Source organism: Esox lucius, chromosome 7, assembly GCF_011004845.1.
Source record: "Esox lucius isolate fEsoLuc1 chromosome 7, fEsoLuc1.pri, whole genome shotgun sequence".
NCBI classification, from domain to species: domain Eukaryota; kingdom Metazoa; phylum Chordata; class Actinopteri; order Esociformes; family Esocidae; genus Esox; species Esox lucius.
The window spans coordinates 15,736,808-16,004,816 of NC_047575.1; the positions used below are offsets into that span (position 1 = coordinate 15,736,808).

At 44.3% G+C, this 268,009-nt stretch overlaps 3 protein-coding genes across 9 annotated transcripts; all 3 read right to left on the minus strand.

The window, feature by feature from the left end:
* Positions 1–8,670: 8,670 nt before the first annotated feature.
* LOC105010783 (roundabout homolog 1-like) lies at positions 8,671–169,245 on the minus strand. 4 transcript variants are annotated; one of them, XM_010870380.5, is made up of 30 exons: positions 168,973–169,245; positions 151,824–151,951; positions 128,442–128,528; positions 101,592–101,918; positions 38,845–39,002; positions 34,466–34,586; positions 33,266–33,404; positions 32,940–33,067; positions 29,067–29,075; positions 28,656–28,780; positions 27,802–27,973; positions 22,029–22,234; positions 21,689–21,939; positions 21,410–21,576; positions 21,144–21,265; positions 19,671–19,905; positions 18,641–18,762; positions 18,253–18,424; positions 17,542–17,739; positions 16,277–16,303; positions 15,331–15,373; positions 14,917–15,071; positions 14,069–14,413; positions 13,868–13,981; positions 13,404–13,776; positions 11,992–12,467; positions 11,732–11,884; positions 11,380–11,601; positions 11,017–11,210; positions 8,671–10,888 (listed from the first exon to the last, which is right to left on the minus strand). In XM_010870380.5, the coding sequence occupies exons 2-30, from the start codon at positions 151,924–151,926 to the stop codon at positions 10,874–10,876; spliced, it is 4,959 nt and encodes a 1,652-aa protein (XP_010868682.1). In that variant the 5' UTR covers positions 151,927–151,951; positions 168,973–169,245; the 3' UTR covers positions 8,671–10,873. The 4 variants fall into 4 exon arrangements, with proteins under 4 accessions (XP_010868682.1, XP_019904124.1, XP_019904125.1 ...); XM_020048565.3 differs by lacking the exon at positions 168,973–169,245 and adding an exon at positions 160,323–160,354; XM_020048566.3 differs by lacking the exons at positions 29,067–29,075; positions 168,973–169,245 and adding an exon at positions 160,323–160,354.
* A 75,740-nt stretch (positions 169,246–244,985) lies between these two features.
* Positions 244,986–258,735, minus strand: apbb1 (amyloid beta (A4) precursor protein-binding, family B, member 1 (Fe65)). 4 transcript variants are annotated; one of them, XM_010870377.4, is made up of 15 exons: positions 258,587–258,735; positions 256,979–257,794; positions 254,027–254,232; positions 253,104–253,166; positions 252,890–252,966; positions 252,742–252,802; positions 252,473–252,619; positions 252,221–252,348; positions 252,026–252,031; positions 251,502–251,616; positions 250,564–250,648; positions 250,377–250,457; positions 249,829–249,944; positions 249,549–249,725; positions 244,986–247,514 (listed from the first exon to the last, which is right to left on the minus strand). In XM_010870377.4, the coding sequence occupies exons 2-15, from the start codon at positions 257,775–257,777 to the stop codon at positions 247,353–247,355; spliced, it is 2,223 nt and encodes a 740-aa protein (XP_010868679.2). In that variant the 5' UTR covers positions 257,778–257,794; positions 258,587–258,735; the 3' UTR covers positions 244,986–247,352. The 4 variants fall into 4 exon arrangements, with proteins under 4 accessions (XP_010868679.2, XP_010868677.2, XP_010868680.2 ...); XM_010870375.4 differs by having other exon boundaries at positions 250,362–250,457; XM_010870378.4 differs by lacking the exon at positions 252,026–252,031 and having other exon boundaries at positions 258,587–258,734.
* A 7,308-nt stretch (positions 258,736–266,043) lies between these two features.
* LOC109615956 (fibroblast growth factor receptor homolog 1-like) lies at positions 266,044–267,449 on the minus strand. The gene is made up of 6 exons (XM_020048172.1): positions 267,290–267,449; positions 267,026–267,179; positions 266,776–266,913; positions 266,575–266,686; positions 266,371–266,470; positions 266,044–266,269 (listed from the first exon to the last, which is right to left on the minus strand). Exons 2-6 carry the CDS (start codon positions 267,047–267,049, stop codon positions 266,086–266,088), a joined length of 558 nt encoding a protein of 185 aa, XP_019903731.1. The 5' UTR covers positions 267,050–267,179; positions 267,290–267,449; the 3' UTR covers positions 266,044–266,085.
* Positions 267,450–268,009: the final 560 nt, after the last annotated feature.

Here is a 268,009-nt window from a genome sequence, read left to right on the forward strand (position 1 = left end):
CCAGAACACATTTACCTCCCCTCTTCTACACCAGAACACATTTACCTCCCCTCTTCTACACCAGAACACATTTACCTCCCCTCTTCTATACCAGAACACATTTACCTCCCCTCTTCTACACCAGAACACATTTACCTTCCCTCTTCTATACCAGAACACATTTACCTCCCCTCTTCTACACCAGCACTCATTTACCTCCCCTCTTCTATACCAGAACACATTTACCTCCTCTCTTCTACACAAGAACACATTTACCTCCCCTCTTCTACACAAGAACACATTTATCTCCCCTCTTCTACACAAGAACTCATTTACCTCCCCTCTTCTACACAAGAACACATTTACCTCCCCTCTTCTACACTGGAACACATTTACCTCCCCTCTTCTACACAAGAACACATTTACCTCCCCTCTTCTACACCAGAACACATTTACCTCCCCTCTTCTACACCGGAACACATTTACCTCCCCTCTTCTACACCAGAACACATTTACCTCCCCTCTTCTACACCGGAACACATTTACCTCCCCTCTTCTACACCAGAACACATTTACCTCCCCTCTTCTACACCGGAACACATTTACCTCCCCTCTTCTACACCGGAACACATTTACCTCCCCTCTTCTATACCAGAACACATTTACCTCCCCTCTTCTATACCAGAACACATTTACCTCCCCTCTTCTATACCAGAACACATTTACCTCCCCTCATCTATACCAGAACACATTTACCTCTCCTCTTCTACACCAGAACACATTTACCTTCCCTCTTCTACACCAGAACACATTTACGCTGCAACATCAGAACACATTTACAGTGGCTCACAATACTATTTATCCCCCTTGGACCTTTCCAGATTTTGTGTTACAACATGACATCAAAATGTATCCGTATTAATGAGGGTTTTAATGATTCACTGAATAAGAATACACCTACTATGTTATGACATACCTAAATGAGTTGCGGGGCAACCAATCGTCTTCAGATGTCATGTAGTTAGTAGAATGGGGTCCACCTGTGTCCAATTAAGGTATTTCACACACATGTCTCTGGGAGTTCGCACAGTTGATTAGTACAATACATAACAAAAACTACATAATGAAGATGAAGGAACATACAAAGCAAATCTGGATATTTTTTTCCCCAAAGTACCAATCAGGGACCAGTCAATTCAATCTGTCAGTTCTGGGCCATCCTCAGTACATCATGGCCCAGTTTAGGCATAAGGGCCTGAACTGTGCCAGATACTCAAGATATAGGCAGAATGTGCCCCCAAGCTGGGCCAGGGACCTAGGCGTATATTGGGCCAGCAAAACCCAATTCTGGCGCACATGGCATATTGAGTATGGCCCAGAACTGACTGTTATCTGGATTTAAGAACATTTCCAAAGCCTTAATATCCCCCAAACTATAGTAAAGTTCGGTATCAAGAAATTGAGATAATATTGCACTACTGTGAATTATTCAAGAACAGTGTATCCTGAAAATGTTTCCGGACGAGAAGGGTACCAGTCAGTGAGGCCACCAAAAGGCCTATGACAACTTTAAAGGACTTTCAGTCTTCCACAGCAGAGCTGGGAGACACTGAGAATATCTTAACAATAGCTCAGGTGGTTCCCAAATGTGGTCTTTATGGGAATAACAACTCAATATCAAATCTCAGCTAGAGTTTGCCCGAAGGCATGTAGGAGGCTCTGAGATCAAGTGGAAGAAGATTCTGTGTTCTGATCAGACCAAAATTGACATTTTTGACCACAACTGTACTGTAAGTGTATGTTTGGCGCAAACCTATCACAACACATAATCCTGAGAACACCATCCCTGCCATGAAGCAGGGTGGTGGCAGCATTGTGCTGTGAGGATGCTCCCCTGCCTGGTAAGCTTGTAAAGATAGAGGGCGACATGAATGCAGTAATGTACAGAAAAATCCTGGAAGAAAATCTGCTGAAGTCTGCAAGAGACCTGAGACTTGGGAGATTAATCTTCCAACAGGACAATGACCCCAAACATGCAGCCAAAGCCACATTGGAGTGGCTTATGAACAAAAAGGAGAATACGAAGGAAGAGATGAAAATTGCTCTTCACCAAATGTCCCCATCCCACTTAACAGAGGTTGTGCAATTTTCCAAAGAAGAATGGGTCAAAATTGTTGTGTCTAGATGTGCAAAGCTAGTAGAGATCAAATAAACTCATGTCTGACATTGCAACCAAAAGGTGCCTCTAACAAATAATGAGTAAAGAGGGTGAATACCTATGTAACTAAATATTTGCTGTTTTGTATCTATAATTAATTTAGAAAATTACTTTTTTGTTGTTGATCAGTGGCAAAAACTCCTGATTAAATCCAATTTGATTTCATGTTGTAACACAATGAAATGTGGAAAAGTCCAGAAGGTGTGAATTCTTATGGAAGCTACTGTACCTCCTCTTTCTTCCAACAGAACACATTTAACTCCCGACTCCCACACTAGAATGCATTCTCTTGCCAAAGGAAATGTCAAAGTCATCTATTTACCAAAAAAAAATACTTAGGATGTCAGGTTATAAAAATGATCTCCGAAACGCTGATCAGCCATAAAACAGCTCTGGCGTTGGCCATTTGGGTTATCGCGATACAATGATGGATAACGAGGGTGAATGACATTGATGAAGGTGTCCTTTATTCCAGTTATTTTCCTTCATTTTCATGGGGTTGCTGTTAATTCATGTAAGTCCAGCGGTTATTATATTTCAGACATGTTCATAGTTAACAGTCCACATAGCTCATTTACTCCACTCAAGTCATACAGAAAAGCAATTGCGTTCATTTGTAGCCTTATGGTGGCTTTTCCTGGGGCATCCATGCCTTTCATCTCCATTCCTCATGTACTGTACTGTACTTACTTCACCTAATGAAACACAACTGGTGGATGAGATCACATTAGTACTACACATTTCATACTGCATTGGTCTCTAGACAGTCACATCTCTCTGGGCTATGCTGGCTGTTCTTACTGACCCAACAAAGCAGGACAAACACAACCGCGTGGACAGAAATGAACGGAGCAGCGTATTTCCAACCTCGACTAGCCTTTGTATTTCAGTCCTTCTTGTATAATTACCGTTCTCCACACAGTTGTGATAATTACACTGCAGCACATCGCATCCATTCACTGTTGCTATTTGGTGTGGACTGAAAAACGATTCTATGGAGCTGTGTCCTTCGAGCTGGAACAGCTCATCCATGACTCATGACATTTGGCTAATTGGAAAATTTGAACAGTGTGCTCATGTGATGTGATTGCATGGAAGCCACAAGACAAGACAACAGTTTGTCTCCCTTCATCATTATTCATCTCTGCCCCTGCAAGGGAATATGCACTTTCCATGCTGCTTGCAACAAATACGCCAACGGGACCTTTCTTATGTCTCTGTAACACAGGGCATTTCAGACTGTGAAATGTAGGCAGTATATTAGCATGCCTGTTGTTGTGTTGGATGACCTAGAAGCTTACCTGTGAAATGTCACCATTCCAGCATTCTTTGTGTACCATTGTACAATGCAGATCTCCATGTGTAATGACCCATGAAAAAAAGATGTCATAGTTGAAGTCTTGTTTTGTAGAATTACTCTGTGGCTCCGTATTGAATCAAATGAAAGAACTCTTTTTGGTTGTGGTTGGAATCTTTTTTTGAAGCCTGGACAAAAGCACGAGACACATTTTTTCCACTAGTATTTCAGCTTGTTTGAAACCTACTGATGATGTGTGCTCTGTGTGATTTAGCCCTAGTGGGGTGACAGCCATCAGTTGGATTCTTTCAGCCACACTGCCATTCTCCAGCGTTTAAATAGGCTTGTCAAGGATAGCTCTTTGTGAACTGAGAGGCACGTGTCAGGAAAACATTCTGAAATTGGAAATGAAAACAAGGAAATATACACACAGACAACACCCTCGCCTGCCTGCAGTATCTAAGAAACGACAGTGAATAGACATGAGTTAACTAACATGAGTTAGTCGTCCTTGATTAGAATGGGGAATCAAGACAAAAACCTTCTAGGAGTATCCAGTTTCCTGTAAGCTATCTCTCAGGGAAGGAATAACATTGAGCAGAAAGAGCAGAGTGGCACACACACATAATTGTTTTTGCTTCTAGGTCTTTCTAAAAACAAATCAGCTGATGAATAAACTAATTACTAAATGATTTCACATATCGTATATTCAAGTATCACTTCTTTAGTTCACCCACTCTGATGTCTGCCGAAGTTTAGTTTGGATACTTTGGGGTGAACAATACAGCAGATGGCCTATAGCTAACACATTTTTTTCAAAGCAGCTGCTATGCGTCTGTCCTAATTATATAAAAAGTGACATGAAGGCCACCTACCCATATCACTTAAGAGCCCAAGGATAAACAGGCTGAGGTATACACCTCCAAACACACAAATGTAGGATAAAAAGACGGAGGTACTGCTTTGTAAATAGGAAAACCAGAAAAATCATCAGTGTATCAAATACTTGTTCTCCCCACTGTAGGATAAAAAGACTGAGGTACACACCTCCAAACAGACACACACAGGATAAAAAGACTGAGGTACACAGCTCCAAACAGACACACACAGGATAAAAAGACTGAGGTACACACCTCCAAACAGACACACACAGGATAAAAAGACTGAGGTACACACCTCCAAACAGACACACACAGGATAAAAAGACTGAGGTACACACCTCCAAACAGACACACAGATGATAAACAGGCTTAAGTACACACCTCCAAACAGACACACATAGGATGAACAGGTTGAGGTAAACACTTCTAAACACACACACACACACACACAGATACAGTGGATAAACAGGCTGAGGTACAAACACAGACACACACCTCCAAACACACACACACACACACACACACACAAAGAGATGCACACAGACACCTCCATACACATTTCCACACACACACACACACACACACACACATTATGAATGCATACACAAATGGGCAGTGCAGACACACAAAAATCAGACACGTTCTGAAGCAATGTATTTATTGCCGCTTTCAGACTGTGACGCACGGTGTGCTTTGGCAGCAGTGCTGTATGACATTGAGATGTGTCTTTTACCATGGGAACCAAATGAAGACCAAATGAAGCTAGAAGTAGGTGTGTCTCTGGCCGTATGGCCTTCTGCTAAGCTAGTGTGAAGGTAAAGAAGGTGTTATTCCCTGGGGCTGCCTGGTCTGTGTCCTTGACACTGCTCTGTGTGAGACTGGGGGATCATTAATTGACAAGCCAAGGTCCTCTACAGATGTGTCTACTGTATGGCTTGCCCGTCTGTCTGCCTGCTTGTCTGTCTGTGTGCCTGCGTCCCTGCCTGCCTGCTTGTCTGTCTCTGTGCCTGCTTGGCTGTATGCTTGCCTGCCGGTCTGAATTTCTATCATAATGGCAGTCCTTGTAGAGTCACGAGCATTTAGATTTGTTAAATAGACTGCATAATGGTTGTATAACACAATGGATTGCATTTGGTGCTTTGTCCTGTGGCACTTGCATAATATAGAAAGGTTTACATTTGCATTCAGTCCATAAACAGCAAAAACCAACATGTGAAAATAGCATTATAATTGGATGGTACCATTTGTGGGAATGCTGACGTACATGTTTCATGACATTTAAATGGAGTGAAATAACAGTGAGAAGGAATGTCTGTTCCTTCCCCAGCCACTAAACAGGGAGATGAAGGTACAGAGGACTGACTGGCTGCACACCACTGGCACCATTACTGTTAATAATTTAAACAGTAAGCGACGACTCAAGGGTTTTCTCTCCAGCTTGGCGTCGGAGGATTGTCACAAACCACTCCTGGAGTGACTCGTTCCACTGAAGCAGGAAATTAACACGCATAGAGGAGACACCAGAATGATGAGAGGAGGGTCGAGTTCACAGAGGCAGGCAGGCAGGCAGGCAGATAGACAGACAGACAGACAGACAGACAGACAGATAGATAGATAGATAGATAGATAGATAGATAGATAGATAGATAGATAGATAGATAGATAGATAGGCAGGCAGGCAGCCTGGGGATTGCTTACATTTATCTACAAGAAAACCTTGTCCAAACTAGGTGTTAGGATATTTAATGGAAGGTGCTAACAGGAAAATAGATTATATTATTAAAAACAGTATTCATAATAAAAATTGTATCTACACATTCAGTTAATGTAATGTTTGTATAAATGATAAAACACAGCATATAATAATAATGAATCACAAATTTACTGAAATTAATCATGATGGGTGGTTTTTTGATAAAATCTATAATATAAAAATAAAAATCTACAAATAACCCCAAAAATAACAATAACAATTACATATAAAAGCCAATAATAATTACATATAAAAGCATACCTTGATTAAATTGAGATATTTAATTACAAACACATTTCCTAAATGTAAAAACAGTTTCTGGTGACTTTTTAAACATATACCCACCAACAAATTCGTGATTATAAACATGATAATAAATAAAAACTGCTGGCCAAAATAAATCAATTGCCGGCCATTTTCAACCTGTTGCCAACCATTGCTCTATATAGTGGCGTTTGCCTGTAGATTCCGGATTAGCAGGCATAGCTTGAATGCGGGAATGGATTGGCACAGACATTTGGCCAACTAAAGCAGCCATTTCCTGTTTCTCTGTTGTTTGATTGAGGCAGGATTTGGAGAAAGATGAGGCATGCTGAGAGGGGCATTAAATCCTTCTTGTCATTGTTTAATTGACTCAGTGTGGATGGTAGGGCTGAGGAGGGCTTGAAGGAAGAGGGTGGAAGGAGAAAAGAGGAGAGAGGATAGTCAAATCCTGGTGCATGGGTTTAATTGGATGGACTGAGCAGGGGAGGATGTGACAGGGATTACCCCTCACTATCTCCTCCTCTGCCCCCCACTGAGATGCACTGCTCTGCTGTGAGTGCTGTAATACTGGGGTAGGCCTGTTGGTATATACATATACACGATATATATATATATATATATACGGGTGATACATGGAGAGCAACACCGATGAAGGACGGACCACTTCAGTCATGGACCAGGACAGTGACTATTTCAGAAAATAATCCTTATTCAGCTTACGGTTGCAAATTAAAATCGATTCATTTTAATATCTGGCCAAAAGGCAATCCCAACACTAGCTGTGATCAGCGATGACGGACACCTCTAGAAACCGAAAATCGAGCTGCACTCATTCAAGGGCAATGCCGCCCGCGTTTAAGCAGTGCTTGGCGTTTGTTGGTTTGCGAACTTAAAGCAGGTGTCAAAGAGCCTCTTCACGCTCTGAATGCAACCGTGGGATTCCAGTGTAGCTGGAGTCCCATGGAAGCCAGCCAGCAGTCCCAGTCTCTTAGGACTGCTCTAAAGACTCCATTACCAGTAATGCCCTCTCCCTGGGTAGTGGCTCCGTGGCTGTCCACGCTAGGGCATAATGAAGATGGATGGACTCTGGTTATTTGCTGATGCTGACAGGAAAAGCGTGTCTCGCCGCGGCTGTGATCCATCATCAAAGGCTGCACAACACTCTGATGGCCAAGGATGCGGATGTGCACGCGTGTTCGATTTTAAACCAGTTACTGTAATGTATCTGGATAATTTAGCCATATTGAATTGAAGTGGAGAGCCACCAGAATGACTGGGACAAATAACTCACGCCTACCTGTCATAAGGCCTCTTCTCGGACACTTTGCTGTTAACTTAAAGCAGTAAATCTGATTCATCTCTTCTCACAGACAACTAAATTGTGCGGGGGAAATATAGATTAAGACATAATTAATGGGACGAGTAATATGGATGGAAATGCCTGTGTATGACTCACTCAGCAAGTCCTACTAGGAGAGCCCAGGGGATTAGACTGAGCCGGCGGATAAAGTGGGCTAGGAGCAGCAGTGACTATAGTATGGTCTTTCTGGGTTAATTGTGTTGACCCCTTATGGTACTGAATTAGCACTGCAGACATCAGCGTAGCTAGCCTTTACAGAATGCCCAATACAGCAGCAGGGACACTGGTTTCCTTCCACTCTGATGACAGGAAAGAGAAGCCCCAGTCGTTTCAGCCGTCTGTCCCATCTATCACGGAATGCCTTTGTGTGGTTCCATCAGCAATGGAACTTCCGGAAGCTCAGCATCTGTCCTCTCTCTGGTTGATTATGCTGAGACGTACTTGGGAGTTAAACAATGAGGAACAGGCTAGAATCTTTCTGGAGTAATCTGTATGTGGGTGGCTGATTGACAGCTTCTTCCTCTCAATCACAATCTTACTCACCGTGGAGGACAAAGAGAAGGTTTTGGCTGCCGCTTAAGACTGTAACGTTACTGTCATCTACCCCTGACTACACATACACGGCACACAAAGAGCCAGAGAGCCACACCTGTGCGCTAGGCTCCGGAGCATTTCTTTCCCTTTGACAGCACACAGCTGCTCCCTTAATTAACCACCAGGGTTCATGATGGAGGTTAATTAAGCAGCATTGCCATGAAGAACAGGCTTTTGGGTGGCACTCCCCCTGCTTCACCCAACTTCCGTCTTCACTCCAACCTTGGGTTAGGAGATATCGCCTGATGAAAGGCTGGAGAAATCGACTAGCGAACGAAGACGCAACCGCCAAAAAGAAGACATCTCAAACGGGACGGCGGCATTTTAAGACATTTTAATAATAAATAATGTGGTAAAAATGGCAATGTTTTTTTCCCCAACACTTTTATAACATACTCAATAATGAAATACCATGGCTGACATAATGAACATATTTGTAATTCCTTAAAACATTGCAAACTCCAAATAAAGGTTTATTCAGCAAACATTTTGTAGTTTCACACATTTTGTAGATGTGTAGGAAGCAAAGAAATGGAACCAAAGCTTGGCGTAGAAGTAGCCATAACGAATCTAAACCCAACATGCTTTCCATCTCGAAGCTGCAGGATTCTCAGTTCCCAGTCTGTAATCACTCTGTTATAGAATCTGTACTCAGGGCCTGTATTAATGTCACTTTCTTCGGCCCGCTGTCCTTGCTGGGAAACAACAGTGGACATGTCACTGTGTGCTAGTAGCTCAAGAAGGAAATGCTATCCACCATCAGGAATGGAGACATATACTTTCCAGGATGGACCGTTCAACATGCCCACCCACAACTTACCTGGAAGGGAGACTCCTACTGAGACCAATGGGTGTCTACCCCCAACTCTACTGGTACAATGTGTCCCTCAGCTTGGCCTGTCTCTCACTTCCTCATAAGTGCATTTGTAGACATGAGGGACTCATATGGTCGACAAAGGAGTATGTGTCATAATACATGTATGAATGTGATCACGGCTTTGGCCGGTGTTTCCCTTTTAGGACACTGGTTTCAGTTTAAACCAAACTGGACATTGGAGTCTCGTTTCCATGTCAATCCCTAACAGATACGGAATATCAAGACACAGAACACTCCTGTCCAATTGTACACAGAAAACAATCAACATTATCATTTTTTTTTTTATCATTGTTCCTTTTGTAAGACGGAACATCATAGATAACAATGGCTTAAAATAAAGTTAAGTGATTGTGCTTTTGAAACCAAAGTAGAACAAATAATGCACATTGACAAGACCAACATCAATAACAAAACAATAACAGTGCATTACAAAAATACATTAAAAACAAACATAAAAATCCCATTGTTGCAATTTTTGTGGAAGTAAAATGACTGAACAATTTACAAGATGGATTGTGAAGTCCAAGTATGAATGACAGTAAAACCACAGAAACACAATATTGGACAAGCCATTCTGAAGTACCACAGAATCACAACTATAGACAAGCCCATTCTGAAGTACCACAGAATCACATCTATAGACAAGCCTATTCTGAAGTACCACAGAATCACATCTATAGACAAGCCCATTCTTAAGTACCACAGAATCACATCTATAGACAAGCCTATTCTGAAGTACCACAGAATCACATCTATAGACAAGCCTATTCTGAAGTACCACAGAATCACATCTATAGACAAGCCCAGTCTGAAGTACCACAGAATCACATCTATAGACAAGCCCATTCTGAAGTACCACAGAATCACATCTACAGACAAGCACAGTCTGAAGTACCACAGAATCACATCTACAGACAAGCGCAGTCTGAAGTACCACAGAATCACATCTACAGACAAGTCCATTCTGAAATACCACAAAACCATAGTCTTCAACAAGTCCGTTCTGAAGTACCAAAGAGCCACAGTCATAGAGAAGCCAACTTTTCTGTGTACACAAGGGGTGGGTGAAATCCAGCCCTCAGGAGGTTTAATGATTATTTGGAGTTGAAAACATTACCCACATTTAAACTTGTACAACTAGATTTAAAGCATGTATTAACTATTATGGACCTGTACATTTTCTAATAATTGTTTATTTTCCAAAAGTGTCCCTGTCCGCAACATTTTGAAATTGGAATATGGCGCTCAAGCCAAAATGATCGTACCCACCCCTTGTATAGATTGACAATTGCCATCTAAATGCGCATGTACGTTCATCTTACATCAGTCCCCAGCTCACCATAAAGACTGGGGGAAGCCAGTTCTCAACCAACAACTCAAGTAAACAATGATCTAACGGCGCTTCATAACCACTGAGTGCACAGACTCAAACTTGATTGCACCTTTTTTTCTCTCACTTTTCTCCTCCAAGATGGAAATCAAATGAGAAATTATTAAAAGGAAAACTATGATAAGTATTGTTCAGTTTTTTTTTTTCTTCGTCTGTATGATAAGAAAAGTCATTTACATAATAGTCACTGATTTGCGATGTCAGATTTCTTTCTTCCTGTGAGGGCATTCCGAGAGTTTCCAGTCCTCCTTCAATGATCCTCAGCTCTCCAGCAGCTGCAGAAAGAAGAGCTGTTCAAAAAGCAACCCCTCTGGCTAAAAAAGACCTTTGACATCCTAGGCTTTGGACATAGTATTGATACTGATGGAAATGAGTAGACCGACTTTCAGGATCTGATTCTCACCTCTAGCTCCTCTTCCTGGGTCTGGAAGCCTCCGATGCTGGGCAGTGTGTCTGTGGGATTCCTGCGGGCCCCGGAGGGCCCATCTCTCCTCCGGCCCCCTGAGCTCCGGGAGGACATGGAGCTGGAGGAGCTCTGAGCCTGGCCCTTCACAGAGGGGAATGAGGGCCTGCTGTATGGGGGGATATCCTCGGAAACTAGGGCACAGAGGGACGTCACACGCATCCTACTTAGTTTGTGATGCACTTGTAGTTTTTCAAGGGATTTAATGTGACATGTAGGAACAACAGAAAAGTGTAAAGTCAACTCATATCTCTACATCTTTTTACATTTCCAGTGGAAAAGTCACAACATTGCAGCGGGTACCTGGTTGGTGGAAGGCTTTCCGGTTCCCCTTGCCTCCCTGTTGAGTCCTGCTCTTGTCCTGGGCCTCCTGTCTCTCCACAGAGCCCTCTCTGGTCCTCTGGCCCCCAGCACTCCCTCTACGGCCTCTGCCCTCCCCAGAGCCAATCCTAGGGAGCGTGGCCCCCCTCCCCTCATAGCCACAGCGTGACGTATGACTAGGGGACTTCAGGGGCATGCAGGAGTCTGAGTAGAGAAGAAGGCAGAGACGAAACATGAGGTTTATTCAAGAGTCATTTCCCAAGGCATCTGTAGAGTACAGCTATAAGAGGAGTCAATGCAAGGGCTGACCCGTGACTCAGACCCAGTCCCTTACCATCTGTGAAGCCCTTCCTCTGCTGGGGGCCTTGGTGGCCAGCGGGAACCTGCTGCTGCTGCTTGTGCCTTTTAGGGGGCCTCTTCTGCATCACGGCAGAGCTCATGTTGCTGTCTGTGGACAGAGGGCTGCAGGGACGCTGGTGCCTTCGCCCTGTGGGAACAGACAAACACTCTGTACATGGGAGGTTTTCTTCAGTAATATGCATTTATTCCTCTTTCTTTATTTCTTGGTTTCCTGTTCCCCTCCCCTGTCCTCACCTGCCGGCCTTGTGTCCTCTGGGAACCGGGCCATGCGCAGGCCCGCTGTGTAGTCCCCGGTGTTGGCCACCGCCTGGGCGAAGTCGGCATCTGTGAAGAAAGACCCGTCCGAGGAGCTGACGGCGCTGGAGCGGCCCGACGAGCCGTTGTCCTCCTCGGAGGCCGAGCCCCAGCCGTTGATCATGGAGCCGGTCACGGAGCTCTCCAGGTCCCCTGTGCTGGAGGCCGGAGTCTGCTCTAGGCCCCGGAGGTGCAGCCTGCGTGGGGGAGGGTGGTGCTGCTGGGGCTGCTGGGTACCCTGGTGCTGGTGGTAGTGACCCTGGGCCATGTCTGCATCTGTCTCACCCCCCTCGTCTTCCTCCTCCTCCTCCTCCTCCTGCCCGTCAGTATCCAGGGATAGTGGGCCGGAGATGTAGCCGTAGGTGTGTGGGGGAGAGAGGGGATGCGGGAGAGGAGGTGGGCTGGCCCCATGTTGCCTAAGAAGGAAGAGCATGGATCAGTAGAAATCGCTGATAATGAGTGTGGTGAGGGTGCAGTGTGATTGTAAGCTGGGATGAGTGGGGTGTAGTGTAGTCTTAGATGGGATGAGTAGGGTGTAGTGTCATTGTAGCTGGGATGAGTGGGGTGTAGTGTAGTCTTAAATGGGATGAGTAGGGCGTAGTGTCATTGTAGCTGGGATGAGTGGGGTGTAGTGTGGTTGTAGATTGGATGAGTGGGGTGTAGTGTGGTTGTAGCTGGGATGAGTGGGGTGTAGCATGGTGGTTGATGGGATGAGTGGGGTGAAGTGTGGTTGTAGGTGGGATGAGTGGGGTGTATTGTGGTTGTAGCTGGGATGAGTGGAGTGTAGTGTGGTGGCAGATGGGATGAGTGGGGTGTAGTGTGGTTGTAGCTGGGATGAGTGGGGTGTAGTGTAGTCTTAAATGGGATGAGTAGGGTGTAGTGTCATTGTAGCTGGGATGAGTGGGGTGTAGTGTGGTTGTAGATTGGATGAGTGGGGTGTAGTGTGGTTGTAGCTGGGATGAGTGGGGTGTAGCATGGTGGTTGATGGGATGAGTGGGGTGAAGTGTGGTTGTAGGTGGGATGAGTGGGGTGTATTGTGGTTGTAGCTGGGATGAGTGGAGTGTAGTGTGGTGGCAGATGGGATGAGTGGGGTGTAGTGTGGTTGTAGCTGGGATGAGTGGAGTGTAGTGTGGTGGTAGATGGGATGTGTGGGGTGTAGTGTGGTTGTAGCTGGGATGAGTGGGGTGTAGTGTGGTGGTAGATGGGATGAGTGGGGTGTAGTGTGGTTGTAGCTGGGATGAGTGGGATACAGTGTGGTTTTATCTGGGATGAGTGGTGTGCAATGTGCTTGTATCTGGGATGAGTGGGGTGCAGTGTGTTTATAGATGATTGTAGCTGGGATGAGTGCTTACCTGAGTTGGTCTGTCCCATTGTGTTGCTCTCCCTGGGGTGACGGGGTTAGAGTGGCTGTGGACTGGTGGCTGTAGGACATACCGGCAGGGGAAGAGGCCGCCCCTCTGACCGGGGGTGTGGGACACCTATCCATCCCCTCCTCCGCCTCCTCCTCGTCCTCCTCCATCTCATCTGGGTGCAGATACATCCGCGAGGGAAGCATTGGGCAGGCTGAATCTGGGTTAAAGCTTTTTTCCATGGGCAGGGTATACTCGTCACAGCCCCGGCTGGGTGGGGGGTTAGCAGGGGGAGGGGGCAAGGGATCGGCCCAGTTCACTGTGTTGGTTTTGGGAAGTTTGGGCGTGCGGGTTCCCTTCTTGTGACTTTGGCTCCCTGCAGAGACATTCAAAACAACTCTTAGAAGGTTCTGCAGAACAAGTAACATATTTTGTCCCACAAGACATGAGTTTGCTTCGGTTCTCACCAGAGGTGCTGTTGCTGCCCCTGTCAGAGCTGTGGTGAGACCCTCCTGTGTTGTGGTCGGGGGGCTGGTTATATGGTATGGTGCCCGGCTGGGGCCCATCTCCTCTGAAGTGGTCTGAGGACAGAGTTAAACAAATATTGGAGGTTGACTATAAACAGCGACAAAACCCAACCACTACTGCTGCTGTAGACCAGTCCTCACCTTTATTAAGCCTGTTGTTCTGCTCCATTATGTTATACTGCATCTGTGCTTTCTGCAGCTGCGAGGGGGGCTGGTTCCAGCAGCGGATGTCAGAGGCACCAGCCACTGCGGCAGATTTGTTCAGGATGCTGGACTGGATGAGCTGGGTGGTGGCGTAGGGGGTGGGCTCGTAGGGGGTGGGTGGACCTCCGCCTGGGCCTGGATAACACAGGCTGGGGTTGTTGAAGGTCTTGAGCTCGTTGAGTTTGTTGGAGAGGTCCACATCGCTGTACACAGCCTGGTCAGGCCCCAGTAGACCACCATGCTGTTTCTCCAGCTGGCTGCCATAGTTGGCAATGCAGTCGGCTATGGAGAAGACCACACTGGGTTAGAACACCACTGATCCCTCACACGTGTACATAACATCACTGACCTGATCCACCCGAGAAGGGGTGTAGCGATAACATCACTGAACTGCCCCACCTGAGAAGGGGTGTAGCGATAACATCATTGAACTGCCCCACCTGAGATGGGGTGTAGTGGTACACTGAACTGACCTGAGAAAGTGTGTAACAGTAACATCTCTGATCTGACCTGACAAAGGTTGGTAACACCACAAGGGGTATAGCGGTAACATCACTGATCTGATCTGAGAAGGGATGTAGCAGTAATATCCCTGACCTGCCTGACCTGAAAAGGCATGTAAAGGTAACACCAATGACCTGACCAGGTGTATAGTGGTAACACGACTGACCTGACCTGAAAAGGGGTGTAGCGGTAACATCACTGACCTGACCTGAGAAGGAGTGTTGCGGTAACATCACAGACCAGACCGACCTGAGAAAGGGCATAGCAGTAACATCACTGACCTGGGCGGCTGTATGTGGTCATGTTGCTGTCACTGGTGCCATTGCCATTGTTGCAGCAGTTGATGCTGCAGTCTTTGTGATTGGCGCAGGCATTGGGCCAGGAGTCTGCCAGCCAGGGCTGGTTCACACTCTCCCCCATGTTCAACAGCCCGGGTCTGAACCAGAAACACAGAACAAAAGCATGATCACACAGAACAACCTTTTAAAGGTCAAATAATCATTGTTCCAGTCAGGGTTGGGGATGGAAGTGTTTTTCCTCTAACCAGTTATTACACAGAGAGAGAACTCCCTCTGGTGGACTAAGTAGGAAATACACTGATGTTGCATTTCTCACTTTCCCTTCTGTACTTCAGCAGTGGAAAAGCATGCAGTCAACTGCACACACATACCCAGACAGTAGGATGGTAGCCTTACCGTCCAGCACTGCACACAGACTCTCCTCCTCTCTGGTAGGCCACTGAATCAAACGAAAAGAGAATACGTGAGAGAAACAAAACTATCTGCATGACTAACGAAAGAGGAGCTGTCTGTCCCTGTCCGAGAACCTGTCCGTCACCTTTCTCATACACAGCTGTCCTTTGATCAGTCTGACTCACACACAGACACCTTGACACCATGGCATGACTCAAATACAGCCTCTCCACTCACACACACACACACACACACACACACACGAAACCCACACCTAGCGCCCTTCAAGATGAGAGGTGCACACGTAAAACAGGATCCTTTCACCCGGGCAATGGACCCTCCCCATTCAGTTCAGCCAGATCCTCTTCAGTGTTCAGTGAGTCACCTCAACCATATGATTAGATAGGCCATTATGGAGTCTGACTGTCTGACACGTGATCTTCATGTTGGGGCTGCTAACTGGCTCTCTACTAATCACCAACCACTGTGACTCAACAGGACATTGAGCTTCCTTCAACGCACCAGCCCAATGAAGGGTGCGACAGGTCTACATTTTCATGGTTTTGTTAAATGTACATTGCCAAGTCTTGTTAGCCTGTAATCTATTTGAACTGCGGACTTTAGGACAACTGTCTGTGGCCATTGGGTTCCAAATAAACCAGAAATAAACAAGAAGCGGCCATCTTTAGGTGCTGTCTGTGACCTGATACACCTTATGTAAGAACATCACTTCACATCGCCCTGAATCTGTTTTTATTGGTTTGTGGATGTAGAGGTCATCTAACATCTACACTAACTAATCCAGCTGTTTGTTTATGGGAACAGAGTGCTCAGTAGAACAGGAACATAGATCTGTATACAGGCATCTCTAAATCATCAAGGGCTTCAGGGTCACTAGAGATTGCAGGAGATGGAACCTGTGTAAACAGCTGTAGTCTTCCATACATACCAGTGGGGGTGAAGGTGAAGGATGGAACTGCAGGAACAAGCAGCAGGGAGAAAGAGAAAAAGGACATTAATAATTGACTGCAAAATATACATTTTGTATGCCTGTGAACAAAGCCCCACTCACCCACACGTTCTCTCACACTCACCCACACGTTCGCACGTTCTCACACACCCACACACACACGTTTGTTTTTATATCCTCATGGGGCCCTAATCTTAACCCTAAACCTAACCCTTACCCTAACCTTAACCTCAATTAAGATATTTATGCCTACATTTTACCTAGATGTAATGCCTAACCTTAACCCTAAACTTAACCAACAACTCCTGGATCTTAAAGAACCCCCAATTCTAACTCTAAAAAAATTGACTTTCCCCTCATGGGGCCCCAAAAAATTTCCCCATGAGGCATGTTTTTCAGGTTTTACTATACTTATGGGCACATTTTGTCCCCGCAACGTAATAAAAACAAGCACACGCACACACACACACACACAAAGAAGATAATTTCTGTGTTGTATCTGTCACCGCCGCTGTGGTCAAAGGAACAAGTGGCCTTGTGGGTAATGGAGGTCACCAGGGGTCAGAGCGAGGAGATAGCAACGATGGCCGAACAAGTGTCATAATACCTGGGTGACAGAAGTATCCGCAGTCTGACAGTCTGACCGCGGAGGGAGAGGCGCTAGGCAGCGCCCTGGAAATGAGCCCTAAATGTCACTGTTTGAATGTCAGCCTAATCTGCGATGTGCCAGCCAGGCGTCTGATCGTCACTACCCTTTGAGGTCTTTGAGTCAGGGGAGAAGATTAGACCAAGCCCATTTTATTTTATTTCTCTAGGTGATACGTTGTTATCAGGTTCCCTACTTTAAGGATAAAAGCTACTGACACCAGGCGAGTCAAACTACAGGCTATTAGATAAAAACCCACCGTAATGGGATTGTCAGCATTAAAAGCCATTAGCGCGGTCACACGGAGGACAGTGTCCCGTGTCTAACCTGTGTGTCATTGTTCACATAAATGACCACAACAGCTCAATCCAACCTAATGCCCTGCCGGCCTCGCCATATCCCATCGCCGTCACAATCAGCCGTCCCTCTAATCTCTCCACCACAACGTAACAGCTGTATCAACCTTTGATACTCAACTGTCTGCGGTGTTATCTCGTAAACACCTTCAAAGACACTGGCATCAGAGCGGGTCTCGGACAGATACCCATACAGACACAACACACACAGATACGCGGTGCTGACCCCGGCCTGAACCCACCTTTGCGGATGCCGGCGTAACTGCTACTGAGGCCACTCCTCTTCTTGCGGTGGCGGTACAGCCAAACACTGAACACCATCAGGATCACCCAGCAGGTGGCGCCGATGCCCGCTATGAACGCCGGCTGCTTGACCACGTCCGAGATGTGGGACAGCGCGTCCTGTTCAGCGTGGCTGTCCATCATCTGACCGGTGGAGTCTGGTGGAGAGGGGGGACAGAGGAGACGAGCACATGGAACACTCAGTCGTAGAGAAACGCATCATCATGTGGGTGGAGCGCCCGTCTTCGTATATATATATCGGGCGGTCCGAGATGGAGCGCACTCCCGTAATCCGCTCCTCCTCAGGGCACCTGGAGGCCAAGGCCTGACACTCACCATGACCTCATCGTCATGAATACCCTTCAGGAAGTGACTGTGAACACTTGATATGGACCAGGCAAACAGGCTGGAATGTGATAAGGAGATGGACATGTGGACCATGGATTTGATCTGTCGGGCGTGCTTCTTGTCACGTCCGATGAAGCACTAGGAAAGGAGAGGCTGAACCAGAAACGGTTTTAATGATGACAAATAACTAAAGAACTTGTGAGCTGACACAGAGACCATCCCACGGCCACTTCCTGACCGAGGTCAGATAGCATTTCATAAAGCTCCAGTAGCTCTACACTAACCATAGGCTATCAGCTGCGAACTGAAGTTGACCAGCTCACCAAATTGAAAGAAGGTGACGTCACTCTTGACCCCTGGGCCGGCGGCATTGCTGGCGGCAACCTCCACGCTGTAGCGTATCCCCGGCGACAGGCTGGGGATCAGCACAGAGAATGTGGAGCCATCTACAGTACGGTTGACGTGGTAACGGCTCTCGTTGCCCAGGCACCAGATCTGGAGGGGGAAGGAGGAGGTTAGGTCTGGTAAGAGCGGAATCGGGACCTTTCAGAAAAATAAGACATAGAAAAGTCTAATGGATGTCAATGCCTCACATCAACAATGAATCCAGATCTGCTGAAACAGGTAAAACGACCCAATGAGGGGGAATGTGCGCTGTAACATCTCTTCCGACCTGTCCCTCTCCTTCCAGAATAACTCCCTCCGTCTTACCTTGTACTCCTGTACCATCCCGTTCTGTTCCTCCTCAGGAGGTGGTTGCCACGCGACCCGGATGGCTGTCCCGTTGGTTTGGCTCTTGGTGACGGTAACGTCCCGAGGTGCTCCGCTGGGGGCTGGGACAGCAAGAAACCGTCAGACACACGGTCACCATGACAGCAAAGAACCCAACTATCATTCAGTTCTGCCATTTTCAGAACTACGCTGAGCGCCTGCCTCTGTCTCTTACAGAACATCAAAGGACATTTAGTGACAATTCATCAATCTCACATATATAAAAACAGCCAATTATTGTATATTTGCGTGTTGTGTTGTGCGATGTTGTGTTTTGGTGATGTTCCCTGACACTGCGTGTTGTGTTCTGCAATGTTGTGTTTTGGTGATGTTCCCTGACGCTGCGTGTTGTGTTGTGCGATGTTGTGTTTTGGTGATGTTCCCTGACGCGGCGTGTTGTGTTGTGTGACGTTGTGTTGAAGGAGCTGTGTGAACGCCAGGACTTTGTGGGCCATAGTGGTGATGGCGCTAGTCACCTGATAATTAAAGTGAATCCGTAGTGCGTGGGCCTCGGGAGCTTAGTCACTGCCTGGTTAAAGATAATGAAAGCAGGCATGTCTGTTGTCTGGGGCTGGCTGCCGCTCCATGTATGAACTCAGAAAACAATTAGCAGAGCAATTTGTCTTCACAGCTGCTGCTACACATTCATCTAGACGAGGTACACACACACGTACACACACACTAACTACACACGATGTGAAACTACCAAACCTTACCAGTGTTGATTATTATGCTACAACTGTATCAACCAGACACCTCCGGAACTGACAGCAAACAGTAAATAAAGGACAGGAGCTGTAACGGTTTCAACCTCATTAATTTGTTTCTATGAAAGGTTGCTTTGTCTTTGGCTCATCTTCCCTTCACAACAAAATCTCTCAGAAACGCAAATATTCAATTTCTATACTATTAAGACTATGAGCTGGCAACCAGCTCCTCTCTGACAACAGCCTTGAACCCAGCCTCTTACCTTCCTCCAGGGTCCGGACCACCTTCACCTCGCTGTCTGCTCCCTGGAATTCATCGAAGAAAGGACGCACTTTGAACTCATAGGTGACCCCCTTCTTCAGCTGAGGCACCACGGCGCCGTCCTCTCCAGGGGTGCGCACCTCGAACACACCCCACTGCCCTCCCGGCTGGCCCAGGTCAGCTGACGCTCTGTACATCACCTTGTAGCCCTGGATATACGGAGACTGCTGCTCCACCTGGTGGGGGAGAAGAGGAACACGTGAGGATTTCTTAGCCAGCATCTGAACACACAATTTTAATAAGCAGTGTTATGACAATGTGTTTTTCTAATTTTCAACGTTGCAACACTGGAAACAGAACCCTTCTGTAAATGAGCTTATTAAATGTCATTCTGGTCGCCATGGATGTTTAATATTATGCATTTCTAACCAAACAAATGTCAAAATAAACCCTGGGAATCCATGACGCCACCATTAAGAGCCATTACACCAGCAAGATATAGTACAGTTCTCTCAGATGTTGGACCAGTCTGTCACTTGAAGAAAAAACACATCAAAAGCAACATATATTCTGAATCATAACCCTTGTGTTGGCTTGGTAACCATATACAGTGAACACCCTCCAGGAGGTCTTTAGCCCCTGTGCTATGTTGCCCCCTGGGCCTATAGGGAAAGCTTGGGTTACACCGCTCTTGTCTCCCAGAGCTCAGGGAAACCGCAGCATGAGGTCATCCCCAGCCGCCCATTTCCTGAGAGGCTGGGACTGGTTAGGACACTGCCAGGAGGGCTTCGCTAACCAGCGCTCTCAGATAGATGGGCCTCAGATTTACATGGAAGATATGGCTAGGGAAGCTAGCCTCTCACAGGCACTACATAAGTGAGCGAAGGCCACTGACCTCATCTACCATATTATCACGTTTGTTTGTACTGTGCAAAAATGTTCCTTTCCAAGCATGTTAACAGTTCAAATTGAACCAGGCAACCTTCCCAATCACTGGCCAAGTGGAATCTGTCTTCTTGCCTGGCCACCAGTCTCAGCCCAACAATTTCTATTCCGTCTCTATTCAGGACTGTACCTCTGACGTGCCTGTCAGTATACCCCTCACAGACGACCTCCCCCCTTAGCCTGCTGGTGTGGGAGAGGGTTGGGGGAATGCCACACGATGTATAAACACGCTCTCTCACAGTCCGTCGTCCAAACGGACCCCTGTCAGCCCAGGTGGTCTTGATTACGCCAAACAGTTCCACATCCTACCGACAGATTCCCACAGCTGATTATACAGCACCGTCTACCACCTCTCCGCCTAACAGACTCAACTATGTGATCCGAGGGATGATGCCCGGAGTCTTGTTTATACAGACTACCGCGAGCAGCACAGGGAGACCAACGGATGAGGCAGTGTAAGACCAGCTGGCAGAGGGTGAATTGTCCTTTTGGGGGACCCAAACCCAGCCTGGCCCAGGGGTCTACTCACCGTCCACTGCACCCTGACCGAGGAGGAGGAGAGGATGGTGGGGTTGTGAAGGTGAACCACCACGTCCCCCAGCTCCCTCTGGATCTGACGGTGGTCCACCCCCTGGCTGGTGGGAGGGGTGTCTGCATGAGGACAGACAGAGAGGAACGGCTTAGGACAGTCAACCACTCACTCTCACCGACCGGCTGGATGGTCTGCACCCAGGGCCGGGAGGTGTTCCTGCCGACGACGCGACTCCAGTCGGCCAGAGGAGAGGACGTTCTCACCTTGTGTCCTGACCGCGTCCGTGATGGGGCTGGGGTCACTGAGGCCGTAGGCGTTGGCCGCTCTCACCAGGAACAGGTAGACGGCGCCCGGCTTCAGGTTCTTCAGGACAAAGGTCTCCATCTTCACGTGGTCGGCCAGAGTCACCCAGCTATTCCCCGACACGTGACTTCAGAGAGACATGAGGACCCGCGGTCAATCCCTCATGAGTCGGAACGCAGCGCATGCACACGGAACAGGTACACACACAATGAGACACAGCTCAGCCCTCCCAGAATTACCTGAACGCCTCAATGACGTATGAGGTCGGCGTGGCCCCAGTGTTTGGGTTCGGCTTCCAGGACAGTGTGACCGAGGTGCGGCTGACGTCCGTCACGTCAGGTTTGGACGGGGCGCTGGGGATCAGGTTAGGGTCTGTGGGTCGGCCCGGCTGGACCACCGTCCCAAACACCTCCACCTCCACGTAGGCCCTCCAGGAAGCCTCTCCACTGGGGCTGGACGCCACACAGGTGTAGAAGCCGGTGTCTCCAAGCTGAGCGGACAGAGACATCGTGAGACTGGCTTCATTCAGCGCTGAGCGGAGGTCTGTGCGTTTGATAGTGGTGTTATGCTGCCCCCTACCTTGGTGTAGCGGATCTGCAGGGCCCCTGTGTCTAGCTGGGTGATGCGGGACTCGTCGGAGGACACCGGTGACCCGTCTTTCTTCCAGTGGACTGTCGGAGCGGGGGTACCTGTGGCTATGCAACCCAGGACCACTGTGCTGTCCACAGGGACTGTCTGGTTTACTGGGCCCTGGCGGATCACGGGTGGAGGGCGGTCCGACACCACTGCTCAAAAGGAAGATGTACTGATTAATGACAGTTAAACTGTCAGAATGAATCAAACCTGCATTCAAAGACTATTATTGTATGTCAACTGTTTTCAAAGATATTTTGAAGTAAGTCTTTCAGTGTTTCAATACTGACCTTTTGAAAATATACACTCACCTAAAGGATTATTAGGAACACCATACTAATACTGTGTTTGACCCCCTTTCGCCTTCAGAACAGCCTTAATTCTACGTGGCATTGATTCAACAAGTTGCTGAAAGCATTCTTTAGAAATGTTGGCCCATATTGATAGGATAGCATCTTGCAGATGATGGAGATTTGTGGGATGCACATCCAGGGCACGAAGCTCCCGTTCCACCACATCCCAAAGATGCTCTATTGGGTTGAGATCTGGTGACTATGGGGGCCATTTCAGTACAGTGGACTCATTGTCATGTTCAAAAAACCAATTTGAAATGATTGGAGCTTTGTGACATGGTGCATTATCCTGCTGGAAGTAGCCATCAGAGGATGGGTACATGGTGGTCATAAAGGGATGGACATGGTCAGAAACAATGCTCAGGTAGGCCGTGGCATTTAAACGATGCCCAATTGGCACTAAGGGGCCTAAAGTGTGCCAAGAAAACATCCCCCACACCATTACACCACCACCACCAGCCTGCACAGTGGTAACAAAGGCATGATGGATCCATGTTCTCATTCTGTTTACGCCAAATTCTGACTCTACCATCTGAATGTCTCAACAGAAATCGAGACTCATCAGACCAGGCAACATTCTTCCTGTCTTCAACTGTCCAAATTTGGTGAGCTTGTGCAAATTGTAGCCTCTTTTTCCTATTTGTAGTGGAGATGAGTGGTACCCGGTGGGGTCTTCTGCTGTTGTAGCCCATCCGCCTCAAGGTTGTGTGTGTTGTGGCTTCACAAATGCTTTGCTGCATACCTCGGTTGTAACGAGTGGTTATTTCAGTCAAAGTTGCTCTTCTATCAGCTTGAATCAGCTGGCCCATTCTCCTCTGACCTCTAGCATTAACAAAGCATTTTCGCCCACAGGACTGCCGCATACTGGATGTTTTTCCCTTTTCACACCATTCTTTGTAAACCCTAGAAATGGTTGTGCGTGAAAATCCCAGTAACTGAGCAGATTGTGAAATACTCAGACCAACCCGTCTGGCACCAACAACCATGCCACGCTCAAAATTGCTTAAATCACCTTTTTTTCCCATTCTGACATTTAGTTTGGAGTTCAGGAGATTGTCTTGACCAGGACCACACCCCTAAATGCATTGAAACAACTGCCATGTGATTGGTTGATTAGATAATTGCATAAATGAGAAATTGAACAGGTGTTTCTAATAATCCTTTAGGTGAGTGTATTAGTACACTAAAAAACACTACCATATTTTTTAACCTGAATATTGAATATTGGAATGTTTTTGAAATGTGAAAGCAAGCTCTTTGTAGGACATCATTCATGAATTATTTCAAATAATAATGTAGTCCATTGGCATCACATTAATTGAATTAATGATACATAAACAAAAGTAAGTATATAAACCGAAAATCATCTTGGACACATGTAGAAGGAAAGAGTGAGAGAGATAGACCCTAATGGACAGAGATGTGAATAGACAGACAGAAAGAGAGAGAGAGAAAAAGAGAGAATGGAGAGGGAAATGACAGACAGAGAAAATCAAGGGCAAATGAGATGTGAGAGATATTGAAGAAAATTGCTACGAAAAGAACACAATAGGAGTGACAGGTTGGGGCAGTCAAGGGGAATAGAAATCAGATTATCCCAATGCCCAGAGGAACTGGCTAGTCATTGGGCAGTAGTGGGAGCAGTAAGAGCCGGCTACAGCCAGAGCACCACAGACTAACAACAAATCCCATTTAGATAGCAGCCAGCCATCACTCTCAAGCCTGTGGAAATAGGGGCTCGCCGAGGCACAAGGAAAAATAATGGAAACACCAAGAAAATCACCAGAGGTCAGCAGGGAACCGTCAGGGCCTACTACGCCTTTAGAGAGGATTGAATATATATATATATATATATATATATATATATATATATATATATATATATATATATATATATATATATATATATACACACACACAGTACCAGTCAAAAGTTTGGACACACCAACTAAATCAAGAGTATTTCTTTAGTTTGACTATTTCCCACATTGTAGAATAATAGTGAAGACATCAAAACTATTAAAAATCATATGGAATCATGTAGCAAACAAAAGTGTTAAACAGATGCAGTGACACTGCATGAAATGCAAATAAAAACTGAATGCAATGTGCAAATAATGTATTCCTATATTTAATTGAAAAGACTACAAAGACAACATATCAAATTTTGAACTGAGATATGATGCCAGCAACACATTTAAACAAAAGTTAGGATAGGAGCATGATGACCACTGTGTTGCATCACCTCTTCTTTTAACAATACTCCATAAGCATTTGGGAACTGAAAAGACCAACTGCTGTAGTTTTGAAAGTGAAATGTATTCTCATTCTTGATATAGGATTGCAGCTGCTCAACATTTTGGGGCCTCCTTTGTCACACTTTTCGTTTCATAATGTGCCAAATGTTTTCAATGGGTGACAGGCCTGGACTGCTGGCAGGCCAATTTAGCACCAAGACTCTTTTACTACGGACCCATGCTTTTGTAATATGTGAAAAATGTGGTTTGCATCATCTTGCTGAAATAAGCAAGGCCTTCCCTGAAAAATACATTGTCTGGATGGCAACATATGTTGCTCCAAAACCGGTATATATTGTTCAGCATAATTGGTGCCTTGCCATGTGCTCTAATGCACCCCCATACCATCACGGATGCTGACTTTTGAACTGTATGCTGATAACAAGCTGGATGGTCCCTCTCCTCTTTAGTCTGGAGGATGCAGCATCCATGAGTCCCAGAAATAATGTCTAATTTTGATTCATCAGACCACAGGACAGTTTTTCACTTCACCTCAGTCCATCTTAAAGTTGCTTGGGCCCAGTGAAGGCAGCAACGTTTCTGGATCTTGTTTATGTATGGTTTCTTCTTTGCATGGTTGAGTTTTAACTTGCGTTTGTGGATGCAGCGACATACTGTGTTCAACAGACAATGGTTTTCAGAAGTGTTTCTTTGTACAATTTCTATTGTATATAGGGCTTAAATGCTTTGCACATTGCATTCTGTTTTTCTTTACATTTTAGACAGCATCCAAACTTTTTTGGAATCAGGGTTGTAGAATTCAAGGCACACTCAACCAGCATGGCTTCCACAGCATCTCTGCAGTGATATACCATTCCATTTGGTTTGTGATTAGTGAGGTTATCATTTGTTTTCAACAGGGCAAAACACACCTCCAGGCTCTGCAAGGACTATTTGACCAAGGTCAATGGTTATGGTTTGGATGAGTTGGATCACAGCATGAAGGAAAAGCAGCCAAAAAGTGCTCAGTATATCTGGGAACTCCTTCAAGACTCTGGAAAATAATTCCAGGTGACTACCCTATGAAGTTGGTTAAGAGAATGGCATGAGTGTACAAAGCTGTCATCAAGGCAAAGGGTGGTCATCTAAAATGTATTTAACACTTTTGGTTACTACATGATTCCATCTGAAAAACGCGTCACCAACTGAGACAGTGAATCGCTTTTACCCTGTTTGGCAAATTGTTTAGATGCTACGCGAGCAGGTGCTTCCAACAATTACGTTGGCTAAGTTTTTAACATCTGCCTTTTAGAAGATTACCTTCCAACAAGAGGTTACATTTCAAATTACCATCATCAAGTGTCCCAGTGCTGGTTTGGCAGCTGGCTTGTCTATGAAATAATAACGTGACCCTGCCAGATGGATGCAGTTGTGTTGATCTGGAAGTGTCTTTTGCATTGATTTGTATTCATGACTGGGGCTTCCCAAGTTATTACATCCAGTGAATAGAATGGAATGCTTTTCATTTGGCTGTTTATTGAGTCATTCCCTAGCTGTCACGTCATTAGCGTCCATGACTGTTGTGGTTATGTTAGCACAGGTTCACCATTCCTCGGTCGGTGCACCGTGTGGATCTTGTATATTATCACATTATTCTGAGCTGGTAGGATAATGTAGTCCAAAGCACCGACCAGCGCAGTCCAAGTGAGCGAAGTTAAATGGTCTGTACTCCCACTCATCACTCCTCTGTGTGGCGTGCAGTGTTCATTTCCTTGCTCCGCTAAAAATCTTAGCTAGTCGACTATCTGAAAAAAAAAGTGCTCAACACGAGTAGGCTATGCCGTTGATTAGGCAAACAGTTTAAACGCTCTGTGCTCTAACCAAATTAGGAACGCTCCACTCCAGCTCCACTGAGTTCTTCCTCTGACTCAGGGCTGTTTGATTAATTTAGGCTGTCATGAAACAGCATTGATTCTCTTGCATTAGAGCTAGTTTGTATTTTAGGTGAATAAAGTCATTACTTATTCAGTTAGATACAATGTTTTACAGTATATATATTTTTTCACACAGAAGGCCTAGGTCCAATAGCCACAGTTCACTACTGCCAGAGGTAATGTCAGCAAGTTCTTTCCATACCAATACACCATTGACAAAAGAGGAAGTAGAAGAATGAAAAAAAAAAGCGAAGGAGAGATGCAAGGGGGAGGGGAGCCGGGTAGTCCTAAATACTAGGAGGAGCACTACTGGATAGCAGAGTGAGGAGTGGGAGATTAAATCAAACATGCTACATCCTTGTTTCATTTCCATTAAGTGTAATTGAGTGTACATTAAGTGGGTGACTCTCATTTCCCCCGCGTGGCTGTAGAAAGCATAACCATTACCATATGATTACACAGAACCAATAGCTGCCACTGCTGAAGTCACTGCCATACACAGACAACTGTGCTAGCCTTAGGCAATTATGTTAATTAACCTAATATATGTACATAGTGAAGTCTCTCCCTCTCTCTCTCTTGCTCTCCCTCCCTCCCTCCCTCCCTCTGTCTTATTTTCTTTCGTTCTCCAGTTCATTAGAACCAGGTAGACTTTGTAGATGTCATTACTGTTGCAGGCCTTGGAGCCTGCCTGAACATTTTAATATCTGATGCAATTATCAGGATTATCATCATTCGGTTCACAAGCATGACATTAGGGAGGAGAATGAAAGGTGTCTGTTTAAATGTGTGTGTGTGTGTGTGTGTTTGTTTCAGGGGGTGGGTTAAAAATTGGAATGAGGGTATGGGTGGGCTACATGCACTCTGTCACCATGGTAACAGGAGGTTTGGAGCCCAAATGCCTGCAGCTGGGTTCCTGAAATCACTCCAACAATAATTAGTCACCAAGGCCAACTGTAACCACTACAAAACACTGAATCAGAGAGGACACAGCATGTAGCCAGCCGACAGGATAAGTTGATCTGCCATTCATCCAGCCAGCAAAAGCAGACAACGTCGATGTTTGTTTAGCAAAGACATTGGAGGCCAGATATTTGGCATTGTCCGATCAGGTAGAGACAACTCAGCCAACCAGACCACACTATAGCCAACATACACAGCAGAATAGCATTGGAACCCCACCCCCCTCACTCACTGTCAGTGACCTCCAGCAGGGCCTTGGTGATGACGGAGCCTGCTATGTTGAGGGCCTGACAGCTGTAGTAGCCGGAGTCAGAGCGCTGGGCGTCCGCAATGGTCAGACTGCCGGTCTGCGACACAGAGAGGCGGCTGAAGGGCTGAGGGGGCTGGTAGGAGAAAAGCAGGCTCTGGAAAGAGAGAGGGGGGTGTTGACACTGGAATTACATATCTATGTGACTTAGAGTTGTCATTCTTCCAAAAAAAAACATATCACCAGAAAGACTGACAGTGTCTCTCTATAACAACACATATCACCAGACAGAGTGACAGTGTCTCTCTATAACAACACATATCACCAGACAGACTGACAGTGTCTCCTCTATAACAACACATATCACCAGACAGACTGACAGTGTCTCCTCTATAACAACACATATCACCAGACAGACTGACAGTGTCTCTCTATAACAACACATATCACCAGACAAATTGATGGTATCTCTCTATAACAACACATATCACTAGACAGATTGATGGTACCTCTCTATAACAACACATATCACCAGACAGAGTGACAGTGTCTCTCTATAACAACACATATCACCAGACAGAGTGACAGTGTCTCTCTATAACAACACATATCACCAGACAGACTGACAGTGTCTCTCTATAACAACACATATCACCAGACAGACTGACAGTGTCTCTCTATAACAACACATATCACCAGACAGACTGACAGTATCTCTCTATAACAACACATATCACTAGACAGATTGATGGTATCTCTCTATAACAACACATATCACCAGACAGACTGATAGTATCTCTCTATAACAGCACAAATAAACAGAATGGAAGGTATCTCACATTGCTGCCCTCTTTCTGCCAGAAGATAGCTGGCTGAGGGTTGCCAGTGGCCTCACACTGAAAGGTGACCGTTCTTCCCACTGCCACCACCTGGTTTCGAGGGCGCATGGCGAACGCTGGGGGCACTGTAGAGGGTAAACAGAACAAACTTTTGGAAAATGTTTGCAAATGTTAAAATAGGATAATCACATAAAAAGAATACATGAAATAGAACAAAATAATGATTGTGTTTACCTGGTTTCACTTTAATCATGTTTTTTAATCACCCACTTACTATCGGTTGCTAATGACAACTGATATGCAAATTTCTATTGGGAGGAGGTGCAGGTGGGATGAGAGCAGAACTGTGATGACTAGTGATGTCGTGCGGCTGTCAGTGTGGAGGAGGATGAGTGGCGGATGACAACTTACCAGTGAAGACTACAAGAGAAGAGACATAAACACAAGAACAGGACATGAATCATGAATAATGACAGACATGGCATGGGAAAAGACTAGCAGTCAATCATTAAACATTTTCAACAAACGCTTTGATGAGTAAACACATGAATGAGTCAATGCATGAGAACAGACAACAGTGTGATATGGTGCTCAGAAGCCCTGTTAGCGTGGCAGAGTTTCTGAGTTATTAATTGGGATTTTGAGTACTGGTGGTGGTGGTGGTGGTGGTGGGGGGGGGGGGGGGGGTAAGCTCGGTGTGTTTAATGAATGGGACCCCCCTGGGAGACTGCTTCAGTGTGCAGGACTAGACACCCCCACCCATCTACATTCCTCAAGCCAAGCAAAAGCACAAATGCAGTTATTGTGGAAAGATACACACACACACACACACACACACACACACACACGCTGCCTCAAATAATTCTCAAGGAAATGTTTGGTATTTGTCACTTAGACCGTAGTACAATAGACACATCCTTTCTTAATGAGACATTAAGACAGTCCAGAAGACATGGGACGTGGAAGACCCTAAAACAGGTCTGAAGAAAGGGAGGGCAGGCAGGCAGGCAGGGGGAAGGAAGGAAGACAAAGCTGTTGTTGGATTTCGGCTGTGCCCTTTGGACCCCCGAACCCTCCACCCCTGACACCAGTGTTTTCAGAGCGGGACTTGATGAATCTGTGACAGTGTACATCAAAGGAGCAGCGGTCCAACTCCCAGCATGCTGTGCGGTATGTGATAGAGGAAGTGGAGCATCTCTTCCTGGCCCCTGCCTGAGTGTGCTGAGCTCAGAACAGACCCCCGCTCATGGGACACAGGCTCAGCTACAGGCTCCCGCCATATTTCACCCACTGTAGCCAAGTGGAATAAATCCCTAGACTAACACCACGCACCTGGAGAATGGCCCGTTTCCTTCACTGCGTTTTTCCACCTAATATTTAGTACCTGTGATTTGTAAACTCTCCCTAACTTTTCTAATTGAATTTATGTGAAGTAATATGGCAAAATAATAAATCACAGGGAGCATAAATTAGTAAAACATTTATCTGGAAAATGTGAGCGCACACACACACACACACCGGGAACCAAACCCAACAAAGGTGGGAGTGTTGGAAGGGTTTGTCGTGGTGCTGATAGGTCCAGAGTGAAAGCCAAGGTGCTGACCCCTGACATGTAGCATGTGTTTTATGGGCCAGGCCGGGGCCAGAGTCATGAATTCCCCTGGCAGGTTAACGAGTTGACTGGACGGGTGCTGAGCCAACACATGAGCCCCTGTGTTAGGTCAGAACTGGCCAGCCAAAGGTGAGGGTGGAGAGGTGGACTACAAGAGTATGTTGGGAGTGTGTGTGTGTGTGTGTTTATGTGAGCGTCGCACATGCACGAGTGTGTCGTGGGCCCATATGTGCATACTGCAGTGTGTGTTCAGTAGAGGTGCGGGGACAAGGCATGGGCTGTTTCCCGTCCCAGTGCGACCCATTAGACCTGTTGACTCAAAGGTGTGAAAAGCCTTGAGAAGGAGTGTTGGCTTGAGTTACGAGGGTAGCCGGTCTAGCGGCCTGTTTGGACAGAGTTACGACCCCCTAGTGAACACATAAACCTGCGGGGGGCGGGGGGGCATGGCCTCTAGCCTCTAGTCCTCTCTGTGGCGGTACAGGAAGGCGTGCAGAGTGGAGGGGTCCAGGCTGAAGGCTTCATATATCCGTAAAGGCTGAGAGTCTTTACAACCTCTAAAGGAGCTAAAAGATACGGCTGGATGGGTGAATGACCAAGGGCCATTATGGTGCGTTCTGTGTTTGTAAGGGCTTGTTCCATTACGAGGGAGACCTTTCCAAAAAAAGAAAAGGGTGCACTGGTCTCTCATTTTTTTCTGGAGCTGTATCTTGGTTTGCGGTATCATTTCTATAGTGTTTGAATTTACACCAGCATGCTGGAGCCGTACCGTGCAAGACTGAGGCCGTCAAATGCGGGAGAATTGTGCACACTGCACAGAAACCTGATACAGTTCTGACACAATTGTATTAAAACTTGCAAAAACTTGCACATTTACATAGAAAGAAAAATATTGCTTCACATTCTTCCACACGCCTCGGGAAAATGTAGCGTAATGTAAACAAGCCCTAAGAAAGAGAGCATTAGGGCGGGGTGAGTAAACATGGATGCATTGCTGTAGTAAGAACAGAAAAGGAGAAAATGCAGGAATAAAATAAAACCGAGCCGCTACTTAAAAGGGTTATACAATGATTTGTTTGTTTGCACCAGTTAAATTGTGAGAAACAACCTCGGCATAACTGTTAAATTATGGAAAATAAACCCAAAGACCAAACAAAGCAAACAGCCCGGAGAAAACCAAGCGTGTACGAGCTTTGTGTTGGGAATGAAAGCAGCACGTAGTGAAGAGGCTTCCGGTGTGCTTTGATTCCCACTACTGATAATGTGGCCTGGCTGCACCAAGAATGACAGATGTAGAGGAAACTAGGCCTTTATCTAGGACACTAGACAGATTCTGTTACGGGCAGACACCAGAGACACCGTGGAGGTTTGTGTCAATTCTGTCAGTCAACTGTGTACCATAAGACCATGTGACAAGCACTAAGTACCTACTCTGGAATCCTGACTACAAGAACGATGTACAGTAGCGCAACCCCTAAAGAAACTAGGACACTAAGACGAAAGCTGCACACTGAAAATACAGTGATTGAAGGGGGGGGGTTCTAAAAAGTTACATTTTGTAAGATCAACGGCCCATGATGTTCTGTTCACAATCTCCTGATGTTGCTCTTCACTGCCTCTCTGTCATCTGAACCCTGAAGTATCTCCAGATGCGATCGTTTGTTTGTCAGACAGTGCTGTTGTTATGTCTCATTTCCTTCAAGGGAGATAAGATCTCCTCTCCACTCCTGTCCTCTCCCCCTCTCCCACTGCAGGTAGGTGACAGCAGGTATAAACGTGAACGGATAACAAAAAGTGAGAAAGAGAAAAATAGAAAAAAGCAGCTATCAACAGGACTCGGCAACACCCTTCTATCCAATTAAACCAATATGTACTCATCCGCATTCTGTTCCTCCTCCCCTTTGTTCAGACCCTAAATTAGACCTTGGCCTCCTGTTCCCCAGGTGGGCAGGTCTGGAGTAGACAGTACAAGGTGTAATTGGAACCATGTTATTCTCAGCGTGGGACCCAGGCTTGTCTTTAATTAAGCGCTGCTTCTGCTCCTCGTCTGTCTTCTCTATCTCTGTATGTGTGTGTGTCACTGGGCCACAGCGTGGCCTGCGAACAGTGTGTGTGTGTGTGTGTGTGTGTGTGTGTTTGTCCTCGGTTGGGTGTTACTGCTCATTTCCTGTCGTGACTCCCTGTGCAGTGGGAGGGTTGGGGCGGTCAGTGTGTCAGGGCATCCCTGCTCAGAAATGAACCCACGTGGCTCATCAGCACCTCCATTACAGCTCCTATTCAAAAGTGTTCCACTGATCCAGTTATGGACACAACATGGTAGCAGGTTGGGGAAGCAGGAGCCACTAGAGAGCTGACCGCTTTAGAACGGGTGAACCCAAGCCAACGGGAACCAGTAAATACAGATCAAAACGATTCCTTCAAGAAAGTGCTCAACCACGCTGAAAGGCAGGCCAGAGATCTGTAGTGTGATACTCTGTGGTGTGGCGAGACGTGGTTAGGTAACATATCCAACTGCTCTTCATCTTCTGACTTCCTCTTACGCTCCACATAAATGTGAGAGCAACAGCTGCGCCCCATCCACCCACCCCGCACTTTTGTGAAGTGTTCTGTGAAGTGCTCACGTCAAGCAACAGGCCGGGGTCGCCTGGGTGAGGGTTGAGGGAGGTTTTACTGACCGTGTACGGTCAGCGTAGCGGATGCCTCGGCCTTGCCCACCATGTTTTCGACAACGCACGTGTAGGAGCCCTCGTCTGCAGGCGTTACAAATCGCAGGCCCAGCGTATGGTCCTCCATTATCTCATATCTGTAGACACACACGCACGCACACGGACACGCACACACACAAACACACACGCACGCGCACGGACACGGGGCGAGGAAGGAGACAGAGAGACGGTTTGGGATGGTGTGTAATGCACAGGGTAATATCCTATTAATAGATAATAACCGTGATAGATGTGTGTCTGTGGTGTGCAGCGGTGCCGGGTCATCCGTCCGTTACCTCCCCAGGGGCAACTCGGCATCCTCCTTCCTCCAGCGGACCGTGGGGACTGGATCTCCCCGGGCCTCGCACTGGAACTCCACGCTCTCATCCGCCAGCACCATCACACTACTGGGCCTCTTCACAAACCCTGGGCGTTCTGGGGGATATCATCATCACCGTCATCATCATCATCATCATCACCGTCATCACCGTCGTCGTCATCATCATCATCACTGTAATCCTCACTGTCATCATTCTAGAATAATCACTGTTGTGCACATGGCTGTCAACAGCAAGCCTTAATCGGATACTTTAATTAACCAGTAAGTGACACCACTGAAAATAAGAAAATGGTGTCACATACTGGTTCAGGTTAAAGTTGGTATCCTATATTATCACACACTTTTAAAGTTTTAATGAAATCTTTCATCTCCCTAGCCAGGGAAAAGTCTAGTTAATACAAAACTATGAGATAAGTATCTAAAAATGAGGCCAGTACCACACCCCAGCCCGGTCCTTCACTGGATAACCAGTCCAAAAACATGCTTCAATTCACTTAAACACATTTTAATTTCACTCTTTCTACGAGCGACATGTGGCCTAAAATCAATAAGTCCTCCACAAACAGGGAGGGCTTCTAAAAACCAGGCCTATCACACACGCATTGGTCCCAAAGCACATCTTAACCAGATCTGTTTCTTCAATCAGCAGGATTATTCTATCAGCCTGAAATGTTTTTACTGGGCATTGTAAATGTGTGTGCCCTGGCGGCCCGCCCGGCTCTGACGATCCTCTGATAAGACGTCTCAGTCAGCTTTGATGGGAAGTGTTTTGAGAGGGGGTGTGTGGTGGACGGGGGCCCGGGCTGGGGTCAGTGGTCTGGCACACTCGGGGGTGGCGGGGCAGGAGGAGCCATTGAGTGGGGTTGCAACCTGGTTCCGCGACAGCTGGGGGGCAGCAGGGGTCACGCTGGAGCGACAGGGTCATCCTGAGTATGGGGTTCAGGCGACATGCCAGCACAGCTGCGAGGCTGGCCACTATTGTTAAGTAACCAGTTTCATTACTGGATTGTGAGCCAGGTAAAATAATAAAAAACGTAACCCAGGAGACGGGCAGGCCCTGACCCCTTTGACCTTCACTGACACAACTGGGACCGACTGGAAACTGAATGGGTCTGAGGGGACAGAGAGAGACACTCCACCACAGACAGACATTTACCTAGTACAGTCAGTTCAGCAATCTCGCTTTCCCTCTCCCCCACCATGTTGGTCCCCACACAGATGTATTTCCCAGCGTCACTCTTCCTGGCGTTGGTGATCATCAGCTTCCCTCCGCGGATCTGTCAGACAGACGGAATGGAAGTAAAATGTCATTTTCTCCCCCACAGGAATCACAGTTAACTGGACATACTGAATAATGTAGCATGTTACGGTCATGATGCTTTTCCCTGAAAAACATTTGCTGAGACAATCATGTGAGACAATAAGGTAAGCAGCTGCTGCGCAACCAGCCCAAGACACCGCCCTGTACCACACAACAGGACTGACAACACCCTGTACCACACAACAGGACTGACAACACCCTGTAACACAACAGGACTGACAACACCCTGTACCACACAACAGGACTGACAACACCCTGTACCACACAACAGGACTGACAACACCCTGTACCACACAACAGGACTGACAACACCCTGTACCACACAACAGGCCTTACACTGCTCTGTACCACACAATAGGACTGACACCGCCCTGTACCACACAACTGGACTGACACCACTCTGTACCACACAACAGGACTGACATAGCTCTGTACCACACAACAGGACTGAGCGCCAGAAGAGAGACAAGGTCGGGTGTAGGAAAACCTTTCTGTAGTGGCAGAGTGTAGCACAGAGTGGCGCTGGTTAGTGAGTTGCGATCAGGAGGCACTGGAGAGTTTCAGGGAGGAGAGGAGCATTGATGCCCTGGCAGCACCTTGGGGACAGCAGGTTGGAGCCAGCCAGGCCGTCCCAGTTAATCAACTCCCCGCCTGATTTACAGCAGCCCGGCCCATCCATCCGGCTCCACACGCTACCCCCTCCACATGCTCCTCACTCCTGCTCACCTCGTCAACCTCACAACATCCGTAAAATACCGAGAGGGGGAGGACCTGTCCTCACCTCCATCACACATTCTCCCAGGCAATAAACGTCCTCACGTGTTACACAGGAATCAGGGGGAAGAGAGATGAAGAGGATGGGAAGGGTGACCAGGGGGAGAGGGGGAGATGAGGGGAGAAGTGGGACAGGAAAGGGGGAGTGGGCGGAGCATGAAGACGATTTCAAAGGCTGCTCCGTGCCCCCCCCCCCGTGGTGGGCACCACTTTTGAAGTGTCATCGCATTACCCTGCATTTGATGGGGCCAAAGGTGCTGAGGAGAATGATACCTTCAGGGCGTGTGTATGTGCACGTACATAGAAGTATACGTGTGTGCATGTACGTTGAATTAACAGCACGTGACTCAGCTGCTAGTCTTGCATTACCATACCTTCAAAATAACCTCGTTGTCACGCCTCCCTTGAGGTCCAGGGAATTTTGTACTACCCAGCTGCAAGACTTTTATTGGATGTTCCATTTCAAGAACCATCCCCCACAAGGCGGTTGGTGTATTCACAGGTTTTAACCCCAAAGGTGCAATACTGCGAGAAGGTTTTTCAAAGTCAATGGGAGGAGTGAAAAAAATGTCCTTAGTTTATTTCCTCTAAATATAATTGCAAGCCAATGTCTGTAGATAAAACGATAACTAATACCACACATTTTATATATATTTCATTTATATTATACTGTGGCGATAGGTGTGAGATCTTATGCATGTGATGTGGTCTGTGTCTGTGATATAGTCTGTGTCTGTGTTCTGTGTCTGTGGTGTGTTCCGTGTCTGTGGTGTTGTCTATGGTATGTTTTGTGTCTGTGGTGTGATCTGTGGCTGCTGGTGTGTTTGTAGTCTTTGGTGTGGTCTGTGGTCTATGTCTGTGGTGTGGTTTGTGGTCTATGCCTGTGGTCTATGTCTGTGGTGCGGTCTGTCTGTGGTGCGGTCTGTAGTCTGTCATGTGGTCTGTGGTGTGGTCTGTAGTCTGGGGTCTATGTCTGTGGTCTATGTCTGTGGTACAGTCTGTGGTGTAGTCTATGGTGTAGTCTGTGGTGCGGTCTGTAGTCTGTGGTGTGGTCTGTGGTCTGTCTGTGGTGCGGTCTGTAGTCTGTGGTGCTGTCTGTAGTCTGTGATGTGGTCTGTGTCTTTGAGCAGCAGTTGTGGACCAGACAGTAAAGTGTCTGGTCCATCTGGAGCGTCATCCCCTCAGAGGCCAGGGAACAAAGACCCAGGGTCCTTTGAAGAGCTTCTCCTCACATGTCCTGTCACATCCACACACCGTCAAACTACACACACATTCCTCCAGCCTCTCTACACACACTCTCTCTTTCTAACACACTATCTCTCTATTTATTCTACACACACACACACACATATACACACACACACACATTTGCACACACACACACACACACACACACACATATCAACAAAACTAATTTCAAAAGGGCTGGCATGGGAAACATTTGTTTACATTGCCAAAACAAGATGAACATAGGAAAAATAATTAACAAAACCAAAAATAAACAGGATAATTATATATTTTAAATATTCAAATTCTTATCTATGTAAATATTTAAAGTTTGAATGGCAAAGGAAACTAATCAAAAGATAAATATTGGTTATTTTTACAATGTTGGTTGTGCTTCACTAGTTGCCCTTTTCTCAAGATTAGCAACAGGTCACTAATCTTACTGCTTTGATTGCACAATGCCCATTTACATTTTTTGCATGACAAATACAGGAGTTCATTCCTGTCTGATTTGTTTCACTACAGCCACCCACCTCAGGCGTTCAGCGATCAGTTCCCTAAAAATCAATTACAGCTGCTACACTGTATGGGCTGCATTGCATCCAAGCATGGGAATCACCAAGGTTTGTTTTGTGATGGCACAAAATTAAATAAAGGTTGGTTATGGTTGGTTTCTATTAGTCTGTAAAACATCCCTTTGACACAATGCTGACTACAACAGTAACAATGCATGAAGTGTAATGTGGTCTTAGATTTGTCAGTAGGATGTGCACATTTGTGGGCAGTGAACAGAACCTGCCTTTAGAGAGAGAGGCAGCCTCTCTTCTTAGTAAGGGCTGTGGTCACTGAAGCCATCCAGACCTTTTCCTCTCTTCAGGAAAAGGCAGCATTATAATTTGCTCTGTGTTTTTGGTTGATTCTCCCTCAACATCAGACACATAACAGCACCGGCACCTCATGTTTCCCTTCCTGCGTTTCAATCTGTGCTCCCCTTTCTGCATGTGCTCCTCCCGCCTGTTGCCCTGCCACATCGTGGTGCTGCTTGAGCGTCGCTTCCCTCACTCCCTCCGTATGGGGAGATGCCGCGGACAACATTAGTGCATTGCAGCACACAGGACGGCGACCAGATGCCACATCACCCCAGCCTGACCCCAGAACAGCATCAAACTATTTCTGACACCCCACTCCCCCCAACTCCCCCCAACTCCCCAAGCATCGCTTTGCACCACCGGACAGCGTGGCCGCCCGACCGTTCAAAACCCCTCTGCCTATTCATTTAAAACAAACGCTTGGTCACACAATACTTCTATTCCCACAGCACGGGATACCACAGCCCCCCCCCCCCCCCCCCCACCCCCACCCCCCCCAGTCCACCCAGTCCAGCGAGCCAGGGCGTGAGGTAAAACGTTCGCTGGTCCTCTGTTCGCGCTGAGCCGGCCTGCAGCAGACACGCGGGGACCGGGGGGCCCAACATAGCGGCTCCTCACTGCCTGATACCGCATGGTGTTTCACAACACACTGCAGTGATGCTGCCTTCCTGGTAGGGAATGACAGGAATGATAAGCAGTGCGGAAGCCGTAGAGACAGGCAAGCAGGCCGGCGCTGGTCCTCATGACGTCCAGGACATGAATGAGATAAGAGGGAAGTACAAAGCCGACGCAGCCTTTGTATTTCCTTCAGAATGCCCTCCGCCCCTCCTCCACCTCCCTCTCGTCAGGAGAGCTGCTACGTCCTTCACGGTCCCTCCGAGAGAAACTACCTGTCACTCCGAACGAGGATGAGCCTTGGATCCCAACTCGGAAGTCCCCTAGAGCGTTTACAGACACGGAAGAAAAGATGCTTGCGTGTGCATGCACACACACAAAACACACACACAACACCTCACCTTATTCATTTGCACACTTTCACAGATAGCCATTGTTCCAAATGGACATTGATTGGCCAATTCACTGTGCAATATGATTTATTATGTTTGTCAAATAGATGATGTGTTTGTTTCTCTTCCTTATGCCACACGTCTGCCAGTGTAGATACTTTCATCTTCCTGGATCTCAGCCACCAAGCAGTGGGGCGCGCGTGTTTGTGTGTGTGTGTGTATTTGTGTGTGTGTGTGTGTGTGTGTAGATGTGCAGGTGTGAAGTGACGCCCGGTAGCTCAGCACAGTGCATGTTGTGAACAGAAGGAATTCTGGGAGCAGGTGCACGCTGTCTTACGGTGATGCGTTCATCCCGGTCATTGATGTTGGTGCCGTCTTTCCTCCATGAGATGGTTGGCTCAGGATGCCCACGAGGCGGTTGGCACTCCAACACAGCAGGCTCACCCGCTGCCACCATCACGTCCGCTGGGTTCTGTCTGAAGTCATCACGAAGAACTGTGGAACAAAGGAGAGAAGAAGTTAGTTTTGGGGTCGATCTTGACGGTGGCATTTTGGAAATATGTTCAAATGTTCTGGGTACATATATAAATTAACTTTCAAAATCACTTTCACCATTACGATAACATTCTTCCACCAGTAGATCTGGTATCAACAATGGTGGGAGGATCAATGACACATTTCAAATGAATTAGGATTTTCGGAAATAGAGGTCGTACTATTTACATCTAAAAATCATCAATCCGTTAAAAATACTTTCTGAAGGATTATTATGAATAATAATATAAATAATAATATTCCTTTATTCAAATGGCCGACATTTCAGTGACATTACACTCCAATACTAATAAACGACTTAGCTAACACTAGTCTCGAATATAGAGCCCTCTACGTCCTTGAATACATTTTCTTTGTAATTTCCCAGGCTTTAACACCAATGGCATGAAAACACATATTATACTATAGACAACACGTAGTCAGTAGCCTTCTTTGTTTTGTTTAATCTCTGTACAATATTGAATGTGCTATTTAATTTTCAATCAAGGTTTTCTTCCATGTTATGCAATGCTACAAATTAGCATATGGAAAAACTATGGCCCCCTGGTGGGAAAACAGTAATGAACATGTGGGAGGCAGGCTGATGAAGGAAATCAAATGTCCATAAAATCCTTTCTACTTGGACCCAGTGGTTCATTTCAAACTGTTTTGTACATAATTCTCAAGACCTCCAAGCAAGGTGTGACAACAACATACATCTGCCAGTTTGTCTACTATATCCCTAAAACATGTCACTGTAGCTCCACTCATTACCAGAAGGACATTAGATAGCAGCATACTTGTACATTGCATTTTCATGTCTCTATGTAACTTCTGTTCAATTGCTAACTAGCCTTAGCTCAAAAACTGAAACAGCTTGGGAACAGCTGACACGCTGTTCATAAATCCTGTAGATTTCCAGCGGCTGCACAAATGCTAGTTAGTGCTGGCTTGCAAAACTACCTTTACCTTCCGCAATACTGGAAGCAGATGGAATAGAAACATTATCCATGAGTTCATTTGGCTGAGGAAGTATATAAAAGGCCTAATTGCCAAAATCCCAAACTATCCCTAAAACAAGGGAGAATGGCGATAAACACGCACTCTACATCTTCAAAGGCTTACCGACCATTAGAGCGACGGCTGGAGACACCATACAGCAATAACAACCTGACACATTCTCAGTGTGTTGCTAGTTAGAGAATACATTTTGTGGAGGAGGAGGGGGAACGGAGGCTGGATATCTTTTGACTACAGAGACAATGACTTTGTCAGATGATGACAGTCCATCTGCTCCTGATGACCTTTAGTGACGGACTGGACTGGAGAAAGAATGTGTCCACAGATCCCAACAGTCCACCTAGGATGCCAGGGCGAGAGACTACAGCATGTCTAGTCTGTCCCATAGTCTCCTAACCAGCTAGCTCAGTGACTGTCTTCCCAGCCATATTCTGGATGAATGTGTGACTTAGCGATTGCTCCCTGAAGGACATCATGCTCTCATGAGGTTGAGGTATTCCTCATCTCTTCTGTGCGGCTCTTCTTATTCTATTCCCAACCCAGGAACTGAAGCCACCCCCAGGCTCCTCCCTAGTGACCAGCTTGAAATCTCCTCTGTCTCTTCCAAACCAGATTACATGACTTTACATTTCACTGAAATGATTACATTACTGCGCAATGCTTTATCCGACAATTCATTAGCAGGCTCAATATTCTATATGCACTGCATGATGTTACGTTACATTGTACAGGACTGGAAACCATTCCTCTACGTGTCAGAGCAATTTGTGTGCAAACAAACAGTTGAATAATGCCTGTCAGCCAATTCATAAATTCTAGAAGGTTCCAGAAGGATCCTGGAAGCTTCCAGGATGTTTTAAAGAGTATGTTTAAATATTTAACCTATATTTTCCCCCAGATTCTATCCAGAGGAAAAATAAACAAACAGGATTTGAATATTTTGTTTCAGTTGGTGGTTATCAATGTAAAACAATGTAAGCTCATCTATGCAAAACACCAGTGATGCATGCAAATAAGCAATATAACAGAAGTGCTTGACACTTGGGTAGGAATAGTATTTGCATATTAGCTCACATTGCTTATAATGCTTCAACCTTATTAAAAGGACAGGTAAATAATGTAGGTGTATCAAAACGGTGAGTACTATAGTACATTGTTGCCAAAAAATGAGTACAATTGAAAATTGTTAGTGTCAAAATACACAAAATAGTAATGGAATATTTTTTTCTTGTCAAAACAGTAAGCACTACTGAGATTTAACTCAATCAACATAACCCTATCAAACAGTCTTCATCAGTTTGAAACATTAGTCTTCCCTCTTCGTCGGCATGAAACATCACTCCTCTGTCTTAATTTGTCTGAAACATTAATCACCTGGTCTCATCAGACCAGGGGAGAGCCTGATGAGACCGGGGGAGGGCCTGATGAGACCAAGGGAAAGGGAAAATCCTGTTAGGGAGCAAAACACTGTGGAATCCAACATGTACAAACCGGAGCCCAGACAGAGAACGCTCTTTCCTTGGGAATTACTGTGCACCTCACAGCCCAAATAATGGCGGACATTTCCAGACTGAACCTTCCAAATCATCTGTAGTATGAAAACAAAGAGGCATCAGTAGAAGAAACTTGCAGAAAAAAGTATATTAAAAATAACCCAAAATCCTTGGTTTTTAAACCTACAGCCATACGAATATAGGAACAAGTACCAAACCTCCCCTGTGAGAACCCTAACCTTTCACTCCCAGTCCGACTCCATTTGTCACAGAGATTTCCGTGAGACTGCTTTTCAAATGGGATCTGTCATTGACAGCCGCTAGCTCTCACAGCAAGTCAGGCCCATTTACACTGCCTCCCCTGTATGGTGCATTCATATTTATATACATTAACTTAGTGAATCAGGGATATTGGGAACAGCTGCCGAGATGTCAAATTAGAAGGCAGGGGCTGTCAGTTCAGTCAGTCTGTCCTAACGTCTGTGACAGTAATGAAGACAGGGAGCTGCTACCACACAGCAGTACTAACCAGCCAAACCAGGAGAGACTGAGCACAGTGAGGACAGAGCTACGCTGGGAGGAAACGAAAAAACCACCCCAGCAATTCATCAACCCCCTACATGTACTGTTCAGGATAACAGAGCTGACTGACTAAGAGCCACAGGCTCAACTGGAGATAAAGAAAACTCACGTGCCTCAGAATGGCAAACCAAATGGTCAGTTTTCTGGTCATAGGTTGGACGACGGACAATCCTTTTCTGTCTCCCTCGGGCCAGTCTCCAGCATCGTGAGGAGCACGGATACGATTAGTGGCACAGGACGTTAGATCACACAAACATGCTCCAGATATTGCCTTTCCACTCAGCGAATACGTACGCAAGTGTAATCTCAGGTCTTTACAAGTAAACAGGGCATCGGCTGTAATTGGAAATGGAAGAAGATGAGTTGCAGAGGAAGAAGCAAAGAAGAGTCACAGACACAGAGAGAGTCAAGGAGTAAGAGGGAGACCGAGTTACGGGCACAGAGAGCCACAGAATAAGAGGGAGACACTAAGAGAGAAAAGGGATAGGGATTAGGATGGATGGAATTCATGGAATAATAACAGGGAACATTTTATTAGGGGTCTCCCAAAGGAACCAGTAGTAGTACCTGATAGTGCGTCATTGCAGCCAGGAGTTCAAATCCTGGCCTCAGAACCAATTCTCTTTGGCCTTAAATATACCTGGATGGTACAAAGTGGCTCAGTGTACAGTATTGGTGGGGCTGGTGTCAGGTTGCCTTGCTGCGCTTTAGTGACTCCTTGTGGTGGGTTGGGCAACTGCAAGCTCAAATCGCAGTTGTCAGCCAGCGAATGTGTTCCCTTCCATGTGCATGAAATAAAAACAGATCGGCATGCCTCGATCTATGACTCTGCCAAGCCTGCAGCGAATTGGTTCGTGAAAAAAGGAAAGGAGAAAATGTGTAAATACATGAAAAAAATCAACAACAAAAAAACTAAAGCGTGAGAATGAGAGGGAGAATGCGAAAGCAAGAGGGTGAAAGAAGTGGATGTCTCTTTACGTTTCACTGAGCAGACTCCTGCTCCCGATGAAGCAACTAAATTGTGCTAATTTGGCAGTGGCCTGTACACCAGCCAGCTCTGCCAAACATTACCAGTCATAAATAACCCAGGATTAAAGCCCGAACAGACCGGGCCAGGGGAGCTCAGCCAATAGAAGAGTGAGAGAGAGAGCGGAGCGGAGCAGGGCCCAGCGCTTAGCCTCATAGAGCGCAGACGGGAAACAATGAGAAAATACAACACGGTAATCATTCACAGATGGCCCCAGATCTCTATTCTAAGGCATGCCGCCTTGCTGGATTTGCACGTTCCACAGGGCGAAAGGGCGAGACGCCTGATGAGCAGTGTGGACATGGGAGAACAAATTGGGATGACCCTCTAATGGGAGGCATTTTTGGCCCAGCTCTTTCGGTCTCCCGTCTGCTCACCTCTGATCTGATCCAGGGACGACCTGGCTAACAACACCGTCTACAGGTCTGCAGCTGATTAGGTGACTGGCTGACTGGGTAACTGAGTAGAGACTGGCTGGACGACTTGCAAGCTGACTGACAGACTGAGAGGCTGACTAGCTGGTTGACTGGCTGAGATGCTGACTGGCTGGTTGACTGGCTGAGATGCTGACTGGCTGGTTGACTGGCTGAGATGCTGACTGGCTGGTTGACTGGCTGAGATGCTGACTGGCTGGTTGACTGGCTGAGATGCTGACTGGCTGGTTGACTGGGGCCTGATGGGAAACAGCTGTTCTCATGTCACATAATAAAAGGCATTCCTTGTGGGACACAAAAACATAGCTGCAGTTACTCTAGACAGGAACCAAAACCGAGCCATGAGAACTCTTGAGTAAAGAGTCTGCTAGCTTTGTAGTGTTGAAAAAAAAAAAATAATAATGGTTTGAATGGATGTTTTCAGCATTGTTGTTAAGTTGCTAAAACGTATTAGCTTATAAGCTTTCACACATGCATATGCGCAAGCAGAGCAGACACACATGCAGACACACACACACACACACACAAACACACACACACCCACACAAACACCCGGACACACAAAAAACGAATCTGCTAAACTTGTTTCCTCCCTGTCTTTCTCAGTGTTCTCCACTTCCTCCCTCTCTGTTACATTACATGGTCTGTCCTCCCTCTCTGTTACATTACATGGTCTGTCCTCTCACTCTGTTACATTACATGGTCTGTCCTCCCTCTCTGTTACATTACATGGTCTGTCCTCTCACTCTGTTACATTACATGGTCTGTCCTCCCTATCTGTTACATTACATGGTCTGTCCTCCCTCTCTGTTACATTACATGGTCTGTCCTCCCTCTCTGTTACATTACATGGTCTGTCCTCTCACTCTGTTACATTACATGGTCTGTCCTCCCTCTCTGTTACATTACATGGTCTGTCCTCTCACTCTGTTACATTACATGGTCTGTCCTCCCTCTCTGTTACATTACATGGTCTGTCCTCCCTCTCTGTTACATTACATGGTCTGTCCTCTCACTCTGTTACATTACATGGTCTGTCCTCCCTCTCTGTTACATTACATGGTCTGTCCTCCCTCTCTGTTACATTACATGGTCTGTCCTCTCACTCTGTTACATTACATGGTCTGTCCTCCCTCTCTGTTACATTACATGGTCTGTCCTTCCTCTCTGTTACATTACATGGTCTGTCCTCCCTCTCTGTTACATTACATGGTCTGTCCTCTCTCTCTGTTACATTACATTGTCTGTCCTCTCTCTCTGTTACATTACATGGTCTGTCCTCCCTATCTGTTACATTACATGGTCTGTCCTCTCTCTCTGTTACATTACATTGTCTGTCCTCTCTCTCTCTGTTACATTACATGGTCTGTCCTCCCTCTCTGTTACATTACATGGTCTGTCCTCTCTCTCTGTTACATTACATGGTCTGTCCTCTCTCTCTGTTACATTACATGGGCTGTCCTCCCTATCTGTTACATTACATGGTCTGTCCTCTCTCTCTCTGTTACATTACATGGTCTGTCCTCTCTCTCTGTTACATTACATGGTCTGTCCTCCCTCTCTGTTACATTACATGGTCTGTCCTCCCTCTCTGTTACATTACATTGTCTGTCCTCCCTCTCTGTTACATTACATGGTCTGTCCTCTCTCTCTCATCCATCAGCTCCATGTTATACCTCCTCTGCAGTCTTTCTGGAAAGTAATCCAGTTACACTCCTTCCTTGAACGAGTGTAACTGACACCGCTGTCTACTCCAAAATCCCCAAACCAGCAGGCTGCATATTGCAACCTCTTTTGGCCTTCTGAAATCGAGAGGGAGAGGAAGAAGAGGAAAGGGAGAGAGAGAGAGAGAGAGACGAGAGGAAACGTAGTGAGAGAGACAGACAGACGGTGATAGAGTACGAGCAGGGGGACAGCTAAGAGACTGCGTCAGCAGGGCTTTATGAAGAGGGCTCACATATTGAAGCTATCCCAGGCAGCCTGCAGGCCTGTCCACTGAGCCTCCTGCTCTCCATCTCCCTCGCTCCCTCCATCTGATCCCTCCCTACAGCTCAGGAACCGCAGCCCGCTTCAAAGGCCGAGCCCCCTGGACACAGTGTCTTAACCCCGGATTTAATTCTGTCTGACTGCTTGGCTCCCCCTGTCCTCTGCGCTCCCTGTCTGCAGTGTAGGAGCATTCTGTAGACACACACTGCAGAAGGGGGTGGAGTCATGCTCTCTGTACAGACAGACAGGTCCCCGTTCCACCATGTCAGAGTCAGTGTTGGCCCTCGGTAACCCATCCCCTTCACCACAGCCCATCCTAATCCCGCTTCTCCATTTCATATTTTACTCCATTGGGGAGGACAAAGACACTGACACTGATTTGGAAACAGGCCTGCTAGCAGAGGCCAGTCATGGCAGTGATGCTCTCAGGCCCATGTAAATAGAGAACACGCTCACACATTCACACAAACACATCCCTAACCACACATCCATATCCACAAACACAGACACACACACACACGCTTTCACAGTTTGGCAGAAACCTCAAATAACATCAGGTGAGAACCATGTGGCGTGTCAAACAAGAGTACAGTGTGCACTGTACACAAAACACTTCTAAAGCAAAAAATTAAGAAGTTTCTTCAGGGAAAGGTAAGGAAGTTCATAAATAGTGTAATGCAGCAAAATGTTCATACTCATTTATTGTTTTCTTAAGAACTATAATTATCTGTCTTAAGAACTTCTCAAATGTATTCTACATTGCAAAGTGACAATGACCTAAGTCCATTATGTGACAAGGATAATAGATATGGCACCCTATAATAGACAATTGCTATTAAACTTGAATCACATCAATCTTGCATTTAAATGTTTTTTTTAAATGATTGTTATCATCAGTCTGAGTTCTTGGTGGGAGAGTTTCTGTAAGAAAAGGGTTGATATAAGGCTGGCTTGATAACTGCAGGGTGAAAAATGCATCAACAATTGATATAGATCTAGCAAGAGAATAGCAATCCCTGAGTCTTTAGAGTAACATTCCAATGTTTTCACTGTAGCATTCCCTTTGTCTTTAGTGAAATATTACCTTTGTCTTCAGTCTCGATTCTTCTGTGTCTTTAGTGTATAGTTCTGTCTTTAGTGTATAGTTCTGTGTCTTTAGTGTATAGTTCTGTGTCTTTAGTGTATAGTTCTGTGTCTTTAGTGTATAGTTCTGTGTCTTTAGTGTATAGTTCTGTGTCTTTAGTGTAGACCTCCCTCTGCCTTCTGTTTAAGGTTCTGTGTCTTTAGCATAGAGTTCTCAATGTCTGCAGTGTAAAGTTCTCTTTAGTGTAAAGTTCCTTGTATCTTTAGTGTCACGTTCCCTGGGTCTTTAGTGTAAAGTTCCCTGTGTCTTAAGCGTAAAGTTATCTGTGTCGTCAGTGTCAAGTTCCCAGTGTTTTAATGTAAAGTTCCCTGTGTCTTTAGTGTAAAGTTCCCTGGGTCTTTAGTGTAAAGTTCCCCGGGTCTTTAGTGTAGCATACAATGGGTCTTTCGTGTATTGTTCTCTGTCTCATCAGTGTAGTGGTCCCTTAGCTCAGTGTTTTCCAGTACCAGGGCATCCCAGTGTCCCAGAAGCAGATGGCCTGCCTGCATGGCTCTGTGCAGCACCAGTTGGTGTTGGCATGGTGCCCCCTGTCGTACTGCCAATTAACACCAGGAGCGGGAGGGCCCATGGCTTCTCTCAGCCCCACTGAACTGGAGCCCAAAGCTATCAGTGGCCAATCTAGCGCTCTCAAAAACTAGCCATACAACTCCACATACTCCCACCACAGAGAACCACACATAATATGCACACACACATGCACACCCTTACACCTACACACATATAGGCAGACACACACACACACACACACAAACAGAAGACTCATTGATCTGCCAGTGTTTATTTTCCCTTGCAAAACTGTTTCCATCAGGTCTTGAGGAGGACTGGGGATCTGGAGGGCTATAGTCAGCCAGTGGGTAGCATTTTTGACAGACTTGGCACCTCAGAGTTTAAATAAACACACTGTCTTTTGATTGGACAGCAGCGGAGAGGCAGCCAGGGCCTGCAGGAAAGCACTTTGGCCAAGAGAAGAATGTTTCAACCATGGTTCCCCAAAATCTCAGTACGTACCCCTCCCTTCCCCTCCATACAAAAGCAATGGCTCCTCTTAACCTCCAACAGACCCTCGGGAGACACTAAACCATGCCCGGTAGGGCGGAAAAGACCATGGTAGATAAGAAACATCTAAGCCGAACTGTCCACCGCGGCGTCCAGATATTCCCAAGTTCCAGTTTTCCAGTGGAAACGGCGTTTCCTCTGTCGGACATTAACAAGGAGACACTCCATCTGAGCACTGCTACATTTGATGGATTGTTTGAACACCGTAGAAGACATTTCATTTGTTCTCTGAAATACCATTTCATGAGGGGGATCCAGTTCCAGGCTTGTCCTTTGAACGCCTGCTACGTTAGGTTATGGCCAAACAGACCGTCCCTTCACACACTCTCTCTCCTCACAGCTGGCCGCCTCCCTCCCTCGGAGAGCACTAACGTCCCATTTTACTACAAATATACTGTACTATGCTATATAAATCACAGCCTACACTTCGGTTTACTGCTTTGCCACTTCATTTTATGACATAACACAGACGTGCCGGCAAGGCCTTGCCATGGAGAAAGTCGGAGAGCTACAATGAGCATTGGGAGTAGCGCTAAACAAACCCACACTTGGTACAACCGGGCACGCTGTTTCACCAGCAATGCAAAGGACACCACACTGGTATTATCGTGTTTACATGGTGGCGTACAATAGATTCCGTATTCATCGTTCATGTAAACTGCAGCATCGCAGCCTTATTATTATGTTTATTCAGCACAAGCGGAGGAATGGGCCATGGTCAGCATATGATTTCATAAATAGAGCATGAGGAGGGCTTCTCTAATGACCGTCCCTGGCGGTTTGCTCTGGCTGGGCTGTGGTGTGTGAGGGCATGCGTAAGGCATCACCACACCACGCCAGGAAGGCAATGAGGGAAGGAGGATGGGGGGGTGGGGTGGTGGGAGAGGGATGGTGTGTCTTCACTGCAGACCCTTATATTATGGTCTCGGAGTGTTCCATGATGATCGGAATCTGGCGGAGAACATATTCCACCGACAAAAAAAAAAGTCTCTGCCATGTTGTGGGGATGCTTCAGTGCTTGAAATAAATTAATTTTAGCTGCTAGACTACCAGACTCAAATATCCCAGGGCTTCGAGTGGAGAAAGACCTGCATATATGGATATCATACTTCACCTTCACCTTGGATTTAGATGTGTTCAAATCCCAACGGAACTCAAATCCTCGCTTTCTCACAATCCTGCAAGCCCCCTCCCCCTGCCCCTCTTCCTCTCACTCCCCCACCCCTCTTCCTCACCCTCCCCCACCCTCCTCCCTTCCCTGCCTCCATCCATCTCTTTCTCCGCTCCACGCTCACACTCTCTGCACTGGGCTCTGGGGAGGGAGAGCGCTTCAGGAGATGCAGCTGCTCCACACACACACAGACACACAAACACACACATACAAAACATGCATAAACACACACACACACACGCACACACGCACATTGATAAATACACAAACAGAGGCAGACACACACACACAGATGCAAACACACACACAGCAGGGCAGAGTGGCAGACAACAAGAGCTTCCACCAGCATGTGAACTGGGGTCAGGTGAATCCAATAAAACAACGATAAGGTAAGAGCTCAGTATGTGCTTCATGAACAATGGATTAGCTGAGAATCATAACTAGCCCCACAGAGACTACATAAATACACTGTTCAACCAAATCCCACTTATTTCCACAGTCCCTACCCCTCCCTCCCCACACCTCCCAGCCATCTGAATTACATGTTCATTTCAGCAGACACACAGTTCCTCTCTATTTGAAAGACTGTCCCTGGGCAAATACAGGCAGAACACACGTCTAGAAATCCGCCTGATGTTTGGAAAGCTGGTTAGCTCAACCCTGCTGACCCTTCACCTAACCAAAGCCTCTGGTTATACTGGCACCAAGAAACCCATCTCTCTCCCTCTCTTACACACACACACACACACACACACACACACACACATACATACCCTTTGCCTTTCTCTTTCCCTTACTCTCATTTCATTTCTACAGCTTTTCATTCTCTATGTTAGATTCCACATCTAGAATACAGAGGCGAGGGTAACTGTGGACCTTCCTGGTACAAAACACATCTGCAAATCTATTTGAGTGTCAGCAAATCAAACGTATTGGGTTCAAGTCATTCCCACCGTGACAGCAAAGGACTCCAGAGGGCCGCCTGGCACCGAAAATGATGAGTCGATATACGTGGGGCTTAAGCACGGCCCAAACATCTGAGACGGGATTCTTGTGGATTTCTGCATTGCCGTGACAGTGCGCGCGTGTGTGTGCGCGCGTGTGTGCTGCGTCCATGTACAGGAGCCACGGCGAATCGCCTAGCTGGCATGTCTGGCCTCCCTGACACCATAATCCCAGTGATGTGATGTGTGGAGCGTCTGAGATGGGGGATACACATTAAAGTCAGCTAAAAGCATTAGGTAACCCACACTTTCATCTCGACGCATTCCCCTTGTAGACTAGAGAAGACAGCACAATTCACACCCCACCACTGAAAAAAAGGGTGATGGACAGGGTGATGGACAAGAAAGAAAATGGGATGACCATTAGAAGGAGAAGAGGATTAGGAGATGACGTTGGCAGAGATCCAAATGATGACATTAAGTGAAGACCTGTGGAGTATCTGGATCAAGGCTGTTTACAGAGACAGGGATGGGGGAAAGAGACCCAGTGATGTAGTCTCAGAGGCAGACAGAGAAAGACAGACAGAGGGAGCCAAAGACAAAGAGAGGTACAGAGAAACGAGAAAACAGTTAAAAGGCCATACATTTCCTCCAAGCTCTGCAGTGGCTGCTTATGTTTTACCCTGCTAATAACCTCCCCCATAAAACAGGCATGAAACATGGAGAGATAATTTACCGTCAGAATAGAGGAGCAAAGCAGAAGAGTTGTGAGGGCCATGTAGGCCTTATCTCTTTAGACCAGCGCCCTCACTCCTCTCACGAACACCAACAAAGACATGTAACAGTTGTCCTTGGGAAGGAGAAATGAGGGTCTGCTTCAAAACGGGGAGGCAGCTATGAAACATATTTCACATGTCAGATTTAAGGGCTATTGCTTCTGGCAACGTACGCCAGCAGTATGCATGAGCAGATTTGATCAGTTGCGCAGGAGGCAGGGGGAAGGTCATGAACATACATAGGAGAACACACAGACTTTCCTTACCGGTTACTGTGCAACTGTTTTCTATGAAAACATTCCCACACATAACTTACAGTCATTTCCTCTGAGAGGTGAGGGCAGGCAGGCAGTGAAAGCTGAAGTCTGCTGCTACTGTAAAACGGCACTGAAGACCGCTGCTACTGAGGCCGAGCCACAGAACCCACATATCAACCGCAGGGGGCCGGCTATTATGTCTCTCATCCCCTGGAGATCCTTTATCAATGTAAAATCTGGCCACATGGAGACAACGAGGACAACACCGCAGCCTACAGGAGCTTGACTATCCAGAACTCGGGCTGTGATAAGGCAATGAGTTTGTGATGTTACCGAGCCTCGGAATTGAAATCCCTTTTCATGACATCAGAGCAGCCGATAAGGAATCTGCGCGAATAGAGATACATTGCATTGAATGAAGAGTCCCAGCAGGCAGAGTCAAACAGGGCAGCATGGTGGAGGCAGCCAAAGGGGCAGCGTGGTGGAGGCAGCCATAGGGGCAGTGTGTGGCTCCGCCCGCCGACGGCTGTTGTTTGGATTAGCTTTGGGAGATGCCTCTGCTTGTTGCAGAGAGACGTGGAAAACTGACAGAAACAGATTGCCACACAGGCAGAGCAACGCAAACGTCGACAAGACAAGGAGACGCTTATGTGCAATTCCTAATGCTTCTGTACTCCTCACTCCTTTACAAACTCTGTCTTACTGCCGAAGCTGAGACATCGTGAGCCAGCTTGAACCCCAGTGACATCGGTAGACCGGGAGCGGGCAGGAGGAAGGCTCCGTTGGTTGCAGGGTTGGGGATGTTGTCGTAACCCGCATACGAACCCTCAAAGTGACAGGTCAATGCCACAGGTCTCGAAGGCGTTACAGAGCCCAAGAAATCGTGTTGAATGAGATCTGTAAAAATGGCCCCGGAGCAACGGTTTAATGGCAGACAGACACATTGGGTTACAAGACACAACAATGTGACTAACAAATCTGTAGGACGGCATCATAGGTCTGCGTTCACAGAGAATCAAAAGGATAGATATCACATTTCTCATGTCTTTTAGTGTTTCTAAGAGCATGTGTTGGATCATTCATTTCGCAAGAACTCCAGTCTCTACGGACACTGTGTCTACTGTAGTGGTAGGAACCGGTTCTGTAGCCTTGTTCCAGTCTTAGGCTTTTCAATAGACCAGTGCAGCACGCACGCTTGGTCACATGGTACACACACAAACCCCAGACATCCTGACACAGAACAGCCATATGACCACCATGCACCCCCCCGCCCCCGCCTTCTCTCTAACAACCTGGAGGCTCTCTCGCACGCAGAAATAACATTTCCCTCAACGGAAGAGAGGAATACAACTTAAAATAGCTCGCGTTGCCCTGTTGGCTTTCCACAAGCGGGCCACATTGATCTGTCATTTGCCCACCAGACGGTGGGTCCGTCAGAGCCATGCAGCAGGGCCCGGGGCCAGCTAATGGATCTGTCTGCAGCACACGCCGCCCCACAACACAATGTCTGTGGCCTTTATCTACAACATTGTCATCTCTCTCTTCCTGGCTCTTTCCCGAGGCCGGAGGGAGTCGAAGTAATACCAGTTCCATCTCAGATTAACCGGACGAAATCCGCTTCGCTTCACCTCTCAAGGGCATCGTTTCACAAAACTAAGAGGCAGTTTATTTTCAATTACTTGGCGGTGACTTGGGTCTGAAATCTACAGTAAAAACGTAGCTGCTCACCGTCGTTCTGCCCAATCTCTCTAACCCCCCCCAACCCCCCCCCCCACACACACACACACACCACACGCACTCGCACGCATACACACACACACACACACACTCAGAAGAATCCCCACTCAGCCGGAGATTGTGACAAGCTGTAACCCGCTCTGAGGCATCCTCAGTCGACCCGCATGGCGTGGCCCACTCTGCCCACACACACAATCACCTATGATAAGGACCGGCACACAGGCCTGGCCAGTGTGTCTCACAGCCAGTGGCATTTTTATATGTAAAAACGTATGGGTCACAAACCATTTCAACATATAGGATACATACAGTAAAGCTACAAAACTCCCTCTTACTACTTTTAACGACAGAGCGGCTTGCTTCTACCAGGTGTTCTAGTACACATACTGGAGAGAGAGAGAGAGAGACCTTCTTGTGTAATTGCTCTCCTTCTCTCTCACACACATGTAAAATTACCACTGTCCCATTTACAAACCAAAATTAGGAATGCAACCAGAACCAATGTGCCTACAGGGCCATATGCATACAGCAATGAGCTCAACACCACTGAAGGCCACAACACATTTTTAGGGATACAGATCCATTCTATGACAACAACCTTAATAGATAAGCATGGACACACTGACACTCATCACCATCTATATCCATCGATCCAGCACAAAAATATGACCAATGCTTGGACCAGCACCACAAAGGCAGGATGATATAATACGCTTTCACTCACCAAGGCTGAGGGCTCACTTGAAGAGAAAGGTGGCACGGCGGTTCTTCCTCTGGGCAAACTTTTCGATGACTTTGGGAATTAAGTAGCTGAATCAGCTGGCTTTTCGATGGACAACATGACCAATGCGTTGAGTCGCGGCTGTCCCATGGTATTGCGAGTAAAGATTTTTAACCTCTTTAACGACTCGGATGTCGTTATGATATTTTTTTTGCTGAGTGACGGTCTCAGCAAAAGCCTCCTCTAGGTTGTTCTCATGGATGGAACTTAACAGAGACAGGGCCGTCTTACCAGCGTGAAGCTCAGTGTGGCGGTACAGAGTGGTCAGCTCAGACTTCAACTTATCCTCATTATCTAGAGGCCATAGTTTCAACGCACAGTCAAGCTCAGATGTAGGGAATGACAGGACAAGTTCTGGGAAGAGCGAGCTGTCAACCAGTTTGGCAGCGATTAGGTGGTCACTTTGTGAAAACTTTTGCTCCAACTGGGAGATGACTGTGTCGCATGCCTCGTTCTTCACCTGCGCTGTGTTGGTTACTCATCGGCCTGGCTCCTCTGTTCCATCGTGAACGGTGGCAGCCCATTCATCAGTTTGCTTCCACATATTCTGGACACTCTTATTGAAACGGGTGAGCACACTGCTAATCCCAGATGCATCGATGCTGCGTTTTTGCAGAGTGTTGTATAAAACATCAACTTCTGGCATAAGGAATCAAAAAAAATCCAGCCGCTGCAGAAAGGCTTGGTCACTGAGTTTTTTGACAGGCCGTATGCCTCACTTATGGTGGCCTCATCTCATCCTGGTCGTGTGCGTATGTCCTCCATACACAGGGGCAGCGCAGCACGGTTTTCCCAAACTGAATTGACAGTTCTACTTTTAAAGTTCCATCGTACAGCAAGTGGCCTTGGAATGTGTCTCTGTGTTGCCTCAGCAAGTGCCGCAACACATTTTGGAGCGCCAGAGAAAAGGGTGGCAAAAGCAGTTACATCTGCAAAGAACACCTTCAGGATGCTCATCCTTGCAGAACAAAGTTGCTGCAAGGTCAGGTTCAGCTGGTGAGCATAGCAGTGAACCAACTGGGCATGTGGTTATGTCTCTTTTCCACTCATTACAGCCGCACCATCATAAGTCTGAGCGATCAGCTTTTCTCCCAGCTTCAGTGTTTCCAGCACACACGTGACACTATTAGAGAGGCCGAGTCCAGTTTTATCTTTGACTTCCACAAACTCCGAAAACCTCTCTGTCACTGTATAGTCAGGCAACATGTATCACAACACAACCACCATTTGTGATTTACATGAGACATCAGTTTCCTCATCTGCCTGTATGGCAACAAATGATGTCTCGCCCCTGTACACTTCATACATACACTCTAACAGTTTGTTTTGTACAGTGCTAGATGTCCCTTTGAAGATGAGCTGAGAGTCATAGTGCCTCTGAAATCTCGAATCGCCCTCACAGTCTTGAAAATGCATCTGAATATTCTAGGATTCAGGGAGTCTACCTACTCGTCGTGCCCCTGCAGTGCGGTTTCACATTTTCCACACAGTTTAATACCTGTTATGATCCGACTGAGAACGTACCTGTTTTCCTCCACTTGTTATGCTGCTCAATGGAGCGCCTGTATGCACTGTCAACTTGGGATGTGACATTTACCCTTCCAAGAAAGCCCAATTTCACAGCATTGTCCAGATGACTCTTGCTGCTCTCATGTTTTGCAATCCTCTCAGAAAGATGTTTCAAATCTTTGTAACCCGTCCTCGACCAAGTACCATCTCCACCAAATAGCAGACATGGAAAACAGAAGAGTGCCTTCTTTTGTATGCTAACCATTAGCCACTTTTTCTTCAAAAACCACTCCACGTTAAACCTGCGGTTTCTTTTACCAGCAGTTTAATTGATGACAATATCCCGTGGCTGATGGGCACCAAGTCGCTTTATTTCAAGTTTCTCCTCCATATTAAGGGTTTCAAACCAGTGCTCGAGTATGAAATCCACTTTATTCATTTTCTCAAGTTATCTGGCGTTTGTGAAGCTAACAAGCTTACTAAGACAATCTACCCAACTCGCTCTTCTTGCCAATCAGGTCTGAAATACAAAATGACGCTGTAGTGGGGCTACCGGCGGTCAGCCCCATTTGGGATCAAATCTGTGTGATCTACATTGATCACAGTAACATTCTGAGCATGCGTATTAATATTTTCACACGTACAATGTATATTGCATTGTGAGAGAGGGGTTAGCCCCACATTCACGCTTAGCCTATGGCCTACTACTGCGAACTCGAATCATCAGAACGCAGCAAGGCAGGGACCAATGAACATGAAATAAAATCCTAACACAAATTATATGCAATTTAGGAAGATGCTATATTCATAGATAATAAATTATAGGAAGTAATCTTAGAGAAATAAAAAGAACATCATTTTGTTGCAGTTCTTACGTGCCCCACCTGCCCCTAATGATCAGCCGCCCCTGCTCACAGCTCACTCTGACATGGGCTCCCTGATTAGCCCTCGCAAACCCTGAGCCCTGAGCTCCTGCCTGTCTCCAGGGCGACGACGGCACAGAGCCGCATCCCTCATCTGGAGCTCAGGAAGAGATTCACAGGGACAGGGAGGAGACCGGGGACAGGGATGAGACCGGGGACAGGGATGAGACCGGGGACAGGGAGGAGACCGAGGACCGGGAGGCCAGGATGACAGCGGGCAGGCAGCAGGAAGCCAGGCTGATAGCATAATGGGGAGACGTGAGCGACACCCTGACAGCTGGCGACGGTGTAAACACGAGGATGGGGATTCCTGGGGTAATGAGAGGAAGCACTGGCATTGACTTTTGACCGCTGATAACCAACCTACGACCCACAGGGTTAACATCGACACTACTGCTTGAAATGTGGTACTAAATACATGAAAAGATGGGCAGTAAGGGAATGTTAAGCAAAATTATATTAGATTTGAATAACTTAATCAGGATGATTCAATTCACAAAACCCATTAGAGGGAAAGTGAACTGTATGTATCCATTGATTCTTTTAACTGTGACGTTGGGGTCCTCATGAACTGATTCTAACTGTAATACCCACATCAGAATCCAAAATTAATTGATCCAATAGTTATAAACAGAACAAAGTAAAATAAACACACTACAGCTTCTTAACATGGTTATAACATTTTGATATGGATAGTCAGTATCTACATTCATTTATGTTACATAACTCCACTCTCATCCCTCACCTTACAGAAACATGGATGTGGAGAATGCTTTTTTACTGTTTATTTCGATAAGTCACACAAATTAATCCTAGGCAAAAAATAGAAAAGAAAAGAACAATATTTTAACAAAATAGAAACAAATCATATTTTTATGATAGACAGGTGTAGATTTTCATATTGTTAAACTTTTGGACTGATGATCTGAACTTGGAATAAAAGATGACCGCCGAATACTTAAGTATTGTGACGTCATTAGGAAACTGAAAGATCCACTCAAGATTAAGTCTCTTTGGAAGAAACAAATGTCTCAATGACAACAATGACTGGATTGTTTTTCAGGGTTTGGAGGCCAGCATGACATAGAAGACACATTAGAACATGGACATACCATCACCGCGTTGTGCATTCAACCCATACTACAGCCGAGGTGGGCTGAAACCGAAAGCTAATAAATGGGCCACACCTTCATGCTGTCTGCTTTCTATGAACACTTGCTAAATGTCAACTTCAAATATTATACAAACACAAAGAAACATCCATATCTAAACATAACTACTTCCAATAAGCATCATTGCATCCATCAAATTGGAAAGAGCAGCATGAATCTCCCTCCTTTATATCTGGCACAACAGGGCTTGTTAGTGTGGCTCTCTGCTGTCAATGATCACCACTAGTGTCACAGCCAATACAAGTACTGTCCACATACCACAGCCAGTCAGTCAGTCTACCATGAGACACAACCAGACAGTTAGACAACCACCGAGACAGTCAGACAACCACCGAGACAGTCAGACAACCACCGAGACAGTCAGACAGCCGACAACCATTCTGTTAAACAGGCACCCAGACAGTCAGTTAGACAGGCACCCAGAGTCAGTTAGACAGGCACCCAGAGTCAGTTAGACAGACACCCAAACAGTCAGTTAGACAGGCACCCAGAGTCAGTTAGACAGACACCCAAACAGTCAGTTAGACTGGCACTCAGAGTCAGTTAGACAGACACCCACACAGTCGGGTAGACAGGCACCCAGGCAGTCAGTAAGACAGACACCCAGACAGTCGGGTAGACAGGCACCCAGACAGTCGGGTAGACAGGCACCCAGACAGTCGGGTAGACAGGCACCCAGACAGTCAGTTAGACAGGCACACAGAGTCAGTTAGACAGGCACCCAGAGTCAGTTAGACAGACACCCAAACAGTCAGTTAGACAGGCACCCAGAGTCAGTTAGACAGACACCCAAACAGTCAGTTAGACTGGCACTCAGAGTCAGTTAGACAGACACCCACACAGTCGGGTAGACAGGCACCCAGGCAGTCAGTAAGACAGACACCCAGACAGTCGGGTAGACAGGCACCCAGACAGTCGGGTAGACAGGCACCCAGGCAGTCAGTTAGACAGGCACCCAGAGTCAGTTAGACAGGCACCCAGACAGTGTGGACAGTGTCCTTGCTACATTGCTACATCCAGATCTCACCTACTGCCTGAACAGAGAAATGGTGGCCAAGCCCCCAAGGACCCAGAATCCTCTGCAACAAAACAGAGAAAGGCCATGCTCACAGTGTGCCCTTAACCCCCTCATTAGAATAATCCAGCGTGAGAGCAGTAAATTGTCATGAATAAATCCACTTAGAGGCCTGTGAATGAGAGAGCAGCACTTTCAGGAGGCAGCATTACCATTTCAATAAGTGCGCCATACGGCACGACATTGCTACTATTTGAGAGAAGTAATTGGGAGCATTAAGCAGCAGATAAAATATGAGTTATGCAAAGAGTGAGTGTGCATGTGTGTTCATGCTTTTAACAAACACCGATGTCTATTGAAATCGCATGATGAAAAACATTTCCAAGGTTTTTCACCTCTGTTCCAGCTGTTGGCTGAATGCTGTTCTAAGCGTCAAGAGAGAGATACTGCCTGGCCTTTGAGACAGGTTTAAGGGCTTTGTTAAGGAATACAAAGGGATTGGCAACAAGACCAACAGTCACAACCACCATTAAATAAATAAATGCAAAGCATTCTGACCCACGAAACCCTTAGTTAGAGAATAAAAGAGCCTGTTGGAAATCACGCTCTGGGCAAATATTTAAATAGGCATACTACATGAACCATACACCCATCCACAAGAGAGGACAGGCCACCTCGGGGTATGTACATGCCGAAATAAGCTCCGGTAAAGGTCTACATTATGAGACAGACATGGGTTTATTCCTACCTGTTTGTATGAGAAGACAAAGAGAACAGAGGAAGAGAAGTGAAAAAGGAGAAGTCCCCAGAGAGATGCTCCCTGGGTTTGGGCCAGCGGAGGAGGATGAAACCAGGACAATGGGGGGTGGAGGGGGGGAGGTGGAGGGGGTGCAGGCAGGGATAGAGAGAGGAACAGGAACCCAGATAAAGTGCGCCCCTGGCCCGAAACAGATGGGCGGAGGAATACCTAGCCTTATAAATGGCACTGTGAAACCCCAAGAGGGGTGACAGGAATAGGCAATGCCATCTCTCAGAGGATGTTTACTCTGTCATGCACACAGAGGCTAGATGTCACAGGATGTGTAACGCATTCCACCCTGAGGAACCAGAGCCCACTGTGTTCCAGCTATGTTCAATCTTCAATCTGAGACTCAGTCCTTATCTCGTGACCATGCAATAGACCCGTTTACGTTAGGCCAGCTTACATTAGGCAAGCTTACGTTAGGCCAGCTTACATTAGGCAAGCTTACGTTAGGCCAGCTTACATTAGGCTAGTTTATATTAGGCTAGTTTATATTAGGCTAGCTTACAACACTGTGCATAAAATACCAGAGGAGTCAAAATTTGTATTTTTCTCTGTAGATGCAGTTGAAGTCGGGCATTTAATTTTTTACATCAGCTGATGGAGATGGTGTGGGGTGAAGTATGCAACTGAACCAAAATGCTATGTTTGACCGAGTCACACAAATGACACAAAGCACCGCCCACGCAATCCCTTTGACAGAATCACACGCATGACTTCCTTCGTGCGTCCTATGTGATGACAGCCAGAACGTGGGTAAAAAGGGAACCCATTATCCGAAGCCGATCCCAGATGGGAATCATACGACTCACTCTCCGAGGAGCAGGAAATACGGAAAAGGTCACAAGCGGAGGTGTCACTCCTTAATGTCAGATGTGTTTGATTATGTGTGTACGTCTGTGTGTGTGTGTGTGTGTGTATATGTCTGTGTGTGGGTGAATAATTTCCACCAGAAGCAGAAACGTGGGTATCATTTCTGAGCTTTCTCTGCGGAATGCTGTGCTCTATAAATATCTGCGTGTGGTAAAATGTAGATTGTTCCTGGTTGGCTGCCCTCAGACATGCTTCTGAAACAATCTCCAGTCACATCAACCCATGCTGGATGAAATATGCAGGCATTCAGATTATCAATGATAACACACGCTCCCTCTTAGAACAGGCAGTCATCTCTCAGTCCAAAATAATTAGTGAATCCCATAATGTTGCTCAGGATGGTGTGTAGGAGCGGATTTTCTTGGGTCTAGCTGAATTCGTAATATGGTGGGATGAATTTTCTTGTCTTACACAGCAGCATGGCCCACAGACGTATCAATCAATGTGTTTACTGAGACCATTGCCTCTGGTAATTATACAGTATATGAACGCATCCTTTCCTTAACTCAGTGGAGGCCCACAGTCTGGTAATTATATATCTATGCTAGGAGGTGGATTGGGGAGAGAGAAAGACAGAGAGCACTCCCAAGCCGCACTAAGGAGGAGGGGTGGGTGAGGAATGGAGGAATGGGAGAGGAAGGAGTGGGAGAGAGGGAGGTGGTATGTGGATGGTACCACAGCAGTCCCCCTGGCCATTGAAGTGGGAGGAATAAGAATGAGAGAAATGATGCTTCTCTCCTCTCCTCCATCACTCCTCTGTTTCTCTCTCAATTCCTTCAGTCCTCTTCTGTCCATCTCTACTCTCTGCTTTCACTCCTCATCGATCTCCCTCTCTTACTTAACTCCTCCTGTCTCACTCCTCTCTGCTTTCACTCCTCATCGATCTCTCTCTCTTACTTAACTCTTCCTGTCTCACTCCTCTCTGCTTTCACTCCTCATCGATCTCTCTCTCTTACTTAACTCCTCCTGTCTCACTCCTCTCTGCTTTCACTCCTCATCGATCTCCCTCTCTTACTTAACTCCTCCTGTCTCACTCCTCTCTGCTTTCACTCCTCATCGATCTCTCTCTCTTACTTAACTCCTCCTGTCTCACTCCTCTCTGCTTTCACTCCTCATCGATCTCCCTCTCTTACTTAACTCCTCCTGTCTCACTCCACTCTACTTTCATTCCTCTTCTCTTACTTTCCTCTGTTCTCCCTCCACTTCCATCGCTCCACTCGTTTCTCCTCCCCCTTCCATCACCTCCCTCCTGTCATCACTCCACTATTTGTCTATCCTGTAGGCCAATCTTACCACAGCACACTCCAAGATGAGAGTCCCCTCTCCCCCATATCCATCCCCTTTACTCCCAGAAACGACTGCTCTCTCCCCCCATATCCCTCCCCCTTCATCGCCTGCCTGCCTGTCCTCTAGTCTCTCTGTCGCTGGGACAGACAACTAAACAGAGTCTCATGTTCCCCCGCAAAAGGGCTCCTGTCAAGATGTGTGTGCACTCACTTCTAGGACATATAAGTGCTGGGTTTAGTCAATGCTCAATAGCCCCAGTCGAGTCGCTTTGCTGACGGTAATGGCTCATACTGGTAATTCGCCGGCTGGCTGCCAGCGGAGGAATGTGGAGACAGGCTGCAGTGGAAAAAGTCCCATAAGGATATAGAGGCTGTGATGACAAGCATGATAATGAGACACTCACAGCCCTCAGGCATCGCATTTAGTCAAAGAGGGAGGGTCATTGTGGACATTTAAAAGATGCATCAAAAAACCCAGACTGTAACTTTTTACATGCAATGACAGAAATGTAGGAGGGAGACAGAACACGTTCATATCCTCTCTCTCTCTCAGAAAGACAGATGGAGCTGAAGAGGAGGAAAACAGCCTGAATAAGTCTTTTCGTGGGCTGACCTGTGATTTGGGGGTTGCCATAGCGACCTGTGCATATCTCTCTCTCTCTCCCCCTCTCTCTGGTGTGTGGGACAGGGGGAACAGATTTCCATGCAGAGGCAGCCTGCCTCCCCTCAGACCCAACAGCATGTGTTGATTCCTGGCTGTCAGTCACTTCATGGACAGCATCATTCACTGGGTTTCATTTTCCAGAGCATCTTGGCCCCTAGTTGCTCTCTGGTTTCTGTCCTCAGGCCTTTCATGGGGGAGACCTCCAGAGAGTTTCAACTGCCTCACCTTCACAGGACAGTTTATCATTCAAGATAAAGACCTCATGATGTTGTGGTCTGGTCTCTCTAACAGTCCCCTCCTCAACCTGACAGCCTGGGAAGAGCAACTAGCAATGGAAACATCTCATCTGGTTGAGAGTAGAACGCAGTAGAACCACAGGAGCCAGGCAAGGTCAAATACGTCAAGTTCCAAAAGACAAGTATGACTTGTGCCTATACATACTGCACATATAGTACACACACACACACAGAGACACACACAGAGACGCACATACAGAGACACACACACTGAGCTCCCAGCCGTGTCTCTGATGGAAAGGCACTGGGGCGTGTAAGTGAGGTGGCCCACCACCAGCGGTAGGCCTGATACAGTCACTTAATCGGCTGCTGCACCAGAGAAATGCACAGCTACACCCAGCTACACCCAGCTACACCAAGAAAAACCTAGCTACACCCAGCTACACCAAGAAAAACCTAGCTACACCCAGCTACATCCAGGTACAGCCTGATACACACAACTAAAAACAGCTAAATGCAGATACACCCAGCTACATCCAGGTTCAGTCTGATACACCCAACTACGTCCAGGTACAGCCTGATACACCCAGCTACATCCAGGTACAGCCTAATACACCCAGCCACATCCAGGTACAGCCTGATACATCCAGGTACAGCCTGATACACCCAGCTACATCCTGATACATCCAGCTACAACCTGATACAACTAGCTACATCTAGGTACAGCCTGATACACCCAACTACACCCAGCTACATCCAGGTACAGCCTGATACGACCAGCTACATCCAGGTACAGCCTGATACACCCAGCTACATCCAGGTACAGCCTGATACACCCAGCTACATCCAGGTACAGCCTGATACAGCCAACTACACCCAGCTACATCCAGGTACAGCCTGATACACCCAACTACGACCGGCTACATCCAGGTACAGCCTGATACACCCAGCTACAATCTGATAAAACCAGCTACAGCCTGATACAACCAGCTAGGGATGCACTGATCCGTTTTTTTTTTTCAGGCCGATACTGATAACCCATTTTCAGCCCAGAAAATCAGCCAGTACCGATACTGATTTTATTTGTTTTATATGTATAATATTTATTAATTTAAGTGTTGTTTTTAATCCAGGTAAACACATGCAATCAAGAAAAGGCTAAATGAATGGTGAATTGACAGCCATTTCATTGACAACTAGCAAATGCAGTAATGCAGGCTATAACCTGAGTTTATGCTTTAGGCTAATCTCAATGTTGTTCAGCTTAACAGTCACCTGCTTATGTAGAATGCTTTACTGATGCCAAAAGCCTATGCACATAGACAACTAAAAAGCTGACTAATAGGCAATAAAAGGAAGTAAAATTTTTGTAAAATGTTGTTAAATATCCTGATAAACCAAAAAATTGCCTATAGGCCTGGACCTTTGAAAATAAATGAGGCAGTGAGACAAACTAGGCTAAAATAGGCTAGTTCAGCTATGATAAGTGGCTACATCGCTTATTGCTGACTGTTAAGCATCAACGGTAGATTATTTTTCAAAAAAGACGAGCATCTCCGCTATTTAACTCTGTTCCTCTTTTCATCCATGATGTGAAACAGAGCTAACCAATCGTTCGCTGCCCACACTTGTGGAGGGGGCAGACTGCAGAGATGGTACGCTCGTGCCACGGTGGTGAGAGCAGGAAAATATGGCCCTGTAGCAGTCAACACACATGGTGCCTGAGGTTCAGGACAGACAAAAACGTTGCTGGCTTTAACTTTATGTAGTTACGTAATAGGAAGCCGAAAATAAAACAGTTCTGGTGGATATTAGGATTCATTCAGGAAAGACAAACACTTCGCTGCCTACACGATTCTCTCGTCTTTTCACTCGACAAAAAAGTCAGTTATAAATATATCATCACCTACATTGATAGATACTCAATGTAATTCACTAATGGCTAATTAGCTATTAAAACGGCCAGTGGTAAAAGAGGATTGTTTCGGAATAGACAACAACTTTGCTGGCTACAACCTTCAGTAGCTACGGGAAGCCTTTTACTGAAACCGTTTACTGTAGTTACGGCCAAACGAGGCTTCTTTTGCATTATTTTAGCAGCAGGATATTATGCTGGCAGCACACAGATTTTCATTATCACAATAAAAGCCATCATTTACATTTAGAAGGCCATATAGTTAAAAATCGAGTTTGTAAAAAAGAACAGACAAGAACAACATTGGAAAGGACATTAAACATAAAATGACAGACTAGATTGTTAACTATATCGCCTTAAAAAAAATTATGATTTTATTTTGAAAATGAAAATCTGAGTTAGCGCTGCTAGCATAATATCCTGCTGCTAGGAGAACGGCCATCACTAGTTTACTGTTATATTGTGGCTATTTCTGGTGGATTTTCGAATGATGTCTTAGCATTTCTTCAGGATAGTCAAACCCTTCGCTGTCTACACGATTCTTTTGTCTTTTCACTTGACGTAAAAGTCCGTTATCGTCACCTATATTGATACAGTAGTTATATTATCAGTGTCATTCACGACTGGCAAATAAGCTGTTAAAACTGGCAGTGGCAAAAGTCATACAGTTCATAGATACTATTTGTGGCAGAGGAAAACTTCATAAGAAACGTTACTCAGTTTAACACGATGGTTAATGGTGTCTAACAAAATATTCAAACTTGACGTGATGTTAATGCATGACAACATTATATAATGTCAATATGCTATACTGACACCCGCCAAATGGTCAGCTCTGTGGTGTTGTGGTTAAAGACACAGCCTTTCACGTGTGCGACCTAGGTTAGAATCTTGAGAGGGCGGCCATGATCAACACTTTCTATTGCGGGCCGGCTGAACTAGGCTTGACTGGTTTCTTGTATATTAGTTGGCTAGGTCATGCTTTGTGCCACTTGTTGCCACGTACTCCTTTCACTGGGAATGTCCATCATACCACCGCAACAGTAAAACCACACACAAGTTGAAAATATTGCACGCAACAGTAAAACCACACACAAGTTGAAAATATTGCACGCATGCGTTACAACAAACGCGTTACAATGCAACATCGCATTGGAAACGTACCTTTCCAGATTGCTTCATTGACAATGAATGACTTACGGCGAAACGCAACAAGTTTGATGTATCTGGTGGACATCAGGCGTTAAGGAACCAGATTGTGGTGTTTTTGCCAGACCGCGTAAGCGGAGCTGTCCTAGAGGAGCTTATGTCTCCTACTGACTGAGTGCCGGACTACCCCTTATTAAATAGCATAGTGGTTAGTGACACGGGCTACGAAAAAACAACTCCACAACGGTCCGGTCACAGTCAAAACACATCATGCCTTAAGAGTTCTTCAGGACAGACAAAAACTTTGCTGGCTACAACCTTCAGTAGCTATGTTATAGGAAGCCTAAAAGAAAACAGTTTACTGTTATATTGCGACTATTTCTGGTGGATTTTCAAATTATGCATTAGGAGTTGTTCTGCCAGCACCCTAGAAAGCTTTTGCCATAGCCTACTTGTACCTTAAGCACGTCCTGGAAATATCGGTCCTTGTACCTAATAACAGAACATCAATTTAGTTGATCAAGCTTTAGTTAATTTGCAACATAATATCCTAAGCTAAATCACAAAATATATTGGTCCGACCATATGTTTTTATGTAATAAGTTGACCGATTCCGACTTCTGTACTGCACTGGCAAGGTGTATTTGCTCAATAAAAGCTGATTTCATAAAGCTTGCACAAAATTATTCATATTCAACCTAGCCTAAATAGGAAATATCAACTTTTGATTTCTTATGCGTTTTAGACAATATTGATTTTGTAAATAATATTTTTTTCTGGTCTAAGCCTTACTCTCATCTTGGGTCAATGATTGCAGCCACTGTAAAGAGGTTCTGTTTCGATGTTAGCGAATCTTTCAGTTGTGTGGTTTTTGATGTTTGCGCTCCACAAACTGTTTCAACACTTTTGCCCAGGAGATGTTTCAGAGCAATTATGGATGGTATAACTTCCGCACTAGATGAAGCTGATGAGCAGCTTTCTCTGGTGAGCTCCTCAAAAGGTGCCAGAAGGGATATCATATATACAATCAGTTCCAACTGATTGGCTGTTAAGTTCGCGGGTAAATCGTAATCAGCTGAATAAGCACCCAATGCAAGCTTCTGTACCAATAGACTTTGCAGCATGTAAAAGGTTGCTATTCCACCTGGTGGGTACATCCTGTTGCAGCCTTTTGATCGTCTGGTTTAGCTGAGTGTGCACAGTTTGCAATCTGGAGTAGGTGAGATGCAAATGTTTTAAGTGGCCAACAATTCGTCTCCCGGTAGCTACATCACTAACGCTGCGCTGAGACAGCACCCTGTCATGTACAACAAGCTGGAGCGTGTGGGCCAAGCATGGTAAGCTTGGCAATGAAGCGTATTGCATGCATTTAACCACGGTATTGTCTCGCAGTATGACATGTACCTTTTCATTCGGAATACTCCACCTTTGGAACATGTTCTCGTATACCGCTGACAGAGCGGGAGCGGAATGACAGCCGGATAATTCTTGCGAATGTAGGACCACTTTATGTAGATTGAAGTCTGCATCAATAAACTGAGCTGTCAAACCTAGCATCGACATGGGCATACGTCTGAGCTCCAAATATCACTTGTAAAACTGATCAAATTAACATTGTCTTTCAATAGTCAATGTGTGATATAGCTCCTGTAGTGCAACATGAGCCAAATATCTATGACTCGGTAGATTGTAGCGGGGTTTCATATGCGACATTAGTTGGCGGAATCCCAAGTCCTCGACCACACTAAAGGGTTGGTCATCCAGTCCAATAAACCCCATCATTTGTTTTGTGTATTGTTTTCTTTATACTTGCCTGTAGTGATGGCTGAGCCACGGTGGCATCCCTTTGGGCTGCTGTCTTGGCTCTCAGAACTGGAGCTAGCTTCACGTACTTCTGATGCTCACTGAGGTGATGTAGTCCTACTTTCAAATGCCTTTTTAGGTTTGTGGTATTAAAATGTTTTGCCTTGCTTCCTCCTGGAGGCAAGGCAAAACACAGATTGCAAATTACATGTGCTACATCTGTCTCTGACACTTAGCTCATATATTTTACGTCAAAGATTGGTTTTCTGTACCATTAGAAAGGAAATCTGACTACCACCGATCTCGTATTTTGAGTGGAAATCGTTCGATTCAGCTACACTCAGCTACACCCAGGTACAGCCTGATATACCCAGCTACACCCAGGTACAGCCTGATATAGCCAGCTACACCCAGGTACAGCCTGATATAGCCAGCTACACCCAGGTACAGCCTGATATACCCAGCTACACCCAGGTACAGCCTGATATACCCAGCAACACCCAGGTACTGCCTGATATAGCCAGCTACACCCAGGTACAGCCTGATATAGCCAGCTACACCCAGGTACAGCCTGATATAGCAAGCTACACCCAGGTACAGCCTGATATACCCAGCTACAGCCCAACATGGAGGTCAGCCTACCTGCATCCTTACAACATCTTCCAAATGAAGCAACACAGTGTGATTGGCTGTACCTCCCTCTCCCTCGTCTCCCCCCACCATTCTCCCCTGTCCTGGAGCGCCCCTCTAATTAAGTTAGGCCGGTGTGGTGAAGAGGTAGTCCCCACCCCCCAGCGCTACATCCTCACCCAGAATAATTTCACACGTTTCTCTCCCTCTCCGTCTCTCTCAAATTGATTATGGTACAGCGAGCTGGCCTAACAGCGAAGCCCACAGGGTAATCACAACTGATATGTATGGGAAGGGGCGAGGTGCTTAGCTACTGACAGTGTGTGAAGAAGGGCAAAGAGTGAATATATATATATAAAATGTATAATTCATGTTTGTCCTGCCTTGCTTCTCATACAGCATTCTGTTTGAAGTTCCGGTCAAAGGTCTGTGTTTTGGGGAATAAGCTGGGGTTTGTATTTTCCCATTCAGGAGTAGTATTCATATGGAAGGGCTATTCAACTCCAGTCCTAGAGGTCCAAAACTGCTGTTATTCATCCTCTCCCTTTAATCAGGGACAGATTCAGACCTGGAAAAAAACTGAAATGTTCTGACCCTCCAGAACTGGAGTTGAATAGTGCTGTATTTGGGCATACTGTGTGTGTGTGTGTGTGTGTGTGTGTGTGCGAGAGAGACTGAGAGAGAAAGAGTTAGTAGAATGCTTGTGAGAAAGAATTGACAAGTGTCTATTTTGTCCCTAGTCCTAACTAATGTCTTTGACAGTAATCATCTAAAAGCAGCGGTCAACCACAGACTCAGATTCCATGTGACACATTTCAACAGGCCAGAGGAGCTCGAGTGTGGCACCCCGTAATTAAATGAAATCATCACATGCTTCCAGGAAGAGCAGTTAGAAAGAAACAAACTCATATTTGTGGTGGGACACACCTGCCTCCTACCCAACCACAACCTCCACCTCTCCTACCTCCTCCACCTCCTCCTAACCCCCACCTCCACCTACCTCATTCTACCTCCCCCACCAACCCCCCCCCCCCCCACACACACACACACACTTCCCTCCACCTTTCCCACCTCCTGCCACCTCCCTCTACCACCCACCGTGCATCTCTTCCACATCCCTCCCCATCTCCTTCACACCACACCGCCTCCCTCCAGCTCCTCTATCCGCCGTGCACACTCATCAGAAACAGATTACTGCCCCTGGAGCACATTAATTCTCAACCGTCAATGTTTGATTTCAACATGGCAGCTGCGTGCCATCCCGCCTGACTGACGTGTCTGTGGACGCTAGCCTCGAGGTGTTGCTCCTTCCCGTCTCCAGGGAGATGAGTGTGTGTGTGTCATCTGCCCACCACCACAGGAATGAATGGAGACGCATTCAGAGTGTTCAGTTGAGACACTGCTCCCAAGGACCACCATTATTATGCATCATCTGAATGGAGTTTAATTCCACTGATTACTGATGTGGTCATTGGAGGACTGGACCATGAAGGCATTTCAATGCGACACCCAGAAGAAAGGCCATGATGGACGGGACGAGTTGGTCACCTTAGAGCAGCTGAGTGTAGAGGCCAACTGTTGATCAGTGACTCGGTACACATGATTACATGGGTGGACAAACTCCTGGAGGTTTTTTCCTGGTCTGTGCTTAGAAGACTGCAATACTCCAGGAGGGGGAAGGGATGTAAAGACGCTGCTTCAGACAGTCTGTTCCCTCTGTTCAGGGTCAGAGTCCTGAAATCAAACAATGCAGCTGCTGCAGCTATGTGTGTGTGTGTGTGTGTGGGGGGGTGTGTGTATGTTTGTCTATATGTTTGTCTATATGTGTGTGTGTGTGTATAAATGTGTCTTTGTGTGTGTCTATATATATATATATATATATATATATATATATATATATATATATATATATATATATGTATACACACACACACACATATATATAGACACAGATATATACACATATATACAGCTCCGGAAAAAAATTAAGAGACCACTGCAACTTTTTCTTTCCTTTCCAAAAAAGTTGTAAAGGAAGGTTTAGAGTGAGGAACAGAAGGGTTAAAATTAAGAGACCACTGCCAATTGAACACTTCTGTTCCTCACTCAAAACCTTACTTTTCAACTTTTGAAAAGGTGCAGTGGTCTCTTATTTTTTTCCGGAGCTCTATGTGTATATATATATATATATACACACACATGTGTGTGTGTCTGTCTATATATATATATGTGTGCGTGTGTGTGTGTGTGTACATGTTTGAGAGCAAGTAAATGAATGGTGTCTGGTTAAAGTGCTTCACTGGTGCTGGAGGAGAATTAGAGCAGCACAGATTGAAAGCATCTGGCCAAACCACACATACTCTCTATCTCTCTCTCTTGCTTTTTCTCTCTCTCTCTCCCTCTCTCTCTCTCTCTCTCTCTCTCTCTCTCTCTCCCCTTCTCTGTCTAGGTCTCTCAACTACTTCCTCTTCCTCTGTCTGTGTGCCTCTCAATCCATGTCAATCCTACCATCCACAACGTTTCTCTCTGCTCTTCTTGGTTAAAACACTCCTCTCCAGTGATAATACTGTTCTACATTCCCCCTGATGTCTTTGCCTTCATTTTCTCTCCCTCTCCCCTGTGGTCTCTGTCCCTACCCCCCTTCTTTCCTCCTCATTTTCTCTGTGTCTCTCTAAACCTTGAGGCTGCTCTCGGTGGTTTCTCCTCTGTCTCAGCTTTTTCCCTCCCATGTAAAAACAGCTTCAGCTCATTACCAACACAAGACAAACGTAGCGAAGAAGAAACAGTCAAGACAGATGGTTTTAGTTGAGACAGAAATCCGCCCAAAGGACTGTCTCCTTCTATAGGACTACTACAATCAACACAGACATGAGTGTGATCATGGCGAGGACATTACCGCCGACTTGGTTGTTACAAATGAGCTGTGGTTTTGAAAACCCTGCCTCAAAACTTAGTAGGGAAAAGGCATTTCTGATTAAACATCAGCACTGTAAATGTGTCCCTAAATTCCACTTATGTCAATCTTAACCAGCGAGAGGATGGAGACGGACGGACAGGCATCTGCGATGAGAACCACTACTGTGTGTGTGTGTGTATATATATATCCTTCCCTCAGCAGGCTTCCGTCAAAACGCCTCAACAGACTGATGGGCTGCCTGCTTTATGCGGTTGGATTCCAATGTCAAGTCCACCAGCAAAGCCATTAGCCACGGAGCCGCTGGCTGGAATCCCACCCTATCCTGATCAAGTCTGGCTTGTCGAAAGGAATCCAGAGGGAAAGTTGAGGCAGTTCAGTCGGACAAGAACAACTGAGTCTATTAACCCAGACACGTTTCAGCGATGAAACACGATACATACACTCACCTAAAGGATTATTAGGAACACCTGTTCAATTTCTCATTAATGCAATTATCTAATCAACCAATCACATGGCAGTTGCTTCAATGCGTTTAGGGGTGTGATCCTGGTCAAGACAATCTCCTGAACTCCAAACTCAATGTCAGAATGGGAAAGAAAGGTGATTTAAGCAATTTTGAGCGTGGCATGGTTTTTGGTGCCAGACGGGCCGGTCTGAGTATTTCACAATCTGCTCAGTTACTGGGATTTTCACGCACAACCATTTCTAGGGTTTACAAAGAATGGTGTGAAAAGGGAAAAACATACAGTATGCGGCAGTCCTGTTTGGCGAAAATGCCTTGTTGATGCTAGAGGTCAGAGGAGAATGGGCCGACTGATTCAAGCTGATAGAAGAGCAACTTTGACTGAAATAACCACTCGTTACAACCGAGGTACATGGATCCATCATGCCTTGTTACCACTGTGCAGGCTGGTGGTGGTGATGTAATGGTGTGGGGGATCTTGGCACACTTTAGGCCCCTTATTGCCAATTGGGAATCATTTAAATGCCACGGCCTACCTGAGCATTGTTTCTGACCATGTCCATCCCTTTATGACCACCATGTACCCATCCTCTGATGGCTACTTCCAGCAGGATAATGCACCATGTCACAAAGCTCGAATCATTTCAAGTTGGTTTCCTGAACATGACAATGAGTTCACTGTACTGAAATGGCCCCCACAGTCACCAGATCTCAACCCAATAGGGCATCTTTGGGATGTGGTGGAACGGGAGCTTCGTGCCCTGGATGTGCATCCCACAAATCTCCATCAACTGCAAGATGCTATCCTATCAATATGTGCCAACATTTCTAAAGAATGCTTTCAGCACCTTGTTGAATCAATGCCACGTAGAATTAAGGCAGTTCCGAAGGCGAAAGGGGGTCAAACACAGTATTAGTATGGTGTTCCTAATAATCCTTTAGGTGAGTGTATAAACGCGTCTCACGGCACGCGTCATAACACACAACACCACTACCTCCGCTCGGTCCATTAGAAGCCTGTAACGCTGTGACTCGGCTAAGGCGGACAGCAACGCAGCAGTCTTATCAGTCAGGGGGAAGACGGCATTCAGTGCACCGTGGATCCGGAAGAGCTTCTGTCACGGTTGAAAAAAAGGCCCTGAACCTGATCATTAGTGCGCCGGAGTCGCTAACGCACGCGACCAGGGTGACGGCACGAGTGCACATGCACACAAACAAACACACACTCTGCATGTGTAAACAGAAGAGCAGCCCTCTGCTGGGTACGATAGAGGTACCCATGGGGGTTGAGGGGGCCGTGGGGTGGGGGGGAATGCAGGATGGATGGAGCCTGATACGGTTTGAAGCTGGCACTGTGACAGAACCCTGCAGGCCCAGGTACTCCACAGCTCAGCCACACCTGGCACTGACTAATGGACCCAATTTCCATCTCTGCCTCTATCTATCTAGTGAGGAGTGCAACACAGCCAGACCCGGCCTACAATAAATCTTCATCCTGTTATCCCTCTTTCAGTTAACACATACATCAGGACCTCAACTTGCAGGTGCACGGGTCACTCACACGTGACCTAATTAACACACACACACGTACACAATAATCATTAACATGTATTCAACACGTATAATCATCATGCACATGCACACGTGACAGGAACACTGTGTACAGGAAGGACAGACACACAGGGACACACACAGAAGGAGCAGTGGGAGACTGGGGCCACCTCCTGACATGAACATTTATTTCTGTAGTCATGTTGAAAAAGGCAGTGAGTGAGCCAGCTTGGACAACTGATGGGGTCAGGGGGTTGGAACACACATAAATACAGTTTAAATCTGAGACGGAACACACAGAAATACAGTTTAAATCTGAGACGGAACACACAGAAATACAGTTTAAATCTGAGACGGAACACACAGAAATACAGTTTAAATCTGAGACGGAACACACATAAATACTGTTTAAAACCTAACCCATGACAATACATAAAAAAAATCCTTTACTGGCCCCCTGCCAATAAATTATTTATGTATACAACATGTGTATATACACATACATACAGTACATACAATAATATATTATATACAGTTTAATCATACAAATACATATAAACTGCATGTACCTAGTCCCAACATCAGCGCTAAACTTTAGCCCTGCACACCATCCTCTCTAGGACAGAGAACAGCCCTGCCAGCCTAGAACAAAGAACAAACAAGCGCTGTACTTTCTACTCCTCCCCACAGAACAGAAACCCCTCCCTGCTGATGGATAAAGGTGTGACATGTATGTTGGGTCAGCCCCGAGAATATGTAGATCAGCAGTACTCTCTATGTAGATCAGCAGTACTCTCCTCTATGTAGAACAGCAGTACTCTCCTCTATGTTGATCAGCAGTACTCTCCTATATGTAGATTATCAGTACTCTCCTCTATGTAGATTAGCAGTACTCTCCTCTATGCAGAACAGCAGTACTCTCCTCTATGTAGATCAGCAGTACTCTCCTCTATGTAGAACAGCAGTACTCTCCTCTATGTAGATCAGCAGTACTCTCTTCTATGTAAATCAGCAGTACTCTCCTCTATGTAGATCAGCAGTACTCTCCTCTATGTAGATCAGCAGTACTCTCTTCTATGTAAATCAGCAGTACTCTCCTCTATGTAGATCAGCAGTACTCTCCTCTATGTAGATCAGCAGTACTTTCTTCTATGTAAATCAGCAGGACTCTCCTCTATCTAAAGGATTCCATCCAACAACTGCTGTAACAGCCAGGTGGACTTAATGATAGATGACTCTGCCATAACTTCTGCAAATGCATGACAAGACTCTGTGGAAGTTCCTGGACCATTAGCTGGTACCAAAGAATTTAGTTGGCCAAGTTGCAAGCAACCAGGACCATCCCCCTGAAGGACATCTGAGACAACAACCACTGCCGTTTAGACCGCTTAGTCTAAACCTTGTTCACCAAACGCTCCCAGTTTTCAAACTCTGAGGTCACCAAGAAACCCCCTTGTCTACTTCCCCAAAATCAACCCTTTATTCTTCTCCCGGTTGCCCTTTGCTGATGCCACCCGCTAAAACAACAAGAAAGCCTTGTCCAACATCACTCTGCCTCTTGACAATCCCGGAGACATCATCAGCATACCCCACATAGTGACCACAGAAAAAGAACAACTCAGCTACCAGGAACTACTTCAAAAAGGGGAGTTATCTAGGGAATAAGCTACGAAGAAGTGGATAAAAAAATGGGACAAAGAGCTCTCACAACACCACCCACAGCACCCTCACACACCAACCTCCCAGAATGCAGCAGACAGAGAGAGATGGACATCTAGAGAGAAACACCAAGACAGAAAGAGAGACATCTTAAGAGAGATACCTCTGGAGAGAGAGACATCTAAACATAAAGAGAGACATCTAGAGAGACAGAGAGAGAAAGAGCACTGTTGAAGTTCTGCAGGTACCGCGATCTTCCCTGCCAGCATGCTAAACACACACACAAACCCAGAGATAAACACTGGAGGTTTTGTTCTCAAGGGTTATCATTCTAATGCGTTATTATTTCCATGGGTTGTCATTCGTGTAGGTTATCATTCTTATCGGTTATCATTGTCACGGGTGTCCATTTTCTGTGTAAGCACACTTGAGCTGTTGAATGATCCAGGTGTTGGAAGGTATCTTTGCTGACCTGGCCCTAGTAACCCTTACAACTCACTGATGCCCTGCTCACCCCATTCTCTTTAGATGGCGCAAACACACACTCACTACACAGCTCCACTCTACACCAATTATTACATCTTGTGCTCTTGAAATGTTCACCCGACACAGCCTGAAGAGGACTGGTCACCCCTCCAAACCTGGTTCCTCTCTAGGTTTCTTCCTAAATTTTGGCCCCTTTTAGGGAGTTTTTCCTAGCCGCTGTGCTTCAACATTGTTGTTGCTTGCTCCTTGGGGTTTCAGACTGGATGTTTTGTAAAAGCACTTTGCAACAACTGCTGATGTATAAAGGGATTTATAAATACATGTGATTGATTGACCAACCTACACCACAACACACCCCAACACACAGCTCCATACTACGTCACACACCACCTTCCCCTGGTCTGTTAGTACATCTGTGGTTGATTTTGTGCCAGGCAATCAGTGGGTTGAATGGGTGAGCTGGTGGATTTAATTAGTCCTGTGTCCATACATATGGAAATGGGTTCTGGCGGCGTCACACCAAGAAACAAACACACACACACACACACACACGAAAGCTTGTCACATCAGCATCCGTTCAGCTTTCGACACTTCCCACAGCGCCACGCACACTTTGACATGCACACAGTGGGGACGTGGAGGGAGACATTCTGCAGCTTAATGATTTTGTCTGATCAGGTGATTTGTTTGTAGCACATGTAATTGGTTTCGGAGAGGAGCGGAATGAAAAGATCACGCTTGGCTGGCTGCTCCAGGGGTGCAAGGCCCAGCTGTGGTGCTCCTGGTGGAGAGAAACAGATTGGGGGGGGGGGGGGTAAGAGGTTGGGGGGAGTGGTGGGGATAGAGGACTATATTTGATCAATAGCTCCCCAGATTGAATGTGAACGGCGATCCCATGCACTCTGGGTGCACAGACGACCCCCTCGTTCAGGAAAAAAAAAATCAGGGCTTTGTCAAAAAGCGATTTCCGTGGTCGGGGGGGGAGGGGTTGGCTATTCGTCATCATTACAGTGCCGCAGTGGACCGACTGGCCTGGTCATGTGGAGCCCTACACCCATCTCCTCCACAGACAACTCTTATCAAACTCTGGCCTTTCCACTGAATGGAGTCATCACTGATGAATCAGGAGCAGAGGTATTCTAATTGATCCTGGTCAACCAGGCTAGGATGAGTGAAACCTAAAAGCGCCACGGCTCTTAACCTGAACTGCATTTAATTTCCAGCTGGATAAATACTGAATAATGTATAGAAATGTAAGCTAGTTAAAGTGGACCAGGATAAGGACTGCTCACTCAGCTAAGCTTTATGAATAATGGATTGATCCACAGTAAATGATGAATAGATAAGGTATATTAGCTCACTGTCAGCGCTCCAGGTGTCCTTTGTCCCACAGCGTGTTTAGATTCACATACAGGGATGAGGAAGACAGCGAGGGGTGTTTGGTGATGGGGAACGGGTTTCCCATTGAGTTGGATCTGGGGGCCCTGCTGGGTCAAACTGAGAAGTGTCCTTTGAGCCTGTTCAGCTGTGTCTATCATTGTAGACATAGGTCCTGTGGAGTTGAGAGTGGCGGGCTCTGACAGCTAGGACAGCAGATCCCAGACATTCTGTGTCTGTCCAGCGCTGATGACATCATCTCCTGTGTGTGTGTGTGTGTGTGTGTGTGTGGATGTGTGTCCGTGCGTGTGCAATTGCGATTATTTCCCTATATGCTGCTAAAGGGTTTCTTCATTCACAGACTTATCTTCCTTTAGCTAATTAAGTCCAAACTCACATTTGCTCCAAACCCCAAAACTCACAGTGTGTGCAGTCAAACAGCATGATGACAACACTGGATATCATAAACCAGCCCAAGGAAAACCAATTAATTTGGACACCTGCTGGCAGGACATTGAAACGAAGTTAACAAATTGGAAAGTTCACCAGCGTCGTTGGCTGGCACAGCCCGCGCATAGCAAACAGTTGACTGGTTCAACCATATGAATATGCAGCGACGGCGTTTACTTGCTAACATGCACGGGCTGTTAAGCCAGACCCTACTGAGCATGTCACTGTGTGGAGGGAGCGGGGAGGAGTGACAAGGAGTGCAGGAGAACACAGAGGGGGAATGTATTGTAAATAGTACACACGCTCCCTGCAGTGTGCTCACAGAGCTGTGAAACTACAAGCTCCTCTTCTACCTTGACACCAGAGCAAGGCATATTCATTGGGGCTGTCTCAAACACACACACACACACATACACGTTGACACACACACACACACACACATGTCGAGGGATTAGAAAGAAGACATGCCCGTGCTGCCACGTGTGTTTACAGATAGACTCCTATAGTGTGAAGCTCGGGAAGAGGCCAGGAGCGAGCATATTCTCCAGACCAGCCTTGTCCACACTCAACTGGCTGGGAAATATACACAAACAAATATATCATTTAAATACAGTATTTTTATAAAAATGTAATTTATTTCAACTGCTCGCCACCACCAACCAAATAATAATTTTTATATTCAGCGGATAAACTGGAATCAAATTGATGTATTTTTTCTGTTTAAGTACTGTACATACCCATGAGCAACTGTGCTCTGAGACTGAACATCCCCATGGTATCTATCTGTGCAAGAAACATATTTAAACAAATCTAATTGAATAGAGCTGTGGAACAGGGTGGAGGGTTTGAGGAGAAAAAGAGGAGGAAGGCTCCACAAATGGATTCGGTTTCACTCATATCTGGTAACGGGTTAATACTCTGCTCTCATCCCCCTCTACTCTCCAACAGTAACCGTACCCATGCTGCTGGAAAACCTCTGGAGATAACAGGCCCACGGAACCGAGCTGAAAGCACACAGCCAGGCTTTGGAAAGCAGAGACCCTGCCTCGGGTCATTAAAAGATAATCAATAACCAGAAAACACAGGGAAAAGACAAGAGCTAGATACCAAGAGGACAGACTTATTAGGGGTGTGACATATGGGGAAATTTGCTTTACATTTGAACAGCATATTTTTTGGTTTTCCATTAAAACAAATAGGAAGGATTTTTGTTGTTTGATGCTGTTATTGTAACAATGTCATCAAACCGGCAAATGCATGCTCTACTAGCCTCCATGTTCAATAACAAGAGAAATGTAACCCTATGAACTCACTTTGAAAGTGTTTTTTCATGGCCGATCTGAATTGAAAAAAGTATGTATTTTTCAATTATTATATTAATTATTTTATTTAATTTACCAGACTTTATTTACAATTGTATATATTTTTTGTATTGCTTACTATTTTTATTGATATATAATATGAATAATTCCTTGTTTGTCTGTGTTTCCATATGTTACTTGTATTGTAATGTTTGTTGATCTATAAATAAAAATAAATACTATTCTTCATTCGGAAAGGTATTAGTAGGTACTTTATAGCTAATCAATGGAAGATGGAAGACAAAATGTTCATATGAGGAGTACAGGCTAAAGCACCAAATGGGCAGGCATGTTATTTAGCTTTAATGAGTTGAGAGCATAGAAAACACAGCTAAAAGTTTTGTATTCTGAAATAGCCAAGCTAATCGAGAATTTGCTAGCTAGCTTATAGCTTCTCTCTGTTTGATTCAGCGACAACTACTTGCTACTGTATGTTATCAGAATATACAATAAATTAAACCCAATTAGTTTGTGCCATAAAATAGGATAAAAGTCTATGATAAAAGTCCATGGCAAACGTATGCAAGTTTGAATCCCTGAATCTGCATGAACTCTTCTACAGAACAACCACTCATCAGAAGGGAAGCTCAACAGAAGGTAACTCAGCAGCACGTGCTATAGCTCTACCGAATAGTGCTGGAACCAACAGGAAGTGTGATCTAGCAAATAGAGAGAGAGACCCCCATGGGACAGGCAGTTCACCCTATACCCGACACCAGACTCAGTCCCCGCCCCCGCCACTACCGCACAAAAGACCCAACCGTCCACAGGTCACGTTCCTGTTCCCATACGTAAACACTGGCAATAGGTCTGGTAATCCTCAGCTATTTACACTGAAGAATAAAAAAGATGAAGTGTGTTGCGATAGCATTGTACAATATATTACAGTGCACACAAATTCACTTCCAAGATTTCACATTTCTCTTTGTTCAGATGGAAGCTGCACACACACACACACACACCTAGCGAAACCCACCAAGTCTGAGGACCCAGGTGCTCTCCCTACAGGTCAGGGGAGAAGAGCTATCAGATTGTGACATCAGACCGTCACGGCCTCCACATCAGACTTGCTGTCAGGCTTGACAAGACAGAGGAACGGGATGTCTAGCAGGGCTCTTTGTGTTGTAGAGGGAGGACAGCCATTCATCTTTCCGAGTGAGAAGGTGGCCGAGGACGGTATAGAGTCTCTGTGAGGAGGAGACAGTAATTGGACACAGTGAGGCATTATGGAGGGGGCTTTATTTAAGGAGTTGATGTAGTGGACCGGGCTGGGCTGGACGGCGGAGCTGTCTCCGGTGCTGTCGATTTTCTACAGACACTGTGACAGGAACTAGAACTCTGTCTGTGGGACTTCAGTTAATGATCTCCACAGCTGCCATTCAAAAAACCGAACGGCGCCGTCTAGTGAGCGCGTGTTGGTTTGAATGTGTGAGGGGTGGGCTCAGCGAGGTCCTGGCTGCTGTGAGTTAATGAGAGGATTAGTGTATCGGCCTGAAGCTAGGAGGACCCCCTCCCCTTAACGCCAGCGAGCTCCCACCACGGCCAACAGCCTGAGGGATGGAAACGCCCACACACCCACAGTCTCCGCGAAAACGTATTCCAAGGATGCATAGAGGGTCTCGACACGAACACCGCACCCCCCCCCCCCCCCCCATCGACTCCTAGTAGCATGTGCCATCGCTGTTCAGAAAATTTATCACTGTGACAACAAACCGCCACTCGAATAGCAGAATAACTGGAATTGAATGGACTCTCTAGGGATGGTACAATTATTATGGATGACCGCCGTGACTGTTTCATTGCTTTATTTTTATTTCTATGATGAAGAAGAGAAAAAAACAGCTTAATGAAAACGCATCAACTAATCACAGTACTCGTTAATGAGCACACTATTCACTAATCACAGTACTCGTTAATGAGCACACTATTCACTAATCACAGTACTCGTTAATGAGCACACGATTCACTTTGCATCTTTAGACTCACTCGCATGGACATCCGTTTCTGTTCCAAACATTTCTGCAGCAGGAGTGGAGGAAAGAAAACCTTTTTTTAATTGTATTTCATTCTGATGGCTGGAAGGTTCTTTTCTCTGACTGATAACCCATTCAAAATGCCAGTCTGACTTCCACGTTGACCTATGCTGGGAACATGGCTATCTCAAACTTGTTATTCTATGTCTAGTGACCTGTAGGTCAGACAGACTATTCCGGCTGCTGATCGTCAGGAATGGGCCACCAGGGCAACCCCGGGTGACGACAGTCGATAGTGTTTACATGACAGACTGATATAACACACACAACCATGCCACGACGGGATGAGGAGGTGGTAGAGAAGACAGCCTGCACAGCCCTGGGGCAGCGCACTGTTCCCTCGTCTCCACTCCATCTCTACATCTGCGCATCTCCTCTCACCCCAAAGGAAGCCAATTAACCTGTGATTAGCGGGCTCGGCTGGGGAGAGGCCCTGCTCCATTAGGGAGCCAGCAGGACAATGGAGGGGGAAAGGAGTCCCCAGCGCCGTACCAGATTCTATCACATCCTATTATCACCTGCCACTCTGGATGGCACACAGAACCCATTCACACTGACGGGCACCGGGACGGAGCAGGTATGTTCCTTAGGACAGCGTGGTTCAAACTGTGAATACTCATTGGTTGAAAGCAAGTGGTGTATCAGACAGTATAGCATAGGTGTGACGAAACGTGTCTTTTAACTCCGTTATCAATTTGCTAACTGGTTTATAACAGCAATAAAAACACCTCAAGGTTTTATGTTATGTGGCCAACATTTCATGACCGAGGCACTCCCGAGTTGTATCATGATTAAGAACGGCGGTATATTAGATACCACACCCCTGTGCCTTATTGCTTACATGAAACGTGAGTGTATGTGTGTATCTGCTCCTCACATCTCTATTCTTCCAGTGTCAGCTACCCAGAGGGAAACCCCAGCATGCCTCGCCCCCTGGCCTCCACGGTCAAACCAGCACCACAAATATTTACACAGAAAATGTCAGGCACACAAAGACAGGGCGAGACACACGCCAGAGATGGAGAGAGAGAGGCGAGAGTAATAAAGAAAAGCAAATTGGATTTGAATTGGAGTGTAGCAAACCACCGACCCCCACTGAATACACACGCACGCACGCACACGGCCCTGGGAGCAAGCCTCCTGCCAGTGTGTGTTCTTTCTCCTCACCTGGAAGACAGACAAACGGGCAGACAGACGGATCACTCCTTTCAAATATGCAAGGCCTCCTATTGGTCCATTTAATTTCTTCCCAAGGTCACAGCGAGCAGCTTCAGAACAGTGACTATGTAGAGCTCCAACGCTCCGCCCCCTCGTTCCCAGACTGTAGGTCGGGAAGTAGAATGGTAAAAAGACATCTGTGGTGAACAGTTTTTTCAAAATGTTTGCATATAAAACAGGATGATACGGTGCTAAGTGTATCCTAATAGTAAACGCTCAATTTGTTATCTTTCGAACAGTTCAGCCAGCAGTGTTTTAGCAATTTCTGTGGGGAAAATGAGTTGCCATTTGATTTGCTGAACCACTTGGGGAAAGGCGTTAGACCAATTTCAATTTAACCCCACGATAGCAACAGACAGCGTACCTCTCACAAACATACACATAATCACACATTTTGACACACTCACACACCTCCACATGTCTGGAGAGCAGCCCTGCTGTTGACAGGACTGCAGACATACTGTCAGGTCAGCTGATCCTCTCTCTGTCCTGGGGGGACTGCGGGCCACCTTGTCACCACGGTAACAGGCCCCGGGGCCAGACAGTGTGCCGACAGGAACCCCTCACAGAGGGCAAAGGTCATGGGCGGGGTGTCAGCAGTAGTGAGTTGTGCCACTTAAGTGGCGCTGGTAGATTAAGATTCCCTCCAGACACAGAGCACTAACTAGTCCTGTCAGCTCATCCTGGCCCAGCTCAAACAGATGCCATCGTGGAGACAATGTCGACTCACTGACGTGGTTCATATTCTACAGGAGGGGCTTGCTGGGTTTACTCTGGTTCATTTGGTAGAACAGAACACATCCAATGACAGGGAAGCCAGTCCAACTCCCAATGAAGACAACCACTATGAAAAATGATTCATGATTATGTACCAGAGGTGGAGCTTAAATGTGTGCAATGGGTATGCGGCACCCATGGCAGCCAATCAGAGGGGCCCACAGGAAGTTTATCTTACGGTTGATAAAATTAGAAAAAGTTGAATAAAATTATATTATGATTTTTTGCTAGCTATTGAAGTGAAAAACATTAAAGTGATAAACATCTATACTTGTTTTGTTATTCCATAATGCATTTGTATGGTCAACCAACATGTTTCCGTGGGACTGTAACTGGTGTTTCCAGATACAGAGGATTCCAGATGATTGTATAGAATAAATAGATTTAAACTGCAAAAATCTGCAAAACCACAAAATTGTTAATATAAAATGAAATGGAACAGAGAGGGAGAGAGTGTGGCCTTCCTGGGAGGTGATGAGTGTAACACAGGGCTGACCTGTTAATCATGACTGGCTTAACACAATCACACAGTCAAATCCACAACTATGACAGACATCCAGGACTATATATGACTCAAAGACCAGCCACTATGACAGACATCCAGGACTATATATGACTCAAAGACCAGCCACTATGACAGACATCCAGGTCTATATATGAATCAAAGACCAGTCACTATGACAGACATCCAGGACTATATATGACTCAAAGACCAGCCACTATGACTGACGTCCAGGTCTGTGTCTGTTTGTTTTACCGTGTGTCTGTCTGTTTCACTGTGTGTCTGTCTGTGTCTATTCATTTCACTGTTTGTCTGTCTGTGTCTGTCTGTTTCACCGTGTGTCTGTCTGTTTCACTGTGTGTCTGTCTGTGTCTATTCATTTCACTGTGTGTTTGTCTGTCTGTGTCTGTCTGTTTCACCGTGTGTCTGTCTGTTTCACTGTGTGTCTGTCTGTGTCTATTCATTTCACTGTTTGTCTGTCTGTGTCTGTCTGTTTCACCGTGTGTCTGTCTGTTTCACTGTGTGTCTGTCTGTGTCTATTCATTTCACTGTGTGTTTGTCTGTATCTGTCTGTGTCTGTCCATTTCTCTGTTTGTTTGTCTGTGTCTCTCTGTTTCTCTGTGTGTCTGGCTGTCTGCCTGCGTTTTTCCGTTTCACTGTGTGTTTGTCTGTGTCTCTCCATTTCTCCATGTGTCTGTCTGTCTGTGTCTGTCCATTTCTCCATGTGTCTGTCTGTCTGTCTGTCTGTCAGTTTCTCTGTGTGTCTGTCTGTCTCTGCCTGTTCATTTCTCTGTGTGTGTGTGTGTCCAAATCTGTCCAAAAAGAAACCATATTAAACAATCTGAAATCTTATAACAATAATCTCTCCAAAAGAGACAAGGCAAATATATCCGTAAAGGCTGTTATTCTAGACTGCACAAAAGAACCAAATATAAAACTCAATCCTTGTGCTACTCCACCTTCCCTCCCACTTTCCCTCTCTGTGGTAAACTGTCTTTATCTACTGCTTTCCCAGACGTCCCAAGGCTATTGCACAGGCAAATTATTTAACAAAAGAGCACAAATGAAAACAGCATAAGACATGCTACAGGGGGGCATAGAGAGAGTGAGAGAGACTGGGAGAGAGGGTGATACAGAAAGAGAGAAAGAGGGGAGGTAGACAAAGAGAGGTGGGAGGTAAAGAGGGACTGTGGGGAAAGATAATTAGAGAGGGGGATGTTCAGAGCAACATTTCTGCTAATTCCACACACACACACACACACACACACACACACACACACTGCATGCCCACTCCCATAGGCTCCTTGCTCCTAATGATTTCTCCAGATCATGGTGTGTATTGCAATGCCATGAAGAGAAAATGAGCAAGTTGTCCTGATGTCTTCCCTGTTTCCAAAACCGAGTTTCCAGTGTAATCACATGTCATTATCTTCTCTCAGAATACCAACTGAACCTGAAGTCAAGTAGCCAGTCAAGTGTTTGACTTCATATTCTTAAGATAAGCCAAAGACAATATATATATATATATATACACTCACATAAAGGATTATTAGGAACACCATACTAATACTGTGTTTGACCCCCTTTCGCCTTCAGAACTGCCTTAATTCTACGTGGCATTGATTCAACAAGGTGCTGAAAGCATTCTTTAGAAATGTTGCCCCATATTGATAGGATAGCATCTTGCAGTTGATGGAGATTTGTGGGATGCACATCCAGGGCACGAAGCTCCCGTTCCACCACATCCCAAAGATGCTCTATTGGGTTGAGATCTGGTGACTGTGGGGGCCATTTCAGTACAGTAAACTCATTGTCATGTTCAAGAAACCAATTTGAAATGATTCGAGCTTTGTGACATGGTGCATTATCCTGCTGGAAGTAGCCATCAGAGGATGGGTACATGGTGGTCATAAAGGGATGGACATGGTCAGAAACAATGCTCAGGTAGGCTGTGGCATTTAAACAATGCCCAATTGGCACTAAGGGGCCTAAAGTGTGCCAAGAAAACATCCCCCACACCATTACACCACCACCAGCAGCCTGCACAGTGGTAACAAGGCATGATGGATCCATGTTCTCATTCTGTTTACGCCAAATTCTGACTCTACCATCCGAATGTCTCAACAGAAATCGAGACTCATCAGACCAGGCAACATTCTTCCAGTCTTTAACTGTCCAATTTTGGTGAGCTTGTGCAAATTGTAGCCTCTTTTTCCTATTTGTAGTGGAGATGAGTGGTACCCGGTGGGGTCTTCTGCTGTTGTAGCCCATCCGCCTCAAGGTTGTGCGTGTTGTGGCTTAACAAATGCTTTGCTGCATACCTCGGTTGTAACGACTGGTTATTTCAGTCAAAGTTGCCCTTCTATCAGCTTGAATCAGTCTGCCCATTCTCCTCTGACCTCTAGCATCAACAAGGCATTTTCGCCCACAAGACTGCCGCATCCCTTTTCACACCATTCTTTGTAAACCCTATAAATGGTTGCGTGTGAAAATCCCAGTAACTGATCAGATTGTGAAATACTCAGATCGGCCCGTCTGGCACCAACAATCATGCCACGCTCAAAATAGCTTAAATCACCTTTCTTTCCCATTCTGACATTCAGTTTGGAGTTCAGGAGATTGTCTTGACCAGGACCACACCCCTAAATGCTTTGAAGCAACTGCCATGTGATTGGTTGATTAGATAATTGCATTAATGAGAAATTGAACAGGTGTTCCTAATAATTCTTTAGGTGAGTGTACATGTCTTAGCCGTAACAACCCAACCACCATGTTTCGCAGATAAGGTGGTATTCTGTAGGTCTTTGCTGTGGGCTGTTCTTTTTCTTCTCCATACTTTCCTCTTTGTCTTATCTTTCCACAAGTTTGGGAACTGCATGCTCTTTTATGTACATGTAACCGAGTTTTAACGCGGCCATCTTCTATTCAGTCTAACTACTGGTTTCCACCTTGCAGTGTATCTCTGTAGATGTGCTGGTGAAGCCTTCTGGAGACGGTAATGGCTGACACATGCATGCCTACCTCCTGGAGCACATTCATGACCTGTCAAAAAGTTATTATTATTTTGAGTGTTCTTCAATCAAATGAAAGCGACGTCTGTACTTTAACCTCTTATAAATTGTTGTAATTCAAATTCCAACTTTCGGAGTACAGAAAAATGCTACTCTGTCACAGTAATTACGGAGCGCGCTGTATTTTAACCCCGAACAGCACACTCAAACACACACTATCTGGTCGCACCACTTCACCATAATATATATTCAGAGCATTTTGAACCTTCACTGTTTTCCGGTGTGATCCGTCAGCACCATTGTCAGTGTGCTGTGTTTGTGTATTGGTGCCTGTCATTAAAATGCAGACCTAGCAGGCTGTAATTAAGATAATCAAAGTGCTTGTGTGATCAGTACCAGACAGCCAATTAAATACTTACCATGCCATAGCAAGCCACACACACCAGGCAGACACCTACATTACAGAGGAATTCAACCCAGTGTTTTTCACTTCGTGGCTTTAAAAAAAAAAGGTTTAAAGCCGACAAGCCCGTGGAGAGTGATCCCTTCCTACTTGACGGTCACTGATGTGCGTATTGTTAGCTTTGGAAAGTGGAATGCGGCCACTCAATAGGTCTTAATGCTCCGGCTTGATGATAGAGAGCGGCTAATGGACAGAATGCAAAGCGGCTTTGGCTTCCATCGGTTGCCGTGGCAACGGAGCGTGGGCTTCAGTCAGAGCTGCCCCGTGCCGTTCACTTTTACCTCAGCTCCAGCACACCACTGCAACGGCGCAGAGTGCTTTCAGTTTGGCCGAGGTACCACAAAGGAACAAATGTTTATTTTCGGTGTCCTTCGTGAATTGTTTAAACCGAGCGACTCGACACTACCAGGTGTTCAGCGTGGCTCACTAAGGTCCTGTCACCTCCCTATGAATTCTCACATCTATCGGGGGACTTGACCAGTAGGTTTCCTCCATCTATCGAGGCCTGCTAGAACCCCATGTGAACACTGTGGATCCGCGGAGCCATGGTGGTCTTCAATACCTAACGGCAGGAGACACTGATGGAGGTTGAAAGGGTCCGGGACAACTGAAATATGTCTCTCTACTGTGTGTGGATTGGCCAGGGACGCAGTCTAGGACAGCCTCCAGCCCCTCACCTCTGTTGATCAGGGGTGGACTGGGAGAAGTGGCAGGAGTGAGGTCAGCCCTGTTACTCTCATACCACTCTTGACTGTAGATAAAGTCCATAGGAAGAAGGAAGAGGTGGGTTCAGAGAGAGAGAGAGAGAAAGAGAGAAATAGCATGATGGAGATGGTCGGGTGGAATCTATGACAATAGTGCATGGGGGCTGGTGAGAGAACTATAGTATCTCCTCTTCTCCTGGGAGACACACAACTTCATGCACAAAGAGGGCAGTGGCAGTTGCCTTGGTGCTGAGGAGGGGAAGGGTGGTTTTGTTTGCCCTTTTAGCCCGGTGAGACCCAACACTGGTATCTCCTCCTGCAGGGTGTGGCCTGGTGATTACTACCTATCATACGGGCTGTTGGGAGAGAAGGAAGGGGGAAGGGGGAAGAGAGAATGTGGGGGTACATAGAAAGGGAGAGGCGGGAGCGAGGGGAGAAAGGAGAGCGGGAGGGGGAGAGGAAAAAGGGGGGAGAGAGGGAAAGAGGAGTGAGATATGAGACGGGGAGCTAGGTAAAGCTGGATAATTAGAGGCAGCATTCCCCCGTTCTTTTGTTCCTGTTTTCTTTCATTCCAAACTGGAGTGTGTGTGTGTGTGTGTGTGTGTGTGTACACAGAGATGAATAGTTCTAAGGCACTACCAAACTGTGACTAGTGCCTGGCAGTTGTCTGTGTATTGTCTCTCCTTTCTGTTGTCCCTTCCTCCTGGCAGTGTGTTGGGAGCGTCCCTTCATCTCTCCCTCATAGGAACACTTTTTTGTGTTTAGGCAGGCTGGTTTAGCTCTCTCTCAGCTCTTGCTGTTCTTGTTGATTCAGCCTGCTAATTGAAAGCCTTCACAACCAGGTGAGGGCAGTTTCCAGGAAGAGCACAACAACTTTGGAAATAATCACTATTATAATACTTAGATTACCTCCCTCACACGCACACACACACACACACACACAAACACAAACACACAGACACACACATCTCTGGTCTCTGTGGTGTGGCAGATGCCTACAGATATAGACACTGCAGGAGCTCCCTAGTGAGTAGACTGGTGGTGAAAGTGAGAGGGTCGCACTGGTGTGTGTACGTGTGTTTGTGTGTGTGAAAGAAATAGTGAGAGAGAGAGTTGATGGTAGTAATACTATAACATATTCAGCCTTTGTGTTTACCCAGCAGCCTCTGTCTCGCTCCAGACTCCTAACCCCGCCCCTACCACCAAAAATCTACCATCGCCTCGCCTCCATTCCTATTCTACTTCTTTGTACGGGTGTGCATTTGTGTGTGCATTTGTGTGTGTATATTGCATGTTTGTAGGTGTTGGGATTCCAGTGTAGCGTACACCCTGGGATAGGCAACACATATCCAGACAAAGACAGACACAGAAAGACAGACACACATTGAGAAACAGACAGACACTGAGAGACACATGAAAAAACAGACACAGATAGAAACAAAGATAAACACACAGACAGACACAGACAACCAAACATAGACTGTTAAGCACACAGAGAAACAGACACAGACAGACACAAAGGTATACACATGGACAGGCACAGACAGACACAGACAACGGTATTTCAGGTAGAATCAGACTGCTCCATCAAGGTCTCTTTTGAAAGGAAAATAACAGAGAGATCCTGATCTTATCAGAAATACACAGCAGGAAGCAATCAGCACGCAGAGCTTCACAAACACACAATCATGCAACATGTCAACTTAAACAAAAAGCGGAACGATTTAGAATGCAGTTTATTTTGGATAGGTAGGTCTTGAGAGGTTTTTGCTGGTTCCAGGAAAGAGGAGACCTTGATGTGTTTATATATGTATTGATATACACTCACCTAAAGGATTATTAGGAACACCTGTTCAATTTCTCATTAATGCAATTATCTAATCAATCAATCACATGGCAGTTGCTTCAAAGCATTTAGGGGTGTGGTCCTGGTCAAGACAATCTCCTGAACTCCAAACTGAATGTCAGAATGGGAAAGAAAGGTGATTTAAGCAATTTTGAGCGTGGCATGGTTGTTGGTGCCAGACGGGCCGGTCTGAGTATTTCACAATCTGCTCAGTTACTGGGATTTTCACGCACAACCATTTCTAGGGTTTACAAAGAATGGTGCCTGGTCTGATGAGTCTCGATTTCTGTTGAGACATTCAGATGGTAAGAACCCAATTAGCCAGGCAGGCACGCAGGCAGGCAGGCAGTCAATCAGGCAGTGCCTTGTTGATGCTAGAGGTCAGAGGAGAATGGGCCGACTGATTCAAGGTGATTGAAGAGCAACTTTGACTGAAATAACCAGTCGTTACAACCGAGGTATGCAGCAAAGCATTTGTGAAGCCACAACACGCACAACCTTGAGGCGGATGGGCTACAACAGCAGAAGACCCCACCGGGTCTGTTGCCTGGTCTGATGAGTCTCGATTTCTGTTGAGACATTCAGATGGTAGAGTCAGAATTTGGCGTAAACAGAATGAGAACATGGATCCATCATGCCTTGTTACCACTGTGCAGGCTGGTGGTGGTGGTGTAATGGTGTGGGGGATGTTTCTTGGCAAACATTAGGCCCCTTAGGGCCAATTGGGCATCATTTAAATGCCACGGCCTACCTGAGCATTGTTTCTGACCATGTCCATCCCTTTATGACCACCATGTACCCATCCTCTGATGGATACTTCCAGCAGGAATGCATCATGTCACAAAGCTTGAATCATTTCAAATTGGTTTCTTGAACATGACAATGAGTCCACTGTACTGAAATGGCCCCCACAGGGGTTCGGCTTCGTGCCCTGGATGTGCATCCCACAAATCTCCATCAACTGCAAGATGCTATCCTATCAATATGGGCCAACATTTCTAAAGAATGCTTTCAGAATCTTGTTGAATCAATGCCACGTAGAATTAAGGCAGTTCTGAAGGCGAAAGGGGGTCAAACACAGTATTAGTATGGTGTTCCTAATAATCCTTTAGGTGAGTGTATGGCTACCAGCAAAACTGGCTCATCTGTCTTGATTGATGATAAATTGTTAGTTAGTTACCAAGTGAAATTCCACATTTCGGAGTAAAGAAAAAAAATCTGCTAAATTTGCAAATAAACTAATTTGATGTCACTTCATAATAGAGCAAAGCAATTACTCCAAACATATTGCCAAAGCAATTAGAGAATCTTCAGAACCATAAAGGGGAAAGTTCTTGACTGTACAGTTAATCTCCAGATTTAAATCCAATTGAACATGTGATTTGATAAAGATGAGAATGTAAGTGAAAATACCTCAAGATAAACAACAAGTGAAGACAACTGCAGTATTTGACTGGCAAAGCTTCCTCAGAGAAGACACCCATCATCTGGTGGAGTCAGTGATTCACAGACTTAAGAGAAGAGAGTAGATACCCAGCATCTGGTGGAGTCAATGATTCACAGACTTAAGAGAAGAGAGAAGATACCCAGCATCTGGTGGAGTCAATGGTTCACAGACTTAAGAGAAGAAAGAAGATACCCAGCATCTGGTGGAGTCAATTGTTCACAGACTTAAGAGAAGAGAGAAGATACCCAGCATCTGGTGGATTCAATGATTCACAGACTTAAGACAGTTAATGCAAACAAATATGCAACCAAATACTAAGCGTAAGCCCTTCATTTTGACTTTATATTAAGTCTCAATACTTTTTGTGCTCTGACGTATGTTGTCATTTGTAAAGACAAAATATTTGATATAATCGTCAACATTTTGTTGTATAGAATGATTCACCATCCCAAAGCTTATGTAGGACACTGTAACCATGGTATTAAGGGTTTTCCAGGAACATGGCCGCCATACAGGTATTGCACTGCTGTGTGTTTCTTGGCAGACTACAAGTGGACAGCCCACGGAACCACTGGCAAAGTTACGTTTTCCCACCTTTCACAACGTAGTTTGTTATGCTAAATTACTCCTGATTCATATGAAATTATGCAAAGCTGGTGGACATTTAAATCAAATGCACCATTCACCTCATTGATTGTTGAACTATACATGTTAGCGCTACAGGCAGGTTTTAGCATCTGCAGCTAGGGCTAGACTGGAGCTTTCCCAACAAAAATGCTCTGCTTATTTCGCTACTACTCGCTATTTACTCGTGATTAATTGTTTGTAATGAACAGGCTCTTTCAGTTGAATAGGAGTCACAACAGATGCCTTAACAAAAACAAATGCTCCTCACCACTAACTAGCACAACTAGCTCCTTGGGAGGAGGTTTACGAAAGCCCATTTACTAACATTGTAGTTTGTAGTTGGCACACAGCTTTCTCAGTGCACTTTCTGCCGGGATCATTATTCTATTGAAAATCATCGCACAATTTCTGATTGAGTAGTGTATTTATTTGTAAAGCCAGGATTTAATGCAATTTTAGGTGGCCCATCTAACAAAATCCTGGTAAATGTTGAAACACTCTTCCGAGCTCCAGGACTCTTCCAACTCCAATTCAGCATTATTTACCAAGAGAGAAAACAGCAAATAAAGTAATCAATGTACACAAGCATGAGCCCTCAGTGCCAGCCAGCAGATAAAAACACTCAGTTGGCTGATAGTGGAGTTTACATGGGAATGACCATGACAGAGAGGAGGCCAGATGACCCTTGAACCCCACAAAGATAGAGATGCCGCTGTCCAGCGATAAGGGAGTGGGTGAGTGGGGTCATGGTAGGGTGGTGTTGACTGCTGAGTCAGTCTGTTTGTGACCTGGCTGTGTGGGGCCTTTACTGACAGACCATACATCTCAGACAGACAGACCAGACCATACCTCTCAGACAGACAGACAGATCAGATTCTTCTCAGGCAGGATGACAAACAACCAGATAGCAGGATTATCCAACAAATCTGCAGCGCAGGGCTGGCCTGGCAAGTTCTTATCTCACCTTCACAACCATAAATCAGACACCTGCTCAAACAGCACCCCTGGGAGACCTGCCCTGGGAACATGACAGGGGAGGGTAGCGCTCATCGAATTCAGTCAGCCTGAAAGCGAACCTATTCAGTAGGCAAACTAGGTGCACATAGAAACACACAACGGAGCAGTAACTGTATGGCAGCCATGTTTTCCACCATATGTTTACCCCAGTAGGACATATTGTAGTACGTTTTGAAAAAAAACATTCTACTGTTAACTTCTTTGGGTTCAGAAACAGATCATCACATTCACCACACCCCATTCTGTAAACAAGCAGGCATTCCCATAGAACAGGCCATGATGACACTTCAAGGAAACTGGGACTAATCTGAAACAGGTGAGCACACACACACACACACACACGCACACACACACACACACACACACACACGCACACACAGATGTTTGGCCCTGATAGTTGTGCATTGCCAAAACCCAGGCTTGAGTGAATTTTTGGAGCATTTGCTAGGTGACTTTATTTGACCAGATACTATTTGCCTGTTTGTCTGTGCATGACAAAACCACAGTATACTGACAACACAACCGCTTAATACCTTAAACAACCATGGTGGGTAGGAACCAGAGGTCTGAAGTACACAAAGGGATGAATATAAGTGTTAACCATGAACGATCCAACACAGTGAATGGTCTGGGAAAGTGTCGGTCTACAACAGTGAATGTTCTGACACTGAGACAGTCCTCCGATTTTCCCAGGTCAAATCTGTAGGCTCTAGTTGAAAGGGGAAGGAGAGACAAACAAGGGCCAATATCACAGAGACACTGGCTCTTTGTGTTAGGTGCCTTCCCAGACTGGGATTCCATACCTATCAGAAATTCGGGCTCCAGCTTTCTGCCTTCACTGATAACACTGACCAGACCCCTTACTACTGCTGCAGCAGCTTGCATTTCTCTCTCTCTCACGTCTAACCCTCTTTGTACCCCTCCCTCCCAACTCCGTCTCCTTATGTGCTGGTGTTTGGTTCTCCTGTGAGCTTGCCTCTAGGAGACAATAGTTCTGCAAGCACCCTTTTTGGAGGAATTAAGGAGGAGAGAGTAGAGGAAAAAGGTGACACCAGTGGGTAATTTGGCAACAACAAAGAGGAGAAGACAAATGTGTCTGGCATAAATAAGGTTTGGTGACAGAAGCAGCGGGTCCAGGATTAAGAGTGTCCCACAGATAACAATTAGAGCTGAATACATTAGCCTCTGTGATGGATTGGGGGGCCACAAACTCAGTAAGGGAATTTGTCTTCCATTTCCTTATTAGATGTGTAGCAAGAGAAGCCTTCTGGGGTTTGTGGACAAAAGGAGAACATGCATAAGGGATAGTGGTTTAGCCGGCATACATCTGCTCAGGGGGCCCTAGAAGAACAGAGCACGGCAGAGCCAACCTGTTTAGCCAATCCCATCCTGCTATCCTCATCAGCTGAGAGGAGCTGAGGTCAAATCATGCCAAGTCATATTGATGCAAGATTTCTCCCAAGATGTTTGAAATGGGCTACTGAATGTGACAGTATCTCCAAAATTCTGAAGAAAACACACTTTGACAGAAATCTTCAGGCATGATACATTCGGTGGTTTGGAAGCTTTGCACATGTGATAACCGCACACACAATTTAATTGGCAGAGAAGAGCACAGATCCCCAGCCTGGAGGTTTCCCCTCCACCCATTCTCCTCATCATTCCCCCGTGGCCTGCCATTCTCTCCTTGTCAGCAAATGATCCTCAAAACAGAGTTACAAAAAAAAAGAGAGTAGAGGAAAAAAGTAATTCAGCCATATGCATTAAAACTAGAATGTTCTACATCTCTAATGTAGTGGAACACCCACAGAGCTGATCATTCACTGCCACAGGGAGGAGGAAGATGGATATTCAATGAGAATGTTCAATTATTTTGGGGGTTGTGTGTGTGTGTGTGTGTGCGTACATGTGTGTGTGTATTTTTGTGTAATGTCCTGTAGAGCAATACTAGTGAGGACAATAATTCCTCCAAAAGTCCTCGCAAGTATAGTAAACTAAGGACAATACATAGAAACAGTGACTTTTAGTCAGGTTTCTACTTCCACAAAGGCTTTTACTGGCATAGGGCTTGTGTTTAGGTTAGGATTAAGTTAATGTTTGGTGATTAGGTACCATAAGAGTTTCAAAGTAAATGTTACTCCCAGAAAGGTCCTCAGTATAAATGCACTAGGCTGGGAGAGTGTGGGGGACTTCACTGTTGCACATAGTAGAGAAATGTGAAGTTCAAAAGTGTAGATAAATGTGTACAATAATATACAGTAGGTCATTATAACAAAATTGATCTACAGCAAAAGTGTCAAACCTCCAATCAGGCCGGGGGGGGGGGGGGGTTAAGGACAGAAGCCCCAAACACTTCTTAATGGTGGGAAATCCTTCGACCTTTAGTACTGTAGTTTTATGGGTAAAATCAAAAAAAGCAACTGATTATTCAAAAGCAACATCAACTGTATGAACAAACGATGCGCCTCTTCCTGCATTTACTAAAACATCCACTCGGCCTACATTTTCATTGTCATCCAAACTAGCAGCTGTCATCTCACACATCTCAACACACACTAGCCATGAAAACGTGCAGAGAAACACAAGCCGTCGGCCGAGGGGAAGAACAGCAAACACACGAGGCGGCTAACAGCTCTGAACGTTCAGCGGCCGGGCCACACAGCCACATGGCCTGGGTCTGGAAACCCCCCATCGCCCTGCGCTGACGGCCAAAAGCACACTCTGTCCGAGTGTTAACTCTTTGATATCAATCGGCCTCCCGATCTCCGGAAACGCTGAGCCTACGTGACGGCGGAGAAGGAATGTATTTAGACTGTATGTTTCAGCACACCCAGCAGGTCCTGCACAGACTCTACACACACAAAACATCTGTTCCTGTTTACTGTATGTTCTGACCCAAACACTCGAAGACTGACGAGAGGGAGAGAGAGAGAGTGCGGTGGGAAACTCTATTTGAAACTCGGAGGTCACACCTCAGGCAAACTGCCCCAAGATAATGAAAATAAACACTATTATTTATCCACCTCAGTAGATGCGAGTGGAGACTGCAGAGCACTTACAATCAGCCTGTTGGCAGTGTATTCACATCCAAACACACACACGCACACATGGACAGACATGCATACACACGCACACAGGAATAACGTTTCACATCAACACATAGTAGAAAGGGAGAAAAATATGAGTGACCTGAAGCCATTATGGAACAAAAGTTCCTTTATTACAGTACCGTACATGCCATGCTAATGTCACCAGGGAGATAAACACGCTGGTTGTACTGCGGTTGAGGCCGCTGCCAGGATTCAGTGGAGGTTATCACTGCTCACAAATGGGGAGCCATTAGTTAATGGAGAGGGACAAACAGAGACAGGGAACCTGACCTCTGAGGGAGAATGCCCCTGTCCTCCCCTGTCCTCCCCTCAACAACCACTCACAGATTAAAGTCACACCGGAGTACACAGGACAACTAAAGAGAGAGGTGGAAGGGTGTCCCGCCTCCAAACTGTCAATCACGCAGCTTGAGATACTGACACACGTCCTTAGAACCACATCGGGGGGGCAGGGTTCAAACCCCCCCCCCCCCCCCTACTCATTCAGATGATAGCCATTCCCCCTCCTCTCACCAGTGATTTTAGTCTTTTAGGGAAACTCATTTCTCTGAGCCCAGCCCAGTGTGTGTCTTCCTTTAATGTAGTGTTGTGTATCGACAGGCAGTGCTGGGTTACATAGCTTTTGCTGAGGGAGATAGGCCTGAATGGGACGAAGAGGAAAACCGTCCAGTAGACGAATGTCCACCCAGCCTTTCTTCTGTTTCATCTGAAAGGATCTCATTACACCTCATCAGATTAGATCCCTCCTCTAGTGTCCATGGAGCCATCCGCTAAGTATGGAACACGGAACAGAACACACACACACTCACAAGCAAGCAAGCACACACACACAGACACACACACGCAATCACAGAAACACACACATCTGTGTATAATCTAAGAGTGTGTATGAGTAATATTGTGGTAGTGTGGGTATTTATGGCCCTAAGTAACTCATTACCTCATCCATAAAGGCCAACCTGATGCTTTGTGGTTAAACGTTAACCCTGCCGCAAGCCTAACTGTCTCTCAAATGGCACACTGTCCAATCAGCTCCACAATACCATTCATTTTACCTTGTACAGTGGCCCTAAAACGGACACAACTGCCCAATATCCTTAAGTATACACAGTCAGTGACTTTTCCCTCACCTCAATAAAGAGCTTTATGATTGAATCAACTCTCCGAGGTCAATAGGACACATGCTCATTTCCCAGGGTCCTCTGGGCTCCCTGAAGGCAGAGAAATATGCTGAGTGTCCTGCCTGACATTTATTGGACGGGAACCAGGTTATACGTCTTTTTCCCCCTTTTCTCGTCCCTTTCGTTTCAGAGTGGCTCCGCTAGTCTGAGCGTGCGCGTGTACGTGTGCGTGTCCGTGTGAGTGTGTTTCTGCTTGCCAGGCGATACGGCAGGCCCTCGGCCACGCTTCAGGCTCCGCTACACGGTACATCTGTCACTGTCTCTGCTCTGTCACTTCAGCTCTCCATCCCCAAAAGAACAAGTCTCCCTTCTTCACCATGAGGGAGAGAGAGAGAGAGAGAAAGAGCGGAGCCTAGACTTTTCCTTCTGTTTCAGTATGTCAGTCACTCTCCCGCTCTCCCCTCATTTTTCTTCTCTCACAGTCTGTCTTCAGTCATGAATTCCTGACACCTTTTATACAGATCATGTATCGCCCCGCTTCCGGCTTTCCAATGTCTCTCTGTAGTCTGTGAGAACATTACCGAGGCTGTTAGTCTCACCCACCCCAGCAGATAGACGAGGACACAGTTAGGCTCAGTGAGGCTCAGTCTGAGTCTGTATGAAGCAGAAGCAGTAGCAGTGAGCAGTAATACTGTCAGGTCCACAAGGTTCCTCTACAGAGAGCTCTTTCATCCACACCACCAGCTCATACATTACTGTGATTCAAGATGTCATCAAACCTCTGCCTCATCTGATTAGTAGCGAACGATGCAGGCGGACAGTGACTTTGGCTTTTCTTACTTAAGCCAGTGGAAAATGTAAGGGGGGGGGGGCACCAAAGCAATGCGAGGTTTATCTCGGATTAGTTTAAACTTCTGACCGCTACACATAACTACCCAGCAAACTGGGAACATTCACACATAACTACCTAGCAAACTGGTAACATTCACACATAACTACCCAGCAAACTGGTAACATTCACACATAACTACCCAGCAAACCGGTAACATTCACACATAACTACCCAGCAAACTGGTAACATTCACACATAACTACCCAGCAAACTGGGAACATTCACACATAACTACCCAGCAAACTGGTAACATTCACACATAACTACCCAGCAAACTGGTAACATTCACACATAACTACCCAGCAAACTGGGAACATTCACACATAACTACCCAGCAAACTGGTAACATTCACACATAACTACCCAGCAAACCGGTAACATTCACACATAACTACCCAGCAAACCGGGAACATTCACACATAACTACCCAGCAAACTGGGAATATTCATACATAACTACCCAGCAAACTGGTAATGTTCACAAATGATTACCCAGTGCATTGGGATAAATTAATTTATTACTAATTGATCGTAGTAAATTGGGAACATTCCCAGGACATTAAGTTATTCCTCCTCCCATACTTGTCACCTCCCTCTCCTGTATTCTGTACATTTGTGTAGGCCACTTATTTTCTAATTAGTGGGGATTCTCATTCACATTAGGTTCTGATAACAGTTTAATTTAACAATAGGATGCCTATTGGAAGACGTTTACTATACTGTACGAACCACCAGCCACCCACAATCTTTAAACATTTAAATATTGTTTATGATAACAGAATGCTTTTCCATTAGACCTACCTTCCATTCAATTCAAAATTCCCTCAATATTCAAATAACATTTGTGATAATAATTTTTTTTAAACTATTAATGAAATATTGCTGGAGTGGTTTCCTAAAATTCACAAACATCTTGTGCACAACATCTGAAAGGAACCGCCAAACAACATCCCTATAACATTCCCATTAGGTTTCCAGGAACAGATTAGATGAAAATGTGTTTTGGGAAAAACAAGTTTCACATAAAGACTGAATAAACATCAGCAGGACTGGGATGTTTCAGTGTTATGAGAACATGTGCTAACGAATGTTCTGGGACCTTTGACAGAACCAATTTAGGCTGGCTCACTTCTCCCGCAGCGCTGTATCCAAGTTACCCATAATCCTGTCTGTCTGCTCAGTGGCTGAGCTGCCCCTTGGAGAGACATCACTGACTGACAGAGGTACCCCAGGCTTAGTGACAGAGTGTTGGCCCAGAGAGTGGGAACACACACACCTTGTAAGATAAACAACAGACAGGGGTCAATCTGCCCACACCTACAGGGGCTTGACTACTATCCATCATGTACCGGAGACTGGTACTGCAGTACCACACGAAATGTATCCTTCACAACAGAAATTCACACATCCACATAAATATCACCACACCAAGCTTACACACAGACTCACGTTTACAGGTCCTGTGTTCTGACCTCCACCCAGCAGCCCCAACTCAGCAGTATCACACAGAGGGGGCTCTGTTCTACCACATATGGTTGACCCCTGCACCCTGCGAATGACCCGTGGATGACCTCTGTGTCAGCACAACCCCTTGGAGTTGAATCATTTGGACATAAGTCAGTTCAGCCAGTACAAGCTGGCCGTCTGTTCAAACTCAACTTTGAACCGCAACATCCCAGGATGAACTCCCCGGGTCGAGACAGGGAGATAGAGAAAGAAAGGCTTGGTGTTGGGCTCTCAGTGAGTGTCGGGAATTGAGACAGGAAGTAGCGGCATGATAGATGGAGGCATGGTGTTCCTGTGGCCGAGAGGGAGTGTAAGGGCTGCCCACTGTCGTTAATCCCTGTCATCTGCTCTGCCACCACGGTTCCTTCCCTCCCCGCCCGGTGCAAGAAACAGTGGCTGTGTCTCCTCCTCCACCACCCCCCCGCCTTCCAGAGTCACCAAGCACGGCGTAATAAGTCGCCGTGTCCCTGACCTCTTACCTCTGACACGGCCCTATGACCCCTGCTCATTCCACCCCCCCTCCCAAAGCCCGTGAAAAACAACCCACGCACACGGTTTGCGTGTATTCCGGGTGTGCAGGCTGACTGAGCCCCCACGTGGGGACAGTGGGTTGAAAACACCATAGGCTCACCTATAACACTGGGCCAAGTCAGAGCCAAAACACTGGCACCTGTCAGGGGGACAGCAAGCCATATTCGAAACTGGTCCACTACTAGACACACAGACACACAAAAACACACATGCACGCAGCTGTTGTAAACGGCAGGTGGGTCATATATTAACTGTCCGTCAACCTCACTGGAGGTTTAACTGCTGGGATGTGAAGCAAACACGTTTGAGAGAATTGATACCACATTTCCTCAGGTCATTGGTCAAACCCTGGACCCTGAGTGAGACCCGCTCAGTGGAAGACAGTGTCTTAACGGGTATTGAGGAGATTCGGGGACAGGCGGGACAGCCTCAGCCCTGAGGGGTGCAGGACACATGCTGAGGCATGCCGAGGGAGCAGCAATTTTTTTTTTACCTCCTCCTGCTACTGAGAATCCCCACTAATTTGAAGACGGGTGGCCTACACAACTGGGCAGAACACAGGAGAGGGAGAGACAAGGATGGGAGGAGGAATAATTAGAAGGGCACATTCTCCTGGGATCTCTAACCTTTTCCCTTGAATGGGAGGGGACCACACAGCAAGCAGAGGGCTGAGTACATCAGGGCTGAGGGAAGGAATGGTTGCTCCTTGTAATAAAGTTAATGAAAGGCAAATAGTCTGGCAAGTAAACAAATCATCTTGGCCCGGGGTTTGGCGAGAGTGAAACAGGCTCTATTTAAGTCGTCAGGTTAGAGGTGGAGGCTGAACCAGGGAGGAGAGGAGAGGTTAGGGGGAAGGGGGGAAATAAGGAGGAACATCGAGCCAGAAGTAGGTCAGAGGCAGTGTTTAAGACAAGACATGCCTGCTCCAGTCATGCAAATATCGTAATATGCGTAAATGTGTAATTGGATTCACTGATGTTTCTATTAAGCTCTGGTTGCGCTAAATTAGCTTTGAAGAAGAGCACATTCCTTCCACTCAACAGAAGGGCTGGGGAATAAAAATGGTGTGAATGAGTGTGGTTTTGTGTGTGTTGCTTGACGACTCAAACAACTTTGATCTGCTGCTTTTATCACTCGCTACGCGTGACTGACAATTAAGTTGTTTTTCACAGTGTCACGTCTTCAACAACTAGAACATTTTTAAACAAGAAGAGTATCAAAGTTCAATGACAAGTAATTTTTTTAAATGGTTCACCCATGACTGATCTGGCTGTGCTCATTTCACTGGTTACTTGGACAAATCAGAACAGTTAAAATGTGTTTGCTTTCTAGAAATCATTTGAGAGGTAATCAGATCAAGACACTGATGAAGAAACATTTGTGGTCGTGGTGTTTGGTCATAGCAATGAGTTAAAGTAGCCAGAAAAGTATGTGTGGCTGTGTATGGAAGTAACTGAAAAAGCAGAGAGAAACAAATTCTGTGAAAGAAAACACCACATTGCTGTGACACATTGACTGTATAATGTGTTATTGCAGCTGAAAAGGAGAAGATAAGAGTCAAATACAGTTGTGAGGTAGCGGATAGGTTTAGAGTCAGGTAGTGAGTTAGTGGAGTGGGTTGGAGTTAGGTAGTGAGGCAGTGAAGGGGTTAGAGTCTAGAAGTGAGGTAGTGGTGTGGATTGAAGTCAGCTAATGAGGTAGTGGAGAGGATTAAAGTCTGGTATTGATGTAGTAGAGTGGGTTGGAGTCAGGTAGTGAGGTAATGGAGAGGATTAGAGTAGTGTGGTAGTGGAGTGGGTTGGAGTCAGCAAATGAGTTAGAGGAAAGGGTTAGAGTCAGGTAGTGAGGTACTAGAGTGGGTTAGAGTTAGGTAGTGAAGTAGTGGACTGGTTGGAGTCGGCTAATGAGGTAGTGGAGAGGATTAGAGTCAGGTAGTGGAGTGGGTTGGAGTCAGGTAGTGAGGTGGTGGAGAGGATTTGAGTCAGGTAGTGAGGTAGTGGAGTGGGCTGGAGTCAGGTAGTGAAGTGGGTTGGATTTAGGTAGTGAGGTTGTGGAATGGGTTGGAGTCAGGTAGTGAGGTAGTGGAATATGGTTTCCTCTGTGCTTGTAGCTCCAGATAAGTTGTGTTTAACCCTGCCTCCCTACCAGACATCCAGCACTTGTTGAAGCAAGGATTACAACTACAGTCCCTAAAGCTGGTCTAATAGAGAAAAAATCCCTACCCAAAATGAAGCTGTTATTTCAATTATAGAAAATCTGTTGTTAATAAGGCTGTTTTGCTGCTTTCTTGACAGCAAACACAAACCTCTTCTTCTGCATCTTTAATGAGTCAACACAGACCATCAAGCTGGATACAAAATAACTGTGTAGCCAAAAAAACACCAATATTTCACATTTAGTATGGAAAGAAGATATGTATTAAGTCTTCACAACAGTGCCTTCTTTGACCCTGTGCTAGGAAGGAAGAAAATAAACAATAGTAATAAAAGGATAAACAGCCTAGATAGTGTAAATAGTGCAGGCAGGTTGGTGGGCTGTCGTGCTCTGCATTTAGTTCCAGCTGTCCCGTTATGTTAGTATTGTCAGTGAAGTGCTGGTAAGGCCTGTGCAGGGTCAGATGCACCCTTCTAAAAACCTTGGCATTTCACGCTCAATTCCTTGTGTCTGGCACAGCTGTAGTCACCTCAGATGGCCCCAAACACAAAACACAGGGTGCTCATCAAGTCTGAGCTAGAGAGAGAGAAACAGAGAGACAGAGAGAGAGAGGGAGAGAGGAAGAGAGAGACGCCAGACTTGCCATCACCATCGTGTCAGAGACCATGACTGAACAATCTATTCTGGTTCAAGGCTCTGGTTGGTTTGGTCTGGTGGTTGGTTGTTGGCCTTGGATATTCTCCCTCAACAGACCCAGTCAGACAGGCACCTCAGAGACCACACGGAGCCCACACATCTAATGAATGACTGCCCTGGGTAATTATTAACAGCACTGACCTTAGCGTCATAAAGCGGTGCTACCCGTCATGTACGTCTTTAATGTACATTCTTTAAAGGTCTTAACCCAGCACCCAGACAGACAGACGGAGTCGGTGGTACTTACTGGCTACCTCCAGAGAGGCGTTGTGGCTGACCGCCTGGCCCAGGTAGTTGCGGGCCACACACACGTAGCTGCCGTCGTCCGGCTTGCTGCGTCGGCCGTGGACGATGCGCAGGAAGAAGAGCGAGCCGCTGGGCAGCAGCATGCGGTGGGAACGGGGGTTGTCCCGGTCCGTCTCCACGCGCTCCCCGTCCTTGTACCACTCCACCGTGGGGGCGGGGCGACCCTCCGCCTTGCAGTTGAGGGTGGCCGGCTCGCCCTTGGACACGATGAGGTCGGATGGGTGCTCCACGATCCGGGGGGGGGAGTCATCCTGGCGCAGGCGAGATCCTAGGAGGCAAGATTACATTTTCGGTTTGTGAAGTCGTTCCTGGTAATAATCGAGTCCAAAACATTTCCCTTATTCCATCAGAATTAACCACAGTCCATAGAGCTCTATCTCTCCCCTCTTACACATACACATCACTGTAGCCCTCAGAGGAATCATGAATTACAAATAAACAGCTAACCATAGTCTGGGGAATTAGAAATTACTGAATTAATCCTACGCAAACACCCATTAGGAGGGTACCCACTGCGATAAAGGGATTTTCCTTGCATGCATACTCACACACACACTAAATCTCCGTAACAATACAGAACATATCTCTAATAATGATGCATGTACTGTATGCAAAAGTAGCCCAAGAAACCATATTGAGGCCAAAATACTCATATCCAGGGGTACCTTCATCACGGCAGTTGTTCACGTCACCGGCAGCAGAACTGTAATTAGATACAGTGCGTTATCATTGCCGCGCCGGCGGTTCTACACACTGTAATCTGGTTTGACATTCTAATTCACACACATTGTCATATGGCAGCAGACACAACATGTCTCCACTGTTGAAGGGCCAAATCCCCAGGGGGCAGAACACAGCAGTAAGCTGAGTTGACAAACAGTCTTATTTTGGCATCTCTCACTAAACACTTCATCAAACCTCTTTGGGAAAAAAAATAAAAAGTTTTGTTTATAGCTCTGAAGGCTGTGAAAGTGTGATACCAGTATTTCTCTAAATCTATATTTTCTTTTCTGTAATGATCAAAAGGCGAACGCATTTCTATATGGCCCCTAATTCTCATTTCCTAAGGGCACAAAACCAGGTAAATGTCACCACTCTAAATAACTCTGGATAGGAGTGTCGCCTAAAATACTAAAATGTAGCAATAGAATAAAGAGAAGGGTTGACTTCAAAACATCTACTACCTGCTAAAGGAATGTAATCTTAACACAGCTAAATGGGATCAGGGCTATTCTTTCTGGTGAAGCTCGGACAGGTCTGGCTGTTCATCGACTCCAATTTGTCAAAAGTCTGCATCAAAGTATTTGATCTGGTGTGGGCCCAGTAATGCAGCAATGCCCTTTGGTCTGCCAACTGACTGGGAACGGTTGTGTCTCTCTGAGACTGATTCATGTTTTATTAAAGAAACCTTTGAAGAGTTCCCATGTTCTGCAATGGAGTTGAATTCTCCCTACTATATTATTACATTTTATTTATATATTTTCAGAAGCAAGCAGGGGGTATTTCTTTAAGGAATTATACATTAACATTCTGCTGGCTAAGTAGTGAGAAGTTGAAGAAGTTAGCAGATTTCAAGCTAGGCTGTCCAGATGATGTCCAGACAGACAGGCAGACAATAAGACAGACAGACATGGAGCCCGACAGAGAGACAGGCAGGGAGTAAGGGAGACAGGGAGTCAGCCATCCTGGATTGTAGGTGTAAAACTCTCAGAAGACTCTTTATGACAGGGGAGTGGGAGAAATGACTCCAGTCCACCAGAACCACCAGACACCACCTCAGCCTAGATCCCTACTGAGTATCATCCATCACCACACACACACGCACACACACACAAACACACACACGACTACCCAGTGCCATGACTGGTTCCAGAAGGAAGGGGCAAAGTGGGCAAAGTGGGCGTTTATGTGTGTGTGTCTGCATGATAAATGCTAGGAGAACTGGTGTCACCTTTGATCCTAGTAAACAGCTTGGATGGAGATTTACTGATATCTATGGCCTGAGTGCATGCATGTCCACACACTGTAGTGTTAATGGAAAGTAGGACATTTTTGGCTTGCTTATTTTGCTTCTTGTGAATATGGCAGACCCTTCCCTTGAAGGCATTAGGGAACCCCTGGAGTTCTGGGTCGACACCTCCATCCATACCAATATTAACAATCCCACAATCCTTTTCTCTCTACCCCTGATGTGTTCAACTGTCACTCACAGTGCCCTCCCTCCCTCCCTTTCGCTCGGAATGTTGGAATGACAGAGGCTCCTTAATGTTGGAATGACAGAGGCTCCTTAATGTTGGAATGACAGAGGCTCCTTAATGATGTGTGTCCAGATTCATTCATACAGTGAGAGAACCAGTATTTGATACACTGCCGATTTTGCAGGTTTTCCCACTTACAAAGCATATAGAACTCTGTCATTTTTATCATAGGTACTATTCAACTGAGAATCCAGAAAAACAAAAATCCAGAAAATCACACTATGATTTGTAAGTAATTTATTTGCATTTTATTTCATGACATAAGTATTTGATACATCAGAAAAGCAGAACTTAATATTTGGTACAGAAACTTTTGTTTGCAATTACAGAGATCATATGTTTCCTGTAGTTCTTGACCAGGTTTGCACACACTGCAGCAGGGACTTTGGCCCACTCCTCCATACAGACCTTCTCCAGATCCTTCAGGTTTCGGGGCTGTCGCTGGGCAATACAGACTTTCAGCTCCCTCCAAATATTTCCTATTGGGTTCAGGTCTGGAGACTGGCTAGGCCACTCCAGGACCTTGAGATGCTTCTTACGGAGCCATTCCTTAGTTGCCCTGGCTGTGTGTTTCGGGTCATTGTCATGCTGGAAGACCCAGCCACGACCCATCTTCAATGCTCTTACTGAGGGAAGGAGGTTGTTGGCCAAGATCTCGCGATATATGGCCCCATCCATCCTCCCCTCAATACGGTGCAGTCATCCTGTCCCCTTTGCAGAAAAACCTCCCCAAAAAATTATGTTTCCACCTCTATGCTTCATGGTTGGGATGGTGTTCTTTGGGTTGTACTCATCCTTCTTCTTCCTCCAAACACGGAGTATAGACCAAAAAGTCTCATCAGATCACATGACCTTCTCGCATTACTCCTCTGGATCATCCAGATGGTCATTGGCAAACATCAGACGGGCCTGGACATGTGCTGGCTTGAGCAGGGGGACCTTGTGTGCGCTGCAGGATTTTAATCCATGACGGCGTAGTGTGTTACTAATGGTTTTCTTTGAGACTGTGGTCCCAGCTCTCTTCAGGTCATTGACCAGGTCCTGCCGTGTAGTTCTGGACTGATCCCTCACCTTCCTCATGATCATTGATGCCCCACGAGGTGAGATATTGCATGAAGCCCCAGACCGAGGGAGATTGACCGTCATCTTGAACTTCTTCCATTTTCTAATAATTGCGCCAACAGTTGTTGCCTTCTCACCAAGCTGCTTGCCTACTGTCCTGTAGCCCATCCCAGCCTTGTGCAGGTCTACAATTTTATCCCTGATGTCCTTACACAGCTCTCTGGTCTTGGCCATTGTGGAGAGGTTGGAGTGTGTTTGATTGAGTGTGTGGACATGTGTCTTTTATACTGGTAAGTTCAAACAGGTACCGTTAATACAGGTAATGAGTGGAGAACTGGAGGGCTTCTTAAAGAAAAACTAACAGGTCTGTGAGAGCCGGAATTTGTAGGTGATCAAATACTTATGTCATGCAATAAAATGCAAGTTAATGATTTAATAATCAAACAATGTGATATTCTGTTTTTTTGTTTTATATTCCATCTCTCAAAGAAGTGTACCTATGATAAAAATTACAGACTTCTACATGCTTTGTAAGTAGGAAAATCTGCAAAATTGGCAGTGTATCAAAAACTTGTTCTCCCCACTGTACTTCCACTTGAAAGTGTACGCATGGTCACCATTCACGCATGGGATTGCATAAATGTGGTTCTTTTTCTGGGGGGGGTTGTATTTTGGCAGGGGAAATTTCGGCAGTTTGCGCATATGATTTATTTTCAAACGTTCTTTGCTTTCGCGTATGTTCGCAAACTGTGATTGGTCAGAAGATTGTGCACCCCTTTTTGTCAAATATTACCGCTCCCCACATTTTTTCAGAAGCAAAATATTAGCACACCATGTTCGAGAGAAATGGTTCAACGCACCATGCGAACCAGTTCTTCTGGGGCCAATAATCCCTCTCTCCAGATGTGACTCATCTGCTTGTCTGTTCTGACTGACGAAAGACATTTGCACAGGTTCTGCAGTAGGCTCGTCGACTACTGGACTGGACCAACTTAAAGCAGGGCTTCAAGGGCTTAACCATGAGTGTAATGTGTGGTACTCTGTGCAGTGTTCTTCAGGACTGAAAGGGGTACGTAATGGAAGAAGAATGCAAGCAGATAGACTAAAACCAGACCGGGGGGGGGGTTATATTATCCAATAATTGCAGCCATTCATGGGTGGTATTTTACCTGTTTTACAGCCTGCTGGATGCACAGCGGTACACTGACTGGAATGCTAATTTCCTAACTAGTTTCCTAACAGTTTAATGGACAGTTGAGGCTGTATTGCAGTACTGTAAAACGCAGCCCACAGCCCCACCGCGGAGGAGGAGGCGCCCTATTGACCTCCTGAATGATGACTCCACTGAAACCACACAGGTCAGCCCCATAAAATACCTGACACATGCCCTGCTGGTGTGTGTGTGCTCTCACTGTTCCTCAGGACTGCAATACGTTTCAACTATAAATAGTGCTGGAATACGGCGCGGCAGGGGTGCCATGACGACAGTGTGGTATGGAATTCCACTGGCTCAACAGAATTAGAGACTTTGCTGAGAGATTGTTCTGCAGGGAATGTCACTGACAGAGGGTCCTCTGATCGATAAACCTGACTTCCAGTCAGCCTGACACTGAAAACACACACTCGCACGCACGCGTACACACACACGCACATTAGGTTGCAGGTAGTGGCGAAAAGCGGCTGATCAATGGGAAAAGGATAACCTCCGCTCTCTCCATTTCATCAGTGGAGACTTCATGAAGCGAGACTGGACATACGGCCAAGTGCCCCGGCCCTTTCCCAGTAGGGCTCATTACTCTGCCCCCTGGAAAACATCTAAAAGCCACCAGGTCAGTCAACCTAGACAGACTGCGCTGTGAGGAAGAATAATTGAATTGAGGCGTGCTGTACCTCAAAATAATGCACAGCATAATTAAAATCCGAATGAGAGGGCTTAGTGGACAGGTTCAAAAGCGTCCGCATTCTACAAACGAAGCCCGCCAAGGTTAGACGGACCGCCGACAACTAACCCAGCCGCGGGGCAAAATCATACGTATGTTTTCTGAATTACAATTAACACGCTACGCTGAGATATTCAGAGCTAGGTAATGAATAGAGAAAGGCCGCCAGTCTCCCCAGTCCCCAGTATTCTGGTCACGTGTTGTTCTGCTTGTGTTAATTGGGTTGGGCAGGGGCCCGCGGGGGTGAAGACGCTCCCAGGGCTGGCTGCTATTACTGGGCTGTTGTATCGCCATGCCACAGGTGGGCCTCAGTAAGACCAAGCTTTATCTGCAAAGAAACAGCAGCAGGCCGGCACGGAAACAACAAACACACACCGACAGACACACACAAACAAACGCACACACGCACACACAGCATAGACATTCACCCAACACAGACGCGCCGGCATGCACCCACCTACACAAACACCAAAGGTCTTTTGTAACACCCCGGCCAGACATACACTTCCTTATTATGTCTGTCAATCATCCCTGAGGCTGTGGCGAAGACAGTCGGCTTTAAGGTGGAGGACGAGGCAGGAGGAGGGGAAACGTGGAAGAGTGGAGGACATTGTGAAGAAGAGATACGAGGGAGGGCGGCATGGTAACGGATGGATGTGTGGCTGTGCAGAAGGAGGGAGCGTGTCAAAACAGACATCACTTTCATCCAAAACACACAAAGACTGTTTTTTGAACGCAGGTAGTCGCGCGGGTTTTTACGGCCACGCCGGCGCTGCTCAGTTTGGCCCTTTACGTTTCTATGTCTCCGTTTACCAAACAACTGTCCTGATGGGGGTGATGGACGCGCACCACTTAAAAAGATATCAACCGCGACTCAAACCAATACACTGGGATCCCCCCGGCTGCCGTCCGTCACGTAACAACCCCACAGGTACGCAGAGACCAAGTGATCTCACACACCCATGAAAGCAGATCCGGAGATAAAGCCACAAGCAGCAGTGTGAAGAGGCATAGTGTTGGATTACAGTTCCTGGCCCATCTTCACACAACCACTAGGCCATCTAAAAGCAATCCTTAAACAATGTGCTTAACTGTCTACCGGCTGGTTCCGCTAACACCCAGGTACTTGAGTTGCGGTCGGTGACATTGACGTGCGTGGAATGCTTTGGCCCCTATGTCACCCCGCGGTATCGGTTACGCCGGGATGACATCACCCCGTCACATGGAGATTCCCCGGCAAATCAGGACGGAGGTGGCGGATGAAGTAAATCTGTGCCTGCGGTGACATGGGATTACCTGTGTGTGAGTGTGTCCGGTGGGATGATACCTGCGGTAAATGGAAGAGTAATCAAATCTGCGCATCCTCCCCTCTCATCCCTTTGGCCAAATGTCATGGACAGCAACGGGAGAGAAACAAATTCTTTTTAACAAGATTACAAAGAACCTTGAGGGGTTCCTCACTATCTAGCATAAAAGCGGACATACACAACCCCAACGGACACTCAGCACTCATGATTCACATCCACATCACACACTGGCAACTAGGTACATCTGCCAAACTGCCTGAAACCCGTTTCAACACATATCTTCTGCAACACAATGTGTCACTATGGCTGGACTGACAACCACCCTGGCTTAATAACAGCGGGCAGAAATAAGGCGGCTACATAAGAGGCTGCTTGTTAAACAGCCCATTTGTCCATACAGTCAGTCAGTGTCTTTGTTGCGATCTGCAGGCTGGGATCAGGATTACTGTGTGCCCATGTAATAGTCTGAGAGGGATGTGAAGTGGGCTGGAACCTAGTTACCCACTTTATGCTTTTAAAAACACCACTTGTTTGGAGCAGGAGGTGTACCGTCTCTAATACAATACTTATATTGATTTAGAACAACAAATAAGACAAATAAGACAAATAAGAGTCCAGTGCTGTCAAAACCAGAATATTCCTGTTTTTCCACATTGTGAGGTTGAAATAATACACTGTAATGGTTAAAACTATCCTGCAGCTCTTTCTGCGTAAGAGCTGATAGAGGAAATACCTTTTCAGGAATTATAATTTATGATGTAAAATAATTTTTTATAGTACATAAACCTACTATATGGGCGCTTTAACAGAGTTCAGACTTCATTATTTAATTATTTATTAATCAACCTATTTAACAACCTATAATTAATTCAGGGAAGCCCATTTGAAACCCAAGTATTAAAAGTATGCCATATGTACCATTCTAAAATGCTCAATTCAGCAATACACAACACATTAAAAAGCTGCTTGATTCCATCACAACCCCACATTATCAAAACATTTGACCAATTATTTCACAAAACACAAACTGAATAGGCTGTGGTCTTGAATTGAGTATCTCTTGAGAAGGTTTAAAGTATCTGGTCAGCCCTGAGGCCCAGGGAGATCCCCCCTCCCATCACCCAATACTTAATGACATCATCCTTTTGGGAGTGTTTATGGAACGTAGCTGGCTGGGATCTGGGATGGGGACTAACAAGGAAAAACAGGATGGTATCCAGGGGTGCTGGCACGGAATACTGCGGCGGCGGTATGGGGATGGACAGGATCGGGTTGGCTGTGAGAGAAAGTCCACGAACAACGAGAGAAAGACGATGCTTGATCTGCTCAATGCCGGATGTTAAGTGGAGGAAATTGGAGGAGAGTTACCTCTGAACTCTCTCAGGGGAACCCGAATGAAGAAGTGGAGTTAATAAGACCAACATTTCTTCACTCTCTTCCCCCTCTCCCTGTTTTCCCTGGCCAGGATTATAATGAGTTCCGCCAAATGTGGATTCAGCAGAACATCAAAGGACGAGAAAAGGCTGAGGTTTCTGGGTAATCACACGTGTTGAAATTTTCATTCCTCAGATGTGTTGCTTTGCTCCGCCTCTTCAATGACCATGTACCCACATCTCATCAGGAGTGTCACGTGAAATCAGCCCGTCATACGTATCAGAATGAAACTAACTGACTCTGTCCTCACTACGATCATTTCAAAGTCAACCGAGACAACATCAGGTCACCCACTACTTCACAATGTTTCCCTTCACGACTGGTATTCCTGACAGACACACAGACCCACATTTCAGACCTGCGCAAACAAAAAGGCAGTCGCAAACTCAGACTCTTTCTAATGAAATACACAACAATGCCGAATGCCTCGCCATTTTTGCAGAATGTAGAAACTACAATTAAGCGAACAGCTGAACACTGTCATTCCCTCAGGTATGTGGGAGAGGAATGTGTGCATGTCGGTGAGTGGTCGTGTGTGACTGGTGCCTGTAACCTCTCTCTGTCTGAATTCACAGTAGCAGTGGCACCTCACACAGGATCATTACACTCGATAAACATCACTGGGAAATGTGATATAAGAATAAAAAGTCCTTTTCAATGTTAGAGCCCACAGCTGATCATGAGGAAACACACACACAGTGAAAGGCAAATCAGAACACAAATCATGCTGCGGCTTCGGTTCTGCTTACTGTGCACTTTACATGACCAGGAGAACCACTGCCCTGGGTCCACTTTACACGACCAGGAGAACCACAGCCCTGGGTCCACTTAACACAACCAGGAGAACAACGGCCCTGGGTCAACTTTACAAGGCCAGGAGAACCACGGCCCTGGGTCAACTTTACATGACCAGGAGAACCACGGCCCTGGGTCCACTTTACACGACCAGGAGAACCACGGCCCTGAGTCAACTTTACACAACCAGGAGAACCACAACCCAGGATCCACTTCACATGGCTAGGAGAACCACAACCCAGGATCCACTTCACATGGCCAGGAGAACCACGACCCAGGATCTACTTCACATGGCCAGGAGAACTACGGCCCTGGCTCCACTTTACACAGAGAAACATTTATTGTAGGTAGAACGGCAACATACTATGTGTGAAAAAGTGATAGGGTGTCTAATGACTAGCTGCCTCATTTCAGCCTGAAATGCTTTCCAGATTTCTCAAAAGGGAGTAGAGCTAAGGAAATAAACCAAAAATGATCAGCACATGGATATTTCAATGAAATCACTGATTATGATAAATAGGCTTTAGGGTCCTACTAGGGAAATGTTAAAATATATTTAATGTAGGGGCTGGAGGGGGTTGGTAATTTTCCAACCCCAACTTAATTTGTGAAGTCCAATTTGTGCTTATGGTGTTGCCTCAAGCATCTCCTGACAGGCATGGGAGAGTTGAAGCTAGAAACCCAAAGCACTCCTTACCATGCCCATGTGCTTCTTATCACGACACTTGCTCAGCCACGATGTATACAAACCAGCACCTGCACTCTCAGAGAACACATTCACCAGCCGAGAAGCATGATGGAGCTCAGAGTTTAGACCGAGCCAACATGGACCCCCGACAGCGCTGAGCCCATTTGGACTGGTGTACGAGAGGACCCAGGCAGTATTGCTATGCAACGACCAGTGTTTGAATTTCTGGCCGCAACGGCACAGCTGTACTCCCGACCAGTGACTTTACCGCTGCGCCATTTGGGAACACCAATACGCTGTAGGTGATAGTTAATGGGACAAATGACAGCTACCACTGGACTAGGGCAATACAACAATGGACTGCGATGCACATGAAAGTTATGAACGTATCGATCAATGCATCAGGTGATAAATCAGGTTATTATAAATCGTGATATGGATTTTTAACTGCCCAGCTATGCTAGGGAGAAAGTGCATTTCCATGGCAGGGTTCATTTTATTGGCACCATCAAACCAAGGGATCCTACCTTTTTGCATCAGCAGAGGGCTGGTGTTTAAAGGTGTGTGTGTGAGAGACAGACCGGGTGGGGGGGGGGGGGGGGTCTCTTTATTTCAGATGTTAATTGTGAACTCTCTGTCAAAGGGGAATGGAGACAATGAAGAGCACAAAGCCATTTACAACATGGGAAGACAGCACTGAGTGCCCACTTATAGAACCACCAAAACAGACACACACACACACACACACTCGGTGAGCACTAACACCGCAACCACGAAAGCATACCCTCTTACAACGTGAAACGACTCTCACATTAGTTTCTTTACGGCCGGTCTACAGAGGCCTTTTCAGTTAGGTGCCATGGAACAACAGAATGACCGGCCGGAGCCCTGTGTTTGAGTGGCCTGAATGGGAATTAAATGACATCATAAATCCAAGGCACGATTGTGATCCAGAGAAGATGGGGGGGGTAGTCCCAGGAAACAGCCAGACAGAAGGGAGAGATCTTTGGGGAAATGGAGTTGGGATTTAGCACATGCTTTACAACACAAGGTAAATATTTGGACAGGAAATTAATGAGGGGGCAAATTTGTTGGGCGGGGGGGTTATGTTCTATCAATAAAGCCACAGTAATGTGCCTGGCTGGGACGTCGTTAAAAATACATTATCTTCTGTTATGGGCCACAGTGAAGTCATTAGCTGGCCTGGGAGCTCCACACTGGGAGATGAAACTAATCTACCCTGCAGGCCAAAGCTGTGACCAGGCCACTGGCCTGAGCTTATGAAGCACATTACAACCCCTCTTAGTCCCAGGACACACTGCCGTCTCTAGGAGTCATTACAGACAATCAACAGGAATGTATCTGTCATTGCACAATACAATGTTATTGGCATGTTACATTACACTGCCGTGCTGGCAAACATATGCCTTTAATTGATCCATTTAATAAAATGCAATGGCAGGGGAAGCTATGCGAGACATTAGCTGAACAATTTCTAATACCACACAAATGTTAACTAAATGATAGGCTACTCTGGCAGAGTTCAAAATGTATTCAGATCTTTTGCAAAATAGCTGGTCTGATTGGTCAAAATGACTGGATTAGAATTAGGCTGCCTTTGTAAATGTATCAATAAAATGACTGTATCCCTGTTCTAGGGCCTAGGCCAAGAGGAAATAGGCCAGTCTAAATAAACGTTGCATTGCAACTGACTTGCCCAATGATGAATGTAATGAATAGAGTTTATGTAAAGCCCATGAGCGTGTGCCAAAAGCTCATTTGTGAAGACATACCAAACATATTATCATACTGTAGCCAAGCGAAAAAAGATTGTTCTCTGTATTTCAGGTAAGGTGGAATAAGGTGGTTTACATTATCTCTATTCATTTTGTAGCCTAGGTTGTTATCTCTTTTGGCCTAGTGGCCAGAAGATTTCTCAAATAACATAGAACACAACCAGCCCTGATGTTTGCATCTGAATGCCAATCACTTCATGAGGCAATCTTGAAGGCTGCCCATGCACGTATCACCACGTAAAATTTAATAGGTTACAAGAAAATAACGGATGCTGTATAATATTTGTTGATCAACTGATTACATTTTCATCAGATGTTGCTTTAGGCAGAATTATTATATTTCCTCATTACACACGGTACAGAGGCCCTCACCACTCCCTGGCCCCATCCTATCTCCTCATTACACACAGTACAGAAGCCCTCATCACTCCCCGCCCCATCCTATCTCCTCATTACACATGGTACAGAGGCCCTCATCACTCCCCGCCCCATCCTATCTCCTCATTACACATGGTACAGAAGCCCTCATCACTCCCCGCCCCATCCTATCTCCTCATTACACACGGTACAGAGGCCCTCATCACTCCCCGCCCCATCCTATCTCCTCATTACACACAGTACAGAGGCCCTCACCACTCCCCGCCCCATCCTATCTCCTCATTACACATGGTACAGAAGCCCTCATCACTCCCCGCCCCATCCTATCTCCTCATTACACATGGTACAGAAGCCCTCACCACTCCCCGCCCCATCCTATCTCCTCATTACACATGGTACAGAAGCCCTCACCACTCCCCGCCCCATCCTATCTCCTCATTACACATGGTAGAGAAGCCCTCACCACTCCCCGCCCCATCCTATCTCCTCATTACACACGGTACAGAGGCCCTCACCACTCCCCACCCCATCCTATCTCCTCATTACACACGGTACAGAGGCCCTCACCACTCCCCGCCCCATCCTATCTCCTCATTACACACGGTACAGAGGCCCTCACCACTCCCCACCCCATCCTATCTCCTCATTACACACGGTACAGAGGCCCTCACCACTCCCCGCCCCATCCTATCTCCTCATTACACACGGTACAGAGGCCCTCACCACTCCCCACCCCATCCTATCTCCTCATTACACAGTCCATTGTAGTGAACAACAGAGGGTTCTAGAGATCCACAGGAATTCTGCTAATGTCAGCACCCCCTCCCCCCACACCCCCATGGTGACACGTTGGAAGTTAACTCCACCATTGATTTTTTGGCCAAAAAGCGAAGGGAGAAATACATGTGGTTGAAACCCCAAAATTAGGTCTCTACTGACAAGGGTTGGACCCATTGGTGAAAGGCGGAATGGATCCAGGGCTTTTAGCACAACGCATCATGGCACCGGTATGATGGGAAGCCGCAGCCCAATACTGTGTGTGAAAGACCCAGCAGGTTCGACCAGTCGGAGGTGAATCCAAGGTGTGTTGCTGCTGAGAATGGCCTGGTGCGGAGGGCAGCAGAGTGGCTCTCTATGGGGGCAAACGCCAGTGAGATTAATGACTGTAGGGTGTTCCCTTTTATCACAGAGCTCCTCCACAAGGCCAGAGACCCTTCGCCTGGATCTCATGAGTTCATTATTTCCACACACAACCACCAGAGACAAGAAATGTCAGAGACAGCAGCAGTGAACCATCCCCCCCCCCCACACACACACACACACACTACCTGACCACCTCCTCACCCCTCCTTCCCCCCCCCTTCCCCCCGGAAACATTTCCTCCGATGAGGTAAGGTTTCAATTCCAGACCGTCACAAAGGCATCACATTTAGCTAGAAGTAGCAGTTTGATGGTCTGGGCTGTGGAGGAGCTGGCAGATGGCCACATGCTGTGGTCCTTACTCAACTCCTCCGCTGTATATTCAGGGAGGAGAGACTGCAGGGCCTGTAGATATACTGTAACCCAAGCCGGGAGAGACACAATGAGTTCCGCTGCTTCTGTCGCCGCCGAGGAGGAACGGCGTTAACTTACGGCAGAGTGCAGAGCACACGGGACACAGGAAGATGGAGATAGGGTTCAGGATCACCCGGGGCTGAAGGATCTGTGATGAGCACATCAGGTTGAATGCACAAAGGACTTGTAATAATGTCTTTATTAATCCGAGTCATTCAGGTGCGCGCGGCTGAACTAACCAAACAGACAAGCCCGTTCCTAACTATTTCTCAGTCTCAACCTGAAACCTTGTGTGTACCTCAAGGCTTTTTAACCCGCACACCCACGTGCGCACTCACACACACACAAACACTCTTTCACTCACACACACACACACACACACACACACACAAACCAAAGAAACAAACATATTCCATACTTAAACAAACCATAACTCAATCACCCCCACATCCTACGGGAACGTTCTCCCCCACACTAACGAAATCCCTCTTCATTCCAGGCCTTCATTAGGAGCCTCCAGACGTGGTGTCCGTCCGCCCCGTTGTCCATACTGAGTGCTGCTCCGCTGGGAGAGATCACTCCTGATAGGTCAGCCAGGCAGGCCGAGGCTCCATTACAAGGTCAATCTCTGGTTAATGAAGCTGAAGATAGGCCAGTCCTCTCTCTGTGATAACAAGGTTAGCCCTCAGGGCTGATAATCTTCTGCTCACGTAGCCTGCCGCCGGCGAGGCCCCTCGACTCACGCGCCCCTTCAGACGAGCAACAAATCAGCCCCGTTAGGTGGAGAGTGGCTGGAGGACGGCAGCTGGTTAGATGGGACTTGACTTGATGTGGTGGAGCCGAGGCCGGGCCAGAGCAGGCCGAGAATGACGCCAGCCGTCCGGTTGAAGCAGAGTCGTCCAGGCCCGTCAAGCCGAGCAACCACAACGGAGGAGCCGAGCCAAGTGTTCCGGAATGTTTACCATTCCAGTTTACCAAGACAGCAAATCAGGCTGCCTCTGACACAACACTTATCATTCTCTCCAAGGAGCGATGTAATGACACTACAGACTCTTTCAAATGGCAAATGCAAAGGTTTTAAAGTGGAAAATGAACATGTATGCAGCAGCAGAATACGGTCTAACGTATCCACCTATCCCAATTCAGACCATCCGGTCAAACATCCCCATGTATCCGCCTGCCAGGATTCAGACCATCCGGTCAAACCACCACACGTATCTGCCTGCCAGGATTCAGACCATCCGGTCAAACCACCACACGTATCTGCCTGCCAGGCTTCAGACCATCCGTCTCTGAATTCAATAGAAAGTCTTCCCCATCGACATGCTGATCGCGGGCATACAGACAAACCGACGTCCCGGCTCCCAGTCATCGCCGCCCCCCACCTCTGTTCCTCATTCAGATGGGAGGGGCGTGGTCAGGGGTGCTGGGGTGGGACGGGGCAGGTACACCGCTGGGGGAAGGGGAGGGGTTCAATCACAGACAATTACCACAACTATAGGAGCGTTCAGCTGGGCTCATTACGCATACTTATCAGGGGAGCCCAGCCCCAAGCATTACAGACACCGGAGGACGAGAGATCCCCAAATTAGGTAAATGAAGTGTATCTCTTTAAGAAGAGAACAGCACCGATGGTGAAGCATTTTATTAGGGTTCACTGTTCCCTAGAAAGCTTTGAACCGTGTGTCTGGTGTGTCACTAATGACTGAGCCAGGGGGAAGGCGGGACGGCAGAGCACTGCTGGGGTAATGCACATTTCGCGCCTATCCACCCTAATGAGACTGAACTGTTTCACACATCCTGATTAGCCTTAATCCTGGGCTTAATTAGTCAAAGGGTTGAGCTAATCGCTAATGTGTGTGTGATTGTGTGTGTGTGTGTGTGTGTGTGTGTGTGTGTGTTTGTGTGTGTTTGTGCGTGTGAAAGCAAAAGAACAGCAAAGAAAGAAAACTAGATCTCATATCTATTCCATCAGTCCATCAATTGACAGGCAGCTTCCTGGAAGTTTGAATTGACTCCGAGCCAAGTGAAAATCCACAACTTTTGACCTGCTATCAGCGCAGCGTTTCGCAGCAGTCCTTTGGAAACTCCTCCCGCAAAAACCTCATCCTCCATTAACGCAAGTGACGCAGCTTGTTTCCCATTCAGATTAATTTGGGGCAGGTGGGTGGACTGTCATCTGCTGATGTGGAGCTGCTCACGACGAGGTCGGCCCCTTTGATCAGCGGGTGCTTAATTGGCCCTGGAGAGGACAGCCGAGGGCGTTGTCAGAGTCTCTCCCATCACAGCACCACCGGGAGCGCGTCAGCAAGACAACACACCAGGCCGGTTATGAGTCAGGCCCGGCAAGCCTGGCCGGGGTCGAACCGTGGTGTGTGACGAGGGGAGCGCGGCATGAAGCCCATCATCAGATATATTGGATTTACTCTGTAAACACACAGAGTTATGAGTAAGCCTACAGCCCGAAGCTGCCAAATTGTCTTCTTACTGAGTTGAGCTGACGTCAGGAGGAGCATGGTGAATACCAGGGGATTTAAGGGAACGGATAAATGGAGGGCAGTCTTGAGGACTCGGTTTAGACTCCCACAACGACGTGGGGGACAGGGTGAGACCCCATTGTGCCAAACAAGGCAGGTTCCCTGCAGGAGAACTGGGAGAGGAGGGAAGAGGACATTTCCACCTGGGGTCAGTGTTAAGTTCGTTTAGGGAAAAGCACCAGCTCTTCGACCATCCAAAGACAAGCACAACCTAATATTGGCCGGTATTAAGTAGTTATTTACAGGTAAACAGCCCCCAGGGTGTTGGGAAGCCGTCAGGTCTTGTCATAACAGTGTAATATGCACTCCAAATTGGTTTTTCACAAAGAGCCTTTTTAAAGGCATCTGAGAGGGAAACCAGCTGGCTGACCCTCTGAACAAATACACACACACTAAGACACACTTACCACACACACTAAGACACACTTACACTCCCTGCCTCCATAGTTTTACTGAGGGAAGGGGAGGAGGTGGAGGGGAGGAGGTGGTGGAGGAGGACACTGGATAGAAATCCAAAGTAAACAGACACTTGGGGGCCGGACGTGTGGGATCCTCCTCATGTCAACCACATACTAACCCATGGCCAGGAGAAAAAAACAAGCAGCGTTTATTTACACAACCAATTATCCAAGACCGCTCTCTCTCTCCCTGAGCACTGAACACGCAGCTGAGACCGGACACCTCCGACGAACAGGAAGGATTTGGTCGAGATAGAACAGACTGCCCACAGTCGAGCACAAAACCCCTGGCATCCTGTATCTGGGCGCTATCGTCCACCCAGATCAACAGAGCAGCATGGACTGCGGTGGGTCGGTATGCAGAGGGATGTTTGCCTGTTTGGTTTGGGGTCACTGACATGGTCCTCTGGGAAAGGTCGGTTCAGGATCACCTCAGGTCCCAGAGTCCAACAGTCTGAGACCACACAGCACTGCTGGTGAAGACGAAAGGGAGGGGAACGCTGGAGAAGTGAGGTGGAGGGGGAGGACAGAGAAGAGGAGAAATGTGGAGGGGAGAGGTGGGGGTGGGGTCAGGTGGAGTAGTGAGGAGGGGAGGAGAGAGGTGGAGGCGAGAGGTGAAGGGGAGCTCTACTGCCCCAGGCCAGAAACATCCATTCAGACATCTATTCCAGACACTCGTCAGGGCCAATGCAGACAGCACCCGGGACCAATAGAGGAAAAAAACGGAGAGTGGCAGAGTATTTGTGCATAGGTGAATGTGTCTCTGTTTCATGCCTGGGTGCGTGGAGGAGCGATGACCCCTGACCTAGCCCCACATGCACTTGTTATAGTCATCTGCGTCTTCCTCCGCCTCAGGCTAGCGGCCATGCTTGACCTCACAGCTCACTAAAAACTCCAGGAAACCAGAACATAAACAAGGAACGCAATCAGGAAACACTGCTTTTCAGCACAACTCTGACAACACACAGAAACTCATGGACAAACACCATTACAAGCACGCACACACACACACACACACACACACACAGACACACACACACACACACAGACACACACACACACCTACATCAAAACTAAACTAAAGATCTTCCAAACGTCTTGTCGACGCAGGAAGGAGGAAATATTCAAGGAAAGAGAAGCAAGAAAGACTTTCACTAATGACCACATAAAAATGCCAAGGTGAAATTCACTCTAAACTGACTTCATAACTAAACTCTTTGATGAGTCGCAAACTAGTCTGGCCACGCGAAAACAAAAACGATGGCTGCAATTGGATAGTGGGGCGGTTTTATTGGGTTTTACTGCAGGTCTTATTCCTCTCAGATTAGATGTCAGGTATTCAGATGTTCCTAGTGAGCAGCATGGTCAGATTGTCTCTGTGGTTGGCCTAGTGGCTTGGCAACACACCATTCGCTAAATCTTTATGTTGTATATGGCTTCACATGGGTTCAGAAAAAGGTAACGTCATAACCTTCCTATTCTGTCACCTCCAGCTCAACCTTCGACAAAAACACTGCCAACTCACTTCGAACATAAATCACAAACCAGGTTTAAAATATCCAGGCGAAAACAAGCGGGGAAACAAATGACTTTCAAAACCATTATGGTGTGGTTGGGGGAGTCAGCTGTGCCAAAATGGCTGTCGGCAGGAGAGAGACAGAACACAGAGGAATGACTGAACGCTACATTTAGCCTGAGCTGGGTGCGTTTCCTTTTAAACAAACAACTATTTCAGCAAACTTCTTCGGCCGGCATGAATAAAGCACATCCAGCCCTGAGGACAGGAGATGATACTAGTGCTTCCAAAACACACTGGAGGGGGATTTACACCCACTTCATACTCCACCTTTCTTTTTCTCCCTCTCTTTCCCAACCTCTCTTTATTTCTTTCTTCCTGACTTTTTCTCTTTCCCAATCGTTCTCTCTCTCTCTCTCCCTTCCTCTACATCCCTCTCTCTCCATCTCTCTCTCTCCATCTCTCGCTCTCCTTCCCATATTCTGTCGTTCCTACTGTGTCAGTCGTTCACATCTTGAGGGATCCAGAGAGAGAACAGATAAAAGACCTGCTAGGAGACGTGTCCCTTTCAAACTGGCCTTTGCTGTTACTCCCTCATTAGTTCATTATTCCAGAGGAAGAACAGAAGGAAACTGACAAGTCCATCAAGAACAGGAGTATCAAAGGGAGCTTCTTTAGAGCCCAAGATGGTCCAGCCGTCAGCCTCATCATCCGTGGCGGAGCAGTCTCATTAGTGGAGGAACACAGCGCATCACTGTCAGCATCAAATGAACTGGGGGGGGGGGGGTTCATTAACATACGCGATGACATAGCGGGCCAGCCTTCTCATCAAGCCGTATTAGTCCAGGACACTACACGCTGGGGTATGGCTGGCTGTGTCATCACAGGGCCATGGGCTGTCCTTCTGTCAGGAGCATGAGCCTGTCACTGTGTCGCTGTCAACTAGCCAACACGTTCAAGTTCCTCAACTCTGACCTGCGCTCGGCTGTCGAGGCGGGGCCCAGGCATCTCCAAGCTCTCCTCTGGAAAAGCAAGTGACAGAGGATATTCTGACCCACTTCATTCGGTCCCCTCCCTCTATCCACCTGAGCCCTGACCTCCTGCAAAAGGAGATATCTGGCCCAGAATGGTCTCAAGGCCAGATGAGGCCTGGACAGAAGGCTGCTATCTCGGGCCAATGTTTCTCATTCACAGGGGCTGCCTTTCCAAGTGTCATTTCAAGCTACAGGACCAGAAAAGCTCAATTTAAAGGGGGGAAAACACTGTTTTGTCTTAGGAGGAATTCCTATTGAAAGGCTAAGTGTTTACCAAGGGTTCATTAGGAAGAAAGTTGTCAGAGGGAGGGGCGCTGTTTGGGCAGCTTAGCATCACATTGTCACTCCAGGGATTAATCATTTGTGGGGGAACTAATCCTTTCTTACAGGAGCCAACTGTTTTTAATGGCCATTATTAAGTGCATTATGGAGTATTCTATTAAAACAGGCGATTTAACACGTAGAAAAGGAGTGACGGTGTCATAGCAGGGTTGTTTTAGGCCAGACAGCTACAGCGAGCTGCAGTCAGAGAAGCCCCTGAGCACGACACCTGCCCAGGTCTATTGTCTTTTACTTAATGGGCCTCTGTTCTTCTGCCTATTGCGCAGTGGAGTGGGAGAGACAAGACAAAATGGCATTCTTCAAATACCGGTCCAAATATGGGGCTGCCAAAGCTACAAAGCCAACACCTGAAAACAATCTGTTTAGTAAACAGGGGCCACTTTGAAGGGATGGTATGTCTCTAGGCTATCACCGGCCGATCACCTTCAGGATCCCCGTAATCTGGGGTGAAAAAGAGGCCACAAGCGTGCACGTGCACACACACACACACAAGCTTGGTTTGAAAAGGGGCAATGATCCCTGTATTTCCCATTGGTATTAGCACTTCCTCAGCTTATTTTCATGACGCAAACACAGCCAGAAATATGCCGCTTTTTGAGAGCCTTAACTGTGCTGCTACTGTAGCTGACAAGTGTCTTGGAAGCCCTGCGGGTTGGGGGGGGGGGGGACACTGTCCTGAATAATTGTTCTCTATATTCCCTTGGCTGTTCAGGTGACAGCAAAACTAACTGAGGTCATCAGGTGAGTAAGCATGCCCTAACAGGCCTTAAAAACATGACTTCCTTTTTGGAAGCACAGTGCAGGGAAAAGTTGCAACTTGGTGCCAATGTCTAGGAGGAAGGCTTGCTGCAATTTTCAACTCTCCTGAACCAGCTAAAAGTTGCTGTGATGAGACAGGGTTGGGATATTTTTGACTATCACAGAGTTGGGTAAAGGACAAAAAACAATGGTTAAAATCAGGCAGGGGGGCAAAATAATTACTTTTTGCAGTTTTGCATAGGTATGTGCAGTTTGTTGAATCACTTCAGTGGTTTTGTTTAAAAAGAGTGTGTGTAATAAATCCCTAAATCAGTGTTAACAGTAAAGTCCTATCGATGAGGGTCAATCCTATCAGTATGTATATAAACCAGCCTCACCTGTACAAACTAGCTGTGTTGTTAATTAGGGGTCTTTCTTCAGTGACCTGGGGCTCTCTGGTTAATCATTCACCTGCTCTGCTAGTAGCAACCACTCTTATCACTTTGACTCTAAGCTATAATGGCAATGCCGGCAGTGATTACCTAGATTTAGAAGGCACAGTTTCAGGCCAGTAAAAATATATAGTGTGGACATGGCCAGATTGGTTATCTCTGGAGGTATGCTGATGTGAATGTCAGTGATTCATAAATGCACATTCCCTTTTAAAGAAAATAAGGGCATGTCCTGGCTCTCAGCTGTCGCATCATGAGTCAGACTAGCATGGGTCAAGTACCACTTCCACACGCACAGGCTGGGCATACAAACTCAAGGGATAGAACAGTTATCAAAAGATGGTCGTAAAGTTTTTTTTCTTTTTGCCGGTCATTCGATACTCATCAACTCACCCCACCCATGACATTAAACCTCTCACTCACACCCAAGCACGCGCTCAAATCGATAACACCATATAATATTATTTGAACACACTTTTCCAAATCAAAGTTAGAATCCAAGTCTACTAGGTGAAATAATGCAGTCTTTACCTGAACAAATGTGAATGAATCCGAGAAGAAAATAAATTCCCACAGAACGCGCAGGCATCATTCCAAAGCAGAGGAGGACAGGAACTAATTGTATTATCCAGAAATTGTTTGTGCAGTCCGTTCGATATAGATCAGAATAATTTTCATAAATATAGTTTTGGTTTTAGTGAGCTATATACCACGCCGTCTCCAACTCTGTGTGCCTGTGCGTTGCGCTGCTGTGTGAGACCGACCAAGTCCCCGAGTAACTCCGAGCGGGACGATAGTTATTCGTAGGCTACACTGTATTACAAAGATTTTAGAATTTACTGATAGCTCATATCAAATCTCCGGGTTACATCATTCGGTTTGCCCACGAGATCGTCCACATTATTGGGATCTTCTTCTCTGATCCAAGTGAGCTTCCTAAATCCAAGACTAATCACGGAGGGTTTAGCGGAATTCATCTGATCAAATATTATTTCCACTTCTGCATAGTTTTCTTTCTCATGAGTGATAAGGCAGAGTCCAAAATCCAAACACCCAACTTCAGTTCAGTCACTTTTCCGATTGTAGTTGCCTGTTTCTCTATCCGCCAACGCTCACCCGACTTGTACTTCTGGCTATAGGGATGTTAGAAAAAGGCAGCGCTCAGTGAGGCTGTAAAATGGTATGCGCCAATCTTCCAAGTACACAATGGGGTTTTCCATATAGGCTATTTTATCTATTATGTAAGGTCTGAGTTGGACATATACTAAAATGAATCTAAAAATAACATGAATGCAATGTTACTTAATAATGACGGTAGGCAGCAATAACTACTTTGAGTCTTGGTTAATTCATTTGATTAATAAAATACGTTTCAAATTGCGTTACCAATGTTTATCTTACCATGCAATATGTGTCTAACCAAATTAATTGCACACTGTAATTACAGACTAGTTCAATTTGAACAAATAATGGCAACATTATTTTATTTGTTCTCTACTCAAACAACAGCAGAAAGAACCGTGAAACAACAGCCCATGATGTCCCCGTTGTATAAAGAGAAAGGGATTGTTTGACAGAGGTGCTCCGTTTATCCTTCTTTTCAATGAAAAGTCTAAGAGACCGCACCACGTCGTTTACCCCGCTGGGAGATATAGCTGTGTGAAGGCGTGAACTATGGTCCCACAACCAACTCAACGTTTCTCACACCATATGTGCTTATATGTGCCCTTTAAATCCCCCAAGTGGCTTGCTTGGGCAACTGATATCATCTTAATAAGCCAATTAAAATTCACGTTTGCGGAGATTAGCCAGGAGCAGTGTTGCACTTCTCTTAATCGTGAAATAAATCGTAAAAGATTTTCAAATCGACCGCAGGGACCTTTCAGTATGTGAAAGTATGTTATTTAAGAATTAACTCAAGTCTGATTTAGCATTAATAAAGTATTAGCATTTTATGTTTTTTACATGGTATGAAAATATTTAATCAGTTTATAATACAAAAAAATTACATTTTAATAAATATGTAGGATCAATAAAGATACATGACTATCTTCAGGGCTTCAGAGGTTTATTGTAGGAATGCAATGGAATCTGCTTACCCCTACTTACTAGCTCGCTCCATGACCAGCGCAAGCCCACCCTCTGCTGGATAACTTCCATCATCTTAAGGAGGAATATTTACAAGAGGACATTCTCTTTCATGACCTTCACAAAATAAAAAAAAATGCATCAACCTGCTTTTTTCATCTATGGTTTTAGAGCAAGTTTTTCAAATTCTAAACTTTTTGCTATGGGTCTGAAAAAAACCTGCCATTTTTATTAGACTTAATGCAATTATGCATATTTTGGCACAGGCCAGGAGAAAAAAATATTAGTTTTACAGCAAATTTCCTGACGTTTTACACATTTTGTAATTAGGTGGCAAAATGGGTAGAATTGTACCTACTGACCATACTGACCGTATCCAAAGAGCATTTAGCTAGCCACTTGTTTCAAAGACATACACATTGTTGGAAAATTGTTGCTGTAATGCTCAATATTCACAACTGATAACAAAAATATATCTGCGGAAAATGATACATTTTCTCACTTTCAAACAAAAATTACACAGGATAACAGTTTTTTGAACAAGCAATGTTTTATATCGGCTAGAGTTATTGTCAATCAAATTGCATAGGCTAATTGTTTGCTAATATTATTTACATGAATTACACCTGGAGTATTCTAAAGATATTACACTGAATAGAAATGTAAGACCCTGACATAGCTTCTAAAAACATATCAATAAAAATAGTGTTTTATTTGTTGACTGGGGCCTTCTATCTGCCAGGAGCTTTAAACAATTGATTATGTTGCCTATGCCTGGAGCCAGTCCTGATATACCAGTCTGCAATTACCCATAAAACCTGCTTTGGTTTTGCACTTTAGAACAGCTCTTCATTAAGGTGAGATGTATGTGAAGGTCTGTTGTACAGTAAGGAATGCCTATTATTCTTAGAACCAGCCGGTGACCAAGAACCTAGAGCCGGAACCTCTTATACCCCTTCACTCTTTCTCTCTTCCCCAAACAATAAAGCATATATCTGTACTCCCATGTGTCCACATGGAGAGCTCTTAGCATTTCTCCTGCAGTAGGACTAAGCCTTCCTTCCCTGCCCCTACATTATGCCTCAAATCCCTTAATTGCTCTGAGTGTGCCACTGGCGTCCCTGCTGAATTCTTGCAGATGAAATAAGACCAGTTCTGGAACAAGTACAACAGACAGCAGAATTGCAGAACGGCACCACCGGTACAGGCTAACCATCGGCACATTCCTGCACAAAAACATTTAGCTTTTTCGCCCTTTTCCACTAAAACACATGCACATTACCCTCCCTTCTCTGTCTCTGGCTTGTATAACCTCAAAGTGACAGCAGCCTGGACCTGTGAACGATATATGGCAAAACAAAGCAATGTCATTCACTTTCTCCATCTTCATGTCTTGCTACTCCTGATTTCCTCTGTCATTTTGACTGGCCAGCCCCATCTCCCACTCCAATTCCCTGTGACCCTGAACCCCCCCATTCCTCCGCGGGGATGGAGGGGGGGGCCCCGTTGTGGGAAGGGGCTCAGCACTGGTGGGAATCTCTCAAAAGCTGACGTTACGAGGTTGACAAAGTCAAAGAAGTCATGCAACCACTTTAATCCCAGACTCATATGTCCCCTTGATTTAAACCTTTGTAACAAGTCCCCTCCAGGGAGGAACAGTGCTGAAAACTGAAGGGGAAAAAAATGACAACTCTATGAGTTGGCCATCAAATCCCCTTCCAGAGCTCAGGATAAAGTGTTCTTACTGACCTCAGAAAATGTGGTGTTGAAGAGAGGAGAGAAGGCCTCCCTCCCTCCAACCACATCACAGTACCGAAGAGTCAACAGGTCTCCTATGTAAACTCCCAGGGAGTACGGAGACTGTAGCACCAGACCAGCTGCCTAAACAAATGCTGTACAGCCCGGCTAATGGGATAAATATTATGGAAAGGTCCACGTGAAGAGCTGACCGCACATTCTCCAACATAAGAGCAGGTGCGGCACACATTGCAGAGTGCCGTGTTCTACGGTCTCATTTCACCAGTCGACCCTCCAGACATGTCCTGGACTCATGCAAGCACAACAACAGAACAAATGCACTCAGGGAGAAACCTTTGTGTCATATCGATGGTCACAGGCAAAAGAGAAATCGTCTCCAGGCAGAAGACAATGTCAGATGTTGAAAAAGATCGGCCATGATGATCTGCCATGAGGATCTGCCATGAGGATCCGCCATGATGATCTGCCATGACGATCTGCCCGAGCCCAGAGAGTTTGTCTGATGACGTCCCTGAGCCAAACAAAACAAGACTGCAACAAAAAAACAACTACAACTGTCCCTGATGTTTACCAAGGAACAAATAACATTACGTGCCATCTCCATAGATACGCACAGCGACAAACACTTTGCAATTAATGACTTAGACGGCACTGTTGCGTAACCGCATACATAATCTTGCATGATTAATAAGTCAATAGTGATTGATTTGATTTTTCATCTTTATTTAACATGTGTTAGTGTTCGCCTCTGCAACGAGCCCAGTTCTCAGACGATCCCTTTGTGCTTCTGCCCATGCCACTCCCTTTTCCACAGCTCTGTCTTTGTGTTCCTACCATTAAAACAGGCACACAGTCCAGAAGTCCTGGAGCTGTGGTTAATGTCTGACAAGCTACGTGTTTGCGCCACCTTCAGACCCCTCAATACCAGCCATGTGCTGTGGTCTAAACTCCATCACTGACCGTCTGGCAACAACGGTACCAGTGCCTTTCTTTCTCTGCTTTCATTTTTCTCATCTTCAGATATATACATTTTCTATCAACCCTGTTTGCCGGCTCTTTCCTTTCTCCCCATTATCTGAAACAACCCATCCGGCAACTCTTCCATTTCCCCCCTCTCTCCCCCCCTCTCCCCCTCTCCCCGACTCCCCCACTCCCTTCCATTCGTCAGACCCACTCAGCGCGAAGCGAAGCACTCCGGTAGCTCAGGGTCATCCACACAATGAGCAGGTGAAATATGACCGACAGCCTTCATATTCTCCGTCCTACGGCACATCTGGGAGTCCTGATGCACAAACCATGCTGCCCTCTTCCTCCCCAAACCCCGCCTCTGTTTCCCTCGTCTGCAAACGGACATGCGGCGTGCCACTGCCATGTTCCGATCCATCGTGGTACCTTTTGGCCTGACGGTAACAACCATAACCCCCCATCTCTCATCTTCCTCTCCCTTCCTCTTGCTTGCTGTTGTTGCTGTTAACAAGGTAGGAAAAAGGAGGCGCAAATCTTATTTTGGGTGTTGTTCATGTTAGTGCTCTCATTTCCAGAGGGCATAGCTGGCAGAATGGGTTTGTCATCCTCCCACCTGGCAGCATTATGCTGCCGTCCTCTCGGTTCCACTGAATGTGTATATACACACATCTGAATGGTCGGTTTCCGAAAAGACAGTCGTGTCAAGGTGATTCCCCGGCTGTGCCTGGTCACATTACATTGAAATGATCTTCGCTGGCTAGCTGTGTTAGAATGCGGAACGAGGCGGGAACATGAGGTCATAACTTAATCCTTATACACTCAAGCTGTGATTTTATCAAATTCCAATCTGTTATGTGCAGCATGAAACTGCAGTTTGTCACTCTCCAAGGCCACGAGACAGTAGGCTTGGGAAATGGAATGGAGAAAAACTCTTTATCAATTTGCTTATTTGCTCTGTGACAGTCCCTCTCATCATCCCATGGCAGTCAACCTTTACAACAATATACCAAGGGAGAAGTAGGGGAGATTTAATGATTTTGCCTTTGGAAGGAACACTAGCTTTGTGGCAGCGGCTGAACTGCATCCAGTGGTATTACGGTCCCAATGTCCAACCAGGGAGACAAAGGGAACATAACCTGCTACTTGAGACTTTTCGGGTCTTAGCAAAAAAAAGTTTAAATATTAAGTTACAGCTCCTATACGCTTAATCATTTAAATCCTGCTGAGACAGTAGTGGGGTTTGTGCTGACTCCTGATAACTGAATGTTTGGGCCATAAAAGATAAGACTTTAACCATCTGCAACATGATCTGGGTCAACGTTTTCCCATTCACTATTATAATCTGAATAATGTGTCTACAGCATTGTAATACTGGAATATACATTAGTATATAGGTCACCTCCATTTTATAACTGTAAATACTAAGTTCTCTACCTAAATCCGCATGACATTTCGTTCTTTTTTAAAGAGTGGGAAGTCCCTTCCCTTACTATGTGTTTATTTTGCAAGGCTTTTATTAGCAGTAGGAATCAGAGGGACATGCAGAAGTGAAGGGTTTGGACTGGTAGTGAACCCTGCTCTCCGGCGGGGATCTGTATTTGCATACATAGCCGGGAGCGTTCGCAGAAGATATCGAGTATTGACATGTTAACAGAGAGGGAAACAGTAACGTGTGAGTTCCTGGCAGTACCTGTATAGCCCAGAGAGTTGTCCCCTTCAGGCTCAGACACGGGGGTGGGTGTGGCGTCTTCACTGGCCCCATCCAAAGCGTTTGTATCTGCATAGAAAGGAAAGCAAGCAGATTAGAAGACATGAATCCCCCTTATTCCCTCACAGTGTGACATGTCAATATGGTGCTACTGGCAGAGAGTCCCCCGATTGGGTGCCTGCTTCCCTACATTATCTTAAAACATAGGTTGAAAGGGCTCCGTTCATTTGGCTTCGTTCCACCTGGGTTGGAGGTCAGATAGGGCTGCCTCATTTTGATGCACATATGTACAGAAATGTGAGAGTAAATGTGATTTGACAAGGAAAAAATTGCAAATTGGACATTTAAAGAAAATAAACCAGCATTAGAGTAACAGGGTCAGGAGACATACAATGACTGAGCCCAGAGTCAATGGAAAAAGGAGAATAAAAAAGTGAGGGAAGAGGTGAGCCACACACACAGCTGTCTCCTTTTTCTACATTTCAAAGTGTTACAACGTTTGAAGATTCCTTGCTTTGAGAAGGATATGAACAACTGCCTCGTATCTCCTGTCTATCCTAAAAGAACAGCAGTAGAGACATGCTGGGGTTTCAACAGATCAGCCGTTCCTGGCAGAAATCTGCTGTTCCAATCCATAGTCAATGTACAGTATTAATATGAAATCATATTAAGAAAAGCTAAAGTCATCTTTCACTGGAGTAATATTTGTTAAACTGTGATTATTTCCACTGTATTATTTTAGAGTAGTCGCGGTGAAACGAAGAGTAGCGGTTATAACTCTGTAGTTTCCTAACGTGTTATTACTGGATTCCTTTATGTTTTGTCCTCTGATTAGACTTCACAGAGCTATTGTGTAATTCTAGGAAATAAGCTGACTGTGGCTGAACTAGAGGGGGACCTAAAGAGAACGTTGACTCGATAGGTTAGCCAAATTCCTCAATTTGTTCTTACTGGTTAGCTTTGGTCATTTGAGGCACACTGTCACAAAGACAAAATAAGAATTGACCGACAAGTATTCGAGGGGTGGTTAAATGCGCATCATATGACCAGCATTCGCCGACCGACGTAGACAATAATATCAATTCTACATTTCATGAGCTGTTTTTCTTAGGCAAAATCCTCTGAAAGCTTCCATCTAATCTATGGCTCGGAGCTCCAATAGCTGACCAGGAAGCAGACCTCAATGAAAGCCAGCCTAGAATCAGTCATCTGCCCTGTACTATTAGTTTTAATCTCATGGCACGGTGACAGGGTGCCAGTGGGAAAACGGAAAATGAATCTGAAAACATGGTCAGAGAGGACATCAGTCAAACTTCAATCATTTTAACATTTTCCAGACATGCAAAACATGGACCCATTTCAATAAAATCCAAGAGGTTGCCTTTTTCAAAGATGACACCTGGCTGTTACTGTGCTGGCCAAACACCATATGGATAGATATTTGACCAGCCAGGGCAGTACCACTTCATCACTACTAATCCTTATTGTAGTATTAGCTAAATATGGACTTGTGATGGATAGAGTTCACTCTTATATCTATCAATTCATTAAGCAAACATCACCAAACAACTCTCTCCCACCTGGACAAGAGTAATATGTATGTAAAAACGCTGTTCATCGACTACAGCTCAGCGTTCAATACCGTAATTCCCTCCAAGCTCATCACTAAACTCAGAAACCTGGGACTGAATTCCTCCCTCGGTCACTGGTACCTGGACGCCACCAGGTGGTGATGGTGGACAACATCACCTCCGCCAACCTCCTCCTCCACACTGGTGCCTCTTAAGGCTCCCACACTTCAAAACAACATTTGATTTCAGTTGAGTTTCCATTTCTGACCTTCCAATCAGCCACACACTAGAAAAGCCAAAAAATGGAGAGGAATGGGAGAAAATAAATTCCCAATAGATCACGGAAAAAGACGGACAGTAGGTTCAGTGGGGTGAAGCTGTTCATTTAGAATGTGTTCCCTTCATTCTCCAAACCTGCCAATGAAGTGCAATGAGATTCACACAATGACACGTCTCGTGATCCCTCTCTAAGCTTTAATCCTAAACCTAAACCAAAAAACATGCCATGGATTCAACTCACCTCACCACCCCTTGTTTACCCAACTCTCTCACTCTCTCCATGAGAGCCAAACATGACTTCACTTGTTTCTCTCTCCACATTAAGAAGTTGATAATTACAAGGTGCAAGACAATGATAAATATGTTCTTAGTTGCAGCACATCATTCACCCTAAATCCCCTGGATTTGAGAAATATTCTGTGGACATGTGGTAGCTTTCAGGAGGAGAGTCTTGAATGTGAAATGCTATAAATGTTGACCCAAAAAAAAGGAGCAGTGTGAAGACACTGCAGGAATGTGATTTCATCACAGCATCTATCCCGATAAACGCAGCACTTCAAGTCTATGAGAAGCAATAAAGAGCTGTGAGAAGCGTGTTGATGCAATGCGTCCGTGAGGCTGGATGTGGTGGAGTTCGGCTGAACCTGCCTGGAGATTAATGGTGACTGAGGATTTCAACTATCCGCAAAGAAACATGTTTCCCATGGCAACCGCCGACCGAAAAAAACAACAACTAGTCAAACTGTCAAATAAGCGGAGATTGCTTAGACTCAGGCAGACCTCCGGTGGGCAATCATGTACAGTAATACACTGATAGGAACATGAAGAAGCTGTGTTTCAGTAAAAGCTATGGTTTTCAGTTTGCTGTAGTTTTCTGTTAAAGCTGTGACACAGATGACTGATTTTCTCAGTACCCATCCTCTCCTTAGTCTGCAAGAAACTGTAAACTCTATGGCTTTATCAGCCCACGGTGGCCTTAAAGCAGCTTTCAGAAAAAAATATTGGTTCATCCCTGACGTACAGCTTCCTCGGCTTTATTAGAACAGGATGTTCACAAGCTAAACACAAACACACACACAGTATGTATTGATATCCTTACAAGGCCAAACATGAATTTGCACACATTATGTACATATATATAAATACATATTAAATACATAAATACATTATATGCATACACACATATATATGCATATATATTATTCACCGATCAGCCATAACATTATGACTACTGACAGGTGAAGTGAATAAAACTGATAATCTCATTATCAAGGCACCTATCAGTGGTGGGATATATTAGGCAGCAAGTGAACATTCTGTCCTCAAATTTGAAAAATGGGCAAGTGTAAGGATCTGAGCGACTTTGACAAGGGCGGTTGCGGTTGGTTGATGCCTGGCAATGTGGGTGGATTCATTTCCTGCCTGTTGGGCCCTGTCCGGGGCCTCCCCCGGGTAGGGCCACAGCGTCGCCGGACCCCCCCGTCTCAGTTACAAGGTGTTACGCTGCTATATTATTGTGCTGGGGGATATGAGGAATGCACTTTCTAACTTTTCTCAGTCTCCTCAGATTTTAAATTTTAGGAGGAGATGAGGTCCTGGTCCACACCTGCGGAGTACCTGGTTTGGGGGTCCGTTGCTGTCCCTGTCCTTGACCACCTGGTTATACTTTTGACCAAGTCTATAATCAAATAGACTCTGGATTTAGCCCAGAGAAATGTATTTATTATTCCAATTGGACTCTTAATATCTCACCCTGCACAGCCAGAAGAGGACTGGTCACCCCTCTGAGCCTGGGTCCTCTCTAGGTTTCATCCTAAAATTTGGCCTTCTTAGGGAGTTTTTCCTAGCCACTGAAATTCAACACTACTGTTGTTTGCTCCTTGGGGTTTAAGGCCAGGTGTCTCTGTAAAGCACTTTGTGACAACTGCTGTTGTAAAAAGGGCTTTATAAATACATTTGATTGACGAGCGACTGTAGCTCATATTGCTGAAAAAGTTAATGGTGGTACTGATAGAAAGGTGTCACAACACAGACTGCATCGCAGTTGGTGCATATGGGGCTGCGTAGCCACAGACCAGTCAGGGTGCCCATGCTGACCCCTGACCACTGCCGAAAGTGCATACAATGGGCACGTGAGAATCAGAACTGGACCACGGAGCAATGGAAGAAGGTGGACTGGTCTGATGAATCACATTTTCTTTTACAACACGTGGGTGGCTGGGTGCGTGTGCGTCGCTTACCTAGAGAACACATGGCACCAGGATGCACTATGGGAAGAATGCAAGACGACGGAGGCAGTGTGATGATTTGGGCAAAATTCTGCTGGGAAATCTTGGGTCCTGTCATTCATGTGGATGTTACTTTGACATGTACCACCTACCTAAGCATTGTTGCAGACCATGTGCACCCTTTCATGGCAACAGTATTCCCTGATGGCATTGGCCTCTTTCAGCAGGATAATGCGCCCTGCCACAAAGCAACAATGGTTCAGGAATGGTTTGAAGAACACAAGTTCAAGGTGTTGAATTGGCCTCCAAATTCTCCAGATCTCAATCCAATCGAGCATCTCTGAGATGTGCTGGACAAACAGATACGATCCATGGAGGCCCCACCTCACAACTCACAGGACTTAAAGGATCTGCTGCTAACGTCTTGGTGCCAGATACAACAGCACACCTTCAGAGGTCCATGCCTCGATGGGTCAGGGCTGTTTTGTTGGCAAAAGGGGGACCTACACAATATTAGGCAGGTGGTCATAATGTTATGGCTGATTGGTGTATATGGAAGACCATTTTATTAAGGTGATGTTAAGAAATTAGCCAGAAGAGGGCGCTGTCACTCCGTTCTATGAAGTGCCGTGGGAGAACAAGCGGCAACAAAGCATTTAGTGTCCATCTTAAAACTGTCATGTTTTGACCATCCAACAGTGTTTTGTTGGACTAAACACAGCAAAGTAAAATGGAAGTTTCATCAGATTTACAGACGATCCGTTACCAAGACAGAAGACACCCAACCCAACGAGGCCGGCCCGGTTAAACCGGCACACTGACAGATGGACCAAGGGACGGCTGGACGGAAAGACAGGCAGGAAACTACGACTTTACAGACGTGGGTGCAAACCAACAGCCAAAATGACCCATTTTGAAAGGCCTTTAATCAAGAGCAGGGGAGAGAAGCCAGCTGGTGGGAACCCACAGAAATGAAGCATCTCATTGGATTGACTTCAGTCCTGCGAGAGGGGTACACACCCTGATAGAAGCGGAGAGCGTGGGTGGGGGGGACGGGAGGGAGGAGCTGGCATACACGCGCTCACCAGACTGATGGGTTTCATTATGGGGAGGGGGGGGCACATCACCATGACGACAGGCAAAGACAGAGAGCGGCAAGTTGCACAGATGGCTGGCCGCGCTCGCATGGGTCCCAGTGCACGCGAGCAAACAGCCGACTGGCAAACGAACACACTTAATGTGTCAATCATATTCTGAAGCCGGGCCTGGCCCTGCTGTAGATTTGTAGAGCAGAACACGGCTCACTCGCTGTCCTGTAGCTCCCTCCCTCCTCCACCTCCCTAAACATCACTCCCACAACTCCTCGGTGTGAGCGACATCCACTGATTTCCACAGGGAAACAACAAAACACACACCAGCATTTACAAATAAGAACACTCGCTGTCTTACACACTCAGAATTTACAAATATATACGAACATACTCTCCTTCTCTGTCGTCTGGTCTCACATACTACACATTATGTCATTTCAGTTTAGTGGCAGTGGGATTTAATCTAGCAACCTTTCGTATACAGAGTATTTGTCCAAACCACCTAGGTTACCCGCACTCATTGTGTTATTGTATTGTTCTTGGCGTGCATTTCTTTAGTGTATGTTGTATCATTCTGTAGATCACAATTGTGCGATTATAGGATCTGTGTGAGTCTGGTTTGTAAGAAATTCAGTTGTCTCCTGATCAGTTTCAGGTATCCTGGTCTCCAACATCATATACCTGTATATGGGTGATGACCAAATATAATGTGTTTAAGAGGGCAAAACGAAGTAATGGAGATTCATAGCCATGGAGACAGATGACCACTACACCACCGGAAAATAGGTGGTTTGAAGGAAGCATGGTTAGTGTGATGTAGTGTAGTACACAGACAGGTTAGTGTGATGTAGTGTAGTACACAGACAGATTAGTGTGATGTAGTGTAGTACACAGACAGGTTAGTGTGATGTAGTGTAGTACACAGACAGGTTAGTGTGATGTAGCGTAGTACACAGACAGGTTAGTGTGATGTAGTGTAGTACACAGACATGTTAGTGTGATGTAGCGTAGTACACAGACAGGTTAGTGTGATGTAGTGTAGTACACAGACAGGTTAGTGTGATGTAGTGTAGTACACAGACAGGTTAGTGTGATGTAGTGTAGTACACAGACAGGTTAGTGTTATGTCGTGTAGGACACAGACAGGTTAGTGTTATGTCGTGTAGGACACAGACAGGTTAGTGTTATGTCGTGTAGGACACAGACAGGTTAGTGTTATGTCGTGTAGGACACAGACAGGTTAGTGTGATGTAGCGTAGTACACAAACAGGTTAGTGTGATGTAGTGTAGTACACAGACAGGTTAGTGTGATGTAGTGTAGTACACAGACAGGTTAGTGTGATGTAGTGTAGTACACAGACAGGTTAGTGTGATGTAGTGTAGTACACAGACAGGTTAGTGTGATGCAGTGTAGTACACAGACAGGTTAGTGTGATGTAGTGTAGTAAACAGACAGGTTAGTGTTATGTCGTGTAGGACACAGACAGGTTAGTGTTATGTCGTGTAGGACACAGACAGGCATGTTTCAGAAACTTAGAGAGTTCCACATCCGTATAATACTTCCTGTCATGCACACAACCCGGTATGATCAGAACTAACGTTACAGAGGCCCCTGGGAAACAAAAATCTTTACTCTTGGGAAATGTGTGTTTCAAAATAAAAGACAGTCAAAAAGACACGAAAATCCCAGAGAACTGCACACACAGACCCACATCTCTCCGAACGGGAGTGCACCCACGGATGAACGTCTCGGCACGTCGGGATGATCTGCGCTCGTTAACAGCACTAACTGTTCTGACTGTCGGGGAACAGATGAAACCATCAATCACAGCGGAACACGGCGCCTGCCGCCCGCAGGCCTGCATCCCACAACGCCAGCAAACACCAAACAGAGCCGCGCCACACCGCACGGTTGCCTCTAACGGCACTGCAGACCGGCACCCTCTTTCAACAGTTCTCAGTGCTGCAAAGTGACCTTCAGCAATAGATTTCAGTCTGTCTGATTGTGTTTTTTATTTTGTAATATTCCATTGTGATATAAAAAGTGTTTTCTGGCAGGGAGACAGTCCCACTGACAGAAGGTCCAATCACTGAGGTAGCTCAGCAGTCCTGCAGCCAACAGAGGACAAACCGCAAGGCTTCAAGGCTGCATCTGTCAACCTGTTCCCCGACACTTCAGCCAGAGGTCCCCGTGTCCAGTGAAAGGGTGTCAGGTGGCCACCCGTGACGCTGCTCACTTCAGCACGCTAGCACAGACACCCGGTTCATCTGACGCTAGAACGTGTATCGATTTTGTGTTAATCTGAGAAGATTGGAATCAATTTAGAACTGCAATCTCATATGCATATCTGGTGATAAGGCAGCATATTGATCGTCTTAGAGAGATGTCCTTGAGCCTGACTGTGATTGGGAGGCATTCTACTAGGAGAAAGCTAGTTCTCTCATCTAAGCCCTTTTTATACAAGCATGAGTTTTCTTTCAAAATGGCCACCTTGACAGATTCATTTCCTTCTCCCCTTTTTTATGGATTATAGACACAGTACCGGATTGTGGAGAAAAAAGAAAGACATAAATACTTCCTGACAGACAAACCCCACATTCATCACACCCGGACGCCATGATTGAAACTGCACACATAGCATGAGGCAGAAGTCAACCTGCCCTGCAAAGGATGCGTTCCCCTCATTCTAACTTGTCCTTCCACTCCATTCCTCGGATCTGTCCTCTGTACTCCACCCTCGTCTTATCACCTCTTCCTCTGTCCGTTAACCGACTCCTCTCACTGACAGAATCCCATGTAGTCCTGATCCTTCTGATCCATTGACTGGCATGACCCTTCCCACTGTGGTCTCATTACTGCTCTATACTCTGATTCTCAGCGCCTCACAGTCGTCCGCTCCTCAGCTCCACTCCATCAAAGAAGCTGCAAGATACGAACGTTCTCCCTTCTCTCTGTCGCTATCTCTTTCTCTCTCTCAAAAATGTGAATTCATTCTTAATAAATTGAAATGTTCTTCAATGGCATGAATGACCAATTAATTTTGTCAAAGCGACGTGATTTGTGACAATAAGAATATTCAATAAAATGTGTTTTGTGAATGTAGAAATTGTCATTTTGAATATACAGACAAAGGAATCTTTAATTCATAATATATTTGAGTGGTGACTCTGAACAACAACTATAACCAGACCAACAGGTCTCTCCTGTCTGGAGAAGCATGGTTTTAGAAAGTGACCATCTTTATTAAGTTAACATTTTCTGTGTTTGGAGTCATTTATACAGTTTAAGTATTCAGACAAACGGAAGTCCCTAATGTTTGACAGAATTCCATTTTCTCTGACCTTCAACCTCACTTCTCCAATACGCCTTGTACATACTTGTCCATATTATTCATCTCCAGCTGTCAACTATTTACTCTTGGGGCCACATCATTTGGGGCAACGTCAATCTTCATTTGGGTCACCTTGACATTTTTAGGCTGTGAGATTAATGTTTTAGAGTTATTTGTATTTTCAATTTCAATAAATAGTTATTAGCCCAAGTCCACTCAACATGTTTTCTATGGAGTTGATTTCAATACCCTTGCAGAAGTCAGCATACAGTATTTAAATTGGATGTCAGTCATTTAGTTAGATTCATTATTGTAGAGTGGACCTCACATTTTGCAGCCATATAACAGTTGGTTAACTTATTGGAAAATGTTTAGCCAGAACCTAACTGGAATTGCAACATTTCTTTTAATGTTCTGGAATGATCTTCTCTCAGTTCACTCACAGCCATGTGAAAGCTACCTGTGTGGCAGAGTTTTAGTCCTACATATAAATGAAACCATCACTTCACCTAGGCCTTTTTACATCAGCAGTTGATGCATAGTGCCTGTATAGATATGCAGCCTAAAATATGGGTGTGTTCAAATAGAACTGTTTCAGATGTGCACATGATTAGCTGCAGTAATCCCTCCTATTTGTCTTCTTGTTCGGTTTGAGCGTGGAGGGGTATAAATGTAGCCTGTGTGGTAATTTGGTAGAAATCCAATCTGGCTTCTGCTCAGGACATTGTGTTCCTCAAGGAAATGAAAAATGTTGCTACTAATGCTACTGCAGATCTCTCTATCTCGGTCTCTACTGCAGATCTCTCTTTCTCTCTATCTCGGTCTCTACTGCAGATCTCTCTTTCTCTCTATCTCAGACTCTAGTGCAGACCTCTCTTTCTCTCTATCTTGGTCTCTACTGCAGATCTCTCTTTCTCTCTATCTTGGTCTCTACTGCAGATCTCTCTTTCTCTCTATCTCGGTCTCTATTGCAGATCTCTCTTTCTCTCAATCTCGGTCTACACCGCAGATCTCTCTTTCTCTCTATCTTGGTCTCTACTGCAGATCTCTCTTTCTCTCTATCTCGGTCTCTACTGCAGATCTCTCTTTCTCTCTATCTTGGTCTCTACTGCAGATCTCTCTTTCTCTCTATCTTGGTCTCTACTGCAGATCTCTCTTTCTCTCTATCTTGGTCTCTACTGCAGATCTCTCTTTCTCTCTGTCTCGGTCTCTACTGCAGATCTCACTTTCTCTCTATCTCGGTCTCTCTCTCGCTGACTCTCTTTCACTGCACATGGTTGGATTAGTTATCTTTTACCAACCCTTCCTGTTCGCTAACAGTTGCACAAGGCTTTGCTACCAGTTTGCTCTATTCGACATTGGAATGTAAAATGTATACAGTACATTCTGTACATTTGAGTTACTCCGTTTGTTTTATTATAATTACTTTTACGCACAGGAGCATTACTAATCATATATTATGCCATCAGGTTTGGTGATCGTTAACCAGGTAGCTGTAATGTTAATTCTCCTGAACAGCAAAACCATGAACTGGGAACTGTAAGAGATGATTACTGCGGTAAAAGAGGATGATTTTATTGAAGTTTATGTGTGCCCAAAGTGTAACTAAAATGCTAAACTGAAAGACTGAATAATCACATTTCAAGAGGACTCAAAATACTTCAAATAGGCTCAAAACAAACGCTGTGTTCTCTAAAACCTCTACATAACAGAGGTTTTAGCCCTACATAACAGAGGTTGAGAACACACCACTGGGAAAGCTCTGCAATTGTGACTGACCAGGATTAAAAACATATACATGTTCTTAACCTACAGTGGCCCAGTGGCGTTCTAACCAGGCAGTAAGACTGGTAGAGGCCTGGACAGCTAAGCAACACCACTAGCCCAGTCCCAACCCTGGATGATAACCACTGAAGGATGAGATAGGGGGCTTGTCTCTGAGCATCCACTAGCCCAGTCCCAACCCTGGATGATAACCACTGAAGGATGAGATAGGGGGCTTGTCTCTGAGCATCCACTAGCCCAGTCCCAACCCTGGATGATAACCACTGAAGGATGAGATAGGGGGCTTGTCTCTGAGCATCCACTAGCCCAGTCCCAACCCTGGATGATAACCACTGGAGGATGAGATAGGGGGCTTGTCTCTGAGCATCCACTAGCCCAGTCCCAACCTTGGATGATAACCACTGGAGGATGAGATAGGGGGCTTGTCTCTGAGCATCCACTAGCCCAGTCCCAACTCTGGATGATAACCACTGGAGGATGAGATAGGGGGCTTGTCTCTGAGCATCCACTAGCCCAGTCCCAACCCTGGATGATAACCACTGGAGGATGAGATAGGGGGCTTGTCTCTGAGCATCCACTAGCCCAGTCCCAACTCTGGATGATAACCACTGGAGGATGAGATAGGGGACTTGTCTCTGAGCATCCACTAGCCCAGTCCCAACCCTGGATGATAACCACTGGAGGATGAGATAGGGGGCTTGTCTCTGAGCATCCACTAGCCCAGTCCCAACCTTGGATGATAACCACTGGAGGATGAGATAGGGGGCTTGTCTCTGAGCATCCACTAGCCCAGTCCCAACCCTGGATGATAACCACTGGAGGATGAGATAGGGGGCTTGTCTCTGAGCATCCACTAGCCCAGTCCCAACCTTGGATGATAACCACTGGAGGATGAGATAGGGGGCTTGTCTCTGAGCATCCACTAGCCCAGTCCCAACTCTGGATGATAACCACTGGAGGATGAGATAGGGGGCTTGTCTCTGAGCATCCACTAGCCCAGTCCCAACCCTGGATGATAACCACTGGAGGATGAGATAGGGGGCTTGTCTCTGAGCATCCAGTTCCAGCAGCAGAGGTGCACAGAGTCCCTGTGTGCCCCTGTGCAGAAGTGTTGCCCTCTAATTACACTTCTTATTAGGAGTTCCATGTACAGTAGCAGTGAAAAGCAGTGTAAAGAAACAATTGCATTTGTTTCAGTGAACTACCATGGCACTCCATTAGTCATAAAGACACTTCACAGCCTGAAGCAGGGAAACATTCCTGTCCAGTGTGAGTCACTTGGAAAGGGCATGGTGCTTGCAACGCCAGGGTAGTGGATTCACTTCCCCGTTGGAACCAGTAAAAAGAAAATATGAAAACGTATGGACTGACCTGAAGTGACATTTTTGATGTTTGATTGTATAAACAAACTTCATGACATACAGTCTAGCCTGAGCCAGCCAATCATCACAAGCCATTGCAACAGAGACAGCTCAGGTGTGCTGTCTGATCACACAGGTTTCCTGTTATAACGTAGCAAATGGTGACTGGGTGTCTAAAGCATGTGGGTTAACGTGTTGAGAGATGATTGGTGGGTAGACTAACCCAATTAAATGAATGCCTATTGACGCATGAGATTTTCACAGCTTACTCATTGGCTATTGATGGTCACGTTGGTCACATTTGACGTGAAGTTTCCGGGTATGAAATTACAGAAATTATAACAAAAAGAAACAAGGTGCTATTTTGATCATGCCTGTGTTCATGTCCACTTTCTAATGACTTGGAATTAGACACGTATGAAATGGAGTTATCAAACGGCAAGTCTGTCATTATCGTGAACTGTCATTATCTGAGAAGCATCTCTTAACATAGTTTCTTGTTATTGTTCACCTCAACAGGGGCACCAAAACCTTCCACCACAGTTCTTTAATATGTATTAGTAAACTGTCTTTCTAAGGAAATGTGAAGCTGGATATGCCATTGGTGGGCAACTTAGTTACATAAAACCAAATGATTTTGAGGCAATTTCCTACCTGCTCACAGGTTCTCCCATTGATTTGTAAGTAGCAGTGTCTAAAGCAGAGGTTCTGAATGGCTGTTCAAAGAAAACTAAACCATAGATGACAGTTAATCCTGGAATTTTCAGGTATTTTTCAGTTATAATGACTTTAGGTTGAACTACTTTAAACTAGCTTTGGTAGCTCCACTTCCAAAGCCCCAGATTGGCGGTCAGAAAGAAGACAGTAACATTGTCATTTTATTAGGGAAGATGATCTCATTCTCTAGTTACCCTCTCTGGTAACTGGCCCAAAGAGCACAAACAGGACCTAGTTACAGAGCAAAAGAACAACACACAACAACGTTAATAAAAAAGGATGAGAAAGCAATCTTTGGGATGTGGCCATTACATTTTATTTCATAGCACTAACAAGGTCAAAGTCATCTGATTTGCGCTGGATTAAACCCCTGCACAGACAGTGCCTGGAGACTACAACAAGTGGAGGGAGGAGCATTTCTGAAACACTGGGCCAACATCCGCCGAGCCCCTGCAGAGTAGCCATCTAGTGTGAGGCCAAAGACGGTCCGTTGGGTTTATCCTTATCATTTCAACACCTATGAGAGACAAGGTGATGGGACAGAGAGGGCTGGACTCACCACAGGACCAATAGAAAGCAAGGAACCGTGACTGATGGTAAATCAATGCAGAACAGCCTGGCCTTGACCTAAGATAGTACAGGACGGTGTGACATAGAGGATGATGGGAATGGGTTTGTGTGTTGTGTCTTTTGCTGTGGTGTCCAGGATTTATTTCCCATATACAGCGGTCAGAAGGCCTTCACAGTATCTGCCTGTCATAGGTACCCGTGTGTTGTCACGCGTGTCGGGGTAGGCTTTGTGTTTGTCGTTTGTGTGTGTTCCTAGTGCGTGCGTGTTGTCATTGCGAGAGTTTGTTTTTAGTGTGCGTTTGTCGTCAGCGCGGGCGCGTTTGTTGTCAGTGTGAGTGTGTTTAAAGGAAGTGGCTGCTTGTTTCAGGGACTGACACGTCACTTACAGCAAGATGAATGGCCTGACATGCTATGCTGGGTAAACCGGTGCCTTTGATAAGCCACAAAAGTCCCCCGGCACCCGCCCACAACTCCATGGAGATGTGAAGAGGGAGGCGAAGCGGGGCTGATTCATGCGGCTAATCAATGTGCTGGTCCGATACCATCCCTCCTCGGGCCCCCTGCGGTACCCGACAACCCCCCTCCCCGCCCCAAATCCCCTGCTCACGCTACGCAGGTGACTTCACACACTGGACCTGTCAGAGGTTTGAACAGCCAGAACACAATTAACCACAACAACACACAGGACGTACCTGGTGCCAAGACCACAACTGTGGGACACAATGTTCCAGGCTGTTCTGTTGGGGATTGGCAGAGGAAAAACAGCTGAACTGTATGACGGCGCAAACACAGCATTAACAATGTTTATGTGCTGATTTATATCAGGTATGCATGCAGTAGATGAAGAGAGACAATGAGTGAATGTGTTTGAGGGAGCGAGAGGAGCATGCAGATTTCTGCAAACATTTCTCAGAGAACACAAACCTCCAAACAATGCCTGTCTGCCAAGATGAAATGGGAATATTTCTACTAATGATATTAGATTTCACCACCATCTAGAGGAAAGAGATATTCAAACCTTCAATGACAAAGCCTTCATCTACATAGAGATGAACAGCACAACAGGTCTTGGGGTTCTGTTCACTGACACAAATAGACCCCACAGAGCCCAAGGACAACAACACAATTACACCCAATCAGATCATGCGAAAACAGAAAGAGAACTATCTGACACACTGGAAAGGATCTCCCTAAGCAGACGGTGGATACAGGACCCCTGTGACAGATACAACATTTAAGGTGCCTGTGGCAGTGGAAAGGAAAGGTGGAAGTAGAAAAGCCTTGACAAGGTAGAGGCTCAGTGAACACGGCCATGCTATCTAGACAGAAAAACACTCTCCATCAACACAGGAAGACCTGACTCTCACCATCAACACAGGAAGACCTGACTCTCACCATCAACACAGGAAGACCTGTCTCTCACCATCAACACAGGAAGACCTGTCTCTCTCCACCACCACAGGAAGACCTGTCTCTCTCCACCACCACAGGAAGACCTGTCTCTCTCCACCACCACAGGAAGACCCGTCTCACTCCACCTACACAGGAAGACCTGTCTCTCTCCTTCACCAAAGACAGACCTGTCCGCTAGAGATTCACAAGATGGGATGAATAAAAAGTTGCTATTCCGAAACACCCTGCCAAATGTTTGTCCACACACTTAACCATGACAAAACAGAAAAACTATTGGTGGCTTAGGGCGGTCTAGTCATCTACAGCTATTCTGTTGCTTCAAGGGAGCCATTGTAGCCCACTGCTAATCCCAGCACACTTTCTCCTTCATATTTCCCACTGTCTCTAAAAAAAAAGAAGCACAACCCCCATGAATATACTGTACACACATTTTTTAAAAGGAAACAAACTGCAACTTATTTTACAACACTGTTTCCAAAAATGTTAGGACGCTGTAGGAGGTAATGATAAACGGAATGCAATGATGTGCAAATCATTTAAACCCTATATTCAATGAAAAATAGCACAAAGACAACATGTCAAATGTTGAAACTGAGAAATGTCATTGTTTTCTTGAAGAATACATGCCCACTTTGAATCTGAAACACATTTAAAAAAAAGTTGGGATAGGGGCAACAAAAGACAGGAAAAATTGTGTAATGCTAAAAAAGAACCTGATGGAACATCTCACAACTAATTAGGTTAATTGGAAACGGGTCAGTAACATGACTGGGTATAAAAAGACAATTCCAGAGAGGATGAGTGTTTCAGAAAATGGGGAGGGGTTCATTATTTTCTATTAAATATAGGGACAAAATATTTGCACATCATTTCATTCGGTTTTAATTTGCATTTTATGCAGCATCCCAACTTTATTGTATATGGGGTTGTAGATAAAAGTGTCTGCTCAGTGTGAAAACGTAAAAAGAAAAAGACAAGACTGATTACACTTAAGCTTGATTTGAGCATGTTAACGAAGCTGATAATTCCTAAATGAAACCATTTCCTTTATTAGGTCTATATTCATTTTGCCTTGTTATGTAGGAAACTGCCTGTTATCAAACCATTTTAGAGTGGGTGGCCGAGTGTCACAAAAGGCATTACAGGAAAGGGCTCACTTTTTCTGTGTGACCTCCTGTTGGGGTTTATCTGAGTATATTTAATTAAACTGATTGAAACAGAAAAGGCAGCCACTGCTGGGCACTTACAACTGACCTCCTGTGTTATTCAAGAAGATAACATGTTAAGGAGGCAATACAGACCATAAGGTAAGGTAACATCTAGAATGTTGTTTGGGGAAATATTTTATACCACACAAACCTTACATTTTGGTCAAGGTTTTACACATATAATTGTCTATAGTTGGTTTCTCTCTTTCAGTTAATGAGAAGACATTAACTGATAGTTAAGTTGTTGATATCTTGACAATAATGTGTTCTAGCTAAGAAAAAAATCACATATGAAGAAATAAATGTCTGATACAGGACAGTGTATTTTTAGAACACCGTCTGAACTGTGCTTATCATCCATCTGTGAATATTCTTAAAACTATGTTTTAATGAGACCCATAAAATACAATGACTTCATCCAGTATCCAGAGAAGGGGACTGGGAATATAGGCTAAATTTATATTTTGCATATTTTATTATTACATTTAAGAACAAATGTAATGAATAGAATACATAAATATATATTCTATATGTTTTTTCCATGTAAATGTTTTACTTCATACAAAAAAATACCTTTACCAATTGAATGTAGAAGTGAATATAATGATATATTATATGTTAGGGTGTGTAGTATGCAGTAGATATACTGTACTGTAACTGACATATCCATATGAGCCCAAAGGATGTTCATGTAACTGACACATCCATATGAGCCCAAAGGATGTTCATGTAACTGAAACAGCCTTATGAGCCCAAAGGATGTTCATGTAACTGAAACAGCCATATGAGCCCAAAGGATGTTCATGTAACTGAAACAGCCATATGAGCCCAAAGGATGTTCATGTAACTGACACATCCATATGAGCCCAAAGGATGTTCATGTAACTGAAACAGCCATATGAGCCCAAAGGATGTTCATGTAACTGAAACGGCCATATGAGCCCAAAGGATGCTCATGTAACTGAAACAGCCATATGAGCCCAAAGGATGTTCATGTAACTGAAACAGCCTTATGAGCCCAAAGGATGTTCATGTAACTGAAACAGCCATATGAGCCCAAAGGATGTTCATGTAACTGAAACAGCCATATGAGCCCAAAGGATGTTCATGTAACTGAAACGGCCATATGAGCCCAAAGGATGTTCATGTAACTGAAACAGCCATATGAGCCCAAAGGATGTTCATGTAACTGAAACGGCCATATGAGCCCAAAGGATGCTCATGTAACTGAAACAGCCATATGAGCCCAAAGGATGTTCATGTAACTGAAACGGCCATATTAGCCCAAAGGATGTTCATGTAACTGACACATCCATATGAGCCCAAAGGATGTTCATGTAACTGACACAGCCATATGAGTGCAAAGGATGTTCATATAACTGCAACTGGTCTCTTACTGAAAGAATGGAGGCTGTTTCAACTCTGTTACAAGGCTAGCAAAAACACTTTTATTAATAGGATACATTACAAGTATACTCAACTTGAAAATGGCAGTGACATATATTGTTATTTGTTTTGGGTTTCTCCATCATGTGTTCAATATTATGCTAAGGAATAAGGCTTTTACTGATATTTAACTGTCAAAGGTCATGTCAGAGGCCAGAGTCAATGTTAAAAATAAAAGTACTTCTACTGAAATAAAGTTGAATGCATTTTTCTCAGTTTCACTCTATGGGCAGTTACTGCCTATTTGCTTGGTAGGGCCAAGCTACACCCTGTCTGTCTCAGCCCCAAAACCACCAGACAGCTACACCCTGTCTGTCTCAGCCCCAACACCACCATATAGCAACACCCTGTCTGTGTCAGCCCCAACACCACCAGACAGCTCCACCCTGTCTGTCTCAGCCCCAACACCACCAGACAGCTACACCCTGTCTGTCTCAGCCCCAAGACCACCAGACAGCTACACCCTGTCTGTCTCAGCCCCAACACAACCAGACAGCTACACGTAGCAGAACTTAATATCAGATCCTCGCTGATTCTGTCTGTCTGTTGTGACCGCATTTTCAATGACATATTATATCTACTCTATACTATATCTATTTATTTCACCTCAGATCAGATGCCACAGACAGGAGCAGATATTGAATGACAATGGAGATGTCGAAATGTCATTTTTTGCATAAAAGAGTATTCTTCCAGTTACACACATATACCCAAAATTGACAAACAATTGAAATAATACTGTGATAATGAAAAGGCTTTAAAAAACACACAACAGGTAATAGCAAGCATCTCTCAAAACTGCCCCCCCAACCCCAGCAATACACACACAATTGCCTTTCCTCCCACCCCTAATGCCAATCAATTCCAATATCGGCAATCAATCAGCCAGCAGGGGGACAACACCTATGTAACTTTGGTTTGTACTGATTGCCATGGCAACAGTGCAGGGGGCAGGTGGGGGGTATCACGGCAGAGAGTGTCACAGAATGGGGCAGAGGAAAGCAGGAAGTCAACTATTCAGCCTAAGGTACATTTGGCAGGCTCCAAGCATAAATTAGCCGTTCTTTTGACTACGGAAAAGCTACATTTATCTAACTGAAATGCCCTTGAGGGGATAGCTGTGAATTTGGGCTTCATGCTTAAATTGAATCAATTATGCGGTAGACTATGGCAGATCTCTCCTGCCCAGAAAGGGACTTACTTAACCTCCTATGGTAAAGTCAGACAGGCTCACTGGGTGTCTGAAGAGCCTTTCTACAGTAATAAGAGACAAAACACAGAAGAGCTGGGAGTTTATATCAAGGACCCTTATCTATGATATACGAGCTAAACCAAATCAACAGTGTAGGAATTAATAATGACTACCTCTATTACTCAATCTCTCTCTTTTCCTCCCGCTCTCTCCATCTTTCGCTCTCCTTTCCTCTCCCTCACTCTGTCTCTCATTAGTAATTACAGTAGTACTGCACACTGTGACCTGTTCTCCTCGTCGCCTGCCTTTCTCTCCCACGCTCCTCATAGGGAAATATCCTGCCATCTGCCAAGGTCTGAGCCTTTCATCCATAGAATGGGCTAAAACACAGTTCTCAAGCCAAATCATGACCACACTGTGACCAACGCGGCTGTGTTCTTCCGTGTAGACTCGGGTCAAATGCTATTGTTTTTCAAATCAAAGCATTCAAGTTGGTTGGCAAACGCTTGTCTTTAACCATCACATTGTATCGGGACGTTTCATCCAGCACGCAGGTCATTCCGAAGCCATGTGATGTAACTTTGACGGCTGCCAGGATAGAGGCTCTTTTCTTCCAGTGAGAGTTGACATCTAGAAAGTCAGCCTGATGTCTCGGTCAGACGGGCACACCCCTCCATGTCAGTGGGAAACAAGCTTGTCTAGATTACCAAGGTTACACCCACGGGGAAAGGGGACGAGAAACAAACACTGTTTAAATCCACAAACTAAGGACATTGACTAATATAATTAAAATGTTTCACGATTTCACGGTTCTGTGAACAATAAAGACAAAGCCATTCTGCTAAATTCCAGAAGGAACATCATTTATCCCAACCCATAAGCACTATCCAGCTGTTTTCACATAGATCTCTGTTCCATTTAAAAAAAAAAGCTCCACACACAACACTCTTTGTAAAGAATAATTGTCACCATGATGTCATGTAGAAAACACTGCCATTCAATAACAAAACTAAAATCATCGCAATTATAACACATAGACACACAGTTTTCAAGGTGTTAAACACAAACAAGCATGATTAGTCAACTAGCAATCAGGATGTTGGAATGAATAAAAAGGGCAGCAGGTAAGATCACCTGTGTTTTGGAACAATGGATGAAAACACCATAGAGAGGAATAATGAGAGGAGGTGGACGAGGGAGAGGAAGAGGAACAAAGATCTTTAACGTGACACTGTAAGGTAGGAAAATCTGGATAGCTGGGCTGAAAGCCAAATCAAATCCACTGTTGCATCTGCAATTGTTGGGACTTTCAGAAAATAAAATAGGTTACTTACTGTAAACTTAACTGACTACTGTGATGATCAACCTGCTTTCTCTGCTACATCTTTCTGTATGTATTAGAATATGCAGGACAGTACAAGAAAACTGCATGAACTTCAGACATATTCTTTCTATAAAATACTTAGCATTTAGTAGGATTGAGAAACACCAGTCGATGATGGTGTTCGATAACAACCTCATACAATTAGAGAAATCTAGTTAAGAAGAGTATTTCTAAACAATGGCATTTTTCAAGATCATGTAGCCTGTCAAGTAGGTGGAAATCTCTGGCCCAGGTCAGATACAGGGCAGTGAGGTAGAATAAACCTTTATTGGTATGATTATAACCCTGAAACTGCATAAAAATGCTTTCCCTTCCCCTTTCGTCATCGTAAGGAAAACGTGAATTGCAGTACAAAAACCCAACAAAAAGAACAATTATGGTATTTGTACAGTATATATACGGTCTATAATATCATGAGAAGTGCAAAATTCATGTGAGGGATTCTGGAAAACATAATGGTTTTTAATTCATTAATACCTTTGTTTTCAATTCCACTTTTTTTGGTTTGACTTTTAAGCATAATGTTTTATTGATGATATATAATTTGGTTTTCAGTATAATGTTTAGTTTTTTTTGTGAGAAGTCTGGAGTTATGTGTATTCTGTATGGTGTGAGTTTCAAGAAGTGTGTTCATTTCTTTTGGAAAAATGCAGTACACATTCGGGAAATGTGTGCTGGCAGTTGTGAAACACTTTATAAAAATTTATAAATTATATAGATTATAGATTAATTGCAACATGTAATAAAGCATGAAAGCATTAATCTTCTATAACTAACGAGATGTACGCTAGTAAAACATGAAAAAATCACACAGGGTGAGGACATTTTGCTGACATTGTCTCACTTGAAAGTAAAGCTTTAAAAACAAATCTGATTTGGGAATAAGCTTAGGGTAAGAATCAGGGGTACAATTAGTCTTAGAATTATGTTTATGGTTAGTTTTAAGAGTTAGGTTTAGGTTAAGGTTATGCATAATGATTAGGTTATTATGGTAAGGGTTACGTTAAGGTTAGGGTATGGTTAGGTTTAGTGGTTAGGTAAAACAGATATTTTAAACTGCTGGTCCTCAAAATGTTTATAAAACCTACAGACAAATGACAAGGAGAAACTAACATAAAGTGCCTCAGCAAGGTGTTGGGCCACCATGAGCCACCAGAACAGCTTCAGTGCGGCTTGGAATAGATTGTGTATGGGGCATCCAGGAAGAGACCCAATAATCCTTTCAAAGACACTTACCATCCTGATCCAACATCCCAGGTCAACTGGGCCTGCTCAGTATTTTTACACATTACACAGACCATGATAAGATGTTCATTGCTTTATTGTATCATGCAGTTCATCTGTACAGAAGTATACAGATGAACTGCATCAACATTTGTTTGATACATTTAACTGCATCTACATTTGTTAATACATTTGCTATGTTCCTCCACTCCTTTATTTTCCTATAATGTGTCATTTTTTTAAATGCTTTCCAGGACTTGTGGGTTAGGTTTACGGTTAGGGTTATTGTTAGTATTAAGATTAGTAGTTAAGATTAGGGTTAGGCTTAAGCATAAACTTTTGATTATTGATTATTTTTACGATTTGGGCTCAGTATACAGCTCTGGAAAAAATTAAGTGACCGCTGCATCTTTTTCTTTCCTTTCCAAAAAAGTTGAGTTTTGAGTGAGGAACAGAAGCGTTCAATTTGCAGTGGTCTCTTAATTTTAACCCTTCTGTTTCTCACTCAAAACCTTCCTTTCGACTTGTTTGGAAAGGAAAGAAATAAGTGCAGTGGTCTCTTGTTTTTTTCCGGAGCTGTATGTTTACAGGTTCGGGAAAATGTTTTGAATATAAAAAAACTATGTTTTTCATGGAAGGTCATAAAGCATGCGTGTTGTGACTAATGACAGATAGTGCTATGACTAATAGATTGCCTCACCATCCGGCAGTAATGATGTCTACCCCAAAATTACCAACTCCCACCAACGACAGGCTGCTGGCGCAACTAATGAAACATGTCCACGCTAACAAACTGGCCTATGATTACAGTTCCTAATTGGGCTCCTCGCCACCAGCCCCTGAGCACAGCTAAGTCGCACTACCCACTCTACACAGCCCCTGTTTTAACTTGACCAATATCTCTGAGGTTTCTTTCCAAACAGGGAGGAGGTCAGTTAGTATTCAGGTGGACAAGCTACACAACAAGACTCCAAAACAAATGTACTACTTTCCATTTTTTTCCAGAACAATTCTAATATACTTGACATCTGCATTTAGAGTGTACCTCAAAAACACTTTATTTTTCCCAGTTTCCATTAGGATGGCAGGAGGTAACTCCTGGTCTCTTCTTAATCACATTCTCTGAGAAGAACTCAAGGAAATATTCCATCCACACACGGCATGGAAACACAGGCCAGGACACACAAAGAAATCAGCACATACTCCTCCGGAAAAATGCAATCTGCAAGGAGTTGCTCTGTACATGTCAAGCCCTTTTGACTTCCCATTGATTTTAAAAGGCTATTCACTGCATGCCAAAAGTTGTGGTGAGACGGCCAAGTGGCCAGCATGAACAATCACCCGGTGCCAACAGAAATCAGTGAAAAGGGTTCATTGTGCTGTCCCTCTGAGGCCAATTAGTTCATGTTTTTAGTGCTCGGGACATTTCTGCTATTAAATGCACTAGCTATAGGAAGATTCATCATAGTAACAGCTCTTAGAAAAATATACTTGGCGACTGAAGGTAAATCTGTTTTAAAACCATTGGATTTTCATGTAAAACGTTTACTCAGGTGAAACGATCCAGAGATCCAGCCAGGTGAAGTCCCCCCCACACCCACCCACTCCCACACACAAACAAACACACCCAGTATCAAGGGTCTGTGGGACACCTCCCTTCCTTTCCACTTCCACATTTCTCTGACCATTGGAGCTCAACATGAGGTTGAAGTCATCACTGTAAGAAGCTGAACAGGTCCCTACTGAACGCCGTCCTCTGCATTAGCCTCCCTCCCTTCAAACATCTGCGAGACAGAGCCTGTTACTCCAAAAGGTTCCAACCGCTGCCATTTCACTATCCTCAACCTTTAATTGCTTCGTTTTCTAACCAATCTACGGTTGAGGTTGATGTAATGCAATATAGTAGTCAATTTAACTTTATCTAAGATTGTCAATGCAACCCTATATCTAACTGACACCGGCAGAACTTGCAAACTAATTAGGCGGAGAAAAATACGAATATTCAGTCGGCACACACAAAGACACACATACACGCACCCCTAGCAGTATCTGAGTCATAGAGCCCTGTTGTTAGCCAGCAGCGTGGATTGATCCCCTGGCAGAGGAAGAGCCAATTAAACACACCACAGTGGGAAATAAATGGAACATAGCAAGCACTTCTTGATTCCAAATCACTGGACCAAGCGGGGAACAGATAAAACCTTGTGTTCCTCTACCATCCCTGGTTCTCTGATAGATAGAGTAATTACCTTGGGTCTAACAGTGTGTGTAACGTGGGCCTTATCAGACGCGATCATCTGCCCAAACCTCCACCACACAGAAACAAATGAAACCCACAATGGGGGGGGGGGGGGCACAACGTTCGGAAAGAATTGCAGACCTCAGAAGGCATCCGACGGGATCTCGCCCCACCAAATCCTTCCGATGAATTGCAACAAGACTAGAAGGATTAGAAATCAAGCACAGGCACCGTGCGTGTCTCTGTCTGCAGCAGGGAAGGTCAAGGACGTGTCCAATGGCAAACAGCGTGTCGATCAGCAGGACTGTGGTGAAGGTCACGTACCTGGAATGAGCGCTCCTTCCTGCAGTTCTGATTGGACGATACTGAGTGACATGGAGACAAGGAGAGCAGTGACGACTGACCACATGACCCGCATGGTTGTCATTGGCCCAGCATCCCCTTCAGTGGTCCTAAACAGAGACACAGAGGAGGTGTATGGGTTAAACAGACAACATTGACATAACAACAGAATATAAACAGACAGGAGATAGAGGTCAGTGGGGGTAAAGACTGAGAGAGTGAGAAGGAGGCATTCATTTCAGCCATTTCTCTGAGTGCATGTCAAATAAGTAATTGCCCAATCAAATCAGTAATTACCCACTAAACGAAATACAACAAGTAAGCTATTCAGTATTATATGCTTTGGCAAAATCTTCGGAGAGAATATTCAATATAATTTTTCTGTCAGAGTCATCCCAATGAAGTTGTTAAAAAGGAAAGGGTTTTGCTTAATGACACATTCCCTTCCTAAATCCTTTTAATCTTCTCTGAAAAGGATCAAAACATCACAAGTAAAATCCTGCAGCTATGAGTTCATTATCCCAAGGCCCCACCACCTGGAAAGAACCAATGAAGAAGTACTACAGAGAATAGGAGAGGCAGACAGATGGGCTTCAGCAACGGAGCCTCCCCAATAAAACAATAGCTGCATTCTGATTGGGCCTGCCTGTCTCTCTGATCCAGACTACACACATGCTGACAGGAGACCATATTTATACGTGTCCGGAGTAGGTGCCACGGTGTCAGCACACACTGATAAGCCGGTGCATCTCCAACAGAATCTCTCTGCATGAACATACAGTGGATATAAAAAGTCTACACACCCCTGTTAAAATGACAGGTTTTTGTGATGTAGAGGAATGAGACGAAGATAAATCATGTGAGAACTTTTTCCACTTTTAATGTGACTTAGAATGTGAACAATTCAACTGAAAAACAAACTGAAATCTTTGAGGGGGAAAAATGAAAAATAAAAACCTTACAATAACCTGGTTGCATAAGTGTGCACACCCTCTTATAACTGGTGAAGCGGCTGAGTTCAGAACAGAGCACATATGAGCGGAGTGGAGCGGTGAAAATCTCAGCTCATCGCTCACGGAACTGTTCACCCCTCCGCTCCCCCGCTCAAAGCCACATCAGGCCACTCCGCTCATTATCGCTCAGCGCTCAACGCATTTGCTTCACGCACTCAAATCGCCCCCCGCTCACTCCAAAAAAAGGAAAAAAATCTACATGTAGATTTCACTTTTAGCTCAGACCACAACCTTAGGCTACTTCCCAAAGAACTAATGAGCAACAACAAAAAAAATTCAAATAGAAATGTTGCCTTGATCATGTTGCTGGCACTGTCAGTGACAACCTGAATCACACGTTGTTGCACGTTCCAATATTTCAGTACACTTTCGTACTTGTGATAAATACGATCTGCGGTGTGGTGCCCTTGTATGTGCTCACAGTCCAACAAAACTGTGTGCCCCCGGAACGGAATCAATAAAACTGTCTACGATGCCAAGGAAGCTGTGCCCTCTTCTATTGGTCCAAATGTCCGCTGACAGAACGAACCCATCACCATTTTGCAGTAGGTCTTGCAGTTTGGCTTCCATCTCTTCCAGGGCATGTGGCATGAGCGTGTCCCTTACGGTGTTGTAACATGGGGGTGTGTAGCCCGGTTGAGCTGCGCTGGCGAAGTGTTGCATCCCTTCGCGTTCTCCTTTACTCAACCGTTCATAGCCCATATAAATCATTTTAAAAAATGCTACTTCCAGCTCTCTTTTTCTCTCCTTTGTTATTGTTGGGCCTTTGCATACAGTGAAGAAACTTTTGAATTCCTCAACCGTTTTCTTTTGTTTCTGCTGCTCCTCCTCTCGCTCTATTAAATACAAATTCACGGATGACAAATATTAAATAAAACGAACCATTAGGCCTACTTGAATGACAAAACGAATTTGTTTGAATATTACACTATATTTAATTTAAACTTTGTTACAAGTTAAGTATTCAATTTAACCTTTTCACGCGTGAGTTTCAAATATTCCTTACCGACCCCCCAGCGTGAGTTTTTTTGCACGTGACTTCAGTACTCTGCAGCATTTGAACTCACGCCAGCATTTGAACTGCCAACTTGCTAGGTAAGGAACAGTACATGCATTGCATTGCAAGCTTCTCTTGTTGACTCGAATTCTAAGAGCTGCAAAAGTTGGTTGATTTATTACTGTAGCTAGCTAGAAAACGTCAGCTAACCGCTAGCAAACGTCAGCTGCCCGCTAGCTAACAAATCGTGACCAGTTATTCAGTGCAGTGAAAATGAATAAACTATATAAAATGCATACAACGGGGAACGTAACTTCTAGAAAGTTTTTGCAATGGTTTTGATCGGTAGTAGTCGCTAATATAATTCGTTTTTGTGCATTAGTGTTGGCTGTCTGTTGGTACGTAAGTAACGCTTCTTGTCCCGATTTGAATGCTTTCTACCTGGTTAATATCATAGTATGGTCTTGAAACAATTACAATCAGGAAATAAAGTTATAAACACTGTTTGAGCTAAATGTGAGTAAATAATTGCGCGGTTTTACCAGCCATTGTTACGTTACTTGTAGCTAGGTATGCTAATGGTGCGTTCTAAACATGACGTTCTAATCACACCGGTGTGATCGTACGCTCCAGGGACCACTCTAGATTGATCACACCAGTGTGATCGTACGCGCCAAAGGGTTAAAGTACTTTTTGAACTCCATTATGTCTACTGTCTACTGTCCGTTGTACTGTGTGTTGATGACTTTGCAAGACACAGATGGATTCTGGGTCAGGCCCGACTGAGCATGCTTAGACTCGCGTTTGAGCGGAGCGAAATTGGAGCTGGAAATAGGGCGCTCGCTCCGTCCTTTTAAAAATGCCTCTCTGCAATCGCCCGCTCCCGCTCCCCGCTCGCTCCCACTCAACTCCGCTCACATGCGCTGGTTCAGAATTAACCAATCACATTCAAACTCATGTTAAACAGAATACATTACACACCTGCCATCATTTAAAGTGACTCTGATTAATCACAAATAAAGTTCAGCTGTTTTGGTAGGATTTTCCTGACATTTTCTTAGTTGCATCTCAGAGCAAAAGCCATGGTCCCAGAGAGCTTCCAAAGCATAAGAGGGATCTCATTGTTGAAAGATAACAGTCAGAAGAAGGGTACAAAATAATTTCCAAAGCATTAGATATACCATGGAACACAGTAAAGACAGTCATCATCAAGTGGAGAAAATATGGCACAAAAGAGACATTACCAAGAACTGGACATCCCTCCAAAATTGATGAAAAGACGAGAAGAAAACTGGTCAGGGAGGCTTCCAAGAGGCCTACAGCAACATTAAAGGAACTGCAGGAATTTCTGGCAAGTACTGGCTGTGTGCTACATCTAACAACAATCTCCTGTATTCTTCATATGAATGGGCAATGGGGTAGGGTGGCAAGATGGAAGCCTTTTCTAACAAAGAAAAACATCCAAGCCCGGCTGAAGTTTGAAAAAACCAACATAAAGTCCCCCAAAAGCACGTGGGAAAATGTGTTATGGTCTGATGAAACCAAGGTTGAATTTCTGGTCTTAATTCTAAAAGGTATGTTTGGCTCACAAACAACACTGCACATCACCCAAAGAACCTCATACCCACAGTGAAGCATGTTGGTGGTAGCATCATGCTTTGGGGCTGTTTTTCTTCAGCTGGAACCGGGGCCTTAGTCAGGGTGGAGGGAATTATGAACAGTTCCAAATACCAGGCAATCTTGGCACAGAACCTTCAGGCGTCTGTTAGAAAGCTGAAGATGAAGAGGAAGTTCACCTTTTAGCACGACAACGACTAAAATCACATATCGAAATCCACAAAAGCATGGCTTCACCAGAAGAAGATGAACGTTTTGGAATGGGCCAGCCAGAGCCCAAACTTGAATCCAATTGAACATCTGTGGGGTGATCTGAAGAGGGCTGTGAACAGGAGATATCCTCGCAATCTGACAGATTTGGAGCGGTTTTGCAAAGAACAGTGGGAAAATATTGCCACATCAAGATGTGCCATGCTAATAGACTCCTACCCAAAAGGACAGTGCTGTAATAAAATCAAAAGGTGCTTCAACAAAGTATTAGTTTAAGTGTGTGCACACTTATGCAACCAGGTTAATTTGAGTTTTTTATTTTTTATTTTCCCCCTCAAAAGATTTCAGTTTGTTTTTCAATAGAATTGTTCATGTTATAGGTCATATTGTAGGTGGAAAATTTCTGATATGATTTATCTTTGTCTCATTCTTTTTATATCCACTGTATTGTGTGTTAGTGTGTGTGTGTGCATGCCTTAACGTAGCTACTGTGTCACCTATCTGTGCACTTTTCCCATTTCATACACTTTCAGACACACACCACAATGCACGTCGTGTCATCTTTTTTTCCTAGCTCTCTCCCGCTCGCCTGGCACTATCTCCTGTTTGATAAATACATTTCACAGACTGATTTGTAGATAAACGAGGCATGGTCACTCTCCTGCCAGCTCTGACCAGACATCCCCTTTCCCCTCCGCCCCCACTCCATCCTCCTCCGCCTCCACCTTCCTCACGCACGGAGCCACAGTGACATGAACAGGCTGTGGAAGAGAGGAGCAGCCAGTTGGTTTTACCAAGCAGCCATCTGCAGATGGAGCTGCTCTCTCCTGGTTCACATTCTCTAATGGAGGGCCAGATTCCTCGGATGCCTTGGCACTTTGTCTGCCCTCCTCCGCTCACAAAAACACACAGCAAATGTTGCCAATAGCAACAACTTACCGACACTTCTCAAGTGTTTCTAAGGACCAAGAGAAGAGTGATCTGAAAAGATGTGATTGTCTAAAATCGTCTGATTAAAATAATAATCTCCCTACACTTCGCCTACTCGTCTCAGTTTCTGCTTGCTTCTGTCTCAATGGCTTGAAAGAGTAGTTAGTTGAATTAGTTAGTTTTTTCAAGCTACACTTACTTGATCTAACTATCTTACAATTATTCTTATTATGCATAGCTGTAACAGTTGATACAATGTTGCAATACTACTAGTGAGAGTGCAAGCTAGACCTAGTTTATACCATGTCAAGTTCAAGGGTGAGTACATGACAACCTGACAGCCCGTTTGTCAATGATTATGACAGTCAATTCTTTTTCATGTTATTTTCACTGTTCTTACATATGTAATTACTGTACAAGCTCTGAACTTTGGACAGAATGGCTTAAATTACTTCTGATCACCCTAAATGAAAAGAATATTTCAATGTTCAACATTTCAATAGAACATTTCAATTACTTCTCTGAGCTCTTTACTTATTTGTCTTTGTAGAATGTAAACTTCAAGCAAGAGGTCTTCTGAGTAACCAAGGCCTTTCAAATGTTTTTAAACTCAAGAAGGAAAAAAAAGCCCACCAGTGGAAGTATAGAGACAACGTAAAGAAAACATCCATTACTGGGTGACAATGGGCTAGCAGTGGGAGACAGGACATGGCCATGGAGATTAGAAAAATACTGTCATTAAAGAAAGTGCGTCTGCAATATATTTATATTTCTCACAATAATGAAATGCTTTAAATTGGAAGTCAAGTAGGATGAGGGACCGGAATGAAAAGAGGAGGGAGGAAGGGAAAAGGGAGGTGAAATGATGAGACAGATGTTTCCAGAGTGCGGTAATCTGTAGTCAACACTCTGAGTCCTCAGTAAACTGACATAATTAGGGTTATATGCTAGAGCACCTGGAGGATGCACACAGTCTGGGATGAAAACGCTGTTCTATAGGCACAAAGTCAGTTAATAGAGCAGGTGTTACACTGTCAATAGTAATGTCTGAATATGGAGGGGAGCCAGGACAGATACGTGACATACCAGTGCAGGTGGTGACACGCTGAGGTAATGGAGTTTGTACATTGTAGTTATGCAGACCGTGGGTTTGTGTTGGGAACCTAATTATGTGTGTAATTCCATGATGTGGAGATGTAGAGGAGGGCTGTGTGGGACACAGAGTGAGACGTGGAGATGTAGAGGAGGGCCGTGTGGGACACAGAGTGAGACGTGGAGATGTAGAGGAGGGCCGTGTAGGACACAGAGTGAGACGTGGAGATGTAGAGGAGGGCCGTGTGGGACACAGAGTGAGACGTGGAGATGTAGAGGAGGGCTGTGTGGGACACAGAGTGAGACATGGAGATGTAGAGGAGGGCTGTGTGGGACACAGAGTGAGACGTGGAGATGTAGAGGAGGGCTGTGTGGGACACAGAGTGAGACGTGGAGATGTAGAGGAGGGCCGTGTGGGACACAGAGTGAGACGTGGAGATGTAGAGGAGGGCCGTGTGGGACAGCAGAGTGAGACGTGGAGATAAAGGGGAGGGCCGTGTGGGACACAGAGTGAGACGTGGAGATGTAGAGGAGGGCTGTGTGGGACACAGAGTGAGACGTGGAGATGTAGAGGAGGGCCGTGTGGGACACAGAGTGAGACGTGGAGATGTAGAGGAGGGCCGTGTGGGACACAGAGTGAGACGTGGAGATGTAGAGGAGGGCCGTGTGGGACACAGAGTGAGACGTGGAGATGTAGAGGAGGGCCGTGTGGGACACAGAGTGAGACGTGGAGATGTAGAGGGGGGCCGTGTGGGACACAGAGTGAGACGTGGAGATGTAGAGGGGGGCCGTGTGGGACAGCAGAGTGAGACGTGGAGATGTAGAGGAGGGCCGTGTGGGACACAGAGTGAGACGTGGAGATGTAGAGGAGGGCCGTGTGGGACACAGAGTGAGACGTGGAGATGTAGAGGAGGGCCGTGTGGGACACAGAGTGAGACGTGGAGATGTAGAGGAGGGCCGTGTGGGACACAGAGTGAGACGTGGAGATGTAGAGGAGGGCCGTGTGGGACACAGAGTGAGACGTGGAGATGTAGAGGAGGGCCGTGTGGGATGGCACAGTGAAACATTAAGTTGTGTGGTGTTGCATTAGTCTAGTGACACATACCTGGTCAGGAGACAGGTAAGGATTGAATTACCCCGAACATCCTATTACCATAATAGGATTAACCTGCCACAGCTACCACCAGAGAGCTTAAATCATGGAGACAATGTCCTTCCACTAAAAACACATTCATCGATATGTGCCTCCACACACACACACACACACACACACACACAATCCAAACCCCTGGGCACCACATGGGTCAAAGCCTGCACACAGAGAGGCACAAAAACCCATTGTGACGTCTCACATATACTTGTATCATGTCTCACTGGTGCCCACACAGAATGACCACCAGGTTTCAAGAACTGTACAATATGTATTGTATTTTGATGCTGTCTCATTAACGTACTGCATCCTGGTTTAGGTGTCTGACATGCAGCACCCACCACTCTGTAGCCCATTCATAGGGATGATACTGAAACGGACAGAGAGCTGTAGACTGAGTATGATGGGGGATGCTGATTATCCATTGGCTTTGCCGTTGCCGTGACAGGGGGAAGCATCCCGTCTTTACCGTTGCCATGACAGGGGGAAGCATCCCGTCTTTACCGTTGCCATGACAGGGGGAAGTATCCCGTCTTTACTGTTGCCGTGACAGGTGGAAGCATCCCGTCTTTGCCGTTGCCGTGACAGGGGGAAGCATCCCGTCTTTGCCCCCGAACAGATTGACAATATCAGAGCGCAGCAACCTTCTCCACACCTCAACAGGCAGATCACACGTAGGCGTTAGGGCATGAAGCAGGGAGAAGAATCAGCTTTTTCACTCCAGTGCCCTCGCTGTTCTCCCTCTCCTCCCAGCTCTGTCCTAAACCGCAGAGGTGGATACAGCGCTGACATGGTAGAGGGATCAGCAATCATCAGGTCAGAGGCCGGGAAATATCAGGGATTTAGTTTGAACATAACCATATGAACTTTAGGAGATTAATGGAAAAGAAACCTAGCAGAGCATATCAGCACATTAAAAACAGCTGCAACAACACCCAGCAGAGCGAACGTCCAACCTGAATGAGGATACTCACCACTAAAACCCACACCAACCCTGCAGTTCTGGATAGCATGAATTACACTGAACTAGGAGGGTTAACCAGGTCCCTTTTCTCTCATTTCATCTGTGTTCTTTGTCTTTTCCCACGTCTGTGACTGACTAGGTCACTGACGTTAAATACCTGACGTTACATACCTGACGTTACATACCTGATGTTACATACCTGACGTTACATACCTGACGTTAAATACCTGACGTTAAATACCTGACGTTACATACCTGACGTTACATACCTGACGTTAAATACCTGACGTTAAAATACCTGACGTTACATACCTGACGTTACATACCTGACGTTAAATACCTGACGTTAAATACCTGACGTTACATACCTGACGTTACATACCTGACGTTAAATACCTGACGTTACATACCTGACGTTACATACCTGACGTTAAATACCTGACGTTACATACCTGACGTTACATACCTGACGTTAAATACCTGACGTTACATACCTGACGTTACATACCTGACGTTACATACCATAACAGCACACATTTCCCTTCCATGTTCCTCTGGTCATTCCTTCTCATCTCAGAGAGGCAGACTGGTGCTCAACAGAGTGCTGAGGAAGACCAGGGGTGAGAACCAGAACAGTGTATCTCTGCCAGTGAGCCCAGCGGCTGGTCTCCTCAGACTCTGAACGGTGTTATTGATCCAGAGCAGAGGGGAGGGGGGACATACAGACACACAACCAGCTATCAGTGAGATGAATGCATACACATCAAGGACAGACCAACTATCAGTGTAATGGTGGCAGCTTGGAGAGTTGTGTGCAAAGCTCCTGTCACTTCAAGAAGGATTCAATGATTTTTGGCCACTGGTTGTTAATGTGGCGCTGTCGAGCTGAAACCGGTCCCTGAAAATGTTTGTTCTGTCTTGTACGTGTCAATATTGGCCCATGTCTCTAGAACTGCTCACTTTCACACTTTCACTGAGGTATGAAAGTGATTTCACTTACCCACAAATAAATGACGAAGGTTTTAAAAAAGCATTTTGTTATTTGAATAAGACCCAAACTGCATCTTTAACTTCCTACTGAATGGTCCCTGAGGGGGATATCTTTCACAGGAGGTGGGAGGAGCCACATCTCTGACCCAGTATGCACCTCAGCACTCCCTCAGGGAGGATGATGCCTAAAGTATTCACAAATCCCTACAAATCAACTCATACTGTAAAGTGCCCTCCAGAATAATTGTCACCCTAGGTAAATCTGAACAAAAATTGCACATTTTATCAGCTTGACCTTACGAAAAAAATTATTCAGCAGCAAATAAATTGTCATGAAGAAGTAATTATTTTATTCAAAAACATGTGTGCCACAATCAATAGCACCACAAAAGAATATTATGAACAAAATCCAATTGATGTATTTCTATAAAGATTTAACATTTTAAAGTGTCTGAAGTCCCCTAGTCAGTCAATGACATGGGAAAAGACAAAGAACACAGATGAAATGACAGAAAAGGTTGTCCTTCACAAATCAGCCAATAGCAATACAAAGTCAGTTATACACCAGAAAATAACTTCACAACATCATCTTAGGGCAAAAAGTTTTTTAGAAGCGTTGTCAGATAAAGCCTCTGCTGTCACCAAACCATAATCATTACTGCCTGAAGTTGGCTAAGTGTCATTGGAACTTTGATTAAAAGAACAATATATGATCTCATGAGACAAAATATAAAGAAATATTTAGATTTTTGATAACCAGCACACGGGTAGGATTAGAATAAAAACTGCCATGGTCCTGCAGAACATGGTGTAATCCCTGCTGTGAAGAATGGTAGTGCATCGCAGAGTCTTATCAAGCAAATGTATTTTGTTTACAGGTTCGAAATCTAATAGTCCTTAAAATAAGATACATTTCCTTAACAGGCTAAATTTGTATTAGATCATAACACTTGGTTTAAGTAAATAAGCCTTGAAAATCTTGTTTAGCAAATAAATGGGGCTACTCGGCAAGTATTGCCATTTGTACTGCATTTGCCTCATTGCATATCTACACATTCCACTGGTAATATACAGTTGTGCTCATAAGTTTGCATACCCTGGCAGAAATTGCGGATTTTTGGCATTGATTTTGAAAATATGATTAATGAAATCATATTTTATTTAAGGTAAGTGATCATATGAAGCCATTTATTATCACATAGTTGTTTGGCTCCCGAATGGCTCCCGAAAAATCACCTGAATGGTCCTAAAAATTTTTTACATCCCCTTGAATGTTTGGGCTTATTACAGACACACAAGGTGACACACACAGGTGAAAATGACAATTAAAGGTGAATTTCCCACATCTTTGGCTTTTTAAATTGCAATTAGTGTCTGCATATAAATAGTTAATGACTTTGTTAGCTCTCATGTGGATGCACTGAGCAGGCTAGATACTGAGCCATGTGGAGCTGAAAAGAAGTGTCAAAAGACCTGCATAACAAGGTAATGGAACTTTACAAAGATGGAAAAGGATGTAAAAAAGACATCCAAAGCCTTGCAAATGCCAGTCAGTACTGTTCAATCACCTATTAAGAAGTGGAAAATTCGGGGATCTCTTGATACCAGGTTTTGGGTGTGTGTGAGCTCTAAAGGCACAGGAAATCTTGTGTAAATTGATGGCAAGATGAATGCAGCATGTAATCAGAAAATACTGGCAGACAATTTGCATTCTTGTGCACGAAAGCTGCGCATGGGACGCTCTTGAACTTTCCAGCATGACAATAACCCCAAGCACAAGGCCAAGTTGACCCTCCAGTGGTTCCAGCAGAAAAAGTTGAAGGTTCTGGAGTGGCCATCACATTCTCCTGACCTTAAGATTATTGAGCCACTCAAAAATGTGGTTTGTGGAAGATAACCAAAGACTTTGTATGACCTGGAGGCAGTTTGCCAAGACAAATGGGCAGCCATACTACCTGCAAGAATTCAGGGCCTCATAGACAACATAGACATACACAACTATTACAAAAGACTGCACGCTCCCATTGATGCTAAAGGGGGCAATACACACTATTAAGAACTAAGGGGATGCAGACTTTGAACAGTCATTGAACAGTCATTTGAACGGTCATTAAAAAGTTTTAACTGTTGCCATGTTTTGTTTTATGATTGTGCCATTCTGTTATAACCTGAAGTTGAATCCCATAAGAAATAAAAGACATGTGTTTTGCCTGCTCACTAATGTTTTCTTTACAAATGGTACATATATTACCAATTCTCCAAGGGTATGCAAACTTTTGAGCACAACTGTACATATACTTATAATATTTGTAAATACTTGTACATTTTCTGCCCTCCTCTATTTGCACTTCTGGTTAGATGCTAACTGCATTTTTTTTGTACTGTACTTGTACTGTTCAATGACATAGTTGAATCTAATATTGAATGAAAAAAAATCTTCTTTTGAGTTATGTTTTAGGTGAAACAGTACTTTTGACTTGAGAGACACTGAAACAGAATTGAGACATCAGATCCATATTAATGATCTTTTCAGACTGAAAACTTCTTCTTTTTAGTCTGAATTGTTACTAATTTCCAGATACCTGCCATTTTCAGATGCCTAAATACTTGCTTGTTTCAAGAAGTCATACCTAGTGTTATTTGTCTTGTTCCATTGGCTGATTATTTCACTTATTTCAAGCAGAAATCTTCTTAAACTTAATTTTTTCTCCCTTATTTTTTGACAGAATTTCTTTTGCAATATGGGTCTGTGACGCTGTGTCTGAAAATGGGTTTAAGCTTTTGCAATGGCCGTCACAGTCGCCTGACCTAGATCCCATTGAAAACCTGTGGGATGAGCTGAAGAGACCACCAGCGAAGACTAAAGATTCTTTAAGGAGTTTCTTAAAAGGAGCAATGGTCTTCAGTCCCTTCCTATGTGTTCTCCCACCTCATCAAACACTATAGGAGAGGACAGGAGCTTTTAACCTGGCAAAGGGAGGGTCCACACAGTATTTAATGCAGAGTTGCCAATAATGTGAAAGACCTAATATCCAGACTGGTGAAGACCTAATATCCAGACTAGTAAAGACCTCATATCCAGACTGGTGAAGATTTAATATCCAGACTAGTAAAGACCTAATATCCAGACTGGTGAAGACCTAATATCCAGACTAGTAAAGACCTCATATCCAGACTGGTGAAGACCTAATATCCAGACTAGTAAAGACCTAATATCCAGACTGGTGAAGACCTAATATCCAGACTAGTAAAGACCTCATATCCAGACTGGTGAAGACCTAATATCCAGACTGGTAAATACCTCATATCCAGACTGGTAAAGACCTCATATCCAGACTGGTGAAGACCTAATATCCAGACTGGTAAATACCTCATATCCATACGGGTAAAGACCTAATATCCATACGGGTAAAGACCTAATATCCAGACTGGTAAAGACCTAATATCCAGATGCGTAAAGACCTCATATCCAGACTGGTAAAGACCTCATATCCAGACTAGGGGTGTTGCGATATACCAGTATTCACAATTCACAAAAAATGAAATATTAATATCATGTTAATAATACACATATGCTAATACCATATTCACTAGGGAAAATTTGTGTATTTTCCTAAAAACTCCTCCTGGTTTTTCGATTGTTTATTCATGTCACCTACAGACAAACGATACCTGGACCTAAACACTGGCATTTGAATTAACGCCAAGACGCGCCATTTTCGCAGTGGATATGTGAGGGAGACAGATACAACCATTCTCCACAAGCCTGTCAGACATTCTCATGACCCTCCATTACAGAGCAAGACAGGAAATATTAAAACTCTCAGAGACAGAGGGAGGCTGGGTGCCTGTCAGGGAGGATGATGGACAGCCATAAGGATGGGCAGCGTGGAATTAGTGAGAAGGTTTATCATCAGGGGTTACAGATGATGATCTGTCTGGCTGACTGGCTGCAGGCCGCTGATCTCTGACCTCTTAGCAGATTCTGTCTGTAAACACAGTACAACACATCATTCCAGCACGAAACAAACCGAGTTTAAACACGGTTCACACTCTCCAGCCACATACATCTCCTCCCTAGTGGACGAACCTTCAGCGAATAACCAGCTCCTAACGATCCCTTACACGACTTGGGACGTACAGTGTTGCTGTTACCGATAATAAGTGGGCCCTTTTGTTTGCCGAAGAGGTGAGAGCATGTGTTGTCCTCTTGTATCCATCAACCAAGTCCCGGTCGTCATGTTCATGGAAGCACTTACACTATCTGTTAACACAAATGAATATCACTGTGGGCTAGAAGGAGTGAGACCCCAGGTGGTCTTAGCCACAGATTGAAGCCCTGAATTACAAGCTCTTAGATGGGCTACACTGGGCTTGCCAGGGACCCCGGGAACAAGCCCCATCCCAGGAAAATGCCATTTGTCAGCACTGGCAATGCCAGCGGTGCAGACAGTGTCTCTCTTCTGTGAAATTAAATACGAGGGGATGGTTTGGAGAAACGGCCGCTTAAATGGAAATTCAATAAAAAGGCACTTAATCAACGAGAGGAAAAATAAAAGGCGCAGCTGTCATTATTCGTCATTAAGGGGAGACGGACTTGCCGAGTAGCCCCACGTTACCACAATGGCCTGGATCATGATAAGGTGGCATCTCTGCAACGGAGGTGTGTGGATATCAATTCCCCATGGGCAACCCAGGAGCAGAGGCCATGAATTACAACTCACTCTTTATGGCGATAGAGGAGGACAAAGTCCATCCATTGGACATGGGTCATTACCCAAAGCATCCATCCCCTGGAATATGTGTACAAACTGATCGCTGAGAAGAACAGACGAGCAAGCAGCAGATAGAGCCTATTGATTGAAAGGCCAGAGAGGTTGATCATTAAAATGGACCCCAAACCACAACCATCCTTCATTCCCTTCTTTGTCTCTCTGTGTCTATCTTCTTCTCCATCTCTGCGTTGTTTCTTTCTTGGTGTCCATCTTCCTCCTTATTGCACACTCAGCCTGTTTTCTTACTGGCCCCTCTTTATCTACCTATTTCCATTGTTTCTTTGTCTTTGTCTCTATGGCTTTATTTTCTACCCTTCTTACCATTTGATTGTCCTCTCCCCTCTAAATAGTCCCCGAGTACAGGAAGAGAATATCAGAGGGACACGCTGAAGCCTGAGTCTGTGTCAGCTCAGCTATTGTTTAATTACAGCAGACAGCCCCCTGCCAGAAAACGTTTGCACACCTTTGTCTTGATACTGAATACTGACGTCTGAAAAGCTCTCAACCTTAAAAAGGCTTGTTTTCCAAAGCAAAACCCAGCAGTGAAACATAAACACTTTCTTCCAAAATAACTACTCATAAATATTCATGTCTCTCTTCTCTTGTAAGGCTGAGGTACAGAACAGCTAGATTGAATAAGCGAGCTCCGTCTCCGCCTCTCCACACCTCCATAATGTGAAAGACGTTTTGCTTCTGAAAAGTGAGATATTCAATAACGCTGGAGTGACGTGGCACAGCAGCATCCCCTCAGAGAGAGGAAGACGCAAGGCACCGAGAAGAGACGCATCTCTCCAGGGAAATATAGAAGCTCTGCTCAGAATACACCGGAGGGATCAAGAGAGAAAGACACACACAGACTCAACAAATACACACACTTTGCCTCTCCCAGTCAGGAATTACAAAGGCATTTACACAAACACAAAAAGGCTGTGTAAAAATATGAATCTGGAAAGTAAGTCCGCATTACTTTGTCTCTCAGTGGACTGTTTCTTTCATGGTTTCAGGCTTTTTAGTTTCTCTGTTAGTCAGTCGATCCTCCCCAACCTCCTCCTTCTTGACTTTGGGCTTTTGCGTAACAGCCCAGTGAGTGTCCATTTATGAGCCGGACAGGTAGGAAAAGAAAGCCAACATTTACCTTTGCAGCGAATGAGCATGAGGTGAAAACTCCTCCCCGACATGTCAGTCAGTCAATACTGTAATTAAATGACCAGTCCCTGCCTCTGTCAACTCCCTCTTTGTAATCATTACAAAGCCAAGACACCCCCAGCTACAAACAAATTGTATTATGTCTCCATCAATAATGCATACTCACACTTTATTGAAATCCAATGTGGTTCCATATTCACATGGCTGGACATGCCCCATGTGAGTGTGCTCTGGGTGACTGATGTGTCAGTTCGTGACAGGCAAAATGATTAGGCGGAGGGGTAAAAGTCAACACCTGTCATTTTAACCATTCAAGTAGTTTCACATGATGCAGCAACTTTAATAATTAAATATATCACCTTGGACTAAAATAGTCAGAAAATACTGTCACTTCATTTAGTCATGGCAGGAAAGATTCTTTGATTGTAGGTGAGCCCAATAGGATGTGGACAAGGCTTTATTTATAGAGGACATCTAATAAAGGCCTATTCCCAAAAGAGAGCCTAAAAGTTTATTTTATTTCTCATTTGTTTATTTTTTGATGGAATATAACTGTATAAGACAAATCCCAATTTGTATTTGTGTGTTTCAGGAGCGGTTTTCTGTGTGTGCGCATGTGTGTGTGTGCGTGTGTGCATGTCTGTGTGTGTCTGGTGTGTGAATGTGTATTCATCCTTGCATGTGTGTGTGTGCTACGTTCCACTGCGGACTTTGAGAGGCAAGGGGAGGGCCTCAAAGGGATAATGCAAAGAAACTCTGTAATCAAAGAGAATAAGAAGACCCAGGATAAAGGGACACGCCAGGAATGATAATGAAGGAGGGGCAGAAGTTGAAGAAGCATTAGCTTTCATTTGGATCTCTCTGTCTAGCACAACTGGCGTGATTCATGTTCTCCTCACTGAGAAGCCATCCTCTTCAAGCTAGTACTGTGTATCAAGGGTATCCAATGATTCTCAATGACAATTAGTTTTACTAGTCACCTGAGTTACAAAAAAACAAAATTCTAATGCGAATGATCCTCACTTCAGCACACTGAATCTGTGATAGATTACTAGACAATTATTATTAATTTAGTGTTCCCTTCTATATCCTGACCATCACTGCAGTGCAGAAACTGCCTTTCTAACTTTCAGCACCACAATCAATGGACAGTTCTTTTTCCTGAAATGGGCCGCATTGGCTATGGCAATTCATTTTTCAATTTGGGCTATTACACTAGTGTGAGATATACAATAAATTAGCGCGGTCAAATAATTTGTAGCCTCAAAAGCTGCTAAGACGTCTATATTTTGTTTGTGCCAGGGCAGTATTACATTTTCTTTTTTCTTTGCTCTACAGCCTGTTTGACACATGGTTTGATTGACCCTAGAAATCGCAGGGTGAGAATGCTGGCGCTGGGACGACTTTAACATCATATCTCTTAAAAAGCAATAATATGACAATTATTGTGCTTTTCAGTTCCGTTTTATATTAGCTATGTCCTCCAGTGTTAGTAGTGTTTGTAAACCAAACCGTGGGGATATGCCTAACCAATTCAAGAAATAATACGTCAATGACAAATCAATAAACTTCTATAAAGGATGTAAATATCAAAGACCAAAAATAAGCAACGAAGATATATACCACTGCAATGCATCAGACGAAGTAGCAGAAAGAGAAAATTAATGAAAAGTAAATTATTCAAGATCAAAAACACAACAGTTGAATCTGAAAGACTTACTCCTGAAGACTACAGTTAACACTCTAAGCCACCTACCCCCCCGCCCCAACACCGCGTAGCCATATTTTAAATAGTTTATTGGAATCCACAAATCACATTTCATTCAAAAATAATCAAATAATTTAAAGGTTGTGAAAACGAGTTGCCTATTTGGAAAGAACTTACTAGACAAAACCTGTAGGCTGTGGGTGATTGCTGATTCTGACAAAATACATTCACTTCATACATGCGCTAACACACGCACATGCTCGCGCGCACACGTTATTTCGCGCGCGCACGCTTATACACACTCACCCCCCCACACACACACACACACACACACACACACACATACACTTACACGCGCACACACCTGAAATCAAAGTTCATCAACAGGTTGTCATTTTTGTCCACATTGCCTAATAGTTTGTTTTAACTACACTAAAGCATTAAGATAATAACTTTTTAGATAGCACGCTTTGCCTAAAGTAAAAATGTAACTATTCTGCTTGTGAAAGTGTTTGAAGAGCTTAAGTACGCCGACTCACCCCTTTTCAGTCGTTTTCCCGAATTTATTTGTTGTTCACTGCTTGTCGGTTTTAAAACTTGTCCATCCTTTCTGTAAAACGTATGCAAATCTCCCTTTTGCCGGTAAAATGTCCTCACGTTAGCTGAAGAAACCGATATTAGAGGAATGGATGTTAAGAAGAGAAAACGCTTTCAGTTGTGATATATATTAACGAGAATGCTCCCAAGCTTGAGAGGGGTCCCCGAGAGATAAAACCTAATACCGCTCTACCTGGGAATCCAGAGCCACTATCAGATGCACTATAATGCAGGCTACGAGCGGTAGCACATAGAAATCACCACGCGCACCTTCTCCTGCAACGACCTACGGATTTCCTCAGGGTCCTAACGCTGCTAAGCAATTCTCTATGACAAAGCCAAGGCTGTAGCCTACTTGGTTCACTCACAGCTACAAAAATTGCGATTTGGAAAATTACCGTAGGTTGTGATGGACACATTGTCATCGCGCGGTGGGTGGGTCAGATTACTTACTTACTAATAAACTGGTAATTATACTGGTAAACTTGCTTACTAAACTGGTAAGTTTTAACCTTGATATTTTCAGTTGATGAGGGAATATACATTCATGAATGTATTGTAAAATCGATTCATTTGAATCAACATTTTGATGGAATCACATAATGCTAATCACACCAAATTAATGTCTGAAACAGCAGGGGTGAGAGTGTAGAAAATTGAAGAACTGCGATGAAAATGTGTGGGATGAGTAAAACAAGTATTAGACAACATTAACAGGAAACCGTGGTTTTAGTGGATATCAGTTAACTGCAGTTTAGCTTGCCTTAATGACAGATTTATTCTAATGGGTGTGTGCCAACTACACTCAACGGGAGACTGAAAGCAAAATGATTTGATCTGGTTCCAAAGAGTAAAATGAAAAATATTGTATCATAATTTGTTTCCTGGCTCAATTTAGATTAACTCCCAATCCAACTCTAAAGAAAAAATTATGTGTAACCTATGATACAAAAATGTGTAATGCTATTGAACAGAGAGAATGAGAAACATATATAGAAATAAAGTGAGACAGAGACCAAGGGAGAGATGGAGATTTGAGAAAGGGGCAGAATGAAGGAAGGAGAGGAAGAGAGGGTTCAGCAGCTCCTCACATTCCCTATCCCCAAAATGTGTGTGTGTGTGTGTGGGGGGGTGGGGGGGGGGGGATTCTAAGAAGCTTTCTCACCTGTGGTGATTTAGCAGTGATTACCACATTCTAGTCACTGCCTGGGTGATAAATCCTGTTGAAAATACATCCATTATGCTGCAGATCTAGGCCCCTGCTTACTCAATCCAAGCCAAGTACCCCACACACTGAACAGACCACAGACATTTAGCCTGACTGTGAAGACAACTCAATCTGTAATCACTGAAGCCTGGGGAGACCCAGACATCTACTTTGACATCCGTCACACGGACAATGAGTCCCAGGGAGAGGTGAACATCATCAGCACTCTGAGAACCTGCTGCCCAGGTACCCAGCCATGTCTAGTGTTGTTTTCTGTAATGGCCACAGTGGGCCAACAGCTCACCTTGTTGAGGTTCCAAGAACACATATATCTCCCAAAGTATTGGCACCCTTGCTAAAGATTTTACAAGACTTTATTATTAAGAGAAATGCACAAGCTGTTTTATTTTCAATAATGGGAAAATATGTAATTTTCACAATAATCTAATGTTGGCATACACCAATCTCCTTTAGTGGATGCCAAAAAATATTTAAACACATTTTTATTTTACCACAAAATATATATTTTGCAATAACATACTCCAACTTTTATAAGCTTTAGTCTGATCTAAAGAGAGCCACGTGTGCAGATGAAGAATATAAGCATCTGGAAAGTTTTTGTATAGAGGAATGGCCAAAATCTCTTCCACTGTGTTTTCTAATCTCATTAAACAATTAAGTGAAAGTATGTGTTCTTACCCCTGCTAGTTTTGAAAGGGTGTGTCAATAATTTTGACACATCTTTTGGATAAATGTATTTCACTAAGCAATGGTGTTAGACTAAAATAATATAATTGTCCACATTATTTTGAATATAATTTATCCCAGAATTTAAATAATTCATATTCTACTTCTTTGTACATCTTTATCAAAGGTGGCAATTATTTTTGGAGGTGACTGTGAAACCAGCCTAGCGCAATGGTAGGGGAAGGGGGGGAGGGGGGGGGGGTGGCTTGTCTCGTCAGTTTCCATAGCAATCAGCAGCAGCAAAGTTCTCTCCGCCCCACTAGCTCCAGTCATCATCCCCCGCCCAGCATCACCAACACAGACTATGATTGCATGACTATTGTGAATGTCATGCTGAACACAGGCCACCTGTAGACACGTAGTGGACTGCAAAACACACACATTCTTACATTCAATCCCATGATGCCCATACCCTCCTACCGTCGCCTGGAACGAGTTCCCAGTGAATTTTAATAACTAAGGTAGCTCACAAGCTGTCTTTTCTAATGAGAAGGAAGGTGAACAGAAATGGGCAGAACCTGGGAAAGTGCTGGGCAGAGCCAAATGCAAGCTTGAGATATTAGGAAATAATGGCGCCTTCTAGAATTCTAGTTACTGTTGGGACAACTCTGAGAAGTGCACATGTGCAATAATTTAATTTTCCATGCAATCCTTCTAAACAACGCTGTTTTTCTAAAGTCTATAAAACTTTGGCCACTTTGTTCATAACGTATCTTACTCTTGGCAATAGAAAACTGGATTGGGATGTCTCATGTTTCCTTGATGAAAAAAGTGTTAGAATCTGGACCCAGTTCTATCTAGCTCCAAAGGCTTCACTGCCCTGCCGATGGGCTTCCTCTCCCATTTGGAAGTAGAATTGATGACCTGATGCTTCAGATTTAGACAGCTGGTGTTCATCTGTGGTATTCAATGGTTAAAAATTCTGTTGATTAGCTACAGTATCTGCTAGCTGTAAAATGTGCTACACTGCTTGTTAAGCGAGTACAACTTCCTACCAATTCAACTGGAACTTGGGACTTATGGTGTCGTTCAGAAGCTGGCTTTGACATTTATTGCTGATGAGTTTGTTTCACACATCTTCATGCGTTATATAAGCTCAAGCAATACAGGTCATAGAAGTTAATTAAATACATTCAGCCACAGAAAACAGCTTTGCATTTATCTGCTCCTCTATCTAAAACAAAAGGTCCTTTGACACATCACAGGGTGTCAACCCATTCTGCTTGTTACTACAGAAGAGACCCAACTTCCAGCCACCCACAAAGCTCTCAAGATTGTTGAGGTTTTAGCTGGTCTAGGTGATCAGCCAGCGCACACAACCGTAGGTCCATTACTGACTTCAGGTTAAGCTAGTCTCAGCCAAATAACGTTTCTACGAGATGCACTGCAGATACTAAGATGATTGAGATACATGCTCAGGTTGACATTACCCTGTGGCAGGGTGGGTAATGTCAGAGGTCAGGTTTTGCGTCAAGGTGAAGTGATGTAAATTTTTTGTCAAAATGGACCCATTATGGTGTTTACTTTCTGCATGTACATCATTTAGCTGAGTCTCACTTTACGTTAGGGAGAACAATGATCAATGTCTCCCGTTCTAATAGCCTCTTGTGCTGCAGGCTCTTTCTGCTGCAGAGCCAAGCCACGTCCTGTCATATCAATGTCAACTCTGACTGTGGATGCCTGAAAGGTAATACTAACAAGTACTAAAAGTATTACAGGTATATTTAGAGTTAAGAGTTCATGTAATGGAGTCAAGAGCCTAAAAGGATAATTGGTTAACTACTCCTTCAGACTTCACAAAATTGTTCTGGATATGCAACAAATAATCTTCCTCTCACATACTCCTCATTTCCCAGCTACTCAATTTTCACATGTTGAGAAAGCAGGTCAAGGAGAGGTGGGAGCTTCATAATGACGTGACATGGGAACTGGGAAGCAGGTGGTGTTTCAAGGACATAGACCTCTGTCTCTGTATTCTGCCTGTTCACACAAGGAAAGAAAGTCTGTGAGGAAGAGGTAGAGAGTGGGAATGAAAAAGAGATTAAATCAAGAGAGAGGAGGGAAGAGAGGGAGACAGGGGGAGATCAGTGGTTCAACCTCAGTCCCAGAGGTGTATATTGCCATTGGTCCTTAAGAGAATGCAGCTAGTCAGTGTTAAACTAATACTCAATTAGCCAGAGCACCCTGGGAGTGCTTGGAGCCCACTCCACTTCTTTCGTGGGAGATATTTTAATTACCCAGGCACACACACAGCACTGTCTTGTTTTGGGCCATTAAGGCAGCTATGGATCAACTGGAGATATAGGCTTCAACTCAAATGGTGAGGCCTGGGTGTGAGGGGCTAACACTGCATATCATTTTCACTGGATCATTCAGACATTGGAAAACTGCTCACAGCTAGCCTAATCTGTCCAACTAGTGTGTTGTAGGCCAACCTAGCAGCATGTAGTCAGGGTCAATATGCGATAAGAGGCAGCCAGCATCAGGGAATAAAATAACGGTCTCACTATTACAAAACTCTAACACTGCTCGCAACCACTCAACACAAGCTATCCAATTACAAATGCTTTACATAGTGGAATCGAAACGTAGAGTAGATTATTGTTGAAAAGAGAGACTGACTTTCATCCAAAAGCCCCAACTGGCCATGGATGTTAAAACAATAATTTTATGGCATATTTCATTTCATGCCTCAAGCAATAGAAACAACCTGTCCTGCGTAAAGGGTTGAGAATACAAGGTGAGGATAAAGCAGCTACAACCCAGAGGTGTGGTCAGACCCTCAGCCTTCACTGCCAGCCAGCCAGTGAATGAACATTGGTGGAAGCCTCCTTCTGCATATCAAGAGGAGGCAGGCTCTCAGAGGTAAGGAGGGGGCTCGTCCAGGTCAAGGGAAGCTGTCTAATTACAGCAAAGGAAGCAGAGTCGCTCGTTAAGCAAATAAGTGCTAACGAACCATAGCACCATGGGAGAGCTTGCCTTCCCTCTCCTCTTCGGAATGAAAATCGTCTCTCTCCCTTTTCCCTTTCCTCTCCCTTGGATGTTCAAACATTTAAACTGCCTAATGAGCCAATTTAACGCAAACTTTAAAATGGTCAAAAGAAAGAACATTTCAGCTACGTTGGGACCTTTGCTCTCTCTCCCTCTCTCAGTTTTGGCTTCATCCTTTTCTCTGTTCTATTTCTGTTCTATCTTGTCTCCCCTCATCTTTCTAGTTCCCCAATTGCCCCCCCCCCCCTTCATTCTAACATCACTTGTAGTATAAATAAGACTGGAGAAATGAGTTTCTTGCAGTAATTGGCAACCTAATCCACTCTTGCAGCTATGGTGCCTAAACTCCAGCATTGCTCAAAAGATTTGTCTTGAAAATAAAGGTTGCTTGTGAAACTGTACCTGTTTACACTGAGATTGGTTCTATACCTCTTACTTGGCCTAAGCATATAACAATATTAGCATGGTTGTAATTTACATTTGATTTTGGACCAGTTTATCTTTAACAAAAAGCAAGCATTTGCAAACATTGTCCACAGATTAAAGACTATATGGACTTTTGTAAACATCATTGTTTATTATACTCTTCAATTGGCTGGGACTTCCTAACTAAACCAAGGTCTTATTCTGAGATTGCTACTCCCATTCCATTTTCATGCAATGCCTTGAGATAAAAGAAACACATGAACAGATTTACAATGTCCGGTTTTCAAAGCAAAGATGACTGTATTCACAGAAACTGGGTGTAATGGACAGATCTTAAAGGGTGATCCATTTGTTTGGGAAATGTTTGTCCACTGAGTGGAAAAGTAGTCTTCAGATATGTGTTAACAATGATCAATTTCAACGTGGAATACTGAGGTGTCCATTTTGCTTTAATCAATGTTGTCGGTATGTCATTGACATCACACTTTCATCAGGAAACTTGTAACAACCCGAAGCATTATGAAACTTCAATCAAACGAGTCTCACGTAGCAAATAGTAAAAAAAAAAAAAGATTTTGTTCTCATTTTCCTCATGATCATGTAGTAGACATAGCTTTGGATACATAACATACATATAATCTTAAATGCATATTCATTAATGGGAGATGAAATGGTACATGATACTGAAATACAGTCTCAGGGAAAACAATGACACTAAATGCAAGTAAAACAATAAACAATGACAGCATTAGGTTAAATGACTGCATGACATCAGCATACATGTTACTTGTAAATGGCAGTTGGCAATACCCTTCAAAAAGTGTGTAAAAATGTATATTATATGTTTTAGTATACAGTACGAGACAAAAGTTTGGACACACTTACCCCTTCACTTAAATGTGTGTGTTTTTGACTTGCACTGTAGGCAATCTCTCATTGATCTTCATACAAAAGTTCCTAACCTGCTAAAATAATTAAATACCCATTTAGCATGGACTGAGTTTTTCACAGCTTTGACTATTCCTCTCTGTTTTATCCCCGAAAACCGGAAATTTACTTTTTCTAGGGACTGCGGATGGTGAGGTAACAACAGGTAACACCACAATTTCTGTTTGAAAGAATGGAGTGTTGTTGTATGGTGCAGTAACCATCTTAAGCTAACTAAGATATTGTGTGTGACTTACACATTTCAGTCGATAACTAGAGTGGACCTCGGGAGCCAATCAGTGTTATTTGGTAAAGCTGGATTTGTATGGGAAGATTAATTAAAGTTTGATCAAAATCGGGCCAGTGGTGCAGCAACCAAATTTCAGTTGATTACTATAGTGCCCTGCTTGGGCCAATTAGTGTAATTTTGTAAATTCCTGACCACTTTTGCAAGACAGACCATTAAGCTAACTTTCATTACAAACGAGCTACTCGTGTCTGAAATATTGCCTGAGACTAACAAAGGTACAGATACAGAACAATCTATATATCCCCCCTTAATTTCAATGTGGGAGACAAATAAACAGCAGATTAACTCTCTGAGAAAAAGTCCCTGATGACTCTTCTCCTCTGTGTCAAATTGTTGCCCTGGACGAAGGCCAGCGTTCCCCAATCAATCTCGTTAGTGGAGCAATTGCGCAGCAAAACCTTTCCGCTCCACAGAAAATGCCTTCCATCAACACTAATTGGAGCTCTAGTGAGAGGCATAACCAATTGAAGGGTGAGCGCCTGTGTGCTTTTCCTCTTACAAAGATGTAAATCCATTATTGGTGCTTTATTTGACAGACGAGGAATGGAGGAGTCATTCATTAGCACAAAAAATGAGTTTTCATGGAGAAAGAAAAATGACATTGTGATACGGTGAGATCAGATCATACAGATGCATCTATAATGACATAAGACTGACATTACAAGCAATAAATCATACTATTTACAGTTAAAAAAAAGCCCCAAAACACCTATCAAAAACACACCTGTTCAAATCACTGAATCATTTCTGACGTGTTCTAGTCCATTGATGATGAAGAGCTAGACTTGGTTAGCAGTCTCCTAAACCCACACATGTTAAATCTTCTTTATCCATTCCCTCAGGATTCTCGTGGGTGTTGGAATGCTCCACCAGTCTTTGGTTCATGTACAACAGGTCAGTAAGTGTAGTCACGGGGGAGACAGACTTTAAGACAAAAAAGTAATCACACATAATTTAATGAAAATAAAGCTATAATAAAAAAATGCTTTCTTGGAAACCTGACTGAAGATAAAACTGAAGAAAAAACGCCTTGCTACTGAGCTCCCTCTGTTAGATAGCTGAAGATCCGAGCTTGGGGGATGGGGTCTGGGAATTCTGTTAACCTCTTATACTGGCCTCTTCTTTCTCTCCTCCACTCCGTCTCCCTGTATCACTATCTCTCCTCTTGCTGCATGGCGGAACTGTCAGGCAGACTAATGGCCAGTCCTGAGCCCCATCTCAGACCCAGCTGGATTTATTTACCCCCACAAATGAATCAATAGACTAATATCTGGATAAAGAATCAAATACTTTGGCTATTGTGGTGAGTAAATGAAATGTTACGGAAACCGTTTTCCAATGTGTTTTGGGGAACAATGTGAATGCATTTCATCTCCTAATTGTAATTCTGTAGTCTGATTACAGATACCTTGGTTAGTATTTCACCACTGTAAATCTGAAAAATATCTCAGGTATTCTTGTAGTGTGGCACTGAATCCAGATGGCTTACACGTCTATTTTGTTTCCCCAATGTGGACATGCAATTTTTATTTCTGTACTAGTTTTAAATCATTATGCAGACATCACTATCACATAATGATACAAAAACAACACTCACCACAACACCCCCCCCACTCATAGTCCCACCACAACAAACAAAACCATAGTCACCCCCTCCCCAAACAAAAGTGCAGCACCTGCACACAAGTGCTCCATGTTGAATTGGGGTTAAATTGGTACAGATACAAATTACTACTCTTTCTCACCACCATCATTTCTGCTCCCATTAGCGAGTAGCTCCTCCTTCACACGTTTTAACCTATATAAAGCTTTCTAATGCTTGTGCCTGGAAGGGGACTTTTGCATCCTTGGATCAACAGGGAGAATGTTTAACCTCCCTAAAAATAACTTCTTCAGATAGTGTGTGTACAGGGGGAGTATACCCCAATGACTTTTGTCAACACTGTATTCCAATATGTTGTGATTAAGCATGAACTCTTGCCATGTGCCATTCTTCCACCTCTGTGAAGCAGAGATGTGTGACAGTTGAATATCTGATTGGAAGGTCTCTGAATGGTTCAAACAATTCAGATTTATTTTTAAAGAGGGTCACTGTCTCCCTCTCTTTTTCCTGTGCAGTGGTTAATACATTAGATGAACCCTTCTCTCTCACTCACTCATGCCCATGACTTGGTGGCGGCCCATTACACTGTGGGTTTTCATGTGTCATTAGTAATTCTTTTTCACTTTAATATATTTTTAAACCAAAATAATGTTGTTGATGATGAATATAACATTCTGTTCCTCTAAATCTAATGGCTTGATATCTCTCCGAGCACCCTCCTCCCAACTAACAAACCGTCTGCTCCAATTGCGCATTTCCACCGAAAAAGTGTTGTGCAGTGCAATTCAGTTTGACAGGAAGACAGGACAGTTGGATTGTGTCAACGGTTTGCGGGCAAAATGTCCCAGTCTTTGTGTTAATCTGGTGCGCAGAAAAGAAAAAAAGGCTAGAGATTTTTGTTTTTTTTTGGATTAACCCATTTATTCGCTACTAACACCAAGGATTGTATAGGTGAGCCGCAACAATACATATGTAGCGGCAGGCAATCACGTTAACTAGAACTTCTTACGTTAGCTGTAACTCAGCTAGTATCATGACATTGTTTGCATACCCTGGGAGAAATAGTAATATTATGTACCGTTTGAAAAGAACACATGAGTGAGCAGCCTGTATTTCTCCTGAGGTTACCTGTGAGATTTTCTTTGTATCTCAAGCAATTCCTCTGGCAGTTTTGGCTGAAATCTTTCTTGGTCTACCTGACCTTAGCTTGGTGTCAAGAGAGCCCCGAATTTTCCACTTCTTAATAAGTGATTGAAAAATACTGACTGGCATTTGCAAGGCTTTGGATATCTTTTTATATCCTCTTCCATCTTTATACATTTCCATTACCTTGTTACACAGGTCTTTTGGCAGTTCTTTTCTGCTCCCCATGGCTCAGTATCTAGCCTGCTCAGTGCATCTACATGAGAGCTAAAAAAGTAATTGACTATTCATACACAGACACTAATTGCAATATAAAAAGCCACAGGTGTGGGAAATTCATCTTTAATTGCCATTTTCACCTGTGTGTGTCACCTTGTGTGTCTGTAATAAGCCCAAACATTCAAGGGTATGTAAACTTTTGATCAAGACCATTTTCTGTTATTTCTGTTATCACTATGATATAAAAAAAGGAGCTAAAAAACTATGTGATAATAAATGGCTTCATATGATCACTTACCTTAAATAAAAGACAGTTTAATTGCATGATCAGCCTAAACGTCACAATTTCTACCAGGGTATGCAAACTTATGAGCACAACTGTACATACATACATATGTGCATTACACATCTACCTGCACAAACATGAACCGGTTATTCCATCACTGGTTTGTATCATATATGGTCATTTATATGGTAATAGCCAATGGAAACTCTCCTCCCTCTCACTCCCACCTGACTCTGTTGTCCGTTCTCTGTCGAGGTAGACCAACACTAGCATCTACATGGGGATCCAGATAAGGCTGTTTAAATGGATTGGCCGTCATACAGGAACTACATCTAGCCTACCCCCCCCCCCCACCCCCGTCAGTGTTCCGTCTTAATAACAGCCTCTCTTTTTTCACCCCTGTCTTCAGGAATTCATTTTCTCTCACCTCAAAGCAAGAGCCGCTCTGCCACGAAAACCATACTCCAAAACCATTTACATAGAAATCACTTTCCCTCTTTAACCGAGACACTCAAACGTGTGCAGGCTTGTCTTCTATTTGAGAATCTGACACGAGAGAAATCTAAAAGCTGATGTAAACACCTGTTGAAAAAAAATGCATTTAAAAAAAAGACTGAACAAATGAAAGAATAAAAATAGGAATAAAGAATCCATGGGTGGATGGAATTGCTCAAATAAAGGAAAATGAAAGACGACAGACTGAAAGAGAGAGGAATGAATCAATGCCATAGCCCAGGGCTGTGTGAGAGCTATAGAATCTCTTCTACAGCAATGACGGGACAACAGGTAAACCCAGTTGAAATTGGGAATTCATTACCATGAAATGAACCACTGAGGGGGGTAATTAGGCCTGGCCACTCTGCTGCTAGGAAAGTCAAGGCAGGAAGATGTGGTGAAAGAAAGGGTAGCCCACAATGTATACATGTAAAAAGGAAGAATGTAATACGAAAGAACTGGCGAGTGGAGATTAAGAGTGTCAGTAGGTGGAGGGGAAGACGATGAGATGAAGCTTTTCCAGGGCCTCACCAAGGTCAGGTCCTTGAGTAGGAAGAGAAAGAAGGGATGATTGAGAGAAAGAGAGATGATCGAGAGCAAGAAGAACAGATAGAGAACATAAGTTTGAATAATATCCCATCCCTGTGTCTGCCGTAGCCCTACCCCCAGGCCAACCCCGCTCTCCCCACTGCTTGTGTGAAATACACTATGTATCCCTCTGTGTTCTCCTGACTGAGCCCTTTAAGCCTTCTCTCCCTCTCAGCCAGGAGTGAGATGGGAGATCCCCTAGCACATCACTGCTTTGTACGCCCGGAATGGAAAATACATTCAGCTCATGTATTGCAAGGGTTCCATCTGTAAGTGCTGGAATTCTGCTCTACCCTTGCCATTCACTGACTGATCCCCTGGGATGGATATAGAATCTTTGCCCACGATCTCATGTGCTGGCGGGGAGATTTTAGGTAGCAGTCAATGTCACAAACATTGATTGTTTCCCTAAGGAGTGCAGCACAAAGCAAACCAAAAGCTTGCAAATGGCCTCCAGCCTGCTGTGAATTTTTCAGGGCGGGTGTCCACAAGACTTGGTCAGATTCGTTATTATTTCAAACCAGTAAGAACACCTGGCAAGCTGAACACATCTATAGCAGTATGCCCGTGTGCCAGGCGGACAGCCCCTGTCAAGCCTCATGTCACTGTTTGAGCAGTGCTTTCAGAATGAGTGTGAGGCTGATATGTTGGGGAGTGTGGCCAAGAACTTGGATGTGAGGGTTTATCTCCCAATCTCATCTGACCTTTCATTCCTGTTCCTCCCCCTCTCCCCCCCAACACTCTCTGTCTCTCTGACCTTCCCAATCACATCTCACCTCTCATTTCACAGTGAACCCCAGCGTACCAAATCACACCAGAATCCCCATCTTTCCCCAACCCCTCGATTTTCTATCCTCCTATCTTTGTCTGACCTCACCGCATCTCATCTCACCTCTCATTTCACCAGGACCCACACCACATTCCACCTCCTCTCCATCTCCTTTCTGCCTCCTCATCCTCCAACCACTCCACTCTCCCTCTCCTCTCTGCCTCCTCATCCTCCAACCACTCCTCTGTCTCCTCGCTGTATCTTTATCACTTAACAACTCCTCCATCTCCTGTCTCCTTACCATCTATCCATATCCCCAGTCTCTATCTCAAATCAGCTGGATGGATGTGAGCAGAGAGACAGACCCCCTACATTTGTGTATTGTAGCTGTCTAAAACGTCTCGGCACCGCAATGTAACCACGCAACCTCCATATTTGCTTCCCTCTGTTTCCATCTGTCCTTCGTGTATTGGCCTCATTCACCAGAACCTGGGAAAAGTCCAGGCAGGTTTGTAACTTCATCAAGGTCAGTTTGTTTGTGTCCATCCACACTGACTGCCTGTCTGTTTTGTAGGTGAATAGTTTATTGTATGCTCCAGTCCTGCCCTGATGAGGTGTCAGGAGACAGAGTGAGATGCAGGGCAGGCCAGTTGACGCAGAGGAGTGCCACCTCCTGCATGATAAACATGTTGGTGCTGCTGATGCCATCGAAATGATAATCACCCTTCACTCATCTGCAGACACACTCACTGTCGCTTGGAGGGAGAACGTGCATTCAGTATCAATAAATACATGGACATAGACACACATGCACATTGAACACACACACTTAAGCCTCAGCACTAATCCTTAACCGGATTGAATACATGACAATAACCCTTAACCAGAATGAATACCTAACAATAACCTTTGACTTAACCAGAATGAATACCTAACAATAAAGTTTTAACTTAACCAGAATGAATACCTAACAATAACCTTTAATTTAACCAGAATGAATACCTAACAATAACCTTTGACTTAACCAGAATGAATACCTAACAATAACCTTTGACTTAACCAGAATGAATACCTAACAATAACCTTTGACTTAACCAGAATGAATACCTAACAATAACCTTTGACTTAACCAGAATGAATACCTAACAATAACCTTTGACTTAACCAGAATGAATACCTAACAATAACCTTTGACTTAACCAGAATGAATACCTAACAATAACCTTTGACTTAACCAGAATGAATACCTAACAATAACCTTTGACTTAACCAGAATTAATACCTAACAATACCATTTAACTTAATCGGAATGAACACCTAACAATAAAGTTTTAACTTAACCAGAATGAATACTTAAAAATAACCTTTGATTTAACCAGAATGAATACCTAACAATAACCTTTAACTTAACCAGAACTAATACCTAACAATAAGCCTTAACTTGACCGGAATAAATACCTGATAGTATCCGTAAACCTAACCATAAGAATTAAGAATTAACAACAACCCTAAAGTTAACCAGAATAAATACCTAACCAAATAACCAGAATTAATACCTAAAAACCCTCAACATAACCCATCAGTATTAATAATTGACAAAAACCCTTAACTGAATCAGTCAGAATTAATACCAAACAAAACCCTTAACTTAACCAGTCATAATTGATACCCCACCTTCTGCAGGTGCCATGCTCAGATCCTTGCATAGATGGCCATGAAAATGTCTCCCCCCTAAAAAAAACTGACTCTGAATTGAATTGAAGCGTCTGAGATGAAGACATATACTCCAATGAACATCTCGCCATGCTTGTTATCACACTGGTCGCTCAACGAGGAAGTATTGGCAGGCACACAGGAACTGGAGTGGAGCATATTCCCAGGTCTTGCATGAGACAAGGTGTCCAACATCCACCTGTTCATTCTGGGCAGTGCTGACACCAGGATTTAAATACTTAGCCACAATAACGCATGTGTACTGCGATACAATTAATTACATCCAAAATATCTGAATCTGACGTGAATGAGTGATATCTTGTTGCAGCCAGTATATAAAGACATGTACAGCTGAAAGTTGAAAAGGAAATGTTGAGGAACAGAAGCGTCCAATTTGCAGTGGTCTCTTAATTTTAACCCTTCTGTTCCTCACTCAAAACCTTCCTTTTCGACTTTTTTTTTTCAAGGAAAGATTAAGGTGCAGCGGTCTCTTAATTTTTTCCAGAGCTGTAGATCATTAAAACACATAGAGCAGTATGTTTTCCAAAGAAACATGGTGTCAGGGGTGCAGCAGATTATTTCAACCTTTAAGATGTGACGGATCTGACCTCATCACATAATCACGTACCTCTAGGCAGGGCTGTATATAATAAATGTGCTTTTGCCACACTTGGTTTCCATGTTGTCTTCTTTTTCTATACACTGTTTTACTGTGCTCATCACCACATCTGACAACGCTTTCAGCCTGGACAATATGTGCAGCCCAATTCATTAGAGTTACGGGAACTATCTCTCATAGGACTCCAGTATAACGGATCTCACTGGTTTAATGCCTGTGTATGGTGCAGTGAAGTGGATTTCATTTGCTGACCCATCCTACCCAGCCATTCAGTCGTTCTGACTGACAGGCATGTAGTTTGGGAGCATTTCCCGGTGACAGTCTGTCTGTGACAATAGATTTGAGACAATAAACATGCCAGTCTGGTGTCTGAGTCTGCTCTTGATCTGCAGCAGCTGCAGTACTTATCCCCTCTACGCAGAGAAGCAGTGCACTGGTTCTAGTCAGTCAGTCAATCTGTCAGCCAGTCACTGAGTCATTCAACCAGTTAGCCGGTAGGTTTGTCTGTCTGTGTCTATGGGTGTCAGCTTGGTCCACTCCCTAGATCAGGTGAGCGGACGGACAGAATGACAATCACCCAGAATAACTGGCCGGGCGGACTGGATCCACGGAGAGTCACCGTGTGAAGTTAAACTGGTAGGACATACAGTCTTTAATGTGAGAAAGGCCTGCAGCTTTATGGCCAGGTAATTGACGACAATTTACAATGGCTGCCTGGGAAAGGGCATTACTGGTCACCTTTACGCCGGCTGAATTTATCTGCACACAGACAGACCTCACCCTCCCCTCTTTCAATCAATACACCCCCTCCCCCATTCAGCATCTCCTGGGAGGACAGACAGGAAAAGAGAGGGAGGTGGGGACAATTCAATACTGTAGTGATTATACAGCCCGCTCTGCTCATCAACCACAGCATCGCAGGACTTGAAATGAGGACGATTGAGAACAAGCTCACATTCATTTAATCGAGTTTACATCCAAATGTTTACTTCTTATGTAAAGCACTGCGTGTTGGTCATATGAAAAGTGGTTTGGAAAATGAGTGTGATGAATAGGACTTGGTGAAGAGAGATGCAGGTTTATCGTATGTGTATCACATACACAAACCCATAAACAGACACGACAGACAGGTGTTGTCTCAGACAGGTGTTGTCTCAGGTGTTGTCGTGACAACACCTGAGAAGCCAATAGAAGTGATCATGCTCAGGGTATTCATTCTCACTTCCCCAGTGCACCCTTTCCCCTTTGGCAAGGTTTTTCATTTGACAGTCCCATGCCAGGCCCAGAAAAGGGCTGTTCACCAAACAAACACAGTGAGCCAGGGAAGAGAGGAATAAACCCAATCTGGGTTTGACTCTGGTGAGGGGGGCTCGCCGCCTGGGGGGGCAGAGTTCTCCAATGCTATTTCAGTTTCTCTCCTCCAAGATGAAAGCACTTCTCACTTTCCATAAACCTCTCTGAGGAAGTGTATAAAGCCAGGGGATCAGGACCATCTGTACTGTATTGTGCTCCTGAAAGTATTCATCCAACTAAAGCATGGGATGGAGAGAACAGGTCCAAGTTCAGAAACCGAAATGTGGCGAACAGGAGATATGGAAGCATAAAAACACGACATCTACTGTAAATCGTCATGTGACCACGTGCATATTTGAAATGTATCCAAAGAACAAATCGGTAGTGTCAGGTTTCAATTGCAGTCCTGAAAAGACCTTGGACAAAATTACTAAAACATTTCGTAGTGTGTTTTTTATGGAATTTAAAGTGCAAAAGTCTTGTTATATAGTTTGAAGACATAAAAGCCCATGGTCTTTAACCTTTCTTGTATTTACAAGGGTAATAATCTCATGGACAAGATAGAATGTCTTTTCAAAAGTGCCATCTGTATTGCTATTCGGCTCACATACACAGAGCCTAGTTTCCCTTTCCGTAGTTCATTCTCTTGGTTTGTAAAGACCAGAGGGATATACCTCCATTGCCTGAACCACATTTTCAAACCTGCAATCCATTTTATCTCAACTGTAATGTGCAGGCAATTCAACAGAGAATACTGTGAGGGAGGTTCTGCTATCGAGACCAATTTATTCTGAGATCACTGGGGGCAAATTACTCTCTGAGACATATTTATACCAATTTTTACACTTAGTTTACCAGGTAAGTTGACTGAGAACACTGTCATTTACAGCAATGATATTGGATATTTGTTAAATTGCATAAGATCTGAAGGCAAATCTTTCTGATTTAAAATATTAAGTTGAAGGACAGTCCCACTATCATCTGCTTGTGCTCGAATACTCCCTTGAAATCCACATCGACAATCTATTGTAGAATTTTTACAGACGACCACTGATACTCTCAGATGATTGGGCCTCTCATTATATTATCATATTCTACTGTGACACACAAGCAGCTAGCTAGACACAGTGCCCCTATGGTGGTCTGTCTGCAAGGCTGCTCTACCACTGAGAGGCCTGTCTTTGATGGTGGGAGATGGAAGAGAGTTGCTTCAGTCACTGCAGCTGAGGCCATTGGGGGTCTAGGCTGGTCCAACACCACACAGGAGGGTAGCAATGAACCTCCCAAAAACAAGCAGAAGAAAGAGCATGAGAAGTATCTCTGAGAAAACCATGGCGTGCGATCGCCTGCAGGCCAGGAAGATCGAAACGCTAACATTTGGCAGCGGAAAAACAGCACATATAAAACTGACAAAAGTGGATGTAAACTGGGGGGAAACAGAATGTTGTTAAAATTGCAGTTTAAATGATTCCATTGCAATGATTACACAGAGGTAGCACAACACAATGTCAATAACCTTTAGAAATACAATATTTTTATGGTCAATAGAAAGAAGTGCAGAAAAAAGAGAGAAAACCAGGATTGGGGTTTCTTGAGAGCTCTGTGGAATAAATGTACAGCCTCTTCTCCTATTCGTTTCTTCTCTGTTATGCTCTGTTTATCCGAACATCCTTATCAATCCCCACAATCCGCAGGGGGAAATAAGTGGAAAAGAACACTCCTGTAATTTAGTAGTTACACCCTGGAGCTATTGAAATATTGGGGAAGTAATGAAATATTTTCTTGTCTTCTCTCCTCCCTCTCACTCACTCTCCGAATCTAGTGTTCTCTGGCATCATCTCCTACATTATCCTGCATTATCCAGAATTATTCTGATTCTGAAGTTAGCAGCAACAACAAGGCCCAGTGCAAATTATAATGAACTGCTTGCTGTCTAATGATATTCCAACGCTATGAGGTTACAAATCTCCAAAACTACAATTAGATGCCATTTGGATTTCTTGCCAGAAGAAAGCAGTCACACTTAGAGACAATAGAGAAGATATATCTGAACATGGAACCCAGTTTCAATCAGAGTTTCAATGACAAACTCCAGACACTCATGTTGATTCAACTGTGCCACACGTTTTAAAAATATATTTATTGCTTGATTAAGAATGATTTTTCTGTGTAAAACATTTTTACCTTAGTGAAATTGTAAAAAGGCTGAACAGTTTTATTTCTCTCATAATTTGAAAATAAAATGAAGCAGATAAACAACTACTACATCTTCACCAAGGGGTCAATACATTTTGTCCACCTTCTGTTGACCATATTTATTTTAGGATGCAGTTAAAAATATACCACAAAATCATTTCTGTTGAGTAAATGCTGTGAAACACTGTCATTCCACTGTAACTGCCGACATATTATAGACATTTTCTTATATTATCATGCCAAAATTCTACATAATGCACCTTCCAGTTAAAAGTTATCCCTGAACTGTGTAATAAAGCATGTTATCAATGAGCCAACTAACGTCAGGGAGTAGCTAACTGGTACAACAGCCAACCAGTCAATTCATCAAATGTTTTTTATAAAGCCCTTTTTACATTAGAAGTTGTCACTAAGTGCTTTTACTGATATCCAGCCATAGACCAAAGAGCAAGCAACAACAAGAGTTGATTCACAGTGCCCAGGAAAAATGACCTAAAAGAGTCAAAACTTAAAAGGAAACTTAGATCGGAACCAGACTCTGGAGTGACCAGTCCTCTTCTGGCTGTGCCGGGGGAAGATTCTCAAAATATGTTATACTATGGAAACAAAAATATTGAATTGATAGGTACAGTTGTGTTCATAAGTTTGCATACCCTGGCAAAAATGATGAAAATTTGGCGTTGATTTTGAAAATATGACTGATCATGCAAAAGTCTGTCTTTTGTTTAAGGATAGTGATCATATGTAGTCATTTATTATCACATAGTTTTTTGGCTCCTTTTTAAATCATAATGATAAGAAAAATCACCCAAATGGCCCTGATTAAAAGTTTACATCCCCTTGAATGTTTGGCCTTGTTACAGACATACAAGGTGACACACACATGTTAAAATAGCAATTAAAGGTTAATTTCCCACACCTGTGGCTTTTTAAATTGCAACTAGTGTCTGTGTATGAATAGTCAATGAGTTTGTTAGTTCTCACATGGATGTACTGAGCAGGCGAGATACTGAGCCATGGGGAGCAGAAAAGAACTGTCAAAAGATGTGCGGTACAAGGTAATGGAACTTTATAAAGATGGAAAACGATATAAAATGATATCCAAAGCCTTGGAAATGCCAGTCAGTATTGCTCAATCACTTATTAAGAAGTGGAAAATTCGGGGATCTCTTGAATCCAAGCTAAAGTCAGGTAGACCAAGAAAGATTTCAGCCAAAACTGCCAGAATAATTGTTTGGGATACAAAGAAATACCCACAGGTAACCTCAGGAGAAATGCAGGGTGCTCTAGAAAAAGACGGTGTGGTTGTTTCAAAGAGCACAATACGATGATACTTGAGGAAAAATTAGCTGCAGAAATGAGTATTCTTCTGCACGAAAATGCACATGGGATGTTCTGGACTTTCCAGCATGACAATGACCCTAAGCACAAGGTCAAGTTGACTCTCCAGTGGTTACAGCAGAAAAATACGCAATACACAGTATTATGTACTAATATGCAGACTTTTGAACAGAGGTCAGTTATTTTTGCTTTATGATTGTGCCATTCTGTTATAACCTATAGTTGAATATGAATCCCATAAGAAATAAAAGACATGTGTTTTGCCTGCTCATTCATGTTTTCTTTTCAAATGGTACATATATTACCAATTCTCCAAGGGTATGCTAACTTTTGAGCACAGCTGTATGTTACATAGTATAGTACTTAGCATTTCGAGTTGGACCTTGAGTCCCTGTTGACATCAATCCTAATGCTGTGTAGTATTTTGTTTTCTCCTCAAAATGTGCTGCACATTGTCTTCCTGGTACATTATTGTTTTGTACACCTTTCATTTTAATGTCTGAAAGTAGAGGAATGTAATACTAAAATGTCTGGTCTGTTCATTGTCAAGTTACCACGGAGTACATTACCTTTTGAGCCACATAAATATTTTTGCATGTAAAGATGATGAGCTGGTCAATAAACACTTGTGAGCTGAGTCCAGATACTTTAAGAATCCAGATCAGCTGCAGAACCAGGTGGACAAGGGAAGGGATGACAAGGTGGGGTGTGGGAAGTCACAGCAGGAATCCTCAGGCAGCAACTTGATCAGCAACACAACCAGGAGAACTTTGGACAGGGACAGCTACGAGACATTCAGGACAGTTAGTCCTGAGGCCTGGTCCAAGGGCTTATGTCCTCCTAAGATTTAGCATCTCTAACCTTAATCAGCAGATCATTCCACAGTAGTGGAGCTCTATGAAAGCCCTGCCCCTGGCTGTTTGTTTAGAAATTCTAAGTTCAGTAAGGAGGCCTGCATTGTGATCTTAGCGTACATATAGGAACTTAAGGCTGAACCAATTCAGAGGTAAGTAGAAGCAAGTCCATGTAATGCTTTGTACGTCAATAGTAAAACCTAAAATTCTGCATTAGCCTTCACCGGCAGCCAGTGGGAATTAGGCTAATACTGGAATAACATGATCAAATGTATTCATTCTAGTTAAGATTCTAGCAGCCGTGTTAAGCACTGGTGGACATTTGTTTATTGTCTTGGCATCGGGCAGCAACTAGAATTATGAACTAGAATTATGATTTATTGTCTTGTAATCGGAGAGAAGAGAATGACACTTTGCTAAAATGTAAAGTAGTGAGCGTACAGCTTGTATAACAGTGTCAATTTGCTGTCCCCTCAAAATAACTCAACACACAGCCATTAATGTCCAAACCACTGGCAACAAAAGTGAGTAAGTGAAAATGTCCAGATTGGGCCCAATTAGCCATTTTCCCTCCCCGGTGTCATGTGACTCGTTAATGTTACAAGGTCTCAGGTGTGAATGGGGAGCAAGTGTGTTACATTTTGTGTTATTGCTCTCACACCCCCTCATACTGGTCACTGGAAGTTCAACATGGCACCTCATGGCAAAGAACTCTCTGAGGATCTGAAAAACATTATCGTTGCTCTACATAAAGATGGTCTAGGCTATAAGAAGATTGTCAAGACCCTGAAACTGAGCTGCAGCACGGCTGCCAAGACCATACAGCGTTTTAACAGGACAGGTTCCACTCAGAACAGGCCTCGCCATGGTCGACCAAAGTAGTTGAGTGCACGTGCTCAGCGTCATATCCAGAGGTTGTCTTTGGGAAATAGACGTATGAGTGCTGCCAGCATTGATGCAGAGGTTGAAGGGGTGGGGGGTCAGCCTGTCAGTGCTCAGACCATATGCCACACACTGCATCAAATTGGTCTGCATGGCTGTCGTCCCAGAAGGAAGCCTCTTCTAAAGATGATGCACAAGAAAGCCCGCAAACAGTTTGCTGAAGACAAGCAGACTAAGGACATGGATTACTGGAACCATGTCCTGTGGTCTGATGAGACCAAGATAAACTTATTTGGTTCAGTTGGTGTCAAGCGTGTGTAGCGGCAACAAGGTGAGGAGTACAAAGACAAGTGTGTCTTGCCTACAGTCAAGCATGGTGGTGGGAGTGTCTTGGTCTGGGGCTGCATCAGTGCTGCTGGCACTGGGGAGCTATAGTTCATTGAGGGGACCATGAATGCCAACATGTACTGTGACATACTGAAGCAGAGCATGATCCCCTCCCTTCAGGGACTGGGCTGCAGGGCAGTATTCCAACATGATAACGACCCCAAACACACCTCCATACGACCACTGCCTTGCTAAAGAAGCTGAGGGTAAAGGTGATGGACTGGCCAAGCATGTCTCCAGACCTAAACCCTATTGAGCATCTGTGGGGCATCCTCAAATGGAAGATGGAGGAGCGCAAGGTCTCTAACATCCACCAGCTCCATGATGTCGTCATGAAGGAGTGGAAGAGGACTCCAGTTGCAACCTGTGAAGCTCTGGTGAACTCCATGCCCAAGAGAGTTAAGGCAGTGCAGGAAAATAATGGTGGCCACATAAAATATTGACATTTTGGGCCCAATTTGGATATTTTCACTTAGGGGTGTACTCACACGGTTTAGTGGCTGTGTGTTGAGTTATTTTGAGGGGACAGCATTATTTTCACCGTTTACACTGTTATAGAAGCTGTACACTCAATACTTTATATTGTAGCCAAGAGTAATTTCTTCAGTGTTGGCACATGAAAAGATATAATCAAATATTAGCAAAAATATGAGGGGTGCACTCCCTTTTGTGAGATACTGTATGTAGCTACTTCTTAAAGCTACTGCCTAATTTATAAAGGTCAACAAACTTTTGTGACATTTACTTGTGTTCTCTGAATTAACTTATATTGATAGATGACTAATTGATTTTGACATCTGTGTCAAGTTATATTTGTACCCCAGTGAAACAAGAAGTTATACCACTTAAGAGTTCCCAAGGACTTGAAATATGTATCTCAATATGAAATATATAAACATATACACATACATAAGTATGTATCTTTTTAAGATGGGGGACCGGAGGGTGTGTTCCAACTACAGGGGTATCACACTTCTCAGCCTCCCCGGGAAAGTCTATGCCAGGGTACTGGAGAAGAGAATACGGCCAATAGTAGAACCTCGGATTCAGGAGGAACAGTGTGGTTTTCGTCCGGGCCGTGGAACACTGGACCAGCTCTATACCCTCTACAGGGTGCTGGAGGGTTCATGGGAGTTTGCCCAACCAATCCACATGTGTTTTGTGGATTTGGAGAAAGCATTCAACTGTGTCCCTCGCAGCATCCTGTGGAGGGTGCTTCGGGAATATGGGGTCCTGGGTCCTTTGCTCAGTCGGAAAAGGGTGGCTTGCCCACTTCAGGTTGGTGGAGAGTGCTTGCCTCAAGTGGAGGAGTTTAAGTATCTAGGGGTCTTGTTCACGAGTGAGGGAAGGATGGAACGGGAGATTGACAGACGGATCGGTGCAGCTTCTGCAGTAATGCGGTCGATGTATCCGTCTGTCGTGGTGAAGAAAGAGCTGAGCCGGGTCATGACCGAAAGGACAAGATCCTGGATACAAGCGACCGAAATGAGCATTCTCCGCAGGGTGGCTGGGCAATCCCTTAGAGATAGGGTGAGAAGCTCGGTCACCCGGGAGGAGCTCAGAGTAGAGCCGCTGCTCCTCCACATCCAGAGGGGTCAGCTGAGGTGGCTTGGGCATCTGTTTCGGATGCCTCCAGAATGCCTTCCTGGGAAGGTGTTCCAGTCCCGTCACACCGGGTGGAGACCCTGGGGAAGACCTAGGACACGCTGGAGGAACTATGTCTCCTGGCTGGCCTGGGAACGCCTCGGTGTCCCCCCGGAAGAGCTGGAGGAAGTGACTGGGGAGAGGGAAGTCTGGGCATCTCTGCTTAGACTGCTGCCCCCGCGACCCGGCCCCGGATGAAGCGGAAGAAGATGGGGACATACATAAGTATATACACAGTACCAGTAAAAAGTTTGGACACACCAACTCATTCAAAATTATTTATTTAGTTGTGCTATTATCCACATTGTAAAATAATAGTGAAGACATGTTAACTGTGAAATAACCCCTATAGGATCATGTAGTAACCGAAAAAGTGTTAAACACCCTTTGCCTTGTGGACAGCTGGGCACACTATTGGCATTCTCTCAACCAGCTTAATGAGGTGGTCACCTGGAATGCTTTTCCAACCGTCTTGAAGGAGTTTTGTTCACTCTGCAGACAAACCTCAATTCTTTTGAGGTCTGGTTATTGTGGAGGCCAGGTCATCTGAGGCAGCACCATCACTCTCCTTGGTCAAATAGTCTTTATACTGCCTGGAGGTGTTTGGGTCATTGTCCTGTTGAAAAACACTAAGCACAAACCAGATGGGATGTTGTAATCGCTGCAGAATGTCTCTCTTTATAATTGGTGTCCTTCAGTACTGATTTCTTTGCAGCAATTCGACCAGAAAGTCTTGATTCACGCAGTCTCACGCATTTATTTCTTTGAACAATTGAATTAAAGGTTTGAATTTTGTTGTTGTTTGAGTGTTAGATTAAACAGAAACAAAAACTGTACAGCTTTCTTTTCTCAATTGTCATCAAGGGGTCAAATAACTATTGTGGCCGCTGTGCTGTTGTTCTGTACACCATAACATTGGAAACTATTTTCATCTTTGGCAAACAATGATTATATGCTTGTTTTTGGCAGACAGGGTTCTTTAATGATTATTTGGCAGGCAAGAAGTATTCTACAAAGAACCAGGTAAAATGTTTCTTAGCAAGCTTTTGCAGGATGATTTGCAGAACTGTGTGTTTTAATATCCGTGTTTTGCATGTACATTGGTCAGTTTTTACGTTAATGCATTCATGTCAATGTTACAAAGATTTTTTTAAACAGAATATATTTTCTAAACTAATCCAACCTGCATTAGTTGGATTGACAGCATCCATTACTGAAATGGTAGCTTAAGTTTATATTACTGACGTAGTCTTAGTATACAATCTTCCTTACCATTGTCCATGCAATTTGTGGTTATTCACAATTCCAGTTGTTGGATATCTTAACACTGGCTGGATTCCAAAAGAACATCACTTTGCAAGTCATCTTAAAATGAAACCAGGAGTTTCCAAACACCCAGTGTGATAGACTATAACAAGGGGCTCAAAGAGATTCTATACAGTACTTATGATATACTGGTTGTAATGTACTGTCATAAAGAATGCAATTTCAAAGGCAAATTAGGTTGGTAGAAACATGAATAGAAGGTTCTAGAACGCTTAAAAGATAAATGGTTTTCAGTACTTCGCAGAGGGTAATATAAAGAACCCTTGGATGACACAATGGTTGTATGCTGAACATTTCAAAAAGGCTTCGTAAGGATATATGATTTAATACTGGAGGTTCTTTGAAAAACCCTACTAGATGGTGCTAGGTATTATCCTCAGCAAAGAGCTTTATTTAGCATCTAAAAGGCAATTGTTGCTACTATAAGGCGGTGTGTCTCTCTCTTCCAATATGCATTATTACCATATTGTACTCTGACAGTCAGCCAGTCTGCTGTACCCCATGGGAGTATCCGCGCCTCTGAAATATGTGTTTCATTTGTTTAAAAAACTCCCTTGTCCTTCTAATGAATCATTTTTAAATAGTAATTATGCTCATGTACCCTTATTATAGGAAACAGACCTTTCACTGTGTCTGACTCTTCTTCTATCCAACCAAAGTATGTTTTGGTATGACTGTTATATTAGCAATGTGTGATTTTACACACTATTTTCTTAGCCATCCAACTAATTAGTCTGTGACTGATCTATATGCCACAAGTTTTGTGAAATGTGAGGGTAATCTGTTTGTCTTTGAGTAAAATATAGGGATTCTCTATTCATCTATTAATGTGATCATTGGTGTTGTATGTAACAGTGTTTGGATGTTAATGAAAAATTATACATTTTTGTTCCTTTTTTATTATTCACAGAGAGACAATATGATCCTTGTCTATACCTCCATCGGTGTGCATGACATTCCTCAAACTAATTACCCTCTGTCTCATTTCTAAATCTAAACACAAACACTGGGGCTTTGTAATCTAATCCTTGAATACATATTGTTGTGTGCTACTCTACATTCAGTAAACATGTTACATGACAAAAACCAAGCTGTTCATATTTCATTCCCTGGCTGCAACATCAGCAAAGGAACGTTGTGGTACCACACCAAGATTTTCAATTAACCTGTCATTGCCACAAATAGAAAATAATCAAAACTGCAAATCATTATTCAAATGCTAATGCTCAAAGGAGTTTTATTCATTTCTATCCTAAAACTGAGGAGTGGACTGGCTCATTAATATTGCATCATGGTTTCACTGCAGAGCAGGAGAGACATGGGTCACAGCCTGTTGAGGAGCAAAGAAAGTCACAGACAGAGGGAGACACAGGCAGACGGAAGGAGGCTGAGAGTGAGGGAGAGGGAGAGAGGGAGGGAGAGAGGGAGGGAGACAGAGAGAGAGAGGGAGACTGAGAGAGGAGTGAGAGAGAGGGGGAGGGAGACTGAGAGAGGAGTGAGAGAGAGGGGAGGGAGAATGAGAGAGAGAGGGAGGGAGATAGAGAGAGAGGGAGGGAGACTAAGAGAGAATGGGAGGGAGACTGAGAGAGAGTGGGAGGGAGACTGAGAGAGAGAGGGAGGGAGGGAGACTGAGAAAGGAGTGAGAGAGAGGTGGAGGGAGACTGAGAAAGGAGTGAGAGAGAGGGAGCCTGAGAGAAAAAGAGATAGGGGACATGGAGGAAGACTGAGAGAGAGGGAGGGGTGGAGGGAGACAGAAAAGAATGGGAAAGTGGATCTGCTACTGCAAATCAAGAGGTATGACGGCATGTGAGACAAATAGAGTTAGGGTTAGGTAGAGATACATTTAGGGACAGATACATTTGGAGAAACATACATTTAGGGACAGGTACATTTGGGGAAACATACATTTAGGGACAGATACATTTGGGGACAGATACTTTGGAGACAGATACATTTATGGACAGATACATTTGGGAATAGATACATTTAGGGACAGATACATTTGAGGACAGATGGTGTTAGGGATAGACATTTGGGGACAGATATGTTTGGGGACCGATACACTTAGGAACAGATACATTTGGGGACAGATACATTTGGGGACAGATACTTTGGGGACAGATACATTTGGGGAAAGATACATTTAGGGACAGATACATTTGAGAACAGTTACATTTAGGGACATATACATTTGGGGAAACATACATTTAGGGACAGATACTTTGGAGACAGATACATTTAGGGACCGATACATTTGGGAACAGATAGGGTTAGGGGTTTAGGGACAAATAGGGTTGGGGGGTACAGACAGATAGGGTTAGGGGCAGAGTTGGGGAGTAACAGATTACATGTAACGGATTACAGAAAATCAGTAACTGTAATCTGTTATGTTACCAATAAAAATATTGTAATCGGATTACAGATTCTTTAGAAAAAATGTATGATTACTTTTGGATTACTTCAACTGAAAAAGAATAGGTGCGCGAAATAATTGTGACATGTTGTATGTTTGAGTTTATTATTTAATGTTATAAAAACATTGTTATTTGAACCCAAATATGAATTTCGCACTTGAGTTCTGTGTGTGATCATCATGCGCAAGGTGGACGAGCAATTTAGTGAAGGAGGAAGCACTCATTTAAATGTTTCCGTTTTGGTTGGTTGGATGGCTGGTAAAAACAGCATGTCTTCGATAATATTAGCCGAGTCATATACAATTATTTTGTTATCTACCCGACGCATAATACTCAGAACAATGATAGGCAATATGCCTACCTGGTATTATATATTTTTCAAGTTTCAAGGTTTATTTGTCAAATGCACCGAACAACACAGCCAGGACGAGTTGCACCGAATAACTTTTACAGGAATTGTTTAATAGATTAGGCAACTAATTGTTAAATAGCTTTAACATGGCGCTGCCTTCAAGATAAAACATATGGAATTTACCATGACATTTGAGTAGAAAAGGTGTGTTGGGAAGCACTCTGCCAAAAAAGTATTATTTGCATTTGACGCAGCCACATCAACTCCGTCCATACAGGTAGGCCATGTGATTCTGCTTGCTTTGCATCTCTGAAAATGGTGTTCATTGGTTATCAGTGGCTGCTGACGTCATTTACTAATAGTGTAGGTTTATAATCACAGTAAAAAAATTACATTTTCATTTTAAAAATCCATCACTGGTAATCACAGGTTACGTTTGCGGAGACAAATCGTATTTCTATGGGGGTGTTCACGATTGCAAACGTGCATTCGCGTGCCGGGGGTTTCTGCAACATTTTGGCAATGTCGGTTGTGGAGCAAATCATCAGACTACAGCAGAATTACTTTATGAGCAAAAAGCTACGGGTATACAACAATGTCAATACCCTTTTCGAGTAATTGCCATTTATTTTTCAACAATGTTTTGAAGCAATAAAAAACATTAATAAAACACAAATAACAGAACAGGGTTGAGCCTCATTCAATTTTGGGTTATGTTCAGATAAGAAGTCAGAATCTGGAAGATCGAGGTTTATTGGATTCATTGGAATGACTGAATATCTGACAGACCTTTAGCGTGTAATGTAGAGATGTAGGCCAATCATATTGAAGTAAAAAGCAATGGTTTAGAAACCCATTTCCAAACGCACTGTGGCCTACACCCATAAGGTAAAATGTGAATTCCGTTTTTGGCCAACTATGTAAACTCTAACATTGATTGATCCCACAAAAGGTGTTTAGTTGGTTATAGGCTATTCCTATTTGTTTTCCAATGCCTCTTAATATGAAAGTAATCAGATTATGTTACTGAGTTTGAGTAATCAAAAAGTTACGTTACTGATTACAAATGTGGACAGGTAACTTGTAACTGTAAAGGATTACATTTAAAAAGTAACCTACCCAACCCTGGTTTAGCATTAGGGACAGATAGGGTTAGGGGGTTAGGGACAAATAGGGTTAGGGGGTAGGGCCAGATAGTGTTAGGGGGTTAGGGACAGATAGGGTTAGGGGGTTAGGGACAGATAGGGTTAGGGGGTAGGGCCAGATAGTGTTAGGGGGTTAGGGACAGATAGGGTTAGGGAGTAGGGCCAGATAGTGTTAGGGAGTAGGGCCCGATAGGGTTAGGGGGTTAGGTACGGACAGGGGATAGTAATGCTGATGGCAGAAATGGGACTTGATGAATGAATTGGAACATTACATCCTGCATTCTGTTGTTACACACACATCGTAATGTAATTAGTTTCCTCATTCCCTCACAGGCTCATTGTCATCAGCCTGCAGACTAGAGATACAGATGATAAGAGCAACACGCGTGAGATGCTGAACCCTCATCCAGAACGGTAATCAGGATTGTAGACTGCTAGACGTGCTGGCGGTAGATACGATGGGGGTACGTTGTAACGTGATCCCCCCCCCGACACTCCTCCTGAGACCATCCTGCCTAAACCCCTAACGCGTTAAGGTACACCTCAGTCGCATGGCACATTCAATCATTTCTCTGGCGCAGCCAAACGTGGTGTGCTTGCATACTAATCTTTGGGTTTGAAAAAAATAACACCCAGGGAAGAGGGGAGAACTGCAGTGTTACCCCGAAATGAAGGGAGACGTGCAAACCTCAGACCAATCACAATATTCGAACTTAAGTGAAACCAAAGAAAGACGGAAAATAAATAATGTCCGCGAACTCCCCCTGACAAAGCACAAATCACAAAACAATACAAATGTACATGTGCCATAGAAAAATGGGAACCCATTTTAAGTGGAAGTATACACTCACCTAAAGGATTATTAGTAACACCATACTAATACTGTGTTTGACCCCCTTTCGCCTTCAGAACTGCCTTAATTCTACGTGGCATTGATTCAGAAAGTTGCTGAAAGCATTCTTTAGAAATGTTGGCCCATATTGATAGGATAGCATCTTGCAGTTGATGGAGATTTGTGGGATGCACATCCAGGGCACGAAGCTCCCATTCCACCACATCCCAAAGACGCTCTATTGGGTTGAAATCTGATGACTGTGGGGGCCATTTCAGTACAATGAACTCAATGTCATGTTCAAGAAACCAATTTGAAATGATTCGAGCTTTGTGACATGGTGCATTATCCTGCTGGAAGTAGCCATCAGAGGATGGGTACATGGTGGTAATAAAGGGATGGACATGGTCAGAAACAATGCTCAGGTAGGCCGTGACATTTAAACAATGCCCAGTTGGCACTAAAGTGTGGCAAGAAAACATCCCCCACACCATTACACCACCACCACCAGCCTGCACAGTGGTAACAAGGCATGATGGGTCCATGTTCTCATCCTGTTAATGCCAAATTTTGACTCTACCATCTGAATGCCTCAACAGAAATCGAGACTCATCAGACCAGGCAACATTCTTCCAGTCTTCAACTGTGTCACGTCCTGGCTGTGCCCCTAGCCATCTCTGCGCTGGGCTCGGGGCATAGCCAGGACAGGACAGGAGGTGGCCTTTAGCCACCTCTACTCCTTTTTTTGGTTTCCCCAATTGGAGGCAGGTGTTAGTCATTGCCTCCAATTGGGGACCCTATTTAAGTTTAGTTTGTAGGCCCCAAGGCGTGGTTCATTTTGGTTTTGTTTATCCTGTGTAAGGAATACCCACGTCACTGGTTGCTGCTTTTTGTTTTGTTGGAGTCCTGCATTCTTTATTTTGTATTAAATGGATTACCTTACCTACCTCTACTCTGCGCCTGTGTCCTCTTCATCCCACAACCGTGACAGAATGAACCACCACCAAGAGACACAGCAGAAATGGACGGTAGGGGAACTCCTCGGTTGGCCGGACAGCAACACCGAGGAGGAGGAGAACCCCTACTGTCCTCTGCGGCACACCGGGCCTCCACAGCATCCACCCCGGAGGAGACGTCGACGGAGGCGACGTAAGCAAACCTCCGTGTGTCCGCCCCAAGAATTTCTTGGCGGGGTGCTGTGGGGGCAGGCGGAATGGAAGGACGCGGCCGTGCCACCCGTGCTCACGTGTGGGGTAGTCCAGGTGCTCCAGCCCTGCCCGGTGCCAGCTCCTAGGCGTCGGGCAACAACGCCGGGGGGGCCTATGAGGGCTTTCCCTGATGTTGGGAGATGTGAGGACTGGTGGGGCTATCGGGACCCGCCGTACCGGTTCTCGCAGCCAGCGCCCCCTGCTGCCCGGGAGCCGCAGCCGGCGCCGCCAGCGCCCCACACTGCCCGGGAGCCGCAGCCTGCGCCCCCCGCTGCCCGGAAGCCGCAGCCTGCGCCCCCCGCTGCCCGGAAGCCGCAGCCTGCGCCCCCCGCTGCCCGGAAGCCGCAGCCTGCGCCCCCCGCTGCCCGGAAGCCGCAGCCTGCGCCCCCCGCTGCCCGGGAGCCGCAGCCAGCGCTCCCCGCTCCCTGGGAGCCGCAGCCAGCGCCGCCAGCGCCCCCCGCTGCCTGGGAGCCGCAGCCAGCGCCCCCCGCTGCCTGGGAGCCGCAGCCAGCGCCCCCTGCTGCCCGGGAGCCGCAGCCAGCGCTCCCCGCTCCCTGGGAGCCGCAGCCAGCGCCGCCAGCAACCCCTGCTGCTTGGGAGCCGCAGCCAGCGCCCCCCGCTGCCCGGGAGCCGCAGCCAGCGCCCCCCCGCTGCCTGGGAGCCGCAGCCAGCGCCGCCAGCGCCCCCTGCTGCCCGGGAGCCGCAGCCAGCGTCCCCCGCTGCCTGGGAGCCGCAGCCAGCGTCCCCCGCTGCTTGGGAGCCGCAGCCAGCGCCCCCCGCTGCTTGGGAGCCGCAGCCAGCGTTCCCCGCTGCCTGGGAGACGCAGTCAGCGCTGCCAGCGCCCCCCGCTGCCCAGTGGCCGCAGCCGCCAGCTCCTCCCGCTGCCCAGTGGCCTCAGCCGCCAGCTCCTCCCGCTGCCCAGTGGCCTCCGCCGCCAGCTCCACCCGCTGCCCAGTGGCCTCAGCCGCCAGCTCCACCCGCTGCCCAGTGGCCTCAGCCGCCAGCTCCACCCGCTGCCCAGTGGCCTCAGCCGTCAGCTCCTCCCGCTGCCCAGTGGCCTCAGCCGCCAGCTCCTCCCGCTGCCCAGTGGCCTCAGCCGCCAGCTCCACCCGCTGCCCAGTGGCCTCAGCCGCCAGCTCCACCCGCTGCCCAGTGGCCTCAGCCGCCAGCTCCACCCGCTGCCCAGTGGCCTCAGCCGTCAGCTCCTCCCGCTGCCCAGTGGCCTCAGCCGCCAGCTCCTCCCGCTGCCCAGTGGCCTCAGCCGCCAGCTCCACCCGCTGCCCAGTGGCCTCAGCCGCCAGCTCCACCCGCTGCCCAGTGGCCTCAGCCGCCAGCTCCACCCGCTGCCCAGTGGCCTCAGCCGCCAGCTCCACCCGCTGCCCAGTGGCCTCAGCCGCCAGCTCCACCCGCTGCCCAGTGGCCTCAGCCGCCAGCTCCTCCCGCTGCCCTGTTTTCGCCGCCGCCAGGACCCGCCGTGGACTGGCCGCCGCCCGGGCCCGCGGATGACTGGCCGCCCGGGCCGCCCGGGCCCGCGGATGACTGGCCGCCGCTGCCCGGGCCCGCGGATGACTGGCCGCCGCCGCCCGGGTCCGCGGATGACTGGCCGCCGCCGCCCGGGCCCGCGGATGACTGGCCGCCGCCGCCGCCCGGGCCCGCGGATGACTGGCCGCCGCCGCCCGAGCCAGCGGATGACTGGTCGCCGCCGCCCGGGGCCGTGGATGACTGGCCGCCGCCGCCCGAGCCAGCGGTTGACTGGCCGCCCGAGGCCGCGGATGACTGGCCGCCCGAGGCCGCGGATGACTGGCCGCCGCCGCACGAGGCCGCGGATGACTGGCCGCCGCCCGAGCCCGCGGTGGACTGGCCGCCTTGTCCCGCAGCGCCTTCACCTGCCCAGGAGCCCCCGCATCGTCCTACGGCGCCCTCGCCTGTCCCGGCCTCAGCGGCGCCCTCGCCTGTCCCGGCCTCAGCGGCGCCCTCGCCTGTCCCGGCCTCAGCGGCGCCCTCGCCTGTCCCGGCTCTCCCTGACCCTCCGCCGGCTCTCCCTGACCCTCCGCCGGCTTCCCTGTCTCCGGCTCCTTCGCCGGCTCTCCCACAGGGTTCTGACCCTCCGCCGGCTCCCCCGGCTCCTGCTCCTCCACCGGCTCCTATTCCCCCGCCGGCTCCCCCGTCTCCTGCTCCTCCGCCGGCTCCTGCTCCCCCGCCGGCCGTTATTCCTCCGCCAGCTCCCCCGGCTCCTACTCCTCCGCCGGCTCTTCCGCCGGCTCCGGACCCTCCGCCGGCTCTTCCGCCGACTCTTCCGCCGGCTCCGGACCCACCGCCGGCCCTTCCGCCGGCTCCGGACCCTCCGCCGGCTCCCCCGGCTCCTGCTCCTCCACCGGCTCCTGCTCCTCCGCCGGCTCCTACTCCTCCGCCAGCTCTTCCGCCGGCTCCTGACCCTCCACCGGTTTCCCCGTCTCCTACTCCTCCGCCGGCTCTTCCGCAGGCTCCTGACCCTCCGCCGGCTCCCCCGTCTCCTATTCCTCCGCCGGCTCCCCCGGCTCCTACTCCTCCGCCGGCTCTTCCGCCGGCTCCGGACCCTCCGCCGGCTCCCCCGGCTCCTGCTCCTCCACCGGCTCCTATTCCCCCGCCGGCTCCCCCGTCTCCTGCTCCTCCGCCGGCTCCTACTCCTCCGCCGGCTCTTCCGCCGGCTCCTGACCCTCCGCCGGTTTCCCCATCTCCTGCTCCTCCGCCGGCTCTTCCGCCGGCTCTGGACCCTCCGCCGCCTCCCCCGGCTCCTGCTCCTCCGCCGGCTCCTATTCCCCCGCCGGCTCCCCCGTCTCCTACTCCTCCGCCGGCTCTCCCGCCGGCTCCGGACCCTCCGCCGCCTCCCCCGGCTCCTGCTCCTCCGCCGGCTCCTATTCCCCCGCCGGCTCCCCCGTCTCCTGCTCCTCCGCCGGCTCTTCCGCCGGCTCCTGACCCTCCGCCGGTTTCCCCGTCTCCTATTCCTCCACCGGCTCCCCCGGCTCCTGCTCCTCCGCCGGCTGTCGACCCTCCGCCGGTTCCCCCGGCTCCTGCTTCTCCGCCGGCTGTCGACCCGCCGCCGGCTCTCCTGCCGGTTCCTGTCCCTCCGCCGGCTCTCCCGTCTCCTGACCCTCTGCCTCCCTGGCCTGTCCCTGCGGCTCCGCCTCCCCGGCCTGTGCCGGCGGCTCCGGGCGCTGAGCCTCCGCCGGTCCGGGTGTGGTCGTCCCGGTCTTGCGGTCGGGAGCCCGCGCCTTTGGGGGGGGGTACTGTCACGTCCTGGCTGTGCCCCTAGCCATCTCTGCGCTGGGCTCGGGGCATAGCCAGGACAGGACAGGAGGTGGCCTTTAGCCACCTCTACTCCTTTTTTTGGTTTCCCCAATTGGAGGCAGGTGTTAGTCATTGCCTCCAATTGGGGACCCTATTTAAGTTTAGTTTGTAGGCCCCAAGGCGTGGTTCATTTTGGTTTTGTTTATCCTGTGTAAGGAATACCCACGTCACTGGTTGCTGCTTTTTGTTTTGTTGGAGTCCTGCATTCTTTATTTTGTATTAAATGGATTACCTTACCTACCTCTACTCTGCGCCTGTGTCCTCTTCATCCCACAACCGTGACAAACTGTCCAATTTTGGTGAGCTCGTGCAAATTGTAGCCTCTTTTTTCTATTTATAATGGAGATGAGTGGTACCCGGTGGAGTCTTCTGCTGTTGTAGCCCATCCGCCTCAAGGTTGTGCGGGTTGTGGCTTCACAAATGCCTTGCTGCATACCTCGGTTGTAACAAGTGGTTATTTCAGTCAAAGTTGCTCTTCTATCAGCTTGAATCAGTCGGCCCATTCTCCTCTGACCTCTAGCATCAACAAGGCATTTTCGCCCACAGGACTGCCGCATACTGGATTTTTTTCCCTTTTCACACCATTCTTTGTAAACCCTAGAAATGGTTGTGCGTGAAAATCCCAGTAACTGAGCAGATTGTGAAATACTCAGACCGGCCCATCTGGCACCAACAACCATGCCACGCTCAAAATTGCTTAAATCACCTTTCTTTCCCATTCTGACATTCAGTTGGGAGTTCAGGAGATTGTCTTGACCAGGACCACACCCCTAAATGCATTGAAGCAACTGCCATGTGATTGGTTGATTAGATAATTGCATTAATGAGAAATTTAACAGGTGTTCCTAATAATCCTTTAGGTGAGTGTATATTCACCTTTAGTCTTGTCCTCCTCAGTATGTCGCAATATCTGCTGTGTACCCTGAGGGGAACATTGTCGTATTTGGACTAGAATGTCCCAGAAGCCCCCCTCTAGTCTGGTTTTCTGACTCAGCGATTATGCTCAGCGAGCTCAGTGTATTCTGTTGGTCAAACTGGTGAGGGAACCTGATTTTAGAACCCAGAATCCTTAACCGGATCCATCAATAGTCTCTCACATTATCCAGATCTGCAGAAGTTCAAATGTCAAACAGGGTTTGTTACCCAGAAAAATGTCAGAGGGCAAATATTGTTATTAATTCCCACTACACAATATACATATCAAAAATGGTACAGGATATATTTTTTTTCACCCACAGCTTGGCTTATCCAGCTAATCTTTATTTAATCCTAAAGATCAGTGACATTACTTTTACACCCTTTTTGGAAACACGTATCTGAAGGATCCTCAGCATCAGAGAACTAGTCATAATAATCAGTGTGGACAGTCTGTCTATACATCACTTTCAACCAATTACTCTACAGAGCATAGGCAAATTGGCTATCAACATTTTTCTAATTTTCAGTAAAGCTCTCTTACAAATGATCCCTGGTGATATTATCTTCAGAAACCTCTTTTGCCTGATAATGTCACATTAGAATGAATAAACGTAAGAGAGCAGGAGTGAGGAGGACGAGGGGGAGGCGGAGATGTCCATTAGTTTGTAGCCATTAAACGGAACCAGAGCCGCTGTGTGTAATTGACATTTGATTTAGAGGACACAGGGATGAGCTGCCCATTGCATTGCTCCAGTGTTGAATCATCACATCAAGCTAGATAAAAGTCCGGAGACAAGTGGCAAGGCTGCATAAAACATACAGTAAACAGTGACGTTTCATGGTAATTCACATGTCATCTAACCTTCTGGATTGCGTTGGCCTTATGATATTTGCCTCCATGATTCCTCTTTCCTGACATACACGCAATGTTTTTGACAAATGAGCGTCATGCGTCCCTCAATCAATATTTTAAGACCGCAGTCACCTCTGATAGATGCAAATCTCTGTGGCGACCCGCTGGAGATACAAACCCTTGATCTTATCGTCTATTTTTTGACATATTTAATACAGCGAACTGCTATCCATCAATGGCGAAAGCAGTCATGGAAGAGAGAGGGAGATCAATCAGTGTCTTTGCTTAAGGAAGTCAATTTACTTGGTGAGAGCACAAGCCTGGCGTGGCCCCCACATTTCCACTTCAAACGGAGCAGGGGAACAATGCTGTTTGCTGACAAGAGCCCAGATGAAACCTGCAAGGGCACATGAAAGAGAGGCTGAGCTAATCTCCAAAAACGACACTGTGGAACTGCACCGGAGAAAGCTGTGGTTTATGTGGAGCTCTGTGGAGTGCTGAATACTGAGACCAGGTTGTGTTGTACTGGATGGACGGAGCTGTCCTGTTATCTCACTAGACCAATAAGACAGTAAACCAGAACAGTAACACACACACGCGCACGCTACTGGTGGCCCGTGTGAGCAGACAGCTGTCTGGCAGGATAATTGGCTGTTTTTGTGGTGAAGTGCACTGTATTTTCTCATTAAATTGTGAGTGTAAGACTTCACAGAAAAGCCAGACTATTCCCCCAGTAACGGTGAGGGTGCTCCCCTCTCTTCCTCACAACCGCAGGTGCGTCGCAGTGAATTGTGATGACCAAACCGATCCGCTGATGACTTAGTGTAATAACTATGGCACACTCAGAGCTATTTCATAATGTTGCGACAGCATTATCACATCATTTGAAAGTCCATAGGTTCATAAAATAAAAACACAGTGCTTGTGGCGAAACAAATTACAGCCTCCACAGTCACATCCAAATGTGAAATGTGTGTGAGAGGATGTGCCTTTTATTCATAAGGTTCATGTAAAATGAAAGGTCGTTAGATTTGAAACCGCTGAGCGTCCACTGTGGTCATCACCACCCCCTCTGACCGCCCCCACGTAATCACATGAAACCAGACTTCCCAAATCCCCTTTAAACACACTCAGCTTTACGGCCCTAATATTGTTTTATGGTCTTTCCCACCCTAAAGCCATTCACACCATCTTAAAACAAACTATTACTCTCTCCCTCTCTCACTTGCACACACACAATTTAATTCATGGGGGCTTCATTGAAGTTTTCTTAAAGAAAGTTGGAAATAAAAATATCAAATACAACTAAGTATTAACTAATGTATCTCTGTCTTTAACACACAATGACATTTTTACATTCATTCAAATTTTTATGTACATTCACACAATGACATTTTTACATTCATTCACACAATAGTTTTTTTTTACGTTAATTCACACAATAAAATTTTTACATACATTCACACAGCATTTTCATATTTTTCATATTAAGTAATTTACAAGACACAGTGATCTAGAGCAAAAGACAGTGCATACCTTTCATTTGTACTCGCCCCCTTTAAAAATCCACAGCCCTGACCTTGCAAGCACCATGCTCTGGCCTAATGACCTACCAGGGACCACACACACATCCACACGCACACACACCAGAGCTCCATTCAACCCTCTAACTCATCATCACTCCTTTTATCTGTTCGTCAGTGGTTGTGTTTCCAGATATGGTGTGTCAAATGCTTCTAACAAATCGCTCTGCTTAGGGGTCAACCTCCCCACTCATACAAAAACATATGATGAGTTTACCATAGGAGTGGCATGTTCCTCCACGCACAGTGATTAATGTGTTTCTGATCGATAGGTGTCTTGGAGAGAAGCCTCTTCAGGCACACCCTCCACAGGGGAGCGGACAACCTTTGGGGAGGTCAGGTCAGAGGTCAGGGTGGAGATAGATCCAGAGAGCTGTGGTGGAGGAACAGAAGAAATTCTTATTACCAACTGCGATATTTGGAGGCTCTAAAACAGAGAGTTGCCAAAACATTTAACAGATAAAAAAACTATTGTTTGTGTGATTAAAAACTATTGTTTTCAAGTGTATCTTTGAGTGGAAGCTTGTATGAGTGAGTACACTCTCAGATTCATTTATACTTGCCTCTGCATGGTCATTATGGTTACTATTTGTGCTTGGATTTACTGTTGCCAGTATGCAGGCTGAACCATGTTAAATATGCCTTCTGGGATTTTTAACAACTAGTTGTATAGATGGCGCTGATGAGCCAATGCAGATCCCCAAAGTAATTTATGTGGAGATATTTACGCAATGTTATCAGAACCACTCACATTCAAACCTGGAATTTCCTGGCTAACTGAGGTATAATAATAATCCTACTTACAGATTATGCACATATAAACACCATGGTACACATCAATGGGAGGTAAAAATGTATACCTTTACAGCAGGGGTTTTCAAACCTAAGGATCTCCAGCCGTTCCATGTATTCAATGTTTTCCAGAGCTAGCACACCTGAATCGACTTGTCAACTAATTATCAAACTCTTGACTGCTTGATTCAGGTGAGCTAGTTCAGATCTACTAAAAAATTGGGAGATGGCTGGGGTCCACTGCTCTTCAGCACTGAACAAAGCCCCTGTTGTGTCTGTAATTATTTCTCTCTGACACCTGCACCACAGCCTGTTTAGTATACATGCTCTGGATATCACTCAGGTGAGAAACTCATTGATTCCCGTTGAGACTCCCCTAACCAAACTGTCTGGAATCAGGCATAAGGCTAATGACTTGAGGTAGGGCAGCAGGGGAGATTGGAGGGGAGAACTGTTAGTCTGTATGGCTAAAAGGTTAAACCTTGAATCTGTAGCACTAATTTAACAGAGCAAAAATGGAAAAGCACACAGGGAATGTTCGTCCTTTTGAGAGATAATTCATTATGGAATGTGAGATTTCCCGTCTCAAGGAGCTTATTTTATATTTTATCAACAAAAAGTGAGGATAAATAATTTCCCAGCCCTGTTGGAAGCCAAGGCTCTGGAGATTGCTGTGGCGTCTCAGCCGGAGACCTTGAGGGAGTTGTAATCTATTGGAGATTTATTCAAATGTATTTCCTGAATAAGTACACAACCCGCTGGGTGGCATGAATACCAACTGGGCTGACAACTGATTCAGACACACAGAGAGGCAGAGCCAGACTCAACCGACCAATCACAGTGATTTCAGCTGCTGGAAACAACACACTATTACACTCATCTGTAGAGAGTGGTACACCACGCTATGAATGCTAAGCTTTAATCTGCTGTGCATAGCTCAGTGCACTTCTACCTAACCCAAACTTCACACCTATGACATATTGACTTATTCCACAGTCAACCGCAACAGGACCTAAAGCCTGACAAAAGAGTTGCCTCTGCAGAACAGAGACATCACCCAGGGGTGCCGATAAATAGATACACACATTACAGACAAGCAATTCCTTAGCTGAGAATACATTACCATTGAAAGTGGATGGATGAACCGACAGAAATCCATATATGCTATCAGGCAGCAACCTGGTGCTATTGACAAGACCAGAGAATTGCTGCTTAGCTAACTCTCCTCACTAGGGTGTACACTTTTGAATAACTAACACTCAACCTCACCGGGGAGTAGACCAGGCATGGGCAAACTTTTTGTCTCAAGGGCCACATCAGCCCCACATTGGATTTTGTAACAGAATTTGTTTGCCAAAAAGACCAATAGTCATATACATTTTGACAAACTTGTAATTGTAGATTTTGTTTTTAGTTTCAGATTGTTAGTGGGCTAGTGGGTTTGTTATGGAGTTTGCACGATATAGGCCGTGATTGGGAGGTATCCTGTCAGTCAAATCTAGAAACCCTGTTACCAGGATGTAGACTGTTACTTGACTAATTCTCCTCTCACCAGGATGTAGACTACTAGTTAACTAATTCTCCTCTCACCAGGATGTAGACTACTAGTTAACTAATTCTCCTCTCACCAGGATGTAGACTACTAGTTAACTATTTCTCCTCTCACCAGGATGTAGACTACTAGTTAACTAATTCTCCTCTCACTAGATGTAGACTGCTACATAACTAATTCTCCTCACACCAGGAGGTAGACTGACACATAACTAAATCTCCTCTCACCAGGATGTAGACTGCTACATAACTAACCTTTCTCTCACCAGGAGGTAGACTGTTACTTTGATCCCTCCTCACACCAGAATGTAGACTGCTGTGTCCTTTCTTTATCCTTCTCTCCCCTGATTAGTTAACCCAAGCTGGATTGGCCTGTTTGGAATGGACAAATTACAAAGTATGTTTTGTTGTTGTTGCAGTATGTGGTTAACTTTAATAAGGCTGCTTGCAAGGCTTTACATGCAGCATTTATGATTAGTAAACTTTGCATATGCCCTTTCCCACATTATTCCCTCGCCCTCCTGACTTCTGATGCAGTTATTCACTACCATCTCCACTGTTCACTCATCAAATTCTCCTGATTACTGGTCAGGACCGGGTTTTAGAGAGACAACCAGGATCGGTGGCCATTCAGAAACTATACCTACTTGGTGGCCCCTCATGGAGAATGGCAATGACTGGATCACCAGTGTTACTGATAGTTTACAATCAACTGCCTAAAGATACACTGTATAACACAAATAGTGCCAGCTCAAATACTTTTAGTGTGGGTTTTACTGTGTGATAACAAACATATGGCCCACTTGGTCATGTCTCAGCTGTGCCAAATGCAGAGAATTGAAATACAATAGTTTGATTGTGGACCAGCCATCCTCTGTCTCTCCACCTTTGATAATGTCACTGTCTTAACTATGGATATCCATCACTCTTACAGTATCTTATTTATCTAACCATCTCTCCTTTTATCTTCTCTCCATCCATCACTCTGTAACTCTTCATGTTTTCATCTGTCAAATCATTCATCCATATAGTCATGCCCTCTCCCTCGCTCGACCTCTTCACAGCCGCCCGTTCTATCTCGCTGTTGTTAAAAAGAAATGTATGTTCTATTTAGTTCATGCTGATTAATAAAGATTGGTATAGATGAGGATCTCCTTCGGATAACTAAACAACAGCAACATTAATTGGAGGTCTCTTGGCTCTTGGAGACTCTCCTGGCTATCATACAAAAGCTAATTATCCCACTAAATGAGACAATTAAAAACACATTGAGCTGGCTGTTACCTACCTGACCTTCACATGGTCAAAGTTAATCTGAGCCAAACACCTCTTGGTGCTACTATGAGAATAACCAGGAGATGTGAGGTTGTTAGTCAACTGAATGAATCCCCTTTCTGATTATAATCAACATGCACTCGGAAGTTTAGTTCTGTTTGCAATTGTTATAGATATAAGTAATTAGCCGTCCATAATTACAAGAAGGCAGGACTTATTCCTCTAAAAGGTCTAATATATTAATTGATTTTGGTGCATCACAGTGGGATCTTTGGCTGTCTTATTTTGACGAGATGACAATACAATTACAATACAAGAATAGAATGAACTGTTACTGATTCACAGGTTTGAGCAGACTTTCTGGAATCAACAGCAACAGCACGTACTGCTGCATTCATTTAAAATGACACACCTTAACTATTATACGATAACGATATTCAAATCTACTTCTTGTTGATTGTGACATTTAATCATTTATAAAGTGGCATTTTACATTAATCAAGCAATATACGCTGTAACTCATGTTTCTACCCAATCAGCTCCCAGTGACTGAATCAGTAACTGTTTGAAATGATTTGATGACTTTAGAATTTCCAGGGACCCTAACTCTTCTAATTTAATCTAATTTGAATTCTGCATGGGAATGGGAATTGAAACACTGAATGGAATGATTGACCTGTTGTCTTCTTTATCTACTGTGAAGCATAGATTTTTATACAGGTGCATCACAATGGCTGAGTGATGGAAGACAGCAGGAATAATGGAGTACCCTACTTGCCTCTTGACGCTGGTCTCCGTCTGCACAGGCACATTGAGAGCTACAGCCATTTCTATAGGAAGAATGGGGCGCTCCTGCTGGATTTGAAGCCACTGGATGTGGCACTGGCCACTCACAGAGACCTGACTGTGTGTAAATGTCTTTGGATTGAATAATCATTTAGTGGGGAATAAAGGAAAAAGCATAAAGAACAGAGACGAAATGGAGGCATCCTGTACCTAATTTCTGCTCCCTAAGAATGTATGCTATTGTTGGCCAGTACAAAGAAGATGGGACACAAAACCACACATAAATACACATAGGACTACAGCAACAATGAAAAATACACACAGACACACACACACACAGACACAGACTATTTCATCAGAAGTTTAAGGTCTGTTATTATCTTTCTAATTCTGTTGAAAAGAGGCTGTCATTTTCAGCTCTCATTGTGTCAATATACAATATGCAGGCTTTGTTCGTGTTGTTCTTCTAAAGTGTTTCTTATCGTTTCACTAAAGTGTTTCTTATCAAGCCAGTTATTTTCACCTGGAATGTAATTATTTACAATTACTGTGATTATATTTGCCTCATATCTTGCTTCTTATGTTCTTTGTTCACTGAATTGTGTAAATGTATGCATATCTATCTACATTATTTGTAATTGTTTCAGTAAATAGTTGCACCAAGATATGTTGCTAATTACGTTTCATTAAGATTATATAATATTAAGAGATGATTTTTATACATGATATATATTGGGGAGAACAAGTATTTGATACACTGCTGATTTTGCAGGTTTTCCTACTTATAAAAGCATGTAGAGGTCTGTAACAAAAATCCAGAAAATCACATTGTACATACATACATACACATACATACATCTTCTTCCGCTTCATCCGGGGCCGGGTCGCGGGGGCAGCAGTCTAAGCAGAGATGCCCAGACTTCCCTCTCCCCAGACACTTCTTCCAGCTCTTCCGGGGGGACACTGAGGTGTGTCCTAGGTCTTCCCCGGGGTCTCCTCCCGGTGGGACGGGACCGGAACACCTTCCCAGGAAGGCGTTCCGGAGGCATCCGAAACAGATGCCCAAGCCACCTCAGCTGACCCCTCTCGATGTGGAGGAGCAGCGGCTCTACTCTGAGCTCCTCCCGGGTGACCGAGCTTCTCACCCTATCTCTAAGGGATCGCCCAGCCACCCTGCGGAGAAAGCTAAATTTTTTTTTCAAAACACCCCTTAATGATAAATCACATTGTATGATTTTTAAATAATTAATTTGCATTTTATTGCATGACATAAGTATTTGATCACCTACGAACCAGTAAGAATTCCGGCTCTCACAGACCTGTTAGTTTTTATTTAAGAAGCCCTCCTGTTCTCCACACATTACCTGTATTAACTGCACCTATTTGAACTTGTTACCTGTATAAAAGACACCTGTCCACACACTCAATCAAACAGACTCCATCCTCTCCACAATGGCCAAGACCAGAGAGCTGTGTAAGGACATCAGGGATAAAATTGTAGACCTGCACAAGGCTGGGATGGGCTACAGGACAATAGGCAAGCAGCTTGGTGAGAAGGCAACAACTATTGGCACAATTATTAGAAAATGGAAGAAGTTCAACATGACGGTCAATCTCCCTCGGTCTGGGGCTCCATGCAAGATCTCACCTCGTGGGGCATCAATAATCATGAGGAAGGTGAGGGATCAGCCCAGAACTACGCAGCAAGACCTGGTCAATGACCTGAAGAGAGCTGGGACCACAGTCTCAAAGAAAACCATTAGTAACACATTACGCCGTCATTGATTAAAATCCTGCAGTGCACGCAAGGTCCCCCTGCTCAAGCCAGTGCATGTCCAGGCCCGTCTGAAGTTTGCCAATGACCATCTGGATGATCCAGAGGAGGAATGGGAGAAGGTCATGTGGTCTGATGAGACAAAAATAGAGCTTTTTGGTCTAAACTCCACTCAACGTGTTTGGAGGAAGAAGAAGGATGAGTACAACCCCAAGAACACCATCCCAACCATAACGCATGGAGGTGGAAACATCATTCTTTGGGGATGCTTTTCTGCAAAAGGGGCAGGACGACTGCACCGTATTGAGGGGAGGATGGATGGGGCCATGTATCACGAGATCTTGGCCAACAACCTCCTTCCCTCAGTAAGAGCATTGAAGATGGGTCGTGGCTGGGTCTTTAAGCATGACATCGACCCGAAACACACAGCCAGGGCAACTAAGGAGTGGCTCCGTAAAAAGCATCTCAAGGTCCTGGAGTGGCCTAGGCAGTCTCCAGACCTGAACCCAATAGAACATCTTTGGAGGGAGCGGAAAGTCTGTATTGCCCAGCGACAGCCTCGAAACCTGAAGGATCTGGAGAAGGTCTGTATGGAGGAGGGGGCCAAAATCCCTGCTGCAGTGTGTGCAAACCTGGTCAAGAACTCCAGCAAATGTATGATCTCTGTAATTGCAGGTTTCTGTACCAAATATTAAGTTCTGCTTTTCTGATGTATCAAATAATTATGTCATGCAATAAAATGCAAATTATTTACTTAAAAATCATACAATGTGATTTTCTGGATTTTTGTTTTAGTTTCCGTTACTCACAGTTGAATAGTGCCTATGATCAAAATTATAGACTTCTTCATGTTTTATAAGTGGGAAAACCTGCAAAATCGGCAGTGTATCAAATACTTGTTCTCCCCACTGTATACAGCTCTGAAAGAAATTAAGAGAACACTCCTACATGTATGGCAGCCATTCCATTCCAGCGTCCGTTAAAACACAGGCACACCTCATTTTACATAATTAGGTACTGATTAGGTGATTACCTGAACCAAATCTAATTTAACAAGGAAAAGGATAAAAACCACTGCTGTGGTTATCACTATCCTTTTGCAATAGGACCAGCTGGATGGCAAAAACAGTGCAAGTAGTACCTCAAAGGTAATTTGAATAAAAAAGACCTATTCCGCATGACAAAAGAGTTGAAAAGAAAAGCTTTGAGTGAGGAAAAGAAAGGTTCAATTCTGGCTTTACTGGCAGAGGGATACAGTGAGCGTCATAAGGACAAGGTCAAGCAACAGACATTGGGGACAACAAAGCTGAAGTTTGTAAAATACCATAAGGATTGGACCTTAAAGGAATGGAGTAAGGTCATCTTCTCTGACGAGTCAAATTTTCAACATTGCCGAACACCTGGTCATCTAGTAGTCAGATGGAGACCTGAAGTGGCCTACAAGCCACAGTGTCTCACACCCACTGTGAAATTTGGTGGAAGATCTGTGCTGATCTGGGGATGCTTCAGCAAGGCTGGAATCAGGCAGATTTGTCTTTGCAAAAGACGCATGAATCAAGCCAAGTACAAGGTTATCCTGGAAGAACACCTGCTTCCTTCTGCTCTGACAATGTTCCCCAACTCTGAGAATTGTTTTTTCCAGCAGGACAATGCTCCATGCCACACAGCCAGGTCAATCAAGGTGTGGATGGAGGACCACCAGATCAAGACACTGTCATGGCTAGCCCAATCTCCAGAACTGAACCCCATAGAATTTGATCAAGAGGAAGATGGATGGTCACAAGCCATAAAACAAAGCAGAGTTACTTGAAATGTTGTGCCAGGAGTGGCATAAAGTCACCCAACAGCAATGTGAAAGACTGGTGGACAACATGCCAAGACACATGAAAGCTGTGATTAAGAATCAGGATGATTCCACCAAATATTGATTTCTGAACTCTTCCTAAGTTAAAACATGAGTATTTTGTTGTTGAAAAATGAATATGAATTAGTTTTCTTTGCATTATTTTAGGTCTGAAAACAATGCATACTTTTTTGGTTATTTTGACCAGATATTTTCTACAATATTTTTATTTGGAATTTGGGAGTAATGTTGTCAGTAGTTTATAGAATAAAACAAAACTGTTGATTTTACTCAAACACATACCTATGAATAGTAAAACCAGAGAAACTGATAGTTTTGCAGTGGGCTCTTAATTTTTTTCAGGAAAAAACACACAGGGGTGTGTAGACTTTTAATATCCACTGTATACATATATATACATATATTTATATATTTATTTATATCTGAAGGTGTATTTAATGGGAATGCAACGGATGAAGTTGTCCTCTAAGCAGGTAAAGAAAAACCTATTAAGACTGACTGCAGAGCTGAGGCCAGTCTCATAGTGTTATTGGTCATTAAAAAGACATGGCGACTGAACCCCTGATCAATGTCCATAGTACAACACTGTGCATTTGACAGACTTGGATGTCTGCCAACACAGCCATTTATAATAGCTTTACCCCACTCCATTTATTTGCCTTGCTAGCAGATGCCTCCACACAGGGTGACCTACCTATCTCCATTTCATGGTGGAGACCCCCTTTAGAGCGGATGTCTTTCACATCATCACTCACAGCATATACAGGACAGCATCCCATCCTCAGGCCAATGGTTAGCAAGGGGAGGCTTTCCAAAGGAATGGCATTGGAAGTAAACTTCCCACCAGAATTGATTTGGATCTGCACAGGGTTGTTGGATTTGGTGTAGAGGTCTTGTTGGACATAGTGCCCTCAGAACCCTGAGAGAAGTGTCAAAGCCACTCTTCCCACAGCCTTGACTCGGGCCAAACAGTCACACTGACCGCTGCCTCACTTGGCGTCTGACAACACAATTCACAGGCTCACTGACTGAATCCTACTGATCCTCACAGTCAATGAAGAGAACGCAAGAAGTGAGATAAAGATGGCTTTTCTCCCTCATAAAAACGGAGAAACTTTCTCTGCGTGTCCAGGTTAGGTAAGACGTGAGGAAACGTGAATGTATCCACCGGAAGCCAGTCTCAGCAGAGACACTGCGGTGTATCAAGACCAGTGTCATGTCTGTGTTCCTGAGAGATCCCCCTCCGGCAGCGTCCGTCGACCTATCAGGAGCCGTCAGGAGTCGTCACGACAACACAGAGCAGTGCAAAGGCAGTTCGCCACCATCGCCAGCCACGTCAATGTTCAGTTTTCACTCCTCAGGTCTACATGCGATTTTAATGCAGAGTAGCAGCAAGCGACTGACACCACCATGTAGCTGAGACCGACATAACCTCCCTGACCTCCTTGACAACGTTCCAGCCGTTTGAGCGTTACAGGAGACGCCAGTTGTATAGCCCCATCGGCAACATTTCGAGCTAGCCCGCGAAATGAGCTTACGGTACGTCCTTAACTCTGTTTTACGTATAAGCAGCGCTGAAGCTGCTCGGTAAATCTCTGTTAGAGCCTCCATGGCCGGTGGCACTGCTAGAGCACCAGCGTCTGCTCCCATGCTTGAGGCAGAGTTCTTCATCCCAGCCCCTGACCTTCATATCCTCCCATTCAGCAAAGTGTCACCTCCCATCAGGCCACATTCACTCCAATTCTCCCTAAGCGAGCGGTCTGCTAAGTCATCTTCCTCCTCCATAATGGTCCTACTCCATGTGTTAAATCTAGCAGCAGATTCCTCTCTCTATTTGTGTGCGTTGGTCTTTTCTCCTCCCCACACACCAAAACACACCAAAACACAGACGGAGAGGGAGCGACGTGCACCTGTCAGTTGAGTGAAACCTTCAGCAAGGTCAGAGGAGAAATTGTGAGACCTGACAACTTGCAATGTCAGCAGAAACAATCTTGGCTAACACAATTTACAGTTTCTATTAGATTAGTGCAAAGGTTTCCCGACCCAACTCAGCACAGTTCTCAATCAGACTCTCAATGGTTTGCGAGCCTTACTAACAGACAAACCCTGTAGTAATGCACTCCCGTTCTAATGCACACGTGTTCCAGAATTAGTATCTAAACACTTTCCTCCAAGCATTGACGTTTCAACACTAAGAAGGATTGCTTCATTTCTGAGTGCCAGTACTTTATGTGAACTTCTCTTTAAAGTAAGGTACTGTGTGTGTCCGTTTTAAACAGCCATGTTAGGTGGACCTGCTGACTTGGGGATTGTCAACATCTAAAGCCGATTGTTGAGAGTTACCTTAGTGATTGAGAGGGGATAAGTGACAGAATATCCAGTGCTTATTGAAAGGCCCGACCAGAAGCTGGAGAAATAAGTGTTCAGCCGTTTCTCTAAGCTCCAAAGCTTGGTGATTACTCTGCTCTGCTCACCAGTGTGGATTTAGCTGAGTGTGAGATAGAAATGAAGCACCCACCTGATTACAGAATAGAGGATTTTCCTCAGACAGATCTGCAGGTGAATCCTTCACACCTAACATGACTTTCAACTGAGCCATGAAACCATGTTAGGACATTCGCTAAACAGACAGCACAATGTATTAGCAGGACAATTTTAGGGAGTGCTAGAACCCTAACAAGCCATTTACTTGAAGAGGGATTGTACAGTCATAGCACTGTACTAGATTCTATCAGCTGCAGCTACAATGACTCCATCTGTACCTATTCCACAGAAAAGAATAAGATTTGCAAGAAGAAAAAAATTACATTCAAAAATCTTGTTGACAACAAATCCATAGAAAGCATTATAACAAATTCCCTTTCCACCACATTTTTCTGATTTTATTTTTAAATTATGGATTTAGTTTTGTTGGTAGATACATTATTCATTCAGCAATCTGTTGAGGCTCAGCTATGAGAGAGAAATGTGTTAAATAGTCTCTGTAAGTTCTTTGATATGAGACCGAGAGAATGGCAGAAAGCTAACACTTCATAACTTGACAAGCATTGATACACAGTTCACAGGCTTTTAACCTGTTCCCGCTTTATGTTGCTGAGGCAGCATGTCCTCTGTGACAATATGAGCTACATATGTCACATTCGGCACAGGTTCTGCTTAAAAATCTGACTTTCAGACATTGTTTTTTGTATAGATGCCCTATCATTTGGAGATACTTTCTTTCTCCAACTAACCTCTGTCAGAACTTTTCTCTCTGCATTATTGAACCATGTTATTGACCAGCATGCCTGTCAGCTTCTGTGCTAGATAACGCAACAGCATGACGGAGCTGCCTGACGAACAGATCTTACACAGAGTTAGGAGAATACACATCATGTGCGCACATGCACTTTTGGAACTTTGGGCGTACAACCACAAGTGGCTGTTCAAAAGAATTCTCAGACACATGACTTTCGAATATTACATCCTGTATTTGTAGTACCAGGGTAGATCACCACAAGATAGAAACTGTCAATCCAGTGGTTACCCAGGCAACCCTTTTTCTCCTGGGTGGCATGTAAGCTACAGTAAGCAAACCCTCCCTGTTGTTCCACCTGGCAGTCCCTCCCCAGGCTATACCCAAGAGGGCAGGCAGGCACAGGCTTCTGCAGCAGAGTGGGCTTCTGGGAAGTCAAACTCATAATCACTTATGCATGGAGACTGGCTCTTAATTTACCCCCTCGAGGAAGCATCTCTCATGAATGCCCAAACAAAACACCCTGTCAAATGGTTGATATACTCTGAGCAGCCCTCTCACATTCTCCACTCTTCTCCTCTGTCAGTAATTATGCTCCAGAAGGATGTTGGAATGACAGAGGGAACAGAAAGAATGAGTGCAGAGAGACGTTAGAGTTGAGAGAGATTCTTCAAATCAATGCTAAGGGAAACGAAAAGCAGAAAAATCCATGTTCTAATTACAGAGATAGAGGTCATGTGTTTGTGAAAAGATTGAGTGGTGTTTATGAGAAGAGTTCAATCTGGGGGACTAACTGCTCCAAGAATTGGGACATATAGGTTCCTAAAAAATCTCTTCAGATTTTCTACATTTTTGAAAACATTTTGTCTCTGACTGGTTTCAGATCAAAACCTAATGACAAATAAATGGAACCTGAGTGAACAAAGTTTTTATATATGTTGTCATGGTGAGATCTGTCATTTGAAGCATGACACAAGTATGTTGTCACTGCCTTCACCTGTTCCTGATCTCTGTCCTTATTTCAGTTCCTCCTTCACTAGTGTGTCTTGTCAGTCATTGTTTTGGATTTCGTTCCTTTTTATAACATTGCTCTTTTCATATCTTGTTTTAGTTTTGTTAGTTCCTTCTATTAAAAATAATCTGTTCTGTTCCTTGTGCCTGTGTCCGGCCTTCTACCAACAATGTTAAACTTTTTTAATTTCTTTAATGAATAAAGTTATGCAACACCTTCGGTTACACAATATTCTGCATTTGAACGGATGAATAAGCCAAGAGTTAATGAGATACATTTGATAACAAGCAGCTTTAGTTTCTGTTTTTGACACTGGATATTTGGAAGAATTAGCCAATGGTGGTCCTTAAACACTGACTTGTGTGCGCAGTAGTTATAGTTCCCCTGGGAAACACAATGATGGAATGGAACCTTGTGTTGTACAGTCTGAGTTTCATTCATCACAAACAGCATTATCAACAACCAGAGTTTGTGGGTCTACCTTTGATACAATATGTCCAAATTACTTTTAGAGATATTCTACAATTAAACTGGACTACACAATTGCATTGGATTAGCTAACAGGACAGTGTGACATGCTAAGTATACCTGATGTGGTGTGGTATGTAAAATGACAGACGGACAGGTAGCCAATTAACATTATGTGACAGGAAATAGTTTATGATGCAGTCTTAAGTTAGTCATACACCTTTACTAAAACAATTTTTACAGTAAGTACAACAAGGAAAGTGACACTTTCTACAGTCTAGAAAGTGTTCTCAGTTAAAATACCTGTTAGAGTAAGTGATCGATCAAAAACATCTTTACACTATTTTAATGCTGACTGCTAATTTGCAGTCAGCATTTTCCTTGTTGGATATACATTACCAATTTTTACTGTTAGACCGAAAAAAGTAATTCGACGACCACATTTTCTAAGATTCTATTCTTGTGATTCAGAGATTATGCAACGCCCAATGCCCCACTATGAAAATGTTATTGATTCCTAACACTCAATAACTGTTTGTGGCCAATGACCGCAACCAAACATTTGATGATCAGTCTCTCACATCACTGTGGAAGAACATTCTCTGATACAGAGCAGAATTTATGGTTCCTTCAACAAAGTCTTCCAGATTGTTATGTAGCAAGGCATCACAAGGCTTCACACTACAGTACAACCACAATGCCTGACCTTTGAAATGGGGTCAATACATGATGTAGTGTTTGGATTTCAGCAGACATGACATGTTAACATATTGTTCAATGAGTCCTGTCAAGTTTGGAAAAACAACTGTTAGGACACACATTTTGGAAAACATGGCTCCTGTTAGGTATTGCAAAAAAACATATCATAGTTTAATTCCACAGTATTGACCGCATATCCAAGTATGGTTATGGTTATGTGGTGTTTTCCAGATACTTCCAGATACTTTCCAGAACTTTAACAAATGCGGTGGCAGCAGAGTCAGCAGTCCCGTACTGTCAAACCACAGTAGTATCTTGCTGTGAAAAAATATCTTACTGTGATACAAAAGCAGCAACTTACTGTGATATAACAGTAGAATCTTACAGTGATACAACAGTAGTATCTTACAGTGATAAAACAGTATTATCTTACTGTGATACAACAGTAGCATCTAACTGTGATATACTCTCACCTAAAGGATTATTAGGAACACCTGTTCAATTTCTCAATAATACAATTATCTAATCAACCAATCACATGGCAGTTGCTTCAGTGCATTTAGGGGTGTGGTCCTGGTCAAGACAATCTCCTGAACTCCAAACTGAATGTCAGAATAGGAAAGAAAGGTGATTTAAGCAATTTTGAGTGTGGCATGGTTGTTGGTGCCAGACGGGCTGGTCTGAGTATTTCACAAACTGCTCAGTTACTGGGATTTTCACGCACAACCATTCCTAGGGTTTACAAAGAATGGTGTGAAAAGGGAAAAACATCCAGTATGCGGCAGTCCTGTGGGCGAAAATGCCTTGTTGATGCTAGAGGTCAGAGGAGAATGGGCCAACTGATTCAAGCTGATAGAAGAGCAACTTTGAGTGAAATAACCACTCGTTACAACCGAGGTATGCAGCAAAGCATTTGTGAAGCCACAACACGCACAACCTTGAGGCGGATGGGTTAACAACAGCAGAAGACCCCACCGGGTACCACTCATCTCCACTACAAATAGGAAAAAGAGGCTACAATTTGCACGAGCTCACCAAAATTGGACAGTTGAAAACTGGAAGAATGTTGCCTGGTCTGATGAGTCTCGATTTCTGTTGAGACATTCAGATGGTAGAGTCAGAATCTGGCATAAACAGAATGAGAACACGGATCCATCATGCCTTGTTACCATTGTGCAGGCTGGTGGTGGTGGTGTAATGGTGTGGGGGATGTTTTCTTGGCACACTTTAGGCCCCTTAGTGCCAATTGGGCATCGTTTAAATGCCACAGCCTACCTGAGCATTGTTTCTGACCATGTCCATCCCTTTATGACCACCATGTACCCATCCTCTGATGGCTACTTCCAGCAGGATAATGCACCATGTCACAAAGCTCGAAACATTTCAAATTGGTTTCTTGAATATGACAATGAGTTCACTGTACTGAAATGGCCCCCCACAGTCACCAGATCTCAACCCAATAGAGCATCTTTGGGATGTAGTGGAACGAGAGCTTCATGCCCTGGATGTGCATCCCACAAATCTCCATCAACTGCAAGATGCTATCCTATCAATATGGGCCAACATTTCTAAAGAATGCTTTCAGCACCTTGCTGAATCAATGCCATGTAGAATTAAGGCAGTTCTGAAGGCGAAAGGGGGTCAAACACAGTATTAGTATGGTGTTCCTAATAATCCTTTAGGTGAGTTTATAATAGTAGTATCTTACCATGATACAACAGTAATAGTTTACTGTGATAGAAAAGTAAACTTTTACTGTGATACAACATTAGCATTGTACTGTGATACATACAACAGTAGCATCATACTGTGATAAAACACCAGTATTTTAGTGTGATACAACAGTAGTATTTTACTGTGACACATCACCAGTGTCTTACTGTGATACAACACCAGTATCTTATTGTGATACAACTGCAGTATCACCTTCAAATTATCAAGAGATATAGTGCCTATGGAAAGACTTCAATTATAGTTTGTAAAAAAGTTTTGCCATCAATCTATATACAATACCACATCATTAAAAACCAAAAGCACTAGAAATGTGGGCCATTTTATTGAAAATTAAAAACTGGAATATCTCATCTCATTCATAAAAGTATTCAGACCCTCCATTTAGTACTTTATAGAAGTACTAAATGGAGGGTCTGCAATCACAGTTTTGAGCATTCGTGAACTGCAATCTTCAGGTCTCCACACAGATGTTTAATTGGGTTGGTGTCTAGGCTTTGACTGGGTTATTCAAGACATTTCAAGACATTTACAAACTTGTCCAGAAGCCTGTTTGATGGAGCACTGCAGAGATTGTTGTCCTTCTGCCAGATTCTCCCATCTCTGCAGAGAAACTGAAGCTCTGTTAGAGTGGCAACTGGGTTCTTGGTCTCCCTGACCAAGCCCTTCTGGCCTAGTTGCTTAGTTTGGCCGTACAGCCAGCTTCTTCCATTTCACAGTGATGGAGCCCACTGTGCTCCTGGGAAATTTCAGTGCTTTAGCAATTTTTTATAACCTTCCCCAGATCTATCCCTGGACACAATTCTCAGAGGTCTACTGAGAGTTCCTTGGACTTCATGGCTTTTGCTCTGACATGCAATGTGAAGTATGGGACTTTATATAGAAACGGAAATGTCTTCTAAATAATGTCCAATCAATTACATTTCCCACAGATTGACTCCAATCCAGTTCTATAGACATCTGAAGGATTATCAAAGGACACCGAAGGCAGGGTTTGTTTTTCATGACTCAATTTGGCCTTTAAACTCATAAAAGTTAGCACCCCATATCTGAGGTAACTCTGTTCAATTACATTTGAATGATATAAGAATGTTAGCCCCTATCTGGGCACATTTCGTTCACCTGCCAGAGTGTCTTGGTCAGCAGAAACCCTGGAGAACAGTTAATATGATACAGCTTATTGTGAATGAGTCAATCAACGATACACAAATGAATAGTGTCAATCACAGCAGCACAACAGAGATTTTAATGCTGCAGTGTCTCGTTCAGTGTTTGGGAGGCCCACAGTTGGTTGGAGCAGGAGGCTATATGGATGTACTGAAAAGAAGGACAGGTCTCTGTTCAGGGTATGACCTTTACCTGAAGGGAGCCAGACAGAGCAGAGAGGCGGCCTCGTTAGCACCGAGCACTGATAACATCCTGGGATTGAGAAACTGAAGGCATGACAGCCAGACAAAACGTCTGTCCGTCTGGAGATGGAAACAAACAAACATAAACAAACGCTGGCTTCATGGCTTCACTCCTGGCCTGTCGAATATCCAGCTACTGTCAAACTGGAGGGCACCAGGAGCTATCTGAATGGATAAAGGGTTGACACTCAGCTGGCTCCTTCTTTTTGTTTCCTTAAATGCAGTGGGAACGCCTTTGTTTGGACAAATCATTCATCAATGGCTTTTGGGAAGCCAAGCAGTACATATTTAAAGTGGCAGCATTTGCATATGACAGATGAGACTGATGATGGAGATGAGAGGTGATGATAGTAAAATAGAAGAGCGGAGATGAATCGCCAAGGATTAGCTCAGGTGAGCGTGACCTGTCTGTGTAATGACAAAGAGACGTGTGATTTCCAGTGCACAGCCCCTTCTGTCAACTTCACAAAATAGCCCTTATTATGAAAACGCTAACACAAAATGGCATCAATGTGAATCTGTTACATTTGTAAATGCTGTTCTGTTGAAATATACTCATGAAAGTTATCTTTGCTTCATTAAACTTTATTCACCCTTCTGGCAGTTTTGGTGCTCTCCTCTGACCGGATACACGGTAGGAGAGCAAGTTTTGGTGCCCTCCTCTGACCTGGAGAGGAGAAAATGGTGCAATCCGTCGTCCATCTAGAATTGTCATTCCTCCCCCCATTGGATCAGTGATTCATCTAGGACCCAGCATTAGGATTCATAAGCTATGGCAATAATACGCCTCCACAGTTCTCCAAACTGCTGATTCCACTCACCTCTGCTCTCCTGACGTGCTTGTCTCTGTGTTTCATTTTGGCTATAAATATTCCCCTCTACCCTCTATACACCCCACAGACCTGTGCTGGGCTGCTGTGCGTGTGATTGGAGGAGAAGCAGCATAGGGGAGGGGCTAAGCACAGTGGTGTTCATAGTGGAGGAGATAGGGGAGTGAGGCTTTGAGGGGTCGTAGTGGAGAAGCTTTATTTAAAATTGTCTCCACCTGTTTTTATAGGTCACCACAGGAGTTGGTGCATGGGGCCAACCCTGAGAAACCCTACAAAGACCTTTTACCAACATATCTTTCGCAATACAAGTGATATATAATTTTAAGATGATGACATAGGCGAAAAAAGTTTTCTATTGAATGGCCTCAATGCTCTCACATGCTCTGAGAATAAGAAAAAAACTGTATGAGCCCTGCTCAGTTATGATCATCTTAAATGTATTGGAGATAACCTAATGATTTTCTATTAAATTCTAATATAATTGGAATTTACGTAAACAGGAATAAGGATCAATTAAACAAAAACTAATGTCATACCTCTTGTATTTTTATTATTATTATTTCTACTATTATTTTAAACAGACAGGCACCAGCATTGCAGAGGATTATATACCAATTTATTAACATTGTTTCCAAAAAAATATATTATTTGATATCTGGGCATGTGACCAGTCAGGTTTAACTGTTTTTCAGTGTGAGTGGGAGGTCTTCAAATTGTGAGTTTAGCACAAGCCTGGAGCCCACAGATTTTTAGTTATTCCAGGAGACCTCAGGCTGCACAGAATCACACGTTTACTCAACCGTGAAACCTCACCAGTGTAATTGGAGCATACCAATTAGTCAATGAGATCAATTACAAATTATACCATTTGCCATTGATTCTGCATTGTGATGGGCTGACCTTTTTTCCTTGTTCAATTGCCCAATGTGCTAACATTGTTAATCGTTCCCAACATAGACCCATGAAGACAAGTAAGAATCTTGTAGGCAGCAATCAAACCTTCAAATTGGGTAAAAAACATTATTGACCCAACACTTCTGAGTGTCTGACATATTGTTATCTAGTGGTAATAGCACCTGGAGCATCTGTAAGCTATATTTAACGATAATTTTATGACTGAAATCCCTGATATTGGAGTATAAATGAGAGTGAAATAGAACATAATTATGCTGTATTTGTCAGTGACAGTCTATACATACATTTAAAGGACAGTGTGGTTGGAGGACAATTGTATTGCTCACTAAAAGCTTTGATAGCTTAAGGGAGTGTTTTATCTGTGTGGCAGCTGAAGGGGAAGCTGTATGTGTGTGCGCGTGTGTACGTGTGCGTCTGGGTGTTTGTGTGTGTGTGGTTTGCATGCTGGTGTATTTAAGTACAGATGGTTATGTGGTGGTCCTTATTTTATCCAGCATAATTCACAGAACCATGTTTCTACCCTCTTTCACTATGTACAGTGGGGAGAACAAGTATTTGATACACTGCTGATTTTGCAGGTTTTCCCACTTACAAAGCATATAGAAGTCTTTAATTTTTATCATAGGTACACTTCAACTGTGAGTGACGGAATCTAAAACAAAAATCCAGAAAATCACATTGTATGATTTTTAAGTAATTCATTTGCATTCTATTGCATGACATAAGTATTTGATACATCAGAAAAGCAGAACTTAATATTTGGTACAGAAACCTTTGTTTGCAATTACAGAGATCATACATTTGCTGTAGTTCTTGACCAGGTTTGCACACACTCCATACAGACCTTCTCCAGATCCTTCAGGTTTCGGGGCTGTCGCTGGGCAATATGGACTTTCAGCTCTCTCCAAAGATTTTCTATTGGGTTCAGGTCTGGAGACTGGCTAGGCCACTCCAGGACTTGAGATGCTTCTTACGGAGCCACTCCTTAGTTGCCCAGGCCACTTTGCAAAAAAAGCATCCCCAAAGAATGATGTTTCCACCTCCATGCTTCACAGTTGGGATGGTGTTCTTAGGGTTGTACTCATCCTTCTTCTTCCTCCAAACACGGTGAGTGGGAGTTTAGACCAAAAAGCTCTATTTTTGTCTCATCAGACCACATGACCTTCTTCCATTCCTCCTCTGGATCATCCAGATGGTCATTGGCAAACTTCAGACGGGCCTGGGCATGCGCTGGTTTGAGCAGGGGAACCTTGCGTGCGCTGCAGGATTTTAATCCATGACGGCATAGTGTGTTACTAATGGTTTTCTTTGAGACTGTGGTGCCAGCTCTCTTCAGGTCATTGACCAGGTCCTGCTGTGTAGTTCTGGGCTGATCCCTCACCTTCCTTATGATCATTGATGCCCCACAAGGTGAGATCTTGCATAGAGCCCCAGACCGAGGGAGATTGACCGTCATCTTGAACTTCTTCCATTTTCTAATAATTGCGCCAACAGACCTATTGTCCTGTAGCCCATCCCAGCCTTGTGCAGGTCTACAATTTTATCCCTGATGTCCTTACACAGCTCTCTGGTCTTGGCCATTGTGGAGAGGTTGGAGTCTGTTTGATTGAGTGTGTGGACAGGTGTCTTTTATACAGGTAATGAGTCCAAACAGGTGCAGTTAATACAGGTAATGAGTGGAGAACAGGAGAGCTTCTTAAATAAAAACTAACAGGTCTGTGAGAGCCGGAATTCTTACTGGTTGATAGGTGATCAAATACTTATGTCATGCAATAAAATGCAAATTAATTATTTAAAAATCATACAATGTGAATTTCTGGATTTTTGTTAGATTCCATCTCTCACAGTTGAAGTGTACCTATGATGAACATTACAGACCCCTACATGCTTGGTAAGTAGGAAAACCTGCAAAATCGGCAGTGTATCAAATACTTGTTCACCCCACTGTATGTGATTTTTCATGCTATACATTCAACAGTCAGACTCTGTAGCAGCTCGTCCATCTCTCTTTCTGTATTGGAAAAATAACTTTCCACCTACAACCTTAAAGCTAACCTAGCACACTGAGAATACTTAAATGGAAATAGAGGTTGGTGTAACATCAACATGGAGTGCCTATGAGTGTGTGGTGTGGGGGGTGTCTGTGTGTGTGTGTGTGTGTGTGTGTGTGTGTGGTGTGTGGTGTCTGTGTTTGGTGTCTGTGTGTGTGTGTGGTATGGGGTCCCTGTGTGGGGGGTGTCTGTGTGTGGTATGGGGTGTCTGTGTGTGGTGTCTGTGTGTGTGGGGGGTGTCTGTGTGTGGTGTCTCTGGTGTCTGTGGTGTGGGGTGTCTGTGTGTGTGGGGGGTGTCTGTGTGTGGTGTGGGGTGTCTGTGGTGTGGGGTGTCTGTGTGTGTGGGGGGTGTCTGTGTGTGGTGTCTCTGGTGTCTGTGGTGTCGGGTGTCTGTGTGTGTGGGGGGTGTCTGTGTGTGGTGTCTCTGGTGTCTGTGGTGTGGGGTCTCTGTGTGTGTGGGGGGTGTCTGTGTGTGGTGTCTCTGGTGTCTGTGGTGTGGGGTGTCTGTGGTGTGGGGTGTCTGTGTGTGGTGTCTCTGGTGTCTGTGGTGTGGGGTGTCTGTGGTGTGGGGTGTCTGTGTGTGGGGGGGGTGTCTGTGTGGTATGTGTGTGGTGTCTGTGGTGTGGGGTGTCTGTGTGTGTGTGTGTGGTCTGGTGTGTGGGGGTTGTCTGTGTGGTGTGTATGGGGTGTCTGTGTGTGTGCTGTGTGTGTGTGTGTGGGGTCTGGTGTGTGTGGGGTGTGTCTGTGTGGGGTGTGTGTGTGTGGGGTGCATCTGTGTGGGGTGTCTGTGTGTGTGTTTGACAGAGCTCCCCTCTCTCAGCATCTGCTGGGACAGCTGGCTGCACACTCCTGTGTGTTCCCACATCCACTACTGGGATTAGTGTCACACTGCCCCGGTTCACTCCCCCTCTTCTCCCCCCGGTCCAATCCCCCTCTCCTCCCCCCGGTCCACTCCCCCTCTCCTCCCACCGGTCCACTCCCCCTCTCCTCCCACCGGTCCACTCCCCCTCTCCTCCCCCCGCTACACTCCCCCCTCCTCCCACCGGTCCACTCCCCCTCTCCTCCCACCGGTCCACTCCCCCTCTCCTCCCACCAGTCCACTCCCCCTCTCCTCCCCCCGGTCCACTCCCCCTCTCCTCCCACCAGTCCACTCCCCCTCTCCTCCCCCCGGTCCTGTCACAGTTGAACCACAAACTAGATGACTGGGTCCAAAACAAAAACAAGACTGCAAAACATGGGGGTTGATGCTCACTGTGATAGCAAATACACCCCAAACTCCACCTCGCTAAGATCCAACTCAGATGCTTTACAGACAGTTAATTATTCAAGATTTATTGATCATGTGTGGGGGAGACAGTGATCTGGTAGCATTAGGAGCAACTGAGCAGGTATTATGGTGAGGATGGTGCATTAGAGGGGCTCTCAAGCCCATCTCATCTGTTCGTAAAGTGGTCTGACGGCCAGGTATGTCCAGACGGTCTAAACACACAGAGGCTCATGACTGCCCTCTGCTGATGTCTGAGGAATGTACATGTGGATGCAAGTGGTGTGTTTGTGAGTCTATTAAGAATTATTTTATTTTCATTGATGTCATATTTTTTGTCTTAATTGTAATGATATTTCTATTGCATTTGTTCAGTTTGTGTTGGAAAAGGAAGGGTTAATATCCAAGATAAAAAAAATACTGAATATTTCTTTGGTTGTATCTTGGTAGAAATAATCTAGCTGGGATCAACGCTCATTGGCTAGGCCCTCGGGCTTTGAATAGAAGGCACCAGCCAACTTCATTGACATTGACTTCAATTAGAGCAGCATTTTGGAATGACAGTAGAATCAACCAATCACAAATTGTCTTGTAATAAGTGAGACAATTGTATGATGCCTCAAGGCCCACTATAGGGCCTAAGTTCACGTTACTAATTCAGAGCCAATGGCGAGCCTTATCTTGTTTTCTGAAGCTTGATCCTAGCTAGCTGGCTAGCTTATTTGCAATGAGTGTATGTAACAATGGCGAAGGCCCGAATGTCCTCCCTGGCTTTGATCTCAATCAAGTAAGAACTTCTATTGTTGCATGCTGGACATTGAATACAGCGTAACCTTTTTCTCTCAGACAGCATATACTGTTCATGGCCTTGATACAATGTTTGTAGTTGTGTGGTGGAATTTATTCTGCCTCTGTTTATGTGACAGTTTTGGCAAATGTTTCTTTGAAACAACATAACCGTATTTCCTACTAACGTGGTTCCTGCTATCCATATTTGCATCTATTGTGTCGCCTACGTTTACTGCTTCTCTGAGCCACAGCCGAGGCGTGGTTTAGGACCGTTGTACTCCGTCGTCAAATATTACTTCTCCTACATAGGAAAAGGTCTCAAGTCATGCTCTGTATACACATCACAGGCATCCGAGTTCTTTATCTATATGTATGACGGCAGATCTTTTTCCGCTACTGAGGGCCTAACTCCAATAGTCACGGTTCACGGTGATACAGGTTAATGCACAAACAACATCCTCAGTTAAATTACACTCCAGCCTTAATCTATTAGTGTCAGAGGGGAAGTTATGGATACCATCAGTATGAAAGGAACTAAAAGGTTGTTTTTCAAGTCAATGCTAACAACTAGTGATGTCTGGTTGCCTGCCACCTCGACTCCGTCCTCTCCTCCCTTCTGCAAGCTATCTTGGGAGAACTCCAATTCCTCACTTCCCTCATCATCTTATGCCTGACCATTGGCTGCGTCCCCTTTGGCGTTAAGATGGTCATAGTTGCTCCTCTCCAACACTTGACCTACAGACTGGTGTCCTTTCAGAAGCATGGAAGTGAGCCCTCTTGGACGACCTCTCCTGTTATCTCAGAGCGATCTCGTCGACCCTTAATGCCTGCCCTGAACTCAAGCTGTCTCTCTCTCTTGTTTTCATCCTCCTAGTTCAACCTGCTGCCTTCTACAGTGAACCATCAGAACCTCCTCTTCACACTCCCAGGGCTGTATGTCTCAGAACCTTGGGGTGACCCTGGACAACCGGAAACACCAAGTAGGTGACTCGTACCTTCATACTCTACAACGTATAACCCCATCTAACACAGGAAGGAGAGTGGGAACTAATCCAGGCAAAGTCATCTCACATCTGGACCATTGCAACTAACTGGCAGGGCTGAAAAACCTGCAACTTTTGGAGAGGGCTGTAGACTTGACTCAAACTTTCCCAAGTTCTCTCATGTAACCCTGCCTGAAGCTAAAGCACGTATTAGTACAATAACATGGTGCTCGGCTACAATGCAGTCAAGGGGAACTGCCCCTCACTACCTCTAGGCTCAAACCCTTCATCCCTACTCAAGCTCTGTATTCTGCCCCATCTGGTCTCTTGGCCATCTCACACCTTCAGAAAGGGACCTCCCCTTCAGCTTAGTCAAAGATGTTGTCTGTTCTAGCATTGTAATTGTGAAAATAGCTTCACCTTTAAGCCAGGACAGTAGAGTTGAAGCCAGGACAGTAGAGTCCTAGCTTCTAATTTTCTGAAAACTTTTTTATTCATATATTCAGAATTCTACTTGATATCTAGATGTTACTGAAACCCTACTGTCCTATCAATGTCCTGTTTGGGCAGAAACCATACTGGAGTATTTGCCTTATTATAATAGTCAAAAGCTCTGTATCTTTGGCAGAACTCTATCCACAGGTCATCTCCCCTCCCCTATACTAATTCCAATCATTAAAATAAAATAAAAACGTTAGCTAACTGAGAAACTGACAAGGTTTGCAGGGGATAGACTGCTGTATGGTTCGAAGGTTAGACCACAGGTGAACTCCAAATCAACCCATTATATTTCAACAGAACCATCACTCATTTCAATGGATTGGTTTTGTATTTGAGTGGTGGATGATGCGATGCCGGTGAGATATGGGGCACCCGTGGTCCTCTAATAGTCACAGCTTTTTCTTCAGATGTCACATATTTTTCATTTTCCTCTCTTTCATTTCCTCCCTATGGTTTCTAGTTGTCCACTGGGACCACAGGGCATGTGGTGGAAGTGCAGCCCTGGAAGCCCACCTGACAACTACTTTGAAAAGTTTGCATCCCTTGTGATGTAATGTGACGTGTGTTGTGTATTCAAATAAAGAGTTGTGCGTATGTACGCATGCGCTAGTGTTTCAGAAAGCTCTCACTGCCTGTAGCTAAATGGTGATTAATGATGCCCCATTGAATCTTTAATCATCACAGGGGAGTTAATTGAAGTTTAATTACTCTGGGTATTACATCTGAACCAAAGGGAATACAAGGAAAGTATGACTGCATAGTGAAAGGTGAAAAAACTAACATTTCTGCATGATTTTAAATATTGCTTTATGATTTTTCTGCTGTACAGTATTTTGGGGGACTTAAATCCTTGATATAAACACATTCATTCTGTGACAAATGCAATATATATTGAGTTTTTTTCTGAGTTCCAAATGACATGTAGCTTTTTGAGGTGTGAATATTCTTATCGGATCCAACTCTGAAATGCATCAGAACCGTGAAGGTAATATCTTGGTGCTTCGACTGTGTGAATACCATATGAATGCACAATCTTTACATTTCTTAGATGTCTTCTCTTGTTTGTATGGTGAGACTGTTTCCCCCAGGCTCTCGTGTAGAGGCAGCATCGACCAGTTTATACAATGAATCATCATTAGCTGATTCTCAACGTTTTATTAAACTCACACATTTATATGCAATTAAAGAAGTCCCCTAGGAGCAACTGCTCCATAGCAGAAAGCTGCAGGCCATATCTCACTGCTGCCAGCCCAAAACGACACATGCACACACACACATGCACGGACGCACACATGCAAACATGCACACTCGCACGCAGGCCATATCTCACTGCTGCCAGCCCAAAATGACACGCACACACACAGGCTATGACAGATGAAAAGGGACTTTAATAAGCTATTTAAACAACCTAAAGTGTATACCACCGGGTATGCGACCGTGTTTACGTGTATGCACCCATCTATACGCGTTCCTATACCCGATGTGTCAGTATATACGTTCAGTCGACTGTCATAGACAAGTGAACGCACGTGTGTAAGCGTGTAGATATTATTCTATACAGCAGAGGGCGCTGTAGCTCGGGGATCTCAACGAACAGGAAGTTGTTAAACACCTCCGACGAAGAGACGAAGAATGGGTTCATTTTTCTACAGGTGAGTGAAGGTAGTCATTCATCTAGCAAAAAAGCACCAGGCATGTTGAACAGTACGATAGGATACTCTGTCAAACGTAACTCAGAATTGCTTAGGTCTCAGTTTCTATATCTGGCCTAACTTTGTGCTAGAATAATCACGGCTCCACAACCAGTAATTATATAACCATTTGGTAACTATAAACACCCTCCCTATTATTTTATATTTCATTGAATTCTAACTGCTAAATATTCATTGAAAATGGTATGGGGAAATTTTTTTTGAAGTCAGCCTATACACTCCCTACTCCTGTCACATTGTATAGTAGGAGACGGAGGCAGGCGCAGAAGGTTGAGGTGTTTCCCCTTTTTATTTAACCAAAACAAAGAAAACCAAACGGAGTGCCGGGCACTACAAAAATACTCAAGCATTCAGGAGCACAGGCGCACACAAACATAACAGGGACACAAGCACAATGACCAACACTGACAGGGAGAAAATGGCAGAACTAAATACACAGACAAACGAGGAGAACAGAAACAGGTGGGGGCTAAACACAGGTGAAATAAATATACCAATCAACCGAAACAAGAACAGGAAAGACCATACAAGGTCAAGACAAGGACAAACAGAAAACACGAAGTGGAACGGTCCATTCAGGCAGGGACTGTTACAACTCCCTACAATAAATTAAATAAAAATATATATGCTAGCCTACATAATACTTTCTGAAATACATTTTCTTCAAATAAAATCATGTTTTAGTTTAGCTTTTATCACATTTCCTGCTTGAACAAATTCAACAACATATTTTACTGTCAGAATGTCTAACAGAATGTTTAATAGAACGGGAATCTACTTTTAGCTATTAAGGGGTTTTTGATCCAGAGTTCTTATTTGAAACAGAGATAATCCAAGCAATTCTGAGCGATTTTGACAAAGAGAAATGTCGCCATTACCACTCATCACCTGCATATACATCTCTACCCTAGTCAACACAGCGTTGATCCCTTGAAGTATATTAAAACAAAGTCCAAAAACTGGTTTTCCTTAGCAGTAGGCCACACTGAATAAAAAACTGTAGAAAAATTCACTAAATTGCAAAAAGCAACTTCCAATGTTTGGTTCAGACCAGTGGCCTCTACCGGATAAGTGAATAAATGCATCCACACACATCCACACACACACACACACACACACACACACACACCCACACACACAGACACAGACAGACACAGGCACATGTATACAGGTGCTGCTCATATAATTAGAATATCATCAACATTTGATTTATTTCAGTAATTCCATTCAAAAAGTGAAACTTTTGTATAATGTATACATTCATTCCACACAGACTGATATATTTCAAGTGTTTATTTCTTTTAATTTTGATGATTACAACTGACAACTAATGAAAACCCCAAATTCAGTATCTCAGAAAATTTGAATATTGTGAAAAGGTTCGATATTGAAGACACCTGGTGCCACACTCTAATCAACTAATTAACCCAGAACACATGCAAAGGCCTTTAAATGGTCTCTCAGTCTAGTTCTGTAGGCTACACAATCATGGGGAAGACTGCTGACTTGACAGCTGTCCAAAAGACGACCATTGACACCATGCACAAAGGTCATAGCTAAAGAGGCTGGCTGTAAACCGAGCCCTGTGTCCAAGCCAACCCACTCTCTTCCTTTTGCGTACATATAACACGGGTTCACACAATGTCGTGCTATGCATACGGCAAAGTAATTTTTTGCGTGCAGTTGAGACGCGATCTCCTCCCATTAATAATAATGGTGGTCAATAAAATAGTTTCATTGACACGCACTAACTGAAACCTGTTTGACGTCACCATCATCGAGGCACGGATTTCCCGAAGAGTGACTAATCATTTAAAAGCTGTAGATTAACCTTTTTCTTGAAAGAACGTAAAAGGGTAAAAGGTAAAACTTTAATATCGCATTTATTCACCATTGTTCTTAATTGGAGGAGATCGCGTCTGAACTGCACGCAAAAAAGTACTTTGGAGTATGCATAGCACGAAATTGTGAAGTGTGAACCTGTGTTATATGTACGCAAAGGGAAGAGAGTGGGTTTGTCCGAGCACATTAATAGAGAGGCGAAGGGAAGGAAAAGATGTGGTAGAAAAAAAGTGTACAAGCAATAGGGACCGCACCCTGGAGAGGATTGTGAAAGATTCACAAAGAGTGGACTGCAGCTGGAGTCAGTGCTTCTAGAACCACCACGCACAGACTTATGCAAGACATGGGTTTCAGCTGTCGCATTCCTTGTGTCAAGCCAATCTTGAACAAGACACAGCGTCAGAAGCACCTGCAAAGGCCTTTAAATGGTCTCGCCTGGGCTAAAGACAAAAAGGACTGGACTGCTGCTGAGTGGTCCTAAGTTATGTTCTCTGATGAAAGTACATTTTGCATTTCCTTTGGAAATCAAGGTCCCAGAGTCTGGAGGAAGAGAGGAGAGGCACAGAATCCACGTTGCTTGAAGTCCAGTGTAAAGTTTCCACAGTCAGTGATGGTTTGGGGTGCCATGTCATCTGCTGGTGTTGGTCCACTGTGTTTTCTGAGGTCCAAGGTCAACGCAGCCGTCTACCAGGAAGTTTTAGAGCACTTCATGCTTCCTGCTGCTGACCAACTTTATGGAAATTCAGATTTAATTTTCCAACAGTACTTGGCACCTGCACACAGTGCCAAAGCTACTAGTACCTGGTTTAAGGACCATGGTATCCCTGTTCTTAATTGGCCAGCAAACTCGCCTGACCTTAACCCTATAGAAAATCTATGAAGGTTTGTTTGTATGGAGGAGTGGGCCAAAATCCCTGATGCAGTATGTGCAAACCTGGTCAAGAACTACAGGATTTGCAAACAAAATATTAAGTTCTGCTTTTCTGATGTATCAAATACTTATGTCATGCAATAAAATGCTAATTAATTACTTAAAATCATACAATGTGATTTTCTGGATTTTTGTTTTAGATTCCGTCACTCACAGTTGAAGAGTACCTATGATAAAAATTACAGACTTCTACTTGCTTTGTAAGTAGGAAAACTTGCAAAATCAGCAGTGCATCAAATACTTGTTCTCCCCACTGTAGGTATTGTGCAGCTGTTGAATAAATTAATTGAAGCACCTGGTACTGGAATTAGGGGGAACGTCGGGTCCTGACCCTTCAATATTACAGGCAGGTCAATGTGACCCCCCTGGAAAGGAATTAAAATCCTGTGATCCATTGACCCTGCCCCCCCCCCCCCCCCAATATACAGTACAAACCTACGCTGTTAAGTAATACACATTGAAGAAATCATTCTATTGATTACTAGTCTGGTCTATGATTAGCTGAGTAATGTGTTCCAACTGGGAAGGAAATAACCTGCACAGTAAGTTTGAGGTCCCAGGCCTACATTTTGTTAACATTGTTTTACATCTGATAGCTGATGATCAGAAGTAGAGAAAAAGACTGAACCTGGCATGGAAGACTTCTCATCTTGGCATTACTAAGGATGGAAATGCTACTATTAATACTTCAGTTAGACCAGAATTAAGTCATTTACATTTACAACTTCACATTGCCCTTTGAAATGATTGTGCATACAAAATTATTTACTTAGTTCTGTTTAGAAAGGTATTATGATTTTATCAAGGCTAAAAGCAATTATCCATCCACTACAGTATAGCACACAATTTTAGCAAGATAGACTATAAATAAGCTACAGATTTATTATGAGCTTTGCTGTTTAAAAAGCCTATTGTGTATCCTTTGTGCTTGTGTGATACTGCTTAAAATGTAAATTTCAGACAGTTTTAAGTAGTTTAATACATCTGAATGCCTATAATACGTGTAGAGGTCTGAATGTAGGGGTTCTAATATATTTCATGCAGTCTATGTCCATGGACCTTAAGTTAACTCTTGCAATTCCCAAATAAATATGTGATTATGCAGCCATCTGGGCACATGGTAATAAAAATAATAATCCCTACCATTGTCAATGCATATTTAGCAGTTAGAATTGAATGGAATATAAAATAAAAGGGAGGGTGTTTATAGTTACCAAATGGTTATGGAATTACTATTTGTGGAGCCGTGATTATTCTAGCACAAAGTTAGGCTAGATATAGAAACCGAGACCTAAGCAATTCTGAGTAATGTTTGACAGAGTATCCTATCATACTGTTAGTATGTTAAATCGATTTGAGATAGCAATAAACACAATTAAACAATGTTTACAAACGTTTAGGAATGGCATAGAACATAGCTAATAGCATGGTAAGACTATTTGTTTCAATATATTTGGATTCATTTATGCTAAGTTTGTTGCAAAGTTGTGACGCATGGTAATGCAACCAACTTATACAAATACTACTTATAGGCTATTTCACAAAATAGTTTTATAGTTTAGCCTATTTTCGCCAGAAAAATATACCAAGATGCAGAATGACTGGAGTCGCGCTTCATTTTGACAGTAGGCCTACATCAGCACAATTTTGAGACTTATTTAATATAGCCAATCACAATCTCAAATAAATAACTCTTTAGCCAAGGCATGAAAAAATTACAACCTGTTATATGTCTAATTTGACACGAACACGAATAACATGCTTTGCATTTTATTTATCCATATGGCATATTTATGAAGTTTTTCAGTAGGCTACCTTCTTAAACGAAGTAGCCTATAAATTATGAATTACACTCACCTAAAGGATTATTAGGAACACCTGTTCAATTTCTCATTAATGCAATTATCTAATCAACCAATCACATGGCAGTTGCTTCAATGCATTTAGGGGTGTGTTCTTGGTCAAGACAATCTCCTGAACTCCAAACTGAATGTCAGAATGAAAAAAAAAAAGGTGATTTAAGCAATTTTGAGCGTGGCATGGTTGTTGGTGCCAGACGGGCCGGTCTGAGTATTTCACAAAATGCTCAGTTACTGGGATTTTCACGCACATTCCTAGGGTTTACAAAGAATGGTGTGAAAAGGGAAAAACATCCAGTATGCGGCAGTCCTGTGGGTGAAAATGCCTTGTTGATGCTAGAGGTCAGAGGAGAATGGGCCAACTGATTCAAGCTGATAGAAGAGCAACTTTGAGTGAAATAACCACTCGTTACAACCGAGGTATGCAGCAAAGCATTTGTGAAGCCACAACACGCTCAACCTTGAGGCGGATGGGCTACAACAGCAGAAGACCCCACCGGGTACCACTCATCTCCACTACAAATAGGAAAAAGAGGCTACAATTTGCACGAGCTCACCAAAATTGGACAGTTGAAAAGTGGAAGAATGTTGCCTGGTCTGATGAGTCTCGATTTCTGTTGAGACATTCAGATGGTAGAGTCAGAATCTGGCGTAAACAGAATGAGAACACGGATCCATCATTTTTGTTACCATTGTGCAGGCTGGTGGTGGCTGGTGGTGGTGGTGTAATGGTGTGGGGGATGTTTTCTTGGCACACTTTAGGCCCCTTAGTGCCAATTGGGCATCATTTAAATGCCACAGCCTACCTGAGCATTGTTTCTGACCATGTCCATCCCTTTATGACCACCATGTACACATCCTCTGATGGCTACTTCCAGCAGGATAATGCACCATGTCACAAAGCTCGAAACATTTGAAATTGGTTTCTTGAACATGACAATGTGTTCACTGTACTGAAATGGCCCCCACAGTCACCAGATCTCAACCCAATAGAGTATCTTTGGGTTGTGGTGGAACGGGAGCTTCGTGCCCTGGATGTGCATCCCACAAATCTCCATCAACTGCAAGATGCTATCCTATCAATATGGGCCAACATTTCTAAAGAATGCTTTCAGCACCTTGTTGAATCAATGCCACGTAGAATTAAGGCAGTTCTGAAGGCGAAAGGGGGTCAAACACAGTATTAGTATGGTGTTCCTAATAATCATTTAGGTGAGTGTAGATTGGCGGGTGTTGGTAAGACTATGTGGTCATAGCTGGCTAGAATTCTACTGTTGTTATATAAATAAATCTATTGATGATGTAAAACTAGAAATGGTCAAAATGTTAAAAAAAAATTAAGTAAAAAACTATTTATAATATTCTCTAGAGAAATATGACTCCCGATCTGCACTCTTTTATCACAATCTAAAACTGCAATGCACATGTTAGGGATGCCTTGAAAATTCAAAAGACACGACAAAACTTGTCTTTTGAATATGTATATATTACCTTTATTGAATAATAACCAGTAATTAACCAGTCGTTAAATCATTTATTTCTATATACATTTACAATATATCTACAATACTGAAAAATAAAATATAGGCAATAGGCTACACATTACAGGTAGATCTATCACTTTTCTTTGAAGAAAGAAGATCTGTTTACAGAAAAGGCTAAAATAGATTTTTCATGGGAAACCTGAAAGAGAGATGTGAAATTGTAGATGAAAAACATGTTAATGTCTGCGATTTGAATTCATTGTGTGTGGTTTTAACTGGCCACCCAGTCTCGCTTGCATTAAAACCTATACAGAGAAAGCAGCATAGCAAAGACAATAATACAAAAAATTATAAGCCTAAAAAATAGGGTGCGGTTATAGGGCTACACAACATTAAGCAACAACAAGCTTGATTGAGCAATGGACATTAACCTTGGTTTGGAAAGGGAGGACGTATAGGTTATAGCCAACAGCCAACAGCAGATGGTTTACGGCCAGATTGATGAAAAGTCAAGAGTGAAAAAATTATTACAATGTCGCTAGCAAACCGAGGCAACAAAACCCAATGGTAACTAGCTACATTGCAAGTAACCAAGCACATCCAGTCAACATGCCTGGTGGTTTCCGCTAGATGAATGACTACCTTCACTCACCTGTAGAAAAATGAACCCATTCTTCGTATCTTCGTCGGAGGTGTTTAACAACTTCCTGTTTGTAGAGATCCCCGAGCTACAGCGCCCTCTGCTGTATAGAATAATATCTACATGCGTATACACGTGCGTTCACTCGTCTGGGACAGTCGACTTAACGTATATACTGACACATCGCGTACACGCGTATAGATGGGTGCATACACGTATACACGTATACACGGTCACATACGCGGTAGTATACACGTTAGGTCGTTTAAGTAGCTTATTAAAGTCCCTTTTCACCTGCCATACGTACACACGCACGCACGCAGGCCATATCTCACTGCTGCCAGCCCAAAATGACATACACACACGCACGGACTCACGCACGCAGGCAATATTTCACTGCTGCCAGGCCAAAATGACACACACACACACACATTTGCACGCACGCACGCAGGCCATATCTCACTGCTGCCAGCCCAAAATGACATACACACACGCACGGACTCACGCACGCAGGCAATATTTCACTGCTGCCAGGCCAAAATGACACACACACACACGCACATTTGCACGCACGCACACAGGCCATATCTCGCTGCTGCCAGCCCAAAATTACCCACACACGCACGCACGCAGGCCATACCAGAACAAAAACAAACAAGATTTATAGTGTTCACACATGCACAACCCCCAAATCCATAGAGAAACCACACGGCAGACATAAAGGGAGTAAAGATGGCGGCTGGGTAAACAGGAGAGATGATGGGAGGAAGGAGGTTATGACGAGGTAACTATTTCTCAGGTGTTATAAACCACTGTGGACATGTCATTCCCAGTGATTGCTGCCCATGGAAGCGCCCTGGCAGGCTAGCAGAACAACGCTGGCTAGGTCCCCAATCACCTCCCCTCTCCCTTATGTCATCACTAACCCCAGGACACAAACAGCCATTCAGACACCAGGTTGGTCATCGCCTCAGCCATGGCAGGGTTCAGTGTAATCAAAACCATTTGACAGTTTTCCACTGGAGGAAGAATGACAGGTCAGAAAAGGAAATAGGAATCGGCACAAAGAACATCATAATTGAGCAATCTATGGTTGGAACAATAACAAAGTACTCACCAGCCACTGATCTTGCAACAAATTTGAGAGATGGTTATGCTGGATGAAAAGATTTAACATAAACTCCTCAACTTAAGACACAGCGCTATGGATACAAGGACTGCCCATATGACATGATAGTTTCAACTAGGTTTTGATGTTATGATGTGTTTTTTGACCTTTCTTTTGATACAAAGCAAAATAAACTCAAATCCAGGTATGATAATTAATCTCCTGAGCCAAGGTATTTTGTAAAGAAACAATGGTTACTTTCAGTTCTGTAGTGAGGGCAGAGCACATGGCAGGCAACCATGAGCACCATCCCAGAGGCATTTATTAACACACTGGAACAGAACAAAGAAAACACGGAAAAGGAGTAACACAGGTATAACTACCCCGGCGGCTACTCAAGCTCACGTGGGTACTCTAGCTCACGTCGGTAATCGTGTAGCTCACATCCATACACTAGCTCACATCCATACACTAGCTCATGTCGGTACTCTAGCTCACGTCGGTACTCGTCTAGCTCACATCCATACACTAGCTCACATCCATACACTAGCTCATGTCGGTACTCAAGTTCACGTCAGTACTCGTCTAGCTCACATCCATACACTAGCTCACGTCGGTACTCGTCTAGCTCACATCCATACACAAGTTCATGTCGGTACTCAAGTTCACGTCAGTACTCGTCTAGCTCACATCCATACACTAGCTCATGTCGGTACTCAAGTTCACGTCAGTACTCGTCTAGCTCACATCCATACACTAGCTCACGTCAGTACTCGTCTAGCTCACATCCATACACTAGCTCACATCCATACACTAGCTCACTTGGTACACTAGCTCATGTCGGTACTCAAGTTCACATCAGTACTCTAGCTCACGTTGGTAGGCTCCTCCAAGCTCTTGGACAGCTCTTCTGGCTGAGTGTCGTTGTTAGAGTGAATGAGCAGGCCCAGGCCCTTACTAGTTCAAGAAGCTGAGCTGACCTTGTAAGAGCTCCCCATCATCAGTCCTGAAACAGCGGAGCAGGGGTGGCCCTGATAGCTGTTTTCAGCATGTTCCATACTGGTGGACAGGGCCGGTTCTGGGCATGAGCGACATAAGCAGACGAAAGGGCCCTCGAACGCTAGTGAGGCTGCAACCACAAAGACAGAAGGGGCCCCAAATCCATTTTTTAAGGCCCCAAAAAGTCTAGAGCCGGCACTGCATGTCCAACTTCCAGAGCATGTATGAGTCCCAAATATGTACTTGTTTTACTCCAACATTTGTGAAGTTGAACAAAGGTTAAAACTATAATCCTCATATTTTGGTTGGTCAGACCTTGCTTGTGGATTTAAAAAACTGCCTGATGCTTTGCATAACGTTAAAAGACGACTGAAAATTCTATTATCTAAATGGCTGAATTATGTATTTTTGGGGGCTGTGGTGATGCTGTGGTTATTCTGACCGAGTGAATGGTTACTGTAGGAGCCCATTGCAACATGAGCCTTCAAGTGAATGCTATATTTAAAATAAAGGTGTAAAAAAGTGACAATGTGGCTGATTATTCAATTTGAGACCATAAGTCAAGACAATCTTAGCCATTCTCTGTGAGAGCATATCCTGTTTGAAGTATTACCTTGCCTTACTGGGGTGTTCTACTGCTGTGCTGGGATAGATTTGAACCTACATTTGAACATGCATTTCCTGTTTAGACACACCGAAGATTAATGACATCCAAATGAGCACTGCCTCAAAAGCAGCCAAAACGCTTCCAATTCCATTTGGTGCATTGTGGGATAAATAGGGCAAAAAATATTTGAAAATAATTTGAAAATGAGAGTTGTGGGAAGGTGAATTTGAAAAATATAAAGTGTAAGTGGAACTGCATTTGTGGATTGGAAGATAGCCTTTTGGAAAGGTTGGAGATTGCGCAATACCCTGAAAAAGTATTTTTAATTATTCAATTTATTTAATTAAAAATGTATGGACAAACACACTATTAACATAAATGAATGCCCTTCCTTTGGTAAATATCAATCTAGCCTCCCTTGATGACAGGCCTGTAATAAGACCTCTTGGAATAACAACAGGATAATCCAACTGGTTTAACTGCATACAATTTTATCAGCAACATTTCTAAAACAACTAATAGCAATTTTTTTGTATGCTTGGGGTGCAGTTTGAATGAAGATGCAGAACTTTGTGAATGTGGGTCAATATTCTGTAGTCCTTGTCAGGCTTTTAATGTAATCCAAACTAACCTATGTAGACCAAGGAAACAGCAGAACAGTAGGGACCTTTCCACACATCTAATCCTATAGACAGAGTTATTCCTTCAATGGTCTTAGTCCTTTGTAGAGGAGAAAAATTAGGACTGACGTGATTAGGCATTTAAAAGCTGAATTACATCAGATCGTTGCACCTTCTGAATGCAGACAGAGTATCAAAAACAGCCTTTTTTGTCATTCCACCCAGGGAACCTATAAGCCTATCAACTGCAACTAAAGTAATGTATTACGATAACAAACATAAAGGTCTGAAGAACAACAAAGGTGTTTGGACCGAGAACACTGCATATGAAAACTTAATAGAAGCAGTTCTGGAGAATCCAAATTCTGAGATGATCAGAGAAATGGAATGAAAGCAAATACAGGGATGGGAGGATATGGAAATAGTAATCTACTGACAGTGTCAACTGGAACCCAGAATATTACTTGTGATTATATTTACCCCTGGCTGTGTATAGCTCATTTAGAATATTAACAGCAAGCAAGAAGGAATGAAAATTGAATAAAAACATGGAAATTATTGTAGGGTTTGTTTTATTGACATACCCTCATACATATTCATGTTTGTAGATTTTTTTTTTTTTCCAATAGTAAAACTGAACCAATCATGAGAAGAATTCTCATTACTGGGTTGATGTTAAAATTTTCTAACAATGTAACATTGGTAAAAGGTAACATCATTTGTCAACCCATTATTACATTAGAAAAAACAGTCTGTGCCAGTGTGCCAATATTTACCTCAAGTTATTGTTTAAAAAACGCACATACAGATTCTTATAAACCCTATACTAATCCATTTTACCAATGGACTGTAATGGATATTTTTATTATTTAACAGGTAAGGACTATTACCCTTTCAGGATCCTTCTTGGTACAGCATGCTGTCTTAGCACAAAATCTCCCTTTTGTCTGGAGTTAAAAATAAACTAATAATTTTCCACAAATACTCTCTCCAAATAGTTGAGTGGGTAAATGGTGGGAGCACAAACATTTTCAATATCTTCCATTATTCCACACTTATCACAAAATTATTTAAGCTTTTTCTTCCTTTAATATTAGGGGTGTACATTGCAAATGTATAGACTAACACAGTCTTTATATTTCCTAGGACAGGTCTAAATTCTAGTGTGGTATTGACCACCATAGATTATTTGAATTTCAAAAGTCCAGATTCAGATGGAACTTGTATCCAATCATTATTGGTCGCTATTCAGTGACCCAGCAGCATTATCTAAAATTGGGTAATCCTCGGCCCTGTGATTCCTTTGGTACTTCCAATGTTTAGTACTTACTATTGTTTTTCTGCCCTGCGAGCCTTGAAATATGATGGTCCAATGGGCGCAATTATGAATTCTGGCAGCAGAAATGGTTGTGCCTGACATGGTAAATAGCAGACATAATTATCAACGAACCCAGGAAAAGTTGTGGCAAACTTTGTTAAAAAGTCTTTGTTATCAGATGAGTCCCAGATCATGACCCAGTCAATGCTGGTGAAAAAGTTCTGCATTTCAGCATCAGCTTCTTTTGATCACTTCCTTAGAGTACATCCCTGGTACTTCGTGAGTTTTTGCATGTAGACAGAAAACAGGAGAATAGATTTGCAACAAAGTTGGGCGAAAGCCTGGAATCCATCTTTGTTTGTAGATCCAGTGTTTATCACCTCTAGTAGTGCAGTAAATATGTTTGGTAAAAATAAGTCAGATTTCAGTAGAATTACTTACTGATTTAGTTTCTGAAAACAACTGACAGCATATTTTTTTTCTAAACTTCATTGGTAGAATTTTTCATTTGTGTTCTTACTATTATTTTTTTGTGTTCCCAGTTTTTCAATTCAGCAGACAATAGCCCAAAAACAACTGTTTGACATTTTATTTTTCCCTGTGACATTGAGATTTCTATACATGTATATATACACACACACGCACATCTCATTATTTTTTATATACTCAAAGAGAAACCCTTTCTTGCAATACAATCATCCGTGGATATTCAGGAAAACAAATTAAAAAAATTATATGCTTACAAACCAAAATGAATCACATCAATTTCGAATGAAAGATATCACTTAATTGTAGGTTTTTGTTAATAATGCTTAATACCTTACATGGAAGAGTAAATCAACTCTGACTAATCAGTTTCACATCAACAACAGGTTGACAAAGAAAAGTTAAGAGTTTACATACTTATTCAATGGCTTTTGACAGCAGACATGACCACTTCCCTAGTGTTGTGGTATATTAGGATCAAAGTCTCTCATTCTCACCAAGTCACTTCCATCTTAAAGTGTTTATTAGTCATTTGTATTGCATCGATTAATAATTCATATTTACTCTTAATGACCTAGTGACAATGTCACTAAATTAGTCAGCATTACAACAAGGAATCAACACAGACAATCAATAGGGTTGCAGTTAGTAGATTGAACATGTCCTTACAGAGCAGAAACACAGTGAAAGCACAACAGAGCTGCCCAATCTGAGAGGATAGGTCAGTCTTTACATACCATCAATGGGTTAGCCAATCTGTGTTCTCCAGCCTGCTGACATCTATACACCGGAGTATTCTCTCTCTCCACACACACGCACGCACCCACACACACACCTTCATAAAGTATTCAGACCTTTCTCCATGTTAAAGAATTAGATTTTGATTAAAACATTTTGTTTTGACAATCTTCACCACAACGTTTCCATAACGACCAAGCAAAACCAAATAGTTTCAAAGTGGTGCCAATTTTAATATTAAAAAACCAACAGATAGGTTTATGTATTCAACCCTTTATGCAATATTTTGTATAAGTGCCTTTGGCACTTGATCACTAGCTTCCAGTCCTCTCAAACATCCCACTACCTGCCTTGCACTGGATTTGGGCACTTCCCTCCACTCCTCCTTGTATATCCTGTCAAGGTCTGTCAGATCGGTTGGGGAGCGCAAGTAAACTGTGATCGTCAACAGGGTTCAAACTCTTAGACTAGGCCACTCGAGGACATTCACAGATGCCCCGACGCCACTCCTACACTGTCTTGTTGCGTGCTTTGGGTCCGTTGTTGTGCTGATTAGCCTGACGTAGCGCTTGCCCTTCAGGCCTAGCGCTTCGATCTGAGCCCTGCAGGCAGCATGTCAAACGCTCTTTCATGCAGGATTGGCTTCCGTCACACTATTTTCCCATTAAAGACCTGATTGACCGAGTGCTGCGATGGTTGTCTTTCAGGCAGGTCCTCCATCCCTACAGAGAAGCTCCGAAGCTCTTTTAGAGTGGCCATTGAGTATGCTTGGCCAGACAACCAGTTCTAGGAAGAGTTGTGATGGTTGTTGGAGCCCACTGTGTCCCTGAAAACGTCTAATGCTTTATCAAAAAAATGAATAATGAGCATCCCCAAATCTATCCCTCCAACACACATCTGAGGTCTACAGAGTTCCTTAGGCTTCATGGCTTGTTATTGCTCCGACATCCATCGTGAACTGTGGGTCCTCATGCAGACAGGTGTGTGCCTTTCTAAGTCACATCTAATTCATAGAATTTTACCACAGGTGGACTTCAAGTTCAGGAGACATTAAAGATGATCAAAGAACACAGGACGCATCTGATCTCAATATGGAGTGTCATGGTAAAGGGTCTGAATACTCAGTGTTTAATATTGATACAATTTAAATAATTTGACACAAATTGCTTTGTCATGGTAGGGTAAGGTCGGTAGGTTGAAAGCAAACAAATATAAAATTAAGTATATAACACAAAATGCGGAGAAAGAGAAGGGATCTGAAATATTCCAAAAGACAAAAGATGTATGTACATATGAAAATAACTTTCTCAGCAAAACAGAATGAAAAGCGGTTGCGCAGTGACAGGCCATTCCTAAAGGTGAGGAAAAGCTTTTAACATGTGAAATGTAGTCACACCCACAGGCACAACATTTGAACACACATGAGGTCACAAAGTAATTCCTAGAAAATGCGGTACAATGCTACAGTATGCATTAAGCATTGTCCGCACAGTGACAGTTTTTAGAGTAGGCAGTAATCATAAAGGAGGGAAACGATAAAGTTAACAGAATAATAAAAAATGGAAACACTGCTGCACCAGTGACCACATAGTGGTAACAACTGAGGCTAACAAAGCATCTCTACCTCAAAATTATTCTACACATTTAGAAAAATAAAATCATTTCATTAAAAAAAGAACCTATTTATAACCAACTGCATTCAAAACCAATGGGAAGACTATGGCCTCACCCCAGTCACATATGGGAGTGTATTTTGAAGTAGTGTTCATATGCAGAGAAAAGCTTATGGGATTTACCTACTTAACACCAACTAGGAAACTGCCACAGACACGTCTAGTTTCTCTTTCACAGTCAAACACTGTCTGTAAGTAAGCAAATCTTTGCATTACAAATGACTTCCAAGATGGAATGTGTCAGGCTTCTTGGCTCCTGTAGTGTTTTCAGACGCTGCTCATGAACAAGACTGCTGTAAAGCCCAGTAGAGGGCAGTCATGAACTGACTGATAAGTACTGGTGTCATGTCTATCACAATGACATCCTTATTCCATCTGCCCTTAGAACCAGTTATTACAAGGCATAAAAGATGTCAGACTGTATCATCCGTTAGAAAGAACTAGGGGGTAGGAATCAGTAGATGTAATAAAAATGCTCAACATGGAGTAGAGGGGAAGAATAAGTAAAACAGTTGACACATTTGTTTAAAACTGCATACGAAAGGTGGCTAGACATGATTTAAAATTAAAATGAGGTTATAATAACTTACATAGAAATGTTAACATAAAAGGTATGACAATGCCAGGTGTATTTCCACACAACTGAAAATGAAGACCATTTAACACACAATTGGATTACATTTGCTTTCAGAAAGCTGCCATCTTCCAACATACCATTGGCATACAGCAGGATCACAGCAGCGTTTTGAACCTTGAGCCATGATCTAAAAGTACATCATCTCCAAAAGGTTTTGTGTTAAACCTTAAGCCATGATATAAAAGTACACCATCTCCAAAAGGTTTTGTGTTAAACCTTGAGCCATGATCTAAAAGTACACCATCTCAAAAAGGTTTTGTGTTAAACCTTTACCATTGCCAAAAGCTCAACTATACATGCTTTACTGCAATTTGCAATACACATAAAAATATAACTTTAAAGATAATGCACTTGCTGGTTTACCAGCACCCTCAGATAGATGCTAAGCTATTTTGAAATGGAAAAGGCATAACAAATGCACTTCACAAACTATAGATTTTAATGCCCCAAATGTTTAGTGTAATATTTGCTGAATATTATGGAGGCTAGCTATCATGTCTTAGTTTTTCCTCTGACACTAATTTAACATAATGGGTGTTATACTGACATTCCATGCCATTGTCTTTCTTAATAATTTACTTTAAGTCTATTTCAATTGTGAAATAAACACTAGAACAAAGCACCTCAAGCAAATGGCATGAGTTCAACATCATTCACAATCACACGCCTTTCATTTTTATGTTTACAAATAATATACTAGATTTATTCTGCATAACAAAAAGAATGTTATGGAACCCCTTTCCTAATCGTAATGTGAACGTTGGTATTTTGGTAAACTAAACCAAGTTTTCTGTCATTCAAACCACCGAGTCCAACAGTTTCCTTTAAACAGTTCACAGATCAAACATAAGTGAAGAAAACGATGGCCTACTAGTCCAACCAAGGTAGATTTGAAGGAAGTGAAAAGCATGGAGCAGCTGTGGGCGGTTCTAGGCCTACTGTTACCCCAGTGCCACAGGCAGCCCACCTGCCCATGACTCTGACATCACATCTAAAAAGGACAACAGGTTTGGAAAAGGGAAGCAGAGTATACCAAAACACCTTGGGGGTCGTGTGTGTGTGTGTGTGTGTGTGTGTGTGGGTGGGGGGGGGTGGGGGTGGCTGTCTGGGCCTGGGAATGGAGGGGGTTAGTTGCCACCTCTCAGGGCGTTTGGGAGCCAGACCTCTTGAAACTACCCAGAAGGCTCTGAACTCCCTTCTTGACACTGGAGCCCACACGACGTGCCACAGAATCAGCAGGCGGGCCTGGCAGGCAGGAGCTGGTACTGGGGGGCCTGGCGTCCAAACATTTCTGATAGCGCAGCTGTCAAAAGTCACACATCATTAGCACAAAATAAAAAACTGAAATAAAGGCTGAATCTCAAATCGCATACTATATAGTATGCCAGATTAGTATGTCACAAATAATTGTACGCTGAAAATAGTATGCCAAAAGTTCCCAGATGGTCTACTATTTCTAGATTTTCGAATTATGTGCATGCTTTTTGGGGTAATATAGACCACAACCCCTTGCACAGTTAAAGAGGAGGGGTTTCCAAGATTCTCTCGTCTTTTCACTTAACAAAATAGTCAGTTATCGTCACCTATATTGATGGTTATCATGAATGAAAGAAAAACTAACGTTGCAGTGCCATGAAATGAAATAGCTTTGGGAGTGTACAGTTTGTCTTCAGTCTCACATGCATTTGCAAAATTTCCATGACTCTTCCAAGTATTAAGATACTAGTAAGCCTATTACTGGCTAATAAACTATTAAAACGGCCAGTGGCAAAAGCCATACAGCCCATAGAAGCTATTTGTGGTGGAAGTAAACTTCTTAAGAAATGGTAGTCAGTTTAACGCAATGATTAATGGTGTCTAGCTAAATATTCAAACTTGGTGTGATGTTAACGGTTGACAAAATAATCGAAGATTGAGACGCAATTTTAGGGTGAGGTAGTATGTCCCAATTACCAGTAAAAGTTTGGACAAGCCTACTTTCCATGTAGAATAATAGGAGACATCAAAACTATGTAATAACATAGGGAATCGTGCACTTTACATTCTTCAACATTTGCCTTGATTCCAACTTTGCACACCGTGCATTCACTTAACCAGCTTCACAGGGTGGTCACCTAGAATGCATTTCTATTAACAGTTGTGCCTTTTTAAAAGTTAATATGCAGAATGTCTTTCCTTCTTAATGCATAGATTATCTTATGGCAAGAACATTTCAAACAAGCAAATAGACATGACAGTCAATTACATTAAGGCATTTAGGTCAGTCAAACTGGAAAATGTTAAAAACTTTGGCAGTTCCACATGTAGTCGCAAAAAACATAAATCGCTATGATAAAACTCTCTTTCACCAAAACCACCACAGGAAAGGAAGACCTAGAGTTACCTCTGCTGTAGAGGATAAGATCATTAGAGTTACCAGCCTCAGAAATCAGCAATTAACTGAACCTCAGATTGCTGTACAGGCTTCACATAGTTCAAGTTACAGACATCTCAAAAAAGATGGTGCGAATCAGGCCTTTATGGCTAAATTGCTGCAAAGAAACAACTTCTCAAGGACAACAAGAACAGACTTGCTTGGACCAAGAACCACATTTTGACAGTGACATCAGACCGGTGGAAATCTGCCCTTTTTTCTGATGACTCCAAATGTGAGATTTTTGGTATCAACTGCCAAGTCTTGGTGAGATGCAGAGTGGATGAACGGAAGATATCCACATGTGTGGTTTCCACAGTGAAGTACGGAGGAGGTGCTGTGATGGTTAGGGGGTTCCTATTTGGTGACACTGATCTATTTAGGCACACTCAACCAGCTAGCCTACCACAGCATTCTGCAGCGATACACCATCCCATCTGGTTTGCTTAGTGGGGTTACCATTTGTTTTACAACAGGACAATGACCCAAACACATCATCAGGCAGTGTAAGGACTATTTGACCAAAGAGTGTTGGTGCTGCCTCAGATAACCTGGCCGCCACAATCACCTGACTTCAACCCAATTGAAGTGGTTTGGCATGAGTTGGACCACACAGAGAAGGAAAAGCAGCCAACAAGCGCTCAGCATATGTAGAAAATCCATAAAGACTACCAGGTAACTACCTCATGAAGCTTGTTGAGAGAAAGCAAAGTGTGTGCAAAGCTGAAGTACACTTCACGTGTCCATTAAGCAGTCAGAAACTAATAGTGATACAATGTTTTAAAATGTGACCATGTCCAGAAACCAAAAGAGAACAGATGACAAAATGAAATAAAAGCATGATCCTCTACACTAGTATATCCAGTACCTATCCGATTCTGTGTATTTTTAGTAAATGGCAGCAATGACCGGCAAACGACTCACCATGCAGGCGGCCTGCACCGCCTCACTGAGGCTGGCGGCGTTGGGCTCACACCAGAACATGTGGCAGATGAAGTCCCCGGGGCCCTCGGCCATGATGAAGGCAAAGGTGTGGACGTCCTTCCCCACGCCCATGAAGGACAGGAACCGCACCCGACACTCAGAGAGAACTTCCTCAGTCTGCAAGGGACACAACAGAACGATTTTCCCAACAGGAATGTAGACGGCAGCAGACCTCCAAGCTGAAGAGTCACTCTGAAAACATGTTTTGGTTTGTGCTTACTTCAGCAGTGATTATGGTAAGTGTGGCTGAAGCCACATTCACAGTAACAGGCATCCACAGGTCCTTCTCTTGGGAATTCATTGCGGTGTCCAGGGCAATATTGACTAGGTCCATACCTAGTCAGGAAAAACAGAAACGCCTAGATTAGCTGCAGATTTGCCTGAAAATCCCCCTACCTAACACTATTTGGAAAAAGGAAGGAATTATCAGAATTTTGTTAATTCATTATTCACAAAATAAAAAATACAAGAGTTACAAGATCTATATGCACAAGTGAGACTTCACACAATAACAAGTGAGCATCAAAGTGCAGAAGAACTTTGAAGAACAGACATTTTGTAGAGTAACTGAATAGATATAAATGTACAGAATGCATTTCATTGCTAGAAACCTTAAGTACATTAAGAAGGACAAGTGAATGTTTCAATACAGGCAGTGGCCTGACGAACACAAGATTACCTGAAACACAATTCACTACAGCACAAGATATACCACCACTACTGCTGAGAAAGAGAAGAAAAGGCATTCCTTACCAAAACGTTCCTTACCTACAGGTTTAGCCACCGGCACGTTACCCAGGTAACGTACCTGGAACCGTTGGACGAGCTCATTCTTTGGTGCAGGGAATTCTGTATAGAGGAGGATGGAGTGAGACACAAAACCTCTGTGGCCTTGTTCAAACAATACAGAGTCCATCTGTTTTAAGTTAATACAGCAAGTGGCTGTTTTTTTTACCCTGAAATGGCATGTCCACCAGTTTAGAGGGGTCTATATTAAGTCTGTTCACAGAGGACCTGGAGGATTTCCTCTGGGCCATTATCTATAGAAAAGGAAAGACAAAATACTTGTTTTGAAAGGGTACATTTGTGGCATCACTGCACACCCAGATATCTAAGGGAAACCTCAGTGGGTCACAAAAAACGTAGAAGAAAACAGTACAGTTCAGATTTATTGTATGGGACAGAGAAAAAAAAATAATATCTATCTATCTCACTAGGGTTCTGGGTTTAAATGAGCTCATTCCATTTACACACAGACAATATTTTCCCTTGACGGACTGACACTGCTAGGGATAGAGAAGATGTACACTAAGTTGACCTATACGGATAACGGCTGGTGAGCATATTAGGTAAATGGATAGGAGTATATCCTATACCTGAATTTACAGTACCGTAAAAGTATGAAAATATACACTCACTACAGCACTTTGCTCTAGATAAGAGTGTCAGCTAAAATACTTGAATTTTAGTGTTAAACATCCAAGAAACAAGCCCTGAAGCACATTCTGAAAGTCATCCGACCAATGAGATGTGACCGAAAGGGGCCATATGTAAGATCTGTACTGTACTAGCAGCATAAATACAATCAGAAATAACCAGAAGACATGTAACCTAAACTAAAATATTTTTGTCTACCAAATTGTTCCAAGTGCCTGAGATATTCCAAAGGTAAACTTCCACACTGGTCCATCTATTAGTTTTCAGTGACTTATATTCTCCTCATATTGGCTTTAGACACAGGCACTACTATCCGCTCCTCCCTGGACTAACTAATTATATTCTGGACACTTGGTAAGAGAAAAGGAGGAAACAAATTGTGTAAATGTTAGAGGCAGGACTCTACACAGTGGCCTTTTAAGTTGACCGTAGAGACTTTGAGGCAGATGGGCTTACCTTAGAGCAGATGTCATGCATGCTGGTGGCAATGTTCTTAGCAGGTGTGTCACACCTGAACACATGGCACTTCAGAACATGTGTCAGTTTGTCTCTCGCAACGTAGGCAAAGTCCCTAAAGTTAGGACAAACAGACAGGAGTCACTAGACACAGAGGCTGATCAGTGAGGGTGACAATGAAACGGACCATAACAAAATCCATCAACGTCGACCAGAGTCTTTGGTCGTATTGTTCAGGATCTACTCAAGAGAACTAAATAATGAAAAACTTGCAAGCATACAATGAAAAAATGTATTCAACATGTACTCGGACTGATAACACTTACTATAGTCAGACTAGTCGTTGGTCTATATATATATTTATACAAGAGATGTGATGTGCGGTCATGGGTGTGGGTGATAAAAATGAAGCATTATGGGATGGGGAATCAAAGTGACGGGTTAATATAAGAACTATGAGAACTACAACTACGGTCTAGGTGACATGACGGAAAATGGCAGAGACGACGGTAACAGTACACTACCTCTCCCTGAGTGCCCGAGTGCAGCAGGTTTAGAGAGAAAACACCACATCAATCAACAGAAAAACAACGCAGGATTTACTAAATAAGCCAACTGGAGCTCATGCTCAAAACAAACCAGAAACATTGCCCAGAGCAAACAGATGTTTGTAGAAATAAAAGGAGACGTAAAGAGAGTTGAAGCAGCAAGGGACTGACCTGCCGTTGTCCCGGCCCACACCCCACACCCGGATGCTGACGATGGGCTGGGTGTGGAGCAGAGTCTGGCCCAATGGATCCATCAGGTTTAAGGTCTCATTCTCCAGAACAAGAAGCATGTCTTTGCCCTGTAGAGAAACCCAGTACATTAATTAACCAGCTAAACATTGTTGTACTAGTATTATCTAGGTTATATTATAGCCCCCCCCCCCCCCCCCCCCCCCCCGGCACGCACACACAGCATTCTCTGACCTCTCCCCAAATCCCAGCTGTGTCGTGTAAGTTGTGTTTGTGGTATGACAGCTGTCTGATGCAGTTGTTTACAGCCACACTGCTCTTCCCCGGAGCCATCTCCTCCTCTGATATCTCCACCCAGCCTAGAGACCGCACTGCAAAAACCTTTTGACAGAAACAAAGACATAAGAGGGAAAGTGATGAACCGCATGTTGAGTGCAGAACGCAAGAACAAAATATGTATTTGGGATGACAATGCAATGCTAGTTGTCTTAGGGGGTACAAACCTTAGCCTCTGGGTCATTTATTAGAGAGTTCATCTTCTCCTTCCCTTCAGATTGCGAGCAGCTGAAAATCCAAGTAACAAAATGATCAGTGAATGGTCATTTACACAAGTCAAGAACTTAAAATGGCTTGGAAGGGGGAAGAACTCACCTGAGGTTGATAGAGGCATAACGCAATGTGGCTCCTTCAAAATCCTTAAGGGTCTGATCAGCCATTGCATCTTCCTCCTGAAGACAAAAAACACAAAAGTAAAAAGTCACATTTCTACATACGTAAATAGTGATGGGTTAATACCAAAACATGAACTCTTTTAGATTCATTCTGCATTGGTGTTGGGTCAGTTTGAAGTAGAGAAGGCACTAACCTTCCAGAACTCTTCATCATTAAATCTGTTGGGACGGGACTGGGTGAGACTACTCCACGTCAACTGGAAATAAAAAGTGAGAAGTGCCAATTGCAAAATTACAAAAAACAAGCTTATTCAAGGTTAACTTTAAGGTCAAGGTAACATTTATTGCAACTGTACTTACTGAAGCTTACAGCTTTAAGTTTAGGTTTCATTTGGCAAGGTGTGATTTCCAAACCCAAGGTATGTGTTTTTTTTTTTACCCTGAGTTGTTCTTGCAATGCAGCTTTTGTAGCTCAGGATGCACTCCATCAACTGACACATTTGGACGATGCTAATAATGCTAATCTCAGACTGGGACAGATTGTTGTGGAAAATTATTCCATGGACCTTCAAGAACAACTCATGGTAAGGGTTATTTCACCCAAATATGAATCTAGGATAAACTATCCCTTTAAGCTCCCTAATTGACAATTATATCTTGCAATTGTTTTGTTAACATATTTTGTTGTGTTACATATTACATTAATAATTGATAACATTTTCTGGTGTTCATGCAGGCAACCTTTTACTTGAGGCTAGTGAAAGTCTGGTAACCGAAGTCTAAGCTTTTTTTTTTTTTATTGGCGATTGGTCAACTTTGGTAGTGACGTGAGTTGCAAATTACGTAAGCATTGAAATTATTTTCTGAAGCCAGTCAAAGTCATGCCATTTTCATCAAGCTTTACGTTTTTATGCACCAATTTATAAACAATGCCAAACAGCAAGTCATAGCTACTTCAAATGAACGAAAACTTACACTGCAACAGGAAAAGACTGACTTCCAATGAGTGGTCAATTTAATGCTTAATTTGGAATTTACAGAGTCGGTAGAGCACGTGGACATTGTGGTCTCCTATGAAATGGGGAGAACCATACCCTCTCTACCCTCTGGCTCTTACCTGTGGCTCTTCGCTGGGAGTGATTGCTGGGGAGGTACTAGACGGTCTCTCTGGGGCGTCTCCCTCCTCGAGGGGAGAGGGGGGATCCCACTGGGTGGTGCCTGTGGGGATGTGCCAGTAGTAGGTACCAGACTCGTCTCTTACCCGCATCCACCCTGAGGGCAGGTCGGAGTCCGTCTCAAAAGCACTGCGGTCCCAGTAAGACTCTGTAGAATGAGGAAATAAGAGATGCCAACAACGTTCCAGAGTGTGAAACTATTTCATCGTATTAGAATTCCCATTCATGGCAAGAAAAAGCACAGATCTTATCCAAATCTTATTCCAAGCCCCTCCATTGTTGAAGGTACAATACCACACTCCACCAGAGACAGTCAACTACTATTGCAACAGGTCTGATCCAACATTATAGTTGAATTTCAAAAGACCAGGGGGACTTTTTCATTCACCGGTATAACACTTATACAGCACAATGCACAAAACCCAAAATGTTCACACACCTCAGGTTGAAAACGCTGATATTTTTAATCTAATTTCCTGCAACCATGATGTGTGTATTTACATCAGAGTGACTGAACAATATCTATTGTGTCCGTTGGGGGTCAAGGCCCCTGGGCATGTGATCTATCCATGACAATAAGGATTTAGACAACTGGTTAGCAGTCTAATTTAACCAGCTGTGTAGCCCAACTTAGCCAGCTGGTCAGGCCAACTGATCTAGCGAACACAGCCAATAGACAATCAACTGGTAATTTCTGACAAGTTATAAATAGCACTCTAACATCCTGGGATTATATACCGTTTTTATTGATATAAAAGCAGCCTGGTGCTCTGTATCTGTAAACACTTTGACTTCGTCCCAATGAGAAATGTGAGGCAAAGGACTTAAATGATATTTCAGGCCAGATTTCCCAGAAGGCAAAAACAGTAAAAAGAAGCTAGCCTACACTTCAAATCTGCACGCCCAGATCAGGATAAGCAATCCTCTGACCCAAGCACAGCTAGGAAACACCATCTACAGCAAAAAATAGAGCCCATACAATCCCTATTGTTTGATTGTATTTCCAAATTCCATGATATCCACTGAATTTTTTGATGATTCTGTTTTTAATATCAACCCTCCACAAAGACAAACTAGGCAGCTGGGACAGCAGGAATTCCATATAAGACAATCCACAAACACCCGACTATATTGATAAATTAAAATTCTGAGGCCATGCCCAACCCTTAACCCGCAAATACATAAAATGTTGTAAAATGCAGTTAAGGGCTGCAGCTATCGATTATTTTGACAATCGATTACGCAATACATAAAATGCTGGATTATTTGAATAACCAAAAGAGAAAAAAAATAATTGACGGTCTATCTGGAGTTGCTTGTTTACATTGAATTAAAATATAAACAACAGTCTTGGACCAACGTTTCATAAGCTGAAATAAAACATCCCAAATATTTGAATATGATTATGTCTGCATAGCCAGTCATGTAAAAACCATAGATTAGGGCATAAAGAACCTGTCAGATGACCTAATTTCTTTTTTTCTGAACTGTAAAAATAAATCCTAGATTTTAATAGTCAAACAAGGCGACTTAGTCGTTGGAGCCCTAAGACAGTGTGAAGCACTAGTTTGACTGACAGATGCATGGGCTGGCAGCTGAAATATAGCTTACTTTGAGAGGCAAACTATGGCCTAGTCCTATAGTACTCAAGAGATGATTCAACCCACCCGCAACCCACATATCCCTAATCAAAACAATGTTTTATGACCCTAAACGTGCCTGCACCTTGGATATAACCGCAGGGCTGTGGGTTATGATGAGTCAACAAGCGCAACACTACTAGGCAGGAAGGCCTGTTCGAGCAGCACTCGGTTTCAGCCACAGCTTCTCTGACTGCAGTGCGTGAGCATATTTTTGGTGGAATATGAGCCTCGGCACACACCGCAACAACATACAAAACCTAAACTCAGCTATTAATGTACATTCAAAGGAATGTTACGTCACGGCAGCAATGTTATGCACTGAATGACAAAGAGATGCACGTGATACTGCCACACAACCACTGAGCAATAACGCACAACTCAAACTGCACAAAGAGCTCAATGTTCTTCTAGATTCGCAGCACTTTCAGAGTAGGCAAAATGTGGTGGTAATTATTATTGTTGGCATTATATTTTTATACACAAAAAATATTTTTTAGTAGGTTGTATTCCATGTTCATATCTGGATTCCCTGATTTCATCCGCATTCTTTACAGAGCAGACATTATAGGGCCCTAATCACAGCCAACAGATTTTTTGTGGGGGAAGCAACAGAATACAAAAACAACAGCATTGTAAAAAAACAAGTAAACAGATACTTCAATCACTACATAGCTAAATAAACACTTGTGTTCCACATTGTAGAAAAGGCCTGCAGGAACACGACCCACACCTCAGACCCTCAGTGTGAGCTGCCTGGGAGGAAACACTGTTCCAAAACTGCCATTACGTTCTTCAGAGTCCAGGAAGAGGTCAGCTAATTAGAACCTAAGTGCTGCCCTGCAGGTACGTAAGCAGTGCTGTAAGGGGACACTCTGATCCAAGCTGGTCGTTTTAGCTCCATGAGAGAAATCACACGTATGGCCTATTATTTCCTGTAAGTCTGACCTAGAACATTCTCAGTTTTATAGGTAGCCACAATAAAATCAAATACATTTTGGTCACGCAAATATACTCTGTTAATACGTAAAAGGAGCCGCCCATTTTAAGACAAAACAACACTTCAATAAAATGCCACGTAGGCTGCGTCTGAGTGCACTGTGGATCGGCCTTTTGAGAGGAGAACCATGGCGCACTACCAAATTTCTAAAATACATTGGTGTGATTCCACTTCTACAACCGTAATGGCAATAGGTTCAAAGCCTGACTGCTCCTAAACAAAAATCAGTGTACAGTTGGTTCCAACCCTCTTACCTGGGTCACCATCTGGTGTGCTGTTGGCTGTGCTGCCCTGAGACAATGACATGCAACTGGAGTCCTCATCACTGGGTGCTGCGTTCCTGCCCTGAAACATCAGACAGGTGTCCTTAACTTCCCCACTGTCATCTCTTCGAGACTCACTCGTACTCTGGGTCTCAGAAGAGTCTGTGTCCCTCTCTCCACCTGTTGGAAGTCGTAGAGACTCTTCCTCATCCCCGTCCTCTTCTTTCTCTTCTTCCTGTACTTCCTTCCCATGAGGTGCCTCTGAGGTGTCAATCAGCAGAGGCTCATTCAGGTCAGAGCAAAGGGACCTCAGGGTCTTAGAAGTGGGGTTCTGCTCCCCGTCCTCCTGCTGGTCCATCACTAAAGAGTTCTGGTTGGGGTTTCCATCCGGGCTCTCATTGTGATTCAGATCTTGGTCAGAATGTCTATTCTGGTCCTGCTGCCTTTCTGCAACCTTGCGCAGTTGATTCTGACCCTCCTTGAGCCATTTGGCATTAGTCCCTATGCCGTGCTGGCCCTGCTCATTCTCTTGGTTCCGGACCCTCTCTTCCTCTCTCTGCTGACTAGAGGCATCCTCATCAACTCCATTGCCTCCAATCGTGCCATTGAGGAGATCAAAAGGTGTGGATGTGGCATAGTTGTGGCGCTTCTTGATGGAGGGTGCCGCTTTGGCCTTCTTGCTCAGGTCAGAATCAAGCAGAGCACTATGTGGGGACCGAAGGTCAAGTGTCAGTGAGGATGCTAGGCAGGTGTTTTCATTTGCCAGGTCGGAGGTCTTCTCCACAGACATGGCAGAGTGCTGAGGCACTGTTAAGATGAAACAGGAACAGAAAAGAGTAACAGGAAATCACTCCCAGATAGTTGTTATGGGTACGTTAACGCCTAAATGGGGGTGTTTACTTAAATCACAGCATACACACTATGCTGTAGACTGAAAAACACTCAATTTATCAGTGTTCAATTGGTCTTCAACATCTCATTTGAGGCTCATCTGACTGCTAAAATGTAAACTAACGGAAGCAGGAATGTGATTGCAAACCGTTAGCTAGCTTGTACTAGCCAACGCTTGTCATGCACTGTGATTTCAGTTAGCTAAGTAGCTAGGTAGCTAGACAGCATGAGAAGTTCGTGAATGCACACCGCGGGTTTGACGCTATTGAACAGTAACTTATTGTAAGCAAGTCTGACGCTAAAGTTACAATGCACATTGAAAATATATCCACTTAATATAACCGAACTAGGTTAACCAGCTAACAGAAAATTCGTAACCAGATACTGTAGTTTACTGTACCAACACGCTCCCAAAAAGACAATCACATGAATACATATTTAGCTAGCTAATACAGTTTCTAGTAGGCTATTTAATGCTAGATAACTAGTCAGTCAAATAGTTCACAAGCCGTAAAATGCACCATTTTAATTAGCTAGTTCGAGCGAATGCTTGCCATCTACAGTACAGTAGTACTACTACTACCCAGCGGTGCACAGTCAACGCCGCGTTAGCAAACACAGCGTAGCTAGTATGACTCTCGTAGCACCATTATTCTCAATATAAACATTTTCAGCGTACCCGAGACACGTAATGACAATATAACTTACCGTTAATAGTATTTTCCAATCAAATTTTTCCCACCACCTTTATTTCAGTGTTAAATTAATACATGCAATGACTAGCAACATTGGAGACGTATTGAAAAGAAATCTCAGCAGCAAAAATACGTCACTCGTGCACGTCATTCCGCATAAAATGTCCAGCATTTACCTAAACTGTTACCACGCATCCCGTGGATGGATCATCACCAGGGACCTTTGGGGTTCGCTTACTAAAAAATCTCAAATGATCAGTCTCGGACTCTGAAAGGACCTTAATTACACTAACTAACATACTTCTTCGTTGGGATTTTAAAATGTACTTTTTCCAGTGTTTTCCTACACCGGATGCGGAAAAGAAGTAGGCTACCATACCCGTTAAGCAGAACAATTGAATAATCCATGAAACCAACTAAAACCAGGCATAAGTAAAAGCCCCCCCAAAAAAGAAAGACATAAAATAGCAATAACAATTATAATCAACACCAATTCCAGTCTAACTACTATCCTACTAAAACCCATGTTTTTTTTTTAAAGCTGTACGAATACATATAATCATCATATCAGTGTTACAAACACGTATGCTATAACGATGAGACACAATGATTCATCAGTGGTATACAAAGCTTATTTAGGGTAGGGCAGCATTTCCCAACACCCGGTCTGCTTGGAGAGGAATATCTGCCAGTCTGTGGCCGCATAAACACCAGATATTTGCATTGACGCTTGCTTCATAGAACCGGAGGCGCGTATTCATCACGATTTCAGCTTTTAGGGTTGGCACCTAGGCCTATAGTGCTTTCCATTTCACTCCTACTGGTAGGCCTTATGACTCTTACAGCTATGTGGTCTGTATATAAACTGCAAATGTAGAGGGTTTTAAGCTTGGCGTAATTTTTGCCGCGTAAGTGGAGCTGGCCAAGTAGAGCGAATATTACTGACTGACTGACCCTTGTTAAATAGTGGTAGGGGTTAGGGACGCGGACTGTGCACCTGGGCGACCAGTGTTGGATCCTCGCCTCCGATAGAAAAAAGTAGTCTATCCATTAGGATTTGTTCAGGATAGACAAAAACTTCGCTGGCTACAAGCTTCAGTAGCCTAAAAAAAACAGTTTATTGGATTTTCGAAGGAGGCATTCTTGCATGCTTTTTGGGGTAATATAGACCACAATCCCTTGTGCAGTAAAAGAGCTGTTTCCACAATTGTCTCCTCTTTTCACTAAAGCAAAAAATCACTTATCGTCACCTATAAAGATAGTTATTGTATGGATGTCATTCACAAATGATAGAAAAACGAGCGTTGCTGCCCCATGAAATGAAACAGAGGGCAATCTAAAGTTAATCTTCAGTCTGACTAGCAATTGCTTAGGATTTTTCAGGATAGACAAAAACCTCACTGGCTTCAAGTATCGGTAGCTACATTATATAGTAAGCCTAAAATAAGACTGTTTATGGTTATATTGCGACTATTTCTGGAGGGTTTTCAAAGTACGCACTCGTGCATTCTTTTTGGGGTGATTATTTTGGAACCAGAATTCTAAAAACTGAATGCAATGTGCAAATATTTTAAACCCTATATATTATGGATCCAAATTGAGCTCAAATGTATTGACTGGTTGAAATGTAAAAAAAAGAAAAACGTAACTGAAATATTTCATAGTATGAAAAAAACTACATTCAATCGTATGAAAAAAATTCAAACTTGGGAAAATCATTAAATGGATTTTCGCGTCTTCATGAAACGTTTTTCACGTTCGCTTCTTCTTGCGATTTCAATTTCTTTCCAACTTCGTTCGTTTCATATTCTCTCAAAAACAAGTTTTGAGAGGGTATATATGCATACCGCAAGTCGGGGGCATAACTTAATATGGGGGTTCCTTAATATAAGTTCCCTCATTGACGGTTTCCATTGGTGTGGTGTTTTTGATTTAGTGCATGCGTTTATGAAGGAAGAATTACAGGGTCAATGACAAAGATTTCTGTAAGTGCTTCCATATGACAACCACTAGATATTTAGGGATAGTTAACGTGTTCACGAAGTTCGCTTATCTTCTAAATTATTTTAATCTGAGATTCGAATAGCTTGCTGGTGAGCAGTGACAGAACACAGAAAACACGACAACCCTTAAACTATACGTTTAAGATAGCTAGCTACGCGACGAGGTAGGCTTTTTGTTTGCCAGCTCTATTCAAATAGGGTACGTTAACTAAAGATGATGCACCTGTCAGTATATGCAAGCAGGCAAGATCCATTCATTTTTTAGCTTCATATACACTGTGTTGTCATTATTTAGAAATGTAAACAAAATAATAATTTGTCATGACCATCCTCTATGCAGAAGTGTTTGGCTGTGTTCGCCAGTTTTGGAAGTTGCTAAGGATGAGCTAAATTACCTAACAGAGTTCATAACTAACCAATGACCTTAATTGATCATTTTCACTCTTCCTTTTTATTTTATTGATCACTGGTTAGTTTTGAACCCCCTTTACCTGGTTACTTAGATCTTAATTAGATACTTTCCTAAAGTGGTGAACACAGCCGAACCCAGTTGAGTACTTTTACTTTGTACTTTGTACACCTCTACTTGTGATTGTGGTGATCTTTCATTTCAGTTGCCAAGATGCGTTGTTGACCTGGGGGATGATGTTGCCTGTGTAAATGCCAACACGGGTCTCTTCAGAGACAGGGTACAAGTCCTCACTTGATGAGGAAATACAGGGTGCTGTGCAGATGCTCAGAGAGGCCTCAACTCTACAGGAAGAACAAGAAGTTCACTCCCCATTCATGTTTTTGTTTAATTATTTTGAAGACACTGAAACATTCATGGATGAAATAGACAAAAGAGGACTTATTTTTGAGCTTCTCTGTTAATTATGTTTGTTGATGAGGATACCTATTAGCTATCTTTAAACCATCAGCTAATGCTGGTTTCCACACAACAAAAATTACAAGATCCAGAAAACACAATATAGTTTGACGAGACAAAGAGACAAGAAACATCAGTTGTTTAACATGAGTAAACTGGACTGTTTTGGAAGTGTTCACCTGGCCATACAACATGATAGGATGAAATCAAAGCCTACAGAATCTGGGCAAAGCTGAATACACAATATATAAAGAAACAGTTTAGTTTTGTCAGTGTTGGAATGTAATGTTTTGAATATTTGATTGGGTGATTAAATATTTAATTGTCTAACTGGCATATCATTTAATTTTGTATTTTTAGGTTATCCCATTAACTTCATGCTTTTGGACAAAATTAATTGACTTTCAGTAATGTCTGTTGTGCTTTTTTGGACCTGTTCTACTTATTATTGAATCAACTTTTAGGATACGGGTTAAATTAGACCTCAGATAATCAGTTCCAAGACTGATTAACACTTATATTCCTCCCAACAATGTTATAAGTCCATAACCAAGTCATTATTCTAGAATTAAACATGTGCTTGTTCCAGGCACCCCTGGAAAAATGTATATTTCTGTAAACAGATGTTGACCTGACCTCTACATGAGGCAAATTGAAACTTGCCACCTTTCTGCAACACGCTATAGAAAATTCAGCACTTCCAGTTACCAATTTCAACTTTCTAGAACAATGCTTTTAAACTGAACAGTGCAAGTCAAAGGAAGGAGAAACCATTACAATAATTTGTATGAAAACTGGTCAGATATACACAACAGAACCCACAGGTCGCGGCAAAGGACCTTCAGAACAGTTTAGCTGACACTGAAGTTGTTGCTCACAGGTCCACCGCACAATGTACCTTACACAGCATGTTCACATTTGCTAGGTATGCTAATGGTGCGTTCTAAACATGACGTTCTAATCACACCGGTGTGATCGTACGCTCCAGGGACCACTCTAGATTGATCACACTGGTGTGATCGTACGCGCCAAAGGGTTAAATGTTGAATCTATGGAAAATGCATAAATGGTAATCCTGTATAAACTTGTGCAAAAGGGAGGCCTGTTTCACTATTGTAACTGCAATAAGCAGCATTCACAACCATCAACCTCCTAATGATGGCCCTCTGCTGTATCACATATAACCAAGCAATGGCTACTCAAAGAAAAACTGACCATGGCAGGCATAGTGAGTATGAAATGAAGGCGGAAGGAAATTATAGCCTAATTGTAAGAAAAAGCAAATGCAAAAAAGGAATGTTTAAATGAAGACATTTTAAGCTGGGACACGAAAATCAATTTAATGGGTAACACTTTACAATAAGGATACAGTAACAATCATTATTAAATGCATTCATTGACATGGATAGATTACTTATTAATGCATCTATAAAGCCTTGATTATGTGTGCATGTGTTAATAAACATATTAACTAATTATTAGTTAACTCTTGGAACACATATCAATAAACATTAACTAATACATTAAAACATAGTGTAAACTAACAGTTAATTAATGCATCTACAAATAATGAATTGTGTGTGGTTGTGTCAATAAATATGTTACCAAATGAATAGGTAACTAATAAAGGACATGTTAAAAAACATCAATCAACACATTAATATATTGCAATCCAAATCTTAATTGATGCAAATTATCATTGGTGTGCATGTGTTAATAGACGTGCATATGTCTTGTTAACCGTTGAATGGCCCAATAACAAACATGAATTCATACATTTATTGAAATAATTTCATGATGACATAATGCAACTATAGATTCATGATTTGGTGTCTTTCATCATAGCAAAAACAATTAAATGTTTATTATTGAACATAATCAGTTCAAATGAAGTCATTTCTTAGAAGGCAACATATAGAATAACCCTAATTCCTTTAACAAACAACACCTTTCCCCCAACTAGTGTCCAATCACAGAAGCCAGGCTTTTGTCCTTCGTAAACATTACCTATTACCGATTGACTATTACTACTATTTTTAGCATACACTTTTACCACAGTTGAATCTATTTTTTTTATTTGATTATTATTTATTTTTATTTTTTCATAAGATGAAATATTTTAGTTAACCTTGCTTTCATATTTATTGTAAAAAAATATTTCAATGAAATTTTTTTTTTTTTTACTGTCAATACATTTGAGCTTAATTTGGCTCCATACACACTCACCTAAAGGATTATTAGGAACACCATACTAATACTGTGTTTGACCCCCTTTCGCCTTCAGAACTGCCTTAATTCTACGTGGTATTGATTCAACAAGGTGCTGAAAGCATTCTTTAGAAATGTTGGCCCATATTGATAGGATAGCATCTTGCAGTTGATGGAGATTTGTGGGATGCACATCCAGGGCACGAAGCTCCCGTTCCACCACATCCCAAAGATGCTCTATTGGGTTGAGATCTGGTGACTGTGGGCGCCATTTCAGTACAGTGAACTCAATGTCATGTTCAAGAAACCAGTTTGAAATGATTCGAGCTTTGTGACATGGTGCATTATCCTGCTGGAAGTAGCCATCAGAGGATGGGTACATGGTGGTCATAAAGGGATGGACATGGTCAGAAACAATGCTCAGGTAGGCCGTGACATTTAAACAATGCCCAGTTGGCACTAAGGGGCCTAAAGTGTGCCAAGAAAACATCCCCCACACCATTACACCACCAGCACCAGCCTGCACAGTGGTAACAAGGCATGATGGATCCATGTTCTCATTCTGTTTACGCCAAATTCTGACTCTACCATCTGAATGTCTCAACAGAAATCGAGACTCATCAGACCAGGCAACATTCTTACAGTCTTTAACTGTCCAATTTTGGTGAGCTCGTGCAAATTGTAGCCTCTTTTTCCTATTTGTAGTGGAGATGAGTGGTACCTGGTGGGGTCTTCTGCTGTTATAGCCCATCCGCCTCAAGGTTGTGCGTGTTGTGGCTTCACAAATGCTTTGCTGCATACCTCGGTTGTAACAAGTGGTTATTTCAGTCAAAGTTGCTTTTCTATCAGCTTGAATCAGTCGGCCCATTCTACTCTGACCTCTAGCATCAAGAAGGCATTTTCGCCCACAGGACTGCCGCATACTGGATGTTTTTCCCTTTTCACACCATTCTTTGTAAACCCTAGAAATGGTTGTGCGTGAAAATCCCAGTAACTGAGCAGATTGTGAAATACTCAGACCGGCCCGTCTGGCACCAACAACCATGCCACGCTCAAAATTGCTTAGATCACCTTTCTTTCCCATTCTGACATTCAGTTTGGAGTTCAGGAGATTGTCTTGACCAGGACCACACCCCTAAATGCATTGAAGCAACTGCCATGTGATTGGTTGATTAGATAATTGCATTAATGAGAAATTGAACAGGTGTTCCTAATAATCCTTTAGGTGAGAGTATATTCACTAGAAAATAGTACAAAAACTACATATCAAATGTTCAACTGAGAAATGTTATTGTTTCTTGAAAAATACACAGATCAGCCATAACATTATTAACATTGACAGGTGATGTAAATGCCACTGATAATCTTGTTATCATGGTACCTGTCAGTAGGTGGGATATATTAGGCAGCAAGTGAACATTCTGTCCTCAAAGTTGATGTGTTAGAAGCAGGAAAAATGGGCAAGGATAAGGATCTGAGCGACTTTGACACGGGCCAAATTGTGATGGCTAGACGACTGGGTCAGAGCATCTCCAAAACTGCAGTGGGGTGTTCCCAGTCTGCAGTGGTCAGTACCTATAAAAAGTGGTCCAAGGAAGTAAAAACTGTGAATCAGTGACAGGGTCATGGATGGCCTAGGCTCATTGATGCACATGGGGAGCGAAGGCTGGCTTGTGTGGTACGATCCAACAGACAAGCTACTGTAGCTCAAATTGCTGAAAAACGCAGCTCCATACGCAACAAACTGTGATGCACTGTGTGTTCTGACACCTTTCTATGCTGGTACTGATAGAAAGGTGTCAGAACACACATTGTATCACAGTTTGTTGCGTATGGGGCTGCATAGCCACAGATCAGTCAGGGTGCCCATGCTGACCTGTCAACTGCCGAAAGAGCCTACAATGGGCACGTGAGCATCAGTGGACTAACCCTAATTCAAAATGTTGCTGTTAGGGAGAACATTTAAAAGGTGATCTTAGGTGTATTTCTAGGCTTTATCCTGATTATGATCATTCTAGCCAGAAGTGTAAAAGGCAGGTATAGGAATTGATCTGTAGTCTGAACAGTCTTGCTGGAAAACAGTGCTGTGGGTTTTTTCCACCCCAAGAACTTAGTCCCGAATGTGTAGACCTAACCCTGATTCTTGCATAACAATTGCAGACTATTTACTGACATTTCATACACCAAATCCTCCATGTAAAATATTATGTGTTATTTTATTATCAGTAGCTTTTTGAGGTGCATCCTTTAATGTAGGTCTACATAGTAGTAATGGTAATTCAAATGACTTGTTACAGTCTCAGTCAAGTAGAGTGGAGCAGATTTATTATTGGTCACCAGATCCAACATTGGCCAATAGGACTCAGTGTTCCACTTTAATATAATCCTGCAGACAATATATAAACATATAAGCAACTGCACTAAATGGGAACTTTATGGATGCCAAAATTGCCTCTTGAGTACATTCATATCCACAGAGAAGGACATGAGATGCAGGTGGTGAATGAAGAAACTCACAGCATCGCTCTCCAGCATGTTCTCCAGGACCCTGACTATATCGTTGAAGGTGGGCCTTTGAGCGTGGTTCTCCAGCCAGCAGTCATTTATTAGCTGCAGTCTACAATCAAAGGTGTACATTTGAAGTGCTCTGCTATTGTGCATGTAGACATTAGCAGCTATAAATATTCAATTTAAAATGAACCAAAATGGAATCGTTACATCTCTGCCCTGCATGTCTCAGGTACTGAGTTTCTGTAGCCAGAGCAGACATGGCGTACTACCAACTCTGGTGTCTCCAGGTTAGGATATGGTAAGGTCCCTTAAATTAAGATGAATCATTCATGAGTCATTACTAATAATGAATCATAACGGTTAGTGAATGCATTTAAATCAGTACCTCTCCAGCTCTGTTTTGGGTCTTACCAAATGTTTGCATTTCCCAGAGCATAATGCCAAATGCCCAGACATCCCCTTTGAAGCTGTAGTAGTGGTTTCTCAAGTACTCCGGTGGGTACCAACGAAGAGGCATATTTTGCTGGGAACAAATTGAAAGATCTTTTTTAAGTTTGAGATAGTAGCCACCATCTGGCCACAGTGTCTGGGTGACTAAGACAGTCTTCTCACATTATAGCTCCCTCTGTGGATCCTGCAACGGGTCCTTGTGTGAGTCAGGTCTTTGGCCAGTACACATTCTGCCACCTTCACCTCTCTGGGGAAATGGTTCACCATAATGTTCCTGACGGCTAGGTCACCCTGCACCACCTGAGCACAAACAATTGCACAACAGAGCTCACAGGGACTATAGTGAAATACTGTATGTACTGCATATGACCACATTGACATTTTTATATTACAGAACTTGTTTCAAATGTACCATTTTGGAGCACAGGTGTCTCATTGCATGTGATATGCTGTTGTGATTAAGAGATGTGGCAGTTCACTGTCCTTGCTCAGTTGGTCTTGATTTCCTTGTAGGAAACTACGCAGGGTCCCACTGTTCACTGACTCCAGGATCAGCATGTAAGGTTCTGGAGTTATGGGGGGGGAAATACACACCACATTCGTGTATCACTTTTTGCCTTGGAACAAAATGCAGTAACAAGAATTGCTAAATAAACTTGTAAAGTATGTGGCTTACCCTTTGTGATGTCCCAATCTAGCAGCTACAGAACATTTTTATGAGTACCCAGCATGCGCAGGATACGCACTTCTTTAGCTACCCTCCTGTGGCTAACCCCTGCAGAGTACAAACCACGTTCACCAAATTGTTTGGTAAGGAGTTCACACAGAAAAACCTCATGTGACATTATTGTGAATACAATTCTATTCCAAAATGAATGAAAGTGAAATCATGTTAAATCTCAAACCCCATTCAAGAATTACATAGCATATTGGTAAAATCATTTGTTAAAATACTGTTAATAATTTAGACAATGGATATATCCTATGTATGATCTGTTTCATCAGGTATACAATTAGAAATACTCATTGTAACATGTAGCCCATCTGATAAAACATAGTGGCTATAAATAACAAAAGCATAGGTTTTGAAATCTTCATTTCCCCTATTGGTCTAGTCTTTAACTGGAACACAAATTAGATTTATCACCTAGTTCGCTTTTAGTGTCCTTAAAATCTTGCATAAACATAATGTAGCCCTACCTGTAAGGTACCCTGGGAAATAAATGTCCCCACTTAATGTACCTCACTAAACATTACACCTTTCTCATTTACAGTTTTAAGTCACACCAAAAATAAGGATTGCATCGAACCCAAGTTACACCAGGCCACCAAACTACAATATGTCTGACAAACTATGTTGAAATGTTGAAAAAATGTGTTTAAAAGGGTGGTGAGG

Excerpts from the sequence above, each read along its gene's own strand:
- LOC105010783 (XM_020048565.3), bottom strand. The coding sequence starts at position 160,351 with ATGTGTGCTGTTATGGTATGTAACGTCAG. Across the intron at positions 34,587-38,844 it reads ACCGGGATGAACGCATCACC|ATCCGCGGAGGGAAGCTGAT; the intron begins GTAAGACAGCGT and ends TCTGTCTGACAG. Across the intron at positions 33,405-34,465 it reads TGCTGAACTGACTGTACTAG|AACGCCCAGGGTTTGTGAAG; the intron begins GTAAATGTCTGT and ends GATATCCCCCAG.
- apbb1 (XM_010870375.4), bottom strand. The coding sequence starts at position 257,777 with ATGTCTGTGGAGAAGACCTCCGACCTGGCAAATGAAAACACCTGCCTA. Across the intron at positions 254,233-256,978 it reads CACACCAGATGGTGACCCAG|AGTCTTACTGGGACCGCAGT; the intron begins GTAAGAGGGTTG and ends CTCATTCTACAG. Across the intron at positions 253,167-254,026 it reads CTCCCAGCGAAGAGCCACAG|TTGACGTGGAGTAGTCTCAC; the intron begins GTAAGAGCCAGA and ends TTTTATTTCCAG.
- LOC109615956 (XM_020048172.1), bottom strand. The coding sequence starts at position 267,049 with ATGAGACACCTGTGCTCCAAAATG. Across the intron at positions 266,687-266,775 it reads TCCACAGAGGGAGCTATAAT|CAAAATATGCCTCTTCGTTG; the intron begins GTGAGAAGACTG and ends ATTTGTTCCCAG. Across the intron at positions 266,270-266,370 it reads GAGACATGCAGGGCAGAGAT|ACTGCAGCTAATAAATGACT; the intron begins GTAACGATTCCA and ends CTTTGATTGTAG.